This window comes from Neoarius graeffei, chromosome 1 (assembly GCF_027579695.1).
Source record: "Neoarius graeffei isolate fNeoGra1 chromosome 1, fNeoGra1.pri, whole genome shotgun sequence".
Lineage (NCBI taxonomy): Eukaryota > Metazoa > Chordata > Actinopteri > Siluriformes > Ariidae > Neoarius > Neoarius graeffei.
Window position 1 is genome coordinate 33868067 of NC_083569.1, and position 288358 is coordinate 34156424.

The 288358-nt window shown below is 42.2% G+C and overlaps 1 protein-coding gene across 1 annotated transcript; it reads left to right on the plus strand.

Annotated features, from left to right (window-relative positions):
• The first annotated feature begins 157206 nt into the window (after positions 1-157206).
• On the plus strand, positions 157207-158286 carry LOC132884826 (uncharacterized). The gene has a single exon (XM_060918811.1). The coding sequence runs from the start codon at positions 157207-157209 to the stop codon at positions 158284-158286; it is 1080 nt and encodes a 359-aa protein (XP_060774794.1).
• The last annotated feature ends 130072 nt before the right edge of the window (positions 158287-288358 follow it).

The following is a 288358-nucleotide window of genomic DNA, read 5'->3' on the forward strand; positions in this document are numbered from 1 at the left end:
TTGGATGTTTGATATTTTTGATTAAGGATATGAGGCACTAGCCTGGCAAGCCAGACTATAACATGAAATGTACAAGCAAAAATACTTTCTGCCACTAGGTACGGTTGTCTAGTTCACTATGCTAATGGGGCACACCTTTCTATGCTTTGATATCCGGCCTACAGGTTTTACGATGAATGTGTAAAATGGGCTTCCCGTTTTAAAAACCAGCAGCCGCCACGCCACTGATATATATATATATATATATATATATATATATATACACACACACACACACACACACACACACACAGTGCCCTCCACAATTATTGGCACCCCTGGTTAAGATGTGTTAAACGCCTTAAAATAAATTCAATTTTTATTGCAGAAGCATAATCTCACACTGAAAATTGTAGAAAAATGTAACCCTTAACTCAAATGAATTAAAAAAAATCCCTGACTAAGAAATATTTTTTCATAAAATCACCTGTTCCACAATTATTGGCACCCATAACAATTCCTAGAAAATAAATGTAATTGAAGCATTTCTGTCATTTCTACTGTAGTTTATAAAGTTGATCAGAGTATCTAAGAACCTTTAATTAGTAATTCATCACATCCTGTTTCCCTGGGGTATAAATATGATGTGACACAGAGGCCTATTTCTCTTATCCATTTTTCAGCATGGGAAAGGCAAGGCAAGGCAAGTTTATTTATATAGCACATTTCATACACAGTGGCAGTTCAATGTGCTTTACAGAAGTAAAAGCAGAACAGTAAACAATAGAAAATAAAATTACATAAAATAATTGGGGAAGAAAAATAAGAATTAAACAATAGTAGAAATAAAATAATAAAATGAAATAAAGTTAATCAGCCTCGAGATTAATTATTATTATGGGTTTAACTCATAAAGCGTGCTCTTCCCGTGGCTCTTCCACGAGGATCACCAAAAATCGTCCCGCAGACACAATCTACGAGGATCACAAATATCACATTGTGGCAGTGGGGGCGTGGTCAAGCGCCGGTCTGTGACAGGAGGGCGGAGTCAGGGAAGGTAAGTGGCAAAATCACTTCAACTGAGAGCAATTAACCTGTGTTTGTGTGTCTTCCCAGTGACCGCGCCCTACATGAGGAGGGAGAGCGAGAGCGGAAGGTCTCTCTCCCCAGCCAGACGTCTTGTGTGTGTGTGTCTGTGTGCATGGCTGAGAGAGTGGGGTTTGCGTCTGAAAAGAGCAATAATAAACGAAGTGACTGAACTTTATTCTGGCCTGCCATCCTCTGTGCTCCACCCACACATAGGGAACTCTACAGTGGTGCCGAAACCCGGGAAGTGGAGCACCAACCCAGCAGCCCCATGGAATCCTCCCTGTTCGCCGACCTGGTCCACGCCCTCGCCACGGCTCAGCAAAGCCAGCACCAGGCGCTCGTCACACTCCGAAAGGAACAAGAGCGGCTTGGCTTCCCCCAAGCCTCCACGGGGTTCTCCCCATTCTAATTATTATATGGGCGTAAGCCGCACAGCATCCTGGACGTGCTGCGGGAAAATTGGGAGGAGGGACCTTCACAAAGTAAGAACAAAATTCAGTACGTTATGGACCTGCGCGCAAAACTCCACATGCTCACCCACCTAACTCAGGAGAATTTGCGGCAGGCCCAGGAACGGCAAGCCCGCCTGTACAACAAGGGTACGCGCCTTAGAGAGTTCACACCGGGAGATAAAGTACTCATACTGTTGCCCACGTCGAGCTCCAAATTGATCGCCAAGTGGCAAGGGCCCTTTGCGGTCACACGGCGAGTCGGGGACATCGACTATGAGGTGAGGCGAACAGACAGGGGTGGGGCGCTACAGATCTACCACCTCAATCTGCTGAAACTCTGGAATGAGGAGGTCCCCGTGGCGTTGGTGTCGGTAGTTCCGGAGAAGGCGGAGCTGGGGCCGGAGGTTCAAAAAGGGACATTGGCAGCACGTACCTCTCCGGTCCCCTGTGGAGACCACCTCTCCCCGACCCAACTCACAGAGGTCGCCCAGTTGCAGGCCGAGTTTTCGCATGTGTTCTCGCCCCTGCCCGGTCGCACTAACCTCATAGAACACCACATAGAGACGCCCCCGGGGGTGGTAGTGCGTAGCCGCCCTTACAGGCTACCCGAACACAAAAAAAAGGTGGTTCGGGAAGAACTTCAGGCCATGCTCGAAATGGGCATCGTCGAGGAGTCCCACAGTGACTGGAGCAGCCCGGTGGTCTTGGTTCCCAAGGCCGACGGCTCGGGCCGGTTCTGTGTGGACTATAGAAAAGTCAACGCGGTGTCTAAATTCGACGCGTACCCAATGCCTCGTATTGATGAGCTGCTCGATCGACTAGGCACGGCTCGCTTTTATTCGACACTGGATTTGACGAAGGGATATTGGCAGATCCCCTTGACTCCATTATCCCGGGAGAAAACGGCCTTTTCCACACCGTTCGGCTTACACCAGTTCGTCACACTTCCGTTTGGGCTGTTTGGGGCGCCCGCTACGTTTCAGCGGCTGATGGACAGGGTCCTCCGGCCCCACGCTACCTATGCGGCCGCGTATTTAGATGATATTATCATTTATAGTAATGACTGGCAGCAGCACCTGCAACACCTGAGGGCCATCCTTAGGTCGCTGAGGCGGGTGGGACTCACTGCCAACCCAAAGAAGTGTGCGATTGGGCAGGTGGAAGTACAGTATCTGGGCTTCCACTTGGGCAACGGGTAGGTGCGTCCCCAAATTAATAAGACAGCAGTGATTGCGGCCTGCCCGAGGCCCAAGACCAAAAAGGGGGTGAGACAGTTCCTGGGGGTGGCTGGCTACTATCGTAGGTTTATACCTAATTATTCGGACGTCACCAGCCCACTGACTGACCTCACTAAAAAGGGGGCACCAGATCCGGTCCAGTGGACGGAGCAGTGTCAGCGGGCTTTCTCTGAGGTAAAGGCTGCACTGTGTGGGGGGCCACTTTTACACTCCCCTGACTTCTCTCTCCCTTTTACGTTACAGACGGATGCGTCGGACAGAGGGCTGGGGGCCGTTTTGTCCCAGCAGGTGGAGGGGGAGGACCGCCCGGTCCTTTACATCAGTCGGAAGCTGTCAGTGCGTGAGGGGCGCTACAGCACGATTGAAAAGGAGTGCCTGGCGATCAAGTGGGCGGTCCTCGCCCTCCGTTACTACCTGCTGGGGCGCCCTTTCACCCTCTATTTGGACCACGCGCCCCTCCAGTGGCTCCACCGCATGAAGGATGCCAACGCGCGGATCACCCGTTGGTATCTGGCACTCCAACCCTTTAACTTCAAGGTGGTCCACAGGCCGGGGGCGCAGATGGTCGTGGCGGACTTCCTCTCCCGTCGGGGGGGGGGGGGGGGGGGGGGGGGAGTCGGCTGCAGGCCGGACGGGCGCCTGGCCTGAGTCGGGCGGTGGGGGTATGTGGCAGTGGGGGCGTGGTCAAGCGCCGGTCTGTGACAGGAGGGCGGAGTCAGGGAAGGTAAGTGGCAGAATCACTTCGCCTGAGAGCAATTAACCTGTGTTTGTGTGTCTTCCCAGTGACCGCGCCCTATATGAGGAGGAAGAGCGAGAGCGGAAGGTCTCTCCCCCCAGCCAGACGTCTTGTGTGTGTGTGTCTGTGTGCATGGCTGAGAGAGTGGGGTTTGCGTCTGAAAAGAGCAATAATAAATGAAGTGACTGAACTTTATTCTGGCCTGCCGTCCTCTGTGCTCCACCCACACATAGGGAACTCTACACACATAAAGCGTGCTCTTCCCGTGGCTCTTCCACGAGGATCACCAAAAATCGTCCCGCAGACACAATCTACGAGGATCACCAAAAATCATCCCGCAGACAAAATCTACGAGGATCACAGTAACAAAGAATTAAAGTAAAAGTAAAATCATTAAAATCCAAGATTAAAAAGAAATTAAAATAAAGTAAAATCATTAAAATCTAAATTAAAAGAAATTATGTTAAAGGAAATTAATTACTTAGGTAAAAATTAATCAAGTGAAAGCATCTGAAAACAGCTTTGTCTTGAGCCTGGATTTAAAACTAACAACAGTAGGAGCATTTTTGATATCATCTGGAAGTTGCTTCCAAAGCTTAGCAGCATAGCAACTAAAGGCTGCTTCACCACACTTCGTTTTGACAGCTGGTATTACTAGCAAGTTTTTCTCTTGTGATCTTAGAGACCTAGTTGGTGCATATAATTGAAACATATCCAGTAGGTAGTTGGGTCCCATCCCATTTAATGTTTTAAATAGAAGAAGTAGTGCTTTAAAGTCAATTCTATAGCTCACTGGGAGCCAGTGCAGAGACCTTAGAATTGGAGTGATATGGACTACCCTTTTTGTTCTTGTAAGAACCCTTGCTGCTGCATTTTGGATTAATTGAAGCTCTTTGATGGTCTTTTTTGGAAGACCTGTGAAAAGGCTATTGCAGTAATCAACCCTACTGGAGATGAAAGCATGAATAAGTTTTTCTAGATCATGTTTTGACATGAGACCCCTGAGTTTAGAAATGTTTTTTAGGTGATAGAATGCAGACTTTTTTACCACTTTCATATGACTGTTGAAGTTCGCTGTCAATAAGGACACCAAGGTTTTTGACAGTATCCTTTGCTTTAAGCCCCTTAGTTTCAAGAACAGTGGCAATCCTAAGCCTTTCCTCCTTTTTGCCAAATATAATTGCTTCAGTTTTATCTGCGTTCAGCTGAAGAAAATTGTGAGACATCCATTTGTTAATTTGGTCAATGCATCTATGAAGAGACTCAAGAGGGGCATAGTCATTAGGTGACATAGCTAAGTAAAGCTGAGTGTCATCTGCATAGCTATGGAAGTTTATTGAGTTATTCTTAATAATTTGTCCAAGTGGGAGCATATAAAGGTTGAATAGTAATGTTCCCAGGATTGAGCCCTGGGGAACCCCACAGTTCAAGGACACGGGTGATGAACTGTGGCCTCCAATGGCCACATAAAAAAATCTTTGTTGTAGGTAAGATTTTAACCAGTTGATTACTATACCAGTAAATCCAACCCAATGCTCCAGTCGATGTAACAGTATGGAATGATCTACCGTGTCAAATGCAGCACTTAAGTCTAAAAGCACCAAGACTGATGTTTTACCAGCATCAGAATTTAGACGTAGGTCATTCATGACTTTAGTAAAAGCTGTTTCAGTGCTATAATGGGCACGAAAACCTGACTGAAACTCATCAAAACATCCGTTTAATGTCAGGAAGGCAGTTAATTGATTAAAAACAATTTTTTCAATTATTTTACCAACGAAGGGCGGCACGGTGGTGTAGTGGTTAGTGCTGTCGCCTCACAGCAAGAAGGTCCTGGGTTCGAGCCCCGGGGCCGGCGAGGGCCTTTCTGTGCGGAGTTTGCATGTTCTCCCCGTGTCCGCGTGGGTTTCCTCCGGGTGCTCCGGTTTCCCCCACAGTCCAAAGACATGCAGGTTAGGTTAACTGGTGACTCTAAATTGACCGTAGGTGTGAATGTGAGTGTGAATGGTTGTCTGTGTCTATGTGTCAGCCCTGCGATGACCTGGCGACTTGTCCAGGGTGTACCCCGCCTTTCGCCCACAGTCAGCTGAGATAGGCTCCAGCTTGCCTGCGACCCTGTAGAAGGATAAAGCGGCTAGAGATAATGAGATGAGATGAGATTTTACCAACGAATGGCAAATTGGATATGGGCCTGTAGTTGTTGAGTACTGAGACATCCAGGTTATTCTTTTTCAGTAGGGGTTTTACAACCACTTTTTTCAGAGATGAGGGAAACATGCCAGTTCGTAAGGAGGTGTTGATAATCTGAAGTACCTCGTCTGATATTAGGTGAAGAACAGATTTGAAAAAGACTGTAGGTAAAATGTCCAGTTCAGATGTGGAGGAGCTGAGACTTTGTACTGTTTTTCTCAGAGTCTCAACATCAATTAAACTAAATGTTGACATTGTATTATGACCCCCTCTCTCGTTATCCAATGGTTCCAGATTTTGAAGTGTTTGCACCTGTGTGGCTACATTCATACATATTTTATCAATCTTTTCTTTGAAAAAAGATGCAAAGTCGTTGCATGTATTAACTGAGAGAAATTCAGAAGGCATTTGTTTTGATGGGTTTGTTAGCTTTTCAACTGTAGAAAATAGCACATGGGCATTGTTGATATTCCTATTAATAATGTCAGCAAAAAAAGACTGTCTTGCTTTAGAAATTTCTAAGTTGTATTTACATAACATCCCTTTGTAGATTTGATAATGAATCTGGAGTTTAGATTTACGCCATTTTCTTTCAGACTTTCTACATTCCCTCTTTAACATTTTAACTGTTGGATTTAGTTTCCAGGGTGCTTTTCCTTTGTCTATGACTCTTTTGGTTTTAAAAGGAGCAATAGCATCCATAATATGATTCATTCTTGAATTAAAAATTTCCATTAGATCATCTGCACAATCTGAAGATTGACATGGGAGTTCTGAGAGTGCCTGCTCAAAAAGAGCTGCTGTGACATTGGTAATTACCCTCTTTTTTACAGTCACAGACTTGTTTTGAAAGTGAGGGGAAATGGAAACATCAAAGAAAACACAGAAATGATCAGATATACCCAGGTCCATGACACTAGTAGATACATTAAGACCCTTAGTGACGACAAGGTCGAGGGTGTGGCCATGGGAGTGTGTTGGCCCTTGTACATGTTGTGTTAGGTTGAAGGCATCAATCAGTGTAAGAAATTCATTTGCATATGTGTTATCTGGATTATCAACATGGAAATTAAAATCCCCAGAAATAATAAGATTGTCAAACTCTAAACAAATATTTGACAACAGTTCCCCAAACTCCTCTAGGAACAGTGGTGCAGAAAGTCTTGGTGGTCTGAAAGACAAGAGAACACACCATTCAAGTAAGGCAGATGTGTGTCGACCTTCATAAGTCAGGCAATGGCTACAAGAAAATAGCCACTTGCCTACACCTGCCCATATCTACAGTCAGAGGAATCATCGAGAAATTTAAAACAACTGGAACAGTGGCAAACAAGCCTGGACGAGGATGCAAGTTTATCTTGCCACCACACACAGTAAGGAGGATGGTAAGAGAAGTAAAAAGTTCTCCAAAGCTCACTGTTAGAGAATTGCATCAAAGAGTAGCATCTTGGGGTCACAAAGTCTCCATAACAATCATCAGGCACCATCTACATGCCAACAAGCTGTTTGGGAGGCATGCACGGAAAAAGCTTTTTCTCACTTACAAGCATAAACGTAAATGTCTGGAGTTTGCTAAGCGGTACTGGGACTTCAACTGGGACCATGTGCTTTGGTCAGATGAGACCAAGATAGAGCTTTTTGGCAACAAACACTCTAATACATCACAAAAGATGAGTATGCGGAAAAGCACCTCATGCCCACTGTGAAGTATGGGGGAGGATCGGTGAAGCTGTGGGCCTGTTTCTCTTCCAAAGGCCCCAGGAACCTTGTTAGGGTGCATGGCATCATGAACTCTTTGAAATACCAGGACATTTTAAATCAAAATCTGGTGGCCTTTGCCCGAAAGCTGAAGATGGGTCATCATTGGGTCTTTCAGCAAGATAATGACCCTAAACATGTGGCCAAATCTACACAAAAATGGTTCACCAGACACAAAATCAAGCTCCTCCCATGGCCATCTCAGTCCCCAGACATCAACCCAATTGAAAACCTGTGAGGTGAGCTGAAGAGGAGAGTGCATAGGAGAGGACCCAGGACTCTGGAAGAGTTAGAGAGATTGTGCAAAGAGGAATGGTTGAATAGCCCTCTCTCTGTATTCTCCCATCTTGTGAAATGTTATAGGAGAACACTAAGTGCTGTCTTGTTGACAAAAGGGAGTTGTACAAAGTATTAACATCAGGGGTGCCAATAATTGTGGCACACATGATTTCATGTAAAAGAATTATTTCTTAATGTGGGATTTTTTTTCCCACTGAATAAATGCACTTGAATTAAAGGTTGGATTTTTCTCTTTTTTTGCATTGTTGTCCTATATTATTTAAAAAAAATTAATTTATCAGAAGCCTAAGAACATATCTTAATGAGGGGTGCCAATAATTGTGGAGGGTGATATATATAATGTGTGTGTGTGTGTGTGTGTGTGTGTGTCTCGTCTCGTCTCGTCTCGTCTTCTTCCGCTTATCCGGGACCGGGTCGCGGAGGCAGCAGTCTAAGCATGGAAGCCCAAACTTCCCTTTCCCCAGACACCTCGGCCAGCTCCTCGGGAAGAACACCGAGGCGTTCCCAGGCCAGCCGAGAGACATAGTCCCTCCAGCGTGTCCTGGGTCTTCCCCGGGGCCTCCTCCCGGGGGGACATGCCTGGAACACCTCCCCAGGGAGGCGTCCAGGAGGCATCCGAAAAAGATGCCCGAGCCACCTCAGCTGGTTCCTCTCGATGTGGAGGAGCAGCGGCTCTACTCCGAGCTCCTCCCGAGTGACTGTGCTTCTCACCCTATCTCTAAGGGAGCGCCCAGCCACCCTGCGAAGGAAACTCATTTCAGCCGCTTGTATCCGCAATCTTGTTCTTTCTGTCATTACCCAAAGCTCATGACCATAGGTGAGAGTCGGAACGTAGATCGACCGGTAAATTGAGAGCTTCGCCTTTTGGCTCAGCTCCTTCTTCACCACGACAGACCGGTAAAGCGACCGCATCACTGCGGAGGCTGCACCGATCCGCCTGTCGATCTCACGCTCCATCCTTCCCTCACTCGTGAACAAAATCCCGAGATACTTAAACTCCTCCACTTGAGGCAGGACTTCTCCACCAACCTGGAGAGGGCAAGCCACCCTTTTCCGGTCGAGAACCATGGCCTCGGACTTGGAGGTGCTGATTCTCACCCCAGCCGCTTCACACTCGACTGCAAACCGCCCCAGTGCATGCTGGAGGTCCTGGTTTGAAGAAGCCAACAGGACAACATCATCCGCAAAAAGCAGAGATGAAATCCTGTGGTTCCCAAACAGGATTCCTTCCTGTGTGTGTGTGTATTTTAATATTGCTATCTGCCACCACATACATAGAGGATATTATGTGATGGCATGAAGATACGAAGTTTATCTTCAAGTGGTAAAAATATTTCACGAGTGAGTGAAGCAAATGAGTAAAATACATTATATTGCCAAAGGTATTCGCTCACCTGCCTTGACTCACATATGAGCTTAAGTGACATCCCATTCCTAATCCATAGGGTTCAATATGACGTCGGTCCACCCTTTGCAGCAAGAACAGCTTCAACTCTTCTGGGAAGGCTGTCCACAAGGTTTAGGAGTGTGTTTATGGGAATTTTTGACCATTCTTCCAGAAGCGCATTTGTGAGGTCACACACTGATGTTGGACGAGAAGGCCTGGCTCTCAGTCTCCGCTCTAATTCATCCCAAAGGTGTTCTATCGGGTTGAGGTCAGGACTCTGTGCAGGCCAGTCAAGTTCATCCACACCAGACTCTGTCATCCATGTCTTTATGGACCTTGCTTTGTGCACTGGTGCACAGTCATGTTGGAAGAGGAAGGGGCCAGCTCCAAACTGTAAAAACAATCTGCATGCCTAGGTGCTTGATTTTATACACCTGTGGCCATGGAAGTGATTGGAACACCTGATTCCGATAATTTGGATGGGAGAGCAAATACTTTTGGCAATATAGTGTATTTTTCAACATGAGAAGATAAACTTCATATCTTCAAGCCATTGTGTAATTTTGTCTTTATTATATAGGCATATCCACAAACAAAAACTATGCAAGTTAATCAAAATTATTTTAAGTTTGTGAGCTGGGAAACATCGGAAGTAACATCATCCATATCCTCACTAGTGGAGATATAGAAAACATGTTACTCAGGTCCAGGATGTAGTTTATGTAAACTGAGTGGCATATTTCCCAGTAAAACATTCATGTATATATATGCATACATACTTTACAGAACAGAATTTGCATCATGTACACCTGTATTTAATCAAGTCATATTCAGTAAGCCTGCTATCTAATGCCTTATCAAGGTCAGTTTTCTGCTTGATTAACAGATTTATTTACTTGCATAAGAGACATGCAAAAATAGACAGTTTAACAACAAAGCTGAAACAACAAAGAAGAAAGATTGAACCAACAACTTTATGCCCCACCATACAAAAGGACATTGATGGAAGATGGTTCAGCTTCAGAGCAGCCTGGTATTTTTACTGCACTATTTCTCAGCAATAGCATTAATAACTCAACTAAGATAGAAACAGTAAGAGGTAATAAGAGATAATCAGTGAATCATATAATTACTGTCCTTCATTTCAAATGCATGGTTTCAAAACTCATGCTGGCAATTAGGACTGTAAGTGATCATGTGGCAGCAGCCATATTCATTTTTCAACAGTGTGGGTGTTTACATACTGGAGTTTTTGGGTAACTGTTAAAGGTCCCATGGCATGAAATTTTCACTTTCTGAGGTTTTTTAACGTTAAAATGAGTTCCTCTGACCTTCTTAGGTCACCCCAGTGGCTAGAAATTTCATAATGTGTAAACCAAACTATGCCCAACATTTGAGAATGGCGCATCAAAACGGCGCGTTGATAAGCTCTTCCCTTTACTACGTCAGCAAGGGAGATGATCCCCACGTCCCCCCTCTGGATTCCCACCCACTGTATGGATTGCCCCGCCCAGTTGTAGTGAGGAGACCATAGAGGACACAACATGGCATCACCTAAGCGAGCGAAACATGGAAATTGCGCTGTACATGGATGTGACAACACAGAAAAGAGTCTGTTTTTACTGCCGACGGGAGAGCCCCTGAAGACGCAGTGGCTTAATTTTATTTACTTCAATAATACGCCGCTGAGTCTACCTAAGATGGTGTATGTTTGTCGGAAGCATTTTCCTGAGGAATGTTTCCACAACTTGGGACAGTACAGGGCAGGTTTTGCACATCAACTGTCACTGAAGCCTGAGTCCGTACCAAGCATCCCTGCCGCATCAGCAACAAACACCGAACAAGTAAGTGTATAACTGGTCGTTTTGCCGTGTTTTAAAATCGGTGCGTTAGCCTAGCAATGGCTACATTAGCTGTGCAGCTAACCGCTTCCTGCAGTTAGCCAGGTAATCTGCGCTACAAAACTAAAGAGCATGCAGCATGCTCTGTTAAACTGAGTTTAGTCTGGAAATTGACTGTAACTTATGAGCTTATGTTTGACTATTGCTCCGCAATGCATGTCTTCTGTTGGATAAGCGCTATGTTGCTGTAGTTGCTGCTTCTATCCTCTTTGGTTATGGAGTGCGTGTTCAAGCCTAGGGTATTATACGTTCGTAAACTACCACTCAGAACACTCTCACTCTCTGTTCTCTGTGTCACGTTGAGTTTACGAAAGGAGTCCGAGAGAGAACGGGGTTTTGTCTTAGCAGCGTGGCTACAGGCGCTGATAGCAGCGAGTATGTGTGTGCGCAGCTTGGTCAAGCCCCTCCCCCTCCCCCCATGGCCAGCCCCCACCCTCTACCCTTCCCCGCCTCCTGCTTCTCATTAGCAAAACGACGCACTGGGAAAAGCGCTGAAATGGGGCTTTCTCCCAGGAGGCTATATTTACGTGCCGAGGGTTCATTTCGAGAAAGCCTGCGGATATAACATCCGGAAGCCTCCACGAGCCCGTTTAAAGCATCAACAAACCACCATGCCATGGGACCTTTAATACCGAGGTGTTTTTTTTTTAGCATTTTACTTTTGCAATATGTGCATCTGCCTGCTATTGAGTGTGCTTCTCTGATATATATATATACACATACAGGGCTTAATTTGAGCCGGAACATGATGGAACAAGATCCGGAACCTCCGTCGTCGGATCCGGCAGCTATTTTCATTTCATTTGGTGTTCCGGCAGCTATTTAAATGGATCAGATCACCTCCGTGACCATCACAAAGGGAAAAAAAATCAAACAATAAATTAAATAAATAAGTAAATAAAAATTTCTTTCGATTACGTTCATTATGTCTTATATTAAATATAGTTAGTTTTTGGGTTTTTTTTTCTTTTTTATCAGACATCTAATTTTTGGGTTTGTTTACCTGACATGTTTCGACGTACAACTTCCGTCTTCCTCAGAGTGTCACCGGATGTTATTGGTGACGCATCTTTTATCAGCTGCTGTTTCTGAAGGCGTGGCCTTCCTGTCTGGTTTGACAGGTCGGTCACGCCTTATACTGTCTGTTCGTCCCCTGCAAGATGTCACTCCAGGTATGGGAGAGCATGTATGCTCCCTCATCCCGGTTGATGGTCCTCGGGCTTCGCTTACGGATCTCCATGGCCTCCCTGATCCAGCGCTGATGTTTGTTATCTTCTGTGCGGATGACTCTGGCATTCCCCCAGTCCATAATGTGATTTTCCCTTTTGCAATGATCTGTTATAGCTGACTTATAATTTTCCTGTTGTGCCTTTTCTTTTATTGTTCGGGTTTGTCTTGTAGCTGTCTCCTTTTCGCACTCTTTCTTATGTTCATTTTTTCTTGTGTTGAAACTCCTTCCTGTCTCCCCAATATAAGTTTTATTGCATAATTGACATGGAATCTCATATATGGTGTTGCATCTGTTGTCCGGATGTATTCTGTCTTTGGGATGAACCAGGATCTGACGGAGTGTTGTGTATGGTTTGACAGGTGTGTTAATGTTGTGTTTCCTCATTACTCTTTGAATGCGTTCAGTTATTCCCCTGATGTATGGTAATGTAACTACTCCCCTGTGTTCTTGTTTGTTAGTTTGTTTTTTCTCTTTCTTCTGTGTTTTGTTGTTCTTAACCTGTTCCGCCCCTTTGGATATTGCCCATTGTGGATATTGACATGCCTTCAGTGCGTGTTGTATATGTTGTTCCTCCTGTTCTTTGTCCTGTGGATCTGTAATTATTGCTGTGCGTTCATGTAATGTTCTAACTACGGATATTTTGTGCATTATGGGGTGTTCGGAAGTCCAGTTTAAATATTGGTCGGTATGTGTGGGTTTTCTGTGTACTTTTATTTTGATGTCCCCATCTTCTGTGTGTTGTATTTTTAAATCCAAAAATGCTATTGACTGCTCTGTTTCTTCTTCATGTGTGAATTTTATATTACCGGTATTGTCTATGGTGTTGAGATGGTCGGTGAGCTGTTGAGTGAGCAGAACGCAGTATACTAGCAAAAGGACTCAACTACGCTGTCACACCGAACAATATACCTCACGATGAATTCATTCTGGCAACTGAATTAGCATGTGAGAAAATACAGGATCAGGGACAAAAAGCAGCACTAAGAAACGCAATAGCTGGTATATTGAAAACGGCCAAACCACCACCTAGCAACATCACAAAACAGGAAGCCAAAGCCATGAGAACATTAGCTAAAAATAAAGATATCACAATCCTCCCAGCAGATAAAGGCAGAACAGTAGTTATTATGGACACTGATGAATATGAACGAAAAATGAATGAATTACTCAGCGACAACGCATTTGAAATATTAAAAAAAGACCCAACAGAAGACAAGAAAAAGAAACTTAAAGCACTACTAAAACCACTACTCGATGAAAATAAAATAGAGAAGCAGGATTACAATCATTTAGTACCCACAGCCAATGTCATCCCCAGGATTTACGGCACACCAAAAATACACAAACCAGGAACACCATTACGCCCCATAGTAGATAGCATTGGTTCAGTCACATACAACTTATCAAAAGCACTCACCGAAATAATTAAACCATTACTAGGACTCACAGACCAACACTGCAAAAACTCAAAACATCTGGCAGAAGAACTAAAAAACATCAAAATGCAGCAAGACGAAGTTTTCATTTCACATGATGTCATATCTCTTTTCACCAGAACACCCACGGAAGCCACCATACAGATAGTACAAGACAAATTAAAAACAGACAAGACGCTCAAGAAACGCACAAACCTCACTGCACAAGACATCACTCAGCTCCTTCAATTCATCGCCACATCCACATACTTTCTGTTCAGGAATACAATCTACAGACAGAAGGAAGGTTTTGCCATGGGAGACCCACTATCAGCCATCATGTGCGGCTTTTTCATGGAGGATCTGGAGCAGAAAGCACTCACTACAATACCAGCGGAATACAGACCAACACTCTGGAAACGGTATGTGGACGACATATTGGAAAAAGTAAAGAGGGGACACACTCAACAGCTCACCGACCATCTCAACACCATAGACAATACCGGTAATATAAAATTCACACATGAAGAAGAAACAGAGCAGTCAATAGCATTTTTGGATTTAAAAATACAACACACAGAAGATGGGGACATCAAAATAAAAGTACACAGAAAACCCACACATACCGACCAATATTTAAACTGGACTTCCGAACACCCCATAATGCACAAAATATCCGTAGTTAGAACATTACATGAACGCACAGCAATAATTACAGATCCACAGGACAAAGAACAGGAGGAACAACATATACAACACGCACTGAAGGCATGTCAATATCCACAATGGGCAATATCCAAAGGGGCGGAACAGGTTAAGAACAACAAAACACAGAAGAAAGAGAAAAAACAAACTAACAAACAAGAACACAGGGGAGTAGTTACATTACCATACATCAGGGGAATAACTGAACGCATTCAAAGAGTAATGAGGAAACACAACATTAACACACCTGTCAAACCACACACAACACTCCGTCAGATCCTGGTTCATCCCAAAGACAGAATACATCCGGACAACAGATGCAACACCATATATGAGATTCCATGTCAATTATGCAATAAAACTTATATTGGGGAGACAGGAAGGAGTTTCAACACAAGAAAAAATGAACATAAGAAAGAGTGCGAAAAGGAGACAGCTACAAGACAAACCCGAACAATAAAAGAAAAGGCACAACAGGAAAATTATAAGTCAGCTATAACAGATCATTGCAAAAGGGAAAATCACATTATGGACTGGGGGAATGCCAGAGTCATCCGCACAGAAGATAACAAACATCAGCGCTGGATCAGGGAGGCCATGGAGATCCGTAAGCGAAGCCCGAGGACCATCAACCGGGATGAGGGAGCATACATGCTCTCCCATACCTGGAGTGACATCTTGCAGGGGACGAACAGACAGTATAAGGCGTGACCGACCTGTCAAACCAGACAGGAAGGCCACGCCTTCAGAAACAGCAGCTGATAAAAGATGCGTCACCAATAACATCCGGTGACACTCTGAGGAAGACGGAAGTTGTACGTCGAAACATGTCAGGTAAACAAACCCAAAAATTAGATGTCTGATAAAAAAGAAAAAAAAAAAAAAACTAACTATAAATAAAAATTTGTTTAGTGTTCAGTTTTGATTTTGATATCTGTTGTTGATTTCTCTCCTATGACATCCACAAAATCTATGCGAGGGGGGGGGGACATGGGGTGTATACTTCCGCTCAATAGAACACTGGGTTTTTTGTACCCGGTAGCTTGCGCTGTGGAAAAAATGGCAAAAAAAACAAGAAAGGTAGGCGGATCGCTGCCCTGAAAAAAAAAAGTTACATGTCAACTCGTTATTACTTAAGAAAAGAATTAACCGTGTTACTTGAAAAAGAAAAAATGGTTCACGTCACTTTTTAAAATCCCGTTATTACTTACCCATTACTTGAATCGACTGCACTTATGGCTGCTACTTGAATCCTTGGAATATAGTAAAACTTGAATCCTTAAAATGACTTCTCCAACTTGTTTTGTAAACCCTTTATTTCTTAACTGTTACTTGAATTGATTGCACTTATGTTTGCTGGCACTGCTTTTAAACTTGAAATATGCTTGAAATCCTAGGCTATGCTTTAAATACCCTACTTAAATCCTTAAAATGAGTCATTTAACTCATGTCTTGTGTGATCTGATCTCCAATGGTGAAATAAACCGGTTGTGATATGAGTACAGTCTGTTATTTTAGAAGATAAATGTAATATATAATTTAATATATAGCCTAATAAAAAATAATATTTTATAACATAATATCACGACATATTACTGTCTGTAACTGTTCGTCACTAAAGCGTTTTCTAAGATCATAATGTCTGATATTATTTTATTTTTTTGCCAAGCGGGGCCACTGCCGGGTCGGTCGACATGTGGTAGGTCTATTTTTCAAATGTGTTCTACGGTCTATGGGGCTGCGTTGTGGGTGCAAGTGCCAGGACCATTTTATTTATTTACTTTCTTTATAATCTCAGTCAGATACACAAGCAAGATTAAATCTTTACTCTGCTGTGTTTTATTATGGCCATCAATATATTGTAACCTGTGTTTGATTTGTTAATTGTTGATCCAGTTGTTGCCTTAACACAGGGGTCTGCAATGGCTCGGGAGCCAGATGTGGCTCTTTTGGTGACTGCATCTGGCTCGCAGATTAATCAGCTCACATTGAGATCAAGAAGTACACCTCCATTTAATGAAAAAGTCAGTTAGCTGTCCACAAAGCAAAGCCTTTTGACAAAAAACATGGTGAAAAGGGAAAAAAGGTGACTGGTAGGCTACCGTACATTTCAACAGGAATGGACAGAGGAATTCGCCTTTGTGGGGTGAGAGGGTTCTGCTTTGTGTCCAATAGGCCTATACAATGACAAGATTGCATCGATGAAACAATGAAATAAAGCGGCAATTCGAAACACGCCAAGCTACGTTTGCATCAAAATATTCAGCGGGGGACAGGAGGAAGACGGCATGTCAAGAGCCTCTTCATTATGAAAAAGAATATATTACACTCAAATTGTTGGTCATACGTAAAAATGCATTTTAGTTGTATTCAGCGTCACTTTTTATATATGGCTCTCACGAAAATGTATTTGAAAATATTTGGCGTTCCGGGACCTCCCACTTCACAAATTAAGCACTGTGTGTATATATATATATATATATATATATATATATATATATATATATACACACACACATGGTGGTGTAGTGGTTAGCGCTGTCACCTCACAGCAAGAAGGTCTGGGTTCGAGCCCCGTGGCCGGCGAGGGCTTTTCTGTGTGGAGTTTGCATGTTCTCCCCATGTCCGCATGGGTTTCCTCCGGGTGCTCCGGTTTCCCCCACAGTCCAAAGACACGCAGGTTAGGTTAACTGGTGACTCTAAATTGACCGTAGGTGTGAATGTGAGTGTGAATGGTTGTCTGTGTCTATTGCCGCTTTTCCACTACCAACGCGGCTGAGCCGTGCCGTGCTGAGTTGGGCTGAGTTGAGCTGAGTGGGGCTGTTGGGGTTGCATTTCGACTACAACCGTGCTGAACCGTGCTGGCTGGAAGTGGGTGGACACATTGGGTGGAGTTAGCGAAAGTGGGTGGACATCACGTGATGTCGTTAGGCGGCGCAAACAGTGACATCAGTGACCTTTTAAGCAGTAGTCTCACGACCTGGATAGTAAACAATAAACATGGAGTCGTTAGTGTTGCTGGTCTTGGTGCTTTGGCTTGTTGTCACCGACAACGCCAACAGATACTGGCAAGAGCGTATAGATGAGGCGAGGCGCATAAGGCTTCAGAAATACTCGTAATTCGTAATTCTTCTTCTTCCGGGTTTACGGTGTTTACAGATCCCAGCGTGCTCGCGGGGCATGTGTGGGCATGTGAGGACACTCCTCCTCACCAATCAGTGCACAGGGGAGTGTCTCCTCACGCCCCTAGCCCCACTCAGCTCGGTTTGGCTCGCTTCAGCCCCACTCCAAAACCGTGCGAGTTTTGGGGGTTGAGCAGGGCTGAAGCGAGCTGAGTTGTGCTGTTCTGAGGTAGTCGAAACACGAGCCGTGTCGGGCTGAAATGAGCTGAAGCGAGCTGAAGTGAGCTGAAAAAGGGTAGTGGAAAAGGGCCATAAGTGTCAGCCCTGTGATGACCTGGTGACTTGTCCAGGGTGTACCCCGCCTTTCACCCGTAGTCAGCTGGGATAGGCTCCAGCTTGCCTGTGACTCTGTAGAACAGGATAAAGCAGCTAGAGATGAGATGAGATGAGATGAGATGAGATGAGATGAGATGAGATGAGATGAAGATTGTATGGCCTCTGTGGTGCTGAGGTAGAGAACTCCAGAGATTAGGACCAGTGATTCTAACGCATCTGATCCATTACCAGCTGTCAAGAGTTTTGTGTGAGGAGTCAAACCAGTATCAAAGGATTTTACTGACTGGGTTTGGATTTTGTATAAGGGCTGAGCAGGTAGGAGGGCCTAGTCCATGGAGTGCTTTGAATGTGAAGATTATGATCTCAAAACTGATTTGGGGCTGGGACTGGAAGCCAAGAGGAAGCCCTGAAAAAAGTGAATTACAGTCATGAAGATCTCATCTCATTATCTCTAGCCGCTTTATCCTGTTCTACAGGGTCGCAGGCAAGCTGGAGCCTATCCCAGCTGACTACGGGCGAAAGGCGGGGTACACCCTGGACGAGTCGCCAGGTCATCACAGGGCTGTCATGAAGATCGGATGTAAAAAAAGATATATATATATATATCTGAATAGAATAATAATAGTACAGCATATGAACCATCACATTGTGTACTGTCATATATTTCATGTCAATAAATTGCTGCATTGTCTTGTGACAGTGATACCAATAATGAGATGCCCATTGCAGTTATGAATGCATATTTATTCCTTTCTTTGACACTGCATACCATGTGCCAGAAACAACACCACAGCATTTATTATGATGTGACTCTGCTGGGTGTCTGGTGGACAGCAGTGAACCAGCACTTTCACTTTACATCATTACTATATAGTTGCAATTATTGGACACAAGAACTCCTCGTTATCGATTAGATTATCTAAAAGTAAGGAAAGATGCTCATAATTGCTTTGAACTATACAATTATTATGTTTACATGTGCATATGTTTACATGCAGAGTAAGAAATCCATCCATCCATTATCTGTAGCCACTTATCCTGTATAGGGTCGTAGGCAAGCTGGAGCCTATCCCAGCTGAATATGGGCGAGAGGCAGGGTACACCCTGGACAAGTCACCAGGTCATAGCAGGGCTGACACATAGAGACAAACAACCATTCACACCTACAGTCAATTTAGAACCACCAATTAACCTAACATGCATGTCTTTGGACTGCGGGGGAAACTGGAGTGTGGGGAGCTTCACTATGTACTAATGTTTCTACATTTTGAAACCCAAAAGAGGGGCAGAGGCAATATTTGCAGATGGAATTTATACATAATTGTTTTTAAAGATGATTGCATAACTGTGAGTTGGCCTAGTGATTATGGTGTCCACCTCTCGATTGGGAGATCGCGAGTTCTACTCGCGGTTAGGTCATACCAAAGACCATCATAAAAAAGGTACCTATTGCCATCTGGCAAGGCACGCTGTAATACAGATGCGAGGGGGGAGTCATACTCTCACGGTTACCAGAGGACTAACCCCCCACTGTAACCCTAGCTTTATAGGCAAGAGGCCAAGGGCTATGGAAATGGAGATCGGCGTTGCATAGTGTGAGAATGACCTTAGACTTTTTTTTTCAGATGATTGCAAGATTTTGAACAGCTGTAGGAGTTACAATAATGCCATCTATAACAAGACAACAGATGCTAACTTTAGTAAGGGCTACCCTGATTCTTACCAGTATAATCTCTGACATCAGTATTTAACCAGGGAAAATTTGAAATCATCCAGTGTGTTATTCCCTGTAGACAGTTGTTTAAAGTAGAAGGTGACAGAGGAGCATTAGGTTTTGTGCTGAGACTTTTTTTTTAATCATCAGCAAAGGAATGGAAGGTAAGACCATGTTGGTTAATAATGGAGATTTGGAGCAATGTGTGGATATTAAAATAAAGAGAAATCAAATGCAGTAATGAAATCTAAAAGTATCGATAAGGCCAGAGTCGGCAAAAAGCAATCTAATTTTGATGCAAGTACAGAGTACAAGAGTAAGTGAGATTAGCAGAGGCAGTTTACTCCAACAGAGTAAAGATTCAGACTGATACAGAGTGATAAATGAATGTGAGATCATATGGTACAGCATCCAAATGAAATTAGTCTTCAAATAGTTGAAATTTCAGGCAGGGATTGGCAGTCAAGCTAATGTGAATTTAATTGCAAATAATAACATAGCAGGAGTTTAAAACTGAAGTGGAGATTTAATGATTCTGATGAATGAAAGTTTAGCCCAACACTATAGAGAGTTCACATGCATGCAAATTAGTGCTCTCAGTGACCACTGTTTAAATTCAAATTATCTCTATTCCAGCCATATTATTTAAAACAGATTATGTCAAAAGTGTTTATTAGGGCCCGAGCACTGAGGTGCAGGCCATAGGCCTGCACTGTAGATGCAAAGCCCTATTGTTTTCGGCATGTTTTTTTTATTATTATTTTTTCTCCGTGCGCCAACTCATTTTTGAGGCACTTGTGATGCTTGAAAACTCAATAATTTTGGCACACTGATCAAATGTGCATAAAATCACAAAGTTACATTGAGCAAGGGACTGGACATGGTCCTGGAGCTCTATAGCGCCCCCAAGAACAAGCTATGGTTAAGATGAAGTTGCTTGGATGGGCAGAAGATTTGGTGTGATCAATACTCTTGTGATACAGGACAAAGTTCACTTGGTTGTATTTGACTCTGCCTAACAGGAAGTCAGCCATGCTGGATCAAATGTGGGATTTTTAAACTTTCCCGTGTTGTTTTGAGCGGCTGACCATGGTTAAAAACTTATGGAACTTTGCACATGCATTTGTCCTATGATATAATTTGAGTTGATATGGTAAATCAGTCTAGGTGGGCTTCATTAATTACATAGTGGCCCCTAGTTCAAAAATACAGATTTGACACCTTGGAAATATTCAAAAACTCAGGAAATTTCATGCACTCATGAAAATAGGGCAAACGCTTATTATTCTTAGGATATTTGCCTTGGATAAGGCTTGGAGACATCATAGCACCGAGTGTGAGGGCCCTTTATCACCGCTAGTGGCTATTATTATTATTATTATTATTATTATTATTATTATTATTAATATTATTATTATTTACTGTTGTTTTTGTTGTTGTTGTTGTTTTTTTGTTGTTTCAGTGTCAGCTTGATTTGTAGTAAAATCCTGGCAAACTAAATGCAATCACTGCCATATCTGGTTTGTGATTGGTTCCCTGTCCTAGGTCTATGTGGTCTTCAAGTAAGTTTAAGCATCATGAGAGTGGATGCCAAGCACAACTATTTCTAAAATGATTTAGCAAATCTGCAGAGCAGGGGTGACAAAAGCAGGAGCATCACCTAAGGATTTTGCACTGACAGTATCATAGGCAGCAGGAGATCATATATAGCAAAATGCAAAAGCAGACTGTTGTATTTGATATATTGCATGTATGATTCTAATAATTATACTATGAGACTATGGTACACTATACTCTAAGAAAAGCTTAACTTAAAAATGGAGCGCCAGAATGTAGCACAAGCATAAAGCTCTGAGATATCATCACACTTTTATCTAGAATACGTACTGTAGATAAAGTCAAAACACTGTCAGAAAGGTTTTACTACAGCCAGGGGCTTTGTTAAAAAAAAAAAATCATAGGTACTGGCAGGGAGCTAGCAGCTTGCCAGTGTAGCATGCATAAAACATGGCCAATATTGCTAATATTAAAGACTGTGTATGCTGCAGTCTGGAATAATTGGGGTTTAAATGCCTGGAACATCCAGCCAGCAAGGCATTACAGTAACCAAGAGGTACTAGTTCAGCATGGCATGAAGTAGTTTTTCTGCATCATGAAATGTACATTTTATAGCTTGGCAATCTGGGGAAGCCTATGCTATGTATGAAAGGCTACGTTCACACTGCAGGCTGAAGTGACTCAAATCCGATCTTTTCGCCCATATGTGACCTGTATCCGATCTTTTATTGACAATATGAACGACACAGATCCGATTTTTCAAATCCGACCCAGGCCGTTTGGATATGTGGTGCTAATTCCGATTCCTATCCGCTCTTTTCATATGCGACTTCAGTCTGAACCGCCAGGTCGCATTCATCCGACTTACACATCATCAACAAGCCACAAACGTCACTATTCTGCGCTGAAGTAGGCGGCGGGTCTCTCAAAAAAGTTACAACAACATGGCGCATAATCACGGGCGCAGATAGAGGGTGGGATGAGTCATATTTAAATTCACCTCGTTCGGTCCCCCCCACTTATAGGGAGGAAAAAACTTATATGCTGTCTTTCTTTGCATAAGGCAAACCTCACGGAAAAATCAAAAGACTAATTACCATTCGGTTTATTGAGGTGCACGGCAGTGTATACATAGTTGCAACAACTCACATAAAACAAAACAAAGACTGATATTCGGTTGGTTGAGCTGCGCAGACTGCACAGGTTGCGAGCTCGAGCTTGGTTGCTATGGTTACTAACAAGTTTGACAGGCATATCGGGGTTGGGGTTGGTTTGCTGGCAGCTTTGTCCCCCCCCCCCCAGTTTTTTGTCCCCCCCAGTTCAAAAAACGTATCTGCGCCCCTGCGCATGACATCAATGCGAGGGACGCTTCGGGCTGTGAAGGTTCTGAATCTTCTCAATGGAAGGACGCAGAGGTTAGGGAGCTGATTTCCATTTGGGGGGATGCAGCTATTCAAGCTAGATTGGATGAGTCATACCGCAACCGGGCGGTTTTACTTCCGTAAACACTGGCCATGCTCACTGCGTGTGACGTCGTCGTATCCTGCAGTGCGCATGCGGAACACTTTTAGGTCGCTTTTCGTTCATACTGAGGATCACATACAAGTCGCATATATTTGTTAATGTGAACGACCTCACAAAAAAATCGGATTTCACAAAAAAATCGGAATTGAGCATTAAGCCTTGCAGTGTGAACGTAGCGTAAAACTGTTGCACTTAAAGAAATTGAAATCCCTTCAAGTTTTAACCAGGGCTTTGAACCAGAATTTTTTTCCTATTGGTTCGTTCCGAACAGAAACGGAATTTTAACGTTTCCGGTTTTGGGTTCCACCATTAAATAGACGTTCCCGAACCGGTTAGAACAAAAAAATTTCGTTCCCGGAACGGTTAATTACGTTCCCTGTCAGCTGTTTAACAAATGGCTATAAAATTATGTCTCTGTCTCATCCAGCTTAAGCCAAATGTAGGCTAATTCTATTACAACTTTCATTAAATAAGACAAGAAATAATTCAAAACAATTATTATTTCAAATGTTGGCGATTTGGATTCTCAGTATGTCTTCCCATCTACACAAACAGAAAAAGTGCCAAAAATTAAAGATAATTCATTTAGTGTGTTACCAAAGGCGAGTCAGGCCCTATAGAGGGCTACCGCATGACGTCACCGCGCCGCGAGATTTTGTTAGGCGCCATATTGGAAGACCAAGTACACATCTATGCAAGTACATACATACATAAAACAAACTACACCTGAAATGTAGCCAGGGCCGGTTCTGCCCTAATCTGGACCCGGGTGCAACATCGCGCAACCCCCCCCCAAAAAAAAACCCACCAGTCTAAATCAGGACAACCATCACATAACTATAAACATTTTATATCAACTATTTTAACTAAATGGGCTATAATAAATAAGCCTGCAGGCAGCCACGGTGGGCTGCCTCAGAAAAGTAACCATTCAATGACACAACTGAAAGCCTGCAGCCACGGCGGGCTGCCTTAAAAAGTAACCATTTGTCCTACCTTAAAACTCGTTTTGCATTTTCTGCCTCCTTTTTTGTATTTTCAACCCTCCATTTATTTTCTTTCCTTTTCTGAAAACCCGATTTGTGTCCAGACATTTTGTTCTGCTACCAACGAACTAACTCGTCAGGTCTCGTCTCTCGAGCCCGCGATGATTCCCGTGGGAAGGGCAACAATTGATACATTTTTACAAACAGCCAATAGGGAGGTTGCATCGTTCAGGCTCTTCTTTGCTCAGACACTCAGTAATGGAGACGTGATAGTAGTCCACCTTCCCGCTCTCTCCATTCAGTCAGCGAACGTCACACAGGAAGTGAACCCCAGCGGGTCATAGAAACTTGCGCAGGAGAAGAATGGCTTTTTTATTTGTAGGCTACGGAAACTTTGAGGAACGAAATAAAAACCGGTATTAACCGGTTACCATTATTTTTAATAAGCGTTTCTGTTCCGGAACATAAAAAATAATAAAGTTTCTGGTTTCGTTTCTGTTCCGTGTGAAATAGAAAAAGTTCCCGGTTTTCATTTTCGTTCCTTGAACCGGTTCAAAGCCCTGGTTTTAACATTTAGTAAAGGTGGCTTCTACCAGGTTTAACAAGAGCAGCTCTGTTTAAATAGTGAAACACTGCTTTACATCCAAAACTCCATTGTACTTATAAGTGTATGCAAATTCCACCAATAGCTTTCTAATTAATCTTTTTCATTGATGGTGTGTCAACATAATCAATTAATAAAAATAAATATTGTCAATAATGATATCAAGTAAATTAAGTAGAATAAAATAAACTAACAATAAAAAATAGAGAATTATGTTAATAATCTCAATCACATATACTGGAACTTCATAGTAAAATACAAGGAGACTAATGGGGTTTAATGTCAACCTGTAATCCATCCATTATCCACAACCGCTTATCATGTGCAGGGTCCTGGGCAAGCTGGAGCCTATCCCAGCTGACTATGGGCAAGACACAGGGTACACCCTGGACAAGTCGCCAGGTCATCACAGGGCTGACACACAGAGACAAACAACCATTCACGCTCAATGTCAATTTAGAGCCACCAATTAACCTAATCTGCATGTCTTTGGACTGTGGGGGAAACCAGAGCACCCAGAGGAAACCCACGCAGACACGGGAAGAACATGCAAACTCCACACAGAAAGGCCCCCGTCAGCCACTGGACTTGAACCCAGAACCTTCTTGCTGTGAGATGACAGCACTAAGCGCTACACCATCATGCTGCCTGGCTTGAAGATATGAAGTTTATGTCCTCATGTTGAAAAACTTGTATTTTTCATATGAACTACATCCCAGTACTGAGTAACACATTCCAGTGTCTTCACTCGCTGCGCTGACGTGAAATATATTCACCACTTGAAGATAAACTTCATATCTTCACGCCACCAGAATATATACTGTATACACACACACACACACACACACACACACACACCTGTATTAGGAACACTAATACTGTACTAGTTAGGGCCTCCTTTGCTCTCAAAACAGTCTGGATTCTACAAGATATTGGAAACATTCATTTGAGATTCTGCTCCATATTGCCATGACTGCATTACACAGTTCCTGCAGATTTTTCAGGTGCACTTTCATGTCGCAAATCTCTGTTCTCCCATATCCTAAAGATGTCCTATTGAGTTCCAATATGGTGACTGAGAAGGCCACTGAAGAACACTGAACTCATTGTCATGTTCATGAAACCAATTTGAGATGACTTTTGCTTTGTGGCATGGTGCATTATCATGCATGGAGTAGCCATTAGAAGATGGGTAAATTGTGACCATAAAGAGATGCACATGGTAAGAAACAATACTTAAATAGGCTGTGACATTCAAGTGAGGATTGATTGGTAAAAACAGGCCCAAAGTGTCCCAAGAAAACATTCCCCACACCATAATATCACCTCCACCAGCCTGGACTTTTGACAAGGTAAGTCAGGTCCATGGATTTATGCTGCTGTCACCAAATTCTGATCCTACCATCTGTGTGCCTCAGCAGCAATGGAGAGTGATCAGACCAGGCTATGTTTTTTCAGTTTTCAACTGTCCAGTTTTAGTGAGCCTGTGCCCACTACAGCCTCAGCTTTTTGTTCATGGCTGACAGAAGGTGAACCCGACATATTCTTCTACTGTTTTAGCCCATCTGCCTGAAGGTTCAATGTTTTATGCAAGCTGAAATGCTTTTCTGTTCATTACACTTTTACAGAGTGGTAATCTGAGTTACTGTAGCTGTTCTTTCAGCTCAAACTAGTATGGCCATTCTCTACTGACTTTGCTCATCAACAAGGTGTTGCTGTCAACAGAACTACCACTGTCTGGATTTTTTTTTTCTTTATTGAATAATTTTTAGCTAATTTTAGAGACTGTTGTGCTAATCACAGGAGATCAGCAGTTACAGAAACACTCATACCAGCCCATCTGGTGCCAACAATCATGAAATGGTCAAAATCTGCATGGATATATATGTATGATTTATACGTGTGTGTGTGTGTGTGTGTGTGTGTGTGTGTGTGTGTTATAGTTCCCACTGACGTGTTGCTGTTCAGCAATCCCTAGCAAAGGTCAAGATCATAGGAACTAGAAACAGATGTCTTATTGTTCAGGTGAATATTATTCACAGAACAATTTCTACCTCAGGGCATACATAACCCATGTGTTAGGGGCGATTGCATTCAGAATTACTTCCTGGAAGTTCACAGTGCTCAGGGTTTCAAAGGATCAAACCCATAGATGACCTGGTCAGGGATTCCAAATCTCACCATTCCTCTGGGACAGTAGATCTGCCAAAGAGGAAAGGTGCAAGGTTGTACCAACAAGCAGTGAAAGTAGCAATGAAAACTAAGGTCAAGCCAACCATTTCAAGGTCTCGATCATTGTAAAAAAAAAAGAATAATAAAACTATGTTGAATATAGGGTGGTGCAGTGGCTAGCACTGTTGCCTCACAGAAAGAAGGTTCTGGGTTCAAACCTCACAATTGACTGGGGCCTTTCTGTGTGCAGTTTGTATGTTCTCATGCCTGCTTAGATTTCTTCTGGCTGCTCCAGTTCCCTCCCACAGTCCAAAGACATGGAGATTAGGTCAACTGGCTACACTAAATTGCCCATAGGTGTGAATGTGAGTGTGAATTGATGTTTGTCTTTGTGTTAGACCTGCAACAGATTGGTGACCTGCCTCAGGTGTACCCTTCCTGTCACCCAAAGTCAGTTGGGTTTGGCTCCAGCTCACCCATGACCCTGACAGATAAGCAGCATAGATAATGGATGGATTGATGTTGAAGATGGGCAAATTCAACTAATATTTTATTAGATTGTCCTTAAACAAATATAAGATTATTAAGCCTATTTCTAATCTTATATTTGTTTAAGATTAGAAATAGGCTTAATAATTATTAAGCCTATTTCTACCGTGAGTTGACCTAGTGGTTAATGTGTCTGCCTCTTGATTGGGAGATCGTTAGTTCTACTTATGGTCAGGTCATACCAAACACCATCATAAAAATGGTACCTACTGCCATCTGTTGAGATGTGTGGAGGAAGTCAAACTCTCATGGTTACCAGAGGACCAACCCCCCACTGTAACCCTAGCTATGTACAACCCCGATTCCAAAAAAGTTGGGACAAAGTACAAATTGTAAATAAAAACGGAATGCAATAATTTACAAATCTCAAAAACTGATATTGTATTCACAATAGAACATAGACAACATATCAAATGTCGAAAATGAGACATTTTGAAATTTCATGCCAAATATTGGCTCATTTGAAATTTCATGACAGCAACACATCTCAAAAAAGTTGGGACAGGGGCATTAAGAGGCTGGAAAAGTTAAAGGTACAAAAAAGGAACAGCTGGAGGACCAAATTGCAACTCATTAGGTCAATTGGCAATAGGTCATTAACATGACTGGGTATAAAAAGAGCATCTTGGAGTGGCAGCGGCTCTCAGAAGTAAAGATGGAAAGAGGGTCACCAATCCCCCTAATTCTGCACCGACAAATAGTGGAGCAATATCAGAAAGGAGTTCGACAGTGTACAATTGCAAAGAGTTTGAACATATCATCATCTACAGTGCATAATATCATCAAAAGGTTCAGAGAATCTGGAAGAATCTCTGTGCGTAATGGTCAAGGCTGGAAAACCATACTGGGTGCCTGTGATCTTTGGGCCCTTAGACGGCACTGCATCACATACAGGCATGCTTCTGTATTGGAAATCACAAAATGGGCTCAGGAATATTTCCAGAGAACATTATCTGTGAACACAATTCACCGTGCCATCCGCCATTGCCAGCTAAAACTCTATAGTTCAAAGAAGAAGCTGTATCTAAACATGATCCAGAAGCGCAGACGTCTTCTCTGGGCCAAGGCTCATTTAAAATGGACTGTGGCAAAGTGGAAAACTGTTCTGTGGTCAGACGAATCAAAATTTGAAGTTCTTTATGGAAATCAGGGACGCCGTGTCATTCGGACTAAAGAGGAGAAGGACGACCCAAGTTGTTATCAGCACTCAGTTCAGAAGCCTGCATCTCTGGTGGTATGGGGTTGCATTAGTGTGTGTGGCATGGGCAGCTTACACATCTGGAAAGACACCATCAATGCTGAAAGGTATATCCAGGTTCTAGAGCAACATATGCTCTCATCCAGACGACGTTTCTTTCAGGGAAGACCTTGCATTTTCCAACATGACAATGCCAAACCACATACTGCATCAATTACAGCATCATGGCTGCGTAGAAGAAGGGTCCAGGTACTGAACTGGCCAGCCTGCAGTCCAGATCTTTCACCCATAGAAAACATTTGATGCATCATAAAACGGAAGATACAACAAAAAAGATCTAAGACAGTTGAGCAACTAGAATCCTACATTAGACAAGAATGGGTTAACATTCCTATCCCTAAACTTGAGCAACTTGTCTCCTCAGTCCCCAGACATTTACAGACTGTTGTAAAGAGAAAAGGGGATGTCTCACAGTGGTAAACATGGCCTTGTCCCAACTTTTTTGAGATGTGTTGTTGTCATGAAATTTAAAATCACCTAATTTTTCTTTTTAAATGATACATTTTCTCAGTTTAAACATTTGATATGTCATCTATGTTCTGTTCTGAATAAAATATGGAATTTTGAAACTTCCACATCATTGCATTCCGTTTTTATTTACAATTTGTACTTTGTCCCAACTTTTTTGGAATTGGGGTTGTAATAGATGAGAGGCCGAGGGCTATAGAAACAGAGATTGGCACTGCCCAATGTGCCTTAAGGGCCTGGTTTGTACTAGGACAGGAGACTGCCTGGAAAGACCAGGTCCTGGCACAGGAGGGACTTTTGAAGCCTATTTCTAGGTTTTTTTTTATACATTTCAAGCTAGAGATGTTCTTATTCTATTGGCAAATATTTTTGCTCATTTCAAATTAATATGTCTACAAGAATTAAAATAGAATATAATTCCTGGCAGCTAATAGAATTTTATTCTATTAGCTGCCATAGACTTGAAGCAGGAGGGAATGGTGCTCTGGCTGAGGGAAAGGTTGAAGATAGCGGTGAAAACATCAGCCAGCTCATTCGCACATACTCTGAGGGCTCGCCCAGGGATGTTGTCTGGTCCTGCTGACTTCCTGGGGTTGATCTTCCTCAGAGCTTTGTGTACCTGGCCTGATGAGACTGTTGGTGGGGGGGAAGGGGGGTTGGGTGGTCCAGGTGTGTGTGTGCCTCCTCTCTGTACTGTAGCTGAAGGTCTCAAAGCGGGCGTAGAAAATGTTGAGGTCATCCGGCATGCTGTCTGTGGAGCTGATGGTGCTGGTGGTGGTCCTGTAGTCTGTGATGTGCTGCAGGTCTTGTCACATCTGTCTGGGGTCAGCAGTAGAATAGAAGCCATCCAGCTTCTCTCTGTACTGCTTCTTGGCCACTGTAATGGCTTTCCTCAGTCCGTACTTCACTGCTCTGTACTCCGTCTCATTGCCTGATTTAAATGCAAGACAGTCAGCATGCCGGATGACCTCAACATTTTCTACGCCCGATTTGAGACCTTTAGCTACAGTACAGAGAGGAGGCACACACACATGTGTTGTACCTCACTGTTTACCCAGGGCTTTTGGTTGGGGAACTTTCTGATCTGTATGGTGGGCACGATGTTGCAGACACATGTGCTGATGTACCCAATCACATACTCAGCATAGTCCTGTATACTAACAGAAGAGTCCTCCAAAGTGGCTGCAGCTTTAAACACATCCCAGTCTGTCCGAGCAAAACAGTCCTGAAGGGTGCTCTCAGTCTCTGGGCTCCTTTGTTTGACTTGTTTGGTGACAGGGTTTGTTTGTTTTAGTCTTTGTCTGTAGGCCAGATACAGGAACAAAGAGGGGTGGTCTGAGTGTCCGAAGTGGGTGTGGGGTGCGGCCCTGTATGCACCACGTATGTTGCTGTAAACATGGTCCAGTGTGTTCTTATCATGGGTGGGGATGTCCACATGTTGATAATATTTAGGGAATACAGTCTGTAAATTGCACTGATTAAAGTCACTGGCAATGATAAAAACAGCATCGGGATAAGCTGTCTCTAACACGCTGATGTCATTTTAGAGTTTGCTGAGTGCTGCCATGGAGTTAGCTCGTGGGGGGATGTAAACAGTGGCCAAAAACACAGCAGTGAATTCCCTTGGTAGATAATAGGGGTGGCATTTCAGCAATAACAGCTTCACATCTGGCAAACAGTGCTTATAAACAGTATGTATATCTCCACACCAACAGCTGTTAATAAACACACACACACACCTTGTTATGGGTGACGAGATGTGGTGAGTAGGAGCCAAAAGCAGAAACACAAACCAGAAAATCCAATGAATAAAAAAAGATTTAATTAAATTCCAAGAGAATAAACAAACAAAAATAGCAAAAATAGTCGAGACAAAAAAACTGGTCAACAAAAAAACGTAGCACAAAAACATGAAAAAATGGCAAGATGAGAGTGCAAAAACTGTGGCAAAGAAAAGGCAAAACAGAGAGCAAAAATCCAGAAAGCAAAATGGCACAGAGATGACGTGAGAAACAGACAAGACATTCTGGCAAAGTCCCCTTCTGAGAACGGCCTATTTATACACAGCAGAGCAGACCAGGAAGTGAATGCTGGCAAGATGGAAGTCCCGTCCCGGATCCAGATTGCGCTGAGCTGGGAGATAATAAATCTCCGGAGTGGAAGTCCGGGGCGGATCATGACACACCTCCCCCTTTAGCCTTACCGGAGGCTGCGGTCCGGTCTCCTCAGTATACAGAGTGAGTCTGTAGCTGAATGGCACATTCTGGGATTTTGTATGAGAGCCAGGTCTCGGTGAAAATTAAAGTGCAACACTCTCTTATTTCCTGCTGAGCTGTGATTCTGGCCCTTAATTCATCCAGTTTGTTTTCCAGAGACCGCACGTTGGCTAGCAGGAGGCTGGGTAGCGGTGGTCAGCTAGCGCAAGCTTTTAGCCTAGCATGGAGCCCCCCCCCCCTTGCCTCGCTTGCGTCGCTGTCTCTGGAGCAGTCTCCTGGGGTCAGCATGCTCACTCTGGCCCAGTGCTTCAGGGCCTACCTGGGGCTGGTGTTGGTTGCGGGAGCGAACAATGAGTTGTAGTTCCGGTGGTATAAAGCCAGTAAATTCCAAATGGCTGTGTGTATTAGCGATGTCCAGCAGTGCCTGTCTGTTATATGTTAGCAGTGCATGACATTTGTACACTGCAGAAAGAACAGAAAATACACAAAATAGAAGAAAAAGCCGGCATACAAGAGCAGAGCAACCAAACACGTCTGCCTCAAGGGTCGGCATGATATAAAAAAAAAAAAAGAACTCACAACATACAAGATGTAACTATCACAAGGGTCATGAGGGGTGCAGAATGTAATACAGATCACAGGATGGTAAGATCCTCACTCAAACTTGTCATCAAACCACTCATGATGAAACACAATGAGCAGCCTGTTAGGAAACTCAATGTTACCCATCTTAAAGATCAAGTAACCAAGGCCCATTTCCAGCACTGTCTTCATGAGATGCTGGCTACAGTAGACACCACACAATACAACTCCTCAACTGACAAGTGGAACCATCTACAGACATCGGTGTATAATGCAGCTGTAGATGTACTTCGTGTAGCCAAAAGGAAGCAGCCGGACTGGTTCACTGAAAATTTCAAGGAAATGCACCTTCTTATTGAAAAGAAGAACGCTGCTCACCTTAGATATGTCACTCGAAACACCAGAGTGGCAAAAAAGGAATTCACAGTGGCTAGGGACTCCCTACAGCAGAGGACAAGGCACTTGAAAAAGAATGGCTAATGAATAAAGCTCTGCAAAGCCAACATTATGCTGATACTCAAAATATGAAAAACTTCTACCACTCACTTAAAGAGCTCTATGGTCCTGCGATGCGTGGTGCTATCCCCCTTTTTTCATCCGAGGGAGAGCTCCTAACAGAAAAGTTCAATATCCTGAAGTGATGGGCAGAGCACTTTAACAGGCTCTTGATCAAGCCATCCCATGTCCAACAAGGTAGCATTGATGCAATGGAGCAGAGAGAAATCCTGGATCCTCCTAGAATAGAGGAAGTTGTCCATGCCATCCGCATTGTACAGACAGGCAAGACTGCTGTTGAAGATGGCCTACCAGCTGAAGTCTTTAAGCACGGAGGCCAATCCCTGACCATCAAGCTTCACAACCTACTACTGCACATGTGGCACAGTGAAGACATCCCTGACCAATTCAAGGACGCTATCATTGTCACCATCTATAAGCATAAAGGAGACTCTCGTGATTGTGACAACCATCACGGTGTATCTCTCCTTGCCATCACTTCAAGGATCCTCAGAAAAATCATGCAATACCAACTTGTGCACTCCATCCTTGATGATGTCATTTCCAAGTCACAATGTGATTTTAGAAGTGAGCAGGGAACAATCGATATAATTTTTTGCTGCCAGACAGTTGCAAGAAAAGTGTGTTGAGCAGAACGTTGCCTTATTTGCGGCCTTCATTGATCTAACCAAGGCCTTTGACTCTGTTCCACATGCTAGCCTGTGGAAGATCTTAGGAAAAAAGGGTGTCCCAGACAAGTTTATCAGAGTACTGACGAAGCTTCACGATGGTATGCATGCTCAAGTGTGTGCTGATGATCAGCTTTCTAACCGCTTCCCAATAACAACTGGAGTTAAACAAGGCTGCATAATCGCCCCAATATTGTTCATCATCTTCTTCGGAGATATGCTTGAAGAGTCAATGGCCAGCTGCAGAGATGAAGGCATCTATATCAGGTTTAGAACTGATGGAAATATCTTTAACATAACAAGACTGCATGCAAAAACCAAAGCAAAATACCAACTGGTCCAGGAGTTTCTTTTTGCCAACTACTGTGCTCTATTCGCCCATAGTGAGGACGGTCTACAAATGCTGGTGAGCAGTTTCTCTGCAGCCTCAAAGCGATTTGGCTTAAGCGTGAGCATCAAGAAAACAGAAGTTCTCTATCAGACTCCACCCATGACACAGTACGTTGACCCTGCAGTCTTTATCAATGGCAAGCAGCTAAAGAACACAGATGCCTTTGTGTACTTGGAGAGCATTCTGTTGAGGGACACCCAGTTGGACAGAGAGGTATCCAACCACATCACAAAAGCTAGCGCATCCTTTGGGCGTCTGTAAAAGCGGGTGTGGAGTAGCCACACCATAACCCTAACAACAAGATTGTTGTCTTTCGAGCCATCATTTTAAGTGCCCTACTCTATGGTGCTGAATGCTGGACAATATATCGCTGCCACATCAAGCAGATTGAGGCCTTCCAGAAACGTTGTCTCAGAAAAATCTTGAAGATATCTTGGGAAGAAAGTGTCCAGTCTCGAGGTGTTATGCAAGTCAAACTGCTCATCTGCTGAAAGCGTCATCATGCAATGACAACTCCACTGGATGGGACACCTTGTCCGTATGGATGACCATAGAATTCCCAAGCAGCTATTTTATGGCAAACTCACATGTGGCAAACGCCGAGTTGGAAGACCCAGAAAACAGTTTAAAGACTCTGTTAAAGACTCTCTTAAAAAGTGTGATATTGCTGCTGGTGATTTCGAGCAAAAAGCAGAAAACTGCCTGCTGTGGAGAGTTACCATTCAAAAGGGAGTTTCCTCCTTTGAGAAAGAGAGAGCCTACCAGATACGCCAAGCCAGACTTAGGAGGAAAGTACCAGATTCTGCCGATGCCCCCTTTAGATGCAACACCTGCTGAAGACCCTGTGCTTCAGCTGCCAGCCTCGCTGCCCACACACGCATCCACCAGTAATCGTCGTTGACTTCAACGTGACATCCATGATGACTACAATAGTCTCAATAACTCTGAATATGGCTCCTGAGAGCAACTCAGACTTGTTTGTGGGCTTTGTGTGCTGTGTTCTGGTTTTCACCAGAGCTGTAAGCTGTTTAGATTATGCAGCCTGAGCCAAATTCAAATCTACCAGGCAAGTATTTGTGTCAGCATTGACATTTATGCTCAGTCAATGCAGTAGATGTCACAGTATCCTTCAGATGGTCACTACTATAGCAATTTTCCAAGAAATTCAGTTACTGCTGTATAGTTAGCACTCTACTCATTACAATGTGGATTAGAGGTCAATACAACTTAAGTTTAGAAAGGCAGGCATTTGTATGTAGAGGGAATACCCACTACAAAATGAGGAACTGCAATTAGTGGGAATTATGGGTTAAAAAAGTAACAGTCTCTGCTGTTAAAAGTGATTGGTATGTAAAGGGAGCACCAACTCCAGACACATGTTTTCCAAGATATTTCCACACCAACCCTTTGCTACACTTGCTCTATTGGCTTCCTGTAGCTGTAGGGGTTTTAGACTGTTGGTACTCTTAGTCATTGACATAGTGAAGTAGCATCAGGATGTGTTTTTCATAGATACTACAGAGCACTTCTGTAAGTCACTTTGGAAAAGGGCATTTACTAAATTCTGTAAAAGTAAATGTAGGTTGAGACACTCAGTGCGTTTACATGCACATAGAGAAAATCGAATTTCTGCCGTAGCTCGACTGAAATCGAAGTTCTAAATGCCATGGAAACACCTTAGCTCGGCTGAGATCGAACCGAACTGGATTTCTCGTAATCGAGCTACGCGACCTAGATTATGCGATTGTAGCCAAGCTACTTAGTGCATGTAAACCCTATCGAGCTACGGAGTCGAGCAACTTACTTCAGCACTGCCCCTTCCGGAAGTGACGAGTGACGAGACCACAAGCGGGAAACACAACAGCCTCGGTCGGCATGACAACAGTAGTAGTAGCGAGCAGCAGAAGAGGTCAGGAGGAACAACATCTCTCGATGTTGCTGTCCTCGTCGTCGTTCTTCTTGTGAACACGGAACTGATAACTTTGTTTATACTCTTGAATAGCTCTTCTTCATGACGACAACCGGAAGTGTACCAACACAATGGGGCATGTAGCGCCACCTGTGGCTCAGGTGCACAATGTACCTCACACAATAGCTCGATTTCCTTGTGTGCATGTAGGATTGGATTTCTCTGGCACCCCTGCTGGGACCCTTAGCTCGATTACCGACAGTAGCTCGATTTGGATGTGCATGTAAACGCACTGATTGTCTGCATGAGCAGAACCCTGTTGCATTGTTAGCATTGTGGCTACCGACTCAGTTCATTGTAGAGTATGGGGCCATCCACCCAAGCATAGGAAAGCAGACATTTGCGTGGAGGGAATATTCAGTCCCAAACAAAGGGTGTTAAATTAGTGGGAAGTTCTCCTAATATCAGACTCAGCAGTAAACAGTGTATGGTGTGTAGAGGGAGTATAAATCGCTATGATCCTTAGCAGCTCATATTTGCCACAAAGTCCATCAGCCAGTTAACTAGCAGAATATACTAGAATACCAAACAGTCTAAGAGTGCAAACACAGAGACTGGACCAGCTCCAAGGGGAAAGTGTGTGGTCCTATGTGAACAAGTTTTATCACAGGGCATAAAAAGAAACAACTTAGTAATGGTAAATTGTAAATGATATCCACATAGTGGGGCGGTACGGTGGTGTAGTGATTAGTGCTGTCGCCTCACAGCAAGAAGTTCCGGGTTCGAGCCCCATGGCCGGCAAGGGCCTTTCTGTGCGGAGTTTGCATGTTCTCCCCGTGTCCCCGTGGGTTTCCTCCAGGTGCTCCGGTTTCCCCCACAGTCCAAAGACATGCAGGTTAGGTTAATTGGTGACTCTAAATTGACCGTAGGTGTGAATGTGAGTGTGAATGGTTGTCTGTGTCTATGTGTCAGCCCTGTGATGACCTGGCGACTTGTCCAGGGTGTACCCCGCCTTTCGCCCGTAGTCAGCTGGGATAGGCTCCAGCTTGCCTGCGACCCTGTAGAACAGGATAAAGCGGCTAGAGATAATGAGATGAGATGAGATCCACATAGTGCACGCAAAGCCACTTTAGAGAAAGTGCTAAGCAGGTAGCTCTAAAATGTGTTCATGTACAGTAATTTGATATGTGAGCATGTAAAAAAGAAAAAGGGAATGATTGTTGAATACTGTTTTCAACATCATTACATAACCTTATTGGTACAAGGGATGCTAAACACCACCCCTGGCAGTTAGGTAGAATGAAATACAACATTATGGTCAGAGGAGACAACATCTTAATCTGAGACACTGCTTATGTAATGCTGCCAGTAGTTCACTTGTAGGCAATGTTTTACAGTTTGCTTGACATTCTGGTAACTACACAGTAAAACATGGACTATCATTAACTTTACTATAAAACAGGGCATCAAATGTATTTACCTGAAGCAAACTGACTTTTTTTTTCATTTTTCATTTCATCAACATTTAGTCAATTTTAGTATGATAGAATAGTATGACATAGCTTCACTTATTTAAAGGAACAGTCCACCGTATTTCCATAATGAAATATGCTCTTACCTGAATTGAGACGAGCTGTTCCGTACCTATCCGAGCTTTGCGCGACCTCCCAGTTAGTCAGACGCAGTCAGACGCGCTGTCACTCCTGTTAGCAATGTAGCTAGGCTCAGTATGGCCAACAGTATTTTTTGGGGCTGTAGTTAGATGTGACCAAACTCTTCCGCGTTTTTCCTGTTTACGTAGGTTTATATGACCAGTGATATGAAAAAAGTTCAGTTAAAAAAATTGAAACGTAGCGATTTTCTATGCTATGGAAAGTCCGCACTATAATGACAGGCGTACTAACACCTTTTGCGCGCTTCGGCAGCGCATTGATATCTGAGCTCCGTATCAATGCGCTGCCGAAGCGCGCAGAAGGTGTTAGTATGCCTGTCATTATAGTGCGGACTTTCCATAGCATAGAAAATCGCTACGTTTCAATTTTTTTAACTGAACTTTTTTCATATCACTGGTCATATAAACCTATGTAAACAGGAAAAACGCGGAAGAGTTTGGTCACATCTAACTACAGCCCCAAAAAATACCGTTGGCCATACTGAGCCTAGCTACATTGCTAACAGGAGTGACAGCGCGTCGGACTGCGTCTGACTAACTGGGAGGTCGCGCAAAGCTTGGATCGGTACGGAGCAGCTCGTCTCAATTCAGGTAAGAGCATATTTCATTATGGAAATACGGTGGACTGTTCCTTTAAGTATAAACCAAATTGAGATAAATTGGTATCAAAATTTTGAAATATGAAATTTTTAATTATCACCTGGAAACCAATCTTTATGCCTCCCCATGGCATGGTTGAGAATACCATGGGGAGGCAATCACTAATACCTAGCTAGGTAGCTATCCTTTGCTTCCTGTCTGATAGTTTAAATAGATAATCCATATGCTATAGCTTGCTTTCAATTGCTGTCTTTTATCTGTAGTGTTCAGGACTGCAACTCACTGATTCTATCACAGTCCTCATCACTCATTTTTTATTTTATCATTTTATCTGACATTTTATGTTTGTTTCTAATGTAAACTGAAACAATTGCTTTAATAAACACATTATCAGATTAAGATTTTTGGCCATTTCAAATTTATTCAATATGTTTATTTGACAATAAAAGAATCAAAACAACAATGCCGCAGTGCTTTTTACAGTAATACACTGCAACCAATTTTGCAGTCAGTATAATGTGCCATTGTCACAAACAAATGTTACAGTACATATGCTGTAAATATTAATTAGAGTATAAACTTGGCAACTCTGCTGCTAGTAAGATACTGTAAGTATACAACATTATTTTTACAGTGTATAGTCCTTTTCTCAACCATGCCATGGGGAGGCATAAAGATTGGTTTCCAGGTGATAATTAAAAATTTCCAGTGCTGACAGGCAATGGTGCCCTGGAGAGTCAACCGTCTTATCAGCAGCTTGCCTCTCTATGGGGGAGAAAGAGTAATGTGATTACGAGAACTTGTTCAGCTCTGTTCTAGGAATAAAGGCTTTGGCGACTGAACCATTCAATCAGGGCTGAAAATAACAAAGATGAGGATATGTTGTTTTAAGCGTCCTGTTTTATGTACCATGCATCTGCCTTTTTAGCATCTTTATAGCTCCTGCATTTGCAGTAACTATTGATTAGTAGAGAGATTAAGCAGTTAGGCTTACCCTGCATAACCTCTGTCTCACTAATAGTCAGTTGTTTTAATAATGAACAGTCTTTTAGATAACAGAAACACTGCTCTAATGAAGCTTTCCTCCCTATGGAGGTCTTGTAAAAAATATTGCAACAGCTACATGTGCATTTGATTTCTAATGATACTGTAAGGTCAAAACACTGCTAAGGACATACTTCCTACCATTACATATGATGCTTAATCCAACAGCTGTAATACTAGTAATGGTGGTTGTTAATAATAATAATAATAATAATAATAATAAAACAATCTATTAAATTATTTTTTGAATATATTAATTTGTAAGTATAAGTTGATGTAGGTTTTCGATTAGGTTTTACATTTAGGCATTTCTGTCATTTATATTGTTATATTGTTACACTTGATATGTATTTTTTATCTAGCGAATAAAGACATATTACATAATAATAATAATAATAATAATAATAATAATAATAATATATTTGTGAAGTTCATTAGTATATAGATAGACAGACAGATAGATGTCAGCCAGTTGAAAGACATATGGATTAGCTCAACTGGCTTCTGTAAATTGCCATGGGTGTGAATGCATATGAATAGTAGTTGTTTGTTTCTCTGTGTTAGCCCTGCGATAGACTGGTGACCTGTCCAGGGTGTACCTTACCTCTCACCCAATGTCAGCTGGGATTGGCTCCAGCTCACCCACAACCCTTAATAGCATAAGCAGTATAGACGATGGATGGATGGATGGATGGATGGATGGATGGATGGATGACTGCTATAGTTTTTCAAGGTTTAGCCTTGTGTTTTGTAATATTGATCTCAGATGAAAACAAAATGTATTATTTTAATAAGAGTCAAAAAAGGTCTAAATGTTCTTTTCACCCATTCTTGTGTTGTGTCTCTTGATGTCTCATCTCATCTCATTATCTCTAGCCGCTTTATCCTTCTACAGGGTCGCAGGCAAGCTGCAGCCTATCCCAACTAACTATGGGCGAAAGGCGGGGTACACCCTGGACAAGTCGCCAGGTCATCACAGGGCTGACACATAGACACAGACAACCATTCACACTCACATTCACACCTACGGTCAATTTAGAGTCACCAGTTAACCTAACCTGCATGTCTTTGGACTGTGGGGGAAACCGGAGCACCCGGAGGAAACCCACGTGGACACGGGGAGAACATGCAAACTCCACACAGAAAGGCCCTCGCCAGCCCCGGGGCTCGAACCCAGGACCTTCTTGCTGTGAGGCGACAGCGCTAATCACTACACCACCGTGCCGCCCGTCTCTTGATGTGTCTCATGCTATTGAGCAGAAGGTCATCAGTTCAAATCCCAAAACTGTCAGAGAATCACCACTGGAACTCTGTGCACTGTCCTCTCAAATGTCTGCTGAATAAATAATGTGAATGTGAGGATTAACAATAAGACAGCATAAAGAAGAGGGAACAAAAGGTGTACAATGAGAAGGTCATGCTCCTCTTCCCCTCCTTTATAAACAGCTGTCCAGCTGCTAAAATAACTCTCATTGGTGGCTCAGACCTATTACTGGAACATGACAAATAGCTTCAGTGTAGCCAAGCCAAGCCTAATAAACATTTTAAGAGAGACTGCTTTATCAAAGGTTTGAATAAGCAGAATGCTTCATTGATTTGATGTACACAGCAGTGACTTTACACTTTATCCCTCTCTCACTGCTGACAAGGCTATTGTCGTGCCATGTGCGTGCAAGTTCTGACACTTTTTCTATGACAGGTGTTCTGTTTAGTCTGACTCTCCTCTGGTCGTTTTCACAACTGTCTTAACAGCTTTTTAGCACTCATTTAAAAAAAAAAGATTTACAAATAAGCGATTAATTATGGTTTCCCTGCAGCTCCTTTCCTGGCCATCATTCTGCTGGCAGGCTGCATTAAAGTACATCATTAACAACATCATATTACAACATCATATGACAGACAGTGATAAATTACCCAAGAAAATGGTCTGATGTTTTATTCCCATTGGGCTTACCACCACCCTTTCAGGAGCTGGTAAAGCTATATAATATTACTTACAAAATTGCAGTTTTGAGCAGTCATACCAGGCCCTGTTGGGAAGCATCACTGTGCTTAGAGCACCTTTAGAGAACCAACAAAATGGCCACTGTCCAGCACAGTGCATTTGACTGTATATTAAGAAGTGCACATGCACTTCTGAAGGTAATGATTGCTCAGTGCAACCCTAACGATTCAGTCAGAGGCACACAAAAGAACTGCACACCAGGAGATTAAGAGAAGCGATGCTACAATGTCATTCTCACCTATTAAGGGGTCTGGATCAGTGCATCAAGTGACCAAGTACTCAGTGTACCCATTAAGCACCAAGAACACAATCCTCACATGACACTGTTCTTTTTATTTCCAGCTAAATAACAGCTTACCCCCCATTTTGTCATATATAGGCCCTGTCCACACAGCAATGGATTCAGGTGAATCTGATAAAATTGTTTATCGTTTCAGCCTGGCGTCCACACGGCACCGGCGTTTTGGGTGCCCCAAAATGAAATCTTTTGAGAACGGGTTCCAGATTGGAAAAATCTGGCAACGGCGCCATTGCGAAGTCGTCTGGATGAGTAGAACGGATTTGTTTATGATGACGTCACAACCACATGACTAGAACAAGCAGCACTCTCGCGCGCATCATTTGTAACAACAGAAATTGAAATTGTTTACACATTAACCTGACTGACCTGCCAGACAGACAGTTTACACCTGCTTTGATGAACAGAAAGTACAGCCTTCCACACAAAGCAACAGTTACCTGACTATAATGGAGGCAGAGGGGAAAAGGGTCAGAAGACCCTTCAATAGACTGTTTTGTATGAACCACTGCATTGCATTCACTTTTGTATACAGCTTTTCTTTTAAATAAACAAGTAACTGAACCATTTCTTGAATTTCTTTTTTTTATTGGATAAGACTGCTTTTCAAAATGTTCACACACATTGGCGCTTACATTTCCAAAACGAACTGAAAGAGGCCAGCGCCTCATTCCCATAACTACCTGCACTCTTAGGTGGTGTTTACATTAGACCGTATCCATCTCGTTTTTGTCGCGGATGCACTGTCCGTGCACATTAAAACGCCGGGAAACGACTCCACAGGCGGAACAACTTGAATCCGCCAGGGCCCACGTATTCAACCCAGTTCGTATCTGATCCGGTGCTGTGTAAACATTGAGGAACGAGGAAACGCAGTGCTGAGCTCTAGCTGACGTCGTCATTGGGCAACGTCACTGTGACATCCACCTTCCTGATTCACTGGCGTTGGGATCACACACACAGCGGCTCAGTCCCGAATCACTGCTCGTGCGCTTCACTCGCGCGCTCTGTGAGCTGCGCAGGGCCGGAGTGCGCACCCTCCAGAGGGCACTCGCTGTTCAGGGCGGAGTGATTTGGAGCGCAGGAGGAAGCGCTAAGCCGCACTGAGGTTTATTTACACATTTCAACTTATTTACCTCCTTCAGGGCTTAAACTCAGTGAGAACATGAACATCACAGCCAGGTGTGTTTATCTGCTGGAGAAGGTGTTCGCTTGCCATCCTTCCACTTGAAAGTGGTGAGTGACTTGCGCATGCCCGATATGCACTGGGATCATGTGACGTGCCGTCTAATTAGTCATGTGATTAGCGTATCCGTGTATTGGCGTTGCTGTGTGCACGCGAATTGTGTATTGGCGTTGCTGTGTGCACGTGAATCGTTTTAAAAACGTTAATCTGATGATCCGCTGATACGGTCTAATGTAAACACCACCTTAAAGGACCAGCGCAGAATTTCCCCACCACTACACACAATGGCAAGTGGAAAAAAATAAACCCGTTACTTGCGCATGCGTCCTGCTTCTTCTATTCTTCTGATATCTCCGATGGGACCGTCTTACAGCGCACGTAGTGGTCTGGCATGTGTATTGCATCGTTTTCAGCAAGCGTTGCGTTGCCATATGGACCTGATATTTTACTGATCCGTTGCCCATGTGGACGCGATATTTTTAAAAAAAAATTCTCGTTGCCGTTGTCGTGTGGATGTAGCCATAGAGACCTGTGTAGAAACTAACTGAGATCAACAAGGGATCATCCAGAGTTAGAGTTGAAAACATAACTTAGATATGGAAGAACAGAGATCTGTCAAATCTCTACTTTTACACAAACTGCTATTATGTTAATCCATTGAAGTGTCCTTGGGTGAGCATTAAAAAAAAGGTTCATCCATTCATTAAGCATTGCAGTTATAAAAAAAATTACATCTTTAATTATATAGGATGCTGTGATTAGTACTGTAGTAATTGAGATCGGTCTGAAGACCACTTTTTGAAGGTCTTGGTCTTGGGATTTTATCCCAAGACTGGTCAAAACCACAACTGTGGGGATTTCAATAAATTGCTTATACATTGTCTAATTTATATTTTACCATCGTTACTGGGATTGGATGCAAAATTCCCTGCTTCAAATGCAACCAATAACATGACTCATTGCTAATTTGAATTTTTTCTTCCTGTTAACGGCCGTCACCCCTCCCCACCCCCCTTCACACACATTGGTCTGACTCGGTCTCACCCTGCCTTGGTCTTGACTTGATCTCAACCCCTCAAAGTCTTGGCCTTGTCTTGGCCTTGATACACTCTGGTCTTGGTCATGACTTGGTCTCGGTTTAAGTGGTCTAGACTGTAACACTACTGTGAGTATCCTGTGAGTAGTGGTGTGACCTGGATAACAGAGGTGTGGGTTATAATAATACTGGGCATCTGGCATTAGAAATTGTTCTAGACACAAACATGTGTTTCCTGCTTTAATATCTTTTTTTTCCTTGATTTGCATTATTGCTGGGTATCCCCAGAATCTTACAGACAAGCAGAAAGTTCAGGATTTGTAATGTCTTACTTGAGGCTTGTCAAGGTATATCTCCCAAGTCTATACCACTGGCAAGGGTTGTACAATATGATCATCAGATACAGTGGTGTTTGACAGAGGAGAGTATAATGCTAATTAAGGAGCAAATTTCTTTTGCTCTTGTTCCTTATTCATTGACAGCATGCTGGATCGAATGTGTATGGATATTCTGGATTGTATGTATTGAACTGCATTTTGTCAGGTCTTCTTGGACCTTAATTGAATTGTGCTTGATGGAATAAAAGACACATCCATCAATAAATCAATTTATCGTTTGCTAGTAACATGTTTAAATATATTAATTCACTCTTAAATATTATTACTTGTATAATATTTTTTATTATTTAAAACCAATAGAGTGTCTAGATGTTTTAAAGTCACCATTAGAAAATGTAGACTCTGGGAAGAGAGTGTTATGATAATAACACACACACACACACACACACACACACACACACACACACACACACAAAATATATATGTGTGTGTGTGTGTGTGTGTGTGTGTGTGTGTGTGTGTGTGTGTGTGTGTGTGTGGCAAAACAATTAAATGTTTCAAGGGATTTCCCTTTTTTAAGGAAATATCACTAGCATGATTTTAGCTAGCAAGTAGAGGGTAAATGCCATATACCACTTTAAACATAAAATAGGAATTACTGACCTTTTAATAGCTTACCCTCACTTACTGAAAAACAAGAGGTAGTTGCCATATTACTTCACTTCTCATTTGCATAAACTGTATAAATTGAATGAATCGTCTGACTCTACCCACATTATCAACAGCCCTCCATGCTTCCCACTGTTCCAAATTACTATCTCTAATTAAAACATGAATGACATCTGGTAGCTTATTTGCATGTAAACTCTACCACATCTTAAAATGAATCAATTCAAGAAAATAAACTAGCTACACTTCAGTAGCCTCTTATTCCCACGCAATCCATTGGTTTAGCCCTCAGAGATAAATCAGCCACCTGCGTCTTCTGTTGCTCGACACCTCATATCATCTGCTGCTTCATGGGCTCTATTGATCTGCTTTCCTACACTGAGTGGCACCTATCTAGGCCAAGAAAGCAGCTGTGATGGGCCACTTTTGGCCCTTTTCCACTACCCTTTTTCAGCTCACTTCAGCTCGCTTCAGCTCACTTCAGCCCGACACGGCTCGCGTTTCGACTATCCAAAAACAGCACGACTCAGCTCGCTTCAGCCCTGCTTAGCCCCTAAAACTCGCACCGTTTTGGAGTGGGGCTGAAGCGAGCCAAACCGAGCTGAGTGAGGCTAGGGGCGTGAGCAGACACTCCCCTGCACGCTGATTGGTGAGGAGGAGTGTCCTCACATGCTCACACACGCCCCGCGAGCACGCTGGGATCTGTAAACCCGGAAGAAGGAGAGTTACGAATTACGAGAATTATGAAGCCTTATGCGCCTCACCTCATCTATACGCTCTTGCCAGTATCTGTTGGCGTTGTCGGTGACAACAAGCCACAGCACCAAGACCAGCAACACTAACGACTCCATGTCCTCCATGTTTATTGTTTACTCTCTGGGTTGTGAGACTACCGCTTAAAAGCTCACTGATGTCACTGTTTGCGCCGCCAAACGACATCACCTGACGTCCACCCACTTTCGCTAACTCCACCCAATGTGTCCACCCACTTCCAGCCAGCACGGTTCAGCGCGGTTGTAGTCGAAATGCAACTCAAACAGCCCCGCTCAGCTCGACTCAGCCCAACTCAGCACAGCACGGCTCAGCCACGTTGGTAGTGGAAAAGCGGCAATAGTAGCTGACACTACTGCCCACAATGATTTTGCATTTTGCACTTGGAAAACCATTAGCAGCAATATGTTAGCAGCTTGGCTGAACTTAACCATCAAATCAATATGCTCTTCATTATATTAAACTAAAATGCTGTTATGTTCTAGTTTTTAAAAAAGGACAAACTATATTGTTCATACAAGTAATCTTAGGTCTTAAAGTTGCACTACATTATTAAACAATAAATCAAACACAAAAACAGCATATACATGTCTGCAACAGACATTTATACTGTATAACGGGGTCTTTTACTGGCCTTAAACATCTCATCTCATCTCATTATCTCTAGCCGCTTTATCCTTCTACAGGGTCGCAGGCAAGCTGGAGCCTATCCCAGCTGACTACGGGCGAAAGGCGGGGTACACCCTGGACAAGTCGCCAGGTCATCACAGGGCTGACACATAGACAACCATTCACACTCACATTCACACCTACGGTCAATTTAGAGTCACCAGTTAACCTAACCTGCATGTCTTTGGACTGTGGGGGAAACCGGAGCACCCGGAGGAAACCCACGCGGACACGGGGAGAACATGCAAACTCCACACAGAAAGGCCCTCGCCGGCCCCGGGGCTCGAACCCAGGACCTTCTTGCTGTGAGGCGACAGCGCTAACCACTACACCACCGTGCCGCCGGCCTTAAACATGTGGATTAAAAAAAAGGATTAAGAGCTAATCATTATTATGACACTTTTGTATACTTCCCATGCTGTATTGGACTAATTATTCCTTGCAGTGCCAGAAAGACATAGAACATAATTTGTCCTTAGCAGAAAGCAATAATGAGTGACAATAACCATCTTTAGTTGTATTAATGTTAGCTTCCTTCTTATGTGTTCATGCTATCATGAGGATAAACAAAAGCCCTCTGCATAGAGTGACAGTTTTTTGGATATAGTTTTAGAAACTGGGCAGTTTAGGTACCATTTCTAATCTTATTTAAAGAAGGATACCCATTTTCCTGGCTTGTCTTTTGGGAACCTTGTTATAAAAACAGCTCTGCTCTAACACTGCTCTAGCACGGCAATTTAATTAATTTACTGAACCATGTTGGTGACTGGTGGCACGGTGGTGTAGTGGTTAGTGCTGTCGCCTCACAGCAAGAAGGTCCGGGTTTGAGCCCCGTAGCTGGCGAGGGCCTTTCTGTGCGGAGTTTACATGTTCTCCCCGTGTCCGCGTGGGTTTCCTCCGGGTGCTCCGGTTTTCCCCACAGTCCAAAGACATGCAGGTTAGGTTAACTGGCGACTCTAAATTGACCGTAGGTGTGAGTGTGAATGGTTGTCTGTGTCTTATGTGTCAGCCCTGTGATGATCTGGCGACTTGTCTAGGGTGTACCCCGCCTTTTGCCCATAGTCAGCTGGGATAGGCTCCAGCTTGCCTGCGACCCTGTAGAACAGGATAAAGTGGCTAGAGATGATGAGATGTTGGTGATTGGTGGCACGGTGGTGTAGTGGTTAGCGCTGTCGCCTCACAGCAAGAAGGTCCGGGTTTGAGCCCCGTAGCTGGCGAGGGCCTTTCTGTGCTGAGTTTACATGTTCTCCCCGTGTCCGCATGGATTTCCTCCGGGTGCTCCGGTTTTCCCCACAGTCCAAAGACATGCAGGTTAGGTTAACTGGCGACTCTAAATTGACCGTAGGTGTGAGTGTGAATGGTTGTCTGTGTCTATGTGTCAGCCCTGTGATGATCTGGCGACTTGTCCAGGGTGTACCCCGCCTTTTGCCCATAGTCAGCTGGGATAGGCTCCAGCTTGCCTGTGACCCTGTAGAACAGGATAAAGCGGCTAGCGATAATGAGATGAGATGAGGTGTTGGTGATCTTTATTTATTAGTTTGTATTTTTATCTAAGCTAAAATCTCACAAGTCTCCAGTCTCAAGCCAGAGTCAGTTGAGCTCAAGTTTAAGTAAGTCAGTGTTCAACTTGAATCCCCATGTCTGGCTCATATCCTCTGCACCAGGGTAATATGACAGGGAAAAAGTATGCAGAGCTTTCTGGGACTGCATGTCTCTGAAGTCTGTCTGATACAATGTCCCGTATCAGGCAGTTAGGAAGGGTAGACTCTGCACTCCAAATCTTTCTGCTATCAAGAACGTTTACACCAAAATACGTGGGTGTATAAGGAAGGTCTGAAGAATCAAGATAGCTAATTCTCACACCACAATGATCTGTTAATTACCCTCCCATCTGGATGAAAGTTGCAGAGCATCCATAGCAAATCTTCCAGATTCAAGTCACTTTACATGAGAGACATTACATTTCACATACACACAAAAAAAATTTTCTATTGTATGCACTGCACTTTGATATTATCTACTGCTGATAATGAGTTAAACATTACTGCGATATAAGTTACCTGTGCTAATAATTGTGTTGTTCTGCACTGGAACGCTGCACAGTTTTTTTTTAAGGGCTAGCTGCCAGCATTTAGTCAAGTTATTAAATGTGTAAAGAAAGCTTGACTTAACATGAAAAAATATACACTCTCTGGCATACACAAGCAGAAGTGGTTGAGTGGTACCCTATTTCACAGTGCAATCATTATTTGGTGTTGAAATAATAATCATGACGATACTAAATGTTATGTTTTCTCTGTCTGTCTGTCAATCCATCTACAAAGATAGATGAAAATGAGCTGAAACAAAACTGTTTACTACCTTGGTTCTCTTTAGTATATATTTTATTTATCACTGAGGCTGTTTTTAAGTCACAAACCACTCTATTCCTAAGCTTTTATTGCTAAGCTCACAAGTTTGGTTTTGCTCATTAACAGTGGCATTGTACTTGACACATCTAATATTAAAGTTAAAAAAAAGTAAAGAAAAAAAATCTGGTGGCTCTCATGCTGTGTGAGGCATTTTGCTGACAGTTTGGTTTCACTTGTCCTCTTCGAGGGAACGGTCATTGCAAATCAATACAAAGTCATTCTGACTGATCACCTTTATTGCCCTATAATGAAGCATTTCTATTCTGATGGGAGTGGTCGCTATTATTTTGCAGCTCTTTTTGTTACACAGTGCTTTCCATCACTGATGCCAATTGAGAGAATACCTTTTAGAAGAATAGTGCTCATCCATCCAGTACAGACCCAGATATGTACAAAAAATTTCAGTGTGCATCAAAGCTGTTCTGGTGGCTCATGGTTATATAGAATTGTATGAGTGAGAGAGAGAGAGAGAGAGAGAGAGAGAGACTGGAAGAAAGACAGCACTAAGTATCAGCTTCTGCAAACCCTCTGGAAAAATTGATTTAAACAGATGTGCTCATCTACCACATCTACATTTCTTCGCCTTTCTCCCTCTCTCTATTTACAAGTGTAGATAATTATTGATCAGTAGCCCCTACCCTATCCATCTGTCCTACTACAGCTCTTGGTTTATTAATTCTACCTACTCTGTGGAAGCAGGATTAATATTTATGTACCACTCAAGCATTATGTAATGTAAACATACAGTACTACATTTCTGTGCAGACACACTATTTTTGACCCATGCTGAGCAAATGACAATGTGAAGTCTAACTTTGCCCTCTGCCACCTCTACATCAAATATGAGCTGAAGAAAAAGAAACAGCAAATGTCATGGTTAGTCATTCAGTCACTTTTGGTAATATACCATTCTTCAGCCATGTCTGTCACTTTGTCTCACATCAGTATCTCTTCCTGTCTTTGTTTCCTCAGAATATTAATTAAAATTGATACACTGTATAATGTTCATATTATTTGGTCTTAAAAAAATAGTGCACATATAATTGATACCAGGGGTGTTTCTAGCTACTGAAAAGACCAGGGGCTAAGTCAAGTTTTCCTGGGTCTTGTATTTTTAAGGGAGATTGGCATAGATAGGTTGCAGAGGTTATATCTAACTTTACAAGAAATATTATCACCCACACACATTCAAAGGTTATGACATCTTTATGACTGATTTTTTTGCACTGCTCTTTTAAATTTATGTCATTCACTTCAGTTTCTGTCTCATTATTAAGTTATTATCAACACCCATAATGTCTCAGGAAACTGAAGCATGTGCAAAATTGACTATTAAATATCCATCCATCTATTATCTGTAGCTGCTTATCCTGTACAGGGTCGCAGGCAAGCTGACTATGGGCAAGAGGCAGGGTACACCCTGGACAAGTCGCCAGGTCATCACAGGGCTAACACATGGAGGCAAACAACCATTCACACTCACAGTCAATTTAGAGCCACGAATTAACTTAACCTGCCTGTCTTTGGACTGTTGGGGAAAACGGAGCATCCAAAGGAAACCCACACAGACAAGGGAAGTACATGCAAACTCCACACAGAAAAGCCCTCGTCGGCTGCTGGGCTTGAACCCAGGACCTTCTTGCTGTGAGTTGACAGTGCTAACCACTACACCACCGTGTCGTCCAACTATTAAATATCACTAGTAAAATTTATCATCAGTTTAAAAAAAAAAAAAATCTCCTTCTCACCCCCGGCGGGGGGGGGGGGGGGGGGGGGGGTGTATCCATGTCATCCTCAAGCTCGGGTCCTCTACCAGAGGCCTGGGAGTTTGAGGGTTCTGCGCAGTATCTTTGATATTCCTAGGACTGCGCTCTTCTGGACTGAGGCTTCAGATGTTGTTCCTGGGATTTGCTGGAGCCACTCTCCCAGTTTGGGGGTTACTGCCCCAAGTGCCCCCACTACCATGGGGACCAGGCAACCCTTGACCTTCCACATCCGTTCCAGCTGCTCTTTCAACCCTTGATACTTCTCAAGTTTCTCATGTTCCTTCTTCCTGATGTTGGCGTCAGCTGGGATCACCACATCTATCACCACCACCCTCTTCTGCTCTTTGTCCACCACCACTATGTCCGGTTGGTTAGCCAGGATCTGTTTGTCAGTCTGGAAGCTGAAGTCCCACAGAACCTTGGCCCTGTTGTTCTCAGCCACCTTCTGTGGTATGGCCCATTGGGACTTGGGTACTTCTATTCCATACTGGTTGCAGATGTTCCTGTATACTATCCCAGCCACTTGGTTGTGCCTCTCCATGTACGCTGATCCAGCTAGCATCTTACACCCTGCTACTATGTGCTGGACTGTTTCAGGGGCTTCTTTGCACAGTCTGCATCTTGGGTCTGATCTACTCTGGTAGATCCTGGCCTCTATGGCTCTTGTGCTTATGGCCTGTTCTTGTGCTGCCATGATTAGTGCCTCTGTGCTGTCTGTCAGTCCTGCATTATCCAGCCACTGGTAGGATTTCTTGATATCAGCCACTTCCTCTATCTGATGGTGGTACATGCCATGTAGGGGTTTGTCCCTCCAGGTTGTCTGTTCCTCCTCCTCCTCTGCACTCTCATCAGGGTTCTGCTGCCTGAGACATTCACTTAGCAGTTCATCCTTTGGGGCCATCTTTCTGATGTATTCTCGGATTTTCGATGTTTCATCCTGGACCGTGGTCTTGACGCTCACTAGCCCTCGGCCTCCCTCTTTCCGCTTAGTGTATAGTTTCTGGGTGCTGGACTTGGGGTGGAACCCTCCATGCATGGTGAGGAGCTTTCTAGTCTTGATATCTGTGGCTTCTATCTCCTCCTTTGGCCAGTTTATGATACCAGCGGGGTATCTGATGACTGGTAGTGCATACATGTTGATGGCTCGGACCTTGTTCTTACCATTCAGCTGACTTTTCAGGACCTGCCTTACTCTCTGGAGGTATTTGGCTGTGGTTGACTTCCTTGTGGCCTCTTCATGGTTTCCATTAGCCTGTGGGATGCCAAGGTACTTGTAGCTGTCTTGGATATCACCTATGTTGCCCTCTGGTAGGTCAATCCCCTCAGTCCGGATCATCTTGCCTCTCTTTGAGACCATCCGGCCACACTTGTCCAATCCGAATGACATCCCTATGTCATCGCTGTAGATCCGGGTGGTGTGGATCAGCGAGTCTATTTCTCGTTCGTTCCTGGCATACAGCTTGATGTCATCCATGTAGAGCAGGTGGCTGATTGTTGCCCCACTACGGAATCGGTACCCGTAGCCGCTCTTCGTGATGAGGGGATTCAGGCCTATGCAGAACAGCAGTGGTGATAGCGCATCTCCTTGGTATATGCCGCACTTGATGTTGACTTGGGCAATGGGTTTTGAGTTGGCCTCGCTCATGTATTGAGCAACATGCTTACTCATTTTTGCCGCAATGATGCCTGACAGGGCCTTCCATGTTGTGCAGAGACAGGTAATTGGCCGGTAGTTGGATGGGATGGGTCCCTTCTGGGGGTCCTTCATGATTAGGACTGTCCTGCCTTGGGTTAGCCATTCTGGGTGGGTCCCATCCCTCAGCAGCTGGTTCATCTGTGCTGCTAGGCGTTCATGGAGTGCAGTTAGCTTCTTCAGCCAGTACATATGGATCATATCGGGGCCTGGTGCTGTCCAGCTCTTCATCTTTGACACTCTTTCTTGGACGTCTGCCATTGAGATGGTTACTGGTTCTTGTTCTGGGAGGTTGCTGTGGTCAGCTCTTAGGTCCACTAACCATTGGGCATCGGTGTTGTGTGATGCCTTTCTTTCCCATATATCTTTCCAGTATTTTTCCACCTCAGCTCTTGGTGGGTCTGACCGGTTGTTGTTCCCCTGCCACTGAGAGTACACCTTGGCTGGTTCAGTGGAGAACAGCCTGTTCATTCTCCTGGCCTCTCCCTCCTTGGTGTATCTCTTCAACCGGGTGGCCAGAGCTGTTAGTCTGCCTTTATCTTGGCCTCTAATCGTCTCTTCCATGGTGGATACTGTTTGTTATGTCCCGAGCCCACCTTGTGTCCAAGCATCTCCATGATTACTGTTGCTGTACTGTGTATCAGCTTGTTGGTCTCAGTGATGGTTCTTGTGGAGATTGTCTTCAGAGCAGTATTCACATCTACTAGTAGATCTTCTGAAGGTACTTGGCAACTCAGCTTCGGTATTCATCAGGGGCTCCAGGTTTCCAGTTGGGTCACGATCTTCCTTCTCAGGTCAGCAGCTCTTGTGTTGAGGCTTGGTACCCAATCTCTGGTTGTGGGGATGATGATGAACCCCCTCAGTCAGATCATCTCCCCGCTGACCTGTCTTCCTGGCTCACCCTTGACGTAGCATCATTTTTGTGATTCATTAATCTCTAGTTGTGATAGTTGATTTCGATTACGGATGTTGGAACACTGGGCTAATAGCTGTTTCTTTGTTAGCCTTGATTGTGGGTTTCGAAGTATCCAATGGTCCCACATTCACTGCATGTATCCCCTCTCTCTGGGATTGCTTGTATAGTAGCATTCCAGCAAATCCGTATTTTCTGTCCTCGTCCATCAATGTCTTGTTCCAGTAGCCCATTTCTCATCAGTTTGCCCTGGTTCCCTAGCAACTGACGCAGACCTTGTTGACCAGGCTTCACTCATTCCTGAGGTAGGCTGTTCTTGCCTAAGGACCCTTACTGGATGATGGTTTGCCCCGACCGGGATTCGAACCCTGATCTCCTGCGTCGTAGTCAGTGAGCATTACCACTGTACTATCCAGCTGATATATATAAAATAATAATTTCACACTAATGTATCTCTTCTTTAGGACCACAAACACACAATTTCTAAGCTACATTATTATTAAGCTACAATATTCAAAATCCCAGATGACATCCCATCTCAAAAGACTATGATCTTCCAAGTTTCTCTCTCTCTCTCTCACACACACACACACACACACACACACACACACACACACACACAAATATCATTTTCTCCAATGCATGCAGGCTCAGTTGACTGCAACAGCTCATTTGTGGTATCTGGACAACACAAATTTATGTTGACATTAATATTGTCATAAATAAAAAAAAAAAACTATTTCATCCCTATATGTGACTAAGGCTACGTTTACACTAGACCGTATCTGTCTCGTTTTCTTCGCGGATGCACTGTCCGTTTACATTAACCCCCCTGAAAAAGCGGGGAAACGGGAATCCGCCAGCGTCCACGTATTCAATCTAGATCGTATCAGCTCCGGTGCTGTGTAAACATTGAGAATACGCGAATACGCTGTGCTGAGCTCTAGCTGGCGTCTCATTGGACAACGTCACTGTGACATCCACCTTCCTGATTCGCTGGCGTTGGTCATGTGATGCGACTGCTGAAAAACGGCGCAGACTTCCGCCTTGTATCACCTTTCATTAAAGAGTATAAAAGTATGAAAATACTGCAAATACTGATGCAAATACTGCCCATTGTGTAGTTATGATTGTCTTTAGGCTTGCCATCCTTCCACTTGCAAGTAATAAGTGATATGCGCTGGGATCTCACACACAGCGGCTCAGTCCCGAATCGTGGCTTGTTCACTTCACTCGCGCGCTCTGTGAGCTGCGCAGGGCCGGAGTGCACACCCTCCAGAGGGCACTCGCTGTTCAGGGCGGAGTGATTTGGAGCGCAGGATGCCTGCGGAGCCGAGCGTATCCGCGTATTGGTGTTGCTGTGTGCACGGCTAACGGTTTTAGTGTAAACGCGAATCGTTTTAAGAACGTTAATCTGATGATCCGCTGATTCGACGTAATGTAAACGTAGCCTAAGATACCAAAGGCTGGCTATAGTATGGAGGGGGTGGCTGGTTCTATGTAGGCTACATGTAGCATTAAAACATGTCAGGGCAACTATTGGTGTCGACATGAACACACATTGTTGTTGACCTGTTAAATAAACTTAGTTGGGGCAAATAGACCACCATTGTAGATATTCATTAAACCACTCAAATTTTGAGCTGGCCTGACACACTAATCATACAGACCCTACACTGTAAATTCAACATAACCAGACTACAAGGAGCGGTTTTTGTGCATCAACATAATTAATTCAACAGGTTACATTATTGATACATTCTATATACACACCCATGGTCGATGACTCACCATCTGTTTTCAGAAAAATCCAACAATAGTGGATTTTTTTAAAGTTGTTTTACAACTAGTTTGGAATGTTCTTCTGCTGGCAGTTACCAAAATTTTGAATGTGCACTGTGCAATGCTCAATTAAACCCCCCCCCCACACACACACACACACAATCTTTGGATACCGCAAGTCAAGTTCCGATCCATTTCAGTCAGTTGATTTCTATTAGTCGCTTAGATTTTGAGGGCGAAAATACCCAGGGCTAGGCTCAAAATACCCAGGCTATAGCCCTGAGTGATAGGGCCTAATGACACCACTGATAGATACAGTATATTATTCCACTCCTCCTGTGCAAACCAATATACATGTATCTCAGATTATTAATCTCCCTATGAATATCATTATGTAGGTGTACAGAGCTGATCTCAAATCAGCATTATTATTCTGACATATTTAATGTATTTGAATCATACACTAATAAAGTCCATTTTGTTGCAATCTCACCTAAATACTATGTTAAATTATGGCACAATACAAGTGCAGTCTGCATATAGCCTATATAAAGTAAGAACTGTGCAAACCTAAATAGCAGTCTATGAAGAATATTGATAAATAGGTGAGTTCTGAAGAGATAATACACCTTTAATACACCTTTACTGTGACTTTTCAAGCTCACAGTGATCAGACAATGGCAAAAATTGACTTTACTTTATGTACTGCTACTGTATTCTTGTATATTATTTAAGTTAATTTAAATATTATAATCAACACTGCCTCATTTAAACAATGCTTATGGAAATGTGTGACACAGCAGCACCAATTGCATGCTTCTGGGGATTTATTGTCATCCAATACATTTATTTATTTATTTACTTAGTTTGTTTATTTCCTTGCAGCTACACTTGAGCTATCTGCAGGTAATAATGCACCTGAGGATTTAATGAATTTCATCACAGATAAATTAATCGTGTTTTGATGCCAGTATAACATGCACAGCTACACAAGAGACCTGATGCAAATGTCAAGTTCACGATGCAAATGTCATCCCCAGCTTTCTGTTGAAATGCTCTGTACTATTTCATTCCACACACTACTGACCATCCCATGCTTTTAGGATGTAATTTAATTAAATTAAACCAGCAGAGCAGAAAAAAACCAACTTATTTCAGAAATTTAAAAGCTTTGTAAAAGCATCATCAAATATTATAAAGTTGAATCAGTACTTGATATGTAGAAGCTGTCCTCCACAAAAGTTAAATGTGTAAAGTTCATTTTTATAACCTTCATTAATATGGTTTAGTGAAACAGAACATTAGCTGGTTTAGTGAAACAGAGTTCAGATAACTAATCCATGCTAATTAATTCCACTGTATAAACAGTCCTGACAGTGTGATTGACAGATGCCTCATGCATTATTGTGATCTTTATAGAAAGAAAAGGCAGTTGATACAGTCAGCATTGCTTATTTTACAAAAGTGCATGTGCAGAACTGTGAGTACAGTTGGGAAAAAATGCAGGCATATATAACTCTTGCATGACCTATTTCTTGAAGGAAACAAGAAGCAACCATGAAAAATCTGCTCTCTGAAGTGTCTAATCCTAAGGTTCTCCATCAAAGGTATGTCAGCTCAAGCCCCATGTGAAGAATCAAACAGTGTTAAGCACTTTTATAGATGAAAGCCTTTTTACATCACAAAACAAAAAACAGAATTTTCACATGAACAAAAAGGAACATATTTCTCGGAAACAGAAAAAGGAACCATATATGGTACATTTTCAATGATTATATAAGCTAACTTACCAATATCAGTAGGGTAACACTTTCCATAACATCTGCTTTTCTTTACACTGTATGAGCCAAGTGTGTCTTCAGTAATAAAGTGAAACCATTAGTTTTTCATTTCCATTACATGACAACAGATGAATTATGAGCTGGAAACTGTAATCAATCAAATCGCAGGAATGACTCAGTTGCATGTTGTTGCTGCTCCTACAATCTCATCACACACAACTTCAAACTACATAATTCAGGTTGCTGAAGAAGTATTTCAGACTGTGAGACCATGTTAACTGAGAATGAAAAGGAGGTCCATCTCTTCACTGCTTGTAGAGGCAAAGACCTCTACAGATGCACAGTGAATGGTATGCACAGCAGTATGGTATCAGCTATAGTAGCTTCCTCTTTGTTCCAAATGCTGAAACCTCACTCATGTGTAGTAAGAGATGCTGGAGGAAAGCTCATCAAAATAATCAAAGGAAACTATGCCCTCTGGTGCTACAACCTATAGGCAGAGCATTAAATTTAAATTGTTAGTGAAAACTGTCATATAGCACATATAGAATTATGCAGTTATTGATATATCTTATTGTTTTGTGTAGTACAGTGTCATTACCTATGTTTTTCTGCATGCTCTTTATATCATACTGTTTTTTCTATGTAGAGGCCATGTGTGTTGCAGTGTGGTCTTGAGTCACACTGTTTTAGTCCCCCTGCCACAAAATGACTTAACTTCCTAAAGATCATGCTTGGTTGGTAATGACCAGCCCCCGTATTTGTCATACCGTCCTTCTAGGGCTACGTTTACATTAGACCGTATCTGTCTCGTTTTCTTCGCGGATGCACTGTCCGTTTACATTAAACCACCTGGAAAAGCCGGGAAACGGGAATCCGCCAGCGTCCACGTATTCAATCTAGATCGTATCTGGTCCGGTGCTGTGTAAACATTGAGATACGCGAATACGCTGTGCTGAGCTCTAGCTGGCGTCCTCATTGGACAACGTCACTGTGACATCCACCTTCCTGATTCGCTGGCGTTGGTCATGTGATGCGACTGCTGAAAAACGGCGCGGACTTCCGCCTTGTATCACCTTTCATTAAAGAGTATAAAAGTATGAAAATACTGCAAATACTGATGCAAATACTGCCTATTGTGTAGTTATGATTGTCTTTAGGCTTGCCATCCTTCCACTTGCAAGTAGTAAGCGATATGCGCTGGGATCACACACACAGCGGCTCAGTCCCGAATCATGGCTTGTGCACTTCACTCGCGCGCTGTGTGAGCTGCACAGGGCCGGAGTGCGCACCCTCCAGAGGGCACTTGCTGTTCAGGGCGGAGTGATTTGGAGCGCAGGATGCCTGCGGAGCCGAGCGTATCCGTGTATTGGTGTTGCTGTGTGCACGGCTAACGGTTTTAGTGTAAACGCGAATCGTTTTAAGAACGTTGATCTGATGATCCGCTGATTCGACGTAATGTAAACGTAGCCTAAAAGAGAGAGAAAAAAAGTTTTCCTTGTGGAGACCAATCCAAATGTCACCAGAAGGTCAAACCTGTCAAATATTTCTATCCTTGTGGGGATATTTGGCCCCCATCAAGATATAAAAACAAAAATAAAATAATTCTCATGGTAACAAGCCAACTCTTAAGCTAGCCTTGGGTAATTTTTGTCCTTTTTAACTGCTTTCTTTATGTGTGTGTGTGTGTGTGTGTGTGTGTGTGTGTGTGTGTGTTTAATAAATCTGGTTTGATGGTTTAGTATCTCTCATTTTCTCAGCATGACTGGCATGATCATAGGTGTGCCATAATAACATGCTCAAAGCCACTATTTCCACCATCTACACTGCTGGAATTTAATGACAAAATCAAGAGGTAAATAGCTCAGCTTTGATCTCATGGCACATGTCCACCCCATGTGACATGATTAGATCAAACAACAGCTATACAAAGATAGCTATTATGGATTAAAAAGCAGTATAGCATGTCACATGCTCATCCGGTTCAGTCATCAGCAAAATACATACATGCATACATATTAAAAGATAGATAGCTTATTATATACTAATTGGTTGATATTTGGGTGGCACGGTGGTATAGTGGTTAGCACTGTCGCCTCACAGCAAGAAGGTCCTGGGTTCGAGCCCAGCGGCTGGCGAGGGCCTTTCTGTGTGGAGTTTGCATGTTCTCCCCATGTCTGCGTGGGTTTTCTCTGGGTGCTCCAGTTTCTCCCACAGTCGAAAGACATGCAGGTTAGGTTAATTGGTGGCTCTAAATTGACCGTAGGTGTGAATGTGAGTGTGAATGGTTGTTTGATGGATGGATGGATGGATGGATGATATTTGTAAGCCACAGCCTTCACCCACTGGAAATTGAAAAGTATAGGAAAAAGCTGGCCAAGGAATGCAGCAGGGACCAGATCTGTAACCGTTCCATTTTTATCTATGGTGACCTTGTAATTAATCACAGTGTAGCAGGGGATTATTGTTTAGCATCAAAAATGTCACTGATACTTTAAGGGACCAGAATTAATTTAGTTGAGATCCAGCCATAGCAATCACGTTGTAAGAACAAATCTAGCCATGGGCACTCTCAAAAATGACGCCAATAAAATGTGAAGTATAAGAGCAATATTTTTCTTTCCATTTGTTGACATGAGGTCATGATGTGATATTATGGGATGGGATTTATGGAGTAAATTCTAGTATTTTTTTTTTCAATACACAGCATTCTGTAACAAATATATACTTTATAAGCAAACTAAAATATCTCCATTTCTGGTATCAGTCCTGAGCTCAGGTTACTGTTTGTGTAGAGATATAATATTCTTGTGTCTGAGTAGGTGTCCTTCAGGTTCTCTGATTTCTTACACCCACAAAAAGCACGTCAGTAACTGGATTGGGGTGACTGTGTGTGTGTTCATAGTGACCTACATGGACTGGCGTCCCATTCAGTGTTCCCAGGACAGACTGCAGGTCCACAGCAACACTGGCCAAGATAAAGTGGTTAAAATTAATGAATAAAGTGGCTTAGAGATAATGAGATGAGATGAAATTAATTTTTTTCCTCAGTCTTTTAATCTCACTGAAGCTTTGCATTTGAAGCACGCCTTCCCCCCCCCCCATGTACAGTACACATCCACTCACTTGCCACTTTATTAGGTACACCCATCCACCTGCTGTTTTATGCTTTTATCACATCAGCCAATCCCTTGACAGCAGCACAATACATGAAATCATGCAGATAAAAATCAAGAGCTTCAGTTAATGTTCCTTTCAAACAAAAGAATGAGAAAAATTGTGATCTCTGTGACTTTCACTGTGGCATGGGTGTTGGTGCCAGATGGACTGGTTTGAGTATTTCAGAAATTGTTGATCTCCTGGGATTTTCACACATAACAGTCTCTAGAGTTTACACAGAATGGTGTGAAAAACAACAACAACAAAAACATTGAGTGGCTGACAGTTTTGTGGGTGGAAACACCTTGTTCTAAGAGAGGTCAGAGGAAAATGGCCAGATTGGTTCAAGCTGCCAGGAAGGATATAGCAACTCATATAATCACTCTTTGCAACCATTTTGAGCAGAAATCATCTCATCATGCAACAGCAGAAGCCCACATTGGGGTCCACTCCTGCCAGCCAAGAACAGGAACCTTAGAATCAAGAACAAGTTCCTATTAAAGTGGCCAGTGAGTGCATCTGTATAGGTTTTAATTAAGAGTCTCAAGTTCACAACTGAGTGTTTACACATTACATATAGGACTTAGTTCAAGTAAATCAACTGAATACTGAAGCTGAGATGTCATTTGCCACTAAGAGAAAACTGTTTTAGGGCAGTATGGTGGTGTAGTGGTTGGCATTGTCACCTCACAGCAAGAAGGTTCTGGGCTCGAACCCAGTGGCCGACAGGGGTTCTGTGTGGAGAACTTTCTGTGTGGAGTTTGCATGTTCTCTCCGGTTTCCTCTGGGTGCTCCAGTTTCTCCCACAGTCCAAAGACATGCAGTTAGGTTAACTGGCTACTCTAAATTGCCCATAGGGGTGTGTGTGTGTGTGTGTGTGTGTGTGTGTGTGTGTGTGTGTGTGTGTGTGTGTGTGAGTGAGAGAGAGAGAGAGAGAATGGTTGTTTCCGGAGCCCAAAATGGGAGGGTTGTGGCAGGAAAGACATCTGGCATAAAACTAAGCTCCGATTAATATGACATGTGGATCACTAGGGTCTACATGGACCCCGACCTGACAATAGTGCTAGATAAGGGAGAAGAAGATGATAATGCGGGCGGCACGGTGGTGTAGTGGTTAGCGCTGTCGCCCCACAGCAAGAAGGTCCGGGTTCGAGCCCCGTGGCCGGCGAGGGCCTTTCTGTGTGGAGTTTGCATGTTCTCCCCGTGTCCGCGTGGGTTTCCTCCGGGTGCTCCGGTTTCCCCCACAGTCCAAAGACATGCAGGCTAGGTTAACTGGTGACTCTAAATTGACCGTAGGTGTGAATGTGAGTGTGAATGGTTGTCTGTGTCTATGTGTCAGCCCTGTGATGACTTGGCGACTTGTCCAGGGTGTGCCCCGCCTTTTGCCCATAGTCAGCTGGGATAGGCTCCAGCTTGCCTGCGACCCTGTAGAACAGGATAAAGTGGCTAGAGATAATGAGATGAGATGAGAATGAGATGATAATGCATTAATATACAAGATACAAGTAGACGCGTTCCTTTACTATACCATATCAAGAGCAAGCACATAGAGCAACCAAAATTCTCAAAGATGTGCGATGAGGTTAACATGGGGGTGGACTTGGCCTGAAGTGCCCTTGAGCAAGGCACCTAACCCTCAACTACTCCCCAGGTGCCGCAGTATAGCTGCCCACTGCTCTGGGTATGTATGTGTGTGTGTGTGCATGTGTGTGTTCAATGCTTCAGATGGGTTAAATGCAGAGAGGAATTTCACTGTGCTTAAGTGTACATGTGATGAATAAAGTTGTTCTTCTTAAAAAATTTTGAGCAATATTTGTATGCACATAAAAACAATTAAATTCATTCATTCATTCAGTAAACACTTTATCCTCAGGGTCAAAATGGATCCAGAGCCTATCCCATTAACAATCACTACGTTTACATGCACATAGAGAGAATCGAATTTCTGCCGTTGCTCGACTGAAATCGAAGTTCAAAATGCCATGTATACACCTTAATTCGGCTGAAATTGAACCGAACTTGATTTCTCGGAATCGAGCTACACGACCTAGTTTATGCGATTTCTGCCGAGCTACTTTGTGCATGTATACCCTATCGAGCTAGTTGCCGAGCTACTTCCGGAAGTGACGAGTGACGAGACCACAAGCGGGAAACACAACAGCCTCGGTCGGCATGACAACAGTAGTAGCGAGCAGCAGAAGAGGTCAGGAGGAACAAACGAAGAAGAGAAAATGGCGATGTAGAGCTCTCTGAAGTGTGGGTGGAGCACAGAGGACGGCAGGACAAAGCTTCTGGTACTAATAGGCTTTTTATTGTCAGACTTTTCAGTTTAACAGCCTACTTTTATTCTTGAGAGAAAAACACACACACACACACACACACACACACACACACACACACACACACACACACATACACACACGCTGTGTTCTAGTCCCGGGATGAGCTGTCCCCTCTGCTCTCCCTCTGCCTCCTTAAATAGGGCGCGGTTACTGGGAAGACACACAAACACAGGTTAATTACCGTCAGGTGAAGTGATTCTGCCACTCACCTTCCCTGGCTCCGCCCTCCTGTCACAGACCGGCGCTTGACCACGCCCCCACTGCCACAGGCAAGCAGAAACGTGCACTTCTGGAGCAATGAGGAGTCAGAGTTCATGCTCATTCAGCTTAAGGAGTTGAATATATTAAAATTCATGGACGGGAGAAAAACGCGCAATGGAGAACACGGAACTGATAACTTTGTTTACACTCTTGAATAGCTCTTCTTCATGACAACAACCGGAAGTGTACCAACACGATGGGGCGTGTTGCGCCACCTGTGGCTCAGGTGCACAATGCACCTCACACAATAGCCCGATTTCATTGTGTGCATGTAGGATTGGATTTCTCTGGCACCCTGCTGGGACCTTCAGCTCGATTACCGACAGCAGCTCGATTTGGATGTGCATGTAAACGTAGTCAATGGCACAATGCAGGGAAACACAAAGGATAGGATGCTAGTCCCATCCCAATTCACCATCCCCACACACATTCACAGCAAGGGTATTTAATTTATAGTAGGCAATCCACCTACTGGCAAGTTTTTGAGAGGTGAGAGGAAGGCGGTGTACCCAGAGGAATTTGGCACAGATAAGGGGTAAGCATGCAAAACAACTAAAAACAAACAAAATATACTATTTTCTATATGAAATGCTGACAAGCATTTTAGCACCAAGTTCATCCCAGAAAACACACAATGTATATACGACGTAGTGGTTAGGCAGTGGTATGGTAATGTCAGGGAAATATGTCATCGTTACGTAGTAGGCACGTCCTAATACAATGTCGTGCCAATACGCAACAACAATGTAGTGGTAATACGTAACAACATAGTGGTAATACGTAACGGACACTTTATCTTGTGACCATCCAGTGACGTATGTCCTTTTACGTAGTCTACATGTTGTGTGTATTTTCTATTTGATGATCGATGTAGGGCGGCATGGTGGTGTAGTGGTTAGCGCTGTCGCCTCACAGCAAGAAGGTCCTGGGTTCGAGCCCCGGGGCCGGCGAGGGCCTTTCTGTGTGGAGTTTGCATGTTCTCCCCGTGTCTGTGTGGGTTTCCCCCACAGTCCAAAGACATGCAGGTTAGGTTAACTGGTGACTCTAAATTGACCGTAGGTGTGAATATGAGTATGAATGGTTGTCTGTGTCTATGTGTCAGCCCTGTGATGACCTGGCGACTTGTCCAGGGTGTACCCCGCCTTTCGCCCGTAGTCAGCTGGGATAGGCTCCAGCTTGCCTGCGACCCTGTAGAAGGATAAAGCGGCTAGAGATAATGAGATGAGATGATCGATGTATATTAATAATCTGCTTTCGTACATTTTGTTGTATGTCTCTATGAATAACATTAACAATGTGATCTTGGTCTATTGATGAATTGATCATATTTTAACTTTAAAATAGCGCTGAATGAGGCCATTTCAATGAAATAAAAGTTCGTAGAGTCATGATTTTGCAGTTAGGCATGTCTTATCAGTTTATCTGCATTGTAACCCTCTAATATAACTATTAGTGGTATTTTTTTTTAATCCAAAATCATGTTCGGTACACGCAAAACTTTAACTGAAGGGGAGGACTTTCATACGATCCGTGATTGCCAACAAATAATTTCCATGACCCGTGATTTGAGCCTGTTTCTACTCCTGTCATGTGTGATTGAGAATGTTTATGTTTGTGACCCCCAGAGGCGGATCCGGGGGAGGGGTTTAACCCCCCCTTCAGCAACCGGGGTGTATAAAAGAGTAAACACAACAAAAAGCTTGAAGCAAGCAAAATTATTCAAAATATGCTCAAATTCACTGAATGAACATGTACAGTTTCATTTTCCAGTGTGCTGCCTTCGGGCCGTAGAAATTATCGTATGCTTTTCATAGAAATTATCAATATCCCCCCACTTTCTTTCCAAACCCAATCCCCACCCCTATCCCGGGACCCCCTCCACCACCCCACCCTGTTAACTTGGCAGGAAAAGGGCATATGCTGGCTGACCGCTATCCCATCATGCTTTGCGGCTCCAGATCGCGTTGGTCTTTCAAAACCTGTTGAAGGAGGGACTTCCGGCCTCCCAGTTTTTTTTATTGGTGCGAAGGGAAGGTGTTTGGTTATAATTGGAGAGCTTTGATCGACAGAATCTTTCAAGGTAAGAATGTTACCCTTGCTGTTGTTGTCACTATGTGAATGTAAGGTGATTAAGTCTGACGATATATTATATGCAAATGTTATTGTTAAATGTTTATTTTAATGAATGTTAGTGTGTGAGTCTCCACCGCAGGAAAGTGCACGCAGCGCCATGTTGTTTGTGGGGGATGATGCGCGTGGTGTCGGAGTCCCACCTCCTAGTGCCAACCCTGTTACTGAATGTTAGTGTGGATCCTTTATGGGGTAATTTCATTCACTTTTTAAAACCATGGTTTAAAGCTGTGAAGGTTTAACTACCTCTTGATTTCAATCAAAAGATGACTTTGGTCAGTTATTTAGTATTGTTACAATATAAACTGATAAACATGCATCCTAATATGAATGTCTGGTGAAATTTAAAAACTAAATTGTTTCACAAAATTTATTCTGTAACAATATATGTAGACTACTTATTGGGGTATTTGGAATGTTTCATAAAGCTGTTTCACACTATTTCAGTTTGTTTTACTGTTATATGCATTTATTATGCAATCTATAGAAAAATTCACTTTGGTGGAATTTCTTTTTATCTCTTGGGAATATTCATCTCCAAGGTTTGCATATAACATTCATTAAAAACAAACAATAAAATCTTACCATTAACTTAATTCCATTCATTCTGCAAGATATTAATTGCTTTGCAAATTTGTCTCAGATACAGAGGGCCTTGAAGAGCTGTTCAGGCTGAGGAGTACAGATCTACGGCAAAATACCATATCAGACAGTGACTTCTATTCTTACTTACAAAAAAGACATGCTAGTGTACACATTTTATGAAAAGATAGAAACACTACTTGAATAAATGACTTACATTTGTGATCTGTCAGTCTGAATATCTGTGTAGTGACATCCAGTACTAATAATATTACTTATTGATATGTGGTATTTTATCATAAAATCCAACCATTTTTTAAATTTATGTCTTAAATTCATAAATGCATAATGCTCACTCATTTTTGAAACTGTGCAAAATTATCTGTAGGTACTTACCTCTTGCAAAAATTTTATGTGTACATATCACTTAATCTGACCATATAATGGTAAACAAGGATTTCCCAATTTATCATTGATTATAATTATATTTGCAGGCTCGCGCTGCTGTGGCTGCAACAACTAAGGAGACAACTACTGTACCAACCCACCATTCATCTGATTTGGAAACCAGAGACAGCTGTTAGCTCTTTCACTGCTAGAATTTCTATTATTGAATACTGGTTCACCATTAAATATTTTCTAGAGCCAGAACAAAAATAATGGTTGGCATGTGTGTAAATATTGCAGTCAGTCTCTGTAGGTTTTTATGCCATTTTAGTGTAATGTAATATCTGACCAGTAGCCATCATAAAAGTGCAGAATAATACCTTTAAGTTCCTTTGCATATTCATGATTACATTTGATTCAGGTAATGCATGTATTACTCTTCTATTTCATCCTGTGAAACTACAACACATGACCTGTTATGATTGTCAATTGTACTAGTACATACAGTTATATATATATATATATATATATATATATATATATATATATATATATATATATATACATACATACATACATACATACATACATACACACACACACACGCGTTCAAATTTCTAACCTAACCTGGCTGATGCAGCTATTTTTTTTGTTGAAATAAATGCACCGACTATGCAAAATAGTGTTGCTTCTTCCATGTTTTCTGCATAATATTACTCTGGTTTTGTAAGGTAGTAGAAAGGATGTGAAAATGTAAGGTGGTGAGAACATGCCCATATGAGTGTTAAAGTATCCATAGTATAGTGGGAAGGTGCTCATAAGGTGGTGGGTATGTAATTTCTCTACGTAACTTTACAACGTAGTAAAAACGTTGCTGGTAGTCCAGGATTTTACATAGTAACTACGTAAAAACACTATGTAACATCTACCAAACCACTACGTTGTAAGTACGTAGTTACTACGTAAAATTGTTACCTGGGATGTTTCAAATTCAAACTTGCTTAGTGAAACAGTGTCCAATGTGGACCAAAGTGTTTCAACACAGAATGCATTACTAATATGACAATTTTCACTCTTTCCGCAGAAAAGTGTATATTTATAGCCCAGTTTTGAAACACATTGTTTCAGAACAGATTATATTTAAGTTCAAAACCAAATGAATAAGAATTTGGATGTCATGTTTATAGGAATTTGGCTAAATTACACACAATACCATCTGAACTACCATTACACCACTAATAATGATGAAGAGAAAGAGAAACGTGCCACAGTAGCTAGGTTTCCATTGCAGTTTTGCTCAAAATAGAAGTGATATTAACACTCTCAGATCGTTGACCCCCACAGGGGACTTTTAGGACTGTTAGTAAAAACACACATCTAAAGCTCCGTAAATGCATAATGAGTGAGTTTTTGTGCTAGAAACATTCAAGTAACACCACTAGAAACCTTGAATCTTCTAGTTTTCAAAAAAATATATATATATATATATATATATATAAAACAAACTTTATCTTTAGCACTTTGTAAAGAGAATAAAAATAAATCTTACGCATTTCAGTACTTCAGCCAGCAACATCCTCTTACCGACACACCCATCAGCTATTCACATGTTAAGTGCGTGGAACATCAGTGTCGTCATTCGCTCATTGTGTAGCAAGGGGAGGTGAGAACATGCCCCATTTCACTGGTATAAACAAGTGCACCTGTTCACTTGTTTCCATACCAACTGAGAAACTTTGAGAAATGGCCAATGCAAGGAAGATGTCTCACTAGCGGTTGTTGTCATGCTTTTTCAGTTAGCGTATAGGGAGAACTACATTACATTACATTTAGCAGACGCTTTTATCCAAAGTGACTTACAATTGAGAAAAACAATCAAGCTACAGTAAAACATAGGAAATGAGAGTAAGAAGAAGAGAGTGCATGTTAGATGGTTAGTGGGTTGTTAGGATAGGAGGTGCTCTTTGAAGAGAAAGAACTAGTTGATCAAAATGCGCTGTGTTATTTTCGTCAAGTTTTGAAAACATTTTTCTGTTCCCAAACTCTGTTTCACTGATTTACTGATTACTGATTTACAGTAATTAGTTACCTAAGTCAACATGCCCTGCATAGTCATAGTTTATCTTCATTGCTAACTTTATATTTATTATCGTCGGTAAATAAGTCTATGCATAAGATTATGAAATGTAGCTTTGGCTTTTAGGGCTTCTTTTCTTTGGGGGGGGGGGGGGGGGGGGGGGGGGAGGTACAGTGGCCAGGGCCAGGATCTTTGTCTTTGACAAATGGACTATTGACAGTGACAGGGGGGAGGGGGGGATTACAGGTGAATTACACCTACCTCATCAATATTCATTTGAAAGGGCAACTGACTTTGGAGAAAACAAAGTTAGTCTGAAGTTCCTACAATTAGTATAGAGTGCTCCGAGATGATGCTAAAAATAGTAACCATGCGGTCGGCGCGGCCATCTTGGAAGTCACTCGCTCCAGAGAGCGCATAGAGTACACATCATAGAGTAAACATTCACCGATTCGTTTCCACGTTAGAGGGCTTAGAAGCTTTAATTTTTTTAAGAATTTAGACATCTGAAGTGATGGAGCACTACTGTGAAAGTTTGGATAAGCAGGCACGGGAGCGTTATGCTGAGAAGGTATGTTTCATTGGGAATGTAGATCCATACACTGTTAGTGAGAAGGAATGGAAAGCTGACCCCAGCTTGTTGTCGCATAGTTATCAATTATTTTAGTCAGTGAATAAAATGTAGACCTAGTATGTAACTTGTACTAACAGCATGTGTACATAAACATTACTAGGCCTAGATCTTAAATGCCATTTGATGCAACAATGCACTGCAGTAGACATAAGCTACCTAATGTGACAAATATATCCATTAATCATTGCTGAAAGTACATAGAAAAGATAAGTTTGTATCACATTTATTTTAGTAACTATGAAATTCAAGACAATTTAACCTACCTGTCACAAAGTGATCAGAACAAATCCAGATACAGTCTAGTTGTCCTAAATTTGATCGGTTAATGGCAGCCAGCCACTGTCGTCTCCTCCGCTCGCTTTTCTCCTGTGCTGCAATTCCCTGGTTAGTCACGACTTTAGGGAGTCTGTGGAAGCTTTTGCCACCCTTTTCCCCCGGCTACTACAGCCAACAATGACACACGTATTCGGCATTTTGCTTCGCTGAGCAACAACAATGCACTGACACAGCGACGTTTGACTTCCAATATGGCCGCCGCCGGGTTCGGGCTGATCTCGAAGCACTCTATTGAAACTACATAACATTTCTGAAGGCCGTTCTTACTTTTATGTAGCCAACACCTATGTTTACAAGGTTCAGACTTCAAAAGTCTTGTGCAGATATATTTATAGTGTTTTTTTACAAGGTTTGAAGACTCTGAAAATAGTTTTTTTGTAAGGTTGTGTTTGCACTTAATTTAAATAAAAACAAATTTCATTACATTCACTTTACTCTCATTATTATTGCTGAGTTATTGCTGGTTATATCCAGAATATAACCATGTGTGTCACTTGTTGCATGGATGTTTTTAGTTAGATGAAATACTTAATGTCAAAGTTTATCAGACTGCCACAGAGTGTCTGACAGGCCCAGGACCTCAGAGTGTTAAAAAAAAGAAGACAAAACACATTTGTGAACAGTCTGTATTTCCATTGAGTGATGTTATGCGATTCAAGCTGAGTTTTCTCCTCTCACGATAGCTCTTACAGAGTGCTGTTTTGTCAGAAGGGTAGCATTTGCTCATGTCATGTGTCTTACATGCGAAAAAGGTGTTTTCATGTAAATTTTGAGTAATATTGTTTTATTAAATTATCTAAAAAAACACCTCATGTGAGTGTAAAAACTTTTTGCAATATGTGTTTTTTTTATTCATGTTTCCATTACTCATATTTTAGCTTCAAATTGTGCATTAAGCAGGTTAATGGGAAGTGAGTCAGACACATACCAAAAGCACCATATGTGCAATAATATCATCTCATAAATCCTGAATCAGGACCTCATTCATTCATTTATTAATTTATTTATTTCCAGTTTCTATGGAAGGAAACAGTTTAGAAAAAGTGTGGATATTTTCACAGGAAAACAAGGCATGCAATTATATGGTCAGTTTTTATGCTACATAATTTACTATTAGCTAACCCAATTCATTATCTATACTGCTTATCTTTCAAAGTCATGGGTGAAGCTGGAACTAATTACAGCTGACTTTGGGCAAGAGGCAGGGTACAACCTGAGCAGGTCTAGAAAGATTATCATCAAGCTTTTTTTTTTCTGTAACAAGTTCTTTCTGGCATATTTCCTTTTTAACTGGTGTTATCCTGTTGTATACAATATGCTGTATTCTATACAGAAAAGATGTTTCATTCTGTTTGTTATTAAAATCCAACCAAAGGACAATCAACAATTAATATACAAACTACACTCACCGGCCACTTTAATAGAAACTTCTAAGATTCCTGTTCTTGACTGTCAGGAGTGGAACCCAATGTGGTCTTCTGCTGTTGCATGTTGAGATGCTTTTCTGCTCATCATGGTTGTAAAGAGTTGCTATGAGGAAGTTGCTATATATCCTTCCTGGCAGCTTGAACCAATCTGGCCATTTTCCTCTGACCTCGCTTATCAACAAGGCATTTCCACCCATAGAACTATTGTTTACTCAATGTTTTTTTTTTTTTCCACACCATTTTGTGAAAACTCTAGAGACTTGTGTGTGAAAACCCCAGGAGCTCAGCAATTTCTGAAATACTCAAACCAGTCCATCTGGCACCAACACCCATGTCACAGTGAAAGTCACAAAGATCACAATTTTTCACATTCTGATGTTTGAAGTGAGCATTAACTGAAGCTCTTGATTTTTATCTGCATGATTTTATGCATTGTGCTGCTGTCAAGGGATTGGGTGATTCAATAACTGCATAAAACAGCAGGTGGATGGGTGTACCTAATAAAGTGGCCAGTGGGTGTACACTATGAGGAGGGGAAATTCTACACATCATGAAAACATATTGTACTTATATAGTGCACCTACTGTAATGTCACCAGTTGTTTGAGATTTTTTGTTCTCTAACTGACCAAGTTTTCTTTGTCTTTGTTTCATAGTGTTCAGGTGGCATGGTGGTGTAGTGGTTTGTGCTGTTGCCTCACAGCAAGAAGGTTCTGAGTTTGAGCCCAGCAGCCAATGGGGCCTTTCTGTGTGGAGTTTGCATGTTTTCCCATGTTTGCGTGGGTTTCCTTTGTATGCTCTGGTTTCCCCCACAGTTCAAAGACATGCAGTTAGGTTAACATGGGACAGCCATGGCCTGAGGTTGGGCTGAAGTGCCCTTGAGCAAGGCACCTAACCCACAACTGCTCCCCAGGCACTATATAGCATAGCTGCCCACTGCTCTGGGTATGTGTACGTGCTCATTGCTCACTTGTGTGTGTATGTGTGTGTTCACTGCTTCAGATGAGTTAAATGCAGAGGTTAAATTTCACTGTGTGCTTAAGTCTGTGCTTGAGTATGTGTGTTGGCTTCTTTTAGTAAAGCTGCTGTTTTGATCAAATGTTCTGGCGTTTGTAGTGCATTTGAGTCATAATATGAATTTTAATGAGGTGATAAGTTGTTTGAAATGTGTTTGTACAGACAATGTTTTGTAAAAGTGAATTTAATAGTGGATAATGCTTGTTAACAGTTTAAAACTATAATCATGTTACTTTTTCTGTAACAACATGATCTGACGAATGTATACTTATATGGCTAGAGGATACACATAGTCTTGATAAATGAGTGCTGGACTGTACATTTACTGTTATTTATTTTCCTGCCAGCTAGCAGTGGTTCTAACTAGCTACTGCTAATTGCTTGCTGAAAATCTGTTGCACAGTCCATGGACTTATATTGATGGCGATAAAATTTGCTCAGTGAAGCAGTCAAATGGGGACTGCTTATGGGATAGGCCATCTCCTTGTTCTATTCCTGCATCCACCCACGCAATTAACAAAGCAAATTTCACAGTTTTCACTGTAATTTATCACCAGCCATGCTCCCTTCACACATCAGCACAACTCCTACAAAATTGGCATCTAATGAGATAGCTGTTAAAATGACATTATCCTCCTACTTTTAAAGAACTTTTTGCTTTGTTAATGTTGGGTATTAGGACACATCACCAATGAGTTCTGTCTGTATGAGGCATATGGCAGCCCTTTCCTGTTTTAATAAAAGTGAGGCAAATCAAAGCAAAGGTTGAGAGGTAAGTCACAAATGAGATGGACCAGAAGGTGCTGAGAGAGATACACTCATGCGGCTTTAAATACCAGCTGCACCTCTCACACCAGCCCTCCAGTGCACTCTGGAGATATGATATAAAACCTCTACATTCTTCAAGCAAAGGGACTGCCAACCTTGGATAGTCCCCAGGGGAAAAAAGTGAATCTGAAGGAGCTTGTGACAGATCTTGGCAATGTAATATTGCCCATAAAGCTATTGCTATAGCAATGATAGAGGAAACACAAGGCAAGCACATGCATGTGTTCTCAAACATTAAAAAAAAAAAAGGATGGCACAGCAGCCTTGGCAGTGTGGCATTAATTTTCAGTCTCACTTGCTGCAGAGTTACTGGTGGTCAGTGGTGTCCCCAGTGTGAAACCAAAAGGGAACATCAACAGCCAATGACAAATAGCATTTTTCTTGTACTGAACCTCAACTTGAAGTTATCATCTCTTTCTCTGTCTGACACTGGGGCTGGCCATTACTGACATCCTTTGGAAAACAAGTCACCCTTGACTGTTGGGATGAAACCACATCTGTATGACATTAATGAGGCAGGTGGAGTGTCATCTAGTTATAAGTACCAACATTGCGCGCGCACACACATGCACTTTTCCAGCATAGACAGCAATTGGATACTCAAGTACAGCATCTGCCCTGCAGGCAGAGAGTGAATAGTTTTTGAATGCTGTATATTTTGTGATTGAAAATTTTTTAATTTATTTATTTTTGTTTGTTTGTTTGTTTGTTTGTTTGTTTGTTTTTCTCCCAGTCAGGTAATTCACATTCAGGTTATCTCAGCACCATAAATCTAAGCTCTATAGATTCTGTTGATGATTAGACCTAACAAAATCAGCACACCATACCAAATATGAGACATAGGGGAGAGGCAAACCTGAGAGACCCTCTCCACCTTCACCACCCTTTCTCTCCATTACACTGTTTCCCTGGCAACCATGCCAGCAGGAAAAGAGAGGTTGCAGGGGTCACAAATGAGAAGCATCTGACATGAAGGGAATAAAAGGAAACTACTTATGCAGGCCCAGACATAGCCAAGTGCTTTTTGTCTCAAAATCTGGCTCGTCACATCTCACACTGTATTCTCTGCTAGTTTTCTCCCTAATGAAAAACTCAATTTATTCATTTTATATTCATTCCTGGTTTATTTTTTTCCCCTCTGGCTGAAAAGAAACTGAAGATGCATGAGGATTATTATTATTATTATTATTATTATTATTACTCAAATAGATAGATAGATAGATAGATAGATAGATAGATAGATAGATAGATAGATAGATAGATAGATAGATAGATTTTTCCAATTACAGCTGGTACATGTATTGGATAAATACACTGCAAAAAAATTGAAAACTGAATTTGAGGAGAAAATTACTTAATACGAATGAAAATTATTTTACTGCATGGACAGATATTTTACTTGATAAGACATCTTAGAATAAATTGGTTGCAATCTAGAACTAGGTTTAATAATCTCAGAATTGGTGTCTTGTATTCTTCTAATAGGAAATGCTAGATCGTTTCAACTATTTTCAAGATGTTTTCATTTGCTAAGATGTCATTTTTTTTTGCAGTGTAGTCACAGGACTACATTTCTCTATAAACACTGAAACAGTACAATAAATGCCAAAGATTATTGTAACTCAGTGAATGCTGTTTGCTCCACTTTTGGAAGGGTCTGTAATGTCTTCAGTAACTGGCATTAGACTTTGCCTGGCAGTAAAAGTGGAGCAGTGACACAGGCTTGGTTGCAAGAACTAGAACTAGAGACCAGAAGTTTAAGCTGTGACACGTGGAACGTGGGGTGGATGCGTCGCATGGTGAGTGGTAGTGCCAGCCTGACGGAACATGGATTGATTACCTTTTTGATGAGGAAGGGTCCTAGGTACCTGGGAGCCAGCTTGCAGGAGACGGTTCTGAGTGGCAGATGGCATGTGGAGACCATGACTCGTTGCCCCACCCGGTAAGTGGGCACCTTAGAGAGGCATTTGTCAGCCTGCCTCTTGGATGCTAGGGCGGAGTGAATGAGTTTTCTCCAGGCCAATGCCCACGTCCTCCTGCAGTGGCGTATGAAGATCTAGGCAGAGGGTACGGCGACCTCCTCCTCTTGGTTGGGGAAGAATGGTGGTTTGTAACCTAGGGAGCACTGGAAGGGTGAGAGACCTGTGGCAGATGAAGGGTGTTATGAGCGTACTTGATCCAGGGTAGGTACTTACTCGAAGAACTGGCATCCCTGGACACCATGCACCTGAGTGGAACCTCCAAAGCCTGGTTCGCCTGTTCTGCCTGACCATTGGTCTGTGGGTGGAAGCCCGAGGAGAGACTACAGGTGGCCCTGATGAGTTTGCAGAAAGCCCCCCAGAATTGCGCAGTGAACTGAGGACCCTGGTCAGAAACGATGTCAGTGGGCAGTCCACGTAGACAGAAAATGTGCTGGATGAGTAGTTCAGCAGTTTCTTTGGCTGAGGGGAGCTTGGGCAGAGGGATGAAATGAACAGTTTTGGAGAAACGGTCAATGACCATGAGAATGCATGTGTTGCCACCTGAGTTGGGGAGTCCTGTGACAAAGTCCAGGGCGATGTGAGACCAAGGTCAATGTGGAGCCGGGAGGGGTCTTCACAAGCCGGCAGGGGGTTGATTGGCTGTCTTGTTCCGGAAGTATGTGTCGCAGGCTGCCACAAACTCCTGGACGTCGTCCTTGATGGATGGCCACCAAAATCGCTGCTGGATGAGTGCCAGGGTTTGGGTGGCTCCCGGATGACAGGCCAGCTTGGAGCCATGACCTCACTGCAGCACCTGGGTATGCACAGGACCGGGAACAAACAGATGGTTAGGAGGAATGTTGTTGGGGTTACCTTCACCGGGGTCCTGCTCCAGGGCCTTCTGCATGAGCGTCTCAACCTCTAGAATGGCGGCTCCCACCAGGCAGCGTGGAGGAAGGATGGTTTTGGGTGGCTTGGACTCCTCTTGGTGGGAGGAGAACATCCTGGACAGGGCGTCGGGTTTGCTGTTCTTGGAGCCTGGGTGGTAGGAAAGCGTGAAGTTGAACTGGGAGAAGAAGAGAGACCAATGGGCTTGATGGGAATTAAGGCGTTTGGCGGACTTGAGGTACTCCAGATTCTTATGGTTGGTCCAGACTAGGAAGGGGAACTCCGACGCCTCGAGCCAGTGCGTCCACTCCTCCAAGGCTAGTTTAACAGTCAGTAGTTCTCGGTCACCAATGTTGTAATTCCATTCGGCTGGGGATCGCCGGTGGGAGAAGGAGCATGGGTGAACCTTGTCATCACTGGCCCTCTGGAAAAGTACAGCTCCAACCTCTGACTCGGAAGCATCGACCTCAACAATAAACTGCTTGGTTGGATCAGGTATGGTGAGAATGGTGCTGTGGTAAACCTGTGCTTCAGCGTGGAAAAGGCTTTCTCTGCTTCCTCCCCCCACTTGAATTGGGTTTTGGTCGAGGTCAGGGCTGAGAGAGGTCTGGCCACCATGCTGAAGTTGCAAATGTAGCACCTGTAGAAGTTGGTGAATCCTAGGAAGCGCTGGAGCTCTCGTCTCGAAGATGGGGTGGGCCAATCATCAACTGCCTCGAGCTTGAGGGGGTCCATCTGGATCCTTGCTGGGGAAATAATGAATCCCAGAAATGAGACAGAGCTCTGGTGAAATTCACTTTTTTTCTGCCTTGACGAACAACTTGTTCTCTAGCAGGTGCTGGAGGACCTGCAGGACATGACCCCGATGTTCTTCCAGGGAGCGGGAGAAGATCAGGATGTCATCCAGGTACACGAAAATGAAGATGTTTAGGAAGTCCCTTAAGACATTGTTAACAAGTGCCTGGAAGGCTGCGGGCACGTTGGTCAGGCCGAAAGGGACCACGAGGTACTCGTAGTGACCAGTGACGGTGTTAAAGGCTGTCGTCCACTCATCCTCCTCCCTGATCCTGACGAGATGGTATGCATTGCATAGATCTAGCTTGGTGAATACCTTGGCTCCCTGGAGTAGTTCAAAGGCCGTGGTCATGAGTGGTAGTGGGTAGCAGTTCTTGACCGTGATGGCGTTGAGACCCCGATAGTCAATGCAGGGGCAGAGTGACTTGTCCTTTTCAATGAAGAAGAACCCTGCCCCTGCTGGGGAGGAGGAAGGGTGGATGATCCCAGCTGCCAGCGACTCGGTGATGTACTTTTCCATGGCTTGTCTTTTGGCAGGAGAGAGTAGAGGTGTCCCTTGGGTGGTGCTGTCCCAGGCAGGAGGTCGATACCACAGTTGTAGGGTCTGTGAGGAGGGAGGGACGCTGCTCGGGTCTTACTGAAAACTAGCTTAAGGTCCAGATATTCCAGAGGCACGTGAGAGAGGTCGGGAAACTCGCTGGCTGAGGGCTGTGGTGGTTTGGCGGGAGGCAGAGCAGAGTTCAGACAGGAGGCCAGGCAGGAAGGACTCCAGCCTAGGATGGTGTTAGTCCAGTTAAGGTGGGGATTGTGCTGCATTAACCATGGTAATCCTAGGACAATGGGTACGTGGGGGTTGTTCATGATGTGAAGCTGGATGGTTTCTGAGTGGTTACCAGAAATCCTTAGGGTGAGCGGGGTGGTAAGATGGGTGATGCTGGTCAAGCCGGTGTCATTGCGTGTCAGGACAGTGAGAGGGACGTCAAGAGCAAGTAGCGGGATTCCCAGATGCTTGTCAGTGGCGGACCAGATCAGGTTCCTGTCTGCCCCTGAGTCGACAAGGGCCTGGAGGTGGTGATGCTGGTTGTCATGTATAATGATGACAGGAAGTAATGGACAATTAGCGGGGGACTGGTTCTGAGTGTTGCCTACCAGGGCCCCTTGATTCACTGGTGGGCTCGTCCTTTTAGCGGGCAGGCTTGGCAGATGTGTCCCAGCTGACCACAGTAGAAGCAGACCCCCGTGCTCCGCCGGCAATGTCGTTCCTCCACCGACACCCGAACCCAGTCTAACTGCATGGGTTCGACAGACGCGGCGAGAGGTGGCGAGGTGGTGAGTCTGGGGTGGTTCTTCTCTCTCCTCCGTTGCTGGACCCGAGCGTTGATGTGGTTGGCGAGGTCCATGAAGCTGGAGAGGTCTGATGGCAGTTCCCGCAATACCAATTCGTCCTTGATTATGTCGGACAAGCCGTGCAGGAATGCGTCGATCTGGGCATTCTCGTTCCAACCGCACGAAGCCGGCAACGTCCAGAACTCGATGGCATAATCCGAGGTAGACTGGGACCCCTGCCACAGCTCCATGAGCTCTCTGGCTGCCTCCCGGCCAGACAGAGAACGGTCAAAAGTTTGCCTCATCTCCTTGGAGAAATCCTTGAAACTGGAACAAAAGGGTGCATTGGCATCCCAGACTGCTGTTCCCCACTCTCTGGCCTTGCCAGCGAGGAGCGTTATTGTATATGCTACCTGGGAGCGTTCTGTGGGAAAGGCCGGAGGTTGCAGCTCTAGGATCAACGAACATTGAGACAAAAACAATCTGCAAGTACCTGGTTCTCCATCGTAGGGCTGAGGTGCTGGAAGTCTCGGTTTATGGAGAAAGGCAGTGGCAGGACCTGAAGTAGGAGACGGCTGAGCAGGGGTAGGCACGGCTTGACGGTGCTGCATCTGTGTGGTGAGAAGGTTGAGTGCGTTGGACAGGGTGGCGAGGCTCTGGGTAATTTGTTGTAGGTCTTGTTGTTGGGTCCTGAGGAGAGTCCCTTGCTGCTGGATGGCCGTTCTCAGATGGGCGAGTTCCGTTGGATCCATGTTGGCCAGAACATACCATTAGGATTGATGGAGGTGTGGTGAAGTTAGGATCCAAGAGCCGAACACAGACAGTAATCCAATAAATAATATGATTTAATTCAGGGAAGAAAGGGCATGGCAAAAAGGTAAACAAACAGGACAAAAAACAAATGGCAAAAATAGTCCAAACAAAATGGGACAAACAACTTGACAAAAACATGACAGGCAAAAACAAAAACGCTAGTGCAAAAAACCATGAACAAGAAAAGACCCTTAGTGCAAGAAACCATGAACCAGAAATAACCCTTAGTGCAAAAAAAAACATGAACCAGAAGAATGCTAGTGCAAAAACCATGAACAAGAAAAAAAGTCACTACAGATGCAAAACCATGAGAAGCAAGAGGCACAGAAACAGCTAGAGAAGCAAATGAGATGTTCTGGCAAAGTCAGGGTCTGAGAACGGCTTATTTATACACAGCAGAGAAAACCAGGAAGTGAATACGGGTGAGAGGGAATTCCTGTCCCGGATCCAGATCGGTGCTGGCGTGAGAGATCCGTAATCTCTGGAGTGGATGTTCGGGGCGGAGTATGACAAGTTCACATTACTGAACTGTAAAATAGCATCATCAAATAAGCCACAGATACAGAGAGCATTTATTCTATTCCTCTTGGTTCAGTTCATTTCTGGAAATATCTAGCCAGTTAATGAGCATACACTAATTAATTTAACACTGAAACAAATAGCTAAGATTGGGCTTTTGCTGCAATATGAATAATAATGCGTGTCATCAATGCTTATTATTTCATATTGACTGATACTACCTGTTATCACGTGCTGGCCTTGTGGTTAGCATGTCTGCCTCTTGACTGGGAGATCATGAGTTCTACTTGCAGTTGGATCATACCAAAGACCATCATAAAAATGGTACCTACTGCCATCTGGCAAGGCACGCCGCAGTACAGATGTGAGTAGGGAGTCAAACTCTTGTGTTTACCAGAGGACTAGCTCCCTAGCTGCATAATAGGAGAGAGGCTGAGAGCTAGAGAAACAGAGATTGGCACCACCCAATGTGCCTTAAGGGCCTGGTTAGTACTGGGATGGGGTACTGGGATGGTAGACTGCCTGGGAACACCAGGTCCTGGCATGGGAAGGACTTTGATTTTGACTTGATACAAGATGTCAGGCTAAATATCTGAGGTATGCTCTCATGCTCCAAAACAGTTGACTATTTTGATATTCACTGCTTAATTACATGAATTCAACTGCTTAATACCTATTGTGCTGAGTATGTTATCACTTCTGATTACCCTCTTACCATAACCAGCTAAGTAATCAATAATAATAATAATAATAATAATAACAACAAAAAGATAACTGCTGCCTCCGTGACCTGGCCCCGGATAAGCAGAAGAAAATGAGATGAGATGAGACAAAAATATAACAAGCTATTTGCCTTAAATTGGTGCTTAAAGTTTTGAATATAAACAGATTTTCATTTCTCGTTTGCACAGGTATGAGTCAAGCACATGTGTATCCATTACCATGTGAACACTTCATGCTCATAAACATTGCTAAATATAGCCACAGATGTTCAATAATCATGTTTTTCTCACTAGTACATGCATCCTCTGTAACTGCAGTGCAGTGACGTTATTCCCATAGGATGTGCACATGAATGCACATTATAACCAAAGAGAAATATTGAAGTTAATCCTGAGTGAATACAACAATTTGCACATTGTGATTTCCATCCATCATCTGTAGCCGCTTATCCTTTTCTACAGGGATAGAACATAAGCTGGAGCCTGTCCCAGCTGACTATGGGCAAGAGGCGGGGTACACCCTGGACAAGTCACCAGGTTATCGCAGGGCTGACACAGAGATAAACAACAATTCACACCTATGGTCAATTTAGAGCCACCAATTAACCTAACCTGCATGTCTTTGGACTGTGGGGGAAATCGGAGCACACTCACGCAGACAAAGGGAGAACATGCAAACTCCACTCATAAAGGCCCTCGCTGGCTGCTGGGCTCGAACCCAGGACCTTCTTGCTGTGAGGCAACAGTGCTAACGACTACACCACCGTACCACCCCACATTGTGATTTGTTTGATGAAAATTTTATGTTGAACTGATTATGTGACGAGATGAAAAGCAGCTTCATTACTGTCACATGACTGAAAATGTAGCTAGTAGCATCACTACTTTTAGAATAGCTACCACCCAACACAAGGATTTTTAAATATATGAGTAAAGTGATCCATGTCTCCCCTAGTTCCTATTTTAGTATTTCATTCTCTATATAATGCAATGACTTGCAATGACCTGTTCAGCATAAACATTAGCATTTCTTTAAAAATATTTCACACTCAATCATTTATAATGGCTTTATACTTACACAGGCTCTCTCAGGAATGCAATGCTATAGACTCATTCCTTGTTTTAACCAGTTGGTATGGTAAATTTAACTTATTAATACTTTTAAATGAAAAGAAACAGCAGGGTTTTTTTAGAATACCTAGCAAACATTATTCATATGTTCACGCTTTCAAAACTCTGCATACATTTCTGTGTACAAATACACAGCTTAGCACATTGGTTCATTTCATGACCAAGATGCATTACAAATAACAAAATGCCACAAAAATGTCCTAAACTTAAGGCTGATTCAAAAGAAATCAAAATAAACCAATATCACTCTCTCCTTATAAGAACACTTTGTTAAACAAAGGGGGAAAAAAACATCAAATGGTGACAACTGGCATTGCAGTAGCTGCACTATGTCGTATATTGATTTTACATAGTATTTTTTTAAGTATTGAAATTATTTATTTCCCCTTATTTGATGTACAACCCCAATTCCAAAAAAAAAAAGTTGGGACACTGTGTAAACTGTAAATAAAAACAGAATGTGAAGATTTGCAAATCATGGAAACCCTGTATTTCATTGAAAATAGTACAAAGACAACATATCAAATTTTGAAACTGAGAAATTTTATTGTTTTTTGAAAAAAATGTATGCTCATTTTGAATTTGATGTCAACAACACGTTTGAAAAAAGCTGGGACAAGGGCATGTTTACCACTGTGTTGCATCAACTCTACTTTTGACAACACTCTGTAAACTTTTGGGAACTGAGAAGACCAATTGTTTGAAAGAGAAATATTGTCCCATTCTTGCCTGATATACAATTTCAGTTGCTCAACAGTTCAGGGTCTTCTTTGTCATATTTTGTGCTTCATAATGCACCAAATGTTTTAAATGGGAGACAATCTGGACTGCAAGCAGGCCAGTTTAGCACCTGGACTCTTTTACTACAGAGCCATGCAGTTTTAATATGTGTAGAAAGTAGTTTGGCATTGTCTTGCTGAAAGAAGGAAGGCCGTCCCTGAAAAAGATTTTGTCTGAATGGTAGCATATTGCTCTGAAATGTGGATATATCATTCAGCATTAATGATGCATTCCCAGATGTACAAACTACCCATGTCATGTGCACTAATGCACCCTCATACCATCACAGATGCTGGCTTTTGAACTGTGCACTGATAACAAGCCAGATAGTCCCTCTCATCTTTAGCCTGGAGTACATGGTGCCCATTATTTCAAAAAAGAATTTCTACTTTTGATTCGTCAGATCTCGGGACAATTTTTCACTTTGCCTCAGTCCATTGAGAAGGTAGTGGTGTTTCTGGATATTGTTTATATGTGGTTTTAACTTGCATTTTTGGATGCAATAATGAACTGCTTTTGCAGACGATGGCTTTCTAAAGTGTTCCTGAGCTCATACAGTGATTTCCACTACATACACACATCTGCTTTTAATGCAGTGTTGCTTGAGGGCCTGAAGATCACAGGCATCCAATGTCAGTTTACAGCCTTGTCTCTTGCATACAGAGATTTCTTCAGATTCTCTGATTCTTTTCATGATATTATGTAACACAGATGATGTGATCCCCAAATTCTTTGCAATTTTACATTGAGGAACGTTATTCTTAAATTGTTACACTGTTTGCCCACACAGTCTTTCACAGAGTGGTGACACTCCCCATCTTTACTTCTGAGAGACTCAGCCTCTCTGGGATGCTCTTTTTATACCCAATCATGTTACAGACCTGTTGCCAATTAACCAAATTAGGTGGGGTTTTTTTCACAACTTTTTTTTTTCAGTCTTTTGTTGCCTGTCCCAACTTTTTAGAAATGTTTTGCTGACATCAAATTCAAAATAAGCATATATTTTTATAGTATAAGTAGTAGTAAAATATAGTATAAAGACAACATTTGATATGTTGTCTTCATACTATTTTCATGAAATATAGGGTTTCCATAATTTGCAAATCTTTGTATTTTGTTTTTATTTATGTTTTACACAGTATCCCAAGCATTTTGGAATTGAAGTTCTATAAGAAAAAAACATAATTCTAACAGTAACAGAAAAAATAACTTTATCATAAACTCCATCTCTTCCACCACATTCAAATGCAGGAGAAAATCACTGGATTCTTTTGAGTTGACTAAAAATCAGTGACTGAGTTAAAAATATATACAAGGATTTTTGAAGACTGTTCACTGAATGCATCTTGTTGGTAAACAATGAAAAAAGTACATACAATTTGGTCCACTTAGGCTACGTTTACACTAGACCGTATCTGTCTCGTTTTCTTCGCGGATGCACTGTCCGTTTACATTAAACCGCCTGGAAACGCCTGGAAACGGGAATCCGCCAGCGTCCACGTATTCAATCCAGATCGTGTCAGCTCCGGTGCTGTGTAAACATTCAAAATACGCGGATACGCTGTGCTGAGCTCTAGCTGGCGTCTCATTGGACAACGTCACTGTGACATCCACCTTCCTGATTCGCTGGCGTTGGTCATGTGACGCGACTGCTGAAAAACGGCGCGGACTTCCGCCTTGTATCACCTTTCATTAAAGAGTATAAAAGTATGAAAATACTGCAAATACTGATGCAAATACTGCCCATTGTGTAGTTATGATTGTCTTTAGGCTTGCCATCCTTCCACTTGCAAGTAGTAAGTGATATGCGCTGGGATCTCACACACAGCGGCTCAGTCCCGAATCGTGGCTTGTGCACTTCACTCGCGCACTGTGTGAGCTGCGCAGGGCCGGAGTGCGCACCCTCCAGAGGGCACTCGCAGTTTAGGGCGGAGTGATTTGGAGCGCAGGATGCCTGCGGAGCCGAGCGTATCTGCGTATTGGCGTTGCTGTGTGCACGGCTAACGGTTTTAGTGTAAACGCGAATCGTTTTAAGAACGTTAATCTGATGATCCGCTGATTCGACGTAATGTAAACGTAGCCATAGAGTGCTGTTGTGCTAACTGTGTGAAGAGTTTTGAAACAGTGAGCTAAAAACAAAGCAACTTTTATCTCATTATCACTTTACAGTCAAATATTTGATTTTTCAATGATTAAAGTTGAATGATCAAGAACTATCAGTAGCCACTTTTATTATGCTTTAAAAAGTTAACAGTTATCTTTTAAAAAATTGTCTCATAGTATTTGCTAGGGTGACTGTAAAATCTTGTTACTGCAACCCTTTTGTTTATCTCTGAACAAAGCTGCTTCCTCATGGGAAAAAAAATAAAATAAAATAAAAAAGCTTATTACTGCCGTGCCAGAAAAAGAAAAATGGTGCAGTATTTTATTATAACATGAAAATTTTATTGTTACAGCAAAATACAAAAAAGAAAACTTGAGTATAACAAGATATTGTCACATTTGTCAGTAACGCGATAGAGAGCACCACTTCCAGTCAGACTACAAACATGGCTGATCTGAACTACAACACCCAAGAACCACAGCGTCCTCTATCACCTGTCTATTAATTACCCCGTCACTCATTTCCTGGTTAATCAGCCTATGCTATATAAACACCTCTCCCACACTCACTCCATGTGAAGTATCGTTCACTGTCTTACCTGTCATACCAACCTTGTTATTTTGCCTGCCTTATCGTGTTCTTGACCCTTGTTATTGTCTCGTTCTCGTTACTCTTTAGTCTAGCCCTTTTTACTCTGTCTGCCTATCAATTGACCCCTGACTGTCCCTCGACTTCAATTTCGTCTAGCGTTTTGGATTTGTCTGCCAGTCTGTGTTCCCCGCTCTCCCCTGCACGTACATCCGTAAGTGCCTGCAATCTGACAAGATACTTTGTCACATATGGATGCAGCAGAGGAGGCGCAGTAGACTGCTATGATCGCTCAAGGGTGGGATCGCTCCCACTTCCATGCCTCGAGAAGTACGCCGGGGATGCCCTCAGCTGCAAGGGGCTTCTGCTTCAGTGCTCCATGTACTTCTCCTTGCTCCCACACATTTCAGATGAACAGAAGATCACTGGATTTCTTTCGCTTCTAACCAACAAAGCACTACAATGGGCCAGCACAGTGTGGAGGAGCAGAGGCGAATACACCACCTCCTATGACAACTTTCTGGAGTTATTCAAAGGTGTGTTTGATCATGAATCAAAGGGAATTGAAGTTGGTGAGAGCCAACTCATCATCACCCAGGGTTCCAGGAGAGTCGCCGATTATGCCCTAGGTTTCCAGATTCTTGCAGCCACCAGCAGATGGAATAAGCCAGCATTAAAGTGCATATCACGGGTAAATTCAGGAGCAAGATCAATGTAATTCTCCTATTTTATATTAAACTTTGGTCAAATATCTGCAATATTCTGCATTCTCTGCAATTTTTTTTACCTTGCGCAATACCAGAAAAATTCAGTTGAAATCAAGCCATCTGAGGCAAATTGGTCTGCCTCTGAAAAAAACTTGGCATTTGAATTTCCCTGCAAACATTGATTTCTGTGACGTCATCTGCAGGACACCTCTCTCTGAATCCTACATCAGTGCTGGTTTGTTTATGAGAAAATGACCTGGTGGTTTTCTGCAAATTTCTTCAACGTTATCACGTAATTATTAAAATGGTTAACAGATGTATTGTAGGAGGGTGTAGCAACACCAATCTTGATGGGATTAGTACTCATCATTTTCCAAAAGACTGGACAATGAGAGAGAAATGGGAGCACTTGGTCTACACAGGCTGTGCACTTAAACCATGCAAAGCTCGCGCAGCCTGCTGGCGCTTCCGCAGATAACGTCATGAATCTGGCTCCAGACTCCCTTGGGATTTTTCCAGATGTATTTTGTTATTTTATTTTTTTTTCTGCTGTAGACAGATGGCCTTGTGCAAAATTACCCTTCTGGATGAGTGTGTAAAGGGACATACTTTCATATTAAAAAAACCCACAAAATTGGTCCAGAATATGCACTTTAAAGATTAGAAGGGGGTGTTTTGCCAAGCACTTCACCCCTCAGTATTGATTGAACTAGCATGCCATGATAAACATCTCACTCTGGATGCTTTCATTGATCTCGTCATTCAGCTAGACCATCTGCTATCCAGCCGCCCATTCCTCTGGGAGGAAGCCAAGCCTGCCATGACCTCTGATTCTCCCTCTCCCATGGAAGTTTCTTGTGCTCACCTGAAACACCCCAAACGAGATTGGAGAAAGAAGGAGGGCTTGTGCTTCTATTGTGGGAGCTCCAGTCAACCTATCATCCAGTGTCCCGTTTGCCCGCCACGCACCAGCTCTGAGGAGACCAAGGCTGATTCTTTGAGTCCCATGAGATCACTAAGAGTTTAATCTTTCAAGCTTCCAGTATTACTGAAACTGTCTTCCTCTACCCAAGTGTCTGTCTGTGGAGGACCAACTGGAGGCAGTTCTGACAGGAGGCGGATGAGGAGCCTCTCCTTATGTTCTTTCTCTCTCTCCTTTGTCCCCCCTCCCTTTCCCCCTCTCTCTCTCCCTCTCACCCTGTTCCCCTATTGAGGAGGCGGTGGCTGGCTCCTCCCCAGCTGGCCCGTCGCAACCGTGGAGTCCTCCCATCTCCCTCTTCCATATCTGTGTCTTCTCCCCCTCAGGTGAGTGACGCCCATAACGCCAGTGCAGAGGGAAAGCCTGGGCCGGTGTGCTGGCACGACAGGGAGGCGGAGCATCTCTCAAGCCTGGGGCTCTGCAACGGAGGTGGGAGCTGTGATCCGCATCCCCGACACACCAGAGACCACCCCTGATCGGGGCGGAACATATCGCATACCGGTAAGCATTCAAGGGGATACATATCATACATTGGTGGATTCTGGTTGTAATCAGACCACAATCCACCAAAGCCTGGTGCAAGGTGAGGCATTGGGGAGAGCACAAGCGGTGAAGGTGTTGTGTGTGCATGGGGATGTTAACAACTACCCTCTAGTGTCTGTCCATATTCTATTTCAGGGCCAAAAGCATAAAGTTAAGGTGGCGGTTATTCCCGTCTCACCCACTCACTGATTTTGGGAACAGGTTGGCCAGGGTTTCGAATGTTATTGGAACACATAGTAGGTAGTGGGTCCTGCCATAAAATACCATGGAGGGATCATGGTGTGGCATTGACTGGAGAAGCTGTCACAGAGCTCTCCACGTCATCACTGCATCAGGACAATACGAGGAGTGAGGAGCAGCCCTCCCCCCCTCCTGCCCTTGGGGATTCCCTCGAGGAGTTCCCTTTAGAGCAGTCACATGATGAGACTCTGCGGCATACATTTGACCAAGTGAGAGTAATCGATGGTCAAACTCTCCAGCCAAATGCGGCACCCGTCTTCCCATACTTCACAATTATTAAAGATAGACTGTATCAAGTGAGGTGGCATGGTGGTGTAGTGGTTAGTGCTGCCGCCTCAAACCAAGAAGGTCTGGGCTCGAGCCCCGTGGCCGACGAGGGCCTTTCTTTGCGAAGTTTGCATGTTCTTCCCGTGTCCGTGTGGGTTTCCTCCGGCGGCTTCGGTTTCCCCCACAGTCCAAAGACATGCAGGTTAGGTTAACTGGTGACTCTAAATTGACCGTGAGTGTGAATGGTTGTCTGTGTCTATGTGTCAGCCCTGTGATGACCTGGTGACTTGTCCAGGGTGTACCCTGCCTTTCGCCCATAGTCAGCTGGGATAGGCTCCAGCTTGCCTGCGACCCTGTAGAACAGGATAAAGTGACTAGAGATAATGAGATGAGAATGTATCAAGTGACACAGGACACTCAAACCGGTGAACAAATAACCTAGTTGTTAATCCCTAAGAGCCACAGGGAACTTATCTTCCATGCAGCTTACTCTAATCCCATGGCCAGACACTTAGGGCAGGATAAAACACTAGCCCAAATAATGGCCCAGTTCTATTGGCCAGGGATTCACGGAAACATTCGTTGGTGATGTGCAGCGTGCCGTGAATGCCAATTAGTAAATCCTGCGGCCACTCCAAAAGCGCCTTTGCGCCCTCTCCCTCTAATCAAGACCCCCTTCGAAAGAGTTGGTATGGATCTCATTGAACCATTAGATCGGTCAGCACGAGGATATCGCTTTATTTTAGTTCTGGTGGATGATGCAACGCAATATCCAGAAGCGGTGCCTCTCCGCAATATCTCAGCATGCAGTATTGCGGAAGCGCTGTTCCATATTATTTCCCGGGTCAGGATTCCGAAAGAAATCCTGACAGACCAAGGCACTTTGTTTATGTCACGCACACTGTGTGAGCTGTATGGGTTATTGGGGATTAAATCCATCTGCACCAGCGTTTATCACCCACAAACGAATGGTTTAGTAGAGAGGTTTAATCAAACTCTTAAAAATCTCATTTGGAAATTTGTAAGTGAAGACGCATGTAACTGGGATAAATGGCTCGAGCCCCTGTTATTTGCAGTATGAGAGGTCCTGCAATCCTCCACAGGATTTTCCCCGTTTGAATAATTATATGGGCGAAAGCCACGTGGCATCTTGGATGTGCTACAGGAAAATTGGGAGGAGGAACCTTCACCTAGTAAAAACAAAATTCAATGCGTTCTTGACCTGTGTGCCAAACTCCACACACTCATGCACTTAACCCAGGAGAATTTGCGGCAGGCACAAGAACGTCAAGCCCGGCTGTATGACAGGGGCCCATGCCTTAGAGAGTTCACTCCGGGAGACAAAGTACTCGTATTATTGCCCACATCGAGTTCCAAATTAGTCGCCAAGTGGCAAGGGCCCTTCAAGGTCACACGGCAAATTGGAGATGTTGACTGTGAGGTGAGATGAACGGATAGGAGCAGGGCTCTACAAATATACCACCTCAACCTATAAAAGTGTTGGAATGATGGGGTCCCTGTGGCATTGGTAGTTCCGGAGAAGGCGGAGCTGGGGCCGGAGGTAAAAACAACCAAAACTACTACTGAACCGTTCTGGTCCCTTGTGGAGACCACCTCTCACTGGCCCAATTCACAGAAGTGGCCAAGTTGCAGGAGGAATTTTCTGACGTGTTCTTGCCCCCTCCCAGCCACACCCACCTCATAGAACACCACACTGAAATGCCCCCAGGGGTGGTGGTGCGTAGCCGCCCTTACCGCCTACCCGAACACAAAAAAAAAGGTGGTTCAGGATGAACTCAAGGCCATGCTCGGCATGGGCATAATCGAGGAGTCACACAATGACTGGAGCAGCCCGGTGGTCCTAGTACCTAAGGCCGATGGGTTGGTCCGGTTCTGTGTGGACTAAAGAAAAGTCAACGCAGTGTCTAAATTCAACATGTACCCAATGCCTCGCATTGATGAGATGCTTGATCGGTTAGGCACGGCTCACTTTTATTTGACACTGGATTTAGACTTAGACAACCTTTATTGTCATTCAGTATGCAACAAGTGTACACCAAATGACATTTCATTGCAAATTGGCTCAGCACAGAAATAAAAATTAAGAGTATTAAATTAAATTATGCAGCAGCAGGATTTGACAAAGGCATTTTGGCAGATCCCCTTGACTCCTCTATCCCGAGGGAAAATGGCTTTTTCCACACCGTTTGGATTACACCAGTTTGTCACACTTCCTTTTGGGTTGTTTGGGGCTCCCACTACGTTCCAGCGGCTCGTGGACAAGATCCTCCACCCCCACACCACCTATACAGCAGCCTATTTAGATTGCATAATTATATACAGCAGTGACTGGCCGCAACACATCGAACACCTTAGGGCCATCCTAGAGTCACTGAGGCAGGTGGGTCTCACAGCCAACCCAAAAAACTGTACAATTAGGCAGGTGGAAGTATGGCATCTGGGTTTCCACTTTGGACATGGGCAGGTGTGTCCCCAAATTGACAAGACAGCAGTGATTGCAGCCTGCCCGAGGCCTAAGACCAAAAAGGGGGTGAGACAGTTGCTGGGGCTGGCTGGCTACTATTGTAGGTTCATACCTAATTATTCGGATGTCACTAGCCCGCTGACTGATCTCACTAAAAAGGGAACACCAGATCTGGTCCAGTGGATGGAGCACTGCCAACAGGCTTTCACCAGGGTAAAGGCTGCACTGTGTGTGTGTGGAGGGGGGCACTCTTACACTCCCCTGACTTCTCTCTCCCCTTTATTTTGCTGGCGAATGCATCGGACAGAGGGCTGGGGGCCGTTTTGTCCCAGGAGGTGGAGGGCAAGGAATGCCCCATGCTGTGTATCAGCTGCAAACCCTCGATGTGCTCGAGTAAGTACAGTACCATCGAGAAAGGGTGCTTGGCTATCAAGTGGGCAGTCCTCATCCTCCAGTACTACCTGCTGGGGCGCCCTTTCACCCTCTGTTCAGACCATGTGCCCCTCCAGTGGCTCCACCGCATGAAAGATGGCATAGCATGGCTCACCCATTGGTATTTAGCCCTCCAGCCATTTAAATTTGAGGTGGTCTACAGGCCAGGGGAGCAGATGGTAGTGGCGGACTTCCTGTCCCGTCGGGGGGGAGAGTCCACTGTAGGCCGGACGGCTCGCCAGCCTGAGTCGGGCGGTGGGGGTATGTGGCAACGGGGGCATGGCCTAGCATCGGTTTGTGAATGGAGGGCGGGGCCACGGAAGGTGAGTGGCAAAGTCAATGCACCTGTGTTGAATTAATGTGTGTCTGTGTTGCAACAACAGAGGATAGAAAAGGAGGGAGAGAGCAGAGAGAAGGGAGCTCTTCTGACCAGAACATGTGTGTGTGTGTGTGTGTGTGTGTGTGTGTGTGTGTGTGTGTGTGTGTGTGTGTGTGTGTGTGAGAGAGAGAGAGACTCAGAGAGTGTGAAACGCTGAGAAGCAGAAAATAAAAGAAAATAGTGTGTGAACATCAATTCTCGACAGCTATGCTTCTGTACTCCACCCTCATCAAGGAACTGTTACAATTATACTTGGTCATTTACAATCCCGATTCCAAAAAACTTGGGACAAAGTACAAATTGTAAATAAAAACAGAATGCAATAATTTACAAATCTCAAAAACTGATATTGTATTCACAATAGAACATAGACAACATATCAAATGTCGAAAGTGAGACATTTTGAAATTTCATGCCAAATATCAGCTCATTTGAAATTTCATGACAGGAACACATCTCAAAAAAGTTGGGACAGGGGCAATAAGAGACTGGAAAAGTTAAAGGTACAAAAAAGGAACAGCTGGAGGACCAAATTGCAACTCATTAGGTCAACTGGCAATAGGTCAGTAACATGACTGGGTATAAAAAGAGCATCTTGGAGTGGCAGCGGCTCTCAGAAGTAAAGATGGAAAGAGGATCACCAATCCCCCTAATTTTGTGCCGAAAAATAGTGGAGCAATATCAGAAAGGAGTTCGACAGTGTACAATTGCAAAGAGTTTGAACATATCATCATCTATAGTGCATAATATCATCAAAAGATTCAGAGAATCTGGAAGAATCTGTGTGCGTAACGGTCAAGGCCGGAAAACCATACTGGGTGCCCATGATCTTCGGGCCCTTAGATGGCACTGCATCACATACAGGCATGCTTCTGTATTGGAAATCACAAAATGGGCTCAGGAATATTTCCAGAGAACATTATCTGTGAACACAATTCACCATGCCATCTGCCGTTGCCAGCTAAAACTCTATAGTTCAAAGAAGAAGCCGTATCTAAACATGATCCAGAAGTGCAGACGTCTTCTCTGGGCCAAGGCTCATTTAAAATGGACTGTGGCAAAGTGGAAAACTGTTCTGTGGTCAGACGAATCAAAATTTGAAGTTCTTTATGGAAATCAGGGACGCCGTGTCATTCGGACTAAAGAGGAGAAGGACGACCCAAGTTGTTATCAGCGCTCAGTTCAGAAGCCTGCATCTCTGATGGTATGGGGTTGCATTAGTGCATGTGGCATGGGCAGCTTACACATCTGGAAAGACACCATCAATGCGGAAAGGTATATCCAGGTTCTAGAGCAACATATGCTCCCATCCAGACGACGTCTCTTTCAGGGAAGACCTTGCATTTTCCAACATGACAATGCCAAACCACATACTGCATCAATTACAGCATCATGGCTGCGTAGAAGAAGGGTCTGGGTACTGAACTGGCCAGCCTGCAGTCCAGATCTTTCACCCATAGAAAACATTTGGCGCATCATAAAACAAGATATGACAAAAAAGACCTAAGACAGTTGAGCAACTAGAATCCTACATTAGACAAGAATGGGTTAACATTCCTATCCCTAAACTTGAGCAACTTGTCTCCTCAGTCCTCAGACATTTACAGACTGTTGTAAAGAGAAAAGGGGATGTCTCACAGTGGTAAACATGGCCTTGCCCCAACTTTTTTGAGATGTGTTGTTGTCATGAAATTTAAAATCACCTAATTTTTCTCTTTAAATGATACATTTTCTCAGTTTAAACATTTGATATGTCATCTATGTTCTATTCTGAATAAAATATGGAATTTTGAAACTTCCACATCATTGCATTCCATTTTTATTTACAATTTGTACTTTGTCCCAACTTTTTTGGAATCGGGCTTGTATTTATTGAGGAAAATGAGCTAACATTACATACGCTATATTGCCAAAAGTATTTGCTCACCCATCCAAATTATTGGAATCAGGTGTTCCAATCACTTCCATGGCTACATGTGTATAAAATCAAGCACCTAGGCATGCAGACTGTTTTTACAGTTTGGAGCTGGCCCCTTCCTCTTCCAACATGACTGTGCACCAGTGCACAAAGCAAGGTCCATAAAGACATGGATGACAGAGTCTGGTGTGGATGAACTTGACTGGCCTGCACAGAGTCCTGACCTCAACCCGATAGAACACCTTTGGGATGAATTAGAGTGGAGACTGAGAGCCAGGCCTTCTTGTCCAACATCAGCGTGTGACCTCACAAATGCGCTTCTGGAAGAATGGTCAAAAATTCCCATAAACACACTCCTAAACCTTGTGGACAGCCTTCGAGTTGAAGCTGTTCTAGCTGCAAAGGGTGGACCGACGTCATATTGAACCCTATGGATTAGGAATGGGATGTCACTTAAGCTCATATGTGAGTCAAGGCAGGTGAGCAAATACTTAAAGTAGTAAATGACCTACTGTTGGCGTCTGATCAGGGCTGTATCTCGCTACTTGTGTTGCTTGACCTTAGTGCAGCATTTGATACCATTGATCATTCCATTCTTCTGGATAGACTAGAAAATGTTGTGGGAGTTAAGGGAACGTCCCTCTCCTGGCTCAGCTCTTATTTAACTGATCGTTATCAGTATGTTGATATAAATGGTGATATTTCTAGATGTACTGAGGTAAAGTTTGGTGTTCCACAAGGTTCTGTCTTGGGTCCACTGCTTTTTTCTCTATATATGTTACCTCTGGTTGATATTATTCGTAAACATTGTATTAGTTTCCACTGTTATGCTGATGACACACAGTTGTATGTCTGCAAAACCTGATGAGAGACGCCAGCTTTATAGAATTGAGGAATGTGTGAAGGACATTAGACACTGGATGCTTATTAATTTCCTTCTGCTTAACTCTGACAAGACTGAAGTACTTGTACTAGGACCACATACAGCTAGAAGTAAGTTTTCTGATTACACAGTGACTCTGGATGGCCTTTCTGTTTCTTCATGTGCAGCAGTAAAAGACCTCGGAGTGATTATTGACCCCAGTCTTTCATTCGAAACTCACATTGATAACATCACCCGGATAGCTTTCTTTCATCTCAGAAATATTGCAAAGATAAGAAATTTAATGTCATTACATGATGCAGAAAAACTAGTCCATGCTTTCGTTACCTCCAGGTTGGATTATTGTAATGCCTTACTGTCTGGATGTTCCAATAAGTGCATAAACAAGCTCCAGTTAGTTCAAAATGCAGCAGCAAGAGTCCTTACTAGAACTAGAAAATATGACCACATCACGCCTGTCTTATCCACACTGCATTGGCTCCCAATCAAATTTCGTATTGATTATAAAATACTACTGTTGACCTTTAAAACACTAAATGGTCTCGCACCATAGTACCTGAGTGAACTTCTGCTCCTCTATGACCCGCCACGCCTACTTAGATCAAAAGGTGCAGGCTATCTGCTGGTACCTCGTATAGTGAAGGCTACATCAGGGGGCAGAGCCTTTTCTTACAAAGCTCCACAGTTATGGAACAGCCTTCCAAGTAATGTTCGGGAATCAGACACAGTCTCAGCATTTAAGTCTAGGCTGAAAACATATCTGTTTAGTCAAGCCTTTTGTTAATGGTGTTTATGAGGTAAAGGTGTAGATCTAGAGGGTCCTCAGACATAGAGTGTTTTGGTAAACTGGGATATATGGATGCTGTCAGTCCCCACTCGCTTGCTCACTTGAGTTTGTTGACGGTGTAGTGGCTGGCTGCTTTATGTCCCGGGGCTCCCTCATTCCTGTGTTACCTTCTGGCTCTCCCCTTTTAGTTATGCTGTCATAGTTAGTTGCTGGAGTCCCTGCTTGTACTCAGTGCAATATGTATACTGTTCCTACTTATTCAGGTGACATTGGGCATACCTAACAACCTGCGTTTTCTTTCCCTCCCCCCCAAAAAAAATCTGTCCCTCTGAGTTACATGGAGTCAACAGGAAATCTTTTGGTGGAGAGGGTGGAGACCTCGACTGGCTATCGTAGCCTGCAGGGAATTGACCGTCAGACATTCTGTCACATGTCCCAGACCCGGAGAAATGTAACTGAATTGTCTTGGCCAGCCCTAAGGGTCCCATCTGCATCTCATCATTGCTGAGGAGTGTGCTCCCATCACCCAATCAAGCATCCAGCCAGAGCAGGTCATGATATTTTTTAACCATATTAACATGCCATTGTTGTGTATTATGCCTGATGTCAAGACTCTCATCTCTGCGAGCCTACCACACAGATTTAATACTTGTGTCATTTTTAGGGCATACCTAACAACCTGTGTTTTCTCCCCCCCCCCCCATCTGTCCCTCTGAGTTACATGTTGGTCCTAGGATTGAGATACTAGCCTCTTCTGCCCCTCGGACCGGCTTGATCCATCCTGGTGCCCTGTGTCTGGTCGGAGTTTTATCGCATCGCTCCTGGGAAGGACGGCCCCATGAGGACAGTTGAGGGTTACACCTGGAGGATGCTCTGGACTCTTACAGTAATGCTTTTATGGCTGAGGACTACAGTTGACTTGCTAACTTTAGGACTGCAGTTGTCATAAGCAGTTTTGCACTCAAGTTTCCATCAATGAAGAGTTTATAACATCAACGAAACTGTCTTCAAGTTAAAACTGTTATGTTATAGTCATGCTGTCTGTTGTTGCCCAAATGAGGATGGGTTCCCTTTTGAGTCTGGTTCCTCTCGAGGTTTCTTCCTCATGTCGTCTGAGGGAGTTTTTCCTTGCCACCGTCGCCACAGGCTTGCTCATTGGGGATAGATTAGGGACAAAATTAGCTCATATTTTAAGTCATTCAAATTCTGTAAAGCTGTTTTGCAACAATGTTTATTGTTAAAAGCGCTATACAAATAAACTTGACTTGACTTTTGGCAATATAGTGTATCTGTGAGTGGCAAAAGTATGTGAACCTTTGCTTTCAGTATCTGGTGTGACCCCCCTTGTGCAGCAATAACTGCAACTAAACGTTTCCGGTAACTGTTCATCAATCCTGCACACTGGTTTGGAGGAATTTTAGCCCATTCCTCTGTAGAGAACAGCTTCAACTCTGGGATGTTGGTGGATTTCCTCACATGAACTGCTCGCTTCAGGTCCTTCCACAACATTTTGATTGGATTAAGGTCAGGACTTTGACTTGGCCATTCCAAAACATTAACTTTATTCTTCTTTAACCATTCTTTGGTAGAACGACTTGTGTGCTTAGGGTCGTTGTCTTGTTGCATGACCCACCTTCTCTTGAGATTCAGTTCATGGACAGATGTCCTGACATTTTCCTTTAGAATTTGCTGGTATAATTCAGAATTCATTGTTCCATCAATGATGGCAAGCCGTCTTGGCCCAGATGCAGCAAAACAGGCCCAAACCATGATACTACCACCACCATGTTTCACAGATGGGATAAGGTTCTTATGCTGGAATGCAGTGTTTTCCTTTCTCCAAGCATAATGCTTCTCATTTAAACCAAAAAGTTATATTTTGGTCTCATCTATCCACAAAACATTTTTCCAATAGCATTCTGGCTTGTCCACATGATCTTTATCAAACTGCAAATGAGCAGCAATGTTCTTTTTGGAGAGCAGTGGCTTTCTCTATGCAACCCTGCCATGCACACCATTGTTGTTCAGTGTTCTCCTGATGGTGGACTCATGAACATTAACATTAGCCCATGTGAGAGAGGCCTTCAGTTGCTTAGAAGTTACCCTGGGGTCCTTTGTGACTTCACCAACTATTACACGCCTTGCTCTTGGAGTGATCTTTGTTGGTTGACCACTCCTGGGGAAGGTAACAATGGTCTTGAATTTCCTCCATTTGTACACAATCTGTCTGACTGTGGATTGGTGGAGTCCAAACTCTTTAGAGATGGTTTTGTAACCTTTTCCAGCCTGATGAGCATCAACAATGCTTTTTCTGAGGTCCTCAGAAATCTCCTACTTTTAGGACTTGTGTGAAAATCTGATGATGTTTTAGGTCATATTTATGCAGAAATATAGAACATTCTAAAGGGTTCACAAACTTTTAAGCACCGCTGTCAACACCTCTCCCACACTCACTCGATGCAAAGGATCGTTCAGTGTCTTACCTGTCATGCCAAGCCTTGTTATTCTGCCTGTCTTATCGTGTTCTCGATCCTCATTATTGTCTCATTCTCGTTACTCTTTAGTCTAGCCTTTATTACTCTGTCTGCTTATCAAATGACCCCTGCCTGTCCCTCAGCTTCAATTTTGTCTAGTGTTTTGGATTTGTCTGCCAGTCTGTGTTCCCCACTCTCCCCTGCACATACATCCCTATGTGCCTGCAACCTGACCACATTATTATGACATAAAATCATATCACATTATAACAAGAAACTTTATTATTAGAACAATATCCTATTTATCTTTTTATAATGATAAAATATTGCTATAACATATGTAAAATGTTTCCCGTTATAACATGATAATGATAACACAATAACAAGTTAAAGATAATTTATATTGTTAGGCTATAAAGTGAAACTCATGTTTGAATGAGGAAACGGTGTGTGGAGAATATGTCTCAGTTACATGATTTAATTAAATTCTACTTCATGCTTGGGTTGAGGCATGGCAAGATTCTGCTGTTAATGAGCATGGTGGATGATATGGTAATAAGTACTGTATGTGTAAGATAAAGAGTATGTTATTATAATAAGAACCACTTCTTGTTATAACCTGATAAGTTTGTGTGTTGTAATAACATGGAAATATATTTTCAAAATGTGAAAAAACATCTTGTTATCAGAGTAAACTTTTCATGTTATAACATGATACTGTACTGCTGTTTTGTTTTTCTTTTTGTGGCATTGCTGTAGCTTCCTAGAGATATGCTGCTGTAGCTTCATAGAGAATATTTTGCTCATGTTTTAACACCATTAGCTGAGATTAGTACGATTGTGCTGTAATCATAATTCTCTGGTCTTCATGTGTTTCAAAATGCATGAGTTAAACTGCTTTGTTTCTCCCTCTCTCTCAAATACCCTTTTCTTTTTGTTCTCCAAGAATGGACAGAATTAATCTTTCATTTAAGCCACAACTGATCTGAGTGAGCAGCTGGGAGTAAGTGCAGTTGCAGGCTTTCAGCTGTTCAGTGTGCTGGAGGCTGCCCAAAAACAGCCTGATTAGAATACAAGTCGCTTGACAGTTCCATCCGCCTCCTCATAACAGGCTTGTCCACTGTCCCAGAAAAAAGCTTACTGTGTATTCTCACTAGGCTCGCAAGCTCAGATAAAATAAGAACTTGCAGTTTCTTTATCTTGAAATATTACAATTAAAATTGAATTGAAATATTAACACAATAAACATTTATGTGGGTTGACATTTGAATAATTTAAGGACCTCACTAAAAGACATAACTAAAATAGACTTTAAGATTTATTGTCCTTAAAAATAAATAGATATTTAACTACAAAGCTGAATGGGTGGAAATGGTCGCGGAACTCTTACATGTTTCTTACAAGAATTTCCCTTGGGATTAATAAAGTTCTATCTTATCTTACGTGAAGACCTCACTGTTGATACACCAACATGTCTTCATCATGAGCCTCTTTTTTTTTTTTAAAAACCCCACTACAATAAAACACCAATGGCTGCTGGACACAGTTTCATCAAACTGCCCTCATCAATGGACCCTGGCCATCAATTAACAACATATGAGGGGAAAAAATTTTTTTTAGCAAAGCAAACACACAATTTTGACCCAACCATCATCTAACTGGAATTGACTGCTTGTTCATTTCACAAATTGAATTTATTTGATTGGCCTATTGCTGCCGGTGGAACAGGCATGAAGAAATGCATTATGGGAGTCTGGGAATCTAGCTTTGACTGCTGGGCTTTCTCAGTGGGAAATCAATGGCTTTTGTTTAATCAGTGAGCAAATGTAATCAATGCCTCTGCTATAATTACTACCACTGCCCAAAAGTAATTAGAAAATCATTTTTATCATTTTTTTAACATTTAATCTAAATTAATTAATTAATTACTACAGGCTCTATTAATTGTTCTGAACTAATAAATATTTACTCAAGGTGTCACATCTTTCATGCATGATGCTTGAATCTAATACAGATACTGTATGACATGTGGCAATACAATCTCAGTCTGTGAATTCACATCTCCTTTATATCAATCCCATTCGAGTAGGCAGGAATTAATCTCAGGTGTAATGTAATTCTCGAATCATGGGTGTCGTGTCTGGTGAGATTTCTGACACTGACCCCGATACATCAAATATGTGTAGAAAGGAGCACAGATTTCAGCATGTATGGTAGATTGATGTATGAGGGCAGCACACTGGTGCAGTGGGTAGCACTGTTCTCTCACAGCAAAGGTTCTTTGTTTGAACCTCGTGGTTGACTGTGTGGCGTTTGCATGTTCTGCCTGTGTGGGTTTCCTCCCACAGTCCAAAAACATGCAGATTAGGTCAACTGGCTACTCTAAATTGTCCATGAGTGTGAATGGTTGTTTGTCTCTGTGATAGATTGGCGACCTTCCCAGGGTGTACCCCACCTCTTGTCTGCAATCAGCTGGGCTTGGCTCCAGCTTGCCCTGCGATCCTGAGAGATAAGATAATGCATGGATGGATTGATATATGAACAAATCTGAATCATGAAATTTTCATACAACATAAAAATGGGCAGTGATTTAAGTGAATCAGCTGCATGCCCCCCCCCCCCCCCCACTAGTTGCTTATTTAAATTTCGTGCATACAACATATCCCAATTTACCCTTATATACAGTAGGCTTCATTTCATTTCCATTAGATGTGCCCTAATTTATGCAAGTGTTGCTACATGGAGGAAATCAAAGGAAAGCATTGAGAAAGACTATTAAGATCCAAGGAACATTTGAGTAAACAGATGAGGGGGAAAATTAATTTCAGTGAAGCTGAGTCTGTGCCTGCTGCCAATAAAAAGACAATTATAAAAGTGTACTCTGTTTTTATAAACTGTTTAAAGCAGAAATTGGGAAGAAAACAATCTTTTTACAACCTCATCTGCAGGCAGCTATTTTACATGAACTATATTTATTCTGTTTACAGTTTTTTTCATCATTATAGAACTTAAATAGGTCATATTTAACTATAATCAGATTGAATTAAAGCTTTAGTTTATGAAAATATGTGAGCTTCCATTCTGAACAAATAAACACATCTCTGGATCAATTAGTTAATCATAAAACATTCATTTCATCTGGTTGTTAGTCACAATTTCTATTAATATTGCTAAATAGTAAGTTAGAATTACACTGACAACGCAAAGTAAGATCAATTGTTGTTTTACAACTGTGCAATCACTTTCTGAGCAATAAATCTGGTTTTCATTCATAGTCTTACAAGTTTTGTTGATGTATACTAAAATCTGTCAAAGAAATGACATGTTTTGAGCATGTGGGTCAGTTCAGGAGCACAAGCTGGACAGATTGGAATAGATCACTCAGCACTTGCAGAACAAATGCAGCTTTAATTCATCTTCTTAGAGATGGATTATCAGCTGACTTTTACATGGACTTTATATCAAAAAGGAATAAATTCCCACTTACTGACAGTGTGCATATATAGATTTTCAGGTATTTTTTTATGCTTTAAATTCACCACTGCAGTATTTGGAAAGGTTTGAACTATTGGCCATAAATACAACTTGCCCTATTAAGGATACAGTTCTTCCAATTTCAGACAGATGGAATGTTCAGAGAAACAGTTGTTTCACCCCTTAATTAGACATTAAAACATGCTAAGACTTCTATTGACTTGAATACATATTAAAATATTAAAGCACTACACCTTTGGCTGGCAATAACCAAATGATTCCTTCCTTTTCTTTTAACTTCCCTTGACATGGCATCTCTTCCTTTAAAGCAACAAACCTTATGTATGTTAGGGCCTCTGGACTTAACCTTTAAACCACCACTTCTCAGGAGCTGCCACAAGGGGTCCAATGTCTATCAAACACACTTGGTGCTTAAAGCCTGACAAATGCAAGAGAAGTGTTGAAGGGGAAAAAAAATCCTTAAAAAATGACTTATTTTGAGGAGATAACACTGCTGGCATTAAGATTGGACAGCCTGCCGAGTGGAAGTTGATGAAGGCATCACTAGCACACAAATTTGAAAGGTAATTAAAGAATATTTGCAACAGAGCTTAATTCCCTCCTATGAGATCGCAGCAGTTTCCCATATTTGGATTATCCTGACTAATTGTTTCACCTGCAAAGCTTACTCTCAAGCCATCTCTCAGTTTAAATCATTTAATACAGTCTCTTTTGATTTGAAAATATTTACAAGAGGTTTGGCTTCAAATGAAGTATGAGCTCTTGTGCAACAGCCTGGAGTTTATTACTAATTAGGAAACTTCCACAGAAGAACATTTTGCCACAAAGACTTGTACTATAGTGTACAACTGTTCACACAAACATTTATTTCAGATGTATTTGAAATTTTTGTGGATGTCAGCAAGTGTTCTTGTGTAAGTGGTTGACATTTGACTTTGACATAACTGATTGATAGGTGCCTACAGCCCTTGGCAAAACAGTTCTACCCTGCCAGCTTTTACAGCTTGTCACTCATCAAATATGGCAGGAGCTATCCTTGGGACTACCTGTTCTCTTGCTGTTCTCTCTTGTGTCCCCCCCAACCCCTTATTTGCCTGCATACATAATTTAGTACCTCACCCTTCCAACTGGAAATTGGAAGATTCAAGAATAATCTGGACTATTGTCAGAATGCCTGTAAATCTATTTTGATTTATGTCCATCCTCCATTTCTACAGTATTACAGAGCAATCAACTGCCCTGTTGATCTGCACCCTGATCAAATGCCTGTTGATTCGACAAATGTTGTCTTTATCACTGGAGTAGTATGGGATAATATATAACAGGGCTTTCTTACCATCGATCCTTGATGATTTTCTTTGCCTAGCAGTGTTTTTCAAAGCCATGGGCCATTTGGAATTTATCTTATCAACCATCTCGCTTTATTTTGCTTGCCATCTTGCACACACACACATAGACACACAGCACAAATCAATGCTATTACTTGTTACTCACAATGTGACAATGTTTTATGAGTCAGTCTTAGGATTCTATTGAAGCCAATTGCAGATGTCTTGAACAGGGTCCCATAGTCTGTATTTTAAGTCTTGAAGCTACAACAGATGAGGCAGTGTTTACTGACTTAGCCAAATTAACAAATCATTAATGCACACAATTATGTTCAGCTGCAATGCTTTATTCTAGTATAAAGACCAATGCTAAACTGGCACTGACAATGATGTCCTTCACACAAAAATGTTGTATCATCTAAAGCAAGTTCATCTTGCACATTGCCCTCTATATCCTGATCTATATGGCAACCTTTGCAACCTCAGCCAGATAACAAAATTATGTATGTTTTAATTATTTAGGAAGTACATTTTTGTTTCAATCTCTAACATTTTTCATGTTTTCTTATGTTCAAATAAAAAAATCTACTTCTGTCACAAATATAGTGGCTGAGAGAATAAGATGAAGTTGAAAAAAGGGTGCAGCTGAAAAAAGGGTGCATAGAAATGAACTGGGTTCGATCAGTTTAAACCTTGGATGACATTTATAAAACCCCTATAATGGAGCAAATAATGGTTGTTTAGCCATGTAAGACTGACAAAGAAGAAATGAATAACACACTGCCTGGCCAAAAAAGTCATTGTTTGGATTTAAATAAACAAATACTTAAGCATTTTGACTGGAAAATTACTGCAATAGAAAGAAAACAACTAAGGAGGTTGCTGAAATTACTTAAATTGGGTTAAGAACTGTCCAATTCATTATCAAAACCTGGAAGGATAGTGGTGAGCCGTCAACTTTGCAGAAGAAATGTGGACAGAAAAAAATTTTGACTGACCATGATCAGAGATCACTTAAACTCTTGAAGTCAAATCATAAAAAAATCAACAGTAGAACTCATGACTATGCTTAAAACTGAAAGTAAACAGCTGTGTGGCTATGGAGAAAACCACTTGTTAATGAGACTAATCAGAGAAAAAGACTTCAATTTGCAAGGGAGCATAAAGATTGGACTCTGGAGCAATGGAAAAGAGTCATGTGATCTGATGAGTCCAGTTTTACCCTATTGCAGAGTGATGAGTGTATCAGGGTAAGATGGGAAGCTTATGAAGTGATGCACCAATCATGTATAGTGCAGTGTTGTGATCTGGAGTTGCTTCAGTTGGTCAGGTCTACACTCAGAAACAGTATGTGCCAATAAAATGAAGTCAGCTGACTACCTGCATGTAATGAATGACCAGGTTATCCCATCAATGCATTTTTTCTTTCATGATGGCATGAGCATATTCCAGGATGACAATGTCAGGATACATCACACTAAAATTGTGAAAGAGTTCTTCAAGGAGCATGAGGAATCATTTTCACACATGAATTGGCCACCACAGAGTCCTGAAGAAGATTTTATAGAATGGTTTGAATCTCCCAACATCAAGAGATGATTTCAGTGAAAAAATAATGCAACCCTGGATGGAAATAAATGCTGTGATGGTTTTTAATGTTGTTGAAACAATGCCAAAGCGAATCCATGTTCGAAGCAAAGCTAAAGGCAATCCAACAAAGCATACTCAGTGGCAATGTATAATTTGTATCATTTTTTAGAGCACTGGCATCAAACTGCTTACTCTATCCTAACATCTTTGGATCTTAAATTATGTCCTTGTAACAATTCTGAACTAACAATCATGTTTAAAGAGATACACAAATGCTACAAATGCAGAGATACATGCATAGGCGTGTGTCTGTATTGCAGTGTATATTGCAGCAAGAGTTCCGATACTGCACTGATTACCATAAAGTTGTGAGCTCAAATCCCATTGCTACTAGAGAAACACTTGTTATTTGGTTAAAATATTATGTTGAATAAATAAGTGAACACCACAATGCCATTGAAATATGGTTAGTATAGACTCCATCCACATCTCCCAAATGTAATGAAAGATGTACTACTGTAACTACACGTAAATAATCAGTTAGCCAGTTGTTCCAGAGCTTTCATTTAAGTGGCAGCTTAGTCCAATCCTTGTTCCAATCTATGTCATGCAGCACTACCTACACAACTGCAACCATGCAGGATCTTGGCCAAATTACATCAGCTTTGTGACAGGTATAAGCAAAACTCCTTTTATAACTATATCGCTGTTGTGTACTATGCAGACAAACATTCCTGAGACTAAACCATTAGACAAGTAATTAATTAACAAATAATGAATTAATAAATGAATAATACAATCTTGTTGTTTTTGCTGAATGTTAACATGGCGATAAATATGAATTATTAATGTAGATTTGACTTCAAGACTTTTTCTAAAGTACTCTAGCATGGCTTGTGTTTCCATTGGTAGCAAATGTGGCATTCACAGTTTTAGCAAGAGTGGAGCTTTTCATATTGAATGTCTGCCGCATTATTGATCTTCATTTGCATAAGGTTTAGAGTAAGGTTTTCTATACGTTGTGCTTTAATAGATGGGACTGCTTTTTGGCAGGGAAACAGAGAATATTACCTGGCCCCTTAGATAACATTTTAGACCATTGATTCTGTGCCTAATACTAATGCCACAGGAGAAGGAACAAGGGGGAGGGAGAACTGAGCAGTGGAGAGGTGTGATATACCTACAACAAGATTACAGTAGAACCCGCAAGCTCTCATATTACACTTTATGACAGCAGCTAGATAGAGGAGAAGAAACAAGCTCAGATTGCAGAGCTGCAATTTATTTGTTGCATTTTATATGGCACAAGACATTTTGCATCAGTCTTACATCAGCATGCCAATGCCCAATTTTGTGCTCATAGTTAATGCCCTCATTTGATTTTCATCGAAATGTATTTTTTTCTATGAATGATAAATAATACAGCTCAGGATGAAGCATTTGAAATAAAGACATTATTTCTGGGCAGTCAACCAACGACACCCCCTCACCATTCTATAATTGCCTTTCAGATAGTGTGGATGGGAAGTTTTCCCATTTCAGTTAGAAACAACCAATTTCACATTTGGAACACTTTGTGCTCTAAATTTATATTTGTGCATGAGCCTATTTTTCTGTCTGTGCTCAGCTGCTGATCAAAACTCTAAAACGATTTAATGGCAAAAAGTGGCGTAAATGGTGGACATGTGGCAAATTATAATATACCAAGGAAGTATGGGTGCAGGCTTAAATGGTTAATGAAATTGGGTGATCTATGCTTAATATTGAAATATTGCCTCAGACACCTTGCTTTTGGGGTGCAGAATTGCAACTGCAGTTACAAAATAAATGTGCTCAATTTTAATAATAAAAAAGTGCATACATGTATACATGACTAGGATTGAGGATACTACACAGGACCAATATTTCTAAAATTATTTAAACATTAAAAAGACAATTATATGGGGATATGGCCTGTTCACCAACCATTTGAGGGATCTCTTACTGGAGCATCACTGCAGCAATACACTCTCAGAAAATAAAGTACATTACTGTACCTTTAGGGGTATAATGGCTTGTCACTGGGGCAGTACCCTCTAAGGTAATTATTTGTACCTTTTATATACTGCTTGGGAATATATGTTGGCATATCAGGTGAAAATTCAAATTCAGTCTAAATTGCTTGAAACTGTTCTCATTAAGTTCAGAATTGAATGCAGAACAACATACTTTCTACATAATTAAGATATGTTTATCAGCTAAATTTTTAGAAAACCGATATTATGTATTAGGATAACATGGTCAAAAATGGGCCTAATTAACGAATGAGATCAAAAGATATTTACATAGAAATTGGCAGGCACATATATGGTTGTATACTGACTACAAAGTTTGAAAAATTAGTAAAAACAAATTATGGAAATTAGTATTTAACTAGTATCAATTATGCAAATTAGAGAAAACATTTAATCGGTACACAACAAAAAAGTAATAAAAGATTATTTCTAATGCCCTCTTTGTCCTCTGTAGGCCTTTGTATTTCTCAAAAGTAGGGCCTACTAGTGTTTATATTAAAGAATGTAAATGATAATATTCACTGCTTTCAAGGCTAACCTCAAAAAAAACTACATGAGCCACATCCAATAAACAATTCCAATTAATTGAAATGAAATTGACACTCATGTTTCTGACTTCTGTTATTTTTTTAGCATTCCGACCCCTAAGATCTCAATATTTTTCATCAAAACAACTATACTTATATTCTTAAATAGCTATTTATTTACATTAATCAGTTTGATTTGGAGAAAAAAATAAGTAGGTAAAGCTATGAAAACTCACCTCAAAGTCTTCCATGAATCATATCAAAACTAGTTGACATGAAATTTTGCTGAATATTTCAGCAGAAACAAAGAGAGCTAGAGAATATCCCTATAAAAGTTACCTGATTACTATTCATGAGTAATCCAGTCAGAAACTGATCAGAAGAGAGAGAGCCTGACCACTTTCCTGTGACTTAAAAAGCACTGGCAGTTTCCCGACGTCCCGTGAGCAGAGAGTGCACCCTGTTGTACCAACTTTAACCTGCCGTTACTCCCAAAGTATTGAACAGATCCTAACAATATACATTTATTTGGAAAGCAGAGATTATAAGCTTTTTAAATGATAGTATTCATGATAGAACATAATATTCAAGAGTTAAGCAATGACAGATTTGGAAACTTCAAAGAGCGTCTGCAGGCACAATTTTCACAGCGTGGCCAGCGAGCTTCTGATATGCCTAATATACTATATGTACCTTTTTGGTTCTAAAAAGGAACACATAGTTACCTTGAGGTCCAATAATAAACCAACCCTGGGGGTACATTAGTGTAAACTGTACCTTGGAGGACAGAAATAGACTCCTACTGTACCCTTATTTCTGACAGTGTACCAGCCTACTAATAATTTCTGGATTATATCTCTAGCAGGATCAGTATGGCCATGCAACACTTTCTCACAATAAATTCAATATAGGACTAATTTCATTTGAGCTGATTACAGTGATTTTTGTTAATTACAAACTGATTAGATTTACACTCATTTTGTTTGCAGTGGTAGCACAGTGGTTAGGGCATTTGGCTTTGGCCTAATTGCCAGGTCAGGAGTTCAAATCCAAACACCACCAATAAAAAACAGTATTTCAAAAAGGAATATGTGTGAGAAAACAGACGTGAATCAGACAGCAATGAGTAAAGAGTACAAAACACATTGTCTGGAGTAAAAGTATTGCTACTATAGTAAAAGTTAACTTGAGTAAAAAAAAATAGTGATGAATGAAATTACGAGAAATTATAAAAAAAACTACTTGAGCACTTACTTAACAAAAGACTATTCAATATCTGAGGAATGCACTTTTAAAAAAAATATGTTAACTAACCATGTGAGCTATGCTGTAGTGAACACTATAATCAACAGTATTTAAAGAAAGGTAACATTAGCTGGCTAGCAAACTCAGCCAAATGTGACTTGGGTTTCAGTAGGTTGCTAGGTCCATTACCTAGCTAGCTGAATTCATACATTTTTCTATCTACATAGACAGTTATTCCCCACAGATGCCCTAACACTGTTAGGACTAGGACTGTTTTGGCCTCTAGAGGCCGCTGTTATTTCCTTTTCATGTCGTGTTTATTTTGGCCTCTAGAGGCCGCCACTGTTCCTGTGTTTTGTGTTTGTGTTAATTGCCTAATTATCTTCACCTGTGTCCTTAATTAGTTTGTCTATTTATACCCCTGAGTTCAGTCCTCTTGTCACGGAGTCTTTGTGCTGTTATGTTTATCTCCAGTTTCCTTTGTACTGTGTTTTTTGATCTTCTTAGCTTTTGAATTTTTGCACTTTGCTTTTCTTTTGGATTATACTCTTTGGTTTTTTTGTCTTTTGTTTTGCCCTGTATATAGTGTATATAGTTTAAATAAACCTTTTGATTCTTTTTCTACTTCTGCCTCACGCCTCTGCATTTGAGTCATCCCCCTGGTGGCCTAGTGGGGGTTTGCTGGATTATCACACCAACGAACCAGGTTCGAATCCCAGCAAAACCCTAACAAACACATTATCCACATAATTACCTATCAGCTTTAGCAGCACTTACTTATATTTAACACAACTGACAATCACTACGAAACACTAAAGTGATATTTTAAGCTTAACACAGAGTTTTCCTACTGTACTAGGACACATCAAAAATATCTGGTTAGCTGGTATAGATAGTTTTCGCATGACGTCACAGAGTCGGGGATTCCCTGGTGGCGGCCATCTTGGAGGGCAAGCTTACCGTACGGGTCACTGAGCACACATTGTAGCACGTGAGTTACATTCATTTATATATTATTTACATTTATTTAAAGCTAGCAATGGTGCAAAGTTGTTGTATTCACGGCTGTCGTAATAGGTCAGATGAAGTCAAGCGGAGCTTTTATGGAATTCCCACTGTACGGGAGCACGAAGGCGAGCAAACAAAGAAACTCAGCATACAAAGGAGAAATCTATGGCTTGCGAGAATCAACCGCAAGGATTATCAGCCTTCCAAACACAGCAAAGTCTGCTCCGATCATTTTATAAGTGGTAAGTTGTTTAAATAAACAATCAATTGTGTTTAAGTTTGTTATGCCTAACTGGAACCGCTGAGTGTACGTTTACATTGTAATGTACACTTAATATCGCTCGTTTGTCACGTTTCTATTTGAAACTTGTCACTTCACTCATGCAAGGGTCATTTTTGAAAAACATTTTAGGTCTATTCTGTAGTCCTGAGCGGTGTGCAGGACTGCGCAAATGTGCACAGCTTCCCGATTTAAACTGTTTTTTTCTCATCCTTATACTTCCTGTTTCATGGACTGTAACGGATTTGCTTATTTAGTAATTTTAATACAGAATTTACTTTGAAATTATAATCAGACACTCCAACGCCCCCCCTAAAAAAAAAATCGGATCTGCGCGATTCAGGCGGCATCCGCCAAAAGGCGCGCTGTGAAGATATAAAGTTGTATATATCAGACAGCCTTTAAAGTTTGATGAAGTCAGTTTCAGGGTTTGGAGCAGGCTTTGGCAGTTTCAGGCTTTGGCAGCCCTGCATAGTCACTTGAAAATGCATCTTTGTCCACTTCATAGGGGTCAATTCCCCCAATCAAGGCCAGTTTGGCTGCATACCGTGAGATGTGTATCTATATACTTCTGTTTGCTTGATTTTGCCGACATTGATCTTTATTTTAGAAAACTGACTATATAACTTCATAAATTCGTCCGAGATAATGTAGCCAGTAGTGGCGATGGTCCGTTTTGTTTGCCCTCCAAGATGGCGGCTGGGGGGCGTTCCCCGGAATGCCGTGACGTCAGTAAAAACTATCTATAGCTCAGTCAGCTAGCTAATGTCTTACCTGTGCATGTTTCTGCAGTTTCAGTGATGAGCTGTAAAATATCGTGTTTCAGCTTGCATGATTTGCAGATCATTATCACATTACTTCTGAAGTATTTAAAACTGAAATTACATCACATGACCAAAAATATGTCAGCCATCTGATGACATTCACATGTGGACCTTCTCCAAACTATTACCACAAAGCTGAAAGCATACAATTGTCCAGAAGGTTTTTGTATGCTGCAACTTTAAATTTCCAAAAGGAAATAACATGGAACAAAGCAAGTAATATTAAGACAGTGTTTGTCAAGGTTGGAATGGAATAACTTGAATGTCTTGCCACAGAGCCCTGACCTGAACCACACCTTTGGGATAAACCAAGCTGCTGACTTTGAGCCAGGCCTCTTCATCCGACATCAGTGCCCGACCTCACTAATGCTCTTGTGGCTGAATAGGCAGAAATTCCTACAGCCACATTCAAAAACCTATTTGAAAGCCTGGAAGTTATTATAACAGTAAAGGTGAAGGGGGTAACCAAGTTTTGGATGGGATATGTTCAGCAAGAATATGGGTATGATGGTCAGGTGTCCAGATACTTTGGGCCATAGAGTGTACCTGATGAACTGGTTCAGGCATGCTCATCTGCCTCCACATATATATATATATATATATATATATATATATATATATATATATATATATATATATATATATATATATATATATATATATATGGGTCCGTCTCAGAAACTGGTCTCTCATTTGGGACTTTATGGTCAAAAAATAAATTTTCTAATTTTACTAATTTTTTTGCATTTACCTAACGCTCAATGTTTCTTTTGTCATGTTTAAAAATAATAAAGATAGCATCTTGCTTAATCTGGCCTCCACTGTGGAAAATTTTTTTATTACAATTCAATGCTTTTGTAAAATTGATTTACATATAAAATAATTACATCATGAAGAATTAAAGCCCCTCCTTCACAGATGAGTGAAAATATTGAATAAATTTCCTCTTTTTGATTGCTTAGGTTAAAAATGCCAAGTTATGATGACTAAATTGATTATTCACTTAAATATGAATAATATGATACATTTTGGGTATTTGATATGGCAAAATAGGACAATAGGACACAATGGAAAAATCAAGAACACACCGGAAAGATGAGAATAACGGCGCTGGTAAAAGAACAGCGACTGTACCGGCTGAAGGTCATGCGGGTCTCTGCTGCGGCGCGCGAGCAATGGGACATCACTACCGCACCGGACGGAGCACGAGGCGGGGACGGGGCAAAATGACTGGCCGTCGATTCTATCAAAAGTTCGATCTAAATTGACCATGGTTGCAAAATATTGGCCAAAAATACGCAAACACTACGAAATATGAAAGTAAGATGAAAAAGAAATATTCTATTGCCTTATACTGCAAGACTAAAACAAAATAAAACTGTCAAAACTCACCTTTTCAGTGATAACGTCCGAACAGATCACTCGTGTAACAGAAAGACCGCGAATGGAAGCACGATCAACTTCTAACTGTTGGAGTGGAAAATTCCATTCTACACATGCAAATTGTTAATGTGTGTCCTTCCCCACACACAAATAACACGTGACGGTAAAAAATAGACCACAACTCATTTTATAGCTCAGAAATTCATACAAGACCAGCTACCATCGCAACATATTCTATAAGAAACATATTCTAGACCTAACTTTCAGCTTTCGTTTTAAAAAACAAAATCGCAGATTTATAACTAAATTTTTATATGGCATAGTGACTAAGTTACTACTTTTGGTGAGGTAGTGACCTTGACCCTGAGGCTTTCCGTTTAGATCAAAACACATGATCGTATTGGTTTTGGGTATGCGGCAAATGGAGTTACAACGGTGATCAAATATTTTGCATGATGTTTTATTACGGTTATGATTATTCTGTGAGCACACCAATCCTTAGGTGTATAAAGTTACAACTTAAAATACAATTAGTGATAACTGTAGACTTTTTAGTGGACGACAACCTTTTGAAGGGAATGCGATGTAGTCAACCATTTATCATGTCCCAGATCAAGCCGCCATTTTTTCACAAATTTGCCGAATTTTTGCCAAATTCTGAATAGAGTATTCACATCAAAGATTTAGTTTTATCTATATTATTTCTTTCATCATTTTATTTCAAATTAAACCCAACATCACCATTCAAAATCGTATAGTTTATTGACTGTGAGTATATTTAGTGGGGCACCCCCACAGTACCCAGTTTCTAAGACAGACCCATATATATATATATATATATATATATATATATATATATATATATATATATATATATATATATATATATGAGTGATTCCACGCTTATGGGTACTGAAATGGGGACATGAACTTATTTTTAAAAATTCACCTAAAACCATTTCTTTTTTTACCATCAGGTCACAAAACATGTAATCTTTAATGAATGATATGTTAAAAGATAACTTTAATTTTCTGAGATGTAATAAAAACATATTTATATGCCAAAGTCAGAATGTAACAGAAGTGTTGTGGACATATATATTCTCAATTTTAACAATGTAGAATTACTTTTTGAAACATAGGAAGGTGATGTTTTAGCAAATATAATTAATAAACATATGTAGTAGAATAAACATACACATTCTTTCAATAAGATTAACATGGTATAGAGCTAGATTGTAATTAATTTGTAACAGACGTGAGATGGACAATCGTAACAGAAGTAATGTAACAGACATCATTTTGGAACTCATAGGCTTGACTTTGGCATATAAATATGTTTTTATTACATCTCAGAAAATGAAAGTTATCTTTTAACATATCATTCATTAAAGATTACATGTTTTGTGACCTGATGGTAAAAAAAGAAATGATTTTAGGTGAATTTTTAAAAAATAAGTTCATGTCCCCATTTCAGTACCCATAAGTGTGGAATCACTCATATATATATATATATATATATATATATATATATATATATATATATATATATATATATATATATATATATATATATATATATATATATATAAATATATATATAATATGTATGTATATATGTATATATAAAAGCCATATTAAATGTCAGTGAGACTATAGCTCGATTGATATTTTCAGAACATCTGCTAGCTGAGAAACTTTTCATCATAAACAACACAAGACAACGTAGGAGAATACAACTCAAAAATTATAAAATTGTACATCTCTGTCTATAAAAATGTAATTTTTGTGCAAAGATACTGAGCATGTGCATAACTAAAATATTACAGTACACAATTATTTACTGCATTATTAATTGCTCTCTCTCCCATATATATATATATATATATATATATATATATATATACACACACACACACAGAGAGTTATATATGTTATTAAATATTAATTGTAAATCCAGAATTTACAAAGAATTTAAGAAGCATAACATTACAGTTCTTTCACCAGCAGCAGTCAAGCCAAATACTGTACATTGAGACAGTGATTAATAATGCACTATTATTCTTCATCTGCACAATTCTGTTCAATATCCTGATTATCTATATATACAGTGGTGCTTGAAAGTTAGTGAACCCTTTAGAATTTTCTATATTTTTGCATAAATATGGCCTAAAACATCATCAGATTTTCACACAAGTCCTAAAAGTAGATAAAGGTAACCCAATTAAACAAATGAAACAAACATATTCTACTAGGTCATTTATTTATTGAGGAAAATGATCCAATATTACATATCTGTGAGTGGCAAAAGTATGTGAACCTCTAGGATTAGCAGTTAATTTGAAGGTGAAATTAGAGTCAGGTGTTTTCAATCAATGGGATGACAATCAGGTGTGAGTAGTGTAATAGTTGGCAAGGTCACAAAGGACCCCAGGGTAACTTCTAAGCAACTGAAGGCCTCTCTTACATTGGCTAATGTTCATGATTCCACAATCAGTAGAACACTGAACAGCAATGGTGTGCATGCCAGGGTTGCAAGGAGAAAGCCACTGCTCTCCAAAAAGAACATTGCTTCTCATCTGCAGTTTGCTCAAGATCACGTGGACAAGCCAGAAGGCTATTGGAAAAATGTTTTGTGGATGGATGAGACGAAAATAGAACTTTTTGGTCGAAATGAGAAGCGTTATGTTTGGAGAAAGGAAAACACTGCATTCCAGCATAAGAACCTTATCCCATCTGTGAAACATGGTGGTGGTAGTATCATGGTTTGGGCCTGTTTTGCTGCATCTGGGCCAGGACGGCTTGCCATCATTGATGGGACAATGAATTCTGAATTATACTAGCGAATTCTAAAGGAAAATGTCAGGACATCTGTCTATGAACTGAATCTCAAGAGAAGATGGGTCAAGCAGTAAGACAACAACCCTAAGCACACAAGTCGTTCTACCAAAGAATGGCTAAAGAAGAATGAAGTTAATGTTTTAGAATGTCCAAGTCAAAGTCCCTGACCTTAATCCAATCAAAATGTTGTGGAAGGACCTGAAGTGAGCAGTTCATGTGAGGAAACCCACCAACATCCCAGAGTTGAAGCTGTTCTGTATGGAGGATGGGCTAAAATTCCTCCAAGCCATTGTGCAGGACTGATCAACAGTTACAGGAAACATTTAGTTACAGTTATTGCTGCACAAGGGGGTCACACCAGATACTGAAAGCAAAGGTTCACATACTTTGGCCACTCACAGATATGTAATATTGGATTGTTTTCTTCAATAAACAAATGACCAAGTATAATATTTTTGTCTCATTTGTGTAACTGGGTTCTCTTTATCTACTTTTAGGACTTGTGTGAAAATGTTACAGATGTTTGGTGCAGGTTTTACTATGCAGGTTCTACCACGGTAAGCCGAAACACTTACATACACTATATGGGCAAAATTTTGTGGACACCTGACCATCACACCCATGTGCTTTTTGAACATTCCATTCCCAAGCAGGTCCCCCTTTGCTATTATAATAACCTCCACTCTTCTGGGAAGGTTTTTCACTCAACAATTTGAGTGAGGCTATGAGGATTTCTGGCCATTCAGGCACATGAGCATTAGTGAGGTCAGACACTGGCCTGGAGGAAAAGGCCTGGTGCATAGTCGATGTTTTAATTTATCCCAAAGGTGTTCAGTGGGGTTGAGGTCAAGGCTTTGTGCAAGACACTCAAGTTTTTCCACTTCAACCTTGGGAAACCATGTCTTTATGGACCTCCTTTATGCACAGGGCAATGTGATGGTTAAGTGTCCACATGCGTTTATCCATACTTATATATAAGGTAACCACTAATAAGTGCATTATTGGTCACTGATTCGACATAAAAGCATAAAAAACAACTAGACTTTCCTATTTTGCCTCCAAAATCCATGAGAAAACACTAAAATATCACAAATAAACCTAAATGTATTGTAAAGGAAGCATTTCAGTAAAAATATTTTCTCAGTATTTTAAGGCTACAAATTATACAGGTAAATTTTATTGTGTCATCACATTTTGTTTGTAAACATTTCTGAACATATTTGAGGCATCTTAAAATGTTGTTTACATTAATCAGAGCACCAGCTCATTTAGAAGCTGTCAGATTGCATCCAGATCAACAGGACGGTCAACATGCTCACTTTTGTTTCCTCTAGTCTTCACTACTATCGGTAATAGATTCAAATTCTTGGATCAATCTAATGGCTAGGTTTGGACACGCCCCTCTCATTATGATACATGTAGTGAGGAGATTAGGAAATCATGTGTGAATAAAATAAAATATAAATAAATGGCTAGACATGCTTGGGACAATACAATGGGAAAAGTCAGTGGTTGAAAATGGAGGAGTACTATAAATTATTTTTGGTTGTGCTTGTTTGATGCATTCGGAAATCATTACAAGCATTTTTATTTTTTAAACTCTAAAACTGCTGTATTTAATTACAAATTGTATTTATCCTGAAAGCATTTTTGTAGCACTTTTATTTTGTCCACTATATAAATGCACTTTCACAAAAGTGCATTTTTATAACACTTTTGTTATTTTATTATTATCAGGGTGTGTTATATATAAAACACACTCTGCATTCAAACCAAAACTGCTGTCATAATAAAATTAGTGAATAATTAATTAACTTAAATAAATAACCCATTTCTTATAATTTAATATAATAAAAATTTAATAAAAATGTAAAAAAGCATTCATTTATTTATTAAAATTAATAATAATAATAATAATAATAGTTTCCCACCACCTACCTTTATCTATGCAGGAAAAAGAAACAGTCCAGGAGCTGGAGCTGTATTTAATATAATGCTATATGTATCTTAAGTAAAATGCAAGGAATGGTAAGAGTACTTTCAGTATAGCATTCCTGATGTGAGATTCAGGGATGTGGAACTAAGTGTTCAGTGATAATGTTTAGATTGATACTACTGAGCATGTAGACTGATTTTACCCAGTAGCCTTGATAATAAATCGCATACTCTCGTAACTCCACAGCTTCACATGCCATGTGAAAAGATTAGGAGAAAAAAAAATGAGTAGTGATACTGAGCTTACCCATTTAGAGAACCCCAGCTTGTAATATCAGACTCTTCACTGCTGTCTTTATTATTTTTCTTCTCCACTGTGGTCTCAAAACGTTTCTGTTTCTTGTAATGCCTTTCCAGTGATGAAGTATCAATCTAACAGATGTACTGTGATGTCATATAATCTTTTGTTCACAAGGTACAGATGCAAGCTCTTCATAGCCTGCCTGTCGCGGCTGCAATGTGCAAGCTGAGCAATGTGTGCACCTTGCCTCTCTCTCTCCTTTTATCTATCATTCTCCTCCCCCTCACACACTCAGTCTTCCTCTCCAGTGAGGGGCTCACTCACTCTCACTCTCATTGACATCATTCGTCTCTTCCCTCCTCTCACCCACTTAATTTTCTGCCCCCCCACCCCGTTCTTGTTCTCTCTTTGCCTCATTGTAGCAGTCTTTCTCCTCATGCAGCCCCTAGTGGGTGTTCCAGTAGCAGTTCCAGACTTCATCGTTTAAGTCAGAGAGAGAGAGAGAGAGACTAAAAAGGTTAAGCCTTTCTTTAGTATAACTCAACAGGCAGTTTAAAGTAAACCAATATCTCTTTCCTGTTACAGATCCAGTCTCTCTCTCCCTCTCCTAAGAGGCCACAGCCAAAAAAATATCCTGTTCATGTCATTCAGAGCTGTATTTCCAGTGTTTTAGGGCATGCATAATAAGTAATCAGTGTGAGGCTGTGCATAAAAATAGTCATTTCACTAAACATGGACATATAAGCATGTGATAAAATAACATAATTGTGGCAGCGGGGGCGTGGCCAAGTGCCGGTCTGTGACAGGAGGGCGGAGTCAGGGAAGGTAAGTCCCCCCCACTCCGCCCTCCTGTCACAGACCGGCACTTGGCCACGCCCCCGTTGCCGCAATAATATTTCAAGGATTGTTAGCTATTTCTTTTACACCACTCAAGCTGTTTGTCTTCGTTCAATGGCTACATAATCAGGCTGCACATTTGGACAAACCATGCAACTGTATGAATAATTTAGCTGCTCAAAAATTCCAACTTTATTATTGAGCACTGGAGTGAAAATGTCATTGGATTACAAAACATTATTTGATAAATATAATGGTAACACATGTTGCTAATAATCTAATGGACATTGCTGATAGAAACAACAAAAATAAATGCTCCTTTTTGCTACCTACAATGTCCTTCATGATTACTGATACCCCTTGTAAAGATTAGTCAAAAGGGTTAGAAAAAATACACCTTTTGGTGAAGTAGCTTCATCTCACACTGAAAAAAAGAGAGAGAAATCCAACCTTTAATGGAAATACATTTATTCAGAGAAAAACAAATCTCTCATCAAGAAATAATTATTTTCAACAAAAAAAAAACACATGTGCCACTATAATTGGCACCCCTGGAAAGATAGTGAACACAATTTAACTGAAGCATATTTCCCATTTAAATTATATATTTTTTTTTTTTTTGGTTGATTGGAGTGTGTCAGAACCTTTAAGCTGTAATCCATGACTTCCTGATTAACTGTGGTACAAATATGATGTGACACAGAGGCCAAATTCCTTTAGTCATCTATTAACATGGAAAAATAAGATAACACACAAACCAAATGAGGGAGAAGTGTGTTGACCTTCATAAGTCTGGGAATGGTTATAAAAAATGGCTACTCACCTGAAAATGTCCATTTCTACCGTTACGGCAATTAAAAAAAAAAAGTAGACACCAACTGAAACTATTACAAACTTGCCTTGAAAAGGACCCAAGTTTATTTTAACTCCATGTACAGTGAGGAGGATGGTAAGAGAGGCAAAAAATATTCCCAAGGATCACTGCTGGTGAATTACAAGAAAAAGTAAAATCTTAGGGTTTCCAAGTCTCCAAAACTACCATCAGATGCCACCTCCATTCCAACAGATTCTTTGGAAAGTATGCTAGAAAAATAAAAACTTTTCTACCAGTTAACCACAAATCTAAGCATCTGAAGTTTGCGAAACACTAGTACAACTAGACCAGAAACCATGTTCTTTGGTCTGATGTAACAAAAATATAGCTTTTTGGCAATAAACACTCAAGGTGGTTTTGGCATAAAAAAGGATTAAATTATGAAAATAACCCTATCCCAACTGTAAAATATGGTGGAAGTTCTGTGAAGTTTTGGGGCTGTTTTTCCTCCAAAGGCCCTGGAAACCTTGTTAGGGTGCATGGCATCATGGACTTCATGAAATACCACAACATTTTAAATCAAAATCTGGCTGGCTCTGGCAAGAAACTAAAACTGGGTCATCACTGGATCTTCCAGTAGGACAATGATCTGAAGCATAAGTCCAAATCAACACAAAAATGGTTCACTGACCACAGAATCAAGCTTCTGCCATGGTCATTTCAGTCCCCTGACCTGAAACCTTTGGGGGGCTAGCTGAAGAGGAGAGTGCACAAGAGAGGGCCGAGACCCTGGATGATCTGAAGAGAGTGTGTAAAGAGGAATGGTCTCAGATGCCCTGCTCTGTATCACCAACCTTATAAAATGTTATAGGAGATACTCAATGATGATTTACTGGCAAAGGGAAGTTGTACAATGCCAATAATGATGGTACATGTTTTTTTGTTGAAAATAATTATTTCTTGATTAGGGATTTGCTTTTCTGTGAATAAATTTATTTAAGTTAAAGAATGGATTTTTATCTTTTTTTTCCAGTGTGAGATGAAGCTACTTCACCCAAAGGTGGAATTTTTCTAATCTTTTTACTAATCTTTACAAAGGGTGCCAATAATCGTGGAAAGCACTGTAAATGTAAATTGCTGCTTCATATTGTATACCCTGGAAATATACAGTTCTGAATGGCTGAGAATAAACAAGACCTTTTATTTTGTACACTTTATTTTTTTACACACACACACACACTAAATTGCTGCTCATTATATAGGCATAATATAATTGACAAACATCCATGCTTTAAAATTTAAATCTGTTGCTCATTAATACATTGATTCATTGTCACGGTGCAGGCACTTACAGACATATGCACAGAAGAGGAGTGTAGAGCAAACAGTGAATAAGCCAAAACATAAGATGAGAATCAGAGTTGAGGGACTAGTGATGGTCAGGCGAATGGCAAACAGGGAAAATGAGAGAAGACAAAAGAGTAAACGTGAAAGAGGGAAGCAAAGGTCAGAAAACCGAGAAACAGCCAGAAGAAACAAGGCTTGGTATGAACTGAGGATAGCAGAATGATACTTCACAATGAAGTGGTGTGAGAGTGAAGTTTAAAGAGGCAGAGGGATTAATTAGAGTGATGAGTGACAGCTGTGGTTAATAGTCAGGAGACAGAGGGCACTGTGAGTTCTGGGAAGTGTAGTTCAAGGAGTCCATGTTTGTAGTTTGGACGATATCCGCAGGTTTACTGACATTTCATTGATTTGTATTGCATTTCTTCTGGCAGAAGAAAAGATATCTTGATGGCACTTTGGATAGATGCTATTATAAATTACTGATAATAAAAGCCTTAGGGGGAAAGATCTGTCAAACAAATATCAAGAGATTGTTAAAATAAGCATTTATAATGACCAAAATATTGACGAATATTAAATTTTACCCAGTAATGTTGAACAGATCACTTTAACATTTCAAAATAGAAGAATATGTAAATAATTTATATTACATGATCTATTGTACCTAAATGTAATGGGTAGGGCATGCAGAAACAAGGTGAAAATCCATCCCATACTGATATAAATACCAACATTTTAAATCTTATGTTCCAGTGTTCTTGAGTACAGAACACACTGTATAGTTTCACTAAATATAGCATGACTGTACAGTTGCTTACTGCACTGTAAAACCATGAATTTATTGTTCTAGCCTCACAGGCAATGATGTAGTGTCTGTTGTACACACGAGACCATTTTCTAATACCCTACTACCTGTATTGTAATTAATAATTAATCATATCTGTAGTGTTAACTCAGCAGAAAGCCAGCTGTGGAAACATTCAGAAGAAGAAAATATGATTCAAATACAGAGTTTATTAGCACACCCTCACTAATGCAGAATGGATAAAAGAAGCAAGAAGAAAAGAGGAGTTCATAGACAGGATATACGGTACTAGTACACTACCAGGCTAGTTCTAGTAGAATCTCACACATGCACATGCGCGCGCACACACACACACACATGCTGGTACGCACGTACTCATGCACAAAACCAAGTCACTGCCTTGTCAGTGTAACTGCTGTGCAGAAAATGTTCCACCATCTAATAATAACTGATCAAATTTGGTCCTACAGTGATTCCTCTCCACATGTAGCAGATGGGTTACAGTCAAACTCCCAGAGGGTTTTTATCCTTAATCTTTCTATACAACTAATATTTTCATACAACTGTACATCCATCAAAGGTGAGCATAGTCACTATACAAGAATATTAGTTTTCTGTATGCATAATAAATATGTACATAGTTCTTTATGGACTGCTTAAATATTATGAAGGCTGGACCTTTACTGAAACTGAAGGTTTATGTGTCAATGAATTATTCATTATTCATAGTTATGAGGAGCAGCCTTCATAAAGGATTTTTATAAATGGTGCTTAACAAAATACTGTATTCTTGGATGATGTACACCTAAAATTCCTACTGCATGTTATCCTATGGTTTTATTAATCAGTACATTTTTGGTCTTTTATGCCACACTTGCTTAGGTCAAAAGGTGTAGGTGATTTGTTGGTACCTCAAATAGTGACAGCAACAACAGAGGGCAGAATATTCTCTTACAAAGCCCCACAGTTATGGAATAGCCTTCCAAATAGTGTTTGAGACTCAGACAGTCTCAGTCTTTAAGTCTAGGTTGAAAACGTTTATTTTGCCGAGCATTTTGTTAATAGCATTTTATTAGGCAAAGGAGCAGATCTGGAGGGTTCTCAGGTATCGAGTCATTTGGTAAACTACGATGTTTGGATGGGGTGGCACGGTGGTGTAGTGGTTAGCACTGTCGCCTCAGAAGGTCCTGAGTTCGAGCCCAGTGGCTGACGAGGGCATTTCTGTGTGGAGTTTGCATGTTCTCCCCATGTCTGCGTGGGTTTCCTCTGGGTGCTCTGGTTTCCCCCACAGTCCAAAGACATGCAGGCTAGGCTAATTGGTGGCTCTAAATTGACTGTGGGTGTGAATGGTTGTTTGTGTCTATGTGTCAGCCCTGCGATGACCTGGCATCTTGTCCAGGGTGTACCCTGCCTCTCACCCACAGTCAGCTGGGATTGGCTCCAGCTTGCCTGTGACCCTGTACAGGATAAGTGGCTACAGATAATGGATGGATATTTGGATGATGCCTCCCACCTCATACTCGTTACTTAGAGAAGCCATAGCCTAATGGTTCAAGAAGCAGCTTTGGGAATAAAAGATTGCTGGTTCAATTCCCTGGTTCAGCAGGAATGGCTGAAGTGCCCTTGAGCAAGGCACCTAACCCCCAACTGCTCCCCAGGCTGCTCTGGGTATGTTGAATGTCACTTTGGATAAGAATGTCTGCTAAATGCCAGTAATGTAATGCTTACACTTAGGTTTATTGAGTGGCTTTATGTTCCAGGGCACCCTCATGTCTGTGATACCTTCTGGCTCTCTCTTTTATTTATGCTGTCATATTTAGCTTTGCCAGAGTTCCTGTTTGCACTGAGCATACATTTAAACTGTTCTAAACCATTATATGACAATGAGCATACACAATGTCTTGCAAAAGTATTCATCCTCCTTGGTGTTTGTCCTGTTTCGTTAGATTGCAAGTTGGAATTTAAATGGATTTTTGGGGGTTAGCACCATTTGATTTGCACAACATGCCCACCACTTTAAAGGTGCAAATTGTTTTTATTTATTCATTTATTTATATTCCGAGCTTAAAATGCAGGAGAGGAATGCAGTAATATTTTAATTTAGTGCAATGTTCAATGGGGCAATTTTTTTTAACCTGTAAAACACAAGTTTCAAATTTGCTGACAGCCCTAATAATATTTGATAACGCCTCACCTGGAGATAATAACAGCACTGAACCTTTTGTTGTCTCTCCTTACAAGGTTTGTAGAGGAGTCTTGGGCTAGTCCTCTATGCAGAACATTTCAAACTCAAAAAAAAATATTTTTTTATGTCTTCTGTTTGTTTTCAAAAACAGTCAAATCCAGTGACTGAGATAGCCATTGCAAAACATTTATACTGTCTTGCGGCAAGCATGCCCTTCCGCTCTTGTTGAAAAGTTTATTCATAGCCAAGTCTTAACCACTTGTTGGAGACAAACAAGTTTTGGGCTTTTACTTGTATGCTGCCTGATTTATTTGACAAACATACCAACTGTGTCGACTAAGCTTCAAAGTCACAATGATTGCTTCCAGAAATAAATACATCCAGAAAGCACATATTATATTTGTGAAAATATTTCTTCAAGTTGACAAATGATACCAATTACTGTTTTAATCACAAGAAAGTTTAACTAAATCAGCATCCACTCATGAACATAGATTTTGGTAGGACAGGAACATTGTAATAGCAGCATAGCCTTAAATAATATGAAGTCAAAATGCTATCACACTTATACTATAGGTTTCTATCTCGTGAATTTTTAGAGTAACCCCATAATAGGAAGCTGAGAGTTAACAACATAGAGTCATCCAGACTTTCCCTCTACTAATCTTTGCAATATATCTTACAATAGAAATAGTTGTTTACTTTGCTGACATTTATACACTTATTATATTTCATGCCAATCATTTGCTACAAAATAAGATCTTGGTGCTAAATTGGGCATTAAATCTGTAACCCTGGCAGCTATCTTATTAACCTCCCTGGCCACTGCTCCTCCTACACTGAAAATGGCAAACAAACAGGAGAATGGGGCGCTGTGATTCCTGTTTCAGTGGGTTTCTGTTAGGTGCTTCTTGCACTAAGTGTAATCATAATTCTATGGAGCTTAATGGTGCACTAAGCATCAATCAAGTCAAAGTCCCTCTCACACCAGAATCTGGTCTTCCCAGGCAGTCTCCTGTCCCAGTACTAACCAGCTCTTTAAGGCATATGGGTGCAGCGATTAATCTCCATTTCTATAGCCCTCAGCCTCTCACCTATATAGCTAGGGTTACAGTGGGGGGCTAGTCCTCTAGTAACCATCAGAGTTTGACTTCCCCACTTGCATCTGTTTTGCAGCATGCCTTGCCAGACAGTAGTAGGTACCATTTTCATAACGGTCTTTGGTATGATGCAAACGCAAGTAAAACTCGCAATCTCCTGGTCAAGCGGTAGACATGCTAACCACTAGGCCAACTCACTGTCTGCACTAAGCTTGCTACCCATTAATTGCACATCATCTAGAAAGGTGAGCAAACCACTCAAACATCAGCTTCTAGGTCTCAAATAGTCACTGTTTTTAATTGTTGGTTGTTCAAATGAAGTTATTACTTTTTCAACAGAATTGAAAATCTAGTAGAAGATTAACATTTGTGGAATCGCTGTTATATATATACACACACAGTGGTGCTTGAAAGTATGTGAACCCTTTAGAATGTTCTATATTTCTGCATAAATATGACCTAAAACCTCATCAGATTTTCACACAAGTCCTAAAAGTAGATAAAGAGAACCCAGTTAAACAAATGAGACAAAAATATTCTACTTGGTCATTTATTTATTGAGGAAAATGATCCAATATTACATATCTGTGAGTGGCAAAAGTATGTGAATCTCTAGGATTAGCAGTTAATTTGAAGGTGAAATTAGAGTCAGGTGTTTTCAATCAATGGGATGACAATCAGGTGTGAGTGGGCACCCTGTTTAATTTAAAGAACAGGGATCTATCAAAGTCTGATCTTCACAACACATGTTTGTGGAAGTGTATCATGGCACGAACAAAGGAGATTTCTGAGAACCTCAGAAAAAGCATTGTTGATGCTCATCAGGCTGGAAAAGGTTAGAAAACCATCTCGAAAGAGTTTGAACTCCACCAATCCACAGTCAGACACATTGTGTACAAATGGAGGAAATTCAAGACCATTGTTACTCTCCCCAGGAGTGGTCAACCAACAAAGATCACTCCAAGAGCAAGACGTGTAATAGTCAGTGAGGTCACAAAGGATCCCAGGGTAACTTCTAAGCAACTGAAGGCCTCTCTCACATTGGCTAATGTTAATGTTCATCAGTCCACCATCAGGAGAACACTGAGCAACAATGGTGTGCATGCCAGGGTTGCAAGGAGAAAGCCACTGCTTTCCAAAAAGAACATTGCTGCTCATTTGCAGTTTGCTAAAGATCACGTGGACAAGCCAGAAGGCTATTGGAAAAATGTTTTGTGGATGGATGAAACCAAAATAGAACTTTTTGGTTTAAATGAGAAGTGTTATGTTTGGAGAAAGGAAAACACTGCATTCCAGCATAAGAACCTTATCCCATCTGTGAAACATGGTGGTGATAGTATCATGGCTTGGGCCTGTTTTGCTGCATCTGGGCCAGGACGGCTTGCCATCATTGATGGAACAATGAATTCTGAATTATACCAGCAAATTCTAAAGGAAAATGTCAGGACATCTGTCCATGAACTGAATCTCAAGAGAAGGTGGGTCATGCAGCAAGACAACGACCCTGAGCATACAAGTCGTTCTACCAAAGAATGGTTAATGGAGAATAAAGTTAAATGTTTTGGAATGGCCAAGTCAAAGTCCTGACCTTAATCCAATCAAAATGTTGTGGAAAGATCTGAGGCAAGCAGTTCATGTGAGGAAACCCACCAACATCCCAGAGTTGAAGCTGTTCTCTCCAGAGGAATGGGCTAAAATTCCTCCAAGCCGGTGTGCAGGACTGATCAACAGTTACCGCAAACATTTAGTTGCAGTTATTGCTGCACAAGGGGGTCACACCAGATACTGAAAGCAAAGGTTCACATACTTTGGCCACTCACAGATATGTAATATTGGATTGTTTTCTTCAATGAACAAATGACCAAGTATAATATTTTTGTCTCATTTGTGTAACTGGGTTCTCTTTATCTACTTTTAGGACTTGTGTGAAAATCTGATGATGCTTTAGGTCATGTTTATGCAGAAATATAGAAAACTCTAAAGGGTTCACAAACTTCCAAGCACCACTGTGTGTGTGTGTGTGTGTGTTTATATATATATATATATATATATATATATATTGCCTTTCACAAACCCAAGGACACTTTACACAGGAGTTACACACACACACACACACACACACACACAAAAAGGCCACACTAGGAAGAGTAGTGTGAGGTAAAGAGGAAAGTTTTCAAGTTAGCTTTGAAGGAAGAGAGAGTAGAATAGTCACAAAGCGATTGTGGTAATGAGTTCCAAAGTTTAGGAGCAGCAACACTGAATGATCTGCCACCCATAGATACCAGTTTAAAATGTGGGACTGTCAAAAGTCCACAGACAGACGATCTCAGGGAGCAGGAGGGACAGTACAAATGAATTAGCTCACAGAGATAGGAAGAGGCGAGACCATGAAGAGCTTTATAGGTTAAAAGCAAGATTTTGTATTTAATCCGAGAGATAACTGGCAACCAGTGCAGTTGCTGTAAAACAGGAGTAATGTGAGCAGTGCGCTTGGTGAGTGTGAGGGCTCTAGCTGCTGAGCTTTTGATGTACTGCAGGTGATTGAGCAATGTGGCAGGTAGACCATAAAAGAGAGAACTGCAATAGTGAAGACGAGAAAAGATAAATGCATTGACCAACATTTTGGCATCAGTTTCAAAGAGAAGAGGGCGGAGACGTGCAATATTGCGGAGGTGAAAGAAAGCATTCTTAGTAATGAGTTTAAAATGGGGTTCAAACGTAAGGGTGGAGTCAAAGAGAACTCCAAAGTTTTTTTATAACTTGGGAAGGACTTATAGACACACCATCAACATCAGTAGTGAAATTGGGGAAGTTCAGAACCTGTCTTTTGGTACCTACTAATAGAACCTCCATTTTTCTAGCATTAAGTTTAAGGCAGTTCTTATGCAGCCATTGCTTAAGGTCACTGGTGCAAGTCCTTAGCAGCTGAACAGAGGCTATGGAAGTGATGTAGATTTGAATGTCATCAGCATAACAATGAAAGTTAAGGCCATGGTTGCGAATAATCTGGCCTATAGGAGAAACATATAATATAAAAAGAAGGGGACCAAGGACAGAACCCTGAGGCACACCTTGAGCAACAGTAACAGTGGATGATTTATGAACACCAATAGAGATGAACTGTTGCCTGTTTGCTAGATATGACTGAAACCAGGCTAAAGCTAAGCCAGTAATACCAAAAGAAGATAGTCTGGAAATGAGTATCTCATGATGTACAGTGTCAAAGGCAGCTGTGAGGTCCAAGAGGACAAGGACATTGAGATGACCAGCATCAGTTGAGAGCAGGAGGTCATTAACAACTCTTAAGAGAGCAGATTCAGTGCTGTGCAGATTGTGAAAGCCTAACTGAAAGGGTTCATAGAGATCACTATGAGTAAGGAAAGTATGAAGCTGAGAGGCTACAACTCGCTCCATTACTTTAGCTAAGAAAGGGAGATTAGAAATCTCATCTCATCATCTCTAGCCGCTTTATCCTTCTACAGGGTCGCAGGCAAGCTGGAGCCTATCCCAGCTGACTACGGGCGAAAGGCGGGGTACACCCTGGACAAGTCGCCAGGTCATCACAGGGCTGACACATAGACACAGACAACCATTCACACTCACACCTACGGTCAATTTAGAGTCACCCGTTAACCTAACCTGCATGTCTTTGGACTGTGGGGGAAACCGGAGCACCCGGAGGAAACCCACGCGGACACGGGGAGAACATGCAAACTCCGCACAGAAAGGCCCTCGCCGGCCCCGGGGCTCGAACCCAGGACCTTCTTGCTGTGAGGCGACAGCACTAACCACTACACCACCGTGCTGCCGAGATTAGAAATGGGTTTGTAATTAGATAGTGAAAGAGGTTCTAGACCAAGTTTCTTTAGTATTGGTGTAACTGAAGCAATTTTGAGGGAGGTGGGAACAGTGCCTAAAACACTGATTAATCATATGAGCAATATAAGGGGAGATAGCAGATACACAGGATTTAAGAAGTACAGTGGGTGCAGGGTCCAGCAGACATGAGGAGGAGGAGGACTTAGTCATTATTTCCAATACCGTGACGAATCAACAGGAGAGAAAGCAAAAAGACAGCAGTCAGCTTTATGAGAAAGAGCTACTTACGAGACAGAAGAATGAATGTCTTAGTAAATACTAATCAATTTTATCCTTGAAAAAAATCCAAAAAAGCCTGACACTGAGCAGGGGAACTGGGAGTGGTTGAGGAAGGAGGCTCATCTCATCTCTTTATCTCTAGCCGCTTTATCCTTCTACAGGGTCACAGGCAAGCTGGAGCCTATCCCAGCTGACTACGGGCAAAAGGTGGGGTACACCCTGGACAAGTCACCAGGTCATCACAGGGCCAACACATAGACACAGACAACCATTCACACCTACGGTCAATTTAGAGTCACCAGTTAACCTAATCTGCATGTCTTTGGACTGTGGGGGAAACCAGAGCACCCAGAGGAAACCCATGCGGACAACATGCAAACTCCACACAGAAAGGCCCTTGCCGGCCATGGGGCTCGAACCCGGATCTTCTTGCTGTGAGGCAACAGCGCTAACCACTACACCACCGTGCCGCCCCAGGAAGGAGGCTGAAGAAGTTTATTTATTGTGTTAAACAGAGTTTTGAGTCTATAGTTGCCACTCTTAATGATGTTAGCATAGTAAGAGGATCAGGCAGCATTAAGAGCATCCTTATATTTTACTACATGTTCAGAGAAGAGTGAAAGATTAATAATAAGGCCGGTTTTATTATAAAGGCGCTCTAGCTGCCTTCCCTTGGCCTTCATGGCCCTAAGCTCAAAGGTGAACCAAGGAGAGGTGCGATTCGCAGAGACCTGTCTAGTTTTAAGGGGAACGAAAGTGTTAAGTGTGTTAGATATAGTATTATAGTAAATAGAAACTGTATCATCAGGGGAGGAAACCTCAACAAATTTACAAAAAGAAGAGAGGAGAGAGGCAGAGAAAGAATGCACATAAATCAAAGAAAGATTACGGAAAGAGACAGTAGAACACAGAGGAAGATTAGAAGAAGGCACACTGAGACAACACTCAATCAACTTGTGGTCAGTAAAACCTATATCAGAACCTGATACAGATACAATTTTTATACCAGTAGAGCAAAGCAAGTCAAGTATATGACCACGATTATGTGTAGGAAAGTCAACATGCTGAGTTAAACCAAAACATTCAAAGACTGTCAAGAGCTCATCAGTAAGGGAGCAACTAGTGTCAACATGAATATTAAAGTCACACAGAAGAATGATAGCAGTACAGACAGATGAGGCTACAGTTAGCAGTTCATTCAGTTCAGACAGAAAAGGAGATGGCGATGATTTGTGAGGTCAATAGATTAAGAGCAGCAACATTGGTGTGGGAGTGGAGGTTTTCAAAGCCAGATATTCACAAGATGTAACATCATGAAAAACAATCTCTTTAAGTTTCAAACCATATCAGAAAACTGCAGCTAGACCTCCACCTTTCCCTGTGAGACATGGCTTTGATATATATGTGTGTGTGTGTGTGTGTATCCAGCTGGTGAAGACAGATTTAAATGTGTGTATGTGGAGCAGAGGTACTGATCCAAATTATGTCTTGTAAAATAATCAGAAAGCTTCTCAAAATTATTGCTTAATATTGCCACATTAAACTTGGTTTCATATTATACAGTCCCTTCTGATATGCACTGGACATTTGGGTTTGAGATCAAAGGATGCATTTGAGGTGACAGATCAGAATTTCTGCTTTACTTCTCTGATATTTACATCTAGATGTGTTAAGTAACCCAGAACATACCATATTTTGTTTGAACCCATTCAAAGAATACTTTGAGAGTACAAATATAGAGGCTAAATCACAAGATGCAAACCAGTCATCAATAGTATGAACCAGAGGACCAGCTTGGATTTTGCAAAGAAATACAAAGATGAGCCACAAAAGTTCTGGAACAAAGATTAACCTCTACCAAAGTGATAGAAAGGCCAAAGTGTGGAGAAAGGATCTGCTCATGATCCAAAATATACAAGCTTATCCATCAAGCACATTGGGGGTAATGTCATGGGCATGGGATTGCATGGCTGCTTCTGTAATGAGCCCATTGCTAATCTTAATTGATTAAGTAACTCATGATGTAGCAGCAGAATGGATTCAGAAGTCCACAGAAACATTATGTCTGTCAAACACAACAAAGCATTACATCAGGGAAATAAAGTGTAAGGTTTTAGACTGGCCAAGTCAATTGCCAGAACGTAACCCAATTGAGCATGCATTTCACAACATTAAAAAGAGACTGAAGGGAGGAAACACCCCCCAAAACAATCAACAACTGAAAGAAGCTGTGGTACAAGCCTGGAAATGCATCACTAAAGAAGAATGCAACAATTTGGTGATGTCACTGTGTTGCTGGCTTGATGCAGTTATTGCAAACAAGGAATATGCAACCAAATATTAAGTGCTATTTAATTAATTTACTTTAAGACTATATGTTCCTCTATGTTTGCTAACCCAAAAGTTGGGTGTCTGCTACCAAAGGTGCAATGTTCTAAGTTGTCTAACACATCTAGATGTAAATATAAAGAAAGAAAAACTGAAATTCTCATCTATCATTTCATATTCATATTTTGATCTCAAACTCAAATGTCTTCAGTGTATAGCAAAAACAAAAGAATTAGTCTTGCAGTTCCAGCACTTTCAGAGGGGACTGTATAGTCACCATACATTTGCACATGGCAACACCATTTATCCAGAGCCTTTGAAATTTTTTTTCATTCACATTACCTTATTAAGATGCACATTCATGTCTACACATTTCCTTTTCTTTTTTTCCTCTGACATCTCCTCTCTTAGTTAATATTCTTCAGTGGCTTCTCATACTTCACTAAACACTTAAGCATGTGTGAAATCTATGTTCTTCTAAAACTTGTTAATTGTGTATATTACTGATGTAATAATTTGTTGTATTTCTGAAGGATGCCAATAATTGTGGAATTACCTACCTACCTACCGGAGTGACCTCAGTCAGATATCATCAGTGTTGGGCACGTTACTTTCAAAAAGTAATTAGTTATAGTTACTAGTTACTTTTCCCAAAAAGTAACTGAGTTAGTAACGGAGTTACTTTGTCATAAAAGTAACTAATTACCAGGGAAAGTAATTATTCCGTTACATTTTGTCCCCCCCCCCCCCCCCCCAAAAAAAAATCAAATTCAATTAGTGTAATCATAATAAAAGTGAATGTTAAATGTGTTTAATGACTGAAATGGACACTTAACAGAACCAGTTAGTAACATTATCTACACTATATTAATATTTTTGTGGGACAATGTGAGATAAGACATCTATCAAATGTAATATATTTTTGCAGTTATTAAAATTATGTTACTAATTACTGGCCACTGACGAGGACAAACGCTTTGTTCCTCGACATAATGTGCATTGCACGTAAACACTCTTGCCTTTTATTTCAAGTAATGAAAAGTAATGGCTGTATTTCCAGTGTGAAAGCGCAGTGCTGGGCTGACCGCTCGCCATCGCTGGGTCTTCCGATTGAAAGCGTGCGCAGTAGTGCAGTAGGCGTGGCCTACCTACATATGTTGTCCAAATCTACTCTGATTGGCTTACTGTGCCGTTGTCTCGCGTCTCCCCGCCCCACACTAAAGCAGAGTAAAGAAAGGCTGAACGAGCAGCGTGCCAGATGAGAACAGCTTTAATAAAGTAACGCATAGTATTTTATTGTAAGTAACGGGAACGGCGTTATAACGATGTAAAAAGTAATTAGTTAGATTACTCGTTACTAAAAAAAGTAACGCCGTTAGTAACGCCGTTATTTCTAACGCCGTTATTCCCATCACTGGATATCATTGACCATACTTCTCCATAATTAATGGTCTGCCATTGCTATTGGCAACTGATACTTCTCAAGATTGGTGTCTTCTACCAGTTGATCAATAAAGGTTCAGGCCGGTCATCCTCTACTGCGTTTTCCATGGATTGGCTCCCAAAGAATCACCTTGTGGATTATCTCCTCCTTACTTCTCCAACAAAGGCCAGAAAAATGTAGTCTCCTTTCTGCTATTGTTGTTGAAAGTTTTGGAAGGTCTCCATAGAGCTATTTGATTGTAATTCAATGTTGCCAGTTCACATTTTGAACTCTGAGCATCTTGGTGTATGCTCCATCGAGTTTTCTAGTAAGTGCACTAGTCAGCATCCATGAGTTGGGCCCATACAATAAGACTGTGTCAACAGTTGCCCTGAAGAACTGCACCTTGATTTTCCTGTCCAGATGAGCTTTCCCTACTTTGTCCATTTTTTGGAGGGCTGACCAGGCTTTTCCTATTCTGGCATCAATGTCCTTTTTACTAGAGCTTATCCAAGATCCCAGATATACAAAGTCATCTACTTGCTTGAGCTGACTGCTATCAAGTGCTGGTAGTAATCCTTCTTGTTGGTTGTATAACATATACTCTGTTTTTTTGTTTGTTAGTTTGTTTTTTACATTGATATGTAGACCTATTTGCCTTGCTGCTGCTTCAAATTGTAGGAGAAGGGTCTGAGCCTATTTTAAAGTGTTTGTAATTAAGGCTATGTCATCCGCGAAATCTGTATTGCTGATAACACTGGCAGGGTGCCTCCTACTTCATGCTTCCGTCAATGTGAAGCCTAGGTCTGGTTCATTCTTTGTTGCCATTCTCATTGCATAATCAAGTGCAATAATAATCAAATATTCCCCTTTGCAGTACGCCGGCGAGTATGGTAAAAAAGTATGTGTCACCATCAGGTGATAACACTTGTGCTTCTGTATTGGCATATAAGATGTTGATTGCTGATATAATGGCTTTAGGCACTCCATAAGCAGAAAGGATTTCCATGAGTTTCCCTCAATGGATCGAGTCAAACGCTTTTTTGAAGGCAATGAAAATCAGTACAGCAGGGAGGTTCTTTGCCTTAATTCCTTCTCTAAGTCTACGGAGTGTAAGGATTTGAGCAACTGTGGATCTATTTTGTCAGAAACCATTTTAATTGATTCTTAGTTTAGGATTGATATCTGGTCTTAATCAATTTAGCAACATTCTATTATAGATTTTGGCAGTGACAGCTCATCTCATCTCATCTCATCTCATTATCTCTAGCTGCTTTATCCTGTTCTACAGGGTCGCAGGCAAGCTGGAGCCTATCCCAGCTGACTACAGGCGAAAGGCGGGGTACACCCTGGACAAGTCGCCAGGTCATCACAGGGCTGACACACAGACACAGACAACCATTCACACTCACATTCACACCTACGGTCAATTTAGAGTCACCAGTTAACCTAACCTGCATGTCTTTGGACTGTGGGGGAAACCGGAGCACCCGGAGGAAACCCACGCGGACACGGGGAGAACATGCAAACTCCGCACAGAAAGGCCCTCGCCGGCCACGGGGCTCGAACCCGGACCTTCTTGCTGTGAGGCGACAGCGCTAACCGCAGTGACAGCTGATAATGTTATTCCCAGTTGTGGAATTAACTGCACACATATGAACAAATGAGAGAATACAACCTCAAATATTGCAATTGTAATGTTTACTTATTATGAGGAAACCATTATTAAATGTAGTGACCAATTTATGATATTTATTATTATATGGGGGCGGCACGGTGGTGTAGTGGTTAGTGCTGTCGCCTCACAGTAAGAAGGTCCGGGTTCAAGCCCCGTGGCCGGCGAAGGCCTTTCTGTGCGGAGTCTGCATGTTCTCCCCATGTCTGCGTGGGTTTCCTCCGGGTGCTCTGGTTTCCCCCACAGTCCAAAGACATGCAGGTTAGGTTAACTGGTGACTCTAAATTGACCGTAGGTGTGAGTGTGAATGGTTGTCTGTGTCTATGTGTCAGCCCTGTGATGACCTGGCGACTTGTCCAGGGTGTACCCCGCCTTTCGCCCATAGTCAGCTGGGATAGGCGCCAGCTTGCCTGCAACCCTGTAGGACAGGATAAAGCAGCTACAGATAATGAGATGAGGTTATTATATGGTACTTTAAATAATTTTGTATGCACATTTGTATATGGAGTAGTCAGACACTGGTCAAATCAGACACGTGAAACAAAACTGACATAGATGAGAGCAATAATCAGGAGCAAGATTAGGGTGGAGCCATTTTTTAAAAAAAATAAATCATACATCTTTATCATGTTTGCAGAACATGTAATGGGACCAAAAAGAAATTAGTATTCTACAGTCAATGTTGCTAAATGAAAGCATTATTTGCAAAAACAAGCAAACAAAAAAAAAAAGCATGTATTTGCCATAAATGTGGTGAATAGGTTCGCATGTACACTCAGACTGTGGAAGAAATATACACCCCCCCCCCCCCCCCACACACACACACACACACACACACCTCCCCACTACCCAAATATCCCAACTCCCAGGTAAATGTTGATATGCAATCTCACAACTACAGTGAGATTATAGCCTCCAGCCACTGAAAACAGTTTGAGAGGGAAGTAATACTGTTTCAGATGCAGGTCTGGCAGTGTCAATAATCCATTTGCAATTGCATCCACAAATACTCTGTGGTAAGGAGAAAGAGTTGAAGGTACAGGGAATATTGATTTGAAAATTAAATGGTGATGAGGTAACAGTGCAGCACTACTTACAATCACAATAAAATCACTAAATTGCCACACAATACGATATCCATTATATATCCACTGTTCAGAAAGTTACATGTCAGCCACCTGGTTCATAAGAGGCAAAAATGATGAAAAAGATTACAAAGCCTGTTTCCCTAATATGTGTGCGGCTTCACCAAATGAGACAAGGAAATAATTACGGTTTATAAAATCAAGAGGGTTAGGTAATGTATTATTAAAACAGTCTTGATGCTGATCACAGCATTGCATGTTGCATTTGAAATATATTGCCTGGCCAAAAGAAAGTTGCCATTTGGATATATAAATAAGCAAATACATAATTTCTGCAGTGACTAATATGCTTCAGCTGGCAACAATTAGTTTAAACCTAACTGATGCAGTGAGTAGCTTCTCATTTCTTAAACAAACGTGTCAACATATGGATCCTGTGGTTGTGTTTCAGAAGGATCAAATTATTGGCCTGCATCAAGAGAAAAAAAAACTAGAAAGGTTGAAGATTGTTTAAATTAATGTAATTGAGTGAAGAAATGTATTATTCATGTGGAAACACTCATGGATAACAACAGTGTCATACAGTCTAATCACTTAGATTATCTTTTGTGTCCCAAAACATGCTTTGCACTTGTTACAACACCTTGAAACAACAAGAATAACTAAAATATAACAATAATATGGTAACTCTCGGGCGGCATGGTGGTGTAGTGGTTAGCGCTGTCGCCTCACAGCAAGAAGGTCCGGGTTTGAGCCCCGTGGCCGGCGAGGGCCTTTCTGTGGGGAGTTTGCATGTTGTCCGCGTGGGTTTCCTCCGGGTGCTCCGGTTTCCCCCACAGTCCAAAGACATGCAGGTTAGGTTAACTGGTGACTCTAAATTGACCGTAGGTGTGAGTGTGAATGGTTGTCTGTGTCTATGTGTCAGCCCTGTGATGACCTGGCGACTTGTCCAGGGTGTACCCCGCCTTTCGCCCGTAGTCAGCTGGGATAGGCTCCAGCTTGCCTGCAACCCTGTAGAAGGATAAAGCGGCTACAGATAATGAGAGAGATGGTAACTCTCCAAAATGTTTGATGTGTCACATGTATTATTTTCATGTATCATTTATATTTAAATAAAATGTACAGAACAGTGAGTACTCCAGGACCAGGGTTGGGAACTTATACATTAATGCATAGGCTCTTTCTGGTATTTGTATTCAATATCTTAGAAATATTGGTACATTGGTCACAGTTTACTATAAGATCCACAAAGGTTATATTAATATATAGTATGTATTAATGCTTTCATAATGATGAATTAATACATTCACTAATCATTAGCACAGCAGGAAATAATACATTATATGTAGATGCATAGAGGGCAAATTCACTGTATTTGACATCAACCTAAATAAAATTATTCAGGCAGATGAAGAACATTATTTTAGGTTTCTGATAAAAGTTTGAATCAAACATTGCTGCAGCTATTAAAATACTAGCTTTAATATTAAATATAACATATTACATTTTTTGTCAGTTATAATAACAGTACTTGAAATGCAGATCAGTTGCTGCTTTAACCCCTCAATCAGACAATGACAACATGTATATTGATAATTCTTTTAAGGTCAAAAGAGGGCAGTAATACTGTTTCAGACATCTATTTTACTGCATTTTTTTTTCTTTTTTACATTTAGGTGCCTGTCTGTGACCCTTGTAGCTTCTAGCGTAATTATTCTGTGAGCCTAAATAATTCAGTAGAACCATTTGCATTTCATGACATGCACAGGTGACTAGAGCACTGCTGTCAGAAAGGATGCTATGTGTGCCACTTTGACTTCTGCTTCATTACTGCCTGTAATAATCAGATTAATTAAAATTGCATTTGAGCCTTCATCAGTGCACAAGCAGATTGGGATGATGGGGACAAAATGGTTTATAGGTTGGCTTACACTGTGCATCTCTTTTCAACTCTTTTTCAGCACCCTATTCAATAATAATAAAAAAAAAAATCCTGTTAATTTCACTTGAGACACCCTGGGACACATCTTTTATCCAGTTATGGTGTGAGGCACAATGATGTGATCTCTTTATACATAAATAAAATAATAATAATGTTGCACTTTTTCTAGTCCTCTAAAATGATAAAAGACTTTTGTGTCTTGGTTGTTTTTCCTCATGTGCTTGTCATCCCTGCACTGGAACTCCTTGATCTGTTATAGAATAAAGGAGCAATAATAGATTAATTGGATTTACTTCAATGTAATAAATTACTTAGACTCTCACTTGCGATTAATTTTAACAAGTCAAAATTCAAACTAAACTTAGCTGACTTCTAGTTGTACGATATTCCCAGACATATTTTAATATTACAACAAAAAAAATGAATCCCCTCCCATAAAACATAATTTGATGTAATAACGTAGACCATTTAGTATATTTTGCTGATCAAGCAGAAGTTTTCAGGGGTGCTTTAGTTTGGAATGTTTGTGCTGCTATTTGCTCATATTTCACTGCACCATGTGTTTGTTTATTTATGTATTTATTTATTTAGAAACCAGTTATTTGGGTATTGATTTTGATGTTGTTGTTGTTTAGTCCATTATTCAAAGTTCTCTCTGCAATATGTCTTACCAGAGGTGGGTGTTGAATGAAAACAGTTTTGTGCACATCATTATTCAGGGGTGGGTTTCCCAAAAGCCTCTTAATGCTAAGAGCATCTTAACTAGGAGAGAGAGTGTTCATTGTGTTGCTCATGCTACCATTTAACGATGATCTTTGTGCTACGATGCTTTTGGGAAACCCACCCCAGTGTGATAGTAGGAGCACTGCTGGTACCTCAAAGGGCTTCACTATTGTATTAGATTCTACACAGAATAAGAAGTCTATGCACTTTTACATTATAATATATTCATGCTATTGGTAAACAAAGTATTGGATATAAAGTTCCATATCAAGAATTTGTCATAATGTATTATGTTGACTATTCATTGGATACTTGCCATTCTCATCTGAACCACTATCAAATCTAAAAATACATTACAGAAATTTGTTTATAGGTTTAATAGTGCAGACATTCTAATGCAAAAGATGCTCTTCTTATGCGATCATGTTCTGAGGCATTAATGCTAAATAATGCTTCAAACAAAAATGTTGTGAAGGCCTCCCTTTGCTCTCAAAATTATTCTCAATTCTTTGACATGGACTCCACAAAATGTTGGAAATATTCTTGGGATTATGGTTCATGTTGATGTGATTCCATCACACAATTCCTGCAGATTTTCCAGGTGCACTTTAATGTTGTGAATTCCACCATGTTCCACGGGTGTTCTATTGGATTCATATGGCGGGATTCAGTGACTAGGAAGGCCATTGAAGAGCACTGAACTCTGTCATATTCACAAAACCAGGTTGAGATGACTTTTGCTTTTTGTTATGGTGCATTATCATGCTGGAGGTAACCATTAGAAGATGGGTAAACTGTGGCAATGATCCTTCATTTCACAGTTTGCCCATGGTAATTTGCAAATGACCATGTACATGGTCAGCGATATTACTCAAATAGGATGTGGCATTCAATTGATGATCGATTTGCATTAGTGGGCTCAAAGCATGTCAAGAAAGCATTCCCAATACAATTACACAACCTCCACCAGTCTGAACTGTTGACACAAGGCAGGTTGGGTCCATGAATTCATGCTGTTGGCGTCAAATTCTGACCCTAGCATCTGTGTACCTCAACAGAAATTGAGTCTTCCTGTGTGCGCGCGCGCACGTGTGTGTGTGTGTGTATATATAACATACATAGATATACTGTACAGTCCAATACTTTCTAGATGGTACTGCAAGCATTTCAAGCAATTGTTGGTGATGTCTCGGACTGTTTTCAGGTTTTTATTCACAGTCCTCACAATGTTTCAGTAGTAAACTACTGGTGTTTTCCTTGGCAGACCAATCTGATGTCTAGTTGTGAGTATATCAGTGGTTTCTTTCTTTTTCAGAATGGTTGGAATTGTTGTATCGGCTATACCCAATACTTATGCAGTGGCTCTGAGCACATTTTCCTCTTTTATCAGCTTCAAAATGTCTTGCTTTTCTCCCATAGACATGGCTCTGGTCTTTGTGTTGGTTTAGCCTTTTTAACAACAAATGCAGTCTTCACAGGTAAAACCCAGGGCTCAAACGAAGTGTAAACATTCAGCTATTAATGATTCAAAGAGTCAATTTAACAGGGCATACCTGGGCAACAAGAAAACACCTGTCAGTCATATATTCCATTTTATCACTTGATAAAAATGAAGGAAAAGTATATTGTAAATATCAGGAAATGAAAACTGAAATTCTTATGGCAAATCAAATATGTGGAAGAGATCCATTGTGGTGACCACTAACAGGAGAAGCTGAAAGAAGAGGAAGAAGAGAAAACTGAAATTCTGATATTTCATTGCATATTCATCTCAAACCCAAATGTCTTCTTCAGTGTTTAGGAAAAGTAATAGAATTGGTTTTGTAGTTCAAGTAATTTTGAAAGATTTTGTGCGCGCGCGTGTGTATATATATATATATATATATATATATCATGTACCGCCCTTAGTCACAATCCAAGGCCCAGGTTCTTAATACTGATGTTTTTCTTTATTGTACAAACACCGTAGAACTACACAAACAGGACAAACATAACACAGTCAACCATACATTCATAAACACAAACATGAGCTTAAATCTTAAAATAACAAACAAAAGGCAACATACCACTTTTGCCGGCTTGTAGACTAAGAGGGTTACAAGTTGTTGTTAAGCATAAAAGATATCAAACTTGACTTGTGAGCATGAGAGGACATCAAACTTGCAATACTTAAGCACAAGACACTAAAGAACTTCCAGCACATCAAACAAGTAGCCTTTCTTTGTGCTCACCTAAGAGCTTCTTCATTCATTAGGCGCTAACAAAACATTTCACAGGAAGTGACATACATAAATGCATCATGGGAGATTGAGTCCACCCAAACCATTACAATGTTCATCTTTACAATGTTTCTCTTTTAAATAAAGTCCATTACATTTTTAATACAATCATAATTAATATCATACAAATATGTGCAATATTTTAATATGTAAAAACAAAAAATTATAACTTTAATTATGCAAAATTGTGCAATACTTGAACATAAAGGGTAGCCATTACTTTCTATGGCTGCCTTCACACTTCCACCATCACACAAGTGTGATTTTAAAACCCAATAAGCAAATTCACACACATGCACACATACTGAAACATACACATCACACATACACACACCCTATTCAGACTCAAAGACACTGTTTTGTGTATTGGTCTTTCTAAATACACTGGTTTAGTGAGGCGTGCACCTTTACTATCTAGTGTGGCATCACTAACTAGAAGTTTAACCTTCCTTACCTGCCCATCAGATCCCGGGAAGACCTCAACAATCTTGGCAAGCTTCCAACGATTTCGTGATGTCAGGTCATCTTGAAGTAAGACCACATTATTGATCTTTACATCTTGACGATTCTGACTCCATTTACTTCTTTGCTGGAGATTCAACACATACTCCTTCCTCCATCTGGCCCAGAACTCATTGGCTAAAAACTGGACTCTCTTCCATCTCCTTTTCAGATAAAGATCTTCTCTAGAGAACTGTCCAGGTGGAAAGACAATAATGTCTGACTTCATTGTTAAAATATGATTAGGTGTTAATGGCTCTGGTGCTAATGGATCATTCAGGTATTCAAAGGTCAGGGGTCGACTATTCACTATTGCCATAGCTTCATACATGAAGGTTCTCAAAGAGGAGCTCTCCAAGGTCCTGGCAGACTGATTCAAGATGGCAGTCAAGACATTCCGCACTGTTCGGATCTGTCGCTCCCAGACTCTGTCCATGCGACTAGAAGGTGGATTGAAAATGAAGCGACAGCCCAGATCTTTCATGCGCTCTTGAGTAATTCCTTTCATGAGTTCCATGAACTCTTTCTTCGCACCAACAAAGTTAGTGCCTTGATCACTATGAAGCTGACTTACACTGCCACAAATGGAAATGAAGCAGCGCAGTGCATTAAGGAACGCATCAGAACGGACATCGTCAAGCACTTCAATATGAACTAGGGATGTTAACCGATGACCGTTTGACCGAATCAACGTCAACCGGTTAATTTTTTTTTGGTTGTCGGTTAAAAAAAAAAAAAAATCGTTTTGAAGCTGCCGATTTTGGAGCGGAGAACCTGGAATTCTGTGTTGTAAATGCTTGGGGCATGCCATGCAGTGTAAGGATGACAGCTGACAAATCAGAAACACCCATTCAGTCATGTCCCGCTCTCCCGCCCCAGTTGAAGACAGCTGCCACTCAGCGAAAGAAAAAAGTCTCAGTGTTGGATTACATTTTACTACGATGTTAACCAGGTACGTAACATCAAGGAAATTCTTGACTATCAAAGAAACAAGAACACGGCGCATGAATGAAGTCAATGGTTGATTAGTCTGGTGAATATTAATGTCAACGTAATAACACACAAGATCTGAACTAAAACCTGGTTACTCACTGATGTTACTTAGCATCAGACAGTTGCTATATTAGCTTAGTGGCTAATCAGCTCAGCTCCAGCTATCCCATTCCCAATGGCTGTGCACAATTGGCAGCCATGTAACCGTAATATCAGTAGCTGGAAAACAATTGCAGTATGATGTCTCTGTGTCTCACTTCGAAGAAAAGTGCCTAGTCCGTAGCAGTATGCAATATCAACACAGCCTACTGCAGTTATTAACACTGACTGTATTTGTGAAAAATAAAGTATCAGGCTAGACTTTTTAGCTTACAAATTACTATTCTGTTTTTTTTTTAATTATTATTAGAAGGCACATCGAGTTTAGTCCTACCTTGGCCAGTGCATTCTGAAAGTATGTTTCGGTCTGTAGCCAACAATGCATGTTATTGCAGATCATCTCTCTCCACACAAACTAAAGGTGCAGATGCTGACTTTTGGAGGGAAGGGGAAGAGAATGAAATGACAGCGGTGTCTGGAGGGGGAGTGACAAACGCAGCTTTTATGTCTGTGAGCCAAGTCGGTGACGGCTTCAGAGCAACTTCAATACCATGCAGTAATGGTGTGTTGATATTGGTAACGGCATTATAACGATTGTAGCTAATTAATTAGATTACCCGGCGTTATAACAGCCTTTATTTTAACACCGTTATTCCCATCACTGAATGTTATGTACTTCTAGCACTTGACTTTATTTTCAATGCCATCATGGCCAACTGAAACTGTCTCTAAGCTGGAGCCATTTGTCCTCCGCTCCAATACAAACCCCTCGACATCAGTGCTGCATTTGACTAAATGTTTCGCGCTATAGAAAAGGTAATATGAGTGGAGGGCAGCGACTGGGACTGAATGTGCGGATGCTCACGGTTAGATTTAGAATAGATTCTAATAATTCCAATTCTAGAATTTTAAACTCATAGGTTAACCGACTTTAACCGGCTAATGAGGCTCGGTGGTCGGTCAAGATTTTTTTTTAGTTTTCGCCATCCCTAATATGAACTGCTCTTGAACACATACAAGTGAACAGAAGGCCGTATCTCTTCAACTCTCTTCTCCCTTCCTTCACGTAGAATGGTCCGAAACAGTCCATGCCACTGTATGTAAATGGAGGAGTGGGCTCTAACCTCTCAGGTGGTAAATCAGCCATAACTTGTTCTTGAGTGGCTTTACGATACTTCCTGCATTTTACGCATTTGTAAATGAAGGAGGACACCTCACTGCTACATCCCAGAATCCAAATGCTCTTGGATCGGATCTCATTCATTGTCATGCCGCGACCTTGATGGCAAATTCGCTCATGAAAATGTTTTATGAGGAGCCGGGACACATGATGGCCCTTTGGCAGAATAGCAGGGTGCTTGATGTGTGAATAAAGTGCTGCTTTGGTCAATCTTCCTCCCACCCTCAGGATATTGTGCTCATCTACAAATGGACATAGCTTGTACAGTCTGGAGGGCTGGTTTGATTTTACCTCTTTCCTTAAGAGCCTTAAGTTCTGCACTGAAAACATCCTTTTGGACTAGTCGGATTATGAATTGTTCAGCATCCTTTCTTTCATACAGTGTTGTAGACTCTGATCTTTCTTTCAGACCCTTCACATTTCTTGCCCAACGCTTGAGTCTTGCTATAGCCTTCACCATTCTTCCCCAGTCTGAAAACTTCTGCAGACAGTTCAAGAGAGGTGTCTGCTCCGCCACCTTAGTTGTAAGGACTTGAGCCCTCCTGAGCTCTGGATCACCGTCACTTAACTCCATCTTGACCTCATCTTTGGGGAGTTTTCTTTACCACAGAAAACTTGGCCCAGTGAACCAGTTAGACTCCACAAGTTCCTTAGCTGTGAGCCCACGGAATGCATGGTCAGCAGGGTTATGTTCTGTGGCCACATACCTCCATTGACAAAGTTCTGTGATGGATTTGATCTGCTGGATCCTATTAGCTACAAAGACTTGAAAGCATCTTGCCTCATTGTTAATGTAGCCCAGCACAACCTTGGAATCTGTCCAATAGAATTGACTGTCGATCCAACTCCAGTTCTCTTCTTAACAGATCACCTATTCTGATTGCAACTACAGCTGTGGAGAGCTCCAATCTAGGGATGGTCATCACCTTCGTTAGGGCCACTCTTGCTTTACCCATGACAAATGTGCAATATACCTCCCCATTCACAGCCACTGTCCTCAGGTAAGAGCAAACTCCATAGCCGATCACACTGGCATCAGAAAAATTGTGCAATTCATAACACAGTACATCTTTACATGCTAGTGGCACATAGCACCATGGTATTTTAACTGTGGACAAGTCTAAAAGGTCTCAGAGCCAGACTTCCCAATGCAGCTTCAGATCTTCTGGAAGCGGCTCATCCCAGCCTACCTTGTCTCTACACATGATCTGTAAGATCTTTTTGCCAACCAGAATGAAGGGTGCCACAAACCCTAGCGGATCAAATATTGAGGCCACTGTGGAAAGAACACCTCTTCTGGTGAATGGATTTTCCTTCACAGTTACTCTAAACTGGAATGTGTCAGATGCCACACACCACTGTACTCCAAGTGCTCGTTCTACCTTGGTCTGTCCTAAGTCAAAGATCCAAATCAGCAGCACTTTCCAGGCACTCTTCTCTTGACAGAGAGGCAATGACCTGCTTGCTGTTGGAGACGAACTTGTGCCAGTGAAGATTACCAAACTTGCAGAAGTCTCTGACTTCTCTCACAAGCTGAACAGCCTCTGCGTCGGTATCTACACTTGTCAACCCATCGTTGACATAAAAGTTGCGTTGGATAAATCTTGCTGCGGCTTGACTGAAATAACCATCACCTTGAGCAGCAAGATATTTGAACCCAAAGTTAGCACATCCAGGCGAGGAGGCAGCTCCAAAGATATGAACTCACATGCGGAATACTGATGGTCGTGCTTCTAGCTCACCACCTTCCCACCACAAGAACCGGAGGTAGTCCTGATCTTCTTGGACAACATGGAACTGATGAAACATACATTCCATATCACACATGATGGCTACTTGACCCTTGTGAAAACGACACAGGACTCCTATGAGGGTGTTTGTAAGGTCTGGTCCAGTCAATAGATGGTCATTTAAGCATGTGCCCTTGAACCTTGCGGAGCAGTCAAACACCACCCGGATCTTGCCAGGCTTCTGAGGGTGATAAACACCATGGTGAGGAATGTACCAGATGGGCTGACTGTTAATCTCTCCATCAGGAACCTTTTCCGCATCGCCACGAGTAATGATGTCCATCATGAAGGCCTTATAGTCCTTACAGTACTGTTCATCCTTCTTGAGGCATCTCTTTAAGCACTGGAGGTGATGTTCAGCACATGCTATGTTGTTTGGCAGAGCTGGCCTGTCCTCTTTAAAGGGCAGTGGCATCTCAAAATGGCCATCATCCTTTTGCTTGATGCCTTGTTTCAGTTTGGCTAAAAACCGAAGGTCTTCCTGAGACATAGCTACGTCTTCGTCATTCCTTTCTGTGAAATCAGACTCAAAGATCTTCAGGATATCTCCTGGAGTAACCATTTCCTTCACTTTAGTTCGATACACAAAGTGGACTTCAGATTTCAGTGGCTGAAGTGATTGAGTAGCTGAAAAGACTTCCCTTGATATAATTCGGTGGTTGATTCCAATTTCATCTGCAAACTCATTGTCAAGATTGCTGTAGCCAATAATGCTCCACCCCAACACAGATTTCTGGGCGAATGGTTGACCTTCCTTGCCACTGACCACACCTCTCCGAAGCAGGACTTCGGGGCAGTTGTAGCCAATCAACAATCCCACTTCACAATCAAGTTTGGGTGACATCTCATCAGCTAGATGCTCTAAATGAGACCAACGCTTTGCAGTCTTACAGGTGAGTATGTCAGACTTATTAGCAGGTATATACTCTCTTGTGTACGTTACTGGAAGGTTGACTCTTTCATCAGACCTCAAACCTCTTACTTGCAGTCCATACAACTTATTGCTTGACACCACCATTGTCCTTGATGTAACTGTAGAGATCTTGAGCCTCACAGGATCTTTCTTGACATACAACAGATCAGCTACAGTATATCCTTCAGAATAAAAGGTAGTGTCACTCTGAGTATCAAGCAAAGCGTACACTAAAATCTCTTCAGGATTAGCTGCTGTTGACACGTACACAGGACAAATTGATGTGTATGTGTTTCTATCCTGTGGAATGACTCTGTTGGAAGTTGCCAGCTGCACCTCTAGATGGTCATTCGGTTGCTCACGTTTACTTTCTGCAGATCCTTGACTGACAGCAGACTGTGTTTGACGCACTTGAAGTCTTGAATTTCTCTCCCGGTCTTGATGCAAGCAGGTTGGATGGCGTTTCTCACATTTGTCACAAACACTCCTAAAGACACAATGCTTGGAACTATGTCCGATCTTAAGACACCCAAAGCATAACTTTTCAGATTGAACAAACTTCACTTGCTCTTCAACTGGCTTTTCCATGAACTTCCTACATTTGTGCAGAGAATGTCCAAGCCTCTTGCAAAATATACACACAGGGTTGGTCTTCTCACTTGAACTTGTAGTGAAGGTTTTAGCAGTTGAGTGACAATTTTTGTGAAACTTGTGATCTGAATCACTCTGCCTAGAGTGCTCTTGCTCTGAGGCCTTCAATGCTTGGAGTGATGTAATGGGGTTACAGGTGATTCTTGCCTCCTTGTTGAGAAACTCAACAAAAGCTTTGAAGTCAGGAAAGGCTTTATATTCATCTTGAAAAACTGTAGCTGTTCTGTTCCAACGGGAACTCAACCAGTCAGGCAACTTAGCTACAATTTTCTGAATTTCAATGCAATCATTTAGTATTTGCAAGCCTTGAACATAAGGCATGGCAGTTGTAACTCTGGCTAAGAAGTCAGCAAACTCACGGAAATCTTTATTATCTTTAGAGGAAATTTTGTGGCATGACTGTATCTTGTCTCTGTATGTCTTGCCAACTTAAAGGGATTTCCAAAGCGTTCATCAAGTATGCACAATAGGCAGCCTCCATTCCAACTAGGGAATATCCCTCAATAGCTCGCTTGGCCATGCCTTCTACATACTTCCTTAAGAAGAACAATTTTTCTTGCAAGTTCTTGCAATCAGTTAATGCATGGAAGGACATTTTCCAGTCTGTGAACTGCAGTGGATCTCCAAAAAAGACAGCAGGCTCTGGAATTGGAACTCTGTTTGCCATTATAGCCTCTGCGAGCATCCTTACAAGATCAACAGCTTGACTGTTGGCCAGAGGTACTGCAGCATCAGTGCCAGTACTGTGGCCTTGTAGGGGTGCTGTAGGAGGTGGCAGTGTAGAAGGTGATATACTCGATTGAACTTTATTTTGCACAGAGACAAATGGATGGGCAACAGGGTCAGACTTGGTGCCTATAGTGACATAACTGCCTATTCTGACTTGAGGGGCTGAGATAGGATGGTCTCGTTGGTCTTCCTCAGCATACAGTTGAAGTCTGGCCTGTGCAGCATTGTGCCTTTTCACCTCCTCTAAACATTCCACCTCCTTTTTCTTTTCCTCCAATTTCTCTTTCCTTGCAGCACTTTCTGCTACAAACAGAGCTGATTGCCTTGCCCTTTCTGCCTCCATTGCTCTTTCTCGTGCCTCTCGCTCAGCAGCCACCTTCTCTTCTGCTTCCAGTTTTCGGATCTCCTCTTCACATTCGTGTTGGAATTTCATGATTTTAAGCACGTCTTGAGTTACTGCCACTTCAGCTGCAGCTTGTTGTCTTTCCTGCATTGACTGAAGAGAGGCCCGGCTGGAAAGTTTGGAAGCTGGGAAGGATTGCATGGAGACGACGCTAGACTCTGTAAGATCGAACACTGAGTCAGCCTCAGGCCAGGATATATCATCTGGATCACCAGCAGCAGTGATAAAACACTGAGCCTTTTCCCTTGCAGTCTTAGTGATGGCATAACAGGAGTCATTCTTCCTCCTAATTTCAAGATCAGGAACTGAAATGGCTCTGATTCGGTCATAAATGGCATTTAGATCAGCTTGATAGGCATTGACAGCAGTGATGATTTCAGTAACAAACTCTGAATCTTCTTGATGTTTCATTGATCTTTTCAATCCATTGATGTGGTATTTCCACCTTTTGTACATACGTTCAAAGGCCCTTTTTAATTCATTCAATTTGCTGTCTTGCAACTGCTTTCCCTTTTCTGTAAGCATGCGGGTGCATTGACTTCTTCAAATGTCTGGTGGAACAGAATCACCGACCTGTGCCTCTTTATGTGACTCTTGAGTTTCTGAAAGCTGCTGAATACGTACAGCATCTCCACCAGCGTCTTCATCATCCATTAGTACTTTCTTTGAATCTTCTTGGTCAGGAAAGTCTACTTTTAACTGTGTATATTGTAATGTGTTTTTACTAGAGTATGACAGTTTAACCTTCTGTATGTTATAAATAATTGTGCATAAAATTAAACTAATTTTCAATTAAATAATGTAATATTGCATTAGTATGTAGCACCAAAGTAAATTACAATATGTATTGTAAGATTTTACCTCAATTTTAAACAAGTTAGGACTGATATGAGTGTATAAATAAAGCATCAGAATTGGAACACACAAACACAAATCATTGTTAAAATAAGCTAAAATGCAACACCAAGAACAACCTTAACTATAGGCACAATAGGCAATTCAATAGAAACACACTTAAGAATTCAATAGGGGTCATGTGCAAAACAACAGTACATTCATTCAGTCACATTTAAACATGAATCAATGCAAACCACAAATAAACTTATGCAATCTTAATAATATAATGAATTCAAAATATAAATATGAATAAACACAAACTATAATTTAAACTTGTGCAATTTTAATAATATTCTGTCACTCTTGAAGTAGTATAACGAAAGGGAATGTTCATAATCCTTTAGAATACAAGCATCAGAATATCCATAGTCCTTACCGGTACAGGGGCAGAAAACAGTTAAAAGTTCTGATAGCAATTCACATATGTCATGCAACTTTCAAGACAACAACCTTGAGCGCTTGCTTACTTGCTTAGCCTTACTTATCTGCTTGTTGCTTCAGTCCATTAACAAGATCCATCCCGTTTGTGGAGACCACTTCTTCCCAAACTTGCCACAGGCTTGCCACTTCGCATGCAGAGTTGGCCACTTCTGGTCCTGGACTTCATCGAAGTGTTCTACTGTACTGCCCTTAGTCACAATCCAAGGCCCAGGTTCTTAATACTGATGTTTTTCTTTATTGTACAAACACTGTAGAACTACACAAACAGGACAAACATAACACAGTCAACCATACATTCATAAACACAAACATGAGCTTAAATCTTATTAAAATAACAAACAAACAAAAGGCAACATACCACTTTTGCCAGCTTGTAGACTAAGAAGGTTACAAGTTGTTGTTAAGCATAAAAGATGATATCAAACTTGACTTGTGAGCATGAGAGGACATCAAACTTGCAATACTTAAGCACAAGACACTAAAGAACTTCCAGCACATCAAACAAGTAGCCTTTCTTTGTGCTGACCTAAGAGCTCCTTCATTCATTAGGCACCAACAAAACATTTCACAGGAAGTGACATACATAAATGCATCATGGGAGATTGAGTCCACCCAAAGCATGACAATGTTCATCTTTACAATGTCTCATCTCATCTCATTATCTCTAGCCGCTTTATCCTGTTCCACAGGGTCGCAGGCAAGCTGGAGCCTATCCCAGCTGACTACGGGCAAAAGGCGGGGTACACCCTGGACAAGTCGCCAGGTCATCACAGGGCTGACACATAGACACAGACAACCATTCACACTCACATTCACACCTACGGTCAATTTAGAGACACCAGTTAACCTAACCTGCATGTCTTTGGACTGTGGGGGAAACCGGAGCACCCGGAGGAAACCCACGCGGACACGGGGAGAACATGCAAACTCCACACAGAAAGGCCCTCGCCGGCCACGGGGCTTGAACCTGGACCTTCTTGCTGTGAGGCGACAGCGCTAACCACTACACCACCGTGCCGCCCTCTTTACAATGTTTCTCTTTTAAATAAAGTCCATTACATTTTTAATACAATCATAATATCATACAAATTTGTGCAATATTTTAATATGTAAAAACAAAAAATTATAACTTTAATTATGCAAAATTGTGCAATACTTGAAGAACATAAAGGGTAGCCATTACTTTCTATGGCTGCCTTCACATCTCATCTCATTCATCTCATTATCTCTAGCCGCTTTATCCTGTTCTACAGGGTTGCAGGCAAGCTGGAGCCTATCCAAGCTGACTACGGGCGAAAGGCGGAGTACACCCTGGACAAGTCGCCAGGTCATCACAGGGCTGACACATAGACACAGACAACCATTCACACTCACATACACACCTACGGTCAAAGTAGAGTCACCAGTTAGCCTAACCTGCATGTCTTTGGACTGTGGGGGAAACCGGAGCACCCGGAGGAAACCCACGCAGATACGGGGAGAACATTCAAACTCTGCACAGAAAGGCCCTCATCAGCCACGGGGCATGAACCCGGACCTTCTTGCTGTGAGGCGACAGCGCTAACCACTACACCACTGTGCCGCCCCAAATTTTCTATATTTCTGCATAAATGACCTAAAACATCATCAGATTTTCACACAAGTTCTAAAAGTAGATAAAGAGAACCCAGTTAAACAAATGAGACAAAAATATTATACTTGGTCATTTATTTATTGAGGAAAATGATCCAATATTACACACCGTATCTGTGACTGGCAAAAGTATGTGAACCTTTGCTTTCAATATCTGGTGTGACCCCCTTGTGCAGCAATAATTGCTATTAACATTTCAAGTAACTGTTGGTCAGTCCTGCACACCGGCTTGGAGGAATTTTAGCCCATTCCTCCATACAGAACAGCTTCAACTCTGGGATGTTGGTGGGTTTCCTCACATGAACTGCTCACTTCAGATCCTTCCACAACATTTCAATTGGATTAAGGTCAGGACTTTGACTTGGCCATTCCAAAACATTAACTTTATTCTTCTTTAACCATTCTTTGGTAGAGCAACTTGTGTGCTTACAGTCGTTGTCACCTGACTCTAATTTCACCTTCAAATTAACTGCTAATCCTAGAGGTTCACATACTTTTGTCACTTACAGATATGTAATATTGGATCATTTTCCTCAATAAATAAATGACCAAGTATAATATTTTTGTCTCATTTGTTTAACTGGGTTCTCTTTATCTACTTTTAGGACTTGTGTGAAAATCTGATGATGTTTTAGGCCATATTTATGCAGAAATATAGAAAATTCTAAAGGGTTCACAAACTTTCAAGCACCATTGTGTATATAATGTGTGTGTGTGTCCAGTGTCTTGCAAAAGTATTCATCTGCCTTGGTGTTTTTCCGGTTTTGTTGCATTACAAGCTGGAATTAAAATGGATTTTTGGGGGTTAGCGCCATTTGATTTACAAAACATGCTTACCACTTTAAAGGTGGACATTGTTTTATTATTATTGTGACACAAACAATAATTAAGATGATAAAACAGAAATCTGGAGTATGCATAAGTATTCAACCCCCCCAAGTCAATACTTTAGACAGCCACCTTTTACTACAATTACAGCTGCAGGTCTCTTGGGATATGTCTCTATTAACTTAGCACTTCTATCCACTGGGATTTTTGCCCATTCCTCAAGGCAAAACTGCTCCAAATCCTTCAAGTTAGATGGGTTGCATGGGTGTACAGCAATCTTCAAGTTATGCCACAGATTCTCAATTGGATTGAGGTGTGGGGTTTGGTTAGAGCATTCCAAGACATTTAAATATTTCCCTTTAAGCCACTCCAGTGTAGCTTTAGCAGTATGTTTAGGGTCATTGCCCTGCTAGACTGTGAACCTTCATCCCAGTCTCAAACCTCTGGCTGACTCAAACAGGTTTTCCTCCAGAATTGCCTGTATTTAGTGCCATCCATCTTTCCTTCAGTCCTGAACAATTTTCTTGTGCCTGCAGATAACAAACATCCCCACAGCATGATGCTGCCACCACCATGCTTCATTGTAGGGATGGTGTTCTCAGGGTGTTGGGTTTGCACCACACGTGGCATTTCCTATGATGACCAAAAAGTTCAATTTTTGTCTCATTTGACCAGAAAATCTTCCATGTGTTTGGGGAGTCTGCCACATGCTATTGGGCAAACTCCAAATGTGATTTTTTTAAGCAGTGACTTTTTTTTTGTCCACTCTTCCATAAAGCCCCACTCTGTGGAGTGTATGGCTTAAAGTGGTCCAATGGACAGATACTCCCATCTCCACTGTGGATCTTTGCAGCTCCCTCAGCGTTATCATTGCTGTCTTTGTTGCATCTCTGATTAATGCCCTCCTTGCCCGGTCTGTGAGTTTTGTTGGGCGGCCTTCTCTTGTCAGGTTTGTAGTGGTGCCATATTCCTTCCGTTTTGCAATAATGGATTTAATGGTGCTCCCCGGGATATTCAAAGTTTGGGATATTTTTTATGACCCAACCCTGATCTATACTTCTCTACAACTTTGTCTCTGACCTGTTTGGAGTGCTCCTTGGTTTTCATGTTGCTTGCTTAGTAGTGTTGGAGAGTCAGGGTCCTTCCAGAACAGGTTGATTTATACAGACATCATGTGACAGACCATGTGACACTTTGATTGCACAGAGGTGGATCTTAATCAACTAATTATGTGACTTATGAATCGAATTGGTTGGACCAGCTCTTATTTAGGGGTTTCATATGAAAGGGGGCAAATATTTATGCACACTCCAGATTTCTGTTTTTTTCATCTCATTGTTTGGGTCACAATAAATAAAACAATGTGTACCTTTAAAGTGGTGGGCATGTTGTGTAAATCAAATGTTGCTAAACCCTCCCCCCCAATCCATTTTTATTCCAGCTTGTAATGCAACAAAACAGGACAAACAAACACCAGGGGGATGAATACTTTTGCAAGGCACTGTATATACGAAGATATGAAGTTTATCTTTGAGTGGTAAATATAATTCACGAGTGGGCATAGCATATGAGTGAAATAATTTTCGATACAAGAAGATAAACTTCATATCTTTGTGCCACCTTATAATATTTTGTTTATTATATAGACATATCCACAAAAAAGCAAGTTATTCAAAAGAATTTTAATTTTGAACTGACTTGCTGTTTTGACAACACATGTCAAGTCAGCGGGAAAACATTGTAAGTGACGTCATCAGAGTGAAGATATCAGGAAATATGTCACTCGGGTCTGGGATGTATTTTGTATGAAAAATACAAGTTTTTCAACACCAGAAAATAAACTTCATATCTTCAAGCCAATGTGTGATTTTCTTTTTATTACATCGACACATTCACAAATAAAAAGCATGCAAATTCCATCCATTTCCCATAGATCCATAACCGCTTATCCTGTGCAGGGTCATGGGCAAGCTGGAGCCTATCCCAGCTGACTATAGGCAAGAGACAGGGTACGCCCTGGACAAGTCACCAGGTCAACATATAGAGACAAACAACAATTCACATTCAATTTAGAGCCAGCAATTAACCTAACCTGCATGTCTTTGGACTGTGGGGGAAACCCACACAGACAACATGTAAACCCCACACATACAATTTCTCGAACCCAGAACCTTCTTGCTGTGCGGCAACAGTGCTAACCACTACACCCCTGTTCCACCAGCATGCAAGTTTATCAAAACAATTCATTGATATCCTCGTGAGTGAAGATATTGAAAAATATGTTACATATATGTAACATATCAATGTAAGATACTACATCAATGTCCCAGATATAGTTCATATGAAAAATACAAGTGGTGTATTTCCCAGTAAAACACTCATGTCTATATAATAAATATACACTGCATATAGTGTATGCAGTGTATGTATATAGTGTATGTATAGTGTATGCATATGCATATACACTGCATATAATACTGTGTAATTGTTTACATACAGTACTGGGCAAAAGTTTTTGGTACAGGCAAAGAAATGCTGTAGAGCAATGTTGCCTACAAAATAATGAAATATTAATTTAATGAAGTTATACAGAACCACCCACAGTTCTTCTGGAGACTTTGGCTGTTGCACTCGCTTTTTTTTTTTTTTGCCTGAAAAGTGATCTCTTACATAATATAACCCCGATTCCAAAAAAGTTGGGACAAAGTACAAATTGTAAATAAAAATGGAATGCAATGATGTGGAAGTTTCAAAATTCCATATTTTATTCAGAATAGAACATAGATGACATATCAAATGTTTAAACTGAGAAAATGTATCATTTAAAGAGAAAAATTAGGTGATTTTAAATTTCATGACAACAATACATCTCAAAAAAGTTGGGACAAGGCCATGTTTACCACTGTGAGACATCCCCTTTTCTCTTTACAACAGTCTGTAAACGTCTGGGGACTGAGGAGACAAGTTGCTCAAGTTTAGGGATAGGAATGTTAACCCATTCTTGTCTAATGTAGGATTCTAGTTGCTCAACTGTCTTAGGTCTTTTTTGTCGTATCTTCCATTTTATGATGCACCAAATGTTTTCTATGGGTGAAAGATCTGGACTGCAGGCTGGCCAGTTCAGTACCTGGACCCTTCTTCTACGCAGCCATGATGCTGTAATTGATGCAGTATATGGTTTGGCATTGTCATGTTGGAAAATGCAAGGTCTTCCCTGAAAGAGACATCGTCTGGATGGGAGCATATGTTGCTCTAGAACCTGGATATACCTTTCAGCATTGATGGTGTCTTTCCAGATGTGTAAGCTGCCCATGCCACACGCACTAATGCAACCCCATACCATCAGAGATGCAGGCTTCTGAACTGAGTGCTGATAACAACTTGGGTCGTCCTTCTCCTCTTTAGTCCGAATGACACGGCGTCCCTGATTTCCATAAAGAACTTCAAATTTTGATTTGTCTGACCACAGAACAGTTTTCCACTTTGCCACAGTCCATTTTAAATGAGCCTTGGCCCAGAGAAGACGTCTGCGCTTCTGGATCATGTTTAGATACGGCTTCTTCTTTGGACTATAGAGTTTTAGCTGGCAACGGCAGATGGCATGGTGAACTGTGTTCACAGATAATGTTCTCTGGAAATATTCCTGAACCCATTCTGTGATTTCCAATACAGAAGCATGCCTGTATGTGATGCAGTGCCATCTAAGGGCCTGAAGATCATGGGCACCCAGTATGGTTTTCCGGCCTTGACCCTTATGCACAAAGATTCTTCCAGATTCTCTGAATCTTTTGATATTATGCACTGTAGATGATGATATGTTCAAACTCTTTGCAATTTTACACTGTCGAACTCGTTTCTGATATTGCTCCACTATTTGTCGGTGCAGAATTAGGGGGATTGGTGATCCTCTTCCCATCTTTACTTCTGAGAGCCACTGCCACTCCAAGATGCTCTTTTTACATATACCCAGTCATGTTAATGACCTATTGCCAATTGACCTAATGAGTTGCAATTTGGTCCTCCAGCTGTTCCTTTTTTGTACCTTTAACTTTTCCAGCCTCTTATGCCCCTGTCCCAACTTTGAGATGTGTTGCTGTCATGAAATTTCAAACGAGCCAATATTTGGCATGAAATTTCAAAATGTCTCACTTTTGACATTTGATATGTTGTCTATGTTCTATTGTGAATACAATATCAGTTTTTGAGATTTGTAAATTATTGCATTCCGTTTTTATTTACAATTTGTACTTTGTCCTAGTCTGGCTAACGCGACTTCAAAGCTCTGCAAGCATTTGGTCTGGCAAAGATATTAAGCCCAACTGTTTCCCAAAGCGCGTGGTTGACCCGCCTCCCTGAAATGCCTCAGTTTGCTACTGGTCGAAGCCAGAAAAGGCTGTGACGAAGCTTAAACCAATCACATCACTCTTTCCTCTGATGTATGTGACGCGATGGAAACTGCTTGAGTAACAGGAAGAAGATAAATACCTCCAGGGCTGCTCTTTGCTCCGTTTTCAATGAGAACTTCCCGTTGAATGCTTTCAATACAGCATCTACCGCTGTGTCAAAGGCTTGCCGCTGCTCCATGTTCGTAATGTTTCTAGTGAATGAAGCGCTTCCGGCATAGATTCTGTAAACAATCTATGGCTTCCGGTCGCAGTTCTACTACGTCACTGCCTTGAACACACCTCTACCCAGGGCCGTTGGAGATGCTCAAAGTTGATTGGCTCCCGATTTTTCGGGAGCTTGGAAGAGCTGGAGATAGCTTGCCTTGCCAGACTAAGCTCGCAACAGGCCCTCGTGTTGCGTCATACTTAGGATGGGCGGGCCCAGGCTAACTTTGTCCCAACTTTTTTGGAATCGGGGTTGTAAATGTTTTTGTAGTAGACTTGTAATGTAGAAGTCATAACATTGGACCACATTCTCTACCTGAATAATCATATAAAATATGAAAATAAAATGTTTAATTCCATCACAGTTATTCATTTATTTCATTCAAAATCTCACTAAAAGATGGGGCTTCTCCACAATATTGACAGTCAGTGGGAGTTGCTATTATTGTTTCTGTATTTGAATGTTACACTGAGATGGGTAACTGAGAGAGAGATAACTAAGAGATAATGCTGTAATGACTTTGGATGTGTAAAAAATGAGGAACTGGAGACAGGGGTTACAATTCAAGGTGTGCTTTATTTTTACGCTCACTTAAGACATGTACACAGTCACCACACACATTGGGGAACTCAGATATCTCTCTCTCTCTCATTACTGACTATCTGAAAGACACACACAGAGACACATTAATACACAGCCAGTCATTAGACACAGGTGTAACTCGTGGCATGTTATCTGGTGGTTCAACCTGACTCCTCACCATTCACAGCCAATAGTCGACCACACCCTTGCTGCCACGAACACCATTTTGCAGAAAATCATTAGTGGCCTTTGCCACGTTTTGGAAAGAAAGGGGATATACCATGCAGAGAAACGTGGCAGATCTCATGCTTTACATAAAATAGAGTTTGAAACTTTGAATAGTGATTAAATTCCAAACTTCTTATGGTGCTAACTTTTTTTTTATGGCACTTATCGCATTATGGAACCAAACTCTTTATTTGTTTGCAATGCCAGTGAAGTATTTCCAACTATAACTCCCATAAACCTCATTGCACAATCTGCAGTAAAGTTCCTAATCCTGCTTACAGTCACCTAATTACTCGTGAATTGTTGTGAATACTAGTGAATTGTGCCTGTTTGTGACTCACTGTCACTTCACGAAGTCTCACCCCAGCATACTGTATGTGTCTCAATTAGTGTCCTTGTCAGAATGGAGGCACTCACGGATGTAAGTACAGGGGAGAGCAGGGATGCAAACAGGAAGCATAGTCAAATCAGTGGGCAAACTCAGTCAGAAAGCATGCAGGGGTTGGTCGATCGATCTGCAAACAGAATAGTACAGAGCAGACTAAAGAGTTAAATAGGTAAATGTAGCAAAGGTTCAGGAAACTAGAGGCAGGCAGGCAGACAAGAAAGGCTTGGTATGCCTGGGTAAACACAGAACAATACTTCGCACTGAAGGTGTGTGAGGGAGAGGCTTAAGTAGCACTGCTGATTAACAGTTAATGACAGTCAGCTGAACTTAAGGGGGAGACAGGGGGCGCTGTGAACTTTGTGTGTTGTAGTCTTGGGAAGCCATGTTTGTAGTTTGGTTAGAGTTTTGACTCACAACACCATTACTGACAGTCTTGACCATAGCCTGCTTTGCTTCAATTATTTAGTCTTGTCTAGTTTGTGGCTGTTTGCCAATCACCTAACTATTAGACTGCCTTGCATTTCTGCTTACTGCCAAGCTATTTTATTTATTTGTTACACTAATTTTAAGGTTTAAAAAAAGAAGCAAACTTGCACTTTCCTCCATCTGTCCACTTCATGTTATTGTGGTCTAAGGTAGCACAGAAAAGTTAGCAGCAACTCATTCAGACATTTGACAAGGCTGATAACTGTGACCCTATTTACCAGCTCTGCCAGTGGCTCTGACAGAAATACCTAGTAGCACAGGTGTAATCTGAAATGAGAATTTTGCAATCTCTATCATATACTGGATATTGGACATACCCTCTTATATTGCAGACTCACATATGGAGATTGTTGGGAATTTATATTGTATGTCTTGTTGCTTTTAAATATGGTGGATACAAATTTAACATATGTTCAGACTACCAAGTTGGTTTTGCAACATCTGCCTATTGTTCTCCTAGACTGCTGCATTTCCCAAATGTAAGTCATATGATAAAATCACTGAGTGAGTTTATAGAAGTTTCACAGACAGTCCACAATACAGAGAAATTTAACAGATACAGTATTTGCAAAAATGGCAAACTGGGCAAAACTGCTGATAATGATACATGGGGGGAGGCTTGGAACTGCACACAACAACAATGTCAATATTTTACAAAGAAGAATAAACCAAATCAAACATATGCACCAGCTGTGTGAGTGCCCTGGTGCCCAAACACCGCAAATAACACCCATCAATGTTGCCCATTTTAGACAGAGTTTTGGTCTTCTATACTACCTTGAAGGACTAGGCCACAGATTGAAGAAAAACATATACTCATTCACTGTCCAAAGTTTATTACATTGACTGAAATGTTAGACCATGACACAACCACCAAAATGCATTTGCAGTTTGGATGGGAGAATACCTCCAAAACCAAACAAACAAACTTGAGCAGTTCAGATGGTGTCACGTTCTTGGAGGAAGCAAGTGATGACCTTCGCCCTCCCTGGTTGGGAACTGTCATGTGATAGGGGAGGTAATAAAACATTTACCAATTTTATGTTATTTACAGTTAAAATATGTTATTTACATTTGGAAATAACTGCCCTGTTTAAGATGGCAAGGGTAATTCCAAGGGAGCTAACAGTATCCACCGCTCATATAGAGGAACCTGTTGAGAGGACAACCATAGCCTGCCTGGACATTCCACAAAGCTAAGCTTTATGAGGAGTGGCAAACCATATGAAGTCCTGTTTAGAGTTTGCCAAGATGCATGGTTGAGATGCATCAAACAAGTGGAACCCTGTGTTGAGAAAAATTCTCATCATTTTGGCCTTGGCACAAAGTGTTACCTCTGTTTGGCAGAAACCCAACATTGCTCATCACCCTTAGAAAGCCATACTTAGAGTGAAGTATAATGGTCATAGCTTCATGTTGAGAGTCAGACTTGGCCTTCTGGGCACATTTCTGACTAATGTCCTTTTTACCCGGTCACTTTTGGTAGACAGCCTCCTACTCTTTTTTGTTTGTTTGTTTGTTTTAACAGATGTAATGGTGCTTCACAGGACCGTTTAAAGTTTGGGCTAAATATTGTGCATTTACCATTTAATTTTTTTAAACTAGAAAACTGAACCATCCATCCTCCATAACCACTTATCCTGTGCAGGGTCGCGGGCAAGCTGGAGCCTGTCCCAGCTGACTATGGGGAAGAGGCAGGGTATACCCTGGACAAGTCATGAGATCATTGCAGGGCTGACACATAGAGACAAACAACCATTCACACTCACACCTATGGCCAATTTAGAGCCACCAATTAGCCTAACCTGCATGTCTTTGGACTGTGGGAGAAACCGGAGCACCCAGAGGAAACCCATGCAGACACAGGGAGAACATGCAAACTCCACACAGAAAGGCCCCCATCAGCCACTGAGCTCGAACCCAGAACCTTCTTGCTGTGACAGTGCTAACCACTACACCATCGTGTTGCCAGAAAACTGAACCCAATTACATATTCAGTAGAAATGATCACATTGTTCACTGTAGACAGCATGGTTAAAGCCCAGTAGCTATGTTTGTAATGGCATTGCTGTTTCAGAGTCTGACTCCATAATGCTTTGTAAGCTAACTTTTGCATTTACCTTGCAAGTTTTATCAGTGAGAAAACACTCTCTTTATTGTAGACAACTCTAATTTAATTTAATTTAATTTAATTTATTGACTGGTTTAAAATGAGTAACCAAATAAATTGACCTATTTTATTGAAACAAACCTTTTTAAGAAGCACATCATCAGGTATTATGTCAGTACTGATGCCTACATACTAAAATTAAGCTCAGGATGTTCTGTGGCTCCCAGAATGCTTTAAATCGATAGATCCTAGATTTACCATAGTCGTAGCTTTACCATGACCACTGAAGCAATGTTTAGCCACAAGGGAGCTAAAATTGAATTGAGTCGTTTTGTAGAGTCCAATTTAATGGTTTATATTGACTTCTAATTTAAGGTTTGGAAAAAATACTTTTAATGGTCATATCATTTTATTGCTGAAGTGACTTGCAACCCATTCTCAAAAAAACTATACGTAGTACATTTCTTTTATAAAGCCATTGGAACAGAACTCTTAATACATTTTATTTGACTCTCATAAATCTCATCACCCTTATGTTTTCCAACAACACTGTCTTTACCATGAAAAACACTAAAGTACGGGCCCGGCGCGATGGGTGGGCCTTTGGGGGCTGGGCCCGCCCATTTAGTCATGTGGGCCCGCCCTAGTGTGGGAAATTGTGAGAGTGATGCAGTGCGCGCAGCAGTCGCTATTGCAGGAGCTGCACTGAACTGTGTGAATGTGTGATTTGCCAAGAGGCTACAAGCCTGTGTCTCTCTGAGAGGGAGCAGCCCCTCCCTCCTGTGTGTGTGTGAGAGCGAGCATCCCCTCCCCCACCCGCGCGCTAAGAGCAGAGACACAGATACCCCTTTTCCACCAAATCAGTTCCAGGGCTGGTTCGGGGCCAGTGCTGGTGCTGGTTCACAACTGGTTCAACTTGCGAGCCAGCTGAGAACCAGTTTGCTTTTCCATAGCTCGGGTGCTAAGGGGAGCCATGTCATTACGTCACTGTATACGTCAGTTATGTCGCTGCGTTTGCATAAACCTTGGCGCGAACATTCAAGCAACAATAACACGGAAGAAGAAGCAGCAACAACAACAATGGATGACTTCGCGTTTGTACAGCTGCTGCTTCTGGCTTTACGGTGGTTCATTGGGATCAGACAACGGCAGATCCAATATGTTTGTGCTGCTCGACAGGCTTTGATTGGACAGCGATTACGTTCTAGGAGACAGGTAATAACCTAATAACGTTTTGACTCTTACTTACACTGAACGTGAGATGGTTATGTTAGCCAGTGTTATGTCCCTGCTGGAATCGCCACAAATTCACAAACATATTACTGGCGATTTTTAAGTCGCCGCTCATATCTACCACAGCGGTAGATATGAGGATGCTTAGCTCTGTAATGAACTCAACTTACTGAAGTGAATGTAAACAAACTGCATGGAAATACAAGTGAATGATTTATGTTTAACCTCATTTCTTTAACCCTTTTGCCTCACTAAGGACATTTTTGGCTTGTCAGTAGTTACTTTTCTTTATTATTTTGACTGTGTTCATACATATAGAAATATAATAAGGTCAGAGTATAAAGTATGGCAAATGTGCTGTACATTAACTCCACAAGTAAATGTAACACTTATGTTTCCAACACTCACACATGCACATTTATTTCTCAGTACACATCCCACTCTAATCTAAGGGGAAACAGAGGCACAAGGGTTAAGTACCATGATGAATATTTGTTTGAGTATTGATGACTCTCCACACAACATGTTTATTTACCTATACATTTTTCTCTTTACAGGTAATCTTGCAACTGATGGCAAGGCGGAGATCACATGTTGTCTGGGCACACCCAAGATCTCGCTACTGGTGGGACACAATTGTTCCTGATTTCACCTCTCATCAGTTCATGCAGAATTTCCGTGTGTCCCGAGAGTCGTTTCAGTATATCTGCAGTCGGTTGAGGCATGTCTTGGGGAGAAGGAACACAAATTACCATTTGTGTGTCCCAATCCAGAAGCGGGTGGCTATTGCCATCTGGAAGCTGGCCACTGGCGGTGAATACAGGACCATCAGCCATCTTTTTGGAGTAGGCGTGAGCACCGTCTTTAATTGCGTTCAGGATTTCTGTAACGCAGTCATCAAGCTGCTGCTCCCTGCCCACATAACATGCCCTGATGCTGAGAGGTTAGTGGAAATGGCTGCTCTCTTTCAGAGTCGTTGGAGAGTGCCACAGTGTGTTGGTGCAATAGATGGAAGCCACATTCCCATTATAGCACCAGAAGAGTATCCCCGAGACTACTACAACCGGAAGGGATGGCATTCGGTTGTTCTGCAAGCAGTTGTAGATGACAGAGGTTTTTTCTGGGATGTGTGTGTTGGCTTTCCAGGGAGTGTGCATGACGCAAGAGTCCTAAAACAGTCACATTTGTGGGAAGTCCTAAGTGACGGAGAACTTCTAGGTCAAAGCAAAGTGACCATCTCTGGCTGTGAGGTTGGACATTACCTGATAGGTGATCCAGCCTACCCCATGCAGAACTGGCTGATGAAACCCTTTTCTGACACTGGCAGATTGACCCCTGAACAACACATCTACAATTACAGACTCAGCAGTGCACGATCGGTTGTGGAAATGGCATTTGGGAGATTGAAAGGACCGTGGAGGTGCCTACTAAAAAGAAATGACTGCAAGCTGGAACTGTGCAAGAAAATGGCTCTGACCTGCTGTGTCCTTCATAACATCTGTGAGGAACATGGTGACAATTTCACTGAGGAGCACCAAGACAGACATGCCAACATCCAGCCTCCTCTTCAGGCATTACCTGAACATGGAAGTCAAGAAGGGGCTGACATTAGAGCTGCTTTAATGGCCTACTTTAACAGTGGGAATGAGTAATTTGTTTGGTTATTTTGCTGTTTACTTCATGTCAATGTTGCTTAATTGCTCAGTTTGATAAGTTCATAGAAATGAGTCATTTATTTGTAAATAAAGTGACTGAAAAAGGTAGCTTGTTGTTCTTTCATTACTTGTTTTCACAAGCTCTAACCAGCTTTACTTGTACTTATTACACAGTTAAAATAATTTTACATCACTAGTGAAAACATATACAAGCAGACATGTCTCTAGAAAAAACATTTATTTACATAGTGCGTGGAAACACAAAATAAAGTGACGTGAGCAGTGCAAGGGTGCAAAAAAAAGTGGTGTGATTATTTTCTGGCTTGCGCCTCCATTACAGACACCATGCGCCCCATCATGCTGAGGAATGTACTGTTGTCTGCCTCCAGCTTGTGCAAGGCATTGTTGATTTCCTTGCAGTGCTGCAGGAACCTCTCGTCCACTCGCTCAAGGTATTCCAGGAACTCAGTGCTGTCTCGCTTCCTCTTAGCTGTGTACAAGAACAGAATAATGAGTTGAAAAGTTTTTGTTAAGTCATAAGTAGATTAACACAGGTTCAGCAATACAATATAAGAAACATGTCGGCTCAGCAATAAGAGCATTAGTTAACTGTTTATGGTTGGTGGGGGATTTTATATAAATGACTGGTCACTTATTACAGCATGTATTTATACTATAAAGTCACACTATTAGGTATATATATATCCATGTTTGCATAGTATCCGGTGAGAAATAGACTACTGGATACTCAGCACAACAACTTACCAGGTCTGGTCTGCTGTGATTGTCCTGAGCTGCTGGATGATGCAGGAGAGCTGCAGTGGAGTGGAGACATCAGGTCCTCGTCCCCAATGCTGGACAACTCTATAAACCACATAAAAACAGCCAGTGTTGGGAAAGTTCACCTTCTACATGAACTATTTCAAAGTTCAGTTCACAAATGTTAAAATGAGCTAGTTCAGTTCATAGTGAAAAATTTTGAACCAAGTTCACAGTTACAAAAATGAACTAGTGAATGAAACTATGCGTCAAATTTCATTATAACATTATACAAACAAACATTAACTGAAGTAGCTAGTAATGGTCACTCACTAAAAAACTTTATGCAAGGGGAAAATGTTTGAAAAGAAACTTACCAGGCTGTGATTGCGGCACCATCACCTCCAGTATCGCCGTCGCTGAATTTAAGGCTCCAGTGGCGTTATTTGCCGGTCTATCGCCGAGGACCGAATCCAGAATATCAAAGTGGGGGTTCTTCCTCGGCCGTCCATTGCCGCTTCGACCGAGCTCCTTTTTTTGGTCCCTGTAGTCTTTCTTAAGTTTCTTTAATTTGTTGCTTATCTGCTCGAGAGTGCGTTCATATCCCGCCGCAGCCATCTCTTTTTGTATTTGGTATAATACGGGTTTGGCCCGCGTAGCACCCTCCAGTTTCGCCTGGACTTCATCTGTGGACCATATCGCTAGGAGACAGGTTGTCTCCTCCACACACCACTGCTGCTTTACTGCATCCATATCTCGTCGCTTAAAAATCTGGTAGCTTAAAAATACCTCGTCGCTTAAAAATGGCGACTTTTCGCGGTCTTGTTTTTGTTGTTGGTCTTAACAACTCTGCCCCCCTGATGATGTAAGTGGTTCTTTCCTCTGGCCCAGCAGAGAGTTGGTGCTAGCCTGGAACCGGTTTTTCTGGCCCCAGAGCCAGTTCTTTGTCAGTGGAAACAGAAAACCCGGTTCCAAACTAAGCACTGGCCCCGAACCAGCCCTGGAACTGCTTTAGTGGAAAAGGGGCAAGAGAGGCACACAGAAAGTGCAGGATTTTCTCAGAGCGCTCCCTCCAAACAACGGGGATTTACACGGAAACAGACTTTTGGCGCAAGCACTGCTCTCTGCGAGAACTCCTTTTCCACTCTGAAGAACATTTTCACCAACCACAGACAAAGCATGCTGCACACACACAAGGCCAATTTGATCAAATTGGCATTTGAGAAGGATTTAACAAAAAAGTTCAGGGAGGAGTGGAGTGATGCTGTCTTGCGAAGATTCCACGCAGCTGCACATCGTCGCCTACCGCTTTACTGAGGGTGAGCTTGAATTTTTAATCACTACATAATAGTTATACTTGAGTTGTTGATTATAGTAAGCCTATTGTATGGGCTACAAAATAGTTATACATGGCACACCGTTTTCTTAACGTTTCGGCCTGCACCCATCTCGTCAGCCCTGCGCTGTCATGCACTTGGCATTTGATTTGCAAACTAAGCACTGGAGGTAAGAAACTGGTTTTGACGTTTCAGTTAACCTACAAAACACATCTGTATTAAAGATTAATGTTGTCATGCTTCACAAAACTAGATTTGAGACATAAAACTTTTAATGCGCATGGTTTCACTTAGAAGGGATTCAGTAGGCTTTGTGCAGGGAAGATGAGTGTGGCACGGGGGTATAAATATCAATCTTAATTTGCTGTCAACATTGATCACAATCATCCATTTGCGCATTCAGTGTTGGGTATTCGGAATGAGTTTGCAACATGACTCGTGCGCAAACGGAATACTGCCAATATTCCGTATGAAACGGAATATTCCCTGCAAATGCGCTCAGTGACGGACAATATATAGCAGTGGAACAGGGTGTCTGAAGAGCTCAAAATACACCATTTTAGAGTGTTTTATTTTTCAAAAATTTCTTCCGGGGGAGCATGCCCCCGGACCCCCCTAGTAAAATTGGGTTCGCCGATGCGTGCCCACCCCCAGCCAATGCAATGCCCAGCTACTAGACCACTTCTGCCGCTGGGTCTGCTAAAGTGTATTGGGTCTACTTTATGTCAAATATATACACCTGTATACAGTACTTGTATATTTGCACATCATTGTCATATCAGTAAATACTTTAAAACATAACTATTTTCCTTCCATTATTCTTGAGTTTTGCAGTGGCGACAGACCAAAAATGTTCTCTCCAGGCTTCTCTATCCCCAGCCACAGATCTCAGCTCCTCCTGGGGTACCCACAGATATTCCCAAGTCATTAGATTATAGGCATTTAACAGACTCTCTTATCCAAAATGGCATACAACATACCCAGAGCAGCCCAGGGGGCAGCTGGGGGTTAGGTGCCTTGCTCAAGGGAACTTCAATTCCAGAGAATTCATCCAGGGAATTGAACTGGTGACCTTTTGATCCCAAAGTTGCTTCTCTAATTTTTAGGCCTTGGCTTCCCCATATCGTCTTGGAAATACAATCTCTACATCCTAGGTCTGTCCAAGGGTCTCTATCCAGTGGGACATACCTGATACCAGTCTAGCTGGCCAGCTGCATTCTTTAAGGTCCATGAACCACCTCAGCTGGTTCTACTGCAAGGCTGTCCTGGATTTCAGAGATCTTCACTTTATCATAGAATCACCCTATCATGGAGTCTACCTGCAACCTTATTATTTCAGTCCCTACACATGCCTTGTGTCCACAGGCATGCATATGGACATAGATTGACCAGAAACAGACAGCTTCATCTGCAATCTGAGCTCTTCCTTTACCAACCACAGACTGCAAGACTGCTGTGTCACACCCCTCATGGCAGGGAATGACACAGACACATGGACAACAAGCATGAAGTGCAAAACAGGTGAGCTTTTTTTCTCTTTTGTAGTGGAGTGAGCCAGGCAACATGCGAGTGGTCATCCAGGTGAGGACGGGTGGGTTAGGAAGGTCCCAGGAGGTGAGGAGTGATGAGCTTGTCCTTACTCTGAGGAAGCAGTTTTCCCGTCCTTCCAGTGTGTGAGAGCATCATCGAAATGGTATCTGCCACAGAACATCGGAATGAGTGTTCTAGAGGATGTACTCACATGCTAGGCCACATGCAGCCCTTACCGTATATACTCCACTGCGAGCTGCTGAAGGGTGAATGCGTGCACTGTAATTAGTAGGTGCCAGCTGTGCTGTGTTTGGCCACTCCTCCCTGTGTGTGTCACTGTTTTCGGCCCATGATGCTTAACTGTCACTGCTTCTTTTCAGCATGGAGAGTGGGGATCTGTCTTTTCAGCACTACAGCTGCTATGCAGTAAGGAGTGCCTGCAGATAGGAGAAGATGGCTGCAGGCCCACTGTCTTTACATTGCCCCCTATCTCTGAGTTGCCTGTCAGAGAAAGCTGGGCCCAGTGCACATGTTGTCAGGAGAGGCCAGAGGTGGACAGTAACGAAGTACAGTACTTGAGTACTGTACTTAAGTAGGGCGGCACGGTGGTGTAGTGGTTAGTGCTGTCGCCTCACAGCAAGAAGGTCCGGGTTCGAGCCCCGTGGCTGACGAGGGCCTTTCTGTGTAGAGTTTGCATGTTGTCCATGTGGGTTTCCCCCACAGTCAAAGACATGCAGGTTAGGCTAACTGGTGACTCTACTTTGACCGTAGGTGTGTATGTGAGTGTGAATGGTTGTCTGTGTCTATGTGTCAGCCCTGTGATGACCTGGCGACTTGTCCAGGGTGTACCCCACCTTTCGCCTGTAGTCAGCTGGGATAGGCATCAGCTTGCCTGTGACCCTGTAGAACAGGATAAAGCGGCTAGAGATAATGAGATGAGACTGTACTTAAGTACACTTTTTGAGTATCTGTACTTTACTTGAGTATTTTTTTTTTTGGCAACTTGTGACGTTAACTTCACTATATTTAAAAGACAAATATTGTACTTTTTATTCCACTACAGTTCTATCAAGGTCCTCGTTACTATGAAGCAGCTTTGAAAGTGGATGTTTTTTTTTCTTTTCTTTTCTAAAACGTGATTGTTTTTTTCACAGGTGACACTGAGACAGCCTAGCAGTAATCACTAGGGTCACGTCACATCCATAGACTATGAAAATCAAGTTCAATGCTTTCTCCACAGTATTATTTAACACAATCAGTTAATGGCAGAATGGAAGGAAGCCGTTCTTCTGGGCAATGCATGCACCCATGGCTTTACCTAAAACCCATGTTTCAGTTTTCTGAAAGGAATAAAGAGTCATTTTGTTTGCCTAAAACAGAGCATATCACAGCCAACAAAAAATCTCGCCACCCAACCTGCGGAAGCATATTGAGGGATGTAAATGTTTTATTCCAAGAGAAAGCTTGCAATAAGTTGTCTGTACTTTTAGAGCTAGTGATAATGTTGCAATAGCTATGCAGTCTGGTTAGTCAAATGACTTTCTGTGGATTTTCCTGCCAAGTTTCCATAGCCTTGTCCACAGCTAACGTTAACACTTAGCTTGTTAACTTGGACGCTGTTAGTTAGCATGTAAAAATGGAGTTACGCTAACATGAATAACGTTAACTTATCTGAAGTCCTTTCAGAAATATGTTTTAGCATAATCTTGCCAAATAAACAATATAGAAAACTTTCTTTGTAATAACGTTAGTTATCCGATATGATTTTGAGTTTGAAAAGTGTTTGCTAGCATATTGGGTGGAGCGTCACTGACTAGCTAGCTTAACATTAAGCCACAATGATTCCACAGGCAGATTCATATGTGCACGCACACACACACACACACACACACACACACACACACACAAAGACCTGTGAGATGGACGGTATTGTACTAGTCAGTCAGAAAAAAATGCTGGAGAAATGGAGAAAGTTAGAGGTGTGGACCTGGGTTTTAATCAGGTTGGATTTTCATTTTTATTTTCTGAGCAAGCTGCATTTACAGCTATTCCACTGTCTTCCTGATTAACATACATATACACATACATGTATGCACACACTGCCAGAGCTGGGTCAGAACACTGCCATGCTGCTTTGTGAGGGTGGGGAGGAGTGTTACAAATTAAAAAAGAAAGAAAATGACAGTGGCATTTTTTCAGTTCAGTTGTGTTTCATTTTGTAACATTCTACCAGGCATTTATTCAACAGGTTCTACAAGTTAGTCAGTCAATCCAGTCGGTTGCTTCAGAGGCATTAGATTTTGTAAGCGCTGTGGCAATAATACAACAATGTTTTGACAGAAAATGTACTTTTAATACTTAATTATTTTTAAAAGCAAGTACTTCAGTACTTTAACTTAAGTAAAAATTTGACTGTACAACTGTCACTTGTATTGGAGTAACATTTGACTAGTGGGATCTGTCCTCTGACTTAAGTAACGAAGTTGGGTACTTTGTCCACCTCTGGGAGAGGCCATCTGCATTGCCATTGCAGGCTTCTGCCTGTTGTTTTACCTGGAACAAAAAGCCCTTGACGGCACGGTGGTGTAGTGGTTAGCGCTGTCGCCTCACAGCAAGAAGGTCTGGGTTCGAGCCCCATGGCCGGCGAGGGCCTTTCTGTGTGGAGTTTGCATGTTCTCCCCGTGTCCGTGTGGGTTTCCTCCAGGTGCTCCGGTTTCCCCCACAGTCCAAAGACATGCAGGTTAGGTTAACTGGTGACTCTAAATTGACCGTAGGTGTGAATGTGAGTGTGAATGGTTGTCTGTGTCTATGTGTCAGCCCTGTGATGACCTGGCGACTTGTCCAGGGTGTACCCCGCCTTTCGCCCGTAGTCAGCTGGGATAGGCTCCAGCTTGCCTGCGACCCTGTAGAACAGGATAAAGCAGCTAGAGATAATGAGACGAGATGAGAAAAAGCCCTTGAGGGAGAGAAACCAGCGGGTTATTTTACTGTTTACATTCTTTTTTTTTCCTTCTGGAGTGGGGCATGGTCTGTGACCAGGGTGAAATGCCTGCCTGGTAAATAATAGTGGAGCTCTTCCACAGCCCATTTTATGGTGAGGGCTTTTTGCTCTACTGCTGCATACTTTTACTTGGTAGGAGTCAGCTTCCAGCTAATGTAGATGATGGGGTGCTTGTCTTCCTCAAAGTCCTGTGACAGCACAGCTCCTAAGCCATTTCTGATGTGTCCATGTGTATCAGAAAGGGGCAATAGAATTCAGGGTTCCTCAGGACTGGGGAGCTCATGAGGGCAGTTTTGAGGGCCTGGAATGCTGCCTCAGCCACAGGTGTAGAGAGTAGATTTTCTCAGGCTCTCCCTTCCTGTTAAGATCTGAGAGAGGGGAAGCTATGGAGGCAAAGTTATGCACAGAACACTGATAGTAGCCAGCCAGCTGCAAAAAGGCACATACCTGTTTCTTGGTGGTAGGTCGGGGTAATGGCAAATGGGTTTGGTCTTCTTTTTTGGGGGCTTCAGGAACCCCTGTCCAATATGGCACCACAGGTACTGTGCCTCGATCAGGCCCAGATGGCATTTCTTGGGATTTGCTATGAGTCCTATATTTTGGTGTTCCTTAATGCAGTGAAGGTGGTCTTGCTAGCTGGTAAAGTGGATGATCACATCATTCAGGTAGGCTGTTGCGTAAGGATAATCAGGTCTTAGGACAATATCCATTAACCTTTGGAATGTTGTGGGTACTCTGTGGCGCCCAAAGGGAAGGATCCGGTATTGCTAACATCCAGAATGGGTGCTAAAGGTTGTCTTGGGTTGTGCCTCTTTGTAGAAGGCCACCTATCAGTATCCTTTTGTTAGGTCAAGTGTGGAGATGAATCTGACCCTCTGTAGATGCTCTATGAGGTCATCCACTCATGGCAGGGGGTAGCTGTTGAAACTGCGACACCTTGTTCAGCCTCTGGAAGTCATTACAGAGCCAGAGGCTTCCATCAGGCTTGGGTATAACACCAATGGGGTGAGACCAGGGGCTGATGGATTCCTTGATGGTGCCCTCCGGAAGCATCCAGGTTACTTCCACTTCTATATCTTGGCAACAGGCCTCTGGGACTCAGTAGGGCCACTGTCAGATGACTATTCCTGGGGGATCTTGATGTCATGCTGCACGAGTTCACCCAGGCTCTGCAGAGAATAAATCCCTAAACTGAACCTCCAGCTCCCTCAGCTCTTGTAGCTGGGCTGGTGTTAAAGCCTCATCTTTGTGGACCTGATCTGTGTCAGTGGGACCTGGGGGGGGGGATGAAAGAGAAGGCTGAAAGTGCAGGCATTGGTTCAACCCAGCATTTCAATGGTTTAATGTGATATAGTTGGGTGAGCACTATCTTAGCTGGCTGCTGCTGGCCTACTCACTCCTGGACAATGTAGTGGCCTTGCACATACAGTCACCAGGCTGGACCTCTTGAGGTTAGGCCGGCCAGTTGTAGAGCCTTTGCTGCTACCTTTGGGCTGTCTGCATGTGCTCCTGTATGATAGAGGCTGTCCTCTCAATCTGCTCTTGTGTCTCCTGGACATAGTTGATGAAGGAGCAGAATGGGAATGGCTGCTCCTCACAGGCTTCCCTGACAGTGTCTAATTGGAGCTTGGGCCATTGGCCAGTGAGGAGCTCGAAGGGTGTGAGCTCTGTGGAGGCCTGAGCAGTCTCCTATACAGTGAAGAGGACATAGGAGAAGAGTAGGTCCCAGTTCTGACCTTCTTCATCTACCACCCTTTTCAGCATATGTTTGAGGGTCTGCTTGAATCTCTATACAGCGCTGTTGTTTTGCAGGTGGTAGAGTAAGGTTTAGAGATGTTTGACCTACAGCAGTTGACATAGGTCTGTCATGAGTTTGAAAATGAAGGTGGTACCTTGGTCCATGAGCAGGTCCTTGGGGACCCTGACTCAGCTGAATAGGAGTATCAGTTCTCTGGCGATGTTTTTGGACATAGTCTTGTGGAGAGGGATGGCCTCTGGACATTGTGTGGCATAGTTGACGACCACCAGGATGTACTCATGGCCCCAGGCAGACTTGAGCAGCAGCCTTATGAGATCCATGCCCTCCCACTCAAAAGGGACCATGATGATGGGAAGGGGAATCAGTGGGGCCAGGGCTGGCCTGTAAGAGGAGGTTTGCTGGCACTGGGAGCACTGCTGGCACTAGTTGTGTACCTCAGCCATTATTCCAGGCCAGTGAAACTGGTCCCAGACCTTCTCCAGTGTATCCTGGGGTCCCAGGTGGCTGTGTAATGCGTAGGCATGGGCCAGGTGCATGACAGAGTTGATCTTTGCCCTGGGAACAACAAGGTGGTTGGAGGGCTCACCCTGGCAGTCACAGTGATAGTACAGTAATCCCCTCTTCTGCAGAAAGTAAGCAGTGGGCATCTCCTTGTTGGGTTGCAGGCTCTCCTTGTTAACCTGTAGCACCTCACCCCAGCAGTGCTTCAGACAGTCATCCTCCTTTTGCTCCTTCTCAAAGTTTCATTCCCTTATAGTCTGTTGGGACAAAGCAAAGAGAGGGTTGGGGGTAAGGAGGGCTCACCTTTGGCCTTAGCTTTTGCAGCTGCTGTCTCTTGTTTGGTTAAGAATGCAGTCCCAGGGGCAGCTGGCAAGGTGCACTATGGCTGCTGCTGTGATCTTCTGGAGCTCTTCTTTCTCCTCCTCCACTCTGAGGCAGCTATGGAGGAGGGAAACTCTGGCTAGTCTCTACCTAAGAAGAGAGGCACAGGGAGATCAGGGATTAGACCGACCATTACCAGTTACTCACCTCATTGGCTCCCTATCTGGACCTCTGCAGTGGAGACCTCTCTCACATCCCCATGCATACAGATGATGGCCAGGCTTCCACATGGTTGAGAGCTCCTGGTCAGGGCCGAGGGACAAGCCAGGGTGATGCTGCTCCCTAGACCCATGAGCATAAGCACTGGAACACCATTCAGCTGGAGTGGGATGGTAGGGTCCTGTAGCTGAGGGATGGTATGAAGAGCACACCCCACCAAAAAGGGTTTGAAGGGCATAGCTGTTGCATGGTGCTTCAGCTCTGTGGACATTGGTCCCGAAGTGGTGGCTGTGACAGGGGGTCCTCCTGTGCCCTCTGAGCAGTACCAGGATTCAGGCTGCTGAAGTAGCAGGGCTGGTACTAGAAGGTCCTTTTCTCTCCCTTTCCTATCTCCAGGGTGGGTAGCATACACTCCAGTGCAACAACCATGTCTCTGGGGTCTGGACCACTTTCATCCTCACAGCTCTCTGTTCTTCACCCAGGAGGCCCCACAGGAAGCACTCAAAAGCAACCCACTCCACGGTTTCTGTGGGGTGAGCTGGTCAGGTTGGAGCCATTTCTGAGTAATCTGCAAAAGGCTATTCATCATTGTCTAGGGCTCCTGGCCTAGCCTGTGGCTCCAATGGTGAAACTCTGAGGTGGCTCAGATGGGAGAGAGCCTGCAGTGGTCCAGGATCTCCACTTTGAGTAAATTATAGTCCTCAGCCTCAACTAGTGGGAGGGTGCGGTAGGGCCACTGAACTTCACCAATGAAGAGTGGGGTGGAGATATGAACCCGCTCTCTGGGTTGCCAGCCTTCCCTTTTTTGCAACCCTCTCGAATGTCCCTAGGAACACCTTGACGTCATTATCCACATTGAGCTTGTTAAGCAGGCACTGGACATTGTGGGCTGGGTTGGGGAGAGAACTATGGCTGCAGTCAGTGATTGCTTTAAGCTAAGAAGCTCTTGGGTAACAATGTGGAGGCCATAGGCCAATTCCTGGAACATCTGCCCCTGCTGCACACTTATGTCCAGGAGGTGCCTCACCATGGGGTCCATGGCCTGGGTGCCAGACTCTGTGTCACCTGCCCCCATTCTCCACCAGTGTAGTGCCCCTAGTGGCAGGGAGTGACACAGACACATGGACAACAGGCATGAAGTGCAAAACAGGTTGTTTTTTTTTTTTTCAATTTTCTCTTTTGTTGTGGAGTGAGCCAGGCAGCATGTAAATGGTGATCCAGGTGAGAAAGGGTGGGTGAGAAAGGTCTCAGGAGGTGAGGAGTGATGAACTTGTCCTTATTGTGAGGAGGGAGCTTTCCTGTTCTTCCATTCTGTGAAAGCATCATCTGAACTGGCACATAAAGTACACAGAACATCAGAATGAGTGTTCAGGAGGATGTATTCACATGCTAGGCCATGTGCAGCCCTTATATATGGTACTCCACCGCAAGCTCCTGGAGGGTGAATGTACACACCATAATTAGTAGCTGTCAGCTACGGTGTGTTTGGTTGCTCCTCCCTGTGTGTGTTTTTTGCTGTTTTCTGCCTGTGGTGCTTAATTGACACTGCTTGTTTTCAGCACAATGGCTACTACATAGTAAAGTGCACCTGCAGATAGAGAGAAGATAGCTGCTGGCCCACCATCTTTACAGCTGCCATACTTAATATGTGATCTGCTATAACTGAATAATTGCCACACATCAGAGTAGCAATAGAGATATAAACTCTGATAAGGCTACCTGGCTAGAACCCATACAGCAGAGGGGAACTGTCAGAGCTTTCTAGGCCTTCAGAGGAGGCCCAAACATATCAGCATTTCGAAGGTTATATTTAATTTCTTTCATTCTTCAATTTCTTTAATAATTTCATTATAATTATTCTCTTCTAATCTGGCCTCATTTTCTATCAAATTTGCTTCAGAAATGAAAGGGTTACTGTCTTGAAAACATTAAAATAGAGTTATCCAGTGAGATTTTTTTGTTTGTTTGTTGACCCAAGGTAGAGAAGAATTTAGAGCTGGCTCACTCATTGGTTAGGACTTCATTGCCACGACAGAAGGCCATGGCAGTGTATGTTTATGTAGGAAGTGACAGATAAATTAACCAAACAGATTTTGATTTATAGTGGGAGGGACCAAAAATGTATCACCCTCAGCCTCCTTGAAGGCCAACATGAGCTGAACCACAAGCTGGTGCCATCAGTGCAGCAGTGACATCATCTTCCAGCCAGTGTAGCATTCATCAGCAGTGTTGCCGAATGCTAATAAAGCAGTCAAGTCAGTGCTATCGAGAGCAAGTAGCACAGGCTAATGACCAAGAAACTAAGATTTCTATCTTCAGGCTCTTCTTCCATGCACATGTAGCAATGTCATAATTTCATATGAATAAAGTTTTGGGTTTTTTGTAAACTTCCCCAAATTCCTCTATTGTAAAATATGTTAAGTTGTTGGGTTCCGTTAATAGTTCCACTGTTGTTTCTGGTGGGGCATTAATTAGTGTAACATACCTGTGGACATTATCATGCTTAGGCTGTCTGGAAAGGGCTTCATGAAAACTGCATGAACAATATTCGTTAATACAGTATTTTTTTCCAAGATATGATGTTTATTTTTTTATGTAAGAATGTTTTGACACACATCCGCTGTTTGTATCAGATCAAATATGTAAATTAGTTTTGTAAAATTCCATGTGAAAAGTCGAGTGTTTATCTGAGTAGCCATTTGGTTGGGTGCTAACTGGTGTATTATGTTGTAGGGATGCCAGAATTCTTTTCCCTGTCTCCATGTGTTGACAGCCCTGTCATTCATTGTTTTCCAGGTATGTTTGCCTGACTATGTTAAGAAAATGATTAAGATCTGTCAAATATTTTATTCATTAATGTATGGTTTATTTTATTTACTGTACATTGCAAACTACACTATATGATCAGTATTAAGTGTATGACTATTGTAGTCTGTTTTATCTCACACAGTGTAATGTAGCCAGCCTGTTGAACAGTATGTAGCCTACAATGTTTTTTTTTTTTTCCATGCTTGGGATGTCTGGAAAGGGGGATGCCAGATTTTTTTTCCTCTGTGTCCATGTGTTGAGAGCCCTGTTATTCATTGTTTTCCAGAATAAATGCTGACAAATCAACTGTTCACCTACTCTGCATCATCTATTAGCCACACAGAGACTTTTAGTTCTTATTAGAGTAACTGATTGGTTATAGTCGGTTGCACACATTCGCCCCAGTATTTTTCACTCAGACTTAAGTATTCATTTCCTTATGTAATGTACTTAGTTACTTTTTGTAAAATCCTTTGCCCTGATGCTTTTTTGGTGTGTCTGGCTAAGTTTTGGCTGAGCTGAAGTCCCAGCTCTAATAGTAATGGTTTGCCACTGCCGTACAGGAGTCATGAGGAAGGAAGTTGAAAACAGCTTCCCTTATCAAGTGCAGCCATGCTGCTGCTCTGCATACTGGAATATTCAGAAGACTGTGGGATCATCAGAAGAGAATGGGCACCATTTCGGGGCCTACTTCTCTATGGCTCGTCTGCGCACTGAGACCCCTCACTGATGTAAGGTCCCATCTTCTGACTCAGGTGGCTACTGCAATGTCAACCAGGGTCACTTTTCTTGCCTCATCTCATCTCGTCTTCATCTGTTTATCCGGGGCAGCAGTCTGAGCATGGAAACCCAAACTTCCCTTTCCCCAGACACCTCGGCCAGCTCCTCGGGAAGTACACCGAGGCGTTCCCAGGCCAGCTGAGAGACATAGTCCCTCCAGCGTGTCCTGGGTCTTCCCCGGGGCCTCCTCCCGGGGGGACATGCCTGGAACACCTCCCCAGGGAGGCGTCCAGGAGGCATCCGAAAGAGATGCCCGAGCCACCTCAGCTGATTCCTCTCGATGTGGAGGAGCAGTGGCTCTACTCTGAGCTCCTCCCGAGTGACTGTGCTTCTCACCCTAAGGGAGCGCCCAGCCACCCTGCGAAGGAAACTCATTTCGGCCGCTTGTATCTGCAATCTTGTTCTTTCAGTCATTACCCAAAGCTCATGACCATAGGTGAGAGTTGGAACGTAGATCGACCAGTAAATTGAGAGCTTCGCCTTTTGGCTCAGCTCCTTCTTCACCATGACGGACCGGTAAAGCGACCTCATCACTGTGGAGGCTGCACCGATCCACCTGTCGATCTCACGCTCTATCCTTCCCTCACTCATGAACAAGACCCCAAGATACTTAAACTCCTCCACTTGAGGCAGGACTTCTCCACCAACCTGGAAAGGGCAAGCCACCCTTTTCCGGTCAAGAACCATGGCCTTGGAGGTGCTGATTCTCATCCCAGCCGCTTCACACTCGACTGCAAACTGCCCCAGTGCATGCTGAAGGGCCTGGTTTGATGAAGCCAACAGGACAACATCATCCGCAAAAAGCAGAGATGAAATCCTATGGTTCCCAAACAGGATTCCTTCCGGCCCCTGGCTGTGCCTAGAAGTTCTGTCCATAAAAATTATGAACAGAACTGGTGACAAAGGGCAGCCCTGCCAGAGTCCAACATGCACTGGGAACAGGTCTGACTTACTGCCGGCAATGCGAACCAGACTCCTGCTCCGTTCGTACAGGGACTGGACAGCCCTTATCAAAGAGCCCCGAACCCCATACTCCCGAAGTACCCCCCACAGAATACCATGAGGGACATGGTCGAATGCCTTCTCCAGATCCACAAAGCACATGTGGACTGGTTGGGCAAACTCCCATGAACCCTCGAGCACCCTATGAAGAGTATAGAGCTGGTCCAGTATTCCATGACCAGGACGAAAACTGCATTGTTCCTCCTGGATATGAGGTTCGACTATTGGCCGAATTCTCCTCTCCAGTACCCTGGAGTAAACCTTCCTGGGGAGGCTGAGAAGTGTGATTCCCCTATAATTGGAGCACACTCTCCAGTCCCCTTTCTTAAAAAAAGAGGGACCACCACCCCAGTCTGCCACTCCAGAGGCACTGTCCCCGACCGCCACGCGATGTTGCAGAGGCATGTCAGCCGACAGCCCCCCACAACATCCAGAGACTTGAGATACTCAGGGCGGATCTCATCCACCCCCAGTGCCTTGCCACCGAGGAGCTTGCAAACCACCTCAGTGACTTCAGCTTGGGTAATGGACGAGTCCACCTCTGAGTCATCAACCTCTGCTTCCTCAATGGAAGACATGATGGTGAGATTGAGGAGATCCTCAAAGTATTCCTTCCACCGCCCGACAATGTCCCCAGTCGAGGTCAACAGCTCCCCACCCACACTGTAAACAGTGTTGGCAGAGTACTGCTTCCCCCTCCTGAGGTGCTGGACGGTTTGCCAGAATTTCTTTGAGGCCGACCGATAGTCCTCCTCCATGGCCTCACCGAACTCCTCCCAGTTCCGAGTTTTTGCCTCCGCAACTGCCTGAGCTGCGGCACGCCTGGCCTGCCAATACCCATCAGCTGCCTCAGGAGTCCCGGAGGCCAACATGGCCTGATAGGACTCCTTCTTCAGCTTGACGGCATCCCTTACTTCCGGTGTCCACCACCAGGTTCGGGGATTGTCGCCATGACAGGCACTGGAGACCTTGCGGCTACAGCGCCAAACAGCCGCATCTACAATGGAGGTAGAGAACATGGTCCACTTAGACTCAATGTCTCCCACCTCCCTTGGAAGCTGGGAGAAGCTCTCCCAGAGGTGGGAGTTAAAGACCTCCCCGACAGAGTGCTCGGCCAGACGTTCCCAGCAGACCCTCACCATACATTTGGGCCTGCCAGGTCTGTCTGGCTTCCTCCTCTGCCAGCGGATCCAACTCACCACCTTTTCTTGCCATTCAGGATAATTTCTTTTCAGCCAAATCCAGTGGCTAGCTCTCTCAACTGCTACTTGGATCTCCTTGACGATGGAGTTTTGTCTTCGATGGGTTAGCCCAAGTGTTGATAACCAATTCTTTAGGCATATTCCGATAAAACCACAGCAACCAACTTCAACTGGGAAGTGCTGTACACTCCAACCAGCGTCCTCGCAATTGTCCAGCAACACTTGATAACATTCATCCTTGCATTCTTGAGCAGCATCAATGTTATCTTCGTGTGGGACAGTCAGTTCAACAAGGTAAACTATCTTCCATTCAGAGCACCATACAACAAGTTCAGGCTTCTTGGCAGTTGGTATTGGGAATAATAATAATAATAGGCGGCACGGTGGTGTAGTGGTTAGCGCTGTTGCCTCACAGCAAGAAGGTTCCAGGTTCGAGCCCCATGGCTGACGAGGGCCTTTCTGTGCGGAATTTGCATGTTCTCCCCGTGTCTGCGTGGGTTTCCTCCGAGTGCTCCGGTTTCCCCCACAGTCCAAAGACATGCAGGTTAGGTTAACTGGTGACTCTAAATTGACCGTAGGTGTGAATGTGAGTGTGAATGGTTGTCTGTGTCTATGTTTCAGCCCTGTGATGACCTGGCGACTTGTCCAGGGTGTACCCCGCCTTTCGCCCATAGTCAGCTGGGATAGGCTCCAACTTGCCTGCGGCTCTGTAGAACAGGATAAAGTGGCTAGAGATAATGAGATGAGATAATAATAATAATAATAATAATAATAATAAAGTTAAATGTATATAGCACCTTTTTCACACCCAAGGTCGCTTTACAATTAGTGGGGGAAAAGTCCACTAAAAGAGGGTCAGGATGTAATTCTAAAGTCATAGCTACCACAGTCCCACCAAAAGGCACACAAAGATAAATCCCACACCGCCTACACAGCCGCAGCCACGCTGCCAGGCAACATCACTCGGAACACCATGCCATGGATCCATAAAATGAGCACAGAAGCACTGCCACACAGAGTACTGGTATGCCCAAACCACTTGCACAGCCAACATGACGCCACCGGGGAACATCGCTTGGAACACCCCGCCAAGCACAAAAGCATTGCCGCACAGAGCTCTGGACAACCCTGATGTTAAAAGAGCAACAAGCTCGCTGCAGTCCATAGCGAGGAGCACAGGCATCACTCATGGTGGACCAAGGCCTGGAGGGACCTGACGCTCAAAACTGGGTCCGGAGCTACACCAAAACCAGTGGACAAAACACTCAAACAAAAAACAAACATCAAACTACACAAAACACCAAGAAGAAAAACAAAAGGAAAAAAAATAAAAAGCTCTGGTGAGAAGCGGCAGCCAGAATGTGCACGGCATACTCTTAACCAGAAATGGAAGGGGAAAAAAAGGGAAGAAGCATTCATAACCAAGAACATCTGCGGCAATGTCCCAAGTTCCCATCCAGGTCTCCATTCTTTCCTTCTGTAGTATTAGATAAAATGCCTGGGTAGGAACCTTGTGGAGTTGTATTGTGTTGCACAGGGGAGTTTAATAATGTACAGAGTAAACTGACAAGAAGCATCTGTCATACATCCTGTATCAAATCTCTAGATATTATTCCAATGCAAATATGAATAACAGAACATGGTGTCAGAAGTGATGTCGGAAGGAAGCTTAGGCTGTTAGAGACTAAAAGCCGGTGTGAGAGTGTTGAGTTAAGTGCGTGAGTTTTCTTTTTTTCCACAGAGTAATACAATTCAGGCTATGGCAGTAAGCCTGTAAAGTGGCAACATGAGTCAGTTTCAAGTCTCCCCACCAGAGAAGTTCATGTTTAAGGTAGACAAATGGACAAAGTGGATAAAGCGCTTCGAAAGATTTCGCATTGCATCTGGATTGGAGACACAAGCAGACAAGAATCAAGTGAATGTGCTTATCTACACCATGGGAGAGCGGCAGAAGTTTCCCTATATCTAAAACCAGAGGAGGCAAGTTAGTATGACATGGTGAAAAGAATATTGGATACCCACTTCATGGCCCACAGAAACATCATCTTTGAGATAGTAAAGTTTAATCAGCAGCAGCAAGAAATGGGAGAGTCAGCGGACAGCTTCCATACTGCACTGCATTGCCTCATGGAGCATTGTGGATATGGAGCTCTGCATGATGAAAATGGTGAGAGACAGATTTGTTGTGGGTTTAAGAGATAAACACTTATCAGAACAGTTACAAATGGACCCTGAACTGATGCTAGAGAAAGCAGTTAACAGAGCTCAACAAAGCGAGCAGGTTAAGAAGCAACAAGAAATGTTAAAGACTAACATTAAAGTGCATATTCTGGACCAATTTTATGTTTTTTTATATGAAAGTATGTCCCTTTACACACTCATCCAGAAGGGTAATTTTGCACAAAGCCTTCTGTCTACAGCAGAAAAAAATAAAATAAAATGCATCTGGAAAAATCCCAAGGGAGTCTGGAGCCAGATTTGTGACGTTATCTGCAGAAGCATGAGCAGGCTGCGCAAGCTTGCACAGTTTAAGTGCACAGCCTGTGTAGACCAAGTGCTCCCATTTCTCTCTCATTGTCCAGTCTTTTGCAAATCAATGAGTACTAATCCCATCAAGATTGGTGTTGCTACACCCTCTTACGATACATCTGTTAACAATAATTACGCGATAATGTTGAAGAAATTTGCAGAAAACCACCAGGTCGTTTTCTCATAAATAAACCAGCACTGACATAGGATTCAGAGGGAGGCGTCCCGCAGATGACATCACGAAAATCAATGTTTGCTGGGAAATTCAAATGACAAGTTTTTTCCGAGGCGGACCAATTTGCCTCAAATGGCTTGATTTCAACTGAATTTTTCTGGTATTGGGCAAGGTAAAAAAATTGCAGAGAATGCAGAATGTTACAGATATTTGACCAAAGTTTAATATAAAATAGGAGACTTACATTGATCTTGCTCCTGAATTTACCCGTGATATGCACTTTAAAACAGACATCTCCACCACACAACTTGAGAGCGTGCACATGCGTCAGCGTGGTGATGCGCGGCCAAAACAAACCAAGCCACAATACAGACAGACAGGCAAGAAAGCACTGCAGGACAGACAGACACAATGCAAAAGGGCACAGTTGTCAACAATGCCCAGCAAGATTAGCAGTGTGTAATCACTGCAGAAAAAAAGGGATGTTATGCGAGTGTATGCAGAACAAAAAAACTATTATTGTTGGTTAATTTATTCCTTTTGGCAATACAAACTGAATTACAAGGAATGTCAGCAAGTAAGACATAAAGCAATCCCATGCAATATAATAATATGAAAACAATATTAAATGTCCAAAAAAAAAAACAATCTTTAAATATTACAAATACAAGAAATATACTGAGAATATCAAATCAGGTAATGATAGTCTACAATACATCTTAGTATCAACTATGACCTATCAAGCAAACACTTTTGTTAATGGATGGTTAAGTAATTATTAAAATGCTTAGTTCTAGCCATCACATTAACTACCCTAAAGTGCCCTGACCTAAGATTATAGGGTTGGTAAAATTCAAAAGGGGAAATAAGGCACTTTATGAGAGGGACTCCACTGCACTTTTTCATAAACTTAATACATAGTTCCTCACATCTATCATTAAGGCTAGATCATTTAGAAAGCTGTAAGGCTTCTCTATAGCTTGAACCTGGGTAAATAACATATAATACTTTCTTTTGAACTGACTCAATAAGGTCAGAAAGATAATCAGGTAGGTTAGCCGAAACTGGGGAGGCATATACAAGAATGGACCTAATGATTGAACAATAAACCTTAACAAGATCCAAGGAAGGAAGGCCACTCCTCATCTAATAGCAAATAATCTTTGAAGTGAGTGTTATGACTGAGACTGAGGATTATGATGATGAAGTTGCATTCCTGGGCTCACTGTCAGCTGATGCAAAGGCTAGTCCATGGATGACCGACATAAAGGTGGACAACCACAGCACAGTGTTTAAAATTGACACTGGAGCAGATGTCACCGCAGTTCTAGAAACACTGTACATCCAGGGCCAATTCAGCAGGTTGGTGAAGCCTATGAAAATTCTGCAGAGGCCAGGAGGCACACATCAAGGTAAAAGGCATGTTCACAGCCACTCTCAGTAAGAACAGTAAGAGCACCACAGAGAACGTCTATGTTGTGAAAGGGCTGAGCATGCCACCGCTAGGCTGAATGGCTGCCATAGCATCGCAGCTGGTTGCTAGAGTGGAGAGCATCAGCCTGAACTTCAAAGAGATTTGTAAAAAAGGAGTTTCCAAAGCTTTTTGTGGTCTACAGAAAATGGAGAGTGAGTACAACATTGTTCTGAAGCCTGGGGCACAGCCTTTCTCCCTTTCAATGCCCAGGCACATCTCCCTCCCTCTCCTACCAAAGATTAAAGAGGAGATGAATTGTATGGAGCAGCATGGAGTCATCTCTAAGGTGGAGGAGCCGATGGAGTGGTAGGCACCACCACTATGGGTGCACAAGTGTACAGGCTTGGGCAGGGTGAGAATATGCATCAACCTCACTGAACTGAATAAATCAGTGATGAGAGAGAAACACCCACTCCTCTCAGTTGAACACACCTTAGGACAACTTACTGGAGCCAAAGTGTTTTCAAAGTTGGATGCCAATGCTGGATTTTGGCAGACTCCAGTGTCCAAGGAGTCTTCCCTGCTAACCACCTTCATTACCCCATTTGGGCCTTACTGTTACAACCATCTATGCTTTGGAATCTAATCAGCACCAGAACATTTCCAGAAACGCATGTCATGCATTCTGGAGGGCCTCAAAGGTGTTCTGTGTCAGATGGATGGTGTGCTCATCTGGGGAGCCACACAGAGTGAGCACGGCGAGAGACTGTGGAGGGCGCTATCACATCTGCAGGAGTCACACTCAATGACAAGTGTGAGTTCTCAAAGAGCAGGATAAAATTCCTGGGGCAAGTCATTGAGGCATCAGGGGTCAGCGCAGACCCTGATAAGGTGAATACTGTCAGAGCCATGAAGGAGCTAAACAATATCAGAAAGGTGAGATGCTTTCTGGGGATGACAAACAATCTTGGGAAGTTCCTGCCTCACTTAGCGGAGAAAACGTGTCCCCTTAGAAACCTACTGAAAAAGTCCAACATGTGCACCTTGGGGCCACAGCAGTAGCAGCAGACTTTTGATAGCATCAAAGCAGAACTGACATCACCTCCAGGGCTGGCACTGTATGACCCAAATGCTGAAACACTCATCTCTGCCAATTCGTCCTCATTCAGGTTGGGTGCTGTACTTCTCCAGCAGCAGGCAGACACGATAGAAACCAGTGGCTTCGAGAGCCCTCAGCAGCACCGAACAGCGACACACCCAAATTGAGAAGGAGGCACTCGCCTCAGCATGGGCCTGTGAGAGGTTTGCTGAGTTCCTCACTGGGAAAAGCTTCCATATTGAGACTGATGACAAACCACTAGTTCCCCTGCTGGGCTCTGGGAGCTTAGATGAACCCCCACCACACATACAGTGTCTGCACATGAGACTAATGAGGTTCTCCTATACCATCTCACATGTGGCCGGCAAAAACATTGCAACTGCAGATGTGCTATCCAGAACTCTTGTCAGCAGCACGGTAGAGGGTCTGCAAGAGGAGGAAATCAACCTGTATGTTGATTCTGTCATTGCAAGCCTGCCAGCTACAGAAAAGAGACTCAGAGAAATACAGACACATCAGGACAATGGCACCATTCTCCAGCAGCTGAAGATATTCTGTGTGGAGGGATGGCCAGATAAATTCTCGATTGAGTGTTCCAGCCCTATCTGCTATTCTCAGGTGAGCAATGCTCTGCTACTCTATGGCAGCAGGACAGTAATCCCAGCATCACTCAGAGCAGACATACTGTTCAAGCTACACGAGGGCTACCTGGAAATAACCAAATGCAGGGAGAGAGCTAAGCACTCAGTGTGGTGGCTGGGCCTCACCAGAGAGCTGACAAAAATGATAGAGAACTGTGACACGTCTGCCCGCAAGAGAACAAATCTCAGAGAAACGATGCTACCTACAGAGTTCCTATTAAGGCCATGGTCCACTGTAGGAGCAGATCTGTTTCAGACAGGAAACAAGCATTACCTGGTCATTGTGGACTATTTCTCAAAATACTTTGCAGTGGCCAGACTAACATCCATGACATCAGAAGCAGTAATTGAGCACTTCAAGTCTATCTTTGCACGTCACAGGATACCAGAAGAAGTGTACTCAGACAACAGACCACAGTTTGCATCTGAGCCCTTCAGAAAATTTGCACAGGATTGGTGCTTCAAACATGTGACATCCAGTCCCCATGTCCCACAGAGCAACAGGGAAGCTGAGTGTGCTTTCAGGACAATTAAAAGTCTTCTCAAGAAATCCAGCAATCCTTACCTAGCCCTCATGGCCTATCGCCCTGCACCTCTGGCAAATGGATACAGTCCCATGGAACTCCTCATGGGGAGGAGAATAAGAACAACTGTTCTTGTCATTCCATCCAAGCTCAAACCAAGATGTGCAGACATGGAAAAACTGAAAACAGAACAGAGATACAAACAAAAACAGCAACAAAATTATGATTGCAGACACCAAGCACATGACATGCAACCTGGAGATCAGGTGTGGGTCAAAGATATGCTCGAAAGAGGCACAGTTTTGTCTACAGCAGGCATGCCAAGGTCCTACATCATTGAGACTGATGCAGTGACTACTCCTGTCACACCTGAGGTCCAGCAAGATAGCAGTCAGCAGACTCCATTGTGTTAGAGATGCTTTCCTACCAGAATCATGGCACCTCCAATGTACCTGAAAGACTTTGTTTGTTCATAAATTTAGGAGCTGAGTGAGCTATGGGGCAGAATAATCCTCACATTCAGGTGGAGGATTTGGGTAGTCCACCCCATCCCTCATAGATAGGAGGAGAAGAACAGTTGATTGCTGAAAATACTCTTTAAAAGGACTATTTCATTATTTTTGTTGTTTTGCAAGCTAGATGTGTTTACTGAAGTTACACTGAAAAATGTTTCATTGCTTACCAAGCACTTGTGCTGAAAGGAGTTAAAATGTTTACATCAGCACATGCTGAAAAGTGTTTTGTTGTTTGCTTAACAAAAGTGTTTCACAGCGAAATATTATGGTAAAAGGCAGGATAAGCCATAAGTGTTCTTATTAATATTAATCCTGTTAATACTTGAGTTAAAACATTGCCATACATGTTATATCTGTGAAGGAACGTGAATAGTTCTCTATTTACAGTTTTCATACTTTTTATGAAGGCCTACTCATGCATCTTCCCTGGAAAGATCCTTAATTTGGAAAGGGGGATGTAGTATTAGGTACATGGGTGCTTGAAAGTTTGTGAACCCTTTAGAATTTTCCATATTTCTACATAAATATGACCTAAAACATTATCAGATTTTCACACAAGTCCTAAAAGTAGATAAAGAGAACCTAGTTAAACAAATGAGACAAAAAATATACTTGGTCATTTATTTATTGAGGAAAATGATCCAATATTACATATCTGTGAGTGGCAAAAGTATGTGAACCTCTAGGATTAGCAGTTAATTTGAAGGTGAAATTAGAGTCAGGTGTTTTCAATCAATGGGATGACAATCAGGTGTGAGTGGGGCCACAGTTTTATTTAAAGAACAGGGATCTATCAAAGTCTGATCTTCACAACACATGTTTGTGGAAGTGTATCATGGCATGAACAAAGGAGATTTCTGAGGACCTCAGAAAAAGAGTTGTTGATGCTCATCAGGCTGGAAAAGGTTGTAAAACCATCTCAAAAAGAGTTTGGACTCCACCAAGCCACAGTCAGATAGATTGTGTACAAATGGAGGAAATTCAAGACCATTGTTACCCTCCCCAGAAGTGGTGGACCAACAATATCACTCCAAGAGCAAGGCATGTAATAGTCGGCAAGGTCACAAAGGACCCCAGGGTAACTTCTAAGTAACTGAAGGCCTCTCTCACATTGGCTAATGTTCATGGGTCCACCATCAGGAGAACACTGAACAACAATGGTGTGCATGGCAGGGTTGCAAGGAGAAAGCTACTGCTCTCCAAAAAGAACATTGCTGCTTGTATGCAGTTTGCTAAAGATCACATGAACAAGCCAGAAGGCTATTGGAAAAATGTTTTGTAGACAGATGAGAACAAAATAGAACTTTTTGGTTTAAATGAGAAGCAATATGTTTGGAGAAAGGAAAAACACTGCATTCCAGCATAAGAACCTTATCCCATCTGTGAAACATGGTGGTGGTAGTATCATGGTTTGGGCCTGATTTGCTGCATCTGGGTCAGGACGGCTTGCCATCATTGATGGAACAATGAATTCTGAATAATACCAGCAAATTCTAAAGGAAAACGTCAGGACATCTGTCCATGAACTGAATCTCAAGAGAAGGTGGGTCATGCAGCAAGACAACGACCCAAAGCACACAAGTCGTTCTACCAAAGGATGGTTAAAGAAGAATAAAGTTAATGTTTTGGAATGGCCAAGTTAAAAAGTCCTGACCTTAATCCAATCAAAATGTTGTGAAAAAGACCTGAAGCGAGCAGTTCAGGTGAGGAAACCCACCACCATCCCAGAGTTTAAGCTGTTCTGTATGGAGGAATGGGCTAAAATTCCTCTAAGCCAGTGTGCAGGACTGATCAACAGTTACCAGAAATGTTTATTTGCAGTTATTGCTGCACAAGGGGGTCACACCAGATACTGAAAGCAAAGGTTCACATACTTTGGCCACTCACAGCTATGTAATATTGGATCATTTTCCTCAATAAATAAATGACCAAGTATAATATTTTTGTCTCATTTGTTTAACTGGGTTCTCTTTATCTACTTTTAGGACTTGTGTGAAAATCTGATGTTTTAGGTCATATTTATGCAGAAATATAGAAAAGTCTAAAGGGTTCACAAACTTTCAAGCACCACTGTAAAATACTGGTACCTGGGTAGGAACCTTGTGGAGTTGTATTGTGTTGCATGGGGGAGTTTAATAAAGTACGGAATGAACTGACAAGAAGCATCTATCATATGTCCTGTATCAAGCCTCCAGATATTACTCCAGTGCAGATATAACATAATACCTTCTGCTTTGGATAGTTTCACTGTCCAGGGCAAAGAAAACTGATGACCTGTCTGCTCCTGCACTTTTGTGCGGGGGTTTTCATTGATTTCATCCATTTGTTTGCTGGTGGCACTGACAATGATCTTGAGCACCTCATTGTGTCTTCATGTGGACCTATGCAGAGCAACCACACTGTTGGATAGGATATGCTTCAGTGTTCCCACTTTACCACATCTACATTTATCTCCTTCTGCAATCTTCCATTTCACAAGGTTGGTTGGAGAAGGGAGCACATTGTAAGTTGCACACATCCAGAAGCTTAACCATGAAGTGCTCCATTTCCAGATTTCGTTCCAGCTCAGTTTTCCTTCAGTTACATTTTCCTCCCATTTTGTCATTTGTTCCTGATGGGAGCATTTAATTAAATGAGTTCTCTTTTCTCAGCTTCTTTTGCTTTTACAGCATTGCATACAGCAGTTTTTCATTCAGCCTAGGACATTGTGGAGAAAGGCTTGAATGGATCACACCCGATTCCCTTTCTGTCACTTTGTATAGTTCCAACTACAGTATGTCGTGATGTTCAAGTGCTGCAATCATGTCATCAGTCTCCTCTTCTGCACTCCACTATTTAGCAGTTCTCATATCCAGTGGACAATTGTGAATTCCAATATCTTTCGACTCCTTCAACATCATAACTGTTTTTACCTTACTAGCCTTATAAATTTTCACAATTGATGTTAATGGAAGCTGCAATGAGCTTCATTTGTGGTACAATACTGATATGCTAATCATGCGAGGAAACCCAAGCCACTTCCTGATGTACATGCTGCAGTTTTGTTTGATTGTCTCCACTCAGGATAAGGCTACCTTGTAAATAATAATAGCCAAGCCAGTCGTGGATACAAGCCAAACTGTAGGCACCAGATCTTATATTTGTCTGGCAGTTTTGTCTGGTCGATCGCCTTCAAGCCTTCTTGTGCCTTTTCCATGATTTCGATCCCTCTGTGTTTATCAGACAATGTACCAGCATACCAGCGACCAAGACTTTTCATGGGCCTGTCTTTAACCTTTGGCATTCTTTCTCCTGCAGTTGTGAATTTTATTTGTTTCTGCTGTCCTTTGGCAAAGATTAGACCGCAAGAATTTTTAGCTTTGAAGTGCATTCTCGACCAGGTTATCAGTTCGTCTAGTCTTGTCAGGACATCTTGCACTGCCTTTTCTTCTCTTGTCAAGATAGTTACATCATCCATGAATGCCTTCTTAGGCGACCTAGCCTTCAGTCTGCTGAGCTTAGCAACATCTCTATAACTAGGACAAACCAGATGACCGAAATTGTATCTTCTGAATACTTTTATCCAGATAACCATTGCTTTGCAAGTACTCGACTGTTCTTCTAGCTAGGATACCCATATAGATCTTCCCATTGACATTTAAGATTGCCATGCTGCACAGTTCGCACATAAAGCCATTCTCGATTCTCGCCTCCGCCGGTCTTTCTCTGATGTCCATAGTGTAAATGATTCTGCAACATGTCATCAAAAGCTAGCTTTGTAACACATCAAGTAGTTACAAAAGTACTATTAAGAGGTCAGGCTAAATGTTGTTCAGAAGTGAGGCAGGTCTTACAGTAGAAATGCCTACAAGAAACACCATCTGAGGTACAGGCATGGTATTCTATTAGCATATATATATATATATATATATATATATATATATATATATATATATATACACACACACATACATACATACATACACACACACACACACACACACACACACACACAGAGTTAGGTCCATATATATTTGGACAGTGACACAAATTTAGTTTTTTTTACCTGTTTACTGAAACATATTCAAGTTATAGTTATATAATGGACATGGACATAAAGTCCAGACTTTCAGCTTTCATTTGAGGGTATCCACATTAAAATTGGATGAAGGGTTTAGGAGTTTCAGCTCCTTAACATGTGCCACCCTGTTTTTAAAGGGACCAAAGGTAATTGGACAATTGACTCAAAGGCTATTTCATGAGCAGGTGTGGGCAATTCCTTCGTTATGTCACTCAATTAAGCAGATAAAAGGCCTGGAGTTGATTTGAGGTGTGGTGCTTGCATTTGGAAGAGTTTGCTGTGAAGAAAACATGCGGTCAAAGGAGCTCTCTATGAAGGTGAAACAAACCATCCTTAAGCTGCGAAAACAGAAAAAAACCATCCGAGAAATTGCTACAATATTAGGAGTGGCAAAATCTACAGTTTAGTACATCCTGAGAAAGAAAGAAAGAAAGCACTGGTGAACTCATCAATGCAAAAAGACCTGGACGCCCACAGAAGACAACAGTGGTGGATGATTGCAGAATAATTTCCATGGTGAAGAGAAACCCCTTCACAACAGCCAACCAAGTGAACAACACTCTCCAGGAGGTAGGCGTATCAATATCCAAATCTACCATAAAGAGAAGACTGCATGAAAGTAAATACAGAGGGTTCACTGCATGATGCAAGCCACTCATAAGCCTCAAGAATAAAAAGGCTAGATTGGACTTCGCTAAAAAACATCTAAAAAAAACAAAAAACAGCACAGTTCTGGAAGAACCTTCTTTGGACAGATGAAACCAAGATCAACCTCTACCAGAATGATGGAAAGAAAAAAGTATGGTGAAGGCATGGTACAGCTCATGATCCAAAGCATACCACATCATCTGTAAAACATGGCGGAGGCAGTGTGATGGCTTGGGCATGCATGGCTGCCAGTGGCACAGGGTCACTAGTGTTTATTGATGTGACACAGGACAGAAGCAGCCGGATGAATTCTGAGGTACTCAGAGACATACTGTGTGCTCAAATCCAGCCAAATGCAGCCAAACTGATTGGTCGGCGTTTCATAATGAAGATGGACAATGACCCAAAACAAAGCCAAAGCAGCCCAGGAGTTTATTAAAGCAAAGAAGTGGAATATTCTTGAATGGCCAAGTCAGTCACCTGATCTCAACCCAACTGAGCATGCATTTCACTTGTTAAAGACTAAACTTCAGACAGAAAGGCCCACAAACAAACAGCAACTGAAAACCGCTGCAGTAAAGGCCTGGCAGAGCATTAAAAAGGAGGAAACACAGCGTCTGGTGATGTCCATGAGTTCAAGACTTCAGGCAGTCATTGCCAACAAAGGGTTTTCAACCAAGTATTAGAAATGAACATTTTATTTACAATTATTTAATTTGTCCAATTACTTTTGAGCCCCTGAAATGAAGGGATTGTGTTTAAAAAATGCTTTAGTTCCTCACATTTTTATGCAATCATTTTGTTCAACCCACTGAATTAAAGCTGAAAGTCTGAATTTCAACTGCATCTGAATTGTTTTGTTCAAAATTCATTGTGGTAATGTACAGAACCAAAATTAGAAAAATGTTGTCTCTGTCCAAATATTTATGGACCTGTGTGTGTGTGTGTATATACACACGGTACGGTGGTGTAGTGGTTAGCGCTGTCGCCTCACAGCAAGAAGGTTCTGGGTTCGAGCCCCATGGCCGGCGAGGGCCTTTCTGTGTGGAGTTTGCATGTTCTCCCCGTGTCCGCGTGGGTTTCCTCCGGGTGCTCCGGTTTCCCCCACAGTCCAAAGACATGCAGGTTAGGTTAACTGGTGACTCTAAATTGACCGTAGGTGTGAATGTGAATGGTTGTCTGTGTCTATGTGTCAGCCCTGTGATGACCTGGCGACTTGTCCAGGGTGTACCCCGCCTTTTGCCCGTAGTCAGCTGGGATAGGCTCCAGCTTGCCTGCGACCCTGTAGAACAGGATAAAGTGGCTAGAGATGAGATGAGGTATGAGGAGCATAGAGCGATACAAGTGCAATGTCTGTATTTTCTATATGAATTTTGGCGATAGCTATTCTGCCTTTATTTTCGGACCATGTATCCAGCAATTTAAAGTGCAAATTATGATGGCAGATAATTGCTACACCTTTGGTTTTATTAGTGGCAGAAGAATGAGCAAGTAACTGGAAAAATCTATTAGATAAACGGTTCACATCACGACTAACCATATGAGTTTCTTGTATCATAGCGAAATAGGCTCCTTGTTTACGAAGGAAGTCCACAATAGCAACTCTTTTCCCTGGATTATTTAATCCTCTTGCATTAAGGCTCAGAACTTTCAACTGGAGACCGTCAGCCATTACAATATGAATACAGAGGCAAAAGGAGGGCAGTGTAATCGAAGGAAATGGATATAAACCTCGGACAGGGGAGGCGGAGGGGGAGAGAAGAACCTCTGGATCTGCAACAACTCAAGAACATCTGAACAATACAAATAGAAACACAAAACAAGGAGAAGACAAGAGCACCCATGTCTGTAACTCCTAAGGAAAAGAAAATAAGCTAGCCTCAACCAAAACTTCAAAAACACAAGGTGGTGTCAAAATCACTTCTTTAACTAGCTTGAAAATTAAAATGGCTTCTTTAATTAATCAAATAATCACCAAGAGTTGGCCAACTCCCCCACTCAGATAGCTAACTGTCTTAAGTCAAGGGAAATAATAAGCCAGACTCAGAAAAATAATATTCACAATAATAATAATAATAATAATAATAATAATCTCATCTCATTATCTATAGCCACTTTATTGTGTTCTACAGGGTCGCAGGCAAGCTGGAGCCTATCCCAGCTGACTACGGGCGAAAGGCAGGGTACACCCTGGACAAGTCGCCAGGTCATCACAGGGCTGACACAGACACAGACAACGATTCACACTCACACCTACGGTCAATTTAGAGTCACCAGTTAACCTAACCTGCATGTCTTTGGACTGTGGGGGAAACCGGAGCACCTGGAGGAAACCCACGCGGACACGGGGAGAACATGCAAACTCCGCACAGAAAGGCCCTCACCGGCCACGGGACTCGAACCCAGACCTTCTTGCTGTGAGGCGACAGCGCTAAGCACTACACCACCGTGCCACTATAATCTCATCTCATCTCATTATCTCTAGCCGCTTTATCCTTCTACAGGGTCGCAGGCAAGCTGGAGCCTATCCCAGCTGACTACGGGCGAAAGGCGGGGTACACCCTGGACAAGTCGCCAGGTCATCACAGGGCTGACACATAGACACAGACAACCATTCACACTCACATTCACACCTACGGGTAATTTAGAGTCACCAGTTAACCTAACCTGCATGTCTTTGGACTGTGGGGGAAACCGGAGCACCCGGAGGAAACCCACGCGGACACGGGGAGAACATGCAAACTCCGCACAGAAAGGCCCTCGCCGGCCCCGGGGCTCGAACCCAGGACCTTCTTGCTGTGAGGCGACAGCGCTAACCACTACACCACCGTGCCGCCCCGCCACTATAATAATAATAATAATAATAAAGATAACAGTTAAAGTTAAATGTCTGACTGTGGCAGTTCTGTATGCGTGGGTGGAGCACAGAGGACGGCAGGACAGAGATCAGATTCAAAATAGGCTTTATTGCCACACTTTTCAGTGAACAATCTGAACACCAAACAGACACACACACAACCGGCGTCTAGTTCGGGGATGAGCCCCTCCGCTCTCGCTCTCCCTCCCTAAATAGGGCGCGGTCACTGGGAAGACACACAAACACAGGTTAATTGCCGTCAGGTGTAGTGATTCTGCCACTTACCTTCCCTGACTCCGCCCTCCTGTCACAGACCTGCGCTTGACCACGCCTCCGCTGCCACATACCCCCACCGCCCGACTCAGACTGGGCGGCCGTCCGGCCTGCAGCCGACTCCCCCCCCCCCCCCCCCCCCCCCCGATAGGAGAGGAAGTCCGCCACAACCATCTGCGCCCCCGGCCTGTGGACCACCTTAAAATTGAAGGGTTGGAGTGCCAGATACCAACAGGTGATCCGCGTGTTGGCATCTTTCATGCGGTGGAGCCACTGGAGGGGCGCGTGGTCCAAACAGAGGGTGAAAGGGCACCCCAGCAGGTAGTAATGGAGGGCGAGGACCACCCACTTGATCGCCAGACACTCTTTTTCTATGGTGCTGTAGCGCCCCTCACACACTGACAGCTTCCTACTGATGTACAGGACGGGGCGGTCCTTCCCCCCACCTCCTGGGACAAAACTGCTCCCAGCCCTCTGTCCGACGCATTGGTCTGCAACACAAAGGGGAGAGAAAAGTCAGGGGAGTGTAAAAGTGGCCCCCACACAGTGCAGCCTTTACCTCAGAAAAAGCCTGCTGGCATTGCTCCGTCCACTGGACCGGATCTGGTGCCCCCTTTTTAGTGAGATCAGTCAGCGGGCTGGTGACGTACGAATAATTAGGTATAAACCTACGGTAATAGCCAGCCAGCCCCAGGAACTGTCTCACCCCCGTTTTGGTCTTGGGCCTCAGGCAGGCTGCAATTGCTGCCGTCTTATTAATTTGGGGACGCACCTGCCCGTTGCCCAAGTGGAAGCCCAGATACCGTACTTCCACCCGCCCAATCGCACAGTTCTTTGGGTTGGCTGTGAGCCCCGCTCACCTCAGTGACCAAAGGACGGCCCTCAGATGTTCGAGGTGCCTCGGCCAGTCATTACTGTGGACGATGATCTCTAGATAAGCAGCCGCATAAGTGGCGTGGGGGCGGAGGACTCTGTCCATCAGCCGCTGAAACATAGCGGGCGCCCCAAAGAGCCCAAACGGAAGTGTGACGAATTGGTGTAAACCAAACGGTGTGGAAAAGGCCGTTTTTTCTCGGGATAGTGGAGTCAAGGGGATCTGCCAATATCCCTTCGTCAAATCCAGTGTCGAATAAAAGTGAGCAGTGCTGAGTCGATCGAGCAACTCATCAATACGAGGCATTGGGTACGCATCAAATTTAGACACCGTGTTGACTTTTCTATAGTCCACACAGAACCGGACCGACCCGTCGGCCTTGGGTACCAAGACCACAGGGCTGCTCCAGTCACTGTGGGACTCCTCGACGATGCCCATTTCAAGCATGGCCTCGAGTTCTTCCTGAACCACCTTTTTCTTGTGTTCGGGTAGCCTGTAAGGGCGGCTACGCACTACCACCCCTGGGGGCGTCTCAATGTGGTGCTCTATGAGGTCGGTTCGACCGGGCAGGGGCGAGAACATGTCTGAAAACTCAGTCTGCAACTGGGCGACCTTCGTGAGTTGGGTCGGGGAGAGGTGGTCTCCACAGGGGACCGGTGGTCTCCACAGGGGACCGGAGAGGTACATGATGCCAATACCCCTTTTTGAACCTCCGGCCCCAGCTCCGCCTTCTCCAGAATCACCGACACCAAAGCCATGGGGACCTCCTCATTCCAGAGTTTAAGCAAATTGAGGTGGTAAATCTGTAGCGCCCCACCCGTCCGTTCGCCTCACCTCGTAGTTGACGTCCCCGACTCTCCGTGTGACCTCAAAGGGTCCTTGCCATTTGGCGAGCAGTTTGGAGCTCGATGTGGGCAACAGTACGAGTACCTTATCTCCCGATGTGAACTCCCTAAGGTGCGTACCCTTGTTGTACAGGTGGGCTTGCCGTTCTTGGGCCTGCTGCAAATTCTCCTGGGTTAGGTGGGTGAGCGTGTGGAGTTTTGTGTGCAGGTCCATAACGTATTGAATCTCATTTTTACTTTGTGAAGGTCCCTCCTCCCAATTTTCCTGCAACACGTCTAGAATGCCGCGCAGCTTACGCCCATATAATAATTCAAACGGGGAGAACCCCATGGAGGCTTGGGGGACCTCTCGCACTGAAAACAAGGGCTCGAGCCACTTATCCCAATTACGTGCGTCCTCACTTACAAATTTTTTAATGATATTCTTGAGGGTGCGATTGAACCGTCCGTTTGTGGGTAATACACGCTGGTGTGGATCGGCTTAAATCCCCAATAACCCATACAGTTCGTGCAGTCTCCGTGTCATAAACGTGGTGCCTTGATCAGTCAGAATCTTTCGGGATTCCAACTCGGGAGATAACGCAGAAGAGCGCCTCCGCAATACTGCGTGCTGAGATATTGCACAAGGGCACTGCTTCCGGGTATCGCGTTGCAAAGTCCACCAGAACTAATATAAAGCAGTACCCTTGTGCTGACCGATCTAATGGCCCGACGAGTTCCATCCCAATTCTTTCAAACGGGGTCTCGATTAATGGTAGAGGGTGCAAAGGCGCTTTTGGAATGACCGCTGGATTTACTAACTGGCATTCACAGCACGCCGTACACCACCTACGAACATCGCCGCGAATCCCCGGCCAATAGAATCGGGCCATTATTCGGGCTAGTGTCTTATCCTGCCCTAAGTGTCCAGCCATGGGATTAAAGTGAGCCGCCTGGAATACCAATTCCCGGCGGCTCTTCGGAATTAAGTTGTGTGACTCGCTCTTTAGTTTGAGTGTCCTGCGTCACTCAGTATAACCTATCATTCATAATCGCGAAGTAGGGGAAGAACGGGGTGGTGTTTGGCTGGAGCGTTTGACCATCAATTACTCTCACTTGGTCAAACGCATGCCTCAGAGTCTCGTCTCGTGACTGCTCTAATGGGAAATCTGTGAGGGATTCCCCAACAGAGAGAGGAGGGGCCGGTGGCTCCTCACTCTGAGGCGGAGATGACATAGACGGCTCTGTGACAGCTGCTCCCGCCAAACGACACCGGGACCTCCCCCTGTTAAATGGCAGGACCCACTCTTTACTAAGTGTGTCATTAAATCCCGAAATCCCGGCCAATCAGTCCCCAAAATTAAAAAGAGTGGGTAAGGCGAGGATTAACCGCCGCCATCACTATAAATTTTTCCCCTCGGAAAAAAATGTGGACCGACACCAAAGGGTAGCTGTGAACGTCCCCGTGCACACACAACACCTTCACCCCCTGTGCTCCCCCAATCCCTCGTTTTGCACCAGGCTTTGGTGAATTGAGGTCTGATTACAACCAGAATCCACCAATGCCTGATATGTATCCCCTTGAATACTCACCGGTATGTGATATGCTCCGGCCCGATCAAGGGCGGCTCCTGGCGCGTCGGGGAGCCGAACCACTGCGCCCACCTCCATTGCTGTGCACTGCTGTTGGAGGTGGCCCGGTTCCCCGCAGTGCCAGCAACCCGGCCCGGGCTTCCTCTCTGCACCGGTGTTCTGGGGCTCACTCACCTGAGGGGGGGGGAGAGACAGACACAGAAGGGAGAAACGGGAGGGCACCGTGGGTGCGGCAGGCCGGCTGGGGTGGTTCCGGCCCCCGCCTCTGCGGTGGGGGAATGGGGCGAGGACGGGACACAGGAGGAGGGAGGGAGAGAGAGAGAAGAGGAGAGAAGAGAAGAGGCTGTCTGCTGTCCTGCCACTGGAACAGCTGCCAAATGGTCCTCCGCCAGCTCGATGGCCCGATCCAGCGACGCCTGGCGGTGGCACTGGACCCACTCTGCGGTTCCTGTTGGCAGGCGCGTGATGAACTGCTCCAGCACCACCTGGTCGACGATTCCCTCGGCGTCGCAGTTGTCGGCCCTCAGCCACCGCCAGCAGGCGTCCCGGAGTTGCTGGCCAAACGCGAACGGCCGGCCGACTTCCTCCAAGCGCAAAGCGCGGAAGCGCTGGCGCTGCTGCTCCAGGGTGCGCCCCACATGCTGGAGGACAGCCCGGTGGAGGTCCGCGTAGGCCAGCCAGCGGGGAGCTGTAGTGCGGCCAGCTGCGCCTCTCCCGTTAGCAGGGGGAGGAGGCGCGCTGCACACTGCTCCATCGGCCACCCTGAGGCCTCTGCTACTTGCTCGAAGAGCGTGATAAATGCCTCGGGGTCGTCCTGCGGACCCATCTTGGTTAGGGTGAGGGGGGACGGGCCCGCGGTGGGAGCGCTGGTGGACCCTGCCGACGCAAGGAGGTGCCGGAACGCTTCTCGATCTTCTTGCTGGGCCAGCACTAGGGCCTCGAAGCGCTGTTCTTGTTCCTTTCGGAGGGTGACTAGCACCTGGTGCTGGCTTTGCTGGGCTGTGGTGAGGGCGTGGACCAGATCGGTGAATGGGGAGGACTCCATGGGGCTGATCGGCTGCTGCGCTCCAATTTTTCCCGGGTTTCAGAACCACTGTGGCAGTTCTGTATGCGTGGGTGGAGCACAGAGTACGGCAGGACAGAGATCAGGTTCAAAATAGGCTTTATTGCCACACTTTTCAGTGAACAATCTGAACACCAAAACAGACACACACACACACACATACACACACAGCGTCTAGTTCGGGGATGAGCCCCTCCGCTCTTGCTCTCCCTCCCTAAATAGGGCGCGGTCACTGGGAAGACACACAAACACAGGTTAATTGCCGTCAGGTGTAGTGATTCTGCCACTTACCTTCCCTGACTCCACCCTTCTGTCACAGACTGGTGCTTGACCACGCCCCCACTGCCACACTGACTCACCAGCTGCCAACAGTACAATGAAAGACAGATAACGGGACAGATCACATGTTACCGTCCAAAAATGTCTTTGCATCCTCTGGGTCCTTGAATGACTTCTGCACACCGTTTACCCTGAATGACAGCACCACAGGGAAGATCATCTGGAAACGGATGTTTTGCTTAATAAGCTCGGCACAGACAGGGTTGAAAGCTCTACATGCAGACCGGACCAACAGAGGGATGTCGGGAGCAAAGCGGATAGACTGGTCATCATGTTGGATGGTTCCTTTGCATCTTGCTGCAGACAATAACATGGAGACATCTCTGGAACGATGGATCTTGACAATGACAGGGCGAGGGCGACCTTCCAAAGGCGGCCCAAGACTTCGATGTGCGCGGTTGATTGAGATGGATTGGACCGCGAGCTCCAGCACCTTGGGAATGAAACCTTCAAAGAAACGAACCAGATCACTTCCTTTGGTTTACTCCTTGACGTTTAAGATTCTAATATTGTCCCATCAGGAGTGACCCTCTACATCTGTGACTTTGTCAGCTCGGCATTTACTTTCTCCAACGTGGTTAGTTTCCTCTTCAGCGGAGTAACGTCGTCCTCCAAGGCGGAGACACGGGCCTCGTATTCGGTTTGACATGCAGTGAGGGAGTCAGTAGCTGCTGCGACCTCCTCGATGCACTTCAGCATGCTGTTGACCTTTTCACCCAGTATCGATTCAAAGCTGGTGAGGACTTGCTGGATCATAGTTTGTGTCCGCTTGCCTTCTTCGGCAACGACAGTGGCAATGTATTTAAGGAGCGCTTCAGGAGAAAACTCAGGTAACAGGCTTTTAGCATTAGCAGCATGCTTGGAATTAGCATTAGCCTCACTCGAGCCAACAGGATCTTCTGCCGTATCCCGGAGCTGGTCAAGTTTTTACTGTTTTGCAGATTTTGGCACTGCAAAGTGAAGTTAAGAAGACAGTTTGATAAATTTTTATGCTGGTTCAGCTGGTGAAAGATAAGTTAAATAGTACTGAACGGGGGAGAGACAAAGCCACACTGCTTCTCACTACCACAGCATACCGGAAGCCCTATAAAACTTGTCTTAATTACATGGTCTTTGGGGTTCAGCATGTGATCCTCAGCCAACACAAGTCCACTCAGGTTCACATGATCAGACACAGTAGAGTCATTCTTGGTGACTTTTTTGGCAGTCAAGGAATTTTGGGGGTTGATGACAGAGTTGGTTTCTCAAAGGCTGTCAGCTTAGTAATCTTGGGGCCCAGCAATGGATTAGGTATCTTTGGAGCATGCAGATTGGGATCTAGCAATGCATCAGGCAACTTGAGAAGTAACATGAGACAATGCTTGAGTACCCAGAAACAGCTAGGGCATGAGGGACAGCATGTACTGCTGGGATCACTGAGACCTATGCGTTGCAAAATCAGAAAAGCCCAATCCAAACATTTCTCTTACTCAAAGTTTTGGTTTGTTGCCCCCTGCCCCTTGCTTGATGTGGCATGAATAGTGCATCAAGTAGATCTGCCAGCAATTACATATTCAGGCCCTCAAGGTTATTGTGCAGTTAGGCCTAAAAGCATGAAGACCCTAGCAATTTCAAAATGGGGCCTTGTATTCTTTGCATTGGAAAAAGACATCCAGTATGGGTACTCATGAATGGAGCAAAATACTCCCTTGTACTCGGACATCACTCTACAGTTCTCTGACATTCATGTACACACTCATAAAATATGAAATTACTCATAAACCTGAATAATGTTGAAATAATTGCTTTTTTAGCTCCTTGCTTTTTTCCAAGTTCAGTTTTTCACCTCTGCTATCTTTAATATTTAGTAATCTCTGGTCACACTAGTTGGTTTATATGATTTATGAGCACTGTGTTATCTTTGAAGACCTAGTCTTCCAAATCTCTGACCCTAGTTATGAACACTTCACAAGTCAAAATAATTTGTGTTACAAATATACTGATGTAGAACTTGCATTGCAAAGGTGAGAGAACACAGACATACAGTACAACCCAAATTTCAGTGCAAAAATGTGGGTGATTTTAATGAAAAGCAGGGAATGCAGAAGTGCTAGAGAAGTGAGAGGTGAAATAAGTCCAGTCAGCACAGGCAGCGGGGAGCCCAACTGGCCTAGGTCAAGGTCACTGGTGGGGGCTGGCTGCGCCATTTGCCATGAGTGAGCCGGTAATGGTGCAGGTTGCTGGCATGAAATCTGTGGTGCTCGAGCTCATCATCTTCCATGTCAGTGTATTGACCTGGGCACAGTGAGGGGGGAGAACACATGAGTTCTCAGCATGGAGCACTCTGACTAACCTGTACTTGTTGGTGTCTTTTACACTCCCTGTGGCTGCTTGAGGAGGGTGAATTACGGCACCAATTATGCTGCTTTAGCCATGCATGATCAGCTGGCTCAGCCCCATAGCTACGCTGTCTTGGGCTGTCTACAACAATGAAGTGCTGCTGTTTCTTCAGCACCATGGGAGCAGCTGCATGGGGAGCAATGCATTGCTTTGTCAGGAGATTTCCTAGGCTGCTATCACATCTGAAGATTAAGTCAGTTTTTATAATTGTATGTTAAACTGAAAATTGTCTTTTTAACAGGAAAAGTAAAACAGTTATTTATTAATGTTAGCAAGAAAAGTGTCAACATTTCAATTGTAACATTTTGCTGCACTTTCTGGATGATGTCAAGCTGTCCACTAGAAAGTGCATTCTCTGAAGATAATGCAGAGTGATTGTGCTGGTACAGCAGACTGCTAACTCAATTATTGAATGACGGTACTAAGTTGCTACTTAAATTAGTTGCTATGTTGCTTAAATTAGTTGGGGGTTGCTAGGGAGTTTCTATGTGGTTTCTAAGGTATATGAGGTGGTTGCTAGCATGTTAATGGGAACATGCTAACAGCTAGCATGATAACAGTTAACAGGGGCACAACTACCCACTTTTTGGGGACACACACACACACACATACATACATACATACATACATATGGCAAGGTGGTGTAGTGGTTAGCGCTGTCGCCTCACAGCAAGAAGGTCCAGGTTCGAGCCCCGTGGCCGGCGAGGGCCTTTCTGTGCGGAGTTTGCATGTTCTCCCCGTGGGTTTCCTCCAGGTGCTCCAGTTTCCCCCACAGTCCAAAGACATGCAGGTTAGGTTAACTGGTGATTCTAAATTGACCGTAGGTGTGAGTGTGAATGGTTGTCTGTGTCTATGTGTCAGCCCTGTGATGACCTGGCGACTTGTCCAGGGTGTACCCCGCCTTTCGCCCATAGTCAGCTGGGATAGGCTCCAGCTTGCCTGCGACCCTGTAGAACAGGATAAAGCGGCTACAGATAATGAGATGAGATACATCAATGCACATTTTACAGTTCACTGAAGTTTATTTAAACATCTCACTATAACAACTGAGGTACTCATAGCACAAAACATTTACACAATGTCCAGAACACCAGTCAGGGTGTTAAAAGGAAAAAGTAAGAAAATTGAGTAAAACAAAAAGTAAGATATTTCATCTTTGACCCAAATGTAGTGGACTTCAAGTACCAAAATGCAACTACTTCAGTAAAGTACAAATACTTCAAAAAGGTAAGTGAGTACAGCAACTAATTTTACTTTGTACTAAACTAAACAGCAACTAATTGTGCTTTGTACTAAAAGTACTTTGTTACTATCCAGTCCATCACTGGCCAAAGGATAGGAAGGAACTAAATTGTAACATGCCGCGCCTTGGCACTCGCCCATTTGTCAAGTATAGAATCAAAGGAAATAGACCGTGCCAGAGTATTTATTATGGAAATGAACTAATCTGATTTTCTGTTACACAAGCCAGAGTTAGCTAGCTATCCATGAATGGTGATTGCATAATCAGGTGCTTGTCCAACTGACATTAACGATCGTTGCATACACTCAGGCACCACATTTCAATCAATTTCACAAACGGGTACTAAATCCTTGCCCATAGCCTGTGTGTGCATCAGGCTCAGCTATGCAATATGCTAAATCGCTATACAATTTCAGCTAGCCAGGCCAGCGCAGCACTATCTAGTCTTCTGTGAACTAGATAGCCTAATCCCTGACCCTGAACACAAGATCTATTTCCATCATAGTCCATACCCGCTACTGTCTTTCATCCACCTCAACACTTTTTGGCGCATCCCCTCACATGCCTTCTCCTTTTCTTTCTTTTTCTTCCTAACTTGGGCACTTGATAACTTTTTTGCTTTCTCCATCCTGCCTTAAACAATCACCCAGTCTATGGGCGACAGCTACTGTATGGAGCACTCAGCAGCGCCCCCTCCCCCCCCCCTTCTTCCACATTGAGTAGCCTAAGCTGTGGAAAGTAAAGGGACGTTGGATGTTGTTTCTTTACTATTTTAAGCAGAATATTTTTAGCATAGCCAAGAGTTAAAAGCACAAGAGTAGTTTTAAAACATAGCATGATAATTTTTTGTCCCTCCCTTGTTTTGGCCCCCCGGCGGAGCGCCCATATGCCCATATAGAGCATACCCCATTTTTGCACCACTGACAGTTAGCATTCTAACAGTTAACATGCTAACAGCTAGCATGCTAAAATGCCAAGGCTAAAATGCTAACAGCTAGCATGTTAACATGCTAACAGCTAGCATGCTAATATGCGCAAGCTGACATGCTAACTGCTAGCATGTTAATATACTTACAGCTAGCATGCTAAAATGTCAAGGCTACATACTAATTGCTAGCATGCTAACATGCTAAGGCTAACATGTTAACAATTAGCATGCTAAAATGTTAACAGGTATCACGGTAAAATGCAAACACACTAATATGCCAAGGTTAACACGCAAACAGCAAGATGCTAACATGCTAAGGCTTACATATAAATGAAAGTGTATGCAGGAGAAAAAGGGATGTGTAAAAACAAAGGAAAAGATGAGTGCAGGTCTTAGATGAGAGAAAGGATATGTGGGGGAACTTGGCCTGAGCTATCATGTGAAGTTTAATGAAGTTTGGTCACTCAGTGAAAAAACTGGACAGAGACAAAAGTTTTTCTCCCAAAACTCCATTTATTTGAATGGGGGCAAAAATGAGTAGAAGTAAATGGGAGAAAGCAATTTATGAAAAGAAAGGAAAAGATGAGTGTGGGTCATAACTGATTGCATGTATTTGTCAGTGGGGTTGGCCTGAGGTATCACATGAAGTTTAGTGGGTCTCTGATGAAGCGTGTCCGAACAGAACGATTTAATTTGTGAGCCCCATTCATTTTCTTTGGGAAAAAAAAGACAGAAAAATGACAAGAATGAGAGAACAGGTATGTCTATCCAAAATGTATATACAAGCACACCATTCCCAATCATACAGCATGGTTTAACATTGGTTTGGGGTCTCTATCTCAAAAACTGTGGGAGGAGATACAGTCCAAAAATGTGGCAAAAAAGTAGAAGAAAACGAAACTATCAATAGTGTTCACTAATAATGAATAAATATCTGTGGTGGCAGGAAAACAGCAAAATAAAGAGAGAGGACATCGACAGCAGAATGAAAGAGGGCCACATGGCTCATATCATTGAAATAATGCAGACAGTAATTAATGTGCCAACAGGATTCATTGGTGATGGTGTGGGGGTGGCTCCTGTGCACGCTAGCATTTTGCCCTTGAGGTAGATGTATTGACACCACACACACACACACACACACACACACACTGCTGAGAAGAGCAGCAATAATGCTTTGCATAGGTCATCACTCATCCTAGACCCTCAAAGCCACTTAATTTCCCAAATAGGATTAAAACAGAAAACTAAAATTGTGCGTTGAAGTAAAAGGCTATGACAGAAGGATTTTCTTTATTATGTGATTCTGATCTTACTATTAGAATACAACACACATTTTTTGTATCCTAGAATCAATTAAAGAATATGAAACAAATGTATGAAAAGATTCAGTGCCTTGGAAATGATCAGCAAATTAAAGTGGTATTGGTGCTTAGCACAACTGGTCTGCAAGCATATAGATCCTTGACTGATTTCCATAAAAGTCCTTTGCTATTTTTCTAATAAAAGACATGATAGCATGAGCCTCTCTCACTAGGAATGCACACTGCCCCTAAGTGCAGTAGCAACAGAAAGATATTTTTTGTCTTTGAAAAATGCACTGTGCACTTTTTTATTAATTTCATATATGCTTTGTATGTAAAATCATATAAAATTGAGGCAATCCCACTGTGTAGTTGATGGTTTAGGGCATTGTACCCTGAGATTTGAACTCAATATCATTTTGTCACGAGCACAGAAACTTAAACACTGACCTACAACTTGCATTCCTCCCACTATTAATTCATAATAGTGTAAACCTGTAACATTTTATTCACTTTTATGATGAGCCAAATTGTCTTGTAATCTGCTGTATTTAGAAACGATAGATTATTTTATACTTTTATCACAGGCACTACTAAACAATTAAGATAGCTTACGTGACCAAAAACAAACCGTTTCCACTTGTCTAACTATTATAATGAAGGGATAGGGACAGTGGTTGTCCTACTTAAAAAGGGGTTAGGCTAGGCATTCATGGTCAGTGCTTTGACAGCTGCAAATGGAATTTTGTCTGTGTGTGTGTGTGAGTGAGAGAACACAGATCTGCCTATAGGCAAGACTGAGAGTTTGTCAATGGATTGTCATTGGAAGAAGCCAAGGTCAAGCAGTAAGGACTGAAATGCTTTTAGGCATCCACTACACTGGCACACAAAGCTCAATAATGTGTAAAAAAGCAGATACTCCTCAAAAATGAGATGAAACCTGCTGATTATAAGAATGCACTAGGTCACAGGGTGTTAAAGATTAAGCACAAAAACAATGAAAAAAAGAAAAACATTAAACTAATATAGGGCCTCAAATACAGAGCGGTTCTTGACATAAAATGGATTACTACAGTTGTGGAATAGAGCTATTTGCTGTATTTTTATTATTGACTTCACTGTTTGATTTCAAACGCATTAAGAAGGCAATAAATTGTACTAATTAATTAATTTTGATGAGGCACACTTGTTAATTGAAAAGCATTCCAGGTGACTACCTCATGAAGCTGGTTAAGATAATGCCAAAAGTGTACAAAGCATCATCAAGGTAAATGGTGGCTGAAGAATCTAAAATATGAAACTTTGTTTTCTTTTTTTAAACACTTTTTTGTTTATGAAATAATTCCGCATATGTTCCTGATGTTATTTCATACTTTTGATGTCTGCAGTGTTGTTCTACAATGTAGAAAATAGTCAAAATGCAGAAAAACCTATGAATGAGTAGCTGTGTCCAAACTTTTGACTGGTACTGTATATACTACACATATATAGTGGTGCTTGAAAGTTTGTGAACCCTTTAGAATTATCTATATTTCTGCATAAATATGACCTAAACATCATCAGATTTTCACACAAGTCCTAAAAGTAGATAAAGAGAACCCAGTTAAACAAATGAGAAAAATATTATACTTGGTCATTTATTTATTGAGGAAAATGATCCAATATTACATATCTGTGAGTGGCAAAAGTAATGTGAACCTTTGCTTTCAGTATCTGGTGTGACCCCCTTGTGCAGCAATAACTGCTATGAAATCTTTCTGGTAACTGTTGATCAGTCCTGCACACCTGCTGGAAGGAATTTTAGCCCATTCCTCCATACAGAACAGCTTAAACTCTGGGATGTTGGTGGGTTTCCTCAAATGAACTGCTTGCTTCAGGTCCTTCCACAACATTTCAATTGGATTAAGGTCAGGACTTTGACTTGGCTATTCCAAAACATGAACTTTATTTTTCTTTAACCATTCTTTGGTAGAATGACTTGTGTGCTTAGGGTTGTTGTCTTGCTGCATGACCCACCTTCTCTTGAGATTCAGTTCATGGACAGATGTCCTGACATTTTCCTTTAGAATTTGCTGGTATAATTCAGAATTCATTGTTCCATCAATGATGGTAACCCGTCCTGACCCAGGTGCAGCAAAACAGGCCCAAACCATGATACTACCACCACCATGTTTCACAGATGGGATAAGTTCTTATGCTGGAATGCAGTGTTTTCTGTTCTCCAAACATAACACTTCTCATTTAAACCAAAAAGTTCTATTTTGCTCTCATATGTCCACAAAACATTTTTTCCAGTAGCCTTCTGGCTTGTCCACGTGATCTTTAGCAAACTGCAGACGAGCAGTAATGTTCTTTTTGGAGAGCAGTGGCTTTCTCCATGCAACCCTGCCACGCACACCATTGTTGTTCAGTGTTCTCCTGATGGTGGACTCATGAACATTAGCCAATGTGAGAGAGGCCTTCAGTTGCTTAGAAGTTACCCTGAGGTCCTTTGTGACCTCGCCGACTATTACATGCCTTGCTCTTGGAGTGATATTGTTGGTCCACCACTTCTGGGGAGGGTAACAATGGTCTTGAATTTCCTCCATTTGTGAACAATCTGTCTGACTGTGGATTGGTGGAGTCCAAACTCTTTAGAAATGGTTTTGTAACCTTTTCCAGCCTGATGAGCATCAACAACGCTTTTTCTGAGGTCCTCAGAAATCTTCTTTGTTCGTGCCATGATATATTTCCACAAACATGTGTTGTGAAGATCAGACTTTGATAGATCCCTGTTCTTTAAATAAAATAGGGTGCCCACTCACACCTGATTGTCATCCCATTGATTGAAAATACCTGACTAATTTCACCTTCAAATTAACTGCTAATCCTAGAGGTTCACATACTTTTGCAACTCACAGATATGTAATATTGGATCATTTTCCTCAATAAATAAATGACCAAGTCTAATATTTTTGTCTCATTTGTTTAACTGGGTTCTCTTTATCTACTTTTAGGACTTGTGTGAAAATATGATGATATTTTAGGTCATATTTATGCAGAAATATAGTACATTTTACAGGGTTCACAAACTTTCAAGCACCACTGTATGTGTATGTATATGCACATATATATTCAGATATAGATGTGTACATGGCACATCTTTTCTTGAATCGATTCCAAGATTTCATAAAACAAGAAGCACACTGAAAATCTAATTGTTACAGGAATCACGGATGTTTTTTCTGTGATGAAACCCCTGAGAATAGCAGCTGCTGTCCTTTGCAGAGACTAGTTATCTGGTACCTTGAGAGTCTCTCCTTTCTGCTCTGCAGGGACTGCATATGCAGAAGTGACTCTGCCTCCAGCAGGGATTTAACAAAACCATCAAATCATGTTTGTCAATTCATTTTTTCTTGAATAGCTCCTACAGGCTCATATAATGCTCTATAAATTGCTGTTATTTTTATAGCTTCTACTTTAGATATAACTTCAACCTGAAACATAACTTCGACTTATCTGTAGAACATTCTGATAAGGAACTAATTAGTTATATGAAACAATTATTAATTATTGCCCTAATTTTTTTTTTTTACATTACACAATGTTTACACTCTTTTGTTGCCCCTGTCCCAACTTTTTTGAAAGCTGTTGCTGGCATCAAATTCAAAATAAGCATATTTAAAAAAAAAAAAATCTGTTTCAACATTTGATGTCTTTGTACTTTTTTCAATGAAATATAGGGATTCCATGATTTGCAAATCAATTGTTTTTTTAATTTATGTTTTACACAATTCCAAACTTTTATTGAACTGGAAGTTGGATAATTTTATCTGTCAAATCATTTAAGCATAATTGTTAAAACCATGAACTATACATTTTTGGGCTTCAGTAGTTAGACTTGAGCTTCAAAAGTGAGATTATTTTTGTCTGTTTGTTTATTTATTTATTGCATTTATACTTGTTTCTTTATTATCCAGTTTTTATTGATTTATTGAATGGTTGTGTCATTGGAAAAAAAAGTCTTTTGGGGGATTCATTCTCACATGGAATGTGTTAACGTAGCTTGTGTCTTGAGTTTAGCTTATGTGTGTGTGTTTGTGTGTGTTTCATATATGCTTTTTAAATGCTTTTGTGCATGTGCAGCAGAAAACATGCTCATTGAATATTTGCATCAGCTCCGATGCCTGATGTCATGTTGTCTTGACAACCATGCAATATCGTAAACCATATTCAATGCTCATTCTCCATTGGGTAGAGTGATGTAATACACGTAGGATAAGCAATATGCTAACAATATTGCATGCTATCAAAAAAAATAAAATTAATTAATTAATTAATATATATATATATATATATATATATATATATATATATATATGTAAAATCTCCTTCTCACCCCTGGCGGGGGGGTGGTATCCATGTCATCCTCAAGCTCGGGTCCTCTACCAGAGGCCTGGGAGTTTGAGGGTTCTGCGCAGTATCTTCGATGTTCCTAGGACTGCGCTCTTCTGGACTGAGGCTTCAGATGTTGTTCCTGGGATTTGCTGGAGCCACTCTCCCAGTTTGGGGGTTACTGCCCCAAGTGCCCCCACTACCACAGGGACCACGCAACCCTTGACCTTCCACATCCATTCCAGCTGCTCTTTCAACCCTTGATACTTCTCAAGTTTCTCATGTTCCTTCTTCCTGATGTTGGTGTCAGCTGGGATCGCCACATCTATCACCACCACCCTCTTCTGCTCTTTGTCCACCACCACTATGTCTGGTTGGTTAGCCAGGATCTGTTTGTCAGTCTGGAAGCTGAAGTCCCACAGAACCTTGGCCCTGTTGTTCTCAGCCACCTTCTGTGGTATGGCCCATTGGGACTTGGGTACTTCTATTCCATACTGGTTGCAGATGTTCCTGTATACTATCCCAGCCACTTGGTTGTGCCTCTCCATGTACGCTGATCCAGCTAGCATCTTACACCCTGCTACTATGTGCTGGACTGTTTCAGGGGCTTCTTTGCACAGTCTGCATCTTGGGTCTGATCTACTCTGGTAGATCCTGGCCTCTATGGCTCTTGTGCTTATGGCCTGTTCTTGTGCTGCCATGATTAGTGCCTCTGTGCTGTCTGTCAGTCCTGCATTATCCAGCCACTGGTAGGATTTCTTGATATCAGCCACTTCCTCTATCTGATGGTGGTACATGCCATGTAGGGGTTTGTCCCTCCAGGTTGTCTGTTCCTCCTCCTCCTCTGCACTCTCATCAGGGTTCTGCTGCCTGAGACATTTACTTAGCAGTTCATCCTTTGGGGCCATCTTTCTGATGTATTCTCGGATTTTCGATGTTTCATCCTGGACCGTGGTCTTGACGCTCACTAGCCCTCGGCCTCCCTCTTTCCGCTTAGTGTATAGTCTCAGGGTGCTGGACTTGGGGTGGAACCCTCCATGCATGGTGAGGAGCTTTCTAGTCTTGATATCTGTGGCTTCTATCTCCTCCTTTGGCCAGTTTATGATACCAGCGGGGTATCTGATGACTGGTAGTGCGTACATGTTGATGGCTCGGACCTTGTTCTTACCATTCAGCTGACTTTTCAGGACCTGCCTTACTCTCTGGAGGTATTTGGCTGTGGTTGACTTCCTTGTGGCCTCTTCATGGTTTCCATTAGCCTGTGGGATGCCAAGGTACTTGTAGCTGTCTTGGATATCACCTATGTTGCCCTCTGGTAGGTCAATCCCCTCAGTCCGGACCATCTTGCCTCTCTTTGAGACCATCCGGCCACACTTGTCCAATCCGAATGACATCCCTGTAGATCCGGGTGGTGTGGATCAGCGAGTCTATTTCTCGCTCGTTCCTGGCATACAGCTTGATGTCATCCATGTAGAGCAGGTGGCTGATTGTTGCCCCACTACGGAATCGGTACCCATAGTCGCTCTTCGTGATGATCTGACTGAGGGGGTTCAGGCCTATGCAGAACAGCAGTGGTGATAGCGCATCTCCTTGGTATATGCCACACTTGATGTTGACTTGGGCAATGGGCTTTGAGTTGGCCTCTAGGGTTGTCTTCCACATTTCCATTGAGTTCTGGATGAAGGTCCTTAGGTTCCTGTTGATCTTATACAGTTCCAGACATTCCAGTATCCATGTGTGTGGCATTGAGTCGTAGGCTTTCTTGTAGTCAATCCAGGCAGTGCACAGGTTGGTCTGTCTCTTCTTACAGTCTCGGGCGACTGTTCTATCAACCAGTAGCTGGTGCTTGGCTCCTCTGGTGTTACTGCCAATTCCTTTCTGTGCCTCGCTCATGTATTGAGCCACATGCTTACTCGTTTTTGCCGCAATGATGCCTGACAGGGCCTTCCATGTTGTGCAGAGACAGGTAATTGGCCGGTAGTTGGATGGGATGGGTCCCTTCTGGGGGTCCTTCATGATTAGGACTGTCCTGCCTTGGGTTAGCCATTCTGGGTGGGTCCCATCCCTCAGCAGCTGGTTCATCTGTGCTGCTAGGCGTTCATGGAGTGCAGTTAGCTTCTTCAGCCAGTACGTATGGATCATATCGGGGCCTGGTGCTGTCCAGCTCTTCATCTTTGACACTCTTTTTTGGACGTCTGCCATTGAGATGGTTACTGGTTCTTGTTCTGGGAGGTTGCTGTGGTCAGCTCTTAGGTCCACTAACCATCGGGCATCAGTGTTGTGTGATGCCTTTCTTTCCCATATATCTTTCCAGTATTTTTCCACCTCAGCTCTTGGTGGGTCTGACCGGTTGTTGTTTCCCTGCCACTGAGAGTACACCTTGGCTGGTTCAGTGGAGAACAGCCTGTTCATTCTCCTGGCCTCTCCCTCCTTGGTGTATCTCTTCAACCGGGTGGCCAGAGCTGTTAGTCGCTGTTTGGCAGTTTCGAGTGCCTCTGGTATGGAGAGTGAGTTGTACTTCCTGGGTGCCCCTTTATTCACCATGTTCCCTTTCTGTAGTTCAGCTAGCTGGCTAACTTCTCTCCGTGCTGCCTTTATCTTGGCCTCTAATCATCTTTTCCATGGTGGATACTGTTTGTTATGTCCCGAGCCCACCTTGTGTCCAAGCATCTCCATGATTACTGTTGCTGTACTGTGTATCAGCTTGTTGGTCTCAGTGATGGTTCTTGTGGAGATTGTCTTCAGAGCAGTATTCACATCTACTAGTAGATCTTCTGAAGGTACTTGGCAACTCAGCTTCGGTATTCGTCAGGGGCTCCAGGTTTCCAGTTGGGTCACGATCTTCCTTCTCAGGTCAGCAGCTCTTGTGTTGAGGCTTGGTACCCAATCTCTGGTTGTGGGGATGATGATGTCTTCCGCTGACCTGTCTTCCTGGCTCCCCCTTGACGTAGCATCATTTTTGTATTTCATTAATCTCTAGTTGTGATAGTTGATTTCGATTACGGATGTTGGAACACTGGGCTAATAGCTGTTTCTTTGTTAGCCTTGATTGTGGGTTTCGAAGTATCCAATGGTCCCACATTCGCTGCATGTATCCCCTCTCTCTGGGATTGCTTGTATAGTAGCATTCCAGCAATTCCGTATTTTCTGTCCTCGTTCATCGATGTCTTGTTCCAGTAGCCCATTTCTCATCAGTTTGCCCTGGTTCCCTAGCAACTTTGACCTTGTTGACCCAGGCGACGTCTGAGCCAGTATGACTCTATAACTGATAGTGATGTCTTCACTCATTCCTGAGGTAGGCTGATATATCATGAGGGGTCTTGCCTAAGGACCCTTACTGGATGATGTTTTGCCCTGACCGGGATTCGAACCCCGATCTCCTGCGTCGTAGTCAGTGAGCATTACTACTGTACTATCCAGCTCATATATATATATATATATATATGGTCAGGGCGGCACGGTGGTGTAGTGGTTAGCGCTGTCGCCTCACAGCAAGAAGGTCCTGGGTTCGAGCCCCGGGGCCGGCGAGGGCCTTTCTGTGTGGAGTTTGCATGTTCTCCCCGTGTCCGCGTGGGTTTCCTCCGGGTGCTCCGGTTTCCCCCACAGTCCAAAGACATGCAGGTTAGGTTAACTGGTGACTCTAAATTGACCGTAGGTGTGAATGTGAGTGTGAATGGTTGTCTGTGTCTATGTGTCAGCCCTGTGATGACCTGGCGACTTGTCCAGGGTGTACCCCGCCTTTCGCCCGTAGTCAGCTGGGATAGGCTCCAGCTTGCCTGCGACCCTGTAGAAGGATAAAGCGGCTAGAGATAATGAGATGAGATGAGAAGTTATGGTCAGAAGTTTACATACAGTTACATGAATGACCAAGATGGCAGTGTGTGAACAATGTGAGGCTTGGCGTCTCTCCAGATTTTGCGAATTAGCGGTGTTTTATCTGCTCCTTACTGGACTGTTCATTCAGTACGACACTGCTTTAACATCTTACAGCAGACAGGAGCTCTTGGACATTGGATCATGAAATTCCTACCATTTTATCACCAATCTTCAACTCATCCCAGAGATCTCCAAAATACCGGAGGCTGCTCACTCCTTCCAGCCGGGTGGAAGTGCTCGCGGACGGCGTCAGGACTGCAAACAAAGGCGGAGTAAGCGAGGGGGGCTATGAGCTAAGCTAAGGCTAACACCGCATCAGCTCCCTTTACCCAGCATTTTCCTTGTTAATGTCCGGTCTCTGGCGAACAAAATGGATGAACTATGACTCTGCATCACCAACAATAAATGGATTATGGACTCCAATGTCATGATCATTACAGAGACATGGCTAAACAGCAGTTTTCCGGACAGTGCTATTGAGTTAGCAGGACACCACACTCACCGTGCAGATAGGACTGTAGATTGCTCTGACAAAACCAGAGGCAGAGGTTTGTGCATTTATATAAATAGAGCTTGGTGTCCAAACTGTTATCGCTGAGAGACACTGCTCACCTAATGTGGAGTTTCTCATGGTTAAATGTAGACCTTTTTATCTCCCAAGAGAATTCACATCAGTTAAAGTTACTGCTGTATATACATCACCAGATGCTAATGCTAAGCTTGCAATGGGAGAATTGCATGCAGCCATTAGCAAACAGCAGGAAATGCACCCAGAGGCTGCCTTTATTTTTGCGGGTGACTTTAATCACTCCAACTTGAAGACAGTACTTCCCAGACTGCATCAACATGTTACCTGCCACACAAGAGGAAATAAGACACTGGGTCATGTTTACTCCAACATAGCTGGAGCTTACAAAGTTACACCTTGCCCCCACATAGGACAGTCAGATCACCTTTCTCTGTTTCTCACTCCTAAGTACTCACCACTCATCCAACGTGTCAAACCCATAATGAAGACAATAAAAGTATGGCCAGAGGGGGCAGACTCTGTGCTGCAGGACCAATTCAAACACACAGACTGGAATGTTTGCCATTCAAGCAACCTGTCACTCCCACACAGACATTGAGAGCTATGCTTCCTCTTTACTGGACTACATCACCACCACCATAGACAGCATCACCACCCAGAAATTGATCACCTTGTGCCCAAATTAGAAACCCTGGATGAACAGAGATGTCCGTCTACTGCTGAAAGCCCACAACACTGCCTTCAGATCAGGAGATGTACAGTACAAGCCTACAGTACAGCCAGAGCTGACCTGAAGCGTGGCATCAAGAAGGCCAAGCACTGCTACAAACAGAAGGTTGAGGAGCATTTCTCCAACTCCAACCCCTGATGTATGTGGCAAGGCATTCAGGTCATCAGTGACTACAAGTCCAACAACCCTTCCCTCTCATCCTCTGATATCTCCTTTCTCGACGAGCTCAACAATTTCTATGCTCGGTTTGAGAAGGACAACCAGGAGTCTGCATCCAGGGCAAGACTGACTACAGACCACCAACCCCTAACACTCTCCCCCACTGATGTCAAAGCAGCGCTGAGCAGGATTGATCCACATAAAACTACAGGCCCTGATTGCATCCCCGGACGTGTGCTCAGAGCATGTGCTGGGGAGCTGCTGGGGGTCCTGATGGACTTATTCAACATGTCTTTGGCCCATGCTGTTGTTCCAACCTGCTTCAAGACCACCTCCATCGTGTCAGTACCAAAACACTCCACTCCGACATGTCTCAACGACTACCATCCAGTAGCACTCACCCCCATCATTACAAAGTGTTTAGAGCAGCTGGTCCTAGCACATCTCAAATCCTGTCTTCCCCCCACCCTGGACCCCCACCAATTTGCCTACCACAAGAACAGGAGCACATTAGATGCAGTCTCCATAGCACTGCACTCTGTCCTCTTGCACCTGGATAATGGCAACATGTATGCCAGAATGCTGTTCATAGACTTCAGTTCAGCATTTAACATGGTCATCCCCTCTAAGCTCATCACCAAACTCACAGATCTGGGCATCAGTGCTCCCATCTGCAACTGGCTGTTGGATTTTCTAACCAACAGGCCCCAACATGTTCATTTAGACCAGGGGTGTCCAAACTGATCCATAAAGGGCCGTGTGGCTGCAGGTTTTCATTCCAGCCATGCAGCAGCACACCTGACTTGGTTCATTCAATCAACTGAACTGTCTTCACATAGTCAAATACTTGCAGCCACACCCACCCTTGATTAAAGGGTGGGTGTGTCAGTTGATTGAATAAGCCAAATCAGGGTGCTGCTGCATGGCTGGAATGAAAACCTGCAGCCACACGGCCCTTTATGGATCAGTTTGGACACCCCTGATTTAGACCATCACTGCTCCTCCATCCACCCTCATCCTAAACACCAGCGTACCACAAGGCTGAGTGATGAGCCCGTTCCTCTACTCCCTTTTTACTCATGACTGCAGACCTGTACATTACACTAACACCATCATCAAGTTTGCAGATGACACCACAGTGATAGGCCTCATCAAGGACAACGATGAGTCAGCCTACAGGGAGGAGGTGGACCACCTGGCTGTGTGGTGCAGTGAGAACAACCTGCTGCTCAACACCAATAAGACCAAGGAGCTCATTGTGGACTTCAGGAAGAATGCTGACACACACACACCCATCCACACCAGTGGTGCAGCAGTGGAGTGTGTGACCAGCTTCAAATTCCTGGGGATCCACATCTCACAGGACCTCACCTGGACAACCAACTGCTCCAACTTGGTCAAGAAGGCTCACCAGTGTCTCTTTTTCTTGAGGACTCTGAAGAAAAACCACCTCTCTTCAGACATCCTGGTGAACTTCTACCGCTGTACCATCGAGAGCATCCTAACCAACTGTAATACAGTCTGGTATGGGAACTGCTCTGTCTCGGACTGGAAGGCACTGCAGAGGGTGGTGAAGATCACCCAGCATGTCGTGGGAGCCTCACTTCCTGCTATTGAGGATGTCTACAGGAAGCAATGTCTCAGGAGAGCCATAAACATCAACAAAGACTCCTGCCATCCAGTACACAAACTGTTCACTCTCCTGCCCTCTGGAAGGTGCTACAGGGGCCTTTGGACCAAAACTGCCAGGTTCAGGAACAGTTTTTTTCCTTCAGCTGTCTCACTGCTGACCCCCCCCCACACACACACACGGTCTCCCCCTCCACACACACACACACACACACACACACACATGCACACTTCTACCCCCTCCGAACAAACTGAATTGACTTGAACTGACTTCACTGCACTATCACCATTTGCACTACTGTTTATTCATACTGTGTTTTGTATATACTGCAAATATCTATACATCATACCATTGCACTATAGTTCATTCATATTGCACATTTTGAACATACTGTAAATATCTATCATATCATTATACCATTCCATACCCTGTAATTCCTGTGTGTGTGTATATATATATATATATATATATATATATATATAAATAAACACGTTATTTCCTGCTATGCACTTCTGGTTAGATGCAATCTGCATACAGTGGGGCAAAAAAGTATTTAGTCAGTCACCAACTGTGCAAGTTCTCCCACTTAAAAAGATGAGAGGCCTGTAATTTATCATAGGTATGCCTCAACTATGAGAGACAAAATGAGGAAAAAAAATGCAGAAAATCACATTGATTTTTAAATAATTTATTTGCAAATTATGGTGGAAAATAAGTATTTGGTCAATAACAAAAGTTCATCTCAATACTTTGTTATATACCCTTTGTTGGCAATGACAGAGGTCAAACATTTTCTGTAAGTCTTCAAAAGGTTTTCACACACTGTTGCTGGTATTTTGGCCCATTCCTCCATGCAGATCTCCTCTAGAGCAGTGATGTTTTGGGGCTGTCGCTGGGCAACACGGACTTTCAACTCCCTCCAAAGATTTTCTATGGGGTTGAGATCTGGAGACTGGCTAGGCCACTCCAAAACCTTGAAATGCTTCTTACGAAGCCACTCCTTCATTGCCCGGGCAGTGTGTTTGGGATCATTGTCATGCTGAAAGACCCATCCACATTTCATCTTCAATGCCCTTGCTGATGGAAGGAGGTTTTCACTCAAAATCTCACGATACATGGCCCCATTCATTCTTTCCTTTACACCGATCAGTTGTCCTGGTCCCTTTGCAGAAAAACAGCCCCAAAGCATGTTTCCACCCCCATGCTTCACAGTAGGTATGGTGTTCTTTGGATGCAACTCAGCATTCTTTCTCCTCTAAAAACAAGTTGAGTTTTTACCAAAAAGTTCTATTTTGGTTTCATCTGACCATATGACATTCTCCCAATCCTCTTCTGGATCATCCAAATGCTCTCTAGCAAACTTCAGACGGGCCTGGACATGTACTGGCTTAAGCAGGGGGACACGTCTGGCACTGCAGGATTTGAGTCCCTGGCGGCGTAGCGTGTTACTGATGGTAGCCTTTGTTACTTTGGTCCCAGCTCTCTGCAGGTTATTCACTAGGTACCCCAGTGTGGTTCTGGGATTTTTGCTCACCATTCTTGTGATCATTTTGACCCCATGGGGTGAGATCTTGCGTGGAGCCCCAGATCGAGAGAGATTCTGATTTCCTGTTTCCGGTTGAGAGTACGTAGTGCGCGAGTTTGCTGCCTCTTCTCCCCAGCGTTTTCTTTTTTTTTCTTTAACTGTGCTTCTGATTTTTGGCAATGTATTTCCATTTTTTTTTCTTTTTGGTTAATTTCAGACTCTTCTTGCTTGGTTTTGACACCGGCTTTTTGCAATCACCTGTAGCTAACCCGCCTGCGAGCCCCCGCTTTTTTCCACCCGCTTGACTTCAGCAGTGGTGAGTTTCCACCTTTCACCACGCTGCTGTCTGTTTTATGTGCTGGTTAGTCAAATTGCTTCCCTGCACTGTACTCTGGGTGTGGAACCGCTGGTGTTTTGGCTACGTTTATGAGCGGTGTTAGGCTAGGTGGCTTTGCACCTTACATTGGACTGCGTCTGTCCATCTGTTTTTGGATTGTGACTGTGGGTCTGGGTATTGGTTTTGTGGCCTGGCTTTTACCCATGTTTTACACCTACTCGCCGGAGGAATTAAAAAGCCTTAGTGTGCGGCACCGCTTGGATTCCGCGGTATTTAATCTGTGCCGCTCTATTGGAATCTCATGGAGATTCTCTAATGCTCATGGAGTTAATCACGGTGTTCTTCGCTCACTTGGGAAACTGCAAGGTTCTGCTGTCTCTGGATTGTCACCTGTGTTTCCTGCGAAGATTGGCCTTTTAAACTCCCGCTCCATCACCAACAAAGCGTCACTCATTAATGACCTAATTATCCAAAAGACCCTGGACATACTTCTGCTGGTGGAAACATGGCAACAGGCTGAGGACTATCTACATTTAAATATGTCTTCACCATCTGGATACACATTTTTCAAAGCCCCATCTCACAGGGAAGGGTGGAGGTCTAGCTGCAGTTTTCCGATGTGGTTTGAAACTTAGAGATTGTTTTTCATGATGTTACATCCTGTGAATATCTGGCTTTGAAAACCTCCACTCTCACACCGTTGTTGATGATCTTAATCTATCGACCTCCCAAATCATCACCATCTCTTTTTCTGTCTGAACTGAATGAACTGCTAACTGTAGCCTCATCTGTCTGTTCTGCTGTCATTCTTCTGTGTGACTTTAATATTCATGTTGATATTAGTTGCTCCCTTATTGATGAGCTCTTGACAGTCTTTGAATGTTTTGGTTTAACTCAGCATGTTGACTTTCCCACACAATCATGGTCATATACTTGACTTGCTTTGCTCTACTGGTACAAAAATTGTATCTGTATCAGGTTCTGATGTAGGTTTTACTGACCACAAGTTGATTGAGTTGTCTCAGTGTGCCTTCTTCTAATCTTCCTCTGTGTTCTACTGTCTCTTTCCGTAATCTTTCTTCTATTGATGTGCATTCTTTCTCTGCCTCTCTCCTCTCTTTTTGTAAATTTTCTGAGGTTTCCTCTCCTGATGATACAGTTGCTATTTACAATAATACTATATCTAAACACACTTAACACTTTCGCTCCCCTTAAAACTAGACAGGTCTCTGCAAATCACGCCTCTCCTTGGTTCACCTCTGAGCTTAGGGCCATGAAGGCCAAGGGAAGGTGGCTAGAGCGCCTTTATAAGAAAACTGGCCTTACTATTCATCTTTCACTCTTCTCTGAACACATCAAAGTATAAGGATGCTCTTAATGCTGCCCGATCCTCCTATTATGCTAACATCATTAAGAGTGGCAATCATAGACCCAAAACTCTGTTTAATACAATAAATAAACTACTTCAGCCTCCTTCCTCAACCATTCCTAGTTCTCCTGCTCAGTGTCAGACTTTTTTGGATTTTTTCAAGGATAAAATTGTCAGTATTTACCAACACTTTCATTCTGAAATTCATTCTTCTAACCCGCTAGTAGCTCTCTCATAAAGCTGACTGCTGTCTCTCTGCTTTCTCTCTTGTTGATTCTTCTAAAGTATCGGAAATTATGTCCAAATCCTCCTCATGTCTGTTGGACCCTGCACCCACTACACTTCTTAAATCTTGTGTATCTGCTATCTCCCCTTATATTGCTCATTTGATTAATCAGTGTTTTGCTTTAGGCACTGTTCCCATCTCCCTCAAAATTGCTTCAGTTACACCAATACTAAAGAAACCTGGTCTAGATTCTCTTTCACTGTCCAATTATAGACCCATTTCAAATCTCCCTTTCTTAGCTAAAGTAATGGAGAGAGTTGTAGCCTCTCAACTTCATACTTTCCTTGCTCATAATGATCTCTATGAACCCTTTCAGTTAGGCTTTCGCAATATGCATAGCACTGAATCTGATCTCTTAAGAGTTGTTAATGACCTCCTGCTCTCAACTGATGCTGGTCATCTCAATGTCCTTGTTCTCTTGGACCTCACAGCTGCCTGACACCGTACATCATGAGAGACTCATTTCCAGACTATCTTCTTTTGGTATTACTGGCTTAGCTTTAGCCTGGTTTCAGTCATATCTAGCAAACAGGCAACAGTTTATTTCTATTGGTGTTCATAAATCATCCACTGCTACTCTTGCTCAAGGTGTGCCTCAGGGTTCCGTCCTTGGTCCCCTTCTTTTTATATTATATATTTCTCCTATAGGCCAGATTATTCGTAACTATGGCCTTAACTTTCATTGTTATGCTGATGATATTCAAATCTACATCACTATCACCCCTTCCATAGCCTCTGTTCAGCTGCTAAGGACTTGCATCACTGACCTTAAGCAATGGCTGCATAAGAACTGCCTTAAACTTAATGCTGGCAAAACGGAGGTTCTATTAGTAGGTACCAAAAGACAGGTTCAGAATTTCTCCAGTTTTACTATTGATGTTGATGGTGTGTCTATTCATCCTTCCCAAGTTATAAAAAACCTTGGAGTTATCTTTGACTCCACCCTTACGTTTGAACCCCATCTTAAACTAATTACTAAGAATGCTTTCTTTCACCTCCGCAATATTGCACGTCTCCGCCCTTTTCTTTTGGAAACTGATGCCAATATGTTGGTCAATGCATTTATTTTTTCTCATCTTGATTATTGCAATTCTCTCTTTTATGGTCTCCCTGCCACATTGCTCAATCACCTGCAGTACATCCAAAACTCAGCAGCAAGAGTCCTCACACTCACCAAGCACACTGCTCACATCACTCCTGTTTTACAGCAACTGCACTGGTTGCCAGTTATCTCTCGGATCAAATACAAAATCCTGCTTTTAACCTATAAAGCTCTTCATGGTTTCACTCCTTCCTATCTCTGTGAGCTAATTCATTTGTACTGTCCCTCCCGCTCCCTCAGATCTTCTGTCTGTGGACTTCTGACTGTTCCACGTTTTAAACTGACATCTATGGGTGGCAGATCATTTAGTGTTGCTGCTCCTAAACTTTGGAACTCGTTACCACAATCACTTCATGACTGTTCCACTCTCTCTTCCTTCAAAGCCAACTTGAAAACTTCTCTTTACCTCACACTATTCTTCCTAGTTTTTTTTTGTTTTTTTTGGTGGTAATTCTTTTGTAAAGTGTCCTTGGGTTTGTGAAAGGCGCTATATAAATTGAACTTATTATTATTATTATTATTGTATTATCAATGGTCTTGTATGTCTTCCATTTTCTAATAATTGCTCCCACAGTTGATTTCTTCACACCAAGCTGCTTACCTATTGCAGATTCAGTCTTCTCAGCCTGGTGCAGGTCTACAATTTTGTTTCTGGTGTCCTTTGACAGCTCTTTGGTCTTGGCCATAGTGGAGTTTGGAATGTGACTGTTCGAGGTTGTAGACAGGTGTCTTTTATACTGATAACGAGTTCAAACAGGTGCCATTAATACAGGTAACGAGTGGAGGACAGAGGAGCCTCTTAAAGAAGTTGTTACAGGTCTGTGAGAGCCAGAAATCTTGCTTGTTTGTAGGTGACCAAATACTTATTTTACAGAGGAATTTACCAATTAATTCATTAAAAATCCTACAATGTGGTTTCCTGGATTCTTTCCCCCCATTCTGTCTCTCATAGTTGAAGTGTACCTATGATGAAAATTACAGGCCTCTCTCATCTTTTTAAGTGGGAGAACTTGCACAATTGGTGGCTGACTAAATATTTTTTTGCCCCACTGTATTTCGTTGCCTTGTACCTGTGACATGTGCAATGACAATAAAGTTGAATCTAATCTAATCTAATGAATGTCATCCTGGATATGAATGTCATGGCAATATTTGGACTTTCAATGATTTCTCTGAACTGTTCTTTTTCTGTAGCAGAATGATTGTACAGCATACATTTTGAAAAAAAATAGAATTTGGTGCACAATTTTCTTTGGCTTTTCTGAAATCAACACAGGGTCAAAAATTTACACACAGCACACCTAATATTTGGGTAAAATGTCTCTTCGCAAGATTCACCTTGACCAAACATTTTTTGTTTACCATGAACAAGCTTCTGGTGGAATTATGGTTGGATATTTCATGGCTCTTCGTGGTAGAATTGGTAGAGTTCAATTAAATTCGTTATTTTCTTTCTTGGCATGGACTCGACTTATAAGCACGGTCCATATATTTTAAATAGGGTTGAAGTCAGGACTTGTTTTAAGCTTAATGTTAGCCTGCTTTATCCTCCACAACCAGCTCTGATGCATGTTTGGGTTCATTGTCCTGTTGTAACTCCCAAGTCCCAAGTCGTGTTCAAGTTTCTGATGGTTTATGCTGAAGAATTTTGAGGTGGTCCTCCTTCTTCATTATTCCATCCACTTTGTGCCATGAACCAGTTGGCAACAAAACAGTCCCAGAGCATGATGATCCTATCACCACCACCAGCCGGTACAGTGTTCCTCTGTACATGGTGGTCACTGTGACCAAACAACTCAAACTTTGTCTCATCAGACCATACAGCTATCCTCCAGAAGGCTTTTTTCTTTGCCCATGTGGTCAGCTTCAAACTTTACACTGCAAAAAATGACATCACAGCAAGTGAAAATATCTTGAAAATAGTTGAAATGATCTAGTATTTCCTATTAGAAGAATACAAGACACCAATTCTGAGATTACTAAACCTAGTTCTAGATTGCAACCAATGCATTCTAAGATGTCTTATCAAGTAAAAATATATGTCCATGCAGCAAGATAATTTCACTAGTATTAAGTAATTTTCTCCTCAAATTCAGTTTTCACTTTTTTTTTGCAGTGTAGTTAAGCTTGAAGGTGTCAATTTTGGAGCAGAAGGTTATTTCTTGGATAGCAGCCTCTTAGTCCATGGTGATCTGAACTGTAAACAGTGATCCATGGCAGGGCTGTGCCATGGTGGTTCCCAGGTTGTTCCTGACCATCCAAACCAATTTCCTTTTAGCTGAGGGTGATAGTTTGGGTTTTCTTGAAGCAAAGTGGCTTGGCAAAGTGAATACACCTCACAATAACTTGGATACAATTGTTTGAATTGATCTTGGAATTTGCAGTTTTTTAGAAACGGCTCCAAGAGACATTCTGGAGTTGTGTATATACAGTATGTGATCCTCTTTCTCATCTCTGCACTGAGCACCTTAGATTTTCCCATTTTACCGTGTGTTGGTCAGTCCAATGAGTGCTGTAAACAAACCCTTTTTATGAAGACACAAAGAAACTACCAGCTGTAGTCAATCATGATCACTAACAGGAAGTTAAGAGACCTTGGCCTTGGCAAGATAAAATACATTTTGGAAGTTTCTGCACCTCTGAATTAATAATCTAAGTGAGCGTATGTAAATTTTTGACACTGTATGTATAATTTTGACCATGTGTTGATTTCAGAAAACCCAAAGAAACTTTAAACGTGTGCATCAAATTTTTAATTATAGATGTATGCTGTACAAGCATTCTGACACAGAAAAAGAACAGTTCAAAGAAATTACTGAAAGCCCAAATATTGCCACAACATTCATATCCAAGATGACATTCATGTCACCGTATATAAACTTCTGACCACAACTGTGTGTATATATATATATATATATATATATATATATATATATATATATATATATATATATATATATATATAGGACTTAAGTTCATTTGTGGAGATAAGAACTTTATTGTCTTGAATATTTATACACCTTATGAGTGCTCTCAAAATGAAGATGAATTTCTCAATAGACTGTCTTTCATTATGTCCTTTATAGAAGATAATGCCTCTACTTGCTTTTTTATTGTGGGCGATTTTAATGCAGATGTCTCTGATAACCACTCTGTTTTTGCTAAACATGTTGGGCAGTTCTGTTCTGATAATGGCCTGATCTTATCTAGTAAAGTGCTCCTGCCTGATGACAGCTACACTTATATTAGCGATGCATGGCACACTACCTCATGGTTAGATCATTGTGTCTGTACAGCGGATACTCATGATTCAATTGAGGCTGTTAGGATTAACTATGAATTTGCCACTACAGATCATGTACCCTTCTCCTTGTCAGTTGATATGGATTGTGTACCTGCTCAGACATTTGTTGATACCAATTTAAACATGGGAAAAATAGCATGGGGTAATTTGTCTGAAAAAGATCTATTTGATTATAGTCACCTATCGGATACAATGCTTAGTAATATTTATGTATCAAGGGATGCCATCTTATGCTATGATATTAATTGCAAGAACCCTCAACATAGCACTGATTTATGTGATATGTATGAGCATATTGTGAGGTCTATCCTTGTTTCAAGTGGGTCATTGTGTAAAGCCAGCTCTCATAGCATCAAGCCAGGTTGGAATGATTTTGTAAGCGAGCTTCATGCAGAAGCTAGAAGTGCTTTTAAAGCATGGGCTGCTGCAGGTAAAATCAGGCAAGGTCCGTTGTTTGACTATAAGAAAAGAACAAATGCAAAGTTTAAATATGCCTTGCGTTTTATTAAGTCATATGAAAATACCTTGAGGTCTGATTCTCTTGCAAAGAAACTGTATAATAATAATAATCACAAGGAATTTTGGAAAGAAATTAAAATTTTAAACACTTGTAAAACATCTTTACCAACTAATATTGATGGCGTCATTGGTGTCAATGAAATTACTAAGCTATGGCAGAAGCACTATAGGGAGCTGTTTAACTGTGTGAAAAGTAACACCTTTGTAGTGGGTGAAATACAAGATAATGAGATTGTTACTGTCTCCCCACAAGAGATATTTAATGCAGTCATGTCCTTGAAAGACAATAAGGCATGTGGTACAGATAAGATCACTGTAGAGCATTTGAAATATGCAAGCAGAAAACTCTGTCCATTACTTTCTATGTGCTTCTCTGGTTTTTTAGTTCATGGAGTTTTACCTGATTCAATGCTTTCTGTTATGCTGTTGCCCATTATTAAAGACAAGACGGGTAAGATAAACTCTCTGGATAATTACCGACCCATAGCCTTAGCTAACATACTGTCAAAGGTCTTAGAGAGGATTTTGCTGAATCGGTTGGAGGAGGTTGCTGTGACCTCGGACAACCAATTTGGCTTTAAACCTAAACATGACACTGATATGTGCATTTTTGCACTAAAAGAGATCCTTGATCTGTATAATAGGCACAACACAACCATTTTTATGTGCTTCATTGATGCTTCTAAGGCCTTTGATCGTGTAAACCACGAGAAATTGTTCTTAAAGCTACTAAATAGAGGAGTTCCCAAGGTTCTAATTAAAATCTTAGTGTACTGGTATGGGCAGCAGTCTATGTTTGTGAAATGGGGTAACAATATGTCTGACCCTTTTAAAGTTGGAAATGGAGTCAGGCAGGGGAGGTTGTTGTCCCCTTTTCTCTTTAACATATACTAGTGCATCTCAAAAAATTAGAATATTGTGAAAAAGTTCAATATTTTCCATCAGTTATTTAAGAAAGTGAAAATGTTATATATTATAGACTCATTACACATAAACTAAAATGTTTCAAGCATTTTTCTATTTTAATTTTAATCAGTATGGCATACAGTACAAAAACATAAAAAAAATCATCTCAAAATATTAGAATATTTCATTTCGAGTTTGAGTAAAACAGTATGAACACAGTGTATCTCTCGGTCTAGTTCAGTACACACAACCACAATCATGGGGAAGACTGCTGACTTGACTGTTGTCCAGAAGATGATCACTGATGCCCTCCACAAGGAGGGTAAGCCACAAAAGGTCATTGCTGAAAAGGGTGGCTGGAAAAGGTGCACAAGCAACAGGGATGGCCACAGTCTTGAGAGGATTGTCAAGAAAAGTTGATTCAAGAACTTGGGAGAGCTTCACAAGGAGTGGACTGAGGCTGGTGTCAGTGTATCAAGACCCATCACGAACAGACATCTTCAAGAAAGGGGATACAACTTTCTCATTCCTAATATCAAGCTACTCCTGAGCCAGAGACAATGTCAGAAGTGTCTTATTTGGGCTAAGGAGAGAAAGAAATGGACTGTTGCTCAGTGGTACAAAGTCCTCTTTTCAGATGAAAGTACATTTTGCATTTAATTTGGAAATCACGGTTCTAGAGTCTGGAGGAAGAGTGGAGAGGCACAGAATCCAAGGTGTTTGAAGCCCAGTGTGAAGTTTCCACAGTATGTGATGATTTGGGGTGCCATGTCATCTGCTGGTGTTGGTCCACTGTATTTTATCAAGTCCAAAGTCAACACAGCCATCTACCAGGAGATTTTAGAGCACTTCATGCTTCCATCTGCTGACGAGCTTTTTGGAGACGCTGATTTTCTTTTACAGCAGGACTTAGTACCTACCCACAGTGCCAAAACTACTACCAAATGGTTTGCTGACCATGATATTACTGTGTTTGATTGGCCAGCCAACTTGCCTGACCTGAACCCCATAGAGAATCTATGGGGTATTGTCAAGAGGAAGATGAGAAACACCCGACCCAAAAATACAGATACGCTGACGGCCACTATCAAAGCAACCTGGGCTTCAATAACACCTCAGCAGTGCCACAGACTGATCACCTCCATGCCACACCGCATTGATACAGTAATTCATGGTAAAGGAGCCCCAACCAAGTATTGAGTGTAGAAATGAATATACTTTTCAGAAGTTGGACATTTCTGTATTGTAAATCCTTTCTTTGATTGATCTTTGGGAATATTCTAATAATTTGAGATACTGGATTTCTGATTTTCATGAGCTATAAGCCATAATCATCAAAATTAAAACAAAAAAGGCTTTAAATATTTCACTTTACATGTAATGAATATAGAATATATGAAAGTTTACCTTTTTGAATTAAATTATGAAAAAAAAGGAACTTTTTCATGGTATTCTAATTTTTTGAGATGCACTAGTATATGGATGGTCTCTCAACACTTCTAAACAGCTGTAGAACAGGCTGCATGATTGGTGACCGCATCATCAATCACCTGATGTATGCAGATGATTTGGTGATTCTGTGTCCATGCAGTGCTGGGTTTCAACAGCTGTTGAGAATATGCTCTCAGTATGGCTATGACTTCGATATTAAATACAATGCCAAGAAGAGTAATATAATGATTATTAGAAGTAAAGATAAGAAATTGCTCATTCCTAATTTCTTCTTGTCTGGTATAGCTCTCAGCATATGCAGTGAGGCTAAGTATCTGGGCCATTACATAACTGATGATTTGTCTGATGATTGTGATATCTATAGACAGTATCGAATGGTATATGCTCAAGCTAACATGCTTATAAGAAAATTTGGAATGTGTTCATCCTATGTTAAAGTAGCACTTTTTAAAGCATTTTGTATGCCGATGTACACTGCCCATCTGTGGAGGAGATATAAGAGTAGTAGCATCCATAAGCTCCATGTGGCATATAATGATGGAATGAGGCTGTTATTAAAAGTGCCCAGATGGAGTAGTGCTAGTTATCTTTTTGTGCAAGTTGATGTCCCCACATGTCCTGCTGTACTCAGGAATCTTATTTACAGATGTATGTGTAGGTTAACAGCATCTAGCAATGGTATAATTGTAGCCTTAGTGAATCCTGCAATGAGTGCAGTTAGATTTACCTCCACATTGTGGAACCATTGGAGATGCAGTCTGTATTGTATGTGACGACCTGAGTTTTTCATGGATGTCTATGATTTTTTTTTTAGTTGTTAATTTTTTACTAAATCTATAATATGTCTGTATGTTTTTTTATGTAGTTATGTATCTATGGACCACTCTTGTGTCTGAAATAAAGGTTGATTGATTTTATATATATATATATATATATATATATATATATATATATATATATATATATATATATATAAGAAGGAGTAATGTCTTCATTCATTCATTCATCTTCAGTAACCACTGTAGTTTGGTCAAGGTCATGGCAGAGCCAGAGCCTATTTAGGGACGCATCAATATGCTGCCCCTAATATAGTCATGCAAATTTAATATTCATTTGGTTTTAGCCCACATAAATACACTAATGTATGCATGCAAACACAGTATAGGAACCAGACAGTTTTGATCATATTACCTTTACCTTAGCCACAATACATTATCTCCCAGTAAAATTTCACACTGATTATAAAATATTATCAATGGCCTATAAAGCACTGAATGGTCTGGCAGGACATTGTAAGCTTTATACCTGATGTGATGCTGGGGTTGGATCCTGACACATTGTGGATGACCCCAAAAACAGTTTATTCCCAAAAGTCTTTCAACTTTTACCTAAAACTTCTGCTGTAATCACACAGACCATCATGCTCAAATTGAACATCCTTTCAACACACTTAGTACTTTTTTTACTTTACAGTATACAGCTGTGGAAGAGTAATGATTTATAATCCCCAGGGCTCTCAAGTTTTGAAGTTTGCTCGGAGTGAGATTTTTTTTTTTTTTTTTTTAGTGGGGTGGGGGGTCTCTCCTAGTGTCCCATCGACCCTCCCTCCCTCCCAGTGTCCCATCAACCCAGCTACTTAAAAAAAGAACAAATTCAATTAGATCAATTACACTGTTTGTTTATTCTATAACAAATAATAATACAGTAAAATATGTTTTGTTCTTTATTGTGCATAAACATTTGCATTTCAAATTAAATAAAGGCAAATATAGCCCCAAAGGGCCCCACTGAACAATGGTGGATATTGTGCGTGTGTGTATGAGGGATGCTGTGTGTTGTAAGTGTTTGTGGCAGATTTAGATGCCTTAATTACTGACACTGGGGGCTCCCATTTAAAGCAATGAGGCTCAATGCCAGCCATTTTCACTGTCATGATTGCTGAGAGGGTTCCGTCCAGGGCCAAGGCATTTCTTGTTTTGGTCTTTTTCAAGCCCACCATGGAAAAAACCCTCTCAGCATCTGCATTGGAGTGGGGGAGAATTAAAACTAATTTGGCAATTGCAGACAGCCTGGGAAATCTGCTCATTCCAGTCACCTTTGGGGGAAAAAAAACAAGGAAGCCTAATTATACCCCTACATATTTTACACTTATTAAATTGCTCATGTCAATGTGTGTGTGCTGGATATTTATTACCCTATTCTTAAGTGAACTCATGCCTTCCCAGAAAGCCTCAACGTCAAATTCCGTTTGGTGTTCGGGCACTGGGACCTCCATTAACTGGTAGTCCTGAAACTCCTCTGCAAGTTGGTCTTGGTCTTGGGGTTCATGATATGGAAGCAGTTTGGTGAACCTAAAGAATACAATGTGTACTTAACCAGGAGAAACAAAGGGCTAGTTTTTCAGCAAATGTGATCAAACTTTGCAATAGATTTGAAATGTTAAACCCTTACCGATCCACAAAGTATGTAGCATCATTGACTTCACAGTCTGCCCTCTGCTGCACATCCACAAACCTGGCGTGTTTCAGGAGACTCTCTTTAAGGGGCAGTTTTGCCATGGCATATTCAACTGCCCCTGTCAAAAATGCCAAGACAGCCTGGTGGAATCTCTCCACCTGCTGTGGAGTGACATCTCCAGCCTCTAGGAGCCGGTTGAGGGTTGCCCTGATTGTAAAACCCACATTCAGCTTTTGTCCTATTACAGTTATGAATAGAATAGAGTAGAATAGAATAGAAAGCCTTTATTGACATTATACAGAGTATAAAAACATTTAAAGCTGCTCCATAAAGTGCACACATATACTGTTCAATAAAACTACTAACTACTGTACATAGACTGCAAACATATACAGTAAACATCAGACACTTAAACCACAAAGGCAAACACCTCCCACAGTTTTAACAGAATCTTCACAAAGTATCATAAAGTATCTCTGCTTTCACATTGGTGACATCCTCACTGTCAAAACTGAATAAGTCATTTGTGGTCAGTAAACAGAGAGTTTATGTATTTGCATATAGGGAGAAACTTGGGGAGCATTACCAGGCACATCAACTGACCTCCCTGCCTTTGTTTTCTGAGCCTTGGCTTCCCAGAAGGAAAGGAGGCTCTTCTGTTTCTTCCCTGACATGCTAAAATAAATGACACAAACGATTAAAAAATGAAAAAAACGCCTCTCTGTTCATGACAGCTCCTAGGCGACTTAACCAAAGTTATCTCATCTCATCTCATTATCTCTAGCCGCTTTATCCTGTTCTACAGGGTCGCAGGCAAGCTGGAGCCTATCCCAGCTGACTACGGGCGAAAGGGGGGGTACACCCTGGACAAGTCGCCAGGTCATCACAGGACTGACACATAGACACAGACAACCATTCACACTCACAATCACACCTACGGTCAATTTAGAGTCACCAGTTAACCTAACCTGCATGTCTTTGGACTGTGGGGGAAACCGGAGAACCCGGAGGAAACCCACGCTGACAAGGGGAGAACATCCAAACTCCGCACAGAAAGGCCCTCGCCGGCCACGGGGCTCGAACCCAGACCTTCTTGCTGTGAGGCGACAGCGCTAACCACTACACCACCGTGCCGCCTAACCAAAGTTATTCATTCTATAATCCCCAGAAAAACAGTCTTTGACTAAACAAACATTTAAATCGTCGTCAGCACAGTATGCTATTTTAGCTGGTTTACATCTAGCTTGCTAGTTAGACAGTTATCTATGATAGCTTGAAATGGACAGGTTTTCGATACTGAACAAGGTGTAGACCAGAAATATTGGTCTATAGAGTTAAACTGCAAAGTAACTAGTTTAGTCTTTGACAAAACAAACATTTAAATCGTCGTCAGCACAGTATGCTATTTTAGCTGGTTTACATCTAGCTTGCTAGTTAGACAGTTATCTACGATAGCTTGAAATGGACAGGTTTTCGATACTGAACAAGGTGTAGACCAGAAATATTAGTCTATAGAGTTAAACTGCAAAGTAACTAAGTAAATATTGATATAAATTAAGTTATTACCTGATGGTCCTGAATCCTGACAGTTCTCCAGTTCTTTCAGTTCTCTCGCTCGCTCCAGGTCGGTCTCTAGTTCACTCACAATTTTGCAGGTGCAGCGCGTGCTTGCAGCTGAAACTCACGTCTCCCCGACAACAGAACAATCTATTTTCTGATTGGCTGATGCTGCTCCGAGCACAGGGGCAGGTTCAAGACACATGAAACGTTTCAACACAGTTGCAGAACGGTGCACGTTTCGGCCAATCAATAAGGAATAATTAGAAAAATGTAGCAAACCGTTGGAGCGGTTGAACTCGCCCCAGGAGCGCTGTGACGTTTGTAGATAGCTTGAAGGAATTTCTGTGCGATTATTGGAGAAGCTCAGAGTGAGAAATGCCGTGTGTGGCGTGAAACCAATTATTATTAATCCCACTATTTGGAAGAGAATGGTTCCATTCTGAGTCTGATTCCTCACAATGTTTCTATCTCATTTCATTTCAGGGAGTTTTTCCTTGCCACTGTTAACTCTGACTTTCTCATCTAGAGATCTAAATATAAAATCTACATCTAGGTTTCTGTAATGCTACTACACAAATAAAACTGAATTTAGTGAATTGGTTTAACCCAGATGTATAAAACTGTTAGTGCTAATGCCCAAACAAATACACATTATTCACCAACTAAACTGCTTCATGACCAGAAATATAGTATTGTCAGGCAGTACAAAAATTAAATGGCAATAGTGACAACAAAACCCCTGTGAACGCTGTATACCACCCTCAAGTAAAGTGTTACAGACCATATATTTACACTCACTGGCCACTTTAGTCAGAACACCCATCCACCTGCTGTTTTATGCAGTTATCTAATCAGCCAATCCCTTGACAGCAGCACAATGCATAAAATCATGCAGATACAAATCAAAAGCTTCAGTTCATGTTTACTTTAAACATCAGAATGGGAAAAATTGTGATCTATGTGACTTTCACTGTGGCATGGATGTTGGTGACATATGAACTGGTTTGAGCATTTCAGAAACTGCTGATCTCCTGGGGTTTTTACATGCAACAGTTTCTAGAGTTTACACAGAATGGTGTGAAAAAAAAAACATTGAGTGAGTGACAGTTATGTGGGTGGAAACGCCTTGTTGATAAGAGAGGTCAGAGGAAAATGGTCAGACTGGTTCGAGCTGCCAGGAAGGATATAGTAATTCATAGCAACTCTTTACAACCATGGTGAGCAGAAAAGCATCTCAGCATGCAACAGTAGGAGACCACATTGGGTTCCACTCCTGCCAGCCAAGAACAGGAATCTTAGAATCAAGAACAAGTTCCTATTAAAGTGGCCGGTAAGTGTATATATGGACATACAGTGTAATATAAAACACTCCATACATTAAGTTTGAGTAGGAATAACAACTGGAATCTGAGAGCTTGGAACAAAACAGATTTCACACAAAGCTCTATCCAAACCAGAGACTGATGCGAAATTATCAGGTCTTTGCAGGGTCTGACATTCTTGGCCTTTGAAGAAAATGGCACACTGTAGCTTATTTCAATACAGACACACACACTAAATGACACCCCCACCTACACGATTATAGTTGGTTTTCCAGAATCAGGCTATAATCACTGAAATACATAAGGATAATACAAACAAGACTGGATGTTTAGGGCTTGATAAAAGTTATCCTTGTAGATGTGTAAGGAACCATCATAAACATGCATATTCTTAAATGTACCTTTTTATATAATGGTGCATCTCAAAAAATTTGAATATCATGAAAAAGTAAATTTTTTGTAATTTCATTCAAAAAGGTAGACTTTCATGTATTCTATATTCATTACAGGTGAAGTGAAATATTTCAAGCCTTTTTTGTTTTAATTTTGATGATTATAGCTTATAGTTCATGAAAGTCAGAAATCCAGTATCTCAACTTATTAGAATATTTCCGAAGCTCAATCAAAAAAGGATTTATAATACAGAAATGTCCAACATCTGAAAAATATGTTCATTTATACACTCAATACTTGGTTGGGGCTCCTTTACCATGAATTACTGCATCAATGAGGTGTGACATGGAGGAAATCAGTATGTGGCACTGCTGAGGTGTTACTGAAGACCAGGTTGTTTTGACAGCAGCCTTCACCTTGTCTGTATTTTTGGATTGGGTGTTTCTCATCTTCCTCTTCACAACACCCCATATATTCTCAATGGGGTTCAGGTCAGGTGAGTTGACTAGCCAATCAAACAAAGTAATATCTTGGTCAGCAAACCATTTGGTAGTAGTTTTGGCACTGTGGGCAGGTGCTAATTCCTCCTGGAAAAGGAAATCGGCATCTCCATAAAGCTTATCAGCAGATGGACACATGAAGTGTTCTTAAATCTTCTGGTAGGCGGCTGCGTTGACTTTGGACTTGATTAAACACAGTGGACCAACACCAGCAGACAGCATGGCACCCCAAATCATCACAGACTGCAGAAACTTCACACTGGACTTCAAACACCTTACGTAGATTCTGTGCCTCTCTACTCTTCCTCCAGACTCTAGGACATTGATTTCCAAATGAAATGCAAAATTTACTTTCATCTGAAAAGAGGAGTTTGGACCACTGAGCAACAGACCAGCTCTTTCTCTCCTTAGCCAAGGTAAGATGCTTCTGACATTGTCACTGCTTCAGGAGTGGCTTGATATTAGGAATGCAACAGTTGTAGCCCCTTTCCTGAAGATGTCTGTGCATGGTGTCTCTTGATACACTGACACCAGCCTCAGTCCACTCCTTATGAAGCTCTCCCAAGTTCTTGAATTGACTTTTTTTGACAGTCTTCTCAAGGCTGCGGTCATCCCTGTTGCTTGTGCACATTTTCCAACCAGCCTTTTCAGCAATGACCTTCTGTGGCTTACCCTCCTTGTGGAGGGTTTTGATGATCACCTTCTGGACAACTGTCAAGTCAGCAGTCTTCCCCATGATTGTGGTTGTGTGTACTGAATTAGACTGAGAGATACACAGTATTTATATTGTTTTACTCAAACTCAAAATGAAATATTCTCATATTTTGAAATTTTCTTTGAACTGTAGGCCATAATTATCAAAATTAAAATAGAAAAAGGCTTGAAACATTTTATTTTACATGTAATGAGTCTAAAATATATTTGTGGCAGTGGAGGCGTGGCCGAGCATCAGTTAGTGAATGGAAGGTGGGGTCGGGGAAGGTGAGTGGCCAAGTCGTTACACCTGTTGTCAATTGATGTGTGTGTGTGTGTGTGTGTGTGTGTGTGTGTGTGTGTGTGTGTGTGTGTGTGTGTGTGTGTTTCTTCCAGTGATGGTGATACATACTGTAAGAGGATTAGGAAAGCAGAGAAGGGGGCTGGAACCAGAGCACGACTGTGTGTATGTGTATTGAGGTATTTCACCTGACGTCACAGGGTCACGTGACGCCCTGGTGTCCGCCCTTTTGGACGGCAAGCTAGCTAATGTCAACAACAGTAGCTAGTATGTTACTGTAGCAATGTTTACGTTCAGTCATTTGGATGACTGTTAAAACCTTTCAGTCTCAAGTTTTTCCTTTACTGTATTTACTAGTTTACTGAGCCAGCGAGCCCCGGAGCGCTAGCTAGCCGGCCAGCGAGCCCCGGAGCGCTAGCTAGCCGGCCAGCGAGCCCCGGAGCGCTAGCTAGCCGGCCAGCGAGCCCCGGAGCGCTAGCTAGCTGGCCAGCGAGCCCTGGAGCGCGCTCAGTAAACTAGTAAATACAGTAAAGGAAAAACTTATAACGGGCCATGTCTCAACAGACTAAGAAGTTATTTCAATGACATTTAATAATATTTTGTTTATCCTGAGGACCGAAAGTAAATGAAAATGTGAACAAATCTTAGCTGTCAGTGAACAATCCTGGTGGAAGCAGGTAAACGTCGTTCTCTAAGCCTGCTAACCTCAATTTTTGCAAATACCTCTGCTCGCCCTGTAAATGCCCTACGTCGCTGGATAGTGAAGGTGTTTTCTGCATCTCGCTCCTTTTTCTTTTATGTTTTTCGTTTGTCGCCTTCCTCGCATTCAAACTGATTCGAGCCGTGCCGTCCAAAATGGCAGCATCACATGACTTGGTCACGTGAGTGAAATACCTCAATATGCACCTACATGTCCTAGAGTGCACAAATAAGAAGCTGAAACGCTGTTAATAAACATGTGTTCAAACATTAGCTCCCGCCTGCCATGCTTCTGTACTCCATCCACATCAGGGAAAGTATCACAATATTAAATTTTCACTTTCTTAAATAACTGATGGAAAATATTGATTTTTTTCCATGATATTCTAATTGTTTGAGATGCAATGGTATGAACAACCAAATTTAATTAGTTGCTAATTCTTTTGGTATTGACACAGTTACAGAAACAAGCTACAAAATGGTAAGTGAAACATAGAGAAAACAAATCTCTCAGGCAGTGTTTGAGAACACTAAATATGTTGCTAATTTGACAGTAAGTCAATAGACTCACATTGAAAACAAAAAGAGTGTTGAACAAGTGCAACAAACTGCATGAAAATCTTTGTTGTATAGGAAAGGGAGTTACCAAAAATTTTGAAAGTTTGCAAATTGGCTTTAATTATATCAGCTATCTGTCCATCCATCATCTCTATCCCTTTTCCATCAGGGTCACAGGTGAGCTAGAGCCAATCCAAGCTGACACTGGGTGAGAGGCAGGGTACACCCTGGGCAGGTTGCTAATCTATTGCAGGGCAAACACAGAAACAAATGTCCACTCACACACAAATTCACCTCTATGGGCAATTTAGAGTAGCCTGTTGACCTAATCCACATGTCTTTGGACTGTGGGAGGAAACCTGTGCACCCAGAGGAAACCTGCACAGACACAGGGATAACATGCAAACTCCATACAGAAGCTCTGTAGTTTTTAAATGCCTGGAGATGCATTTTGAGCTGTCAGAGACATATCATAAATGAAATTTCTTAAAGCTAGACGGTCTTTCAATTTCATAAAATCAGTGAAATTTAGTTTCCTCTGAAATTTGGTCATAGTGATACATGTTTATTCTGTAATATTAGTAGGGGAGGCTGAGAGGCTGAGAGTCTCGATTCCTGGCCGGCCAGGCTCCCTATGGGGATGACAACCCTAGCTTGTATCCGTATGGGCTGTAAAGGGGGAGACCCTGTTTCAGCCCCAGGAGCAAGTGGCTTTGGCCTCTAGTTATATTTGGCTTGGGTTAACCACCCAAGTCATCTTATCTTGTTGTTACTTTGCAATTAAGGAAAGCCTCGAAGTGGACTGATTACATGTTGAAGGACCGACTATGATTTTAGAATTGTGATTGAACTTATGATACTACTAATGATTCTGTCACTTACCTGTGGTGACATCCACCCAAAATCAGGCCCTCATCAAAATAACTTTACTGCTCATCTCACAAATATCAGAGGCCTACAAACCAATTGGGACTACCTGTAATATGACCTACAGTACTTTCGACACAGCCTCATTTTCTGTGTGTCTGAAACTTTCTTAAACAGTAAGATAGACAGTGAGCTACTTGTTGTACCAGGTTACTCTTTTTTTCAGATGGAACAGATCCAATGATTCTGGTTGGGGTGGGCTTGTAGTATATTACAGTGATGTCATTACTGCTACAAGATTGACTGACTTTGAGCACCCATGTCATGAAATGATTTGTTTGAAACTACTCCTTTCAGGTTGTATGATTTTCATGTTATGTGTCTATAAACCACCATCAGATGATGACTCTGTGTATGATATCATATCTGAGAATATTGATAATACACAAGAACTCCACCCAAGATCTGAAATCATTGTTCTTGGGGATCTCAATGCCCACCATGAAGACTGGTTAGGTAGCAAAAAGACTGATGTGCATGGAGAATGTGCAAGACTCAACACCTTCCACCAACTCGTTGATGAACCTATCAGTTTTGGTAACAATGGCAACTGTTCCAAACTGGATCTCTTCCTTACTACTTCCCCAGACAACCACCTTGTCACCATTAGCGCTCCTCTTGGTTCTTCTGACCACTGTGTGGTATCCTCTGTGGCCCATTACAAACTACCAACACAGCGCAAACCCAGCAAACACAAAATTTGGAACTATGACAAAGCTGATTGGGATGGCATGTGATCATACCTGGCTGAAATCAAGTGGTCCTTTCTTTTGAAAGGGCAAAGTGCAAATGAAGCATGGTGTTGTGTTAAGGAGAACACCAGTGACGCCATGGACTTTTTCATTCCCTCCAAAACTACCAAACATCGGTATCCTGATAAACCCTGGTTTAATGATGAGTGCAAACTAGTAGTCCAAAGGAAACAATGCATTCAAAAACTGGCAAAATGATCATATGAAAGATTCCTGGGCTTTGTACAACCCCAATTCCAAAAAAGTTGGGACAAAGTACAAATTGTAAATAAAAACGGAATGCAATAATTTACAAATCTCAAAAACTGATATTGTATTCACAATAGAACATAGACAACATATCAAATGTCGAAAGTGAGACATTTTGAAATTTCATGCCAAATATTGGCTCATTTGAAATTTCATGACAGCAACACATCTCAAAAAAGTTGGGACAGGGGCAATAAGAGGCTGGAAAAGTTAAATGTACAAAAAAGGAACAGCTGGAGGACCAAATTGCAACTCATTAGGTCAATTGGCAATAGGTCATTAACATGACTGGGTATAAAAAGAGCATCTTGGAGTGGCAGCGGCTCTCAGAAGTAAAGATGGAAAGAGGATCACCAATCCCCCCAATTCTGCGCCGACAAATAGTGGAGCAATATCAGAAAAGAGTTCGACAGTGTAAAATTGCAAAGAGTTTTAACATATCATCTACAGTGCATAATATCATCAAAAGATTCAGATAATTATATATCAATGACATATGTAGAATTTCACAAGTACTGAAATTTGTTTTGTTTGCAGATGACACTAATATTTTTTGTTCCGGTGAGAATTTGCAGCAGACTTTAGAGACCATCACAACTGAAATAAACTAAAACTATGGTTTGACAAAAATAAATTATCATTAAATCTAAGCAAAACAAAGATCATGTTGTTTGGGAGACACAAAATAGATTGTAATGTAGAATTGATAATAGACAATACTAAGATAGAAATGGTACAGGAAATTAAATTTCTTGGTGTGATTTTGGATCATAAAGTCTGCTGGAAACCTCATGTAGGATACATAAGAGCAAAACTGGCAAAGTGCTTGGCAATACTGTGGAAAACAAAACATATTCTTGCTTGTAAATCTTTGCATACTCTATATTACTCATTATTTTTGCCATATCTGACTTACTGTGTCGAAGTCTGGGGAAACACCTACAAAACCACTCTGCAGCCGATATGTACAATACAGAAAAGAGCAATAAGGACAATAAACAAAACAGGATACAGAGATCACACAAACTCACTATTCATAAAATCACACATGTTGAAATTTATGGATCTGGTCAAATTCAGAACAGCACAAATAATGTACAAAGCGAGAAAGAATCTATTGCCAAAAAATATACAAGGAATGTTTAGTGAGAGAGAGGGGGGATATAATCTAAGGGGAGACCTAAATTTAAAAAAAACAAAGGTTCGAACAAATATGAAAACCATGTGCGTATCGAGCTGTGGGGTGACTTTATGGAACAGACTGGAGACAGAAATAAAACAAAGTGCAAATATAAATCTGTTTAAAAAAAAGGTACAAAAAATATTTTTAAACAAGCATATAGAAGAGGAAGTATGTTAATGGAGAATGATGAGGGATAAATAGAATAGGGTTGATTGTTATATTAGAACTAACTTAGTATATGGTATATATTTATTTATTTATGGGGATAGTTTATATCTTAATATTTACAGGGATAGGTATGTAGTAGATATTTATTTTTGTAATTATATATTTATATAGATATTTATGAAGTGTATATATGGTATATAATATATATTGTAATTATATGGATATTTATGAAGTGTATATGTGGTATAGATAGATAGATAGATAGATAGATAGATAGATAGATAGATAGATAGATAGATAGATAGATAGATAGATATTTATGAAGTGTATATATGGTATATAGTATATATATATTTTTTGTAATTATATATTTATATAGATATTTATGTAGTGTATATATGGTATATAATATATATTGTAATCATATGGATATTTATGAAGTGTATATGTGGTATAGATAGATAGATAGATAGATAGATAGATAGATAGATAGATAGATAGATAGATAGATATTTATGAAGTGTATATATGGTATATAGTATATATATTTTTTTGTAATTATATATTTATATAGATGTTTATGTAGTGTATATATGGTATGTAGTATATATTTATTTTTGTAATTAAATATTTATATAGATATTTATGAAGTGTGTGTGTATATATATAAAATGTGGTATGTAGTATATATTTTTGTAATTATATATTTATATAGATATTCATGAAGTGTATATATGGTATATATTTTTATAGGTGTATTAATGTAGTTTGGATTTCGGGGTAGTTAAAAAGGCGTGGGAAATTAAAAAAGTATTGTACTTCTTCCCACTCCTTTTTTGAACAATGTGCAGTGTATTGTAATGTCTTACCTCTTTATGTTATTTTATTTAGTTATTTTTTTGTCACTTTCTCATTGTCTTTCTTTTGTATGTACAAGTAGTTACATAAATTTTTTTATACATGTTCGAAATAAAAATAAATTCATTCATTCATTCATTCATAATCTGGAAGAATCTCTGTGCGTAAGGGTCAAGGCCGGAAAACCATACTGTGTGCCTGTGATCTTCGGGCCCTTAGACGGCACTGCATCACATACAGGCATGCTTCTGTATTGGAAATCACAAAATGGGCTCAGGAATATTTCCAGAGAACATTATCTGTGAACACAATTCACTGTGCCATCCGCCACTGCCAGCTAAAACTCTATAGTTCAAAGAAGAAGCCGTATCTAAACATGATCCAGAAGTGCAGACGTCTTCTCTGGGCCAAGGCTCATTTAAAATGGACTGTGGCAAAGTGGAAAACTGTTCTGTGGTCAGACGAATCAAAATTTGAAGTTCTTTATGGAAATCAGGGACGCCGTATCATTCGGACTAAAGAGGAGAAGGACGACCCAAGTTATCAGCACTCAGTTCAGAAGCCTGCATCTCTGATGATATGGGGTTGCGTTAGTGCGTGTGGCATGGGCAGCTTACACATCTGGAAAGACACCATCAATGCTGAAAGGTATATCCAGGTTCTAGAGCAACATATGCTCCCATCCAGACGACATCTCTTTCAGGGAAGACCTTGTATTTTCCAACATGACAATGCCAAACCACATACTGCATCAATTACAGCATCATGGCTGCGTAGAAGAAGGGTCCGGGTACTGAACTGGCCAGCCTGCAGTCCAGATCTTTCACCCATAGAAAACATTCAGCACATCATAAAACGGAAGATACGACAAAAAAGACCTAAGACAGTTGAGCAACTAGAATCCTACATTAGACAAGAATGGGTTAACATTCCTATCCCTAGACTTGAGCAACTTGTCTTCTCAGTCCCCAGACGTTTACAGACTGTTGTAAAGAGAAAAGGGGATGTCTCACAGTGGTAAACATGGCCTTGTCCCTACTTTTTTGAGATGTGTTGTTGTCATGAAATTTAAAATCACCTAATTTTTCTCTTTAAATGATACATTTTCTCAGTTTAAACATTTGATATGTCATCTATGTTCTATTCTGAATAAAATATGGAATTTTGAAACTTCCACATCATTGCATTCTGTTTTTATTTACAATTTGTACTTTGTCCCAACTTTTTTGGAATCGGGGTTGTACATCATGCCCTAACCTCTTAGAATGTCTCACACAGTCTGCCAGTTTGCTTTTGCATTTACACGTTCGTACGTTAATAGTCCCTAATCGGAAGGTATGGACATTGGTATTGATATTTTTTCCTATTTGGATGGAGCAATAACAAACGCAAAAGAACAATAAATTACAAAGAATTAAATAAATTGGCAATAAACCTCAAAAGAGGTGAAAAAAGAGGGGAATAAAAGAAGTGAGGAGAAAAGAAAAAAAGGTGAAAAAAACGATTTTGTTACCTTTTCTAGATGTTAATATTAAGAATGGTTCTATATAACTGAGATGAAAGAGGCTACTTTACATCCCAGTGCCAGTGACTCCGTTGGCTTGCAAAGTCGCAAGACTAAGCTCCCCAGGGTGCACCTGTCCTATTGACGGAGGTGAAGTTTGGCTTGAGTGTGATAGGCGTTTTAGGCTCAGCAGGACTTATAGACAATGCCTTCTAAGTCTAGCGGATAAATCCGAAAGTTACGCTTCAACACCCCATGCACCCCACGAGCGTCGGCTCGTTCACAACAACAAAAATAGTAGCAAGTTTTGTCAACATTAATCTTTTTTTAAAAATAAGATTTATTTATAAGACTGTGGCAGCGGGGGCGTGGTCAAGCGTTGGTCTGTGAACAGAGGGCGGAGTCAGGGAAGGTAAGTGGCAGAATCATTGCACCTGATGTCAGTTAACCTGTGTTTGTGTCTTCCCCAGTGACCACGCCCTATAAAAGGTGAGAGAGAGCAGAGGAAGGGAGCTCTCTCCCCAACCAGACGACTTATGTGTGTGTGCGCGTGTATGTGTGGCTGGGAGATTGTGAAATCACTGAAAAGTGCAAAAATAAAGAGTTTTGGGAAACTCAGTTTTGGCCTGCTGTACTTCTGTGCTCCACCCACTCATTCGAAGATCTACAGTGGTGCTGAAACCCGGGAAGGAGGACAGAGGAGAACAGCCCTATGGAGTCCTCCCCCTTCGCGGACTTGATCCATGCCCTCGCCACGGCCCAACCTTTCGGTCGCCCTCCGAAAGGAGCAAGCGCAAAGGTTCGAGGCCCTGGTGCTGGCACAACAGGAAGATCATCAAGCGTTCCGGCACCTCCTCACATTGGCGGGGTCCACCACCTCCACGGGCCCTCCCCACCTCACCCTAACAAAGATGGGCCCGCACGACGACTCCAAGGCCTTCCTTGTGCTCTTCGAGCAAGCAGCAGAGGCCTGGGGCTGGCCGGTGGAACAGTGCGTGGCACGCCTCCTCCCCCTGCTAACGGGCGAGGCGCAGCTGGCCGCGCTACAGCTCCCCGCCGACAGCCGGCTGGTCTACGCAGACCTGCACCGGGCCGTCCTCCAGCATGTGGGGCACACTCCAGAACAACAACACCAGCGTTTCCACTCTCTGCACCTAGAGGAGGTCGGCCGGCCGGCCGGCCGTTCACATTTGGCCAGCAACTCCAGGACGCCTGCCGGCAGTGGCTGAGGGCTGACAACCACGACGCCGAGGGAATCGTCGATCTGGTGGTACTGGAGCAGTTCATCGCCCGACTACCTGAAGGGACCGCAGAGTGGGTCCAGTGCCATCGCCCGGCGTCGCTGGATCAGGCCATCGAGCTGGTGGAGGACCATTTGGTGGCTGTTCCAATGGCAGGACAGCAGATCTCCTCTTCTCTCTCCCCCTCCCCTTCTGTTCCTTGTCCTCGCCCCATTCCCCCACCTCGGAGGTGGGGGCCGGCTCCACCCCAGCCAGCCCGCCCGCTGCACCCACGGTGTCCTCCCGTGTCCCACTTCCGTGTCTGTCTCTCCCCCCCTCAGGTGAGTGAGCCCCAGAACGCCGGTGCAAAGAGAGAGAGCCTGGGCCGGTTTGCTGGCGCTGCGGGGAGCCGGGGCACCTCCAACATCAGTGCTCAGTAATGGAGGTGGGCGCAGTGGTCCAGATCCCCGATGCGCCAGGGACCACCCTCGATCGGGCCGGAGCGTATCGCATACCGGTGAGTATCCAAGGGGATACGTATCAGGCTTTGGTGGATTCCGGCTGTAATCAGACCTCAATCCACCAAAGCCTGGTGCAAGACGTGGCATTGGGGAGAACACAATTGGTGAAGGTGTTGTGTGTGCACGGGGATGTTCACAACTACCCTTTAGTGTCGGTCCACATTCTATTTCGAGGGGAGAAATTTAGTGTAAAGGTGGCGGTTAATCCTCGCCTTACCCACTCGATAATTTTGGGGACTGATTGGCCGGGATTTGGGGAATTAATGACTCATTTAGTGAAGAGTGGGGCCTGCCATAGTTTAGCAGGGGGAGGTCCCGGTGTAGCATTGGCGGGAGCAGCTGTCACAGAGCCGTCTACGTCATCACCGCGTCAGAGTGAGGAGCCGCAGGCTCCTCCTCCTTCTCTCGGGGAATCCCTCGTGGATTTCCCGTTAGAACAGTTGCAAGACGAGACTCTGCAGCATGCATTTGACCAAGTGAGAGTAATCGATGGTCAAATGCTCCAGCCAAACGCCACCCCGTCCTTCCCCTATTTTTCCATTGTGAAGGATAGATTATACCAAGTGACGCAGGACACTCAGACTAAGGAGCCGATCACACAACTTTTAATCCCAAAGAGCCACCGGGAATTGGTATTCCAGGTGGCTCACTTTAATCCCATGGCTGGACACTTGGGGCAGGATAAGACACTAGCCCGAATAATGGCCCAGTTCTATTGGCCAGGGATTCACAGTGATGTCCGTAGGTGGTGTACGGCATGCCGCGAATGCCAGTTAGTAAATCCAGCAGCCATCCCAAAAGCGCCTTTGCGCCCTCTGCCATTAATTGAGACCCCGTTCGAAAGAATTGGGATGGATCTCGTCAGGCCATTAGATCGGTCAACATGAGGGTATCGCTTTATTTTAGTTCTGGTGGACTATGCAACACGATACCCGGAAGCAGTGCCTCTTCGCAATATCTCAGCACGTAGTATTGTGGAAGCACTCTTCCACGTCATCTCCCGAGTTGGAATCCCCAAAGAGATTCTGACTGATCAAGGCACTACGTTTATGTCACACACACTGTGCGAACTGTATGGGTTACTGGGAATTAAGCCAATCCGCACCAGCGTTTATCACCCACAAATGGACGGTTTAGTCGAACGGTTCAATCGCACCCTCAAGAACATAATTAAAAACTAGACAGGGACACTCTAACGAGTGCAAACCCCGCCTTTTCCCTATTAAAATACATTGGGCGAAAATTTCGAAGTTCTGCCATGATCTTGACCTTTGACCTTTGACCTCCAAAATTTAATGGTTTCCTTCCTGGGTGATTGGCAACACATGTACAAAATTTGGCCCAAATCGATCCGTTGGTTCTTGAGATATCTTGCAGACACACAGACAGACAGACAGATACACACACACACAGACTGATGCAGGTGAAAATAATAACCCCTCCGACTACTGTCGGCGGGGTTAAAAAGTTTGTACGCGAGGACGCACGCAATTGGGATAAATGGCTCAAACCCCTTTTATTCGAAGTGCGAGAGGTCCCACAAGCCTCCATGGGGTTCTCCCTGTTCAAATTATTATATGGGCGTAAGCTGCATGGCATCCTAGATGTACTGCAGGAAAATTGGGAGGAGGGACCTTCAACGAGCAAAAATGAAATTCGATACATTATCGACCTGCGTGCAAAACTCCACACACTCACACACCTAACCCAGGAGAATTTGCGGCAGGCCCAAGAATGGCAAATCCGCCTGTACGACAGGGGTACGCGCCTTAGGGAGTTTGCACCGGGAGATAAAGTACTCGTGCTGTTGCCTATGTCGAGCTCCAAATTGACGTCGACTATGAGATGAGGGGAACGGACAGGGGTGGGGTGCTACAGATTTACCACCTCAATCTGCTCAAACTTTGGAACGAGGAGGTCCCCGTGGTGTTGGTGTCATTGGTTCTGGAGAAGGCGGAGCTGGGGCCGGAGTTTCAAAAGGGAACATCGACATCGCTTATCTCTCCGGTCTCCTGTGGAGACCACCTCTCCCCGACCCAACTCACGGAGGTTGCCCAGTTGCAGACCGAATTTTCGGATGTGTTCTCGCCCCTGCCCGGCCACACCCGCTTCACAGAACACCACATTGAGACGCCCCCAGGGGTGGTAGTGTGTAGCCGCCCTTACAGGCTGCCTGAACACAAGAAAAAGGTGGTTCAGGAAGAACTCAAGGCCATGCTCGACATGGGCATCGTCGAGGAGTCCCACAGTGACTGGAGCAGCCCGGTGGTCTTGGTTCCCAAGGCCGACGGGTCGCTCTGGTCCTGTGTGGACTATGGAAAAGTCAACGTGGTGTCTAAATTCGATGCATACCCAATGCCTTGTATTGACGAGTTGCTGGATCGACTAGGCATGGCTCGCTTTTATTCGACACTGGATTTGACAAAGGGTTATTGGCAGATCCCCCTGACTCAATTATCCCGAGAAAAAAATGGCCTTTTTCACACTGTTTGGCTTACATCAATTTGTCACACTTCCTTTTGGGCTGTTTGGGGCACCCGCTACATTCCAGCGGCTTACGGACAGGGTCCTCCGCCCCTACGCCACCTATGAGACCGCATACTTAGACGACATTATAATCTATAGTAATGACTGGCCGTGGCATCTGCAACACCTGAGGGCCATCCATGGGTCGCTGAGGCGAGCAGGTCTCACAGCCAACCCGAAGAAGTGTGCGACTGAGCGGGTGGAAGTACGGTATCTGGGCTCCCACTTGGGCAATGGGCAGGTGCGTCCCCAAATTAATAAGACAGCAGCAATTGCGGCCTGCCCAAGGCCCAAGACCAAAAAGGGGGTGAGACAGTTCCTGGGGCTGGCTGGCTACTATCGTAGGTTTATACCTAATTATTCGGACGTCACCAGCCTGCTGACTGATCTCACTAGAAAGGGGGCTCCAGATCCGGTCCAGTGGATGGAGCAATGCCAGTGGGCTTTCTCTGAGGTGAAGGCTGCACTGTGTGGGGGGGGCCACTGTTACACTCCCCTGACTTTTCTCTCCCCTTTATGTTGCAGACGGACACGTCGGACAGAGGGCTGCAGAGGGCTGGGGGCTGTTCTGTCCCAGGAGGTGGAGGATCGCCCAGTGCTGTATATCAGCAGAAAGCTGTTGGTGCATGAGGGATGCTACAGCACGAAAGAGAAGGAGTGCCTAGCCATCAAGTGGGCGGTCCTCACCCTCCACTACTACCTGCTGGGATGTCCTTTCACCCTCTGTTCGGACCACGCGCCCCTCCAGTGGCTTCACTGCATGAAGGATGCCAATGCGCGGCTCATCCGTTGGTATCTGGCACTCCAGCCCTTTAACTTCAAGGTGGTCCACAGGCCGGGGGTGCAGATGGTCGTGGCGGACTTCCTCTCCCGTCGGGGGGGGGAGTCGGCATGCTGGCCGGACAGCTGCCCGGCCTGAGTCGGGCGGTGGGGGTATGTGGCAGCGGGGTCGTGGTCAAGTGTCAGTCTGTGAACGGAGGGCGGAGTCAGGGAAGGTAAGTCGCAGAATCACTGCACCTGATGTCAGTTAACCTGTGTTTGTGTGTCTTCCCCAGTGACCGGTGAGAGAGGTGAGAGAGAGCAGAGGAAGAGACCTCTCTCCCCAACCAGACGACTTATGTGTGTGCGTGTGTGCGCGCGCGCGCACGTATGTGTGGCTGGGAGATTGTGAAATCACTGAAAAGTGCAAAAATAAAGAGTTTTGGGAAACTCAGTTCTGGCCTGCTGTACTTCTGTGCTCCACCCACTCGCTTGAAGATCTACAAAGACTTCTAAATAAAAGTTACTAAAAACCTGTAACTGCTGCCAATGCCGAGCAAAAACATGGCTGAATCCTGAATGACTCAATTTTGTATAAATAGGGGACTACATAGACGGCAAAATGTAGGTTTTTTCCTGCCATGGAAGTGCACTTGTATACCGAGGAGGAAGCAATTTGCATTACAGCCATGAATGAGGATTCAAAATGGCGGCTCGCCTTGGCTCGGTTTTCCCTTTTGGGCGCTCTTGTTTTCTGTTAGAATTTGGTAAAGAAAAAAATAAACATATTATTTAAAAAACCTGTAACTGTTGCTAACGCTGAGCAAAAACATGGCTGAATCCTGAATGACTCAATGTTGTATAAATAGGGGACTACATAGATGGCAAAATGTAGTTTTTTTCCTGCCATGGAAGTGCACTTGTATACCGAGGAGGAAGCAATTTGCATTACAGCCGTGAATGAGGATTCAAAATGGCAGCTCAGCTCGGTTTTCCCTTTCGGGCACTCTCGTTTTCTGTGAGAATTTGGTAAAGAAAAAAAATGAATATATTATTTACCAGCTTAAGGTCGGTTCATATGGTGAAATACCGTGACCTCGGCCTTGAATACTGACCTCGGCCCAGAGGGTTTCCTCTGGGTGCTCTGGTTTCCCCCACAGTCCAAAGACATGCAGGTTAGGCTAATTGGTGGCTCTAAATTGACTGTAGGTGTGAGTGTGAATGGTAGTTTGTCTCTATGGGATGACCTGGCGACTTGTCCAGGGTGTACCCTGCCTTAGAGGTCTGCGCGGGTCGGATTTTTCAGTCCCGCTCCCGCCCGCATTGTGCAGTCACGCTCCCGCTCGCGCCCGCAAAGAATTATGATTTTCAGTCCTGCTCCCGCCCGCACCCACAAAAAATTGATTTTCAGTCCCGCTCCCGCCTGCCATATTTTGTCCCGCTCCCGCCCACAAATCCCGCATGATGCAGACGTTCGCGTTATTTCTCAGGAAAGTTCTTGTCTTGACACAGCATGATGGTGCCCCGCCCCCTACTTTGAGTGGATTTGAGCATAAATATCTACAGCTCACATTCACGTTTGTTATTATTTACCTTGTTTCTGAATTCAGCATGTAGTGTCTCTAATAATAATAATAATAATAAGTGCTGTCAAGCGATTAAAATATTTAATCGCGAATCACACATTTTTATCACATGAGAAACCATTGTAATTCTCTAATCAGCATAAAGTGAATGGGCTTGCTTTGTACCAAGGGTGTTGTGTTGTTTTTTTTTTTATATTATTGCAAAGCAGAGCTAGCAAGGGAAGTGAACTTCACTCTTCTTCCACTTCACTCAGTGAAGTGATTTACTGCTTGAGTTAGTCTACAGCTCTATCAGAGAGACACTGTAGGTTACACAGTGACGGTAGGCTTGACATGCTTAATTATAATATAAAGTACACTATTATATTAACTTTAAGTTGTTCGTTGATAAATATTGCATTGAATCTGATCTTTACTGTTTCATCTCACTTAACACATTTCGTACTTTTATACTTTTTCTGCCTGTTGATGCGTCGCGCTGTCCAATCAGAGGCGGCCAAATTTGTATATTAGAGGAAGGATTTCTGGGATAGCATTGAGTTTACAGACGCTGTCTTCTTAAAACTGAATAAATATTTAAAAAGAGCCAAATGAGCCAGTCTTTTGAACGGCTCTTTTCAAAGAACGGATCACAAAGATGTGGATCCCATCAAAGAGCCATAAATCCCATCTCTACTAGTTTCAAAAGCTTATGAAAAACCTACATCATGTCACAGAGCGTTAATCTCGCGATAAAAAAAATTATCGCCGTTAAAATTGAGTCAAGTTAACGAGATAATAACGCGACATTTTTTACAGCACTAATAATAATAATAACTTTTGAAGCACTGTGAGATTCAGTAAAGGAGCTCTGCTCTTCTGCTATGATCGGAGATCTCAAACACGGAAGAGGAAAAGAATCGAGAAACGAACGAGAGATATTTATCCTCTCCTGGATCAGAATCAGAATCATAATTCTGATGACCACCTCATCTAAGGTGTCATTGAGGCATCATGTTAGTGTGGGTCATTGGAGGCTGGGTGTGAACTGCGAGTCGTTAGAGTGATCAAAGGATTTCCTGTTAGGCAAGGCAAGTGATCAATGGCAAATTTAAGATGCCATTTCTCACTCAATCTGACTCTCTCTGCAAATTTAGGCATCGTAAAATGTTTTTATTAATGCCAAATAAAATATCCAGCACAAATTATATATGATAGACATAAATTAATAATTTATAAATTTTATTTCAAACACGTTTTTAGTTAGCGGGACTGCAGCTTATCACTGCTCCCGCCCGCGCCGCATATGTGCACTCCCGCTCCCGCCCGCGCGTGCATATGTGCACTTCCGGTCCTGCCTGCGCCCGCGATGAGCTTTCAAAATTTGTCCCGCGCCGCACTGCTTTGCGGCGGGTCCCGTGGGACTCCCGCGGGAGTGCAGGGCTCTACCCTGCCTCTCACCCACAGTCAGCTGGAATAGGCTCCAGCTTGCCTGTGACCCTGCACAGGATAAGCGGTTACAGATAATTGATGGATGGGTAGACTATGAACTCTATGTTACTTCTTTACAAATGTCCACAAGTGACATTTCTCTTCATGCTGCCCAGGAGGTAGCTATAGTGGGTGTCAAATAGTATTTAATAGAAGAAAGTACAGTGCCTTGAAAAAGTATTCATACCCCTTGAACTTTGTCACATTTTTCCACCTTACAACCACAAACTTAAAAGTTTTTTATTGAGATTTTATGTGATAGACCAACACAGAGTAGCACATAATTGTGAAGTGAAATGAAAATGATAAATGGTCTTCAAAATTTTAAACAAATAAAAATCTGAAAAATGTGATGTGCATTAGTATTCAGCCCCCCTGCGTCAATACTTTGTAGAGCCACCTTTTGCTGCAATTACAGCTGCAAGTCTTTTGTGGTACGTCTCTACCAGCTTTGCACATCTAGACACTGAAATTTTTGCCCATTCTTCTTTGCAAAATAGCTCAAGCTCAGCCAGATTGGATGGAGAGCGTCTGTGAACAGCAATTTTCAAGTCTTGCCACAGATGCTCAATGGGATTTAGGTTCGGACTTTGACTGGGCCATTCTAGCACATGAATATTCTTTGATCTAAACCATTCCATTGTAGCTCTGGCTGTATGTTTAGGGTCATTGTCTTGCTGGAAGGTGAATCTCCTTCCCAGTCTCAAGTCTTTTGCAGCTTCCAACAGGTTTTCTTCCAGGATTGCTCTGTATTTAGCTCCATCCATCTTCCCATCAACTCTGACCAGCTTCCCTGTCCCTGCTGAAGAAAAGCATCCCCATAGCATGATGCTGCCACCACCATGTTTCACAGTGGGGATAGTGGGTGCAGGGTGATGAGCAGTGTTAGTTTTCTGCCACACATAGCGCTTTGCATTTAGGCCAAAAAGTTCAACTTTGGTCTCATCTGACCAAAGCACCTTCTTCCACATATTTGCTGTGTCCCCTACATGGCTTCTGGCAAACTGCAAACAGGACTTCTTATGCCTGTCTTTCAACAATGGCTTTTTTCTTGCCACTCTTCCAAAAAGGCCAGATTTGTGGAGTGTACGACTTATAGTTGTCCTGTGCACAGTTTCTCCCACCTAAGGCTACGTTTACATTCCGTTGAATCAGCGGATCATCAGATTAATGTTCTTAAAACGATTCGCGTTTACACTAAAAAACCGTTAGCCGTGCACACAGCAACACCAATACGCGGATACGCTAATCACATGACTTTAGACGGCGCGTAACATGATCCCAGTGCATTTCAGACGGCACGTAACATGATCCCAGTGCATTTAGGGCATGCGCAAGGCTCACCACTTGCAAGTAGAAGGATGGCAAGCCGCGCAAGGCTCACCACTTGCAAGTAGAAGGATGGCAAGCCTAATACATGGATACGCTCGGCTCTGCAGACATCCTGCGCTCCAAATCACTCCGCCCTGAACAGCGAGTGCCCTCTGGAAGGTGCGCACTTCGGCCCTGCGCAGCTCACACAGCGCGCGAGTGAAGTGAACAAGCCACGATTCGGGACTGAGCCGCTGTGTGTGTGATCCCAGCGCATATCACTTACTACTTGCAAGTGGAAGGATGGCAAGCCTAAAGACAATCATAACTACACAATGGGCAGTATTTGCATCAGTATTTGCAGTATTTTCATACTTTTATACTCTTTAATGAAAGGTGATACAAGGCGGAAGTCCGCGCCGTTTTTCAGCAGTCGCGTCACATGACCAACGCCAGCGAATCAGGAAGGTGGATGTCACAGTGACGTTGTCCAATGAGACGCTAGCTAGAGCTCAGCACAGCGTATTCGCGTATTCTCAATGTTTACACAGCACCGGAGCTGACACGATCTGGATTGAATACGTGGACACTGGCGGATTCCCGTTTCCTGGCGTTTCCAGGGGGTTTAATGTAAACGGACAGTGCATCCGCGAAGAAAACGAGACAGATACGGTCTAATGTAAACGTAGCCTAAGCTGTGGATTTCTGCAGCTCCTCCAGAGTGATCATGGGCCTCTTGGCTGCTGCTTTGATCAGTGCTCTCCTTGCTCGCTCTGTCAGTTTAGGTGGATGGCCTTGTCTTGGTAGGTTTGCAGTTGTGCCATACTTTTTGCATTTTTGAATGATGGATTGAACAGTGCTTCTTGAGATGTTCAGAGCTTGGGATATTTTTTTATAACCTAACCCTGCTTGAAACTTCTCCAGAACTTCATCCCTGACCTGTCTGGTGAGTTCTTTGGTCTTCATGATGCTGTTTGTTCTTCAGTGTTCTCTAACAAACCACTGAGGCCTTTACGGAACAAGTGTATTTATGCTGAGAGTAAATTACACACAGTAGGACTCTTAACTAATTAGATGACTTCTGAAGGCAATTGATTGCACTGGATTGTATTTAGAGGTATCAGGGTACAGGGGGCTGAATACTAATGCACACCACATTTTTCATTTTTATTTGTTTAAAATTTTGAAGACCATTTATCATTTTTGTTTCACTTCACAATTATGTGCTACTCTGCGTTGGTCCATCACATAAAATCTCAATAAAAAACTTTTAAGTTTGTGGTTGTAAGGTGGAAAAATGTGAAAAAGTTCAAGGGGTATGAATACTTTTTCAAGGCACTGTAGCTCTTGACCTGGGTTAATGTATGCATCCACAATTACTTCCTTTACCCAGTGAGCTAACTTGCCTTTAGATGGCAGAGCTCCTTTATGGTGCTCCCAGTAGCAGACAAACAGCTGGCCATCATCCAGCATTCCTTTGCTACAGAGCAGACATAAGCAAATTCTTACCTGCAAATGTATATAGGATGATAGGATGATTTATGCTTTTATGGCTGAGGACTACAGTTGACTTGATAACTTTAGGACTGCAGTTGTCATGAACAGTTTTGCACTCAAGTTTTCTTCAATGAAGAGTTACAACATCAATGAAACTGTCTTCTTGTTAAAACTGTTAATATTATAGTCATGCTGTCTACTGTTGCCCATATGAGGATGGGTTCCCTTTTGAGTCTGGTTCCTCTCGAGGTTTCTTCCTCATGTCATCTGAGGGAGTTTTTCCTTGCCACCGTCGCCACAGGCTTGCTCACTGGGGATAGATTAGGGATAAAATTAGCTCATGTTTTAAGTCGTTCAAATTCTGTAAAGCTGCTTTGCAACAATTTTTATTGTTAAAAGCGCTATACAAATAAACTTGACTTGACTTGGGCCAAGTTTACATTAGACCGTATCTGTCTCGTTTTCTTCGCGGATGCACTGTCCATTTACATTAAACCGCCTGGAAACGCCGGGAAACGGGAATCCGCCAGCGTCCACGTATTCAATCCAGATCGTGTCAGCTCCGGTGCTGTGTAAACATTGAGAATACGCGGATACGCTGTGCTGAGCTCTAGCTGGCGTCGTCATTGGACAACGTCACTGTGACATCCACCTTCCTGATTCGCTGGCATTGGTCATGTGACGCAACTGCTGAAAAACGGCGCGGACTTCCGCCTTGTATCACCTTTCATTAAAGAGTATAAAAGTATGAAAATACTGCAAATACTGATGCAAATACTGCCCATTGTGTAGTTATGATTGTCTTTAGGCTTGCCATCCTTCCACTTGCAAGTGGTGAGTGATATGCGCTGGGATCACACACACAGCGGCTCAGTCCCGAATCACAGCTTGTGCACTTCACTCGCGCGCTGTGTGAGCTGCGCAGGGCCGGAGTGCGCACCCTCCAGAGGGCACTCGCTGTTCAGGGCGGAGTGATTTGGAGAGCAGGATGCCTGCGGAGCCGAGCATATCCGTGTATTGGTGTTGCTGTGTGCACGCAAATCGTGTATTGGTGTTGCTGTGTGCACACTAATCATTTTAAAAACGTTAATCTGATGATCCGCTGATACGGTCTAATGTAAACATGGGCTTGATAGGTTAATTGAAATGTTGCAGCATCCACATCATTCATATGAATGCTGGGTTTGGCCACAGCATGACATGTTTGAACTCTGGCTCCCAACACAGACACTGCATGCCAAAAGATAATGCATGCCTATTTGTCTGTTTATGTCATGCTTATTTGTCTGAGCAGTAAAAAAGCTGATGAAGATATTCTGTGAAAAACAGTCTGTCTGTCAATGTTGTTGCATACATATGAACAAGACTCTACTAGTCAATTCTGCAAGAAAAGTCTGCAAAAACATCACTTATAGTGCATGATAAGGGGTTTAGTTCCATTGTTTCACACCAAGATGTTCGAACTTTCCACTTGTTTGCATACAACTGGCACTGACAGAGTGTCTGACCCCTTCCCAAAACCCAACAGCCATACCATTCATTTTAAAATGTGAGGTCTGCTCTGCCACAGTGGGCATAATGGGCCAGCCTCTTTTTCTAGCAGAAAATGTTTTGAAAAAAGACTTGTTGTGCTCCTAGTCCAAGTACTTTTTCTATTGCCTTTTTTTCTAGTAGAGACTGCACTTCTGCTTGGGTTTCATACTGTAGCTCTGTAGGGTGGCACAAATATACTCTGTGCTGCAACAGTTGTAGCTCCTTCCAGTTGCTGTTGTGGACTTTGAAACCCAAGACCATGGGAATAAAGTGCTGGTATGTAATGTGTTTTGTTTGTGTCTCAGACATAAGCAGGCAATCAGTTGACCCATGTGCCAAAGACTGATCCAGGTACCAACAGTAGCTGGTACAATGAGTTTTTACCAGGCTCCAAAAATTCATTTGGTCCAACCAAACTTATCACCTAATCTAGTTTAGCAGCCCACTCTTGCTATTGCTCCCATAGTTTGAAATGCTATGAAATCCTTTGCTGTAGGATCTCTGTACCAGGCCATTTCTTCCTGTGGGCATTATTCCATTAAGGGCCAGTTGTAAGTGTGCCCACTGTACTGGAGATGCAATTTACACTCTCACATGTATCATATATTTTGCAAACCTACCTATTTATGCAAGGCTTCACCAGCCTGTACTGTTAATGAGGCAATCAGTCTCTATACTGAAAACATTTACAAAGTTTCACAGTTCCAGTGAGCTATTAAATGTGTATAAGAGCTCATTAATAAAATGTGTATAGTGCAGAATATCACAGTCACTCTCTTGGATAGATGTACCACAAAATGTGTTCGGTGCTTGTCCAGCCATTTGGGGTGGAGGATCACTCTTTAATTCTGCCAAGACAGCCTTGAAACTAGTTTGCAGCATATTCATTACTACTGCTGTGCTTTGATCCGGCTTTTCACTCCAATCATCAGATTGCTCCAACGACAAGCTACTTCTGAGATGGGTCTCAGGTTGAGAATGAGATGCAGCCACTGATAGCACATCGGGATCTGTCCATCTTTAAATGAGGTTGAGCTACACTGAGCTCTGTATTACATTGTGCTGTTGAATTCAAGTAACAGCTCTGCCCATGCCTGCTCCTCTAATCTGCATTTCAATGTTTTAAAAGCACTCACTATTCCCTTACTTTGGGACTGATACATCAAGTCTTCTGCCCATTTCTCTTCCTGCCACTGCAATAAAGGAGCTTACCTTTTTCTTCCCAGTGTGTTCTGTGGCCATATTTGCTGCTCTTGTCACTCCTTGCTGTGGCATCAAAGCACCCAAGGAAAGGGATGAATAGCCAGCATTCTTTCCAGAGCCTGTGAGTTGCTGGTTACTAATGGCATTATGCAGCAGATGTTCAGAAGGCATCTAAGCAACCAAGGGGGAGGAGTATTTTATTTTTGTTGCAGTGTCCATCCATCCATCCATCCATCCATCCAAAATCTGTAACTGCTTACCCTGTGTAGGGTTGCGGGCAAGCTGGAGCCTATCCCAGATGACTATGGGCGAGAGGCGGGGTATGCCCTGGACAAGTCACGAGATCATCGCAGGGCCTGTTGCAGTGTCTTTCTAGATAAATTTACATGAAAATATAAAATATCATTGAATCATTTACATTTTGTGCATGTGGAATTCTCTTTGCAATTCAGACAACAAGGTTTCAGATGGATTCAAATCTAGAGAATGAGATGGTTATTGCAAAAACTGATTTTGTGTTTCTTTAATAATTTCTGTGTTGATTTGGAAGCATATTTGGCTTCTCATGTTCATATTGAGACCTTTCAATTCATATTAAAACTTTTATCTATGGACAAGTTTGAAATTCCTGGTCATAGGGCTTTCTCAGTGTTCTACAGGGCTTGTAAGACACCAGCCAAAAACAGCCTGTCAATATGACTGATCTACTTCCTTATTTTACAGTGGCCATCAGGTGCTTTTCCTTGTATGCAATCCCCTTTTGTCACCAAACATGATGATGGGATGCATGACCAAAAGCTTGGCTAACCCCACCACTCTATATCCTTCACTTTGCGTCTCAATGTGTCAGAGATCAGGGCTTCTCACTGGTCCAACACCTGACAAATCCCTAACTGTTTTAGACAGGTGAAACTTTATTATGGCCCTAACTGTGCTTATTGGCATTGTAACTGCTTAAATATCTAAATTGTGTATCATCTGACTCTGCTTTGTTTTTAAGTCATACTTATACCCCAGGGAAACATGACCTGGTCAATGTCTTCATGGAGTTCTTGGGGACACAAAGCAGATGAACCTTTTTTTTTTCAAGAATGACAATTTGTTTGAATCTATTTAAAATAATCCTTCTTGTGTGTAATGGTTATTTTATACAATCATTTCTGCTCAATATTATGAAGAATTCTGGAGGACACGCTATCCTTTCTCCTTCAGCTACTTGCTATTTATTTATGATACTGATAAATTACTTTGATTAACTGCAAGTCAAGCTTTTTGGGGTTGTTTTAAATATCATGCTCTAATTGACACACTTCCTCTGGGTGTTCCGGTTTCCCCCACAGTCCAAAGACAAACAGTTAGGTTAACTGGCTACTCTAAATTGTCCATAGGTGTGTGTGTGTGTGTGTGTGTGTGTGTGTGTGTGTGTGTGTGTGTGTGTGTGTGTGTGTGTGTGATTGAGAGGAGAAAACTTCTATAATAATCCAGTAGAAGGCAATGGGAAACCACAACTGTAATTTTTCCCTAGAGACTTTGATGGCTGAAGCTGTCAGAGAGGCTGTCACTGTAGTGATATGCCAGATAGATATATACGGTAGATAGATAGACAGACAGACAGACACTATCACCAGACACTGTGATCATACAGATATGCCAAAAAAAAAAAAAAAGGAACTGTCAGGGGGTTTTGTGGAGTGCTCATTTTACACTCAGTAAACTCTGATCAATAAGGGCCACTGACTAAATGCCCTAAAGGAGAATGATCAATAACAGCCACAATTGTCCCAGGATATTTCCTCAAATCAATTCAAACTGGCTTATTATAAATGCCCCCAGACCTGAAAGTATCAGCAACTCAAGGAGTCTGCTTGTGGCTTGATATGACGAAGCATCATATCCCAATGTCATTCAGCTTTCTTGATTTGAAATACTAAAATATGAATGTATCGCACATACAACAGAGCATATACACAAGCTCAAAGACCCCAATGATTGACTAGGGTTAATCTGATTTGGGATAAAATGAAATCCTTCTCAACCAGATAGCAAGACCAATTATTCTATCTTGGACTTCCAGTCACAGATGGCTATGCATTGTCAGGATAAAATCTTGCAATAACCCAACACTAATATGGATACTTTACTGGACTTCTCAAATTTAGAAATAGGAAAACAGTATTAACTGTCAATGTAAAACCAATTATATTCTTCATCATTTGCAAGTTTGCATAATTTGCATGACTTACAGTATGCCTATCCAATCCTACAATGTGTAATAAAAGATGTTGCTGCATGATTGAATGGTGAGTTTATGATCATAAAATCAAAAATGAAATAAAAAAAATTAAAACTTTGCCATTTCCAAAGCAAAGTCTTATTAATCGTTAATTCCCAACCACTTCTAAGCCAAGTATACATTACCTCTTTTGCAATATATGTTTTATCCCCTGCAGAAATAAAGAAATGTCTTTATTTCTGTGGGGTTTTTAATTATTTATTTCTCTGGTTAAATATAAATGCATTTCTAACATTGACTTAGTTATTTTAGTTAAATTAAGTGTGCAACTCAGGTCTGATTGACCTTTTTGATCAACCATAACATTAAAAAGTAAACACTGATTATCTCATTACAGTGGCACCTGTCAAGGGGCAGGATATATTAGGCAGTAAGTGAACAGTCAGCTCTTGAATCTGATGTGTTGGAAACAGGAAAAATGGGCAAGCATAAGGATCTGAGCGACTTTGACAAGGGCCAATTTGTGATGGCTAGACAACTGGGTCAGAGCATCTCCAAACCAGCAGGTTTGGGGGCAGCCATGAATGAACAGCACTTTCCCCTCCCTCTGTATTCATGGCTGAAGTGCCCTTGAGCAAGGCACCTGGGTGCTAGAGCATAGCTGGGTCTATGTGTGTGCTCATTGCTCTTGGGCACATGGGAGCACTGCTTCAGATGAATTAATTGCAGAGGAGGGATTTCACTGTGCTTTAGTGTACATGGGTGCTGTAGCATAGCTGGGTATATGTGTGTACTCACTGCTCACATGCATGTGTGTGCATGCAAGCACTGCTTCAGATGGGTTAAATGCAGAGGAGGAATTTCATGGTGCTCTAGTGTACATATGACAGAATAAAGGCTTCTTCTTTGTGGGGGTGTTCCTGGTATGCAGTAGTTAATACATACCAAAAGTGGCCCAAGGAAGGATAACCGGTAATCCCATAGAAGAGCGACTGTACCACAAATTGCTGAAAAAGTTAATGTTGGCTAGGATAGTCAGATGTCATAACACACACTGCATCACAGCTTGCTCCATAAATGCAGAATGGTCAGGGTGCCCATGCTGACCCCTGTCCACCATCAAAAGTGCCTACAATGGGCACATGAGCATCAGGACTGGACCGTGGAGCAAGTGAAAAAGGTGGCCTGTGATGAATCACAAGGATAGTTGGGTGTGTGTGTGCACCACTTACCTGGGGAAGAGATGACACCAGGATGCACTATGAGAAGAAGACAAGCCAACAGTGGAAGTGTGATGCTCTGGGCAATGTTCTGCTGAGAAACCTTGGGTCCTTGCATTCATGTGGATAATACTTTGACATATACCACCTACCTAAACATTGTTGCAGACCAAGTACACCCCTTCATGGCAATGGTATTCCCTAATGGCCTCTTTCAGCAGGATAATGCTCCCTACTAGACTGCAAAAAAAATGTTTAGGAATGGTTTGAGAAACATGACGAAGGGTTCAAGGTGTTGAGTTGACCTCCAAATTCTACAGATCTCAATCCAAATGAGCATCTGTGGGATGTGTTGGACAAACAAGTCTGATTCATGGAGGCTTCAACTCATAACTTACTGTACAGGACTTAAAGGATGTTCTGCTAACATCGTGGTAGCAATTATCATAGCACACCTTCAGAGGTCTTGTTTAGTCCATGCCTCAATAGGTCAGAGGTATTTTGGCAGCACAAGGGGGACCAACACAACATTAAGCAGGTGGTTTTAATACTATAGTCAATGGATGTATACTTCTTTTTCTTTCAGAAGATTTTTTGGGAGTTAGCAAATCTGTTGTTTGGTGTATTGCTGCCACCAAGTGATGAGCATCTTGGTTGAATTATGACTAGGAGGGGGGGAAAGAACCTGCAGTTCTTAGGAAATTTATGAATTATTTATTGATTTTTGTTCTCCCTGGTGAAAAATATAAATCCCTTAGTGGTTTGGTGCCAATTTATTTTTTGTGCTGTGTATTTCAAGAGTTCTTTTTTGATTTTGTTCTTATATATGCATATGCTGCACATTGCAATGCAACCTACTGGACCATTTTATGCTGGTCACAGTTTGTGGACTTGTTTCTTGTTCATATTTTTTAAAGTGTGAATCATTTAAACATAGTGTCCAATGGGGAGTCATGTGATTAATCTATCTTCAGCATATATTCATCTTTCAAATGTCCACTTGTTTCTAAATAGAAGCAATGTTTCCATTTATTCCTTTTGCAGTTTTCAATTCATTAAGCTTCTTGAATCTCTGAATTGTGAGAAATACATCCATGACTTCAGCAGAAAAAAGGTTGTCTGATGCTCTTTTTTACATTGCCAGTAGAAACTGTGGAATGTACAATGCCATACTGTCTTGCAAGTGCTTGTGTCTTCTTGAGGCATGTCTAAGTATTTGCAGCTATGTTTACAAGTCTTTTCAAAATATGCCTTTAATTAATTAATTAAAAATTAAGAAACTGCTACAGGTCCTATTAAATAACTCATTGACTAGACATAGTTCATGCAACCAAGCATTGCAAATAATTAAGCAATTTCTAATCTGCATTTGCCTTTGATATCTATAATAATCTTTCATATCTGACATTTCAGGGCGGCACGGTGGTGTAGTGGTTAGCGCTGTCACCTCACAGCAAGAAGGTCCGGGTTCGAGCCCCGTGGCTGGCGAGGGCCTTTCTGTGCGGAGTTTGCATGTTCTCCCTGTGTCCGCGTGGGTTCCCTCTGGGTGCTCCGGTTTCCCCCACAGTCCAAAGACATGCAGGTTAGGTTAACTGGTGACTCTAAATTGACCGTAGGTGTGAATGTGACTGGTTGCCTGTGTCTATGTGTCAGCCCTGTGATGACCTGGCGACTTGTCCAGGGTGTACCCCACCTTTCGCCCGTAGTCAGCTGGGATAGGCTCCAGCTTGCCTGCGACCCTGTAGAAAAGGATAAAGCGGCTAGAGATAATGAGATGAGATCTGACATTTCAGGGAGGCATGGTGGTGTAGTGGTTAGCGCTGTCGCCTCACAGCAAGAAGGTCCGGGTTCGAGCCCTGTGGCCAATGAGGGCCTTTCTGTGCGGAGTTTGCATGATCTCCCCATGTCCGCGTGGGTTTCCTCTGGGTGCTCCGGTTTTCCCCACAGTCCAAAGACATGCAGGTTAGGTTAACTGGTGACTCTAAATTGACCGTAGGTGTGAATGTGAGTGTGACTGGTTGTCTGTATCTATGTGTCAGCCCTGTGATGACTTGGCGACTTGTCTAGGGTGTACCCTGCCTTTCACCCATAGTCAGCTGGGATGGGCTCCAGCTTGCCTGCGACCCTGGAGAACAGGATAAAGTGGCTAGAGATGATGAGATGAGATTAGATCGGACATTTCAATAAAGGTGTAAATTAAACAAACAGCCAGTAGGAATTTGAGATAGTGCTTTGTTTTGTTTTGGGATTTTGAAGCCAAGATGGTGGCATGCATGGATGCATCTGCTTCTATGGCTCCAGCTAACAGTGCTAATTTTTGTGTTCACATCAGTCATAGAGCCTATAGTCAAGACTGTAGTTTAGTTGGTCTCTCTTGTAGTTACAGCCATAAAACCCTTATGGTTTTGGGCTCAAAGAGCAACCTTGTAATACCAGAATCACTAAGAGAGAAGCTATGTGGCCTAGAACTACTATGCAGACACAGGCTCAACATGGTGTCACGTGATTCAGCTATCTGGATAAGGAGGCACCACAAACGGTGTGAGAAGAACTGGAAGTGAGGCAGATTAGCAGGTGTCCACTGGAGGCTAAAGGCTAACCCTAGCCAACCAGCTCTTCCATCAGTACTACTGGCTACTGCTTGACAATAAAATGGACCACCTTAGACTCTGACTGACCACCCAGTCTGAAACAAGAAACTTGTGTGTGTTTATCTTAATGGAAACATGGTTGCAGAACAATGTCCCCGACTCAGCTATCCAGCCACATGGGTGAACACCATTCCATGTGGATAGAAGCACTGAGACTTCCGGTAAGAGCCAAGGTGACGGATTCTGTGTTTCTGTCAACAATGGCTGGTGTGTTAATACCTTGGCAGTCACTATCCATCACTCACCACAGCTAGAGATTTTAGTGGTATTATGACCCTTGCACCTTTCTGTCAGCTTGCTTTGTTTATCTGCTTTTGGGCAGGGGATCTTATGCCTTGGTTATTTACTAATAGTTACTGTTTCTCATTCTCTCTTTCTCTTTGGGAGTGTTTTTTTTTTCTTAGGTCCATACCAGATTTAGTCCCTCCCTTTCAGTCTGGGAACTGGCTTCACCTGTTTGATTGGACATAAAAACCTACATGTCTCAAAGATGGGTTGGTCTCCCCTTGCTTGCATCCTGGCTCTTATCTGATGTTGCCTTCTTGTCTAGGAGGCTGTGGCCTTCTGGATATTTGTTTTGTTATGCTGTTTCTTTTGTTACTTTATTTTTTCTTTCTTTGCACCTGATAATTCACTTTTTTGTATCTTGGTTATGTATTTAAATAGGTTCAGTTGTTTAATTAATTAATTAATTTAATGCTGCAAAATTGTGTCTCTCCCATCTTTGTCATGGTCTTGCAAGCCAGGTTGTGACAGTGGTGAAATACTGGCCATTTTATGTACCACAGGAATTCACCGCTATTATAGTAGTAGCAGTGTACATCCCTCCCAGTGCTAATGCTAATGAAGTGCTGCATGAGCTCCATGATGCCATCAGTGAGCAACAAACGGCCCACCCCAATGACTTTTTCATTGTTGCCGGAGATTTCAACCACGCCAACCTGGTAACTGTAGCACCAGAGTTTTACCAGCATGCCAACTTTGCCACAAGGGGAGACAACATGCTGGACTTATTCTACACCAACATCCATTACTCACATAAGCCCATCCCCCACCTTCACCTGGGACACTTGGACCACCTCTGTGTCCTGCTTCTCCCAGTATACAGGCCACTGCTGAAATGCTCCAGGCCAGTACAAAGAACCATCAGAGTCTGGCTGGAAGGTATCCCTTCAACCCTTCAGGACTACTTTGAGAGCATGGACTGAAACACGTTTGGGGAGGATGCCATCTATGATCTATACATCTATACATCTGCCTGGAAGAATATATAGACTGTGACTCGGTACATAGAGAAGTGCATCAAGGATGTCACTGTTGAAAAGATCATAACCACACATGCCAACCAGAAGCTGTGGCTGGCGGCTGAGGTCCATACCCTGCTACAAGCAAGAGACACTGCCTTCAACTTGGGAGAGGAAGGGCCTCTCAGGTCAGCAAGGTCTCAGGGGAAGCAAAACACCAATATGCACAGAAGGTTAACAACCACTTCTGTGATACTAAGAACCCCAGATGCAAGTGGCAGGGCATTCAGGCTTTAACAGATTATAAAATCAGACCACAGGCCAACAACAGTGACACCCATCTCCCTGACAGGTTAAATGATTTCTATACATGGTTTGAAGCTCTGAACAGCATGTGGGCATGCAAGTCCATGCCCACCCCTGAGGAGCTGGTGCTCTGCCTGGCCCCAGCTAACATGAGGAGGACACTATCCAGAGCAGAGGTGGACAGTAACAAAGTACATTTACTTGAATACTGTACTTAAGCACACTTTGAGTAATTGTACTTTATTATTTTTTTGGAAACTTATGACTTTAACTTCACTATATTTGAAATACAAATATACTTTTCACTTCACTACGATTCTATCAAGGTCCTCATTACTCGTTACTATGAAGCAGCTTTGAAAGTGGATTTTTTATTAATTTTCTTTTCTAAAACGTGATTTTTTTAAATTTTTTTTTAGATGATACTGAGACAGCCTATCAGTAATCAGTAGGGTCATGTCACGTCCATAGACTGTATAAAATAAAGTTCAATGATTTCTCATCAGCATTATTTGAACACAATCAATTGATGGCAGAATGGAAGGAGGCGGTTTGTCTGGGGAATGCACACACCTAGAACCCATGTTTCAGTTTTCTGAAAGGATCAAAGATTTGTTTGGTTTTAAAAGTTTGCTTTGTTTACCTAAAGCGAACCACATCACGGCCTACAAAAACTCACCGTCCAACCTGCGGAAGCATATTGAGATATGTAAAATGTTTTATTCTAAGAGAAAGCTTGCAATGATGTTGTCTGTGCTTTTAGAGCTAGCAACAACATTGCAATAGCTATGCAATTTGGTTAGTCAAATGACTTTTTATGGATTTGCTCAACAAGTTGCCATAGCCTTGTTCACGGTTAACATTAACACATAGCTAGTTTTGATGTCAGATAATGGTCTTGCATTTTTTTGTCTTGCTTAAAGCAATGTTTCTGTTGAGCAGTTATTAAGCGAGAGGTGTGGACCTGTGTTTAAAGCAGGTTGAATTGTCATTTTTATTTTCTGAGCAAGCTTCATTTACAGATATATCACTGTCTTCCTGATTAACATAGATGTACAGTACATGCATTCACACACTGTCAGAGCTGTGTCAGAGCAATACCATGCTCCTTTGTGGGGGTGGGTAGGAGTGTTAAAATTAAAAAAAAAAAAAAAAGAAAATTACAGTGGCTCTTTTTTTGTCAATTCAGTTGTGTTTCATTTTGTAACATTCTACCAGGTGTTTATTCTACAGGTTCTATAAACTAATCAGTAAATTCAGTAGGTTGCTTCAGAGGCATTAGGTATTATAAGCATTGTGGTAATAATACAACAATGCATTGACAGAAAATGTACAACCCCAATTCCAAAAAAGTTGGGACAAAGTACAAATTATAAATAAAAATGAAATGCAATAATTTACAAATCTCAAAAACTGATATTGTATTTACAATAGAACATAGACAACATATCAAATGTCAAAAGTGAGACATTTTGAAATTTCATGCCAAATATTGGCTCATTTGAAATTTCATGACAGCAACACATCTCAAAAAAGTTGGGACAGGGGCAATAAGAGGCTGGAAAAGTTAAAGGTACAAAAAAGGAACAGCTGGAGGACCAAATTGCAACTCATTAGGTCAATTGGCAATAGGTCATTAACATGACTGGGTATAAAAAGAGCATCTTGGAGTGGCAGCGGCTCTCAGAAGTACAGATAGGAAGAGGATCACCAATCCCCCTAATTCTGCGCCGACAAATAGTGGAGCAATATCAGAAAGGAGTTCGACAGTGTAAAATTTCAGAGTTTGAACATATCATCTACAGTGCATAATATCATCAAAAGATTCAGAGAATCTGGAAGAATCTCTGTGTGTAAGGGTCAAGGCCGGAAAACCATACTGGGTGCCTGTGATCTTCGGGCCCTTAGACAGCACTGCATCACATACAGGCATGCTTCTGTATTGGAAATCACAAAATGGGCTCAGGAATATTTCCAGAGAACATTATCTGTGAACACAATTCACCGTGCCACCCGCTGTTGCCAGCTAAAACTCTATAGTTCAAAGAAGAAGCCGTATCTAAACATGATCCAGAAGCGCAGACGTCTTCTCTGGGCCAAAGCTCATTTAAAATGGACTGTGGCAAAGTGGAAAACTGTTCTGTGGTCAGACGAATCAAAATGTGAAGTTCATTATGGAAATCAGGGACGCCGTGTCATTCGGACTAAAGAGGAGAAGGACAACCCAAGTTGTTATCAGCGCTCAGTTCAGAAGCCTGCATCTCTGATGGTATGGGGTTGCATTAGTGCGTGTGGCATGGGCAGCTTACACATTTGGAAAGACCCCATCAATGCTGAAAGGTATATCCAGGTTCTAGAGCAACATATGCTCCCATCCAGATGACGTCTCTTTCAGGTAAGACCTTGCATTTTCCAACATGACAATGCCAAACCACATACTGCATCAATTACAGCATCATGGCTGCGTAGAAGAAGGGTCTGGGTACTGAACTGGCCAGCCTGCAGTCCAGATCTTTCACCCATAGAAAACATTTGGCGCATCATAAAACGGAAGATACGACAAAAACGACCTAAGACAGTTGAGCAACTAGAATCCTACATTAGACAAGAATGGGTTAACATTCCTATCCCTAAACTTGAGCAACTTGTCTCCTCAGTCCCCAGACGTTTACAGACTGTTGTAAAGAGAAAAGGGGATGTCTCACAGTGGTAAACATGGCCTTGTCCCAACTTTTTTGAGATGTGGTGTTGTAATGAAATTTAAAATCACCTAATTTTTCTCTTTAAATGATACATTTTCTCAGTTTAAACATTTGATATGTTATCTACTGTATTTTCTATTCTGAATAAAATATGGAATTTTGAAACTTCCACATCATTGCATTCTGTTTTTTTTACAATTTGTACTTTGTCCCAACTTTTTTGGAATCGGGGTTGTACTTTTAATACTTAAGTATTTTTAAAAGCAATTACTTCAGTACTTTAACTTAAGTAAACACTTGACTGTACAAATTTAATTTGTATTGGAGTAACATTTGAGCAGTGGTATCTGTACTTTGACTTAAGTAATGAAGTTGGGTACTTTCTCCACCTCTGGTCCAGAGTCAGCCCATGCAAAACTGCAGGCCTGGACAACATACCAGAGACAATGCTCAGAGACTGTGCTGACTAGGCGGCAGGTGTACTCAGAGACATCTTCAACATCTACAATGGTGCTTGAAAGTTTGTGAACCCTTTAGAATTTTCTATATTTCTGCATAAATATGACCTAAAACATCATCAGATTTTCACACAAGTCCTAAAAGTAGATAAAGAGAACCCAGTTAAACAAATGAGACAAAAAATATTGGTCATTTATTTATTGAGGAAAATGATCCAAATCGTACATATCTTTGAGTGGCAAAAGTATGTGAACCTCTAGGATTAGCAGTTAATTTGAAAGTGAAATTAGAGTGTAGGTGTTTTCAATCAATGGAATGACAATCAGGTGTGAGTGGGCACCCTGTTTTATTTAAAGAACAGGGATCTATCAAAGTCTGATCTTCACAACATGTTTGTGGAAGTGTATCATGGCACGAACAAAGGAGATTTCTGAGGACTTCAGAAAAAGCATTGTTAATGCTCATCAGGCTGGAAAAGATTACAAAACCATCTCAAAAGAGTTTGGACTCCACCAAGCCACAGTCAGACAGACAGATTGTGTACAAATGGAGGAAATTCAAGACCATTGTTACCCTCCCCAGGAGTGGTTGACCAACAAAGATCACTCCAAGAGCAAGGTATGTAATAGTCAGTGAGGTCACAAAGGACCCCAGGGTAACTGCTAAGCAACTGAAGGCCTCTCTTACATTGGCTAATGTTAATGTTCATCAGTCCACCATCAGGAGAACACTGAGCAACAATGGTGTGCATGCCAGGGTTGCAAGGAGAAAGCCACTGCTCTCCAAAAAGAACATTGCTGCTCGTCTGCAGTTTGCTAAAGATCACGTGGACAAGCCAGAATGCTATTGGAAAAATGTTTTGTGGATGGATAAGACCAAACTAGAACTTTTTAGTTTAAATGAGAAGTATGTTTGGAGAAAGGAAAACACTGCATTCCAGCACAAGAACCTTATCCCATCTGTGAAACATGGTGGTGGTAGTATCATGGTTTGGGCCTGTTTTGCTGCATCTGGGCCAGGACGGCTTGCCATCATTGATAAAACAATGAATTCTGAATTATACCAGCAAATTCTAAAGGAAAATGTCAGGACATCTGTCCATGAACTGAATCTCAAGAGAAGGTGGGTCATGCAGCAAGACAACGACCCTAAGCACACAAGTTGTTCTACCAAAGAATGGTTAAAGAAGAATAAAGTTAATGTTTTGGAATGGCCAAGTCAAAATCCTGACCTTAATTCAATCAAAATGTTGTGGAAGGACCTGAAGCGAGCAGTTCATGTGAGGAAACCCACCAACATCTCAGAGTTAAAGCTGTTCTGTACAGAGGAATGGGCTAAAATTCCTCCAAGCTGGTGTGTAGGACTGATCAACAGTTACTGGAAACGTTTCATAGCAGTTATTGTTGCACAAGGGGGTCACACCAGGTACTGAAAGCAAAGGTTCACATACTTTTGCCACTCACAGATGTGTAATATTGGATCATTTTCCTCAATAAATAAATGACCAAGTATAATATTTTTGTCTCATTTGTTTAACTGGGTTCTCTTTATATACTTTTAGGACTTGTGTGAAAATCTGATGATGTTTTAGGTCATATTTATGCAGAAATATAGAAAATTTTAAAGGGTTCACAAACTTTCAAGCACCACTGTACCTAAGCCAGGTTGTGGTCCTTGCGAGCTTCAAAAAGACCATGTAACATATCCCTGATGTGGGTGGAGCACAGAAGCACGGCAGGCGGGAGTTGATTTCGCATATTTTCCTTATAGCAGAGCCCTTGTCTCTGCTCTCCCCCTCCTTTTATGCTCCACCATCCCTGCAGCAAACACACACACACACACACACACACATTAATTGACACCAGGTGTAATGACTTAGCCACTCACCTTCCCCGACCCTGCCCTCCATTCACAAACTGATGCTTGGCCACACCCCCACTGCCACAGACCACCATTATCCTAGTGCCAAAGAAGTCAACAGTGATGTGTCTTAATGATTATCACCCAATAGCACTGACTCCCATCATGATAAAGTGCTTTGAGCTTGGAGACACGTTCACTCCACTCTGCCCACTTCACTGAACCCCCTGCAATTTACATACTGCCCCAACGGTTCTACTGACAATGCTATCTCCTACACCCTGCACTCTGTTTTATCACATTTGGACACAAAAGACACATACATGAGAAGGTTGTTCATCGACTTCACCTCAGTGTCCAATAAAATCATCCCCCAGCAGATGGTGAGGAAAGTCTCTACTGGCCCTCAACACCCCTGGTAACTGGATTCTAGACTTCCTGATAGAGAGACCACAGATGGTGTGCATCGGCAGCAGAACATCAAGCACCATCACGATGAGCAAAGGTGCCCCCAAGGCTATGTGCTCAGCTCACTGCTGTTCATACTGCTCACCCACCACTGTATGGCCAAGTCAGAATCCAACCTCACTGTCAAGTTCACTGATGACATGACAGTAGTGATCCTCATCAGCAACAACAGTGAAACACCATATAGAGAGGAGATGAAACAACTGGTGAGCTGGTGTCACAACAACAATCTGTCTCTCGTTGTAGACAAAAAATGAAATTGTTGTTGATTTCCAAAGAGGGTCAGCTGACCCACCCTCCCCTGGTCATCAGTGGCTCTGTAGTAGAGAGAGTCAGAAGCATTAAGTTTCTTAATGTGCACATTTCCAACGACCTCACCTGGTCCATCAACACCAACTCTGCTGTGTAGAAGGCACAACAACTTCTTCACTTCTTGTGGAGGCCAAAGAGAGCCAGCCTTCCACCACCCATCCTCACAACCTTCTACAGAGGAACTGTGGAGAGCACCCTAGCCAGCCGCATCACTGTGTGCTTCAGGAATTGTAAAACAGTGGAATGCAAGACCCTACAATGCATAGTGAGGACAGCTGAGAGGAATATAGGGGTCTACCTCTCCTCTATCAAGGACATCTTTCAGGCATGCTGTGTACACAGAGCCTTTGCCATTGTGAAGGATCCCTCTCACCCCTTCCACAGTCTGTTTGACTCTCTACCATCAGGCAGGAGGTTCTGCAGCATCAGGACCCGCACTGCAAGGTTCTACAAACAGCTTCTTCTCCCAGGCCCCCAAGCTGTCAGAGCTTTGAACACCCTGGTGCCACACAATACCTCACTCCCATAATAGCCTGCCTCCCCATCCCACACCATACATCAAATAGACAATGGATATTCCAAGCATCTGTGCTCCATCATTCAAAAAAGGGACAATGGACATTCTATACACAAACTGCACAATGGATATTTAACACACAACTATACACAGTCACTTTAACTGTGCACTAGCACTTTTTTCTTATACCTCTTCCATTCATACACTCCTCACACTTGCATTTGCATTTGTATTATTTAGTGTTTAATTTTTACTGTTTTGCTGTAATCCTTGTTATTTGCACTGTCTAAGCACTTTGGTCTGTTGAGAATGACATTTCATTCTTCTGTGTATGTGGTAGAATGACAGTAAAGTTGATTTTGATTTTTTTCTCCCCAATTTAGTCTTGGCCAATTCCCACCTACCAGCCAGCTCTCCCTTATCACATGACAGCTACCAACCTGGAAGGATGAAGGGTAACACTTGGGAGCCCCAACCCTGTGTATTTTGAATTTAAATGTTTTTGATGTTATTTAGTAATAAATAAATAAATAAATAAATAAAAGTAAATTGTAGGGGGCGCTGCCATGCCATAGCCATAGTAACCAATTCCCTGCTTCACTTTATGAACCATCTTCTCTCTTCCACTGTACAGCATTGAACACAAAAATCCCTGTACTCGATGCCATGTTCTATTTCCGCCCATTCTTCTGACTCTCTGTAATGGTATTGGATACAGAGATGATACCAGATGTCAAATACAGTGATGTCACGACTGTGCTTTAAACCCACGGCGGAATCGAAATTCCCTCTCTCTGGCGGTGGATCCCACGCGTGAAAGAGACATCATTGCATCTGTGCTACAGAAGAACAAAGGACAAAGACCGAGCTATTGATACCAGACCTTTAGCCAAAGTTCAATGTATTTGATCTTCGCATAGTTGCAAATAATAACTGAACCGGTTAGTTACTGCAGCCCACGCAGTATTTTAAAGAGAAAAGGTGACCGGATCCCTTTTCCCTTTCGCAACGTCAATGAACTACAAACAAGATTCCTTCCAGATCATCAGATGACCAACGGGACACCGAAGATCTTCAGCTGATGAGCTGTAAAAGCAAAAGGAACAGAACTGTTTTCTCCCTGAACCTGCACTCCGCGTTGTCTTCAGATAACAGACGGTGCACTTTCAGTCGCCAAGCAAGAGCGATCTCAAGTAAGGCTGGCATCTGGGCAATTGTTAGTCTTAGTTGTGGCTAGTTAATGTGAAGAGTGTTGTTTATTTGAATTCATTCATGGTTTAAATGTACGTATTTTGATTCACATGAAAGGCGGTCTTAGACTGCGTGTTGTTTGATTTGCTTTGTTTACTATCTGTATTTAGTTAGATCGTGCATGCATTCTCTCTCTCTCTTTAACTCCCTCCGTTGCACTACACCCCTCAACATTGGGATTTCAGGAGTAGCTAAGGTTGAGTAGAAGTTTGGGTTTAAGGCCTAGCACAAAGGCTCGCATATTACATTCACATACCACACCCATCTCGCCCGTGCGTGTGCACAGCTTCATTCCTCACTCCCTTCCTCCTTGTCATGCGCCTGCGCATGCCCTCTCTCCCTAGCTCCTCCTCATCTCGTTAGTGCACAGCTGCGCACACGCCTACACCCACACACACACACTCACACAGACACACAAACATGTGATTTCCCTCTCACATTTTAACATTCACTTGCCCCTACTACTGAACACTTGCATATAGCCTATTACTTCTGATCACCATTAGTGCCTTAGTTATCATATTCACTGCTGATTTCTTACTCTGTTTACTACTGGTTATTGCTCTATACACTACTGATTATTACCTGTATACATTGTATCACCATTTATATTGAATTATTCCTTGGCTGCTATTGTTGCTATATCTGATCAGTATTAGTTTGCTAATTTGTGTCAGCTATTTCAATAAATGGTACCTTTGGAATAAACTGTGTCCTGTCTATTGCTACAACATTCACTGAGTGCCAACCTCTGCCAAACAAGTATTCTAATTGCCTTCGCCCATTTGGTTGTTATATGGATGTTATAGATCTTGAGCAAACGTATTACATTAGAGCTATAATACTCACTAAAACTACAGCAACATTACCACTAAGTTATTCCATTGATTTTAATCGTTTAGCTATAAACTATTAGACACTTGAATTGATTAATGATTTTATGAGACTGATCCCTTTTTACATGAGCCTGATTTGATAAGTCTATTGCAACTACAAAACAAACAAACATCAGGGATATGCTGCCCTGTTCACAGCAAATGGTTTATGTGGGATGGAATTCAAGGTGTAATTAATCTGGTTCAGACTCACAACCACTTCCAGTTCTGAAACAATCTGAAAATCTATCAGTCCAGCTCTCATCTCTGCCTAAGAACAGCCTTTTAGGCTTTACATACCAAATTAATATTTCTTAAAAATAAAATCTACTACTATTTTAATGGGTGCAATATACAATGATACAAAGAACAACTATGATTGTTACAGACTTTTTAATTATATGAAAATTCTGATCTCATCTGATAAGAATTATTTGCTTCTACTCAACTCAAATTCTACAGAGGCTGGGAAATGAAATTGTCACATGTAAAACTTTTGGTGCCATCACCAGGGTCATAGTGCACCTTGTAAAAAAAAAAATTGTGAAATTGTGACGCCAACTGGAAAACACAGCAAGTGTCACCAATCAGAGTTCTTTTCATGTGACAAAACTTATTTTAAAAAATGGCTGTAATTAAAGCTGAAATATGTTGAAGGTATAAACAGTCATGAAATTCACACTGTTGCCCATCACATTTCAACAATGATGTCTTCTTTAGATTTCCAACATGAACACAAGATGAAATAAAGTATGTTACAATTATTATATTCTGTTAGAGAAAGTTCCAATCAGCTAAAACAGCATTTATCTTATTTTATTTTTGTAAAGCTTGCATTTAATTGTTTCAACTCTATTGCACTTGTGGTTGTCACTATGTGGTTATCACATCCCATGCAGCATTCGTAACAGAATGAGCTGCAGTAGCCTTTCCTTCTAGCCTGCCAGACCCTTTTATTTCTGGTAATTTATGAACTGTGACATGGAGCTTCATGGAACACTGCACCTAAATTAGAGCAGTATTTAACATGCATGGCTTTAAGCTTGCCTGAGTCCTTAAAGTGCTAGTCTTATGAAAATGACATCATAAAATCCCGGATTTTTTGTGTGTGCTCAAATAGGTTGTAAAGTTCAAATAAAAAATTGGTTCAAAAAAGAATTTTTTGCGTCTGAATTCTGTTCCAAAAATCACTAAAAGTTTGTCCACCATTGTTAGATCGTAGTCCACACTGACTCTATAACATTCTTTGCAATGGCATGTGTTCTTGATACTAATTCTTTTGAAAAAGACGACGAAAGCTACAAGGGGATAGCACACAAGTGTCATAATAATAATTTTATTTTAGGTGCCTATAGTAGGGAATATTGAGTGCTGTTTTCGGTACACCAGATCAACTACATTCTTTGGAATGCAATGGATTTGAAGTCAGATTAAATAAAGGAAATAAAAAACAGCACAAATAAAGAAATAAAACCTGTATATGTACCTGCTGAAACAGTTATTGGAGAATCAACCATAGTTTTAAATGTATTCACCCAGTTGCTCTGATTGAGTTGTATTTGTGTTTCCTCTTCTTTTACTTTACGTTCCAGCCTTTTAATTTTGGACCACAGAGCTTTCTTATCTGATTTCAGAGTTATGCCCTGGTCCCACGACACCGATAACTATAACTGAATTTAGTTCCAGTCTGGAGCAAAACCATAATCCCAACTATCGGTTATTGGTTTTCGTGGGGAAATGTAGTGGTTGTATGCTGTGTGTGTGCACATCCAGTGCACTCAGCAGCACACAATGGCTGACCATAACAGACTGATAGATAGATAGATAGATAGATAGATAGATAGATAGATAGATAGATAGATAGATAGATAGATAGATAGATAGATTTCTTTATTGTCATTGCAAATTATTATACAACGAAACACTGTTTGAGGTCTCAGATCACAGCAGCATATAGAGGGCTACCGCGTGACGTCACCGTACCGCGAGATTTTGTTAGGGCGCCATATTGGAAGACCTCAAGTACATACATACATACATACATACTCACAATATAAAACAAACTACGAGCGAGAGTGAAGTGACACGATGGCTGATAATTCTGGTTATGTGAGTACATTACCAGCTGCAGAAAGGGCACGGTATGTGGAGAAACTGGCTGTGATTGATGGGTTTGACCCATATGATAAGACTCGGGGCAAGGGAGAATGGAAACATAAGGAGGACCTGACACCAATTCTGACATCTGTTTGCTACCCAGACATTGTAAACTATTTGTTGTTTACACCCAGTGCCTACACTGCTGATGACTTGAAGGCCTACAAAGGGCTACAGGCTTACAATTATGTTGTTAGTGGCTTGGTTCGTGATATTACAGCTGTTGTTAAGAATAACCTACACATAGTTATGGCCAAGGTAATCTTGTTGATATCTTTTAATAATATATCTTTTCAGTTGAAAAATTAATACTTTGTTACTATTAAGGTATCCATAATTTAGGTTAATTTATCCAAATTATACATAGGTATTTATGATATATGCCTACACAACAACTATGCTTTATTTATATAATAGGAGGGAGAGCAAGCCCCAAACCATCCTAAATTATTATTATTATTATTATTATTATTATTATTATTATTATTAAATTGTAGAAGTCTGGGAGGCTTGCTCCTCATACAGTTATCAACTTGGGGCCAATTTAATATGTTTTAAATCTGAATTTCTTGCGTTTGCTTACCTCAAAGTGTCCGCAGATCATGCACAGACTTATCCATTATATCCACAGTTTTTTGCCAAGTCTCACACAGGTTTCTTTCAAGTCTACTGTTGAGCCAATAAATCATAAATAAAACAGCTCAGATTTGTTTGTTTAAGTCGTTTGCCACTCCACTTTATTCTCGTGGGTTCACATACCGCTGCCATTATTTCCCCCTAATCACGAGTTTGTTGGTCTTCCAATATGGCGCAGGGTCTGTTTACTTCCGGTTTTGGGTGACGTCAGTGAAATCCCTCTATTGTGGCAGCGGGAGCGTGGCCGAGCGTCAGTCTGTGAATGGAGGGTGGCTTCGGTGAAGGTGATTGGTCGTATCGCTACACCTGGTGTCAATTAACGTGTGTTTGTGTGTCTCTTACAGTGACGGTGCCCTATAAAAGGAGTGAGAGGAATAGAGGAGGGGAGATCAGGGACCAGAACGTGATAGTAGTCTGGGTGTGTGTGTGTGTGTGTGTGAGAGAGAGAGAGAGAGAGAGAGTGTGTGTCCCCAACTGACAGAGTTGTGCTGAAAAGCAAAATAAAGAACACTCACAAGCAAATAACAGCCTGCCATACTTCTGTGCTCCACCCACAACCAGAATGTTTCTACACATATCAATAAAATAAAAATAAATAAATAAATAAATAAATAATATCTCATCTCATTATCTGGAGCCGCTTTATCCTTCTACAGGGTCACAGGCAAGCTGGAGCCTATCCCAGCTGACTACGGGCGAAAGGCGGGGTACACCCTGGACAAGTCGCCAGGTCATCACAGGGCTGACACATAGACACAGACAACCATTCACACCTACGGTCAATTTAGAGTCACCAGTTAACCTAACCTGCATGTCTTTGGACTGTGGGGGAAACCGGAGCACCCAGAGGAAACCCACGCGGACAACATGCAAACTCCACACAGAAAGGCCCTCGCCGGCCCCGGGGCTCGAACCCAGGACCTTCTTGCTGTGAGGCGACAGCGCTAACCACTACACCACCGTGCCGCCCTAAATAAATAATATACATAACCTTTTAAAAAGCAGCATGTTGGCATATAAGCAGCAGTATAAATTGCAGTATGTAATTATTCAATGTAGCCAAACACAGTAAGGTGCAGAGTGTGAGTCCAAGTCCGGATCAGGGCTCCAGCAGAGCTTTTACAGCACTGGGGAAGAAGCTATTTTGGTGTCTTGCAGTTTGTGACTTTATGACCCTAAGCCTGCCAGAGGGAAGGGTGTCAAAAAGACATCGTCTAGGGCAGAGGTGGGCAAACTACGGCCCGCGGGCCACATCCGGCCCGTTGGCGTTTTTAATCCGGCCCGCGGAAGACAATCATATAAACACGATTGAGCAGATCTATAAACTATAAGCATCAGTGTTATTACGTAGACAGGTGTTCTAGAGATCCGTCTTTCCAGTCAGTCGTATTTACGCGAGATTACATTTGCAGAGTGGTGCAGCGTGTGCCATGGAAGTCATTCTGGCGCCCATGCCACTGATGATCTCGAGAACACAGGATAAAACTTTACAATGAGTGGTCCTAAAAAAAGAAAAGTGGACAGTGAGTGCAGGGTGTTCAATAAAGAATGGACAACTGAATATTTTTTTGCTGAAGTCCGATCAAAGGCTGAATGCCTTATTTGCAAAGAAACCGTTGCAGTTTTAAAGGAATATAACATCAAACGGCACTTTTCCTCCAAGCATGCTAATTATGCTAACAACCAGTCAGCGCAAACACGGACGAATACAGCTCAGCGGTTGCTGAGTGAATGTGAGTATTAACACTTTCTCTTTTTAAAACTATGTTGGAGCTGTAATAAGATGGTAGTCACATGTTTACAGACATAATAATATAAAAAGTACAACTCTTAGTAATTTTGGTTGTCGTGGGTGGCTGCTGTAGTGCTGGTGTTTGTTTTTATGTGTATATATTTTTTTATGTGCCAATCTATTGAACTGCAAGCATTTTTCTGCTCTGCCTTTGTTGACTGAGAACTAAAATAAATGTCAATCTGATCTGCATTTGGGTCTCTGTCACTGAAGGCCTTACAATAACACTAAAGCTCTTCCGGTTTATGTTCGATATGTATGAATTTGGTGTTGGCCCGGCCCGCCTGGCAAATTTCAAAAGTCAATGTGGCCCCTGAGCCAAAAAGTTTGCCCACCCCTGGTCTAGGGTGAGTGCAGTCAGTCCTAATCTTTGTGGCTCTGTTTCTCAGCGAGGAAGAGCTGCTTTTGATGCTCATTTTGCACAGAAAGTAAAGCCAAAAGAAGAAGAAAAGGAGAATCTGGGTGCATGAAATCCTGCAGCACATAGATGCATGCTAATCTCAGACTCCTGGCACTCCTGCATGTAACAGACCCACTTGGACAGTAAGTGGCATGACAGACACAGCTATACACTGTGCATACATAAGACGCATGCCTGTGTGTTTTGCTTTGAGAGTTCAAGTAAATGAACCTTTAACACAAACAGGTAGCCGAAACTGACACATTTTAACCTGCTTACAGTGGGCATTCCTACCGCGAAAGAGAAACCAATCAAAACCGAAAGTAATTATCATGCCGTTACCATGTGAATATTCTTTTGTGAATGCATAAGTGGGCACCCGCACTCCAACTCAGGTGTGATTGAGTAAGGTGACAAGTTTAATGTTTCATCTAATTCAGGTAATTTAAAATATATAATATTATTTGGGGGCGGCACGGTGGTGTAGTGGTTAGCGCTGTCGCCTCACAGCAAGAAGGTCCTGGGTTCGAGCCCCGGGGCCGGCAAGGGCCTTTCTGTGTGGAGTTTGCATGTTCTCCCCGTGTCCGCGTGGGTTTCCTCCGGGTGCTCCGGTTTCCCCCACAATCCAAAGACATGCAGGTTAGGTTAACTGGTGACTCTAAATTGACCGTAGGTGTGAATGTGAGTGTGAATGGTTGTCTGTATCTATGTGTCAGCCCTGTGATGACCTGGCGACTTGTCCAGGGTGTACCCTGCCTTTCGCCCGTAGTCAGCTGGGATGGGATCCAGCTTGCCTGCGACCCTGTAGAAGGATAAAGCGGCTAGAGATAATGAGATGAGATGAGATGAATATTATTTGGCAGTGGGCACATAGGAAAGGGTATCAGACATGAGACCTCATGCTGCAAAATCTTTTTTCATGATCAACAGATAGTATTTGTGGCAATGTGTGTGTAGTGTGTGCAGTGTGGATGGCTGTGCGCTCTAAAATCTCAGTTTAAAATGAAACCTCGCAGCGCAACATGACACTTCTAAAATCTTTTTTGACATGTTCTACTACAGCTGGTGCTGGGCAACATGGGCATGGTTTACAGAAATTATAGAGCACACAGCCACGCATACTACACACACTACATACACTTTGCCACACACACTTACCAGTCATACCCACTCTACTGCAGATGAGCTTCCTTTTTGGCTGTATCTTTCTACAGTTTGTGCTTTTTGTTATAAAGCATGGGATTCTTTGACACTTCTATGTATAATCAGCTTCTCCTCCATTGATATAACAAGGATGTATAAATATGCCCAGGAATAACAGCACATGCTCAGACATCACCACATGTAAACAGTTACCTGATTGGTCAGATGTTTCATCGGATCAGGTTCAGGTCTGGAAAAATCGCTCCAGAAGCAATCTCACTGATACCAATGAACCCAGGCCTGGGCTATAGGTATTATTATCGGTCTGGTGTGACCACCACCACATAAACTGCAGGGGACATATTTATTTATAGTTATCATTATAGTTATACAGGCCCGGCCCTTACCAATTTGACACCCTAGGCAAGATTTTAGGTGGCGCCCCCTCCCCAACACCAGTTAAAGCCACTGATGGTGTATCTATACTAACAAGAAATGGAATAGCTTTGTCTTAAAACATTCTTTTATTTAAACAAAAAAATTGCACGTTCAAAATACTTAATTAAAGACATTAAATAAAGAAATTGCACATTCAAAATATTTAATACTGAATTAAAGAAACAAATACAAAATATGAACTGAATATGAAACATAATATAAATGGCTTACATAAAGTATTACATTTACAGTACTCCCAAAATAAAAAATGTAAACAAGTGTTGTAATTCGTAAATGCAATATAAATAAGGCATTGCACAAAATAAGATATTAAAGAAACCAGTGTGCATGAAAAATACAAGGATTTAAATAAAAATAAAAAAATATAAAATTGTGATATTAAAAAGACCTCTAGTGGTGTTTTTTGGTACTGCCTTCAACTTCAACTATTGAAAAACTAAATGTAGAACAGGGGGAAAAAACTGTTAATATGTAACTATATGTGTTTCTGTTGATATTGAATATAGTACAAGGGAAATACTAGTTTACTATATGTTGATATGTTGTGCTGCTTTCCTATTTTTTTACTTTCCTTGGGAAAGTAACAGGTCTATTAATGATAATAATAATAATAATAATTATTATTATTATTATTATTATTATTTACTGAATTCCTCACCACCCGCTCAGTGAGTTGCTTTTGTGTCTTCTTCCTTTACAGGAGAGAAAGTGTGCCATTTATGCTATTTGTAAAGAGAACACATCTGAGTGCTTGTTTCGTTTCCCTGCAGTCTTGACGCACTGAGATTGTTTCTTGTTTTCAACGCGTTTATTATATTTTCCTCTAGGAAGCTCTTCACAACATGGTTGCTTGAATGAGCTGCTAAACTGTCATTTTAACACTGGCGGCTCGTTAATAGGGGCGATTTGGGCGACGCACTCCCAAACAGGGAGGGAGATTTTTTTTTTATCTACTCCTACTACCACTGCAACAGTAATGTCATTGTCCAATCAGGCTAAGGTCGCGCCTAGTGTAGCCACGCCCTTTTGGGGCAATTTCTGTCAGGTTCAGATTTGTCCCAAAATCTCCCATTGACACTAATGGTACATACGTTTTTTTCGAAAATCATGCTCCCAATGCATTTTCTATTAGGTTTTATGTGCTCGCACAAGCAGCGTGCTTACGTCATACGCCTGTTGCGCCGTGCAAGTGTTGCCAGATTGGGCGGTTTTAAGTGCATTTTGGAGGGTTTTGAACATAATTTTGGGCTGGAAAACGCAACTTGCGCAGGAAATGTGTGAACATTCTATGAAGAAGATGGCGAGTGTTGAGTGCAACAATACGATAGCGTCTCTGAAAGAAGTTCCCTTTAGTCGTCGTGCCAATGAGGAGAAAACGGCAATCAAACAGCTAGGACCTCCTAGACCAAATTTAAACATCAAGCAAGTGTCTACGAAGGGGGAGAAGACCTACTCAAGAGGTTTTAACAAGAACTGGTACCACCGGAAAACTTGGCTAGCTGGCTGTGATGTAGTCAATGCTCTTTTTTGCTACCCTTGCATTCTCTTCCACCCTGGAAGTAGCACAGCAGACGGTACAGTGATATCTGATATTTGAATTTACTAGGCAAAAGGTTTTGTGTGTGTGTGTGTGTGTGTGTGTGTGTGTGTGTGTTACCAATGGCAGTTTAACATTGCCATGTTTTTGTTTTACCAATGGCAGTTTAACATTGCCATGTTTTTGTTTTACCAATGGCAGTTTAACATTGCCATGCTTGGAATATTTCAGTAGCCTCAAGTTCTCTCTGACTTGGTGTAAATTAAGCATATTTTCAGTTTTTATATATTGTACAGTATATGTGTTCATTGGAGCCAGCAGCACCTTACCTTTTTTCCAACTTGTTAAGCCAAGTTGCACTGACTACAAAACCTTGTGTGTATATAGCTAAATAACTAAAGCCTTTTGTGTTCATTGACATGTTTGTAATACTTTAAATTTCCTTTTAAGGCATGGCTTTCTGGAGGAATTCTTGGGGAAAAAAACTGCAGAATTTATTTAGAATTATTATTTGTTGTTAAAATGGTGCAATTCCATATAAAAAACCACATAATTAAGCTGCACATGTTTGTTTGATGGTTATGCTTTTCTTCATCTTTTTCAAAACTTAAACACTTGTTTTGGATTTATATCCTGCCACTTTAATTGCATTCTTTAGAATTGAAGAAATTAGAATATGTTTATAATTAAGAATTTGTGTCTACTTATTATAGAATACTGGAAAAATATGAGAAAATAAATGAGTAATGTAATATTAATTGATTGTGATGCCAAATGTTTTGCTTTGAAGGCTTCACAATGAATCTTCCTTAGTTTTAGCCTGGCAAGCCAGACTAATGCCGCTTTTCCACTACAAACGCGGCTGAGTCGGGCTGAGCGGGGCTGTTGGAGTTGCATTTCGACTACAACCGCGCTGAACTGTGCTGGCTGGAAGTGGGTGGACACATTGGGTGGAGTTAGCGAAAGTGGGTGGACGTCAGGTGATGTCGTTAAGCAGCGCAAACAGTGACATCAGTGAGCTTTTAAGCGGTAGTCTCACGACCCGAATAGTAAACAATAAACATGGAGGACATGGGCCCTGTACTACGAAACGGGTTTTCTGGCTTACCAGGGTAACTTCGAGAGTAACTTGATCACGTGCAGCGTAACTTCCCGATTAACCCATACTACGAAAGTTGGCTATGTTCAAACCGAGGTATGCTGCCATGGCAACTTACGCTGCATCTCAAACCTGCTCATCTCAGGTTATGTTCTTGGTTAACCCGAGGTTTCCGATTAACCACACCCTTTTTAAACACCACCTCTCCACCGACATTTCCTCTAGAGACAATGCCAGCGTACCTGGATGACCCGTGCGATATCGGAGCGCAGATTAGAGATGGGATTTGGCTCTTTGATGGGCTCCGCATCTTTGTGATCCGTTCTTGGAAAAGAACCGTTCAAAAGACTGGCTCATTTGGCTCTTTTTAAATATTTATTCAGTTTTAAGAAGACAGCGTCTAAAGAAGCCAGATCCCTCTGCTTAGACAGTGACATCAATATTTCTGGACATACCTTTTATATAAAGCAACCTAGACTTACATTATTGTAACCCCTAAACGCTCATAAATAACCATTAAAAAACAATGAGGGCTTCAGTGAATGTCCATGCAGAACAGCTTTTCTGTAAAAAAAAAAAAGAAGAAGCCACTCAAGAACATAGTTATCAAGAACGCAAGAATATTTTATAGAAAAACACTTGTTTTACAAAAATACAAAATAGATACAACTACAATAAATATAACACAAGAACTAGTTATCACACAAGAACATTTTAATAGAAAAAAACAAACTTTCTATATTAAAAATATTGAAATTGTAACAAAAATAGATACAACTAAACAGTCAGATAAATAGATAAAGTTATAACAAGAACACAAGATTATTTTAATAGGAAAAAACAAACTATTAATGCAAAAAATATATTATTATTAGAAAATAGATACAACTAGACAAACAGATAAATAAATAAAATACACAAAAATAGAACAAACAAAATGACGATAGAATAAATTAAATGAACGTCCGTGCAAAGTAGTTTTCCCACAATATTATCATTAATATCACACAACAACATTATAAACTGTATACAAAACAATTTGAACTATTAGGCAAACAGATAAAACTAGAATAAATAAAAGGCAAATGAATGCTTGCTTGCACGCACACACACACACACCCTATTATGAATGATGTTTTTATATTTCATTTTCACCTGTTGCCAGGTGCGTTTGGCACTGCTGTTGCCTCTGAAATGTTCACAGGACATACACCAACTTAGTCAAAGGGACTGAACAGTCAGTCATCCTAATTCATGTGACTCTGTGCACATATCAGCTTAAGTAGGCTACTCCATGAATTTACCATACCAAATTTTATTCAGGATTTTTCGGACATTAAACAAGCTATATATGACTGGGGCCACGTCGAAGGACCATTTTCTGTGACTTGTGATTGATCATGAAGCTTTCTCTCATCCTATACTTCTGTTCTGGAACATGTAGAAGGGAGAATGTACTTGCGCATTTACCCGATCGGCAAGTCGTTGCCAACATGCTTGCCGCTCCTTATTGGCAGCCGCTGTGTTAGATTTTGCTCTTAATGTTATCTTGAACTCCTCGTAGCTTTGCATTATGACAGCGCATTCTTCCTCTGTGAAGTACGGCGACCGTGCCATTGTGAACAGTGGTGATTTGCGCTGATAACCTCCCCTTTAACGTGAACGCGCATTAACCCTGATTAGGTTAAACCAGGTTCAACAAATCAACTTCATAACTGGCGTCGTAGTACCATTTAACCCCAAACAAGATAACCAGGTTTTGTCAACCCCGGTTTAGCGGGGGAACCCTGGGTTACTTCTGGGTAGGTTAACCTCCGTTCGTAGTACAGGGCCATGGAGTCGTTAGTGTTGCTGGTCTTGGTGCTGTGGCTTGTTGTCACCGACAACGCTGACAGATACTGGCAAGAGCGTATAGATGAGGCGAGGTGCATAAGGCTTCAGAAATTCTCGTAATTCGTAATTATTCTTCCGGGTTTGCGGTGTTTACAGATCCCAGCGTGCTCGTGGGGCATGTGTGGACACCCCTCCTCACCAATCAGTGCACAGGGGAGTGTCTGCTCACGCCCCCAGCCTCACTCGGCTCGGTTTGGCTCGCTTCAGCCCCACTCCAAAACGGTGCGAGTTTTAGGGGCTAAGCAGGGCTGAAGCGAGCTGAGTCGTGCTGGTTTTTGGTAGTCGAATGTGAATATTTGCCACTCGTTGGCAAAAATATTTTTGGCCGCTAGGTGGGTGGGTCTAGTTTACTAGACTACCTTAGTTTGCCACCTTTAACTTGTTCAGTGTTGCCACCTAGTGGAGAGAAGAGATATTGTCTATATTGATATCTGAATTTACCAGGCAAAAACAAGTTCGGCCAATTGACTTGCTACCTAGGTCAATTTACTTCAGTCCTGTGGACATTTACGGTCCGTGTAGACATAACGGGGGAAAATTGCCTCACCTGAAAAAAAATTCAGGAGCCGCCACTGCATTTTAATGAGAACACAGATCAACAAAGCAACTGTGTTTTATTAAAAAAAAAAAAAAAAACGTGCCAGGCACCATTGGAATATCTTGCTTTAGCCAACAACACTTAAGCTAGCCGCACACTATGCCGATCCACGCGGTACCGAACCGACCCATTTCAGAGCCGACTCCCGACAGGGCACGCACATATCCCCGACTAACTCACGACTGAAAGAAAGCAGAGGTTAATATCTTGGGCCATTATTATAAAATGTTCTCTTTCCGGTCCACCGGCCGGGTGAGTGCCGTTTGTGCGGGTGAAATTTTTTTTAATGCTGGTTTTTCGACATTTTTTTCGGGTTCGTAAATCTAAAATCGAACTTGACATTTCCGCATTCCCAGGGCTTTCCACTAAAGGCTCATACTAGCCAGCCATGACAAATAAGTAGCCAGCCGGGGGGAGTAAACACAAAATAAACTCCTGTGCACGCAGTTCCCAGGGTTAAGTGTATTTTCCACAGACCATTTATTTATTCACTTTACTCAAATACAAAGTTAAATGGAAGTAAATCTTCTTTCTTTTCTTGCGTATTGCATCATGAGGCGTTCCTGGCTTGTAAATCTCTTATTTTCGGTGCATGACACATTCACGCAACTGAGCATGCGCCGAGTGCGCGCGCACACCACATGTCGGGGCGCGGATCTCCCTTGATCAACGGTTCAGTTTGACATTATTGTCAGTCCGTTCATTTTTCGAAAAGATAGAAGTCACATGATCACGAAATATCACGTGTTATATGCGAAAGATATGATTGGCTATTGCTAGCGACTCTCGCCGATCAGTCTGGCTCCCGATTAGTTTTTCGAATCGGCTGTGAGATGAGTCGGTACCATCGAAAACTAGTCTTTACGCCTGACTCGCGACTTCAGTTGTAGTGATGGGAATTTCGGTTCTTTTTCGGGAGCCGGCTCTTTTGGCTCTTCTTACTATAAGGAGCCGGCTCTTTCGGCTCCCAAACGGCTCCCAAACGGCTCCTGAGATTTTATTTTTGATTTAATTGCTGCAATTAACTAGTTAATTAATTACATTATTATTTATATTTTATCAATAGGATGTTTTCCATTTTATTTTTTTAGTTTTTGTAGCCATTGTAAAGCTTTGTAAAGTATAGCAGTGTAACAATGTTCTAGCTATAGAAATAAAACTTACTTACCAATTAATAAATTATTTTCTCACAAACATAATGCAAAACTGTGTTATATTACCAATATAAAATACACAGAAGACATCAACTGTTTATCCTTTATGGCTTTATTTCACACTCGACCTTGAACAAAATGCCACAAAATAAATTATGAAGTATAAATCAGGCCTAAGAAACTATGAAGCAAAGTTGGAAATTATTTTAACAAACACAGAACAATGTGCAACAAAATATTTTATTAAATAAAATATTAAATAAGTATATAAAATAAGTATAAAAAGTATAAAGTACAATGAACAAAGAAGTAAAAATTACAAAGAAGTGTCAATAACAAAAACTATTTACATTAAGGCTGCACAAACTCCCAGAATAAGTCTTTAGTGGAGATTGGCATTGAGGAAAACCAAGTGTCTCAGCTTGGAAGGGCTGATTCTATTTCTCCTCTCAGTTATAATTTGTCCTGCTTTTGAAAAGATCCTCTCTGAGGGGACAGATGTTGCCACTATACACATCCTCCGTGCCATCACGTGTGTAAGCCGTGGATAGAGTGCAGCCTTGGTCTCCCACCAGCTTAGTGGGTCTGCGTTTCGCTGTAACAGGGGCTCCTCAAGATAGGACTGTACTTCCATTATGGAATCTGCCGTGGGATTCCTGCTTGCAGTGTCTCCACTGGCCCGCTCTTCAAAAAACCTCCACACAGCAGATACTGGCTCCTCCGGCACATCCTCTGCTGCTTCTTCTCCCTCTTGGCTCCCTTGTAGTGACTGGCCAATTCTTGCAGCTGCTGTGGTTATTCTTTGAAGAGCTTCATCAAGTGCTCTGTTGTCGTTAAATGCCACTTTTTTGTAACGGGGGTCGAGGACGGTGGTTTCAGACAGAACAGTGTTATATTCCATTCTGTGGAACTTTCTGTCCATGGAAGCAGAGAGAGACTGCAATAGCTCCTTCACGATCTCTGTGGAAATCCGAGTCTGGTGCTCTGCTGTCACTCTCTGCAAACCCCTGCACAGTATTAACATCTTCGAGGCTGTAACAAATCTGAAATGAAAAAAGAGGTGTCAGGATATTTTTATTTCATTAGCAATATTATTTTCAGTCATTTCTAATCTGCATGTCATCCCAAGAATTATGTTATTCATTTACCAATATTATTCTCAGTCATTTATAATCTTCTTGTCATACTAATAATATACATACTAAGTGTGTATTACATCACACTTAGCTGGCGCTTTTTTACAAAGCGACTCACCATTATATGTCTCTCTCTCTCTCTCTCTCTCTCTCTGAGGCACCTAAGGACAAAAAACTAATTCGGCTCCCCAGCTCGGCTCCCACCGAAGAGCCGGCTCCCGTTGTTCACTTCAAAGAGCCGGCTCTTTGAACCAGATCGTTCGCGACCGACACATCACTATTCAGTTGGCTCGGTACGCTGAAAATCGGCGTGTGCGGCTAGCTTTAGGCTATTACATGGCCAAAACAGAGAATAGCTGCGGATGCGCACTTGCGCACCCGAAGACACACTATAGACAGGGCGAACCAACTTGAGCGCTTATTGTTTCATGATTAACAACCACCACCACACCCCGCTTTTTTTGACAAATCGCACCCTGACTACATGCTTTGCTGTACAATTAAATTAGGCTAAGACATTATAATGCTGACTCGTTTTCAGAATAGTGGAAGTCATAATTTTTCTCCCCCCGTTTCTGCGCCCCTGGATGGACACAGCACCCTTAGCATTTGCCTATATTGCCTATGCCACGGGCCGGCTCTGTAGTTATAGGTATAGTTATCTGTGTTGCAGGACCAGGCCCTTAGGCAGTTATCATACTGTAAATTAGAGGAAAGATGTGTACTTGATGACAATGGCTGTCTTGTAAACTCTGGAGTGAGAGTTGCAAAAGTACTTGAATGAGAATATGGAGTTATCAGTTGTCAATCTGATGAAAATCTGATGCTCGCAGAGATACAGTGATTTTAGTAAAAAAAAAAAAAAATCAATAATGGTAATGGCAATGTAGTGGTGGTGTAGTGATTAGCACTGTCACCTCACAGCAAGAAGGTTCTGGGTTCGAGCCCAGTGGCCAACGGGGGCCTTTCTGTGTGGAGTTTGCACCTTCTCCCTGTGTCTGTGTGGGTTTCCTCCGGGTACTCCGGTTTCCCCCACAGTCTGAAGACATGCAGGTTAGGCTAATTGGTGACTCTAAATTGGCCGTAGGTGTAAATGTCACTGTGAATGGTTGTTTGTCTCTATATGTCAGCCCTGCGATGACCTGGCGACTTGTCCAGGGTGTACCCGGCCTCTCACCCATAGTCAGCTGGGATAGGCTCCAGCTTGCCCACAACCCTGCACAGGATAAGCGGTTATGGATAATGGATGAATGGAATAACGGTAAATGTGTGCTTCCCCCCCCACACACACACACCTCTACCTAACATTGTAGCACAAAATAGAAAGGGCTACATGGTTCTAGTTAACCCTAACAAATTCCTGGCTGCTGCGCGCTCACTGCACACAACGCATCACCCACTTCTGCTGGCTCCAGCACTGAAAGTGAAAGTGCCTGACACAAGCTTGACACTTACTGTGTGGTGGGCTCTTTGGGATGGCACTTCTGACTTTTGTTTCCAGATTGTAGGAACTGCTCCATGTACCAGACATCACTCAAATCCTTCTATATGAATTTGCCTAACAAATTTATCTTTTTCAAAATGTATGGTGCAGACACCAAACCGTCCTGTTGGCTTGAAGTTACTTCTCTTTGCCCATACAAATCGAACCCATACATTCCATAAGTGTCCTGCTGACTTTGGGCTGTAATGGATTGAAATTTTCCTTTTTTTAATCAGCTACACTTGAACAGCCTTGGACACCACACTTCTTTGGTTTTAATTTTGTTTTGGAATTTAAAAAAAATCATTAAAAACGTGTTACACTTTGCAAAGCAGACGAAGCCAGAAAAGCCGTGAACTTTCAAACATTGCACATATGATGTCACTTCCTTTGAATTAACAATAACTTACCAGGAACACATTCATGTAATGGCAGACTCAAAGAGCCAAACATTACCAGCTAAATAGAACATGTTCCCAATCTCATATTAAAATACAATTTAGACAGTAAACTATTTAACATGTCTAGTTTTATAAGGTACTGTTTAATTTCCGGGGTGATGTCATTTCCGTAAGACTAGCACTTTAATAGTCTTTATTTTGAGAGAACAAACATGAAAAGAGAATGTCCTGCAAGCGTACTGTACACTAAAACACTCACAGACTTGTCAATGGTAAAATGTGTTCTTGAGCTTTATAGACTCATGTACAAAAGACAAAAAGAACCCAACAATGTCACTGAGGATACTTCTGCCACCAGCAAGTCTAGTGCTTCTTATCTATGCCTGAAATGCCCTTAAAATATACTTCAAACAAGAAGAAAGACATTTTACCTTGCTGTGACCTTGACCCCATTTGGATCAATTTCAAAATCTAGTCAGTTCATCTGCTGGGTACAATGATAATTCCATATAAATCACACAAACATTCAACCACTTGTTCTTGAGTCAATGCACTAATGAAAAACTTGGACAGACCCAGGGACAGACAGCTCAATTCCTTACTCTAATCAGTTTATCTGCTAGTTACAGATATAAATCCATTAAACAGTCAACTACTTGTTCTTGAGATATTGTACTGTGCTGTGAAAGTCACACATCTTTGTAGCTCAAACATGTTTTTGAATTCTACCTGATTTTTGCATTGCACTGTTGGCACATGGATGGGGCATGGGGCCCATGTGGACTCATGAACATTAGTCAATGTGAGAGAGGCCTTTAGGTGTTTAGAAGTTACCCTGGGGTCCTTTGTGACCTCGCCAACTATTACATGCCTTGATCTTTGTTGGTCGACCACTTCTGGGGAGGGTAACAGTGGTCTTGAATTTCCTCCATTTGTACACAGTCTGTCTGAGTGTGGATTGGTGGAGTCCAAACTCTTTAGAGATGGTTTTGTAACCTTTTCCAGCCTGATGAGCATCAACAATGCTTTTTCTGAGGTCCTCAGAAATCTCCTTTGTTCATGCCATGATACACTTCCACAAACATGTGTTGTGAAGATCAGACTTTGATAGATCCCTGTTCTTTAAATAAAACAGGGTGCCCACTCACACCTGATTGTCATCCCACTGACTGAAAACACCTGACTCTAATTTCACCTTCAAATTAACTGCTAATCCTAGAGGTTCACATACTTTTGCCACTCACAGATATATCATATTGGATCATTTTCCTCAATAAATAAATGAGCAAGTATAATATTTTTGTCTCATTTGTTTAACTGGGTTCTCTTTATCTACTTTTAGGACTTGTGTGAAAATATGATGTTTGAAGTCATATTTATGCAGAAATATGGAAAATTCTAAAGGGTTCACAAACTTTCAAGCGCCACTGTAGATACCAACACCCTACCCAAATGGACTGATTTCAGTGCCCACTCTTTGGTCCGACTTGGAGACTTCAACATCCACCACAAAGGCTGGCTTGGCAGTCACACAACAGATGCAGCGGCCGACACATGCTCGAGCTCTCCAACTCTCTTGGGTTGAAGCAGAGCATCACCAAACCAACAAGGGAAGACCAGATCCTTGGCCTGGTACTGACTGATGTTGCTTCAACTGCTAAAACTATTGCAAGACTAGGCACATCTGACCACAATCCTGTCCTAGTCAAGCTAGATGTGCCCATCTACAGGGATAAGCCCTACAGATGAAAGGTTTGGCGTTATGATAAAGCAGACCACTGGGGCCTGAGAGGACACCTTTCTTCTGTAGACTGGTTCAGAATCTTCCAAATCATCATTGTCATTGTTGCAGCCACTCGTAGGCAAGTATGGCGGCTGAATGGATTAGCAGCACAGAGGCTCAGCTATGTCTTAGCTGCAGAGTCTGAGAGCTCCGTTGAGTGGCGGCCTTCCTCCATTCACAATGCACAGCTTCCTCAACAAGTCAGGTGTTTTCAAAATGTAGAATGCCTTTCTGAGTTGTGTTTCTCTAGACCTATCTATCTGCCACTAGTTGTTCCCACTCATTAAGGTTGATTCTGCACTTCAACAAGGAGTGCTTTAGAAGGTCCTTGTTTCTTTTCTTTGGAGCACCAACTGATCTAGTACCATGAGAGGGCTGTGAGAAGTCTTCCAAGTGAGTGACCCTGAACAAGCTTGCAGCAGTGCTACTGCCATTATTTGTGACACAATGAATATTCTGAGCAAATCTGTCACCTATAAAACTGGCAACAAAGTGTGGTTTGATGACCAGGAAATGACAGATGTTCAAAAAACTTAAGAAAAACAGCACAGATGAAAACAAAGACAATTTTGCAAAAGCCAGAAAGAATACAACCAGGTTGAGAAACAAGCAAAAAGAAGGTACAATAAAAAAAAAAATGAAGGAATGAACTCTTAGATGGAAACCTCAGCAGCAAAAAATGGTGGAACATGGTGAATACCCTTTCCAGCAGAAAAGCCAGGGCTGACATAAAAGTGTTAAAAGACCAGAGCCATATCTACACCACAGCGAAGGAGAAGGCTGAAAAACTAATCCAGCCTTTTGTCAAGAAATGCCAACTTGAGAAGGCAGAAGAACATGCTCCAGAAGTGACAAGGGTAACTTCACACACCAAGGACAACATAATCTTCAAACCTAAGGACATCAGAAAGCTCTTGTGTAAAAACTAGACAAAGTTACTGGTCCTGATGAGGTTCCTACTAGGAACTGGAGAGTTTCCAAGCCAATAGAAGTGTGCCTCAGTCATTCCAATCCACAAAAGGGATTCAAAGTCCAATCTATCCATGTACCGTCCCATCTCCCTTCTTAGTAACATCAGTAAAGTTATGGAGGCAGTAGTACAGACTCAGCTTCAGAAGTACCTATTGCAGAACCACCTCATCTCAGAAAGGCAGTTTGGATTCAGACCATCACAGCACAGCCGACATCATTACCATCTTTTCTCAGCAATGGTCCAATGCTTTGGACAAAGGCTATGAACTGCATCTTGTAGCCCTGGACATCAAGGGTACTTTTGACCAGGTGTGGCATAACCTGTTCCAAACTCAAAACCAAAGGCAAGGCAAGTTTATTTATATAGCGCATTTCATACACAGTGGCAGTTCAATGTGCTTTACAGAGGTAAAAGCAAAACAGTAAACAATAGAAAATAAAATTACATAAAATAAAGGGGGAAGAAGAGAGAAAAAAAATAAGAATTAAACAATAGTAGAAATAAAATAATAAAATGAAGTAAAAGTTCAGTAAAAAACAGCAGAATAAAATAGAATAAAAGTTAAGTAAAGTTTAAAACATGCAGAGACTGTAAAAGTTAAGTAAAGTTTAAAACATGTAAAGATGATATTTATCAGTTAGCAGAAAGCATCTGAAAACAGCCTGGTCTTTAATCTAGATTTAAAGCTGCCAACAGCAGGAGCATTTTTAATGTCCTCTGGGAGTTGGTTCCATAGCTGTATTGCATAGTAGCTAAAAGCTGCTTCACCACACTTTGTTTTAACAACAGGTTTTACCAGTAAATTTTGCTGCTGCGATCTGATAGATCTGATTGGGTTAGGCCGCTGCAACATATCAGAGAGGTAATTGGGCCCTGTACCATTTAGAGATTTGTACACCAGCAGCAATGCTTTAAAGTCAATTCTGTAGCTTACTGGAAGCCAGTGAAGGGACCTTAGAATTGGAGTAATGTGCTCTCTTCTTTTTGTTCGTGTGAGAACCCTAGCCGCTGCATTTTGAACCAGCTGAAGTCGTTTGATGGTCTTTTTTGGCAGGCCTGTGAAAAGGCCATTGCAGTAATCAACCCTACTAGAGATGAAGGCATGTATAAGTTTTTCCAGATCATTTTTTGACATAAGTCCTCTTAGTTTGGAAATGTTTTTTAGGTGATAAAATACCGATTTAGTGATTGCTTTCATGTGACTGTCAAAGTTTAGCTTGCTGTCAATGAAAACACCAAGATTTTTAACCATATCTTTTGTTTTAATCCCCTTTGTGTCAAGAATAGTCGTAATCCTGAGTCTTTCATCTTTTTTCCCCAAATAGAATTACTTCTGTTTTATCTGTCTTCAGCTGAAGAAAATTTTGTGACATCCAGTTGTTGATTTGGCCGATACACTGGTAGAGACATTCAAGGGGGGCATAATCATTAGGTGATAGAGCAAAAATAAATTTGGGTGTCATCTGCATAGCAGTGATACAAAATTGAGTTGTTCTTGATAATTTGTCCAAGTGGGAGCATATAAAGGTTGAATAGTAATGGTCCAAGGATCGACCCCTGGGGGACACCACAGGTCAAGGACATTGATGTTGAGGTACAATTGCCCATGATAACAAAAAAGCTTCTATCTTTTAAGTATGATTTTAACCAATTGATAACTTTACCAGTCAACCCAAGCCAGTGTTCAAGTCAATATAGCAGTATGTTGTGATCAACAGTATCAAAAGCTGCACTGAGGTCCAGTAACACCAGGACCGATGTTTTGCCTGCATCAGTATTAAGACGTATGTCATTTATAACTTTAATCAGCACTGTTTCAGTGCTATGATTGGCATGAAATCCTGACTGAAAGTTATCAAAACAGCTGTATGATATCAAGAAGGCAGTTAATTGATTGAAGACAATTTTTTCAAGGATTTTCCTGATGAATGGTAGATTTGATATTGGCCTGTAGTTGTTCAATACTGAAGCATCCAGATTATTATTTTTAAGTAGGGGCTTTACAACGGCTTTTTTTCAGGGACACAGGAAAAATGCCAGTCTCTAGGGATGTATTTATGATCTGAAGCACATCTGTAATTATAAGGTGAAGAACAGATTTAAAAAAGTTGGTGGGCAGAATGTCCAATTCAGATGTTGAGGAACTGAGATTTTGTACAGTTTTTTCAAGAGTCTCGTAATCAATCAAACAAAATTTTGACATTGTGTTGAAATTGTCTGTCTGTGTCACTGGTGATTGCAGCTTTTCAGTTATTTGCAACTGAGATATATTATGAGCAATATTCTGCTGTATTTTAATCAATTTTACCTTTGAAGAAGGATGCAAACTCATTGCATTTATTAACTGAGAGAAGTTGCTAATTGTGGTGGGGGATTAGTTAGCTTCTCTACTGTTGAAAATAGCACATGGGCATTGTTCATATTCCTGTTGATGATGTTGGAGAAGAAAGACTGTCTTGCTTTACCAATTTCATAATTATATTTACAAAGCATCTCTTTATGGATTTGATAATGGATGTGAAGTTTAGATTTGCGCCATTTTCTTTCAGTCTTCCTACATTCTCCCTTTAGCAATTTAACAGCTGGGTATTGCTTCCATGGTGCTTTCTGCTTGTCATTGACTCTTTTGATTTTGAATGGAGCAATATCATCCATAATTTGGGTCATATTTAAATTAAAAATTTCCAGTAAGTCGTCTACAGAGTCTGACATTTTAGTTGAGATCCGAGAGAGAGCTTGCTCAAAGAGAACACGTGTTGTTGTTTATGACTCTCCTACCCATAGTCGCTGAGCTGTTCTGAATGTGAGGGGACATAGAAACATCAGAGAAAACACAGAAATGATCAGATAAGGCCAGGTCAACAGCAGTAGTAGAAACAGTAAGGCCCTTTGTGATAACGAGGTCAAGGGTATGACCACGAGAGTGGGTCGGCCCGTGTACATGTTGTACTAGGTTGAAGTTGTCAATAAGTGCAAGTAGTTCTCTGGCATAAGTGTTTTCAGGATTATCTACATGCAAGGTAAAATCCCCAGATATAATAAGACAGTCAAACTCAGCAAATGACTGACAACAGTTCACCAAACTCTTCCAGAAAAACTTTGGCTGAATGTCTCGGAGGCCTGTAAATAGTTAATAACAATAATGTTAGGAGAGCATGTAACAAGTGCACATAAGTGTTCAAAGGATGTAAAATCACCAAGTGAGGACTGTTTACATTGAAAAAAGAGGCTTTGAATATATTTGCGATCCCTCCACCTTTCCCTTGTCGGGTAGCACTCATGAAATTAAAATTTGGGGGAGCCGCTTCAATAAGGGTGGTAGCACTCTTTGCTTGATCCAGCCATGTTTCAGTTAGAAGCAAAAAATCAAGATTGTGTTTGCAAATAAGATCATTAACTAAAAATGACTTGTTTGAAAGTGATCTAACATTCAGAAGAGCTAGCTTTACAGAAAGTCTAGAAGTAATATCCGCTTGGGCACTCTGATGTTGTTTTGAAACAGGAAGGAGACTAGACTAGTTTACCCCCTGGGTTAAATATGCTCTATGTTTTCTATTTCTTATCAACACAGAAATAGAGAATGGCATAGGCATACTGGGTCCCAGCTTGTTTTCAAAACTACACCCAATGCAGGGACCCACAGCACATTATACAAGACTCTCTGTATATTCCATGAGGTTGGGAGGGGGAAGGATTGGAGATGTCATGTATTTTTTAGATGGTGAAAAAGATTGGTAGCCAGCTGAAAGTTCTGGGTGAACACAATTCAGTTTGTTGGAATCTCTGGCAAGTTACTGACCTGGATTTCAAGCTACCTCTCTAACCATTCGATCAAAGTGGTTCTATCTGGTCAGTCCTCAACTGCTACATCCATCAATGTTTCTGTTCCTCATGGCTCCATTTTGGGACCTCTGCTGTTCTCAGTCTACATTGATGACCTGGGAGATGCGTGTGAGAACACCCTATATCTGTACACAGATGATTCCACCTTATACTTCATAATCAGAAGAGGTGATGACAGCAGAGCTACAACTGCAAGCCAAAATAGGGACCCGGAGAAAATGAGGAACTGGGCAGACAAATGGAAAGTGACCTTTGAGCTAGCTAAGTGCAAAGCCTTGACCCTTGACCATCTCTAGAAAGAGGAATCCAACAAGATCAAATCTATTCTTCAGCAACACCAAACTGGCAGAAAAAGATGAGCTGGAAATCCTAGGAGTTACTATTGATAACAAGCTCACCTGGCCCAAGCATATCTCCAACATTGCAGCAAGAGCTGGACAGAAGCTTGGAGCTTTAACAAGGGTTGCTAACAAACTTGATGCCAAAAGGAGAGCCATAGTGTGTAAGGCCTAGGTATACAGCATCATGGATCATGCTTTAGTATGCTGGATGAGTGCTACTACCACCTCCCTAAGGCTTCTTGACTCCATTCAGAGGGAAGCATTATGCATCATTGATGTGAATGAACAACAGGCCAGACTGGAACTAAACATCCTGTCCCTACATCATACAGTGGTGCTTGAAAGTTTGTGAACCCTTTAGAATTTTCTATATTTCTGCATAAATATGACCTAAAACATCATATTTTCACACAAGTCCTAAAAGTAGATAAAGAGAACCCAGTTAAACAAATGAGACAAAAATATTATACTTGGTCATTTATTTATTGAGGAAAATGATCCAATATTACATATCTGTGAGTGGCAAAAGTATGTGAACCTTTGCTTTCAGTATCTGGTGTGACCCCCTTGTGTAGCAATAACTGAAATTAAACATTTCTGGTAACTGTTGATCAGTCCTGCACACCGGCTTAGAGGAATTTTATCCCATTCCTCCATACAGAACAGCTTCAACTCTGGGATGTTGGTGGGTTTCCTCACATGAACTGCTCATTTCAGGTCCTTCCACAACATTTTGATTGGATTAAGGTCAGGACTTTACCTTAGCCATTCCAAAACATTAACTTTCTTCTTCT

Excerpts from the sequence above, each read along its gene's own strand:
- LOC132884826 (XM_060918811.1), top strand. The coding sequence starts at position 157,207 with ATGGCAAGGCGGAGATCACATGTTGTCTGGGCACACCCAAGATCTCGC.